General features: G+C 39.6%; 2 protein-coding genes across 4 annotated transcripts; both read right to left on the reverse strand.

Annotated features, from left to right (window-relative positions):
• Window positions 1-71,146: 71,146 nt before the first annotated feature.
• On the reverse strand, window positions 71,147-109,512 carry mtnr1aa (melatonin receptor 1A a). The gene is made up of 2 exons (XM_061056486.1): window positions 108,680-109,512; window positions 71,147-72,703 (listed from the first exon to the last, which is right to left on the reverse strand). Exons 1-2 carry the CDS (start codon window positions 108,861-108,863, stop codon window positions 71,835-71,837), a joined length of 1,053 nt encoding a protein of 350 aa, XP_060912469.1. The 5' UTR covers window positions 108,864-109,512; the 3' UTR covers window positions 71,147-71,834.
• A 9,500-nt stretch (window positions 109,513-119,012) lies between these two features.
• fat1a (FAT atypical cadherin 1a) lies at window positions 119,013-197,863 on the reverse strand. Of its 3 annotated transcripts, XM_061056517.1 has the most exons (30): window positions 197,718-197,863; window positions 192,759-196,048; window positions 179,160-179,474; window positions 164,313-164,374; window positions 158,462-158,791; window positions 156,918-157,134; window positions 154,696-154,835; window positions 147,446-147,721; window positions 146,991-147,201; window positions 142,254-146,327; window positions 141,418-141,614; window positions 141,131-141,284; window positions 139,620-139,853; window positions 135,716-136,102; window positions 134,491-134,705; window positions 133,295-133,432; window positions 132,957-133,100; window positions 130,511-130,708; window positions 129,165-129,761; window positions 128,728-128,950; window positions 128,507-128,638; window positions 128,202-128,359; window positions 126,896-127,364; window positions 126,040-126,193; window positions 125,584-125,694; window positions 124,814-125,454; window positions 123,547-123,684; window positions 122,198-122,257; window positions 121,764-121,799; window positions 119,013-120,635 (listed from the first exon to the last, which is right to left on the reverse strand). In XM_061056517.1, the coding sequence occupies exons 2-30, from the start codon at window positions 196,018-196,020 to the stop codon at window positions 119,956-119,958; spliced, it is 13,953 nt and encodes a 4,650-aa protein (XP_060912500.1). In that variant the 5' UTR covers window positions 196,021-196,048; window positions 197,718-197,863; the 3' UTR covers window positions 119,013-119,955. The 3 variants fall into 3 exon arrangements, with proteins under 3 accessions (XP_060912500.1, XP_060912481.1, XP_060912491.1); XM_061056498.1 differs by lacking the exon at window positions 122,198-122,257; XM_061056508.1 differs by lacking the exons at window positions 121,764-121,799; window positions 122,198-122,257 and having other exon boundaries at window positions 197,718-197,862.
• Between the last annotated feature and the right edge of the window lie 90,495 nt (window positions 197,864-288,358).

Here is a 288,358-nt window from a genome sequence, read left to right on the forward strand (position 1 = left end):
ACGTCATTGTCAGTGTGAGATCACTGATCTAAGCCCATTGGCTCGTTGTGGCAAGCCCAGCAGCTCATGTTGCACGCCCGTTAACTTCTGTAGCACGCTCACGATATGCCATAACCTGCGGTAGCACAGTAGTGCTAAGGTACTAATGTTTATGCTCCCCTCGGACGGAGCCAGTGGCTGCATTCCCAATATGGTAAAAGAGGCGGGACATTCCCGAGAACCGTGCTGAGCAACTAACCAATAACGACGGAGCGGATCGGCAGACCAATCAGAGCAGACTTGGCCCACGTGGGGCTCTGCACTGGGGGCTCAACAGAGCGTAGCTGACAGACTCAGAGCGGAGAGGGAGCAAGGAGAAGCAGTATATGAAAACAGACACTTTTTTCAAAGTTTAGCTATTGTGAACATACTTTAGTAGGTACATAGATTAAATATACGAAGCCCAAAAAGGGCATAATATGGGCTCATTAAGGCAAACATTCTTGGACAATGCCTGTTGTCTGGAAAATTGACGGACGCAATCCTTTGTTTCGGATCATACCAAGTTAATAGTTAATAAATTTACACACACAAACCTTTAGTATATCAGGCCCTTAGTGTGTTGCCTTTTCAATATTTTGATGAAAAGACGGGCAGAGTGAACATGGCTTGGCGATGTACTTCACATTGCTTTAATTATTTTTGTGTGAGCAAAATTACCAAGCAAAAAAAAAGGGGTTTCTCCACAGGGCCTTAAGGGCCTATATTACACATGCGTTTCTATTAAACTCTGGACAATATTTATTGTTCTTTTCTGTACTTGTAACAACAGCTTTTTGGTCCACTTGGTAGCTGGATAAAGAAAAGACACGTTTTTTCATATCCTGTTTCTTATTTTCATGCACAGGATCTCAGTTCACACCTGTGGGGAGGAGGGCATACGGTTTGGGACCCCTGCATTTTATCTCTGCTTTTTTCCAGATGATGAGGTTCTGCTGGTGTCATAAAGCTGCAACCTCCAGCAGGCACTGGGGCGGTTTGCAGCTGAGTCTGACACGGTTGGAATGAGGGTCAGCACCTCCAAGTTTGAGGCCTTCACTCCCTGCCAGAAAACGGTGGATTAATCTCTCCAGGAGTGAGTGTCTGCCATAAGTAAAGGATTCACGAATCACAGGGTCTTGTTCATGAGTGAGGGGAAAACCCATTGTGAGAATGACTGATGTGTTGGTGCCTTTGAGATAGAGTAAGGCGCTAGGACATCGAAGGGAGCTCTTATTAGAGAGACTACTCCTCCCCACTGAATGGAGCTTGTTGAGATGGTTTCAGCATTGGAGGTTTTCTGAGCACATTGAACTGGGGGAAACCCTGGGGTACACTCAGAGATTCCTTCTGATTTTATATCCCAACTAAAAAAAGATGGATGGTTGGATAGATAGACAGACGATTAATAGAAAATATAATGTTATGGGCCATTTTCAGAACAAGGACCAACAGTTAGGTCACGCACATTTACAGAGGTTATAGTCCTCTAAGGGCGCGGTCACACTGGTCATCTGTACCGTGCTGTACCCAAGCACAGCAATAAATAAATCAAAAAATAAAATAGATGCGTGGCCGAGTCCGCGCGCGAGTCCACGCATGACAGCTACTTTGTGTCTGACATTGTGTCATGTTAGTCAGATACAGACATGAAACTCTGGATTTCTCCTTAATGAAGGCTGTCAGCGTTGTCTACCCGCGTGCTCGTGCATGAAGTGTACCGTGCCGAAGCACACCTCTCCGAATTGTGCCAAAGCCAAGGAAGTGTACCGTGCCTGAGCACGATACGGAGTGGTCACACTGGTCAAACGAACTGGACTTTAGCGTTGAAGTGTGCTTGGGCACGGTACGGATGGCCAGTGTGACCGTGCCCTTAGCGGGCGGTCCAAGTTCGAGTCTGAGTGCGGCACAGCACCTTTCTCGCATCACATTCCCCACTCTTTCCCTGATTTCCCATCCACTGTCTTACCCAAATACAGACATAAAAATATGTTTTTTAAATGACTATGTTTAAATCCAAGCTGAGTAGATCACAATGGACCTGATTAAATACAAGGTGGAAATGTAAGACCTGCAGTTTTGTCTTTAACATCATATGCAGGTACAGCCTGAGTTTGAAGGATTGGGGGAGTATGCTTGCTGTTGGATTTTAGAAGCTAGTGTACAATCAATTTGTAGAGTTCAGTAAGTAAAACAAAACTATGAGCTGAAACACATTAAAAAGCTCAGGAGAACTGAAAAGGCCAAAATTTGTATTGAAAATTGTTTAGGATCGTACATATACTTTAACATTTTCAAAAACACCAATGGAGTTAAACTTTCCTTATTCATAAGACTCTTGAGGGTGAATTGTCTTGACAACATTCTTCCAGTTTGCTTTTTTATTTTTCAGCTTAAAAGTTGAAGTTCATTAAAATTTTGATTTTAATGAACATTTTTAGTTGTGTTTCTGACTCATGGCTGTACATGATTATTCAAATGGTTTCAGTGGTGTTTGTTATTTATTTACTTGTTGTGTATGTACTGTCGATATTGTTTGTTGTGTGTATGAACTGACCTGGTGACGAATGAGTTTCCCCGCTGGGGATCAAGAAAGTTTTCTAATCTAATCTAATCTTACTTCAGATCATACACAAAAGCAAAAGTTTGGTTCACTTACCTACACATCTTTAGCACATTGTGTCTTTTGATTGCCCTCTCAGGCTGATGTGACTCCGCAACAGTATGTGTTTTTGAGACACAGAATAACCTATACACACAGACCATATAACCAGATACCTTGCTTATTTCAATCTTAATTACCTTTATGGAGGTAAGAAAACGCTATCCTCAGATCTACTCTTTTGACCATTAGTTTATGACTCTGACCCTGAATGCATAAAGTACTTCAGGATGAAAATGTCCCCAGGAGATTAAATAAAAGAACAGAGTCAAAACCTAAAGAAAAGGAATAGAGGAATCTAGACATATGCTTGGAAGATGAGAAGAAAAGAGAGAGTGGTTTCAAAATAATTATCCTAATCAAAAACTCATCTGCTGTATACTCTGTAAACTAAATAATCTTGGATGTTTTTTAAAGCTGCCCCTTTAAATTTGGGTTTTAACAGTTGGAGGTGTTGGTTTTGAACAGCAGTGGAAATAGACTTGGGCCTGTAAAACCAAATACAACATAAAAGCCTCTCAATACAGTAAAGAACACCTGTGCGAGGAGTACTTAAACACACTACATTGTAATGCAATAAGGAATAAATAGATCACAAAACCACAATTGACTATTTGCTTATTAAATAAAATAGAAAAACTCAGAGAAACTATGAGTCTGCTGGTATTTCTCATTCTACTTCCCGTCTAAAGAGCCTCTCATCTCAAGAGAACCGGCATTAGCCAGTGGATTAGAGCACTAAGCGACCATCATCGACCCTCTCGAAAGCAGCCAGTGGAGAAACATCCATCTTCTCTAGGAAAAGGGAGAGAGATAGAGAGTCAGATGAAGAACGATAGCAAACTGTCTAATCTCACTATCCATTTCATTCACAAACATCTCACACACTTCCATGCAGACAACGGTATGCTTTAAGGGCATAATATAGTCACTATTCTTTTTCACAGTAAGATGTAGAAAGCAGATGGAGGAGAGTGGATTGAAATGATAGTTAATTAAATCACATATTATGATTTATGAAGCGTCACTTTGTGGTCACAGATGGGTGAGTCCTGGAGGTTTCAAAGTGGAGTCCCAGAGAGAGGGGGAGGTAAAAGACAGTTTTAATTATGTGACCAATGATGCTCTTTGGTTTTTAATTTTTCATGTGCACTTTAATAATGCATGTTGTACTTTGACCTCCGCAGAGTACTTTTTTTGTTCACGAGAGGAGTACAACATGAATGTGAATGAATGTTTCAGACCTGCAGGGTCAATGTTCCCATAGAATAATGCTTTTCTTTTATAAAGTACATATTTGGTGGAATTGCTCTTTGTTGGTTATTTCTTTTTTATTTAACCTTGAACCAGGAATACTTCCATCAATCAACTAAAAGTCCTTTACAATGGAGTCCAAAGACAGCAGTATAAAAAAAGTTGATACTTTATTGTCTAGTGAAATTTGCAGTGTATTTGTGTGGAGCACATTTAGAGTCCACAGTAGCATCACTTAATACAATCAACAAATTAGTGAAAAATATAAGAAAACCACTACTGTTGCACAAACCATACAAAACAAATTGCAATGCCCATAGAGCCTCAGGAAACGTTTAAAAAATGACTATTACAAGCAATTATAAATTGCTTTAAATTATATCTATCAACTGCCAGCATTCAAAAAAGAAAACATGTACATTAACTGGCTCAATACTCTTTAATCCTGATTTTAAAATCTTTTATGATGATACTGTATACTGTAGTTTTGGGTAGCTCCAAACTACTTAGTCACTATTTTTCAATTTCTCTTCATATTACAACCTTTATCTTACCATCTACAGTAGTTGCAGCCACATCAGTGAGTACTATTCTGTATGTCCTATTCTGTAAATTTCTTAGATCTCTCACTGCCCATCAGTTACGTGACTCATGCATTGAAGCTGGTGCTCTCTGTGGGCATGACCCAGGCCTTTAGTTTTGGGCAGTCTGCCATCCAAACCTCATCAGATTCAACCTCCAGTTGAACCGCAAAATCAAGCCTCTAATAGTTTTCCAATGCCTGGATGTTTTAGCTCAATAAAAGACTTCTGCAATGGATGCTCCAGAGTATCCTCTCTGTGAGAATCTCTTCTGGTACTCTACTATTATCCTCTGTTTATTTGTTTGCAGGAATAGCCATATTCTTTAAGTAAGTAATATTTGAATTAACTTACTTGAACAGAGACATGTGCCGGAAAGGCAGTATAAGTTAAAGTATAAACTAATTGACATGATACTTGGCTTAATGTTAAAGCTGCATATAGCCATAAATTAGCAGAATCTAAGTTCAAGTGTTTTAAAGGGGACATATTATGAAGGATCCAATTTTACAGTGTTTTTGAACATATATATGGGTAACCCAAGTGTCTACCAACCAACAATAGGCTATGTGAAATAAACCCATCCAGTCCTTTGTTTGTGGTCTGCATAAGTCTTACAACACAGAGAAAAATGCTCCGTTTCATATTTGCTCAACTTGTGATGTCACAATGGGATTCTGGAATAAAAATCCCCTCCCCTCCCCTGATATCTCCACCCATGGTGCCTAAAACAAAACTTTTCTGCAGGTCTGCCATTTTTATTCTCGCTAGTGAAGGAGTGATGTCTACGGGAAAACTCAGGGGGGGGCTCTTTGCATTTAAAGAGACACACACCAATACGGAGCGCTCTGAAAGAGCTGGTTTATACAGAGTCACAAACCTCCTCTGGTGCTTGATTCATGTTATATTTTGACCAAAGCACAGCACAGATGTTTCATTTACACCACAGGGGACTGTTTGAAAAGGTAGAAAAGGGGTATAATATGTCCTCTTTAAAACCTGTATGAGCAACTGCAGGCAGATTAGGTCAGCTAGGACTAATCTGCAGAGCTATAAATACAGCATGAGATCCGTTTTGTGCTGCAAATACATAAAATAGTTATACACAAGCACCTGTTAGTGCATAGCTGCCAAGCTTTTAAAGGGCTGGAAAGAGACAGAGAGAAGAAACCCCTGCAGGACATGTAACTGTGAATCTAATTATTTAGTAAACAAATGAATGGCTGTATGTGACCTAACTAATTTAATGCGTTTATATGTCCCCAATTTGAGTCAGTGCAGACAATCAACATGGACAGATGCAGGCTCGGCTGGAAACCCCTCAGATATGAGGAGCCCAGGCAGCTTTACAGCTGCAGGTATACGCTTCAAATGGCATGTTCCCAAGCCATGCATACAGTAGAATTCAACCAACAACGAACCACACAAGCACTGATTATGTGACTCCTTGGTCCAAAAACATAATATAATTTTTTATATGTCCACATCATTTTCTGCATTTATCCACAAAAGTAAAGAAGAGAGTTGTGGGTTCTTAAATGCCAAGAGGTCAGTTCAGGGACAAGTTTTTGTCCCATGTCTGAGAACATCAACTCTCCTTTCATAATTTAGAGGCCCACCTGAGGCAATTGTCTCCAGGAGCAATTGTATTGCTTCCGTCCTCTGGTTACAAATTACCACAGAAGCTGCAATAAAAAGGTGCATATTAGGAGGGGCAGGACAACATTACAGCATTGATCGCATTAAAGAATATTCGGAGGCAGAGTCTGTCTGTGGGAGCAATGTGTTCTCTAGACAATGAGCCTTAAAGTGTGTCTGGCTTTTGGGGAGAAGCCACATTGAATTAGTAACACAAAGGGATTTGTAAAGAGCTGGTAGCTAACAGCAGCAAATCTCAAGTGTTATGTTGTGACTCTTTCTCAGGTCCCTACTGCAAGACGGCCATCCCAGAGACAGGCGTTTTGCATTTTGACTGAGAAGCTTAAACCTCTTACCCCAACATGAATCGGTCTGAAGGATGCGGTACCTCTGTCAGACTCATAGCAGATGTCTTCTTTCCATCAACCTACACTCACCCACTGAAGTTTCAGGTGTTTTTGCTCTGAAGTTCAAATTAACTGTCAAATCTCTACCCCCACAATCCAACACCACCCAGTTTAACTAGAAACGTCCCCCTTAATCCATGCAGGGCTGCTCATACTGTAAGTGGGGGCTTTCTGGGGCCCAGTTCCCTGGAGGCCCATGGAAGCCAGCTATAACCTTGTTCATTTGCTACGGTCTGACAACAATAAAACCTCTGCTCAAAGCAAAAGGCCACAGAAATGTGAATGATTAAAACTACTCCACTACTCCAAATGAAAACCAGAAAACCTCTGATACCAGAATCTGGCTCCACATCTACCGATTCTGCTTTTGTAAATAGAGATATATAACCAACTAAACTTAGCTATACATAAAGCAGGTTTTAGCCTAAATGGAAACAAGAACATCTCTTGTGTTGGCTCTATGTATAGCTTACTATCTTACAATATAGAGGAAAAACACAAATGTGTTAAAATGCATGTAGTGCTTACAACAGATAATTTTGTATGCTTGCGGTATTTAAAGCTGGTCTTGATTTTTTTTTTGTCAACCTTAGAACTCTGTTAAACCTTACAAGAAACCACTATCTCACATCTCTCTTGTTAAGATTTAAAAATGTAAGATTTTAACATTTTCAAAGTGTAATTTCAAATTTGTTTAACGGTGTCTGTGCCCCTCTATACATAACAACTCTCCCGTTTAGGGGAAGGATCCACAAATCAGTCTGACTATTGAGCAGATTAAACATTTTTTAGGGCTGTCACTTGTGCACAATTCTGCTGTGATTTCACAAAAATGTGTCTGTCCTGTCCTTCATTAACAACATGAATTACAGGTGCAAAAATTCAATGCAAATGTGTAATTTCAGCACAAAAAAATGTGTATTTTCAGTGTATGTGCAATCACCTGTAGAGACAAGACATCATGAGAATTGAAGCTTTAACATTGAGAGAATTTTATTTTTTTTTCCAGCCAGGAAGTTCAAATTTGACGTACCAAAAAAATGGACATGCCTCTTGTCATTCCCAATAATTTATCATTTAATTGTATAAATCTGTCCTATTTATAGTTAGTCACACTATAGACCAGTACTTTATATAAACAGTTGTAAAGCACTAGACCTAGAGACAACCCACCAAACCACAGAATTGAGTATAGGAACTTGCATCAGACCACAATTGCTTACACATGCGTTTTTTACATGTTATTGAATTATTCATTGTTTGCCGTCATGGTGCTTTTAAAAAAAAGTATGCCGAGGTTAAGTGGCATGGAGCTCAAGTGCTTGAAATATTTACTGTTTATGCTAAATATATCTTCTTTTTCACAGCCAGACATTGTCTTTGCAAAGGTAAGATGTCACATAAATGATACAAGGATCTTATGCTGCCCCTTCGGGCCTTGTATTTGATCATCCTTTGCCTTTCTTCTGTTCCCACTGGTAAACAGATGTAAGGGCAGTTACCCAGCGTTCATGCATATTTTACCACGTACTTTGATCGCATATGATTTTAACACTCATAGGGAATGATCTTCCTATACACAAAGATATGATTTGTAAGATTACAGAAAAATATACTTTGCCAAAAGCTTTATGACATTTCAGTTCTCCCCTAGGCATTGCTAGGCAGACTGCTGCTCATGTTATCTCCCATGTTTTCCTGATGGACAGCTCTGAGACATCAACATGACAATCAAAAAGAAGATCAAGTGACAGGAACATCCACTTTTGTGCATGCACGCCCAAGAACGAACAAGTCTCTCTGCATGTCCATCTCTGTCTTCCACATACCCGAACACAAATCTTTCAACCGGAACTCTTGGGTTGTGTTCATGGCAACGAGAGTACGGAGCGAAATAAACTGTAAATTGAGCTACTAAAACAGTGACAGAAGTGTAATTTAATTTGGGCAATCATTCACAGGCCAGAGAGAGGCCGTGTCTGCAGTGCTGCTTAAAGCAATGTCAAGATGACTAGAAGAAAGAATGGAAATGAACACAATGTTCACAACTGTATGGACTGAATAAGTCAGCCCTAATTAACTTTACACAGCACAAAGATGGCGTTTTGAGTGTCGGTGTTAATGGGAAAACAGGTAAGAATTAAGTTGAAACAAATGACACTTACAAAGCACTCTGCAGTATAGGAAAAAAATGTCACAACACAGAACTCCATGGGTGGAAATGTCTGACCTGACAATCATAGATATTTTTTTGGACACACATATTGTTGAAGTGAAAGAACATGAGACTAACAATGGCTGTATTCCAGTTTGGTGTCCCTGTTCCTGGACGTGTTGTTTTACATGCTGGCTCACTAACCTACTTGGACAATTAAGGCATTACGAGGCTATTGAACATTAAAGTGGTATCTTTCAGATCATTGATGGAAACCTAATGGTACCCTTAATTGTGATTGGCAGATTTGGGCCAGTTAAGTTTAAATGTCACACAGTCACAAAGTATCCTTCAGAGTCATGTCATTGACATACACATCCAGCTCTCACAGGACATCATGAGCTGGCATTACACTGTACAACTGACATAAAGACAAAGAGATCTCAGCATGTGAAGCTTAACAACTTTTATTTAAACGTGTGTTTTATGAAGCACACACACTTAAAGTCATAGTTACTGTTAGCTGGATTCATTCATAATCAGTCTCAGAGCCATATGTTAAAATTAATGTTATTAAGGTGGTTAAACGTTTTGAGTTAAGAGTATGTGCCGTTACCATGACAAGCCCACATACAATTTGCACTAATTGTATGTACAATTGTATGTGGGAAGATGACAGTCTTTCTAGAAAAAATGCTTGAAGCTGTAAAACTGTTACGATTGGTTGAGGTTGAGGTAAAACATATTTCTACAACTAGGTCTGTTTTCCTTGTTTCCTTGTTCTAGTGTGGGTGTGAGAATCAGAGATAAGGACTCACAGCTCCAGTTAGCTGATTCATCTAATGATTGGACTGTTCTATTTAGATTATTTTTATTGTGTTTATTTTGTTTTTATTTTGAAGCACATCTGGGAAACGTATGATTTTGCTTAATATACTTATACTTAGAGTTTAAGTGTAAGGGGTCAGTTTAAGAAATTGTTCTAGATACCATTAAATAAATAAGATAGAGGAAGTAGCTTTTTCCTACAAAATAGAAAATAGACTTAAACAAAAGTAATGCTCAAAGTAAGGAAAATAAGACTCAATCATTAGTTACGGGCCTCCATACATGTGTGGTGGTAACTGTGTCTACACAGACCCTTTCATCTGTCTGTATTTTGATGTTTTGCTTGATTCGTGACATTTCTGGGCTTGGAGTGGATGTATCTTCCCCCAAGCACGCACTAACTACTGAGCTAAACCGGCGCCAAACATGTAGATTTTTTTTATCAGAAAATCTCATCCTGCTTTCTTTAAAAAATCAAATGTGTCAATCGTCAATAACTTTTGCTGTGGAAAATGTAAAAAGGCTGTATTGGCAGTGAGTAGTTAACCACTTCATCTGACACCTAACCTCTGTCAGTAGATTTAGACACTAAAAATCTATTTAGGAAAATAATCAATGTTTAAGTTGATGGTCTTGTTTGCTATTGGGTGAGGTCATATAGATCATATGGTATCAATATTTCAGTCAGACAACTCATGTTTTTTATTTGCTTGAAATATTTATTGCAGAAGCAGAAGATAGTTTGAGTTTGGTGTCTATGTTCCAACTTCATCACTCCACTCTGATTTATTTTTATAAGCAACAAATTGAGGAGTTTATGATATAATATCTTTAACCCCAGTTAGAGTCTGCAGCTGGACGCTGGGGTGGTGGGGGATTGAAAGTTTAAGTGCAGCACTGGTAGGAAACTGCAAATCAATGACAGAGCAGAGTTAAGACCAGGAATCTTGCAGCTGGAATAGGCTGCCAAAGGAGGACATGTGTGATTGGAGATTGTGAGCATGACGCCTGTCAAGTGTGAACTCGGTGCAGCTCGAGTTGAGTGCCTGAACTACAGCCTCATTAAGCTAATCTGTTTTATAACCAACTAAAAACTCCTCACAGAAGCTTTAATTGTTCTTGACCCTTCAAATCCTTAATGACTGTCCTTTTGAACAATGGACAACTCACATTTTGCTAGTTGAACTGAACCTCATTCGCAACAGTTTGTTGTGACATCCATAAGATTTAGTGGTGTAGGTGCACTCATGACCTCAGAATGATTAAAACTCTATGGCTGTCATACTTTTAAAACCAGATTTATAACCTTATAACCAGATTTGCAGCTAAAGGTGACAGGAATTGAGGAGAAGAGACACGGGGAATAACATGCATCAAATCCTGATCCGGGGTGAAACAGGGGACATTGAGGTTTATAGCTTAACCTCTGGGTCATTATGGCACTACCTTTCAATCCAAAAACATGTTGTGGTTAAAAAAAAACAAAAAAACATGGATAATTTGCCTTGAGTGTGTGGCAGTTTAAGACAAATGGTCTCACAAAATTCTCTTTTGTTCCAGTTTTGTCTTCAAAATAATTCCACCAATGAAGTGTTCAGGGTGTTTGAAGAAGAGGACAAATATGAGGAAAAGCATTCCCACAGCCCAGGCGATTTCATGTTGGCCACCTACAATAATTTTGCAGGTAAACAACCTGCAGTACATGACCAGACAAAAGCAGGCAGGCATAAACACTACCAAGCAAAAAACAAAAACCTTTTGGCATACTGTCCTAACCATGAACCATAAATATATCAAAATACATCGACACATGCTCCAATAAAGCTTGACAAATCAGTAAAAAAAAAAAAAATTGTAGCAATGAACTGAGATAATTTTCCTCTGAGGAGTTAAATGAACGAGGGACGACTTTGGAGTAAAAGTGGAGCTTAAAATAAATTTACGCAATGATCTGAAATGCAGCAAAATCCATGAATCCTGAATTAATAGTTCACATTATGGATTCAAATTATAGGTCCACTCCTCTAGAGTTTAGTTTGGATTTGAAACACTTCTTGTTTGCTGTTTCCCTGTTACTGTCATTTTTGTCAACATATAGGCAAGGCAAGGCAAGTTTAGCACATTTCAACAACAAGGTAATTCAAAGTGCTTCACACAAGACATCGAAATGACAGAGGAACTAGCATCATATAGAGATAATAAAACAGAAGTCACGGGACATCATGAACATCAAGGCCTCCAAACTCATGATACTTGCTGGAATAAATATGATTTTCAGTTTATGCCCTGAGAAGGACCCCAAGGTACAAAATTTCTATTAGCTACCTTCCTTTCTCTGTATGTTTTGTGAAGCTATTTGTAACTGTGCTTAGAAAAATGCTATATAAATTACCTTTATTATTTATTATTATATTACTTGTGTGGTAAGAGTATAATTTTACTACTACGATCCCTGAAACAGCCTACATTTGAGCACAGAAAAGTTCACATCTATTTAAAGAGAAGCCTTAGCCTTTAAAGTTTGGTCGGGCTTTGGTTAGCTCGTTAAGGGTATTTGTCGTGTTGGCTCCTCATCTCTCTGTTGCTCTGACAACACACACAGAAAGGACTGCTCCTCCTGCTCTCTGCCTGCAGCGCACACCCATCTCTCCTCTCCCCTGCTTGTATTTTGACTGACTTAGATGCACAGTGGGGAATATATCATGGATTGTGAATGTCCGACAGCCCACCACTGTCATTTTAATCCTGTCTCGTCTCGAAACAAAAAAACATGTATTTCCTTTGAGTTATAATGGCTTCAAATGTTGCTTTGTCTTGCTGCCTTGCAGTACAAAACCATGTTGTCTTGACATTAAACTGTATACCTGTGTGAAGATTTCTGTTCTTTGTAGTGATTTCTAGTCCCATCTGTTTTTGTCATATCGACTTTGTACACCTAGCTACCGGTACGGTTGTTTAACTCACAAAATACGGTAAGGTTGATGGTTTCGAGGGGAGCGGCAGCACTGGTGGCACATCTCTGTGACAAAGCTGAAAAAATTGTTCTCAAAAGTGTGTCCTATACACCGGATATGATGATAGCTTTTGTTAAATGTCCAGCTTGGACCCTCATGGGGATGACTGCCTATATCATCGGCAATGCCAGAATCCTCAACAAAAGACACAGACAGGTCCCCATCCCTTTTCTTTTAGTGACTGGGATTTTAAAATATTTGTCAGCCCAATAAACAGCATGTATTCCCTGATAGCTCAGATGTGGTTCAAATTAACAGCAAAGATGTAGCCCACATTCAGAACGGCCCAAAACGGCCATGTCTGAACCATAACAAAGCCAGACCTGTACCAGGAGTATACCAAATACAAATAGCTGATACCTAGTAGTTGAACCGAACCTAATCTACACTAACACCTTGATCTGGACCACATTCAGGAGTAAATGATGGGCTAAATATGGCACTAAAACTATAACACCAAAGATGTGTGTTATATTTTGGTATCAACATTGACTAGGTTTTGAAGTCACTGTAATCTTCCTTTTAAATTGTAGTAGCAAAAGCTTGTTAGCAAATCTCATTACTATAAACTCACAACAGAGATCTCTAATGAATAGAGATAGAAAACAGTTTTGACTGAGTTTGGCACCATGCATTTTTACACTGCTAACCTTCCTGCAAAGCTTCCAGTCTGGGTCCTGTTACCCTGAGAATACGCTGTTTTAGCGGCTTCACAGTGTCAGCTCTGTCTTTAACATTTGCCCTGTAAAGACATTGGATTTGATCTTTACCCCTCACTCTGCAAGTTCAAATCCCAGAGGACTCAATTTTCAGCTGTTTAGCATTTTAATCTTCTTTTTTCAAAATGACATCACACATTCTGCTTTCAGACTTCTATAGCAACAATCTTCCTGATTCATTGTGAGGCATTCACATGTCACATAAGGACATGGGCCTCAATTGATCTAAATGAAGGCTCTATACGAGACAGGAAGTTTCCTTGAAGTGTAAATTTAAACAAGATGAACTCGCTCTCAGTTCTTTATATGTTAATCAATTGGGTATAATGCCAAAGCACTTCCGAACCTCTGGATGTGGCCACCAGTAAAAAAAAAAGTGATGAGAAGGAGAACGTCAAATGCTTGGATACCTTCAGTTGTTAGGGTTATGTTTAATCATCTGACAAACAACGTATTTATATTCTTTATCATAATCTTTCAGGAAGCAGGTTTTTTAAATGGTTATTTTTTTTACTTCAATTGTATGACAGCAGCAGTCTATTTCATTGTTTATTCTTATTCTATTATTGAACAATCATGAAATGGTGTCTGGCAATGACTTATGAAATTAATACCAGAACACTGTATATTTCATGACACTATTTATTAACTTCATCACTCTTATATATCTACCGCCAACTTCCTCTATCGTGCTTTAGGTCTTGTAATGTTGATTTAACCAGGATTCAGAGGGCTCATATTTTATTCAAGGTAGACAGGATTCACAGTGCACAGAATCCATACTAAAAGTGTATGCCAAAACCCCAAAAATGGAGTGCACCAAAAATAATTCAGATTTATAAAACCTTGCATATGCAAACCTGCACCTTATGTTGCTGTATAAATCATGATCCACCTGAAAATGAGGGCTCTGACTTAATTTCCAAACTTAACATATTTTCACTATAAATACGTGCAATTGATGAAGATGTACTGAGTACCACCTCCATGTCTTTGTGCACTCGGTGCATCTTACATCACATAATATTGATTACAACTAAGAATCACACTGGATTATATATGCCTGATATTGGATGATTGATGTAATGATGGAAGATTATGAATGTAATACTACTGGCCCTATGGTTTTTGTACTACTTGGGATTTCTTCATCAAAAGATGAAGTTATAGTACAGCCTGGTCCTCTGCACTTGGGGTGAATGAAGGTGAGACAACACTGATCAGAGAGGTGTTGAATTATCATTTTTAAATGTTTATTTCTTTTCAAATCGATAGTTTCTCATGGATCAAGGCTTACTACATGTACGCATTTAAATGGAACTACTGGTTTAAATGATTATGATGAAGGCTTTCATTCAAGTTTGATAGTTGATGAAATTAGACGTGTGAGAGGCATCAATATAAATTCTGGCTTTAATTCACCACCTCACCATCTGTTTTGCCAGTTTCCCGTGCTTCTAAAATGTACTTAACGCATGGGTCAGAGTTTGCTTCATGTTATTTTGGCTTTAGATTTGTTTTTATAGATGACAAAATACTTTTGTGTTGATAGTGATATACATTAGTTTCAGGTCCCATTTTGTACGTAAGCAAAGTGAAATGAGAGCTCGGAGCCATTGTCCAAAATCTACTTGAAATTGTGAAATTGAATGATTTTCAGTAATAACAGAATTCTGAAGTGTACATTCCGGAGTAATGTCCAAATCCCTTTTCCTATAAAACCAACACGCCTTGCCTTATTCATGGTGAAGGACTTATCAATAAATAAGCAGAGCAGAGCATCGCAGGTGTTTATTGTACCAAACTGATTTTCCTTGGGTTGCTTGTAGAAGTAGCTTGGACGAGAGCTGTAGTTAGTAGACTTGGTTTATGTGCTACAGTATGTGTTTACATGCAGGGATTCAGGCACAAAGGAAGATGGGGAAGCAGGGAGGCCAACCAATCTAATTTCCACCAGTCCTCTGTCTGCCACAGCTGACAACTAATCAAAGCATCTCATCCATTTGTTGCTCTCAAGATGTTCAGATAATGAACAATTATAAAAGTGCATGCAAACTAACTTGCACAATCTTTAAATGTCTGACTACAATTTGTTGTCAAGTTGTCATCACCTTCATTACCTTCTGTTTAAAAGCTTTTTGGTTGAGGTTGGGATAAGACTCTTTTGGTAAATAACTTAGTGAAGGTTTTAAAACAATAGTTGTCATAGATCAAGGATACTACATTTACTGCCTGACGAAAAAGAGAAATAGAAATTGGCCTCCTGTGTCCAGGTTCCAAGTGTTGTTGATATTTGTATTGAACACAACCTTGGTAGTTTATTACTCCCTCATCCAGGTCTACACTTTCTGCCCAATACACTCTGCCAATGAAAGGCACCTGGTCCGCCATGACTATTATGACAAGTGAGTGCATTCCCCACTAACGTCTCTATTTCACAACATTGATCAATCTGAACTCAAGGCCAGCTGACACCACTGCATAATTAATATTCATAATGGGGATTGATTTACATTTGGCGGTTTCTGTTACTGCAGTAACCCTGTCCTCTGCCTGTATTTTTAATTTTTTTGTGGTATGCTCTGTACGTTTCTGCGCACAACCCAGCAGTGGTGAGGAGCCTCAAGCTAATAGTAGGTTGCAGTTTGGAGGTCATAATAAAACTCTCCTTTCAGAGAGACGAGCAGGCTGGATTAACTGTGGTCTTGGTTGGATTAATACAAATCTGGCCCTGACAGTGACTGAAATAATGTTAATTGCTGGTTTTAAGTGTAACTGATGGTAAATAGTTGAACAGTAATGTTCTGTTGCTTTGAGTTACTTATCAGTTCTTTATTCAATTCAAGCTTACAAATCTCTTAATGTGGATTTATAATTTGGAGATGATTGTAACCGTGGTTTTTATATAATGTTTTCTGGCAACCTCCTTTTGGCCACAGTGTCATAGGGGAGTCATGGTTCAGTAGTCAGCCATGCCATAATTAAAATATTAAATAAATAACAAAAAAAGCAAAACTGAAGCAATGTTGTTGATAGGAAACCGTACGAGACATAGTGATGCTGGTGATTGATTGGTTAAAGATTTGATTTATTGATGTTAGTTCAGATTTACTTAAAGGGGCTATATGTAACTTTTTACATGTATAAATAGTTTTTTATCACCCTTTAATAAGCGAACGGTTAACTGATGTGAAAAAGTAGATGTTCACTGTCTATCTGTGTTGCCTGTATACAATGCTTCCCTCATATTTTCCACGAAAGCTCCAGGAAGTGACATTTTATGCACGTTCGCAACGTCCTCCTCACTCCGCTCCGCTTACAGAGATCAACAGTACAAACTCATCACACACTCCCGCTACAGCCAGAGGCCGCCTTCCACACACTTCTATCCGCCCTAGGAGCTCTCAAAGGCGGACAAACTCATCACACACTGTCGTTTGTAGGATGGAGAATTAATACAGACACACAGAGTCCTTCACAGACTTTCACTTACCTCCTCTGTAAACATTATGCCGGTAAATATCCAGTGTTTCGCGGCCGATGATGATGATGATGATGATGATGATGATGATGATGATGATGATGATGCTCGTTTGTGTACGTACAAGCACGCGAGGGAGAGTGAGCAACAGGTTACTGGTGCAGTTCGCCTAACGGCCATGCGGTATCACTACAAACGCAGTATTTTTGAAAGTTACATATAGCCCCTTTAATGACATTGACTTTGGCATGTATAAATTATTGTTGAAATAAATCATAGCATAAGTGACAAGTCATCTATCTCATACATACAACCCACATTAACCTCTCATTACTTACTGTAATTCTATATAACATATGTTGCATTTTGGTAAGTGTGGTTTTTTGCACTGATATCTAACATGCATGCAACTTACAATAAGACACTGTACCTTGACTTAAACTTATTTTACAAGTCCATCAGTATCTTAAAAATGCTTAATAATAATAATTAAAACCTGATCATAATATCAATTTTAAAAAATGAAGTATCAAAGGTGACTTCAGGACAAACATACTTCTGTTGAATCGCGGGGCTTTCAGGAATTAAACCAGTGTTTTTGTACTACAACAACAGACTTAAGTGTCTCAGTATTAGGACAGGATTATGGGATTTTTCTTTTTTAATTTTTCATCTTTCTTTCACCAGATATTTCGAGCTGTTGCAGTTGCTCATGTTCCTTCAACTGATCATCATGCACGAGCTGTCCTTAAGTGTTTATATGATGCCTTATGTGGGGACACATTTTATCCAAAAAGTACCAGACATAATTAACTTTGCAGAAAGACAGTACATGCAGTGTCTGGGGATTGGTCATGAGAGCTGATACTCTCACAATTTCAATTAACACTAGTGAAACCTGTATGAGGTGTCTTAAAAATATGTATTACAGCTTTACAGACCCAAAGAAGAATCACCCTTAGATGGTAGACTGATTTAAAATGATATATCCACATATTTCCCAAGATGAATGAAGTCATGAAAATTCTAACTAACAAGAGTAAGGAAACATACAGTTGTTTTCTCAATATTAAATCTTTGTTTAAACTCATTACATGTAGGTGAATTGGGAGAATTAGGTATCTGGTTCTGATTTAGCATTCTCCTATACTTTTTAATGGAAGAGCGAGGAACGTGTTCTAAAGCCATTGGACTCTCAAGCGGCCACTTACACAATCAACAGCTACCAAACTATGTTAAAAAAACAAAAAGGGCCCTGAAACTTCATACAATCAATCAATCTGAAATTAATTTACATTGTAGCGGGTTTGACAAGGTTTTAATTTGGTGTGCCAGTCAGAGTCAAGTCTGACAAATAAAAATTAAATGCAAACAAAAAATAGTCAACCTACACAAAATATGACATAAGCAAGAGCCACAAAACAATCAAATAAAACAGCAAGCCAATTTCAATAAAATATATTTTCACAATTTATACCAACTACACTGCAAACAAAATGAATGTGCGCAATGTGTGTGCGCGTTTCACAGTCTCTGTTTGTAAAGCAAAGTTCAGTCCCTTCTGGCAAAAATCCGCTCCAGTATACCCACAACCCACAGTTCAGTCCATTTCAGTTCAATGTTCAAACTACAAAACAAAAACCTCGCTCCGGGTTTTACAGTGGGCCGCGGGACAAATAAGGAAACAAACTCCAAAGAAAATCAGCGTCTCTCTTCGCGGTGCAATATTCCAAATACAAACAAACAAAAGACACACCAGGGTTCACGGTACCAAAGTTTTTAAGGCAGTCAGTAACTTAAGTCAAAGTTGGGCTTTGCTCCATTGCGACCAGCATCTCCTGAATCCAGGGAATCGCTGTTCAGCCAGGAACAGGGAAATAAACAAATCCAACAGGTAATCGGGCCTGACAAAGACGGACCTCCAGCGACGACCAAAGGTAAGGCGCAGTAGTTGTCCTATAGTGTACACAGAATCACAGTTCAGGTGGTGGATTAATGTGTGTTTGATTTGTGACCGTAGTCATTGTCAGAGTCATAGGTATTGTCAGAATTGTAATTTTGTGATTTTTCTGCAGATCTTTTCCTCCATCCTTCATTTGAAGTTGAACAGGAGGTGTCCGCGAATCCAAGGAAGTCCTCTTCATCCGGCTCCTCATTCAGGATTTCAAGAATGCGGTTTTTCTCCTGCTCCTCTAGGTCCTGAGCAGTCGGATAACAAGGTTTAAGACGGGCAACGTCGACAACTTTCAAGTCCTTGCCTGACTCTTCTACAACAACTTTATAACATAGGCCCAACTTGTTCCACTACCCGATATAGTCCTTGCCATTTTGGGGCTAATTTGGCGGCAAACGATTTCTGCCTTGGAGAGAGATGGGCTCTCAACCAGACTCTGTCTTGTTCTTGAAACTCAAGGTCACGCCAGTGTTTGTCATAGTTTCTTTTCTGTCGTTGACAAGCAGATTCCAGATTTTTTTAAACAAATGAACATAGATCTTTTAGCTGTGTAATTTTGGTGTAGGAAGGGGTGTCTGGAGCAGTTTCCCGAGGTTGCAACGTTGCATCAAGAGGGCCCCTGAGGGAGCGACCAAGATTAAGCTCTGCAGGAGTACCACCTGATGACTCCTGGACTGCAGAGTTAATCGCGAACCGGAACTCAGACAGGTGCTTGTCCCAGTGTTTATGATTGTCCCCTACATAGGACGCTATCATGGATTTTAGAACACTGTTCACTCTCTCTGTAAGGTTGGTTTGGGGGTGGTAGGCAGATGTTAACTTGTGTCCCACATTCCAGGTTCTGGATGAAACAAACTGTGTTCCACAGTCAGACAGGATGTAGTCAGGAATGCCCCACCTGGTCAAGATGTCTTTGACCATGACCTGAGAGATGGTTTCAGCCGTGGCATTTCTGATGAGGAACAATTCAACCCACCGGGAGAAATAATCAACGAAAACAAGGAGGTAAACATTTTGTTTGGAGCTTTTGGGGAAGGGACCCATTAAATCCATTCCCAGCATTTCCCATGGGCGGTGAGTTTGAGTTTGTTGGAGTTTTCCTGCAAGTTTTCTGTTTTCTGGTTTGTAAAGTTGACATGTTTGACAGTTTTTTTACATGTTCTCTGACATCCAAGCTCAGCTTTGGCCAATAGACAAGATGTTGCAGTCTTCGGTAGGTTTTGTGCCTGCCAAGATGTCCAGAGAGAGGATCTTGGTGGAAGTAGTCCAGTAACTGTGTGCAGAAGCTAGGAGGTATGTAGAGTTGGTAGATGGTTTTATGTGGGAGGGTGACAAGACGGTAGAGGAGATCATCCATGATGGTGTATGAAGGGTTTGAATTACTGACTTGTCCAGGTTCTACCACTTTTTGATACAGAACCTGACATTCTTGGTCTTCCTGCTGTCCCTTCCTCAAGGCCTCAATTGAGATGGGAAGCTCTTTGGATGGTTTTGGAGAGGCAGATGTGATGGTTGCACACACAGGTAGGGAGGTATGGATGGATTCTTCAGGACCTCGGGAGAGGGCATCCGATACAGTGTTGTATTTTCCTTTTCTGTATTTTAAAGTGAAAGTTAATTATTGAAGCCGGAGTGCCCACCTGATGAGTCAGGTGCTGGGTTTGGTGGTTTTGAAAACCCACAGAAGAGAGGCATGGTCGGTAACAACTGTGAATAGTCTACCTTCAAGGTAAGTTGTCCACTTCTCAACTGCCCACACCACTGCCAAACATTCCAGCTCAGTGGCAGCATAGTTTTTTTCTGGTCATCATAGGAATGCTGTTCCCAGGATGAAGAGAGGATGATAATGTCATCCAAGTAGACAAAACAAATGATTCCCTTCAGCTCTCCCAGTGCTCTCTCCATGAGCCTCTGGAAGGTAGCAGGGGCATTCTTAAGACCAAATGGCATAACTTTAAATTGCAAAACATATGAAGGCAGTGATTTCCCTCACCTCTGTAGTAACACAGGCGCTACAACATGATGTCATGTTATTCAGTTCCAGTGCAGCTGTTAAGATTGCTATGGATGACAGGAGCCACTCTTAGGGGGGAAAGAGTAAGGGTGGGAACTACTGGTGACGCAAACAGGGAATCCTCTGTAGACCAAACCGCCTCTTTTCAGTTCAGCCTCAGTGGTCCACGGAGGCTATGAAGGCTGGGTCTTTTGTAGGCTGCTGGGTGCTTTGAAGAATGCTACCCCCGAAATGAGACACAGCTCCCAGGTTAAAGCTTTGGAAATGACAGGGGAGGATGAATAGCATGATAAAAGAGGAAATAACTTAAAACACAATCAGAGAAGCACGTTCATGAATTAAATTTGTATTGTAAGTATTAAAGAAGTGCATATTGTAGGGATGTACTGTACCTGGAATACAAACAGTGACACCTGCATCAAGGATAGCGAAGGTTAGAGACTGAAGATGAGTGTGGCACTGTAGGCATGATAGCTATCAGCCCTTGCTCGACCTCCAGCAAGGTGGGTTTTATATGATGGAGATACAGATGACAGGCCTAAAAAGGATGCTTTATCTCTGTCATTAGGATGAACAATATATACCACATGGGAATGGTCACCCTAAGTGCAAATGTGAAATAGCTTGGAGAGGCTGCAGAAATGTCAAATGACTGTTTCCATCATATGCACAACCCCCAACCAGAGTGTCATCTGTAGCACCAGTAGGAGGTTAAGAGACGGCAAAGAAGTGAACCATGAAAGGTCGAACTAGTGAACTGTAAAATGTTGGCCTGTTTTCATGTGAGATGTTCATATTATAGCATAAAAAATGTGAGGCTAATTTGAATTGTATCATGTATATAGCAAAGAATACATTTGGATTTGTCAAGTGTATCTGTGCTTTACATTTGAGGGTAACAGGTTCCACCCAGCAGGCCCCTCCACTCTTGAGTGCTGAGTGTGTCCCCTCTGTCTTTGTCATTTGGCTCATGCATTCATAGTGATCTTTTTCCTGTGTCGTCAATGTCACATTCATGACCTTTAGGCTAAAGCCATACTATAAAGGCCACAACATGCTGCAGAGAATGTATCAACTCTCTGTCAGCTGTATAGTGCACATTTCCACCTGACCACTTCCAAACACCTACAAAGCAATCTAAATGTCCTGCTTTTAGCAGGGCCAAGTCTCACACACTCACAAAGGTACAGAACTTCACCCGCAGATCAAAACACCTCCAGAGTAACTTAAACAACGAGACCATAAGAAAATCATGATAAATACGATCCCTCACAGGCCTACCTTTGCTTTACAAAAGACCAAGATATTTGCAATTTGGGAGTACAGGTGGTGCTACTCTCCTATTACAGTACCTGTAATTGAAATTAAATGAAGAAATTTACAGATAAGTTACTCGCTGGAAAAAAAAAATTACAACACATCTACATCAAGTGATCATAGACTCATTAGCGTAATTTTATAAAAAAGACATTTGAGTTGACAAAAATGAACAAACTCCCATTTTTAACACTTTTTTACTCCCATGCTATCCAATATGGCAGCTTTCACAGTCGCCTAACACATCAAAGTATGACTTGTATGTAAGTAACCTTTAACATAATTTCTGGACAGTGCCCTCTTTTTTTTTTGTTGCAACATTGAATTTTACTGATGTTAGTATGAGGATTACAGAAAATCTGCTTGGGGTGATGGTTTTGGGGGATGAAAGGATCAAACAAACACAATAATTTTGACAAGGAGACCAGGGCTAAAATCAAGCGCAAAACAAATAGAAAAAAGAATGACTTAAGAAATTGATTAATTGTAAAAAACATAAAACATGTAGTAACATAACGTACACTCACTAAGTTGCATGATCTTGTGTTTCAAGCTCATTGGCCGGACGTGGTTGCTGTCCCCTCCACGATTTAATGACAGGTTTAAGAATGCTAATTAGACATTAGTAATTACGGCTGATGCCTCACAGCGAGGAGGTTCCTGGTTTGAATCCCTGTCGGGCAGGGCCTTTGTTTGTATGTTCTCCCCATGCATGTGTGGGATCTCGCCGGGTACTCCGGCTTCCTTTCACAGTCTAGTGTGGCTGGTTGTCTGTCTCTATATGTCAGCCTTGTGGATGATTGGCGAATAGTCCAGGGTGTACCTCTCCTCTTGCCCAATGACAGCTGGTATCACCTCCAGCCCCTCGCGACCCCAAATGGGAAAAGTGGTAAGATAATGGATGGATAATTAGACTGAGGTTCATCTAAACTTTCCTTGTTCATTTTTATTAAATTAAATTAAAAAGTTAAAAAGTTAAATTGTGATTTTTTAATTCTGTCCTGATGTTGGTTGGCTATGTGTTCCACTCGCTATACTCGTGTTTTAAAGAATGCACCTCTGGTCTTTACGCCAGTGGTCGTACAGCCACTATAGTGCTAAGGACATTTTTAATAAATATTTCTTAACTCTGTTAAGTGTCACTGGCCATGTGTGAACACTTTCTCAGCTGAAAATTGTTCCTGCTGGGGATTTCTCCCTCATTAAAAGTGTGACCTGCCCTTATTTCTGACCTATAGCTGTCAGGAGCATGGAAGGGAGAACTCACTCAGGGCTTTTAGCTCAAAGCTGCACAGTGTGAAAGTAGAAAGAGCAAGCAGCTGAAAGACAAAGGCGAAGTGACCCAACCCAACAAACCTAGAATGAACTGAGAGAAAGTAGCTTGGGATTGAGTTTAAAGAGCCCATATAATGCCCTTTTTGGGGTTCGTATATTTAATCTATGTACCTACTTTTGTACGTTCACAATAGCTAAAGTCCGAAAAAAGTGTCTGTTTTCATGTACTGCTCCTCCTTGCTCCCTCTCCGCTCTGAGTCCGTCAGCTGCACTCTGTTGAGCCCACACTGTTAGACCCGACGTGGGCCAAGTCTGCTCTGATTGGTCTGCCAATCCACTCTGTCGTTATTGGTCAGTTGCTCAGCACACGTCTCGGAAATTTCAACATGAGCTGCTGGGCTTGCCACAACGAGCCAATGGGCTTAGATCAGTGATTTCACACTGACAATGACATTGGACTGACACATTTTTATCGAGGGGGGCTAGAACCGAGCGTTACATGTGGCTAATGCTACAGCTAACAGGAGGACGTAGGAGAAGCCACGTTTCCGCGGACTTTGAATTTTTGCACATAGATGTGCCTAAACATGCACAGGACACTTGGAAAACACACTAAAGGGCATATACAACCAGAAAAAGCATAATATGGGACCTTTAAGTCATGACTGTAGTTGTCTCACGGCCAACTTCCACCAGATGCGTGTCCGGTCCGTCTCCGCTCCGGTCCAGCAGCGGAGGTGATAGGTTTTCATTTTATTCAATATGTGTGCTTCCACTGGGTCCGCTGCGCTGCGTCTCCGCTCCGTCCGAGCTCTGGCAGTCCAGTCGGGTCCGGAGCCTGACGCATCAATTTAGCCCAGAAAAGAACAAGCGGTACGGGAAGTCAGACACCGATACAACATTAAAACATCCGGTTAATTTTCAAAATAAAACACTCCATTTTAACTGTTCAGAAAAATGACCGTTTGTGTGTTTGTTTATGTATTTATAAGGTTTGTATAGAGTTTTATACCACATACATCGTATTATCTCACACTGTCGCCAGTTAGTTTGTTTAATTACCGCGGGAATCCCTTTGTCTCGGCACTCCAGCTGACGGCTGTGCTCTCCGTGCTGCAGACGGAGAACGCAGCCAGTGGGTGTTGACGGTCGAGGGTGCACGCAGCCGAAACGGACTGGAGCGGACACGCAATGCACACGTATCTGGTGGAAGTTCGGTGTAAATGTTGCATTGCGTCTTTTTGGCTGCTGAAGAAAAAGTAGATGCCAAGTGCCAATGTGCCCCTTATATCATATCGGGGTCACCCTCGTTGGAAAAAAAAAGGAAGGCTTGCTATGATTGGCCAGGCAAAAAAATGCTAATTTCCAGGGCTCTAGTGTTCATAAGAGAAGTGAAGCAGAGAGGGTCTGTTTATATGGTGTAGCAAGCGTGAAATTGGATGAAAACCTAAGATCAAGACAGGGAAATCTGTACAACCACAAGGTGTCCGAAGCCCTTGTGAATCTTGAGCTGCTGCTTTCTAGTGTGATTTGAATCATTACAATCTGTTGCCTCTTTCCCATTTTTTTTTTTTTTTTTTGAATAGTTTTGTCCTTGGTGGTGTTTTTTTGGTCTAATTTACATTTGTTTTTCCCACTGTAACTTATCAGTTTTGCAAAATTGTATCTATTTTTTTACTTTTTTAGACACTGACAGAGCAGAATCATAAAACATTGCAGTTTTTGTGAGAAAGACTTCTCACTTCATCACAAATTGAAATCTAAAGGCTTAAAATATTGGTACGATAAGCAACATTAACATAGAAGCCTCCCCATATGCAAAACATTACTTTCAAGGCTCTCAACCAATTAGGTATGCAGCATCACATGGTGTCTGCCCACTTGATGCGGGTGTCACCTTGCATCCAGAACATGGAGCTAATGCTGAGTTAGGTGTTTGTCTCCCTCTGGGGCTGCCAACATAAGAAACAGCATGCACCTGGGGAAGCACACATGCACTGTACATGTGTTCCATACAGAAGCAGCTCTTTTGTTTAATCAAATGCCCCTCAAGTTACCCACTGACAGGTACATTGTGTTTCCAGGTGAGCAGTGGGCTTAACTGGACGTCAGCGATGATTGCTAAAGATTTGAGCAGGCTGTGTGTACAGTATGCTGGTCCTCAGTGGCCTACATTAGCGAGCGAGCAGCAGAATAAAGATGCCGGGATTTAGGCTTCTATTTGCGATCAGATTATGAGCTAAAGCCCAGTTTGACTGACAGTATAATAAGCCCCAAAGATTTTAAATGTTCCAATCATTGTAGCTTTTTATTTGCCTTTACTGCCAACACATTCTGTTCTGGCTTTTCTCAAACATCTGTCTTTCAATACTATGTCTAAAAAAAATATATATATATATATATCTATTAGTTTTTTCTTATATCCGTGCATTTATAATTTCTGTTACCAATCATACATTCCTCTTCTTCCTAAGCTTCCTATTTCCACTCTCCATCTTTTTCTCCTCTGTCAGTCTTATCGCTGTGCCCTTGGCTTTCATTTCTCTGGGACTTTGATGGGTGCTGTGATGGCGAAGATGATTGACAGGCCGAGCTGATTTCTACACACTAATCATGACATCTCCGCTAAATCGATTTCATTTCACATCACATCAAAGCGGGCTGATTGGAAGGTGAAAAAGACCAAAGGACATTTTCTGCCATATTTTATTGAGAAATAATGTACAATGGTATAATTTATGGAGGAAGTGATCAGCTTAAATGTATGCATTCAACAGTTGTAGAACACTGAAACAGATTAACCTTAACCAACTATACACTTATCTATTATTCCTCCATGCAGCCTTATATGTCATATTTAAAGCAAAGGTTTTATTGATGGTTGAGTTTTTAACACCGTTTAAATAGTAAATGGTAAATGGACTTGAGCTTATATCACACATACTGTATATCATGTCACACCCACCCATTCATACCCATTCACACACTGATGGGAGTGATCGCTATGTAGTATCATCCATCAGAAGTAACTAAACCCATTCATACACCACCACCGAAGCAGCGGGAGCAATTCGGGGTTAAGTGTCCTGCTCAAGGACACATCGGACATGTTGCTCAGCTGGGGATAGAACCCTCGACCTTCCGATTGAGAGGCGACAACTCGACCAACTGAGTCACAGCCGCCCAGTAGTCTTTTCTATACTTTTATCATAATTATTATATTATCTTTAGATAGTTGTTTGAGTTCACAAGTTCCCCTTCATGTACTTAAAATCTCTAAAATGACAATATACTTGCTTCAATCCTTTTTGCTCGTTGAAAGTTAAATTGGCCTGAAATTTCTTTTCTTCATATAATCAATTTGTAATCATCTTTTTAAAATTATAGAAGTATTTAGTCACTTCCATAACAGTCAGTAAAAAGAGAAAACAGAACACAGATATGGATGTCTGTTTTCGGCTTCATAGCTTTTTTCATGTGTCTCTCCAATCTTGGTTGTTGTTGTGAACTTGAACACAAGGATGGGAATCAAACTGGGCTTTGCACAAAACTTCATTTGCAAGTGACTTAAATGTGAGATTGACAAGAAAATGACGGTAATAAAAAAATACACTGAGATGGATTCCTCATGTCAAGAACATTTCAAGCATTTGAACTTGATTCACACGGAGCAAAACAATTACTTACAGCCACATGCCGCCTTTAGTTGAACCATTGTAGCCTTAAGCAACATGGTGCAGGTGTGAGCAGTGTATTATTACTCTCATAATGGCATCAACGATGAACCTATCCCTAAAATCTAAGAATTTGTCATTTGCACTGAGTAATTATATGCAGTTTATCAAATTCTAAGTTAATGAAGGTGACAAACACTGACGTCAGAATGACGACTACGGGAAATTGGAAACCAGATAAATTGGCCAAAAAAACCCCCAAAAAACACAATGATGCACTAAAATAAGAAATTTAAATAAAGCCAAGTCGGCTGGGAGGAAAACTAGAACACCTTCAACAGTATTGTCACTGGCAATTAAAGATTAAAAAACAATTAAATAATTTCTAAATTGTCCTAAAAATGAAAAAAATAAAACCAGTACTATAATATTGAAAATGAATTCTTATTATTATCTTCTTATATGAAAAGTCAAATTTGATTAGCATACTAAATTTAAATTGTTAAACTATTATCTGAATAGGTCTGCTTTGTTCCGTATTATAGGAGAGCAGCTTCTTTTATCAAAGTTTCTTGCTGCACCCATTGGATCAGATTTCACTATATCAGATCATAACATGAAATCAGTTTAGTCATGGTCATAACTTTCATTTTGAACAAAAAGGTACGGCGGATTCTGGGATATTAATGATCACAGACCACCGCCACTAGCTGACATCCCCATAGAGCTGTGACAAAACTTCAGATTTATTGCAATGGTTGTGTTTTGGATTGCATTGTGCCCATTATTAGTTCAATGGTCCTCACTGGGACTGCACAGAAGCTCACTGTCTTAAAAAGCAATCTTCGGATAGAGATGAAACTTCAATAACCCCACCTCTAGATGCAAAAAAAAAAGGTAATTGCACGGATTGGAAGAAACCTCGATGGGCCAGTAAAATTTCCTGCCAATTTAGTTAGGCTAACGAACAATGTTCAGTTTTTCTGAAGTCTGAGCTGATGTATGATGAATGTTTAAATGTTCTGCACGAAAAAGCAGATCACATCTGGTTACGCAAAGCATTGTTCGACACCAATGATAGAGATTTAGTAAAATGGGATACGTGGAATTTATAAAAGGTTGTAACAAAGAACTTTTTAGTTTGTTATACTGGGTATATATTTTGATCCATTTTAGTGCAGGGACTAGATTTTTAGTGTATAAACAAGGCTTAGTTGCAAAAATACTAAATTAAAAAAAGAGACGATTCAAATCCAAAAAAGTAAAGAAATTGTTCGTTTGTTGCATCACAATTATCTGATTAATCAATATGTTTAAAACTTAAAATAACATTCCACTTAAAGTTATTTTCTTTTGATATTAAGTAACAGTGTCAGTAATTGCAGAAGTGCAAATAAATCCCTGACTGTCTTATTTTGTTTTTAACATTGTGATGACAGTCGAAGTTTTATATTGCTAGAAAAATTACCAAGGCAACATTGACCAACAATCAATTGTGTAATGTCTGGTTTAAGACACATTGCAGAATATTTAAGAGTTTTTGAAGCAGGAGAAAAGCCCAGTGCCTAAATAATATATTTAACGTTTGACCTCTTAACTTTTCTCAAATATCACCTGCCTAAACAAACTCATCCAACACAGGCCAACAGTTTAACATGTAGTGCAATTTTCTAATACGTGGCATATCACTTTCATGTATGAACGTAAATACCTTAAAAAGTCTAATTGCTCTTATTTCTCAGATACATTTTATTAAAAAGAATATAAAACCAGAAAATAAATCTTTGTGGCAACATAGGCCATGTTTGCTTGATTTATAAACATGCTGTGTAACTTCACAGCAATGGACCCATCTGACTTATCTTACTTCTCCCTCAGCCATTTGCTGAGACACGCTATCTTGTTCACTTTCTCAGAGTTTAAGGCTGCCATCTTCTTTTGAACTTTATTAACTGCAAGTAAACAAAATCTCTCACAAGGGACATTAGTGATAGGGATGGCCAGATATTTGCGAGCCAGGGATGATAGCTGTAGATGGACCCCAGGATGAGTCGACCACCAATGCATAGGGCACTCTCCCATGCTAATGCTTGGCTCTAGAGGCTCACAGCCCTGTTATAAGTCCCATGTCTTCATCTGAATCAAGAGTCTGACATCAACAGCAGGAGGCTCTTCTTCGAGCTCTGTTCATTAGTTCCTCAAGCCTGGTCCACACCTCCTGTCTCTCTCTTCTTGGTAGAAACTTTAATAAGACATCTTGAGCCATTCATTATGGATGTTAGCCTGACATTCTGATAGGTCTGTCTTAAAGGCAGTCTTGAACCCTCCCGTAGAGGCTGGGTCCTTACCTGAGACTGTCATGTTGGGATACAGGTGGCAGAGAGCTGGTAACACCACAGAGACATACACCATGCCAGCCGGCAGCCGCCCGTGCCCACCAGCTAATTGAAAGGAAGAAGAAGAAGTACTAGCAGCGAAGACGATCTCTGGTAGTAGTAGTGAAGCACAAAAATATGGATAACGTCGGTAAAAAACGCAAAGAAAAGGGTGGGGCTGAGAAGGCGAGGGGGAAAAAAATGCGACATTTAGAAAGTGAAGCCGCTAAATGTCGCAAGCTCACTGAAATGTTCAGCAGCACAGCCAGCAGCAGCAGCAGCACAGCCGGCACAAGTTGACGTTAGCAGCAGCGGCACAAGAAGTTAGCAGCATGAGTGAAGAAGAGACAGACAGTTGTGCAGCATCAGCATGGTAGGGCCACATGTGATGATGAGGGACAGAGAGATGAGCTGGTGGAAGTATGGAACATGACATGAGAGAGGGAGAAAGAGAGTTACTGACTGATGTTAGCAAATGTTATTCAGGTGTTGCTACATTTTTATCTATACCCAGTTTGTGCTGCTCAGTACAATGCAAAAAATTAAATGAAATAAAATAAAGTAAAATAATGATTATGGTAGTTAAAACAGCTCCACTTTAAACATTTTAGGTGTAAAATGCCACATGCAGTAATATTAAGAAATAGGCTATATACTGTATATATAAAAAACTGTTGTGCTTTTACTTTTTAAAGTTTTGGTAATGTTACAGTTTTCTGATAAAACTTACAAACTTTGAAGACTTTGAATACAGAAGTTACATTTGTAGTGGTGTGTTTTCATTATTATTTGTGCAGTAAGTTAATTACTGCATAATTTAATTAAGATTATTGAGTAATAAAGTAATCATAAGATTGCATGGAATAGATGATGTTATAATCAACATCAGTGCTATTGCTGTAATTTGGATGGTATAGTGTCATGAGTCATGATTAAAGTATTGTGACACCCGTGCCAGGCATTGATGACTTTCCGTGTACCGATTGTTGTGGGCCGGCCGAGTCGAAGTCCAGGGCTGTTTTGTAGTCCCAGTCCGTCCCTGTGTGCGTGTGTGTACTGGCCTGCATGTTCAGGCAGGATATCCAGTCTTTGCAATTTTTCCAACTCAGACTGGGTCAACATGAATAGCTTGTGCTTCTGTCGCCCAAGAGTAGTCTCCACAACCTCTTCAGAAGAAGAGAGGTCATGGCAAGCGACGAGTTTCGTCTTGTTGAAACGACTTGTATTAGTTTCTCTCTCTCTGTTGTCCAGGTTCTCTCTGCTGCTGGTGTAGTTCCTCCATATTGGCAGGGCTGTGTTTAAAGTACCCCACTATCATGCAGCATTTTGCCAGTGCATCAACAAACCCATTGGCAAGACAAATAGTGTGCTCAAACGGAAGCTCTTTTTGCTGCAGCAAACATGTTTTGTGCGCTGTCTGTTCTGAATGTGGTACCTTGTGTTGAACCCCCCCAGCTCTCCCCCAGTGACAGAAACTGTTCAGCACAATTGTCAGCAGAGTGGTGACAGTCTTTAGCATGATTAATGCAAATGACTGATGTTTCCACTCACTTTCAATGATGTACTGTATGTAGTCACACCCTGATAACTTTGATTGCTCATCCATGTCCAATGATCCCCAGTCAGTACAATAACTTGGCTTCCACCAATACATCTTCTTTGGCTCTTTAATGGCTGTCTTAAAGACACTGGATTTTTGACAAAAAGGTTCCCGATGGTAGCTTGAAATGTATGTTGGAGGGTGCAATATGAAAGGCCTCTGACAATCTCTTGTCCTCTAATGAAGCTAGTGTACAGTCCATTGAAATCCATTTAGCGATCAAGTTAGGTAATCTATCAATGGTGGCTTTACTAATTTTGCGTCTGAACACCTGTTAAAGTGTTGCTTGACGAGACACAATATCTATCTATGTGCTAGCATAGATATAGCCAAAACTCCTTTGAATGGCTCATTGAGATAGATAACTTGCTAGGGGCTAAATAAGAGACTGACATGATCTCATTTTATTTGCAGACTCACATATCTTGGGGGGAAAATAATAAAAATGTTAAGACTTTGGATTTTTTAATAGTAAGACTGCAGCATTTCACGCCTGGGCTGAAGTTAGTGCCACACCTCCATGTAAAATGGATTATTGACTATAAAGTGAAGAAGAGACATATGAAGTCTGGTAATTGACCCTCATATTCCTACAGAAGTTTTAAATCTGGCTAATGCACTTAGGCGCACATATCCCCCATCACTTACTTTCTTACTGTCTCACTTTTTGTACTTATAACCATGCCTTTGCCTAACAGGCAAAAGGCCAGTGTTTCACCTCTAAAACCTGATGATAATCATGGTGACAATATTTAGAAAAACACATACGCAAAGATACTCACAGCAGCTCTGTCATCTCTGACATTTTCCATTTTCCATCTTGTTATCTGCAGCCTTCTGTTGACATTCCCAAAGCCTCACGTGCAGAGCCAGAAACAGTCGAAGGAGGATCTAAAAATAGCTGCAGCACGCAGCTCAGTGTACCCAATATGAGTGAGCACGTTTTTAATATCTCCTCATTGAATATGCATGAGATTAAGTACTCCAGACTCCACTGTTTGTTGAGTGACGAGCATTGTTTTTCAATTCATCAACTCCCTGCACCCGGCTCTGCGTTGTTTTTACTGTTCCGTATAGATGAATACTGCCTGACTGATTGACACGCGACTGCTGTGCCAAACCAGGAATTACAGAAAGTGTGCTGTATACTGTAATTTTTGCTACACAGTGAAGTATTTAACATCCTCACTGTAAATGCCCTCTTTCTTTTAAACTTAAAGCAGCACAAACCCTCCAATTTCAGCTTGTGTTCTTCTTCTACTAATTTGTAAAACTCTGAATACTGCAATTACACAGAGGCAAAATATTTAAATAGATAGGATTGTATCAGCATAACATGCTCTCTGGAAGGAAGTGAAAGGAGGTAATATGTCTCCCTTCCACAGCTGTCAGTCTTGCTATGTAGAATCTTTTAATCATGCATTGAGTGATTGAAAGTCAAAGGTTACCAGCAGGGCAAATACTCTTACATTTTCTCCGTGCTAATTTGTAAATCAGAAATCTCTGAATCCCTGGTTTCAGGAAGGAAAAACATTGCTCTGCAGCTTTTTCTCATGAAAGCATGTGCTCATACACCTCTAATGATCTATGCAGGTGCCACTAATTCCAATGTGGGTCATCACTCATGACCTCACAGACTGGGCAGCATATGCCACAGGAAGATGCTGACAGCTCTGGCCAAATTTCATACGCATGTTTCATGGAGACCAACTGCCAGCAGCAGACTTTGTCCATCCATTTTTTTTCTACTGTAATGATTGAACAGGAAGATGCCATATCTGTGGGTAAAATAGGCGCAAATGTTACCAGGCAGCTAAAATCCCTTTGCTGAATTGGCTCCAGTGACAGCTCCTATAATCCGAAGGGACAGGTGTTGCCATGACAACAGCTTGCCCTGAGCTGAGCTGGCAAAGCTTGCAAACAAATGATTACATGAGTGAGGAAGAAAAAATATGTCTGTGCCAAATATGTTGGTAAAGAACACACAAGGCATCCTGACTCTTTTGCTGCCGTGGCAGTGAAAAAAAAAAAACGACAACCAAGTCTGAAGTTCTAGGATACCAGATTATGGGCTTGAAATGACCTTGGAAGGAAAAGACGACTGACAATAAGAAAAGTGTCAAGACAAAAGAGAGAGAACTCCACTGCCAAGTGTCTAGTCAATATGATGAACTGGAGAACTTGTAGCAACATTAAACATAATAATAATCACCCTAATAAACCAGCTAACAACCATGCTGTCCAAGCAGTTTCGGAGCAGCAAGACATTCCCTTTAACTGTTATTTTCAATGTAGCCTATTGTTCTTGAATTTACTCACTGGAAGATAGAACAATGTAAATTGAATTGTTAGCTTTGCACAGAAACAGCCAGTAGAATATTTTTTTAACTTTCAGAACCAGAGAGAAGTTGAGTACTTTTCTGTTCTCTAATGTTGTTCTATACTCAAGAATCCATACGTCTACGTCAGTAAACTTGTGCTGTGTCCCAATTTAGAGGACACATCTTTCGAAGGAGCCAGCCATTGTACAGTGTAGACCGCTGTTGGGGTTGTATCAAGTCAACTTTGGTTATATTCTTATAAATAATTCTATTTAATTATTAATAATATAAATAACAATATCATTAAACTATGTTTAATCTCATTTGGGGCACCACCCTGTAATCAGGGAAATATAACCAAAATATCACTGAAATCAGTCTCAGATTAGTTACTTAATTAATAATATTGTTAATAATTAATAACTATATTTAATAAATTGAAGGCGTGAAATCTGTACACAAAGCCTTCGCACCCAGCTTATATCACAATGCAAATACACCAGTAATCACAAACAACTGCTCTCTTAAAATTATAACAGAATTTATTTAAACAAAGCAACATCAATCCAAAATCAATGAACTTAATCAAACAAATAACTATTATAAACTAATCTAAGCAAACAAACGGTGTAAGAGAGGTGTAAATGTGTGTGTGTGTGTGTGTGTGTGTGTGTGTGTGTGTGTGTGTGTGTGTGTCTGTGAATGAAAGAGAGAGAGGAGGGGGAAAAGGGGGAAGATTGCTTCCTCCCACGTGGTCGCCCTTCCGATGGCACACACCTAACAAAGACCTAACGTGGCCTTAATGTCTAAAAGAGGCCGAGTTCGGCCCTGCACGATCACGATCTGTGTCTGGATGGCCGCGAGTGTACAGATCTCTATGTGTGTGTGCAGCCTATGTGCGTAATGGCGCGGTGGTGGAGTTAGTCTCCAGATGTGCGTCTACACGGGAATATGTGTGTGTGTGTGTGTGTGTTAGTAAGAGGAGGAGAAAAGAGAGAGAGAAACGCGTGCCTGAAGAGGCCGGATCACAGTCCGAATCCCGTGCCACAACTCAGAGTAATTCCCTTCATTCACAGAGACAAACCAATGGCCGAATTCAAGTTAATACGGTTTACACTGGCATTTCTGATCAGAAGAGTAATACCCGGTTATAACGCTGTTACGCTAAACACATATAGGACGCAGCGGTCCGAAACAGCAACAACAAGAGTTTTAAACAGATAAAACTCAGGACGCGGCAGTCCAACAAAGAGAAAAATTACAGTTTCTGCATCAATCAAACAATTGTTAAAAACTCTCTAAAGCTAATTCTGCCCAGACCTAATTAAGCCTCACTTGTGAATCCAACACCGCTCACTCCAAGATTCTCAGTTTTCATCATCAGCTGTTCTCACCCTATACCCTTTCGTTACTAAGCACCTACTGTAGCCTAGCAACCTTGACAGTTGCAGAACTAGATAACATAAACAAGGTGGTGAAACTTAATCTGTTTTTTTTATTTAAAGTTTCTACCAATTTGACCAATTTGAAACCAACGACTTACATTTAAAAGAGTAATTGTCAGCTGCTTGAAAGTCCATCATTTAAAAAATAATGGTAAACAATGAATCTCTGAATTTTTTTCTGGGCCACAATGGATGCTGCACCGTATGGATCCTTTCAGCCCCAGGGAAGTGAGGGTGTATTTGTTGGCCGCATATGAACAAGCCTTCAAAATGGGACAACCTTCAAGGCAATAAGTCTTCAAATGCGCTCTTCAAAGGCCTTGTGAGTCCAAGAAGTTCAAGTGTTGCTGATGATAGCTCCCGTACTTCTGACCTCTTAACATACCCATCATTTATTTTAGAGAACCTGAATAATTGACAGGACAGTTGCAGTATAGAGACAAGCTGATCATATAGGTAGAGGATTTTTATCCACATGAGTAAGTCCCACTGAGGGATACTGAATTTGCTGCTTTAACAGATAAGGCTTAATTGGAAGTCTTGTCTATTTTTTCATAATCCCTGCTTGATTATTTGCTCATAGGTTGTTAACAACTACTGCTCTTTATGCTAATCTTTAAAAGAGGTTATATAAAAAGCTATGGGCTCGCAGTTTTTCAAGCAAGATAAGTCAGTTTATCTCAACTGCAGCATTAGTCATCAGGAATAGTGGGCCAATTTGGAGGATGTTGACTTTCTTGATAAGCTGTTGATAAGGTGATTGATGCGCTCTTAGACTTGAGTGCTAGAAATATAAAGAATTTTTAGCATGAAGGATGGATAAAGCAGGAAACAGCTCTGTTCATATAATCTACAGCTAAACCCATGAAATGCCCTTCTAAAGTTCACTTGATATATATTGTCTTGTTAGTCTAAAGCAGGGGTGGGCAAACTTTTTGACTCGCGGGCCACAATGGGTTCTAAAATTTGACAGAGGGGCCGGGCCAGGAACAGATGGATGGAGTGTTTGTGTGAACTAATATAAATGACATGTAAAAGCCATTACATAAAAGGATTTGGCCTTTAACAGCTAGCAAAGCATGAATATGCAAGCTCATTGTACAAATTGATTTCCAAATGCATTCATTTAATTAAATTAAATTTTAATAAACACAGTAGACAAACTCACGTTCAGTTTCAGTGGCAACAGTGTTGTTGATCTCCCTTTTTTGCCAGTGCATTAACGTCTGGAGTTAGTTTTGTAGTGGCAATTCTCAGGATAGATCCGAGGTGTTGGTCAGTTAACTTGGATCTGTGAGGGGCTTTGTTGATGTTCATGACGCTGAATGTCTGCTCACATACGTAGGTCGAGCCAAACAAAGTCAGCATCTTCTGTGCCGTCCTCCGGAGGTTTGGAAACGTGTTTTCGTTAAGTGAAGTATAAAAGTCATTCAGTTTAAGAGAGTTGAACTTCTCCTTTAAGACGGAGTCAGACTGAAGATCGATCAGTTCCAATTGCAGCTCCTGTGGTGCTGTTTCAGGGTCTTCTGACAGGGGACAGGACACCAGCTGAAGTGACTTTTCAATGTTTTCAAAATCAGAAAACCGACGGCAGAATTCTCCGTGCAGGTCGTCAAGGGATTTGCTGTATTTCTTTGCGTTTCGCTTCGCTTCTTTCAGCATGGCAAGTGTGGGGAAATGAGTGAAAGATTTGTTTGCAATTTGTCTGGAGAATAAAGTTAGCTTGGATTTGAAGGCTCTAACATTTTTGTACATGTCGTGCACAAACTGATCTTTCCCCTGTAGTTTCACATTCAGCTCATTCATGTGTGAAAATATGTCCACAGCAAATGCAAAGTCACAAAGCCAGTTCTTGTCGCTTAGCTCAGGAAATTCGTCAGATTTCCCCATTAACTCCAAAAAATGCGCTGAGCTCCTCTTTCAGCTCCCACACTTGTTGAAACACTTTGCCCAAACTTAACCAGCGGACACGAGAGTGGTACAGTAAGTCCTGATGATCCGCATCAGTTTCCTCCAGGGACGTAATAAACTGACGATGCTGAAGTCCCCTTGCTCGTATAAAGTTAACAAGTTTTACAACTGGATTCACAACATGATTAAGCTGCAATACAGACTTACACAGAGATTCCTGATGGATGATGCAGTGAAGGAAAATAACATCCTGGTCAGGGTTTTCCTCTTTTACTTTATCCTGGATTCTTTTCAGCAGCCCAACATGTTTTCCAGTTAAATTTGGCGATCCATCCATTGTGACATTGGCAAGTTTACTCCAAGGTAGCTTCATTCTCTCGATGACAGCAGACACCTGGTTATACAAGTCCTCTCCTTGCGTTTTTCCTTTCAGGGACTCCATGGTCAAAAATTCCTCCGTTATCTCAAAACTGTCATTAATCCCTCGGATAAAAATGAGGAGCTGAGAAGTGTCTTTCACGTCATTACTTTCATCCAGCGCTAATGAATATAACTTAAAGGACTCAGCCTTTTTGTTTAATTCGCTGGCTATATCTTCGTCAATCAGTTCCACACGGCGAGTCACAGTCCTGCGTGATAAACTGATTTTTTCAAACTGGCCTTGGCTCTCCGGACACAAGAGACCTGCTGTCTCTACCATGCATTCTTTTAAAAACTCGCCTTTGGAGAAAGGCTTTCTAGCCTTGGCTAATTTGAATGCCAGCAAAAAACTTGCCTTGGTAGTTGACTCTTGAATCGCAGTTTGTTGGTGAAAAAAATGTTGCTGAGTCTGTAAATTAGCCTTCAACCTCTGAGCTGCAGCCGCCCGTTCTTGCGTGGACTGCTTGCTAGCGTAGTTAGCATGCTTCGTAGCAAAGTGACGGCTGATATTGTACTCTGAAAACTGCAACAGTTTCTTGGCATATCAGGCATACAGCCTGAAGTGCGCCATCTATTGGGGAAACGCAGGCATTACAGGGGAAAACGAACAAGGTTTAATTATAAATTAAATTATAATTATATAAAATTTAATTTAATAACAATATAATTTGGACAAGTTCGGCGGGCCGGATTAAAAAGCCCAACGGGCCGTATATGGCCCACGGGCCATAGTTTGCCCATGCCTGGTCTAAAGAGTTAATACGTGAAGTCTTGTTTCATCAGGGGTCATGCTCGTCCTTTCTTCATCAAATTTCTGGAATTTTGTTGTCACCATGACATTGCAGTGCAACCAGCAGACTCCAGAAAGTTTTGTTCACATTGGACAGACATGTCCTTTTTTTTTACTTTCCATGCTGTATATCACTATAGCATTTACTGCATACCTGTTGAGTACAGAGAGCTTATACTTGACACAATGTCATTAGATCATTTTCAGCTTTACTTTACTGCAGTTCCCCCCCCCCCCTTTACCTGACTGTTTGTGGGCTCTATACAGATAGTGACAAACAGGTTGTTATGCTGTCCTATTTGGTAATACGTTCTCAACACGATAGACTCAGAAGTGTTTCTGTTTGCCTGTCAAAGGGACAAAATGGTGCATTCACTTCACTACATATTGTCCCTCTGAGAAGACGAAAGAGTTTACGTCTTTTGTGGAGCAATAATTGAAAAAGGCAATGGGATAATCCTGTTATCACGTCCTGTCCAGCAAAGAATGGATTTGCCTTGCACACCAGCACAGCAAAGAGAAACAAAATAAGTTGCATGCAAACTATTGGTCTTTGTACTAAATGCATTGGCTGTACATAAAGAATGCAATATGCATTGTGTAAAAAGAATATATTATTTATATTCAATGATTTCACATATTTACTGCGAGAGTAAAACTGAACAGATTTATTAACCATCAGAATATAACAGTTTACTACATCTGTACATTTAAACTTTTCACTACAAGCTCTATTACAAATAAAACCGAGTGACCCCAGGGAGGGGAAGGAAATAAGATTTTGATATTTCTTGATAAAACTGAAAATTCTGGCATGTGCTTTGCACCAGTAGAGAATTTCCAAAATAGAATAATTATCTGAAAACCATGAATTTAAACAGAAAAAGTCAGAGGAAATATTGATTTTGATGTCAGTGCTAAAGTAAGGTCTGCTCACTTTAAGGTGCCTTAAGACCCAGAGCCAATTGAATTTTATTGCAACAATATGTCAACGGTGAGAACTGATTTCACAAGGTCTGATGCTAACAAGAATAAAATTAATGGCACAAAAGACATGATGCAAACAGATAACATTTAAATCTTTGATGTTTTTGCTTTAGTTTATAGTTTAAAAAATGCTTACTATATATTGCAAAAGCCAATCAGCGTTTGGATTGTCTTGACTTCTTGAGATGCATCAAAAATGATGATCTGACCCCCAATCATTAAACAAGCATTTCAAAAGTTGTTTTTATCTCCTCTAACTTGCTTCTAAAAATAAAACTGACACTAACCAGAAACATTTGAAAGGGCTTCTTAGCTTAAACAGAATGGGGACTGGTGACAGGGGGATGTTGCTGTTACTCTTCATGGTTTTCTGTTGTTGCTATAACTGTTTTTTTAAGTTAAGTTAAAAAAAACAAAAAAAAAAAAACAATCTTATACTTCATGATAATTACAAGCAAAATAGAGCAATATGCTGCCTGTCTAAGAAGACATGGTGAGTTCACATAAATGATTAATTCCAATTAGAAGAAACAGTTTAGCCGATGGAGAGAAGAGTTGATGGACAGGCAATACACCACATGGACATCTTTAGTGCACGAGTTCTATGTTCCTTCCTGACACAATCTAATTTTAGAAATTAAATGCCTGCTTTGTTTTTATTGGGGAACATGTTTATCCAACTTCCCATTACAGGCTCTGCATGCATTAAAAATTTACAAAGTCAATGCCTTGTGAAACTATTTTTAGGAGACGAAACCGACAAAAGCTACCTTTCCCTGGGTAACATGCGCTGCCAGGGTAATTTAGGTTTCTAAAACCAGCTCTCACGTTTGTGCTTTTGATAGGAGAGCATTAAAGCATGGAGGCATTCTAAGTCCTTCTCTGTGGACTCCGGCTTATATTCTCGCAGAGCTGTCTCATCCAGGAACACTTCAAATTAGCATCTCTGCCCACAAGGCAGTGCTAGGGAAACACTGGACTGTCTGTAACGTGGGAGCCAGGAGCTGGCTGACAAAGCCCAGAGGGCCAGAGTAGCCTGCACTGCCTTTGGTATGAGGTTTTTAACAGAGTGAGTAGGAGAAAGAGAGGAAGAGTAGGTGGACAGTTTCATCAGTGTGAAGAAACGGAGTGGAAGTGAGCTCACCCAAACAGTTCTGGAGGGTGGCGGCAACAATTAAAGAACAGTCGAGTTGAGTTAATTGCTTAATGTGAGAAAATGCTCACCAAAGTACCCATCAGCCATTACAGCCCACACATTAAATCCCAGGCATGTCTGTGTAATCAAAATAGATCTAAGATCTGTGTGAGGTTTAGTGTAAAAGCGAATCACATCTAATGAACATGATACAGGTCCTTTAACTTTTCTGCTAGTATAGCACACTATAAATGCAAATAGAATCAAAAGGGATGAAGACGAGCCTTCCATTAAAGAAAGTCATCTATAAGTTATAACTAGTTATTTTTGTAAAATAGACACCAATCGTAAATCTTGCTGAATAAAATACTTAGCATTCAATAAGAGCTTTTCCAGTTGGGTCAATGTTTGTTCAATCAATAATTTTTTTTATATACAGCACCAAATTATAAAAAGGTACCTTGATACACTTTAAGTATAAAGCAGGTCTACACCATTCTCTTTGTAATATTAAATAAAAGATTTAACACTAATCCACTATAAGCAACCTCTTTGCAGCAGTTACAAGCGAAACCTCCTTTTTTTTACAGGTAGAAACTGCTAGCAGAACCAGACTCATTGGTGGACACCCATCAACCATGAATACTTCCTTCTTAATATTTTGTGGAGTATTCAACCACAATAACTATATCTCTCATGGAATAAGTATAATCTTAGTATCGTACACCCACCCAAAGCTTCTTGGTGTCTTTACTGTTTTCCACCTGACATTGTTGTCATTTTCTCCCCCAGCACACATGTTGTGTACAAAACAAATGATCTTTCACCCCTGTTAGCGTCAAGGGTGGTGCTGGTCTTAAAATTATGTTTATTCAGACAACTGTACCTTGGACCACCTAAAACCTGGTCCAAACTCTCAAAACCATGCAGCAGTATGTTCCTGTTATTTCATACAGTATCCTGTGTGTGTTCTGTGTATTCAGAGGTGCAATGGAAGGAAAGAAGTGTATTGAGCCTGCCAGAGTTCAGTCTAACTAAGAAAAAAGACTGAAATGTGCAACGTATATATTTCATTTCATTTCAAACCTTTATTTAAGCCTCGAAAATCATGATGTATATAACACGACTTGATCAATAAAATAGGGAAGCTATTTGCTGAAAAATGTAGTTAAACTACTGACAACATTATTTTTAGTGACCTTACTGCCCAACACTGCACATAAACACAACCATGCCCAATTAAGCAACTTAATCCAACCTGCTTCCTGTTGTTAATTTAGTGACAAGATTGTGTGCCGTGTAACCAGCTAAATATAGTCTGACATGTTCCACATCACTGTTCCAAGACCCGTTTTAGACCATCTAAATCGAGCCCACTGTCTTTCATTTATAGAAGACTGCAGACGTGTCAATGTTGATTTATATTTTTCAAGCCCAAACCGTGGTATTTTCCTTAATTTGAACAGGATATATTTGAGTACTATGAAGAGCTTACAAAAGAGACGGATAGGCCTTTGGTTGTCTTTATTTAATGTCCCACCATTTGTGTCTTCCCCTGAGAACATATGGTTCCTTCATGTATTCTATAAATGTGCTTATCATGTAGTTTTGATTCCTTCATTCTAACAGAAATACATTCTCTTTCAGAGTGTTTTCAGAGAGTCCAAATACCAGTGGCCAACAATAGACCTTAAGAACAGGAACTACATAACCCTAACACCCACATCCCTATATAACCACCTGCATCCTTGGATCAACATCCACGCCGAAAATAGATCAACAACTGCTGTAAACTCCCCAAGAAAACGGTTAACGCGCAACACCAGCAATGGATGCTTAATACCCAGGCTGTCAAAGAACAACCTTGATGGACATTAAAGGTATGAAATACTCTATGTGCATGACACAGTCAGCAGCCAATAAAACCCCTCAGGATGATGCTATAGTGGACGTTTTACTTAGTGGCATAGAGCCAGTGTTGCCTGATCTCGGGAGAGAAACAAGCAACCAGCTCTATGGAAACAAGCCCAAAAAAAGCGACTTGGCTCCTCAAGTAGGCCTAAATAAAATAAAGCCCAACATGTGACCTACCCTACCACATTATGTAAAAGAGAGGCCACATGATAACAGTATATCTATATATATATATGTGTGTGTACTTTTATTTTTGTTTGCATAGGCAACAGTAAATTGACAGTAAACGCAGTCAACTTTTTTGTGCTTTTTCTGTGCCAGCATGCTGTATTAAATCTGCATGGTGAGCACGTATTTCACACTTGCAAAATCGGCAGAATGCCTTCGAGTCATCTCCCACCTGAGGTCAGATCCATTCCTTCAATGCACTCTCTTTCTCCCACTCTATTATATTTTTTTCCATATTTTACCCACTTATTCCCGGGCATTGTCACACTGTCAGGTGTAGTTGTGTGTGTGTTTGAGGGTGTGGGCTAAGCAGATCGGGTGGCCGTGGTAACCAAGGAAACGGGGTTGTGGACGGATCCTGGAAAAGGACAAACAAACTATCGCGTTCGTGTTTCGCTTTATTGTGGAGAGCTGGGAGAGAATCAGTAAGGGTTCATACAGGGAGCAAAGCAAGCCCAAATAAGCAACTACACTTTAGAAAACAAAAACCCGCAAATATTTGCAAGGGACTTTACAGAATAACTAGCCCAAAGTCGCTTCTAACAAGCAGACTTGGCAACACTACATAGAGCCCATTTGACTATTCTCACCTTGATGGAAATAGACAAATACATTTTCACTGGTATGTGACCCAAGAAAGAAACCTTCCTGCTCCAGTGTCCACTCTGAAATGTCTTCATCTAAAAAGAGAGTTGAGAGGCTTTGTGTAGTTGTACAGTTCAATTAGGTTCATATTTTCTTAACAAATGCAAGCAGGAGAACCAGATCTTTACATCGCAGTGTACCCTTCCTGGACATACAGTATGCTTACATTAAGGCTTACGATGAAGCATCTTCGTTTTCAGAGGGGCATAATGGACATAAGCATGCTAGTACAGCTAGCCAATGGCAGCAAGTTCACATAGCAGATGCTCCACAGTGTGGGTTTTCTTCCTATAGAATATAATCAAGTTATCATACAAGTGAGTAATAAGCACCCTTGAAACTACTTACATGTCATTGCAAATAACTTCTAATATTGGGACAGATTTCCCCCCACATTGTGCTTAAGATAAATCCTTGTAAGGTCTGGCACTGCTACGACAACAGTTGTCAAGACTTGAAAATGGGCCAGATATCCATCTGGACATGCAGAGTTATGAAGAGCCAATATGGTCAATTTTATTAGTTTGGGCTTCTAAAACAACTTTTATCTAATATTGTCATGAGCCATAAGTTGGACTGACAAGCTGTCAGATATAAAATGTTGGGATGTTTATATGTTCTTTGTAAAATAAGCTTAGTATTACATTATGTTATACCCAATATGTAGGCCTATCATTACACTAATTGGGGTATTGATCTTTTTTTGTTTAATAACTAACGCACCATTTGGAAACAAATTCAGCTTTTTTGACAGACCCCACAAAAAGTATCCTACTAGATAAATAGATGTTGGCACTGAATTCCTTTGTGGACATATTTTTTTGTGAAAATAAAGTGATAAATATTTATGTCAATTATGACAAAACTTAGGCCTAGTATATGATCAAATTTTTTAAATCAAAATATAACAGATTTCTTCCCAAAGGATCGCAATATATCACTGAACCTCCAGTGACCCCTTCTACTAAGAAAAGTGGTTTAAAAATGATTAAATGAACCTATAACCTATAAAAATGTAATCCGCTATTTCTCAAAACGAGATGCCTTCTGTTAAACCAAGAGGTTCCGCTGTCTTCTTCCCAGTTCTATTTTGGGATGTGTTCTGTGTCGTCCAGCATAGCCTTTCCTTCCAGAGATTTGTTTCTTAGAGCTGGTGGGATCTGGGCACATGTGTCCCTATTTGTTTCAGATGTATTTGCAAAGAGGTTAATGTGTGCTGACATCACATTAATGTCCTCTCATCCTGCTGAGAATATGCCAACCATGCAGCTACAAGCCAAGAGCTCACACACACACTCTTTCTCTTTCAATCACTTGGTCCATAACCTTCCCTCTGAGTTTATCTTTATTTTTTTTTAAACACTTCTTACTACTATCTCTCCAGTCTTTCCATATCAAAGCTGTCCAGCTTTATCACTCTATCAGGTTAATGAGGCATCACACATTTTATGAGTATGTTTGCCTTCAATTCAGAAAGAGTGCTGTGAGTTCTGCAGGTCCTTCTTTAACACTCATGCGTCACTATGGTGTTAGTGCATATGGCACCATTTTTTGTAAGAAAGACTCTCTCTTGACAAATTTTGGAATGCACAATTTATTTTTTTTAATAGATCAATAGAACACTGGGAAACAAATGTACTAACCTCTTAAGTCACTAAGGACAAACATATCCACTTACAAAAAACTGCTATAAAAATAGAACAGATTGATTTTTTCTACTTTTTTCTGCATACATCTCTTAAACAACTTCAGCCCTGCTCAAAGCTACCAAACATTCAATCATTGTTTGGAATTTAACCCTTTACATGCCAGTTTGATTACTTGATGTCACTGTTGTAATTTATGAAAAAAAATTTTTTGTTATTTTCCATATAACAAATATTTGGTTGCTGGGGGATTTTTTTTAAATCAGTCTTGGATATGTCAAAGATTATCCAAAATATTGACTTTGATGCATTGTTAGTTTTTATGTAGCATCAGATTTAAAATGTAGTTCTCTGTTTGGACATTGGAGGGCGAAAATGTCCAATTTACAAAAACTGCTATAAAAATAGAACAGATTGATGTTTTTTTCTACTTTTTTTTTGCATAAATCTCTTAAACAACTCCAGCCCTGCTCAAAACTATCAAATATTGAATAATTATCAGGAATTTAACCCTTTAAATGCCAGAATCATGAAATCAAACTGGCATTTAAAGGGTTAAATTCCTGATAATTATTCAATATTTGACCGTTTTGAACAGACTGGCGTTATTTAAGAGATTTATGCAAAAAAAAGTAGAAAAAAATATTAATCTGTTCTATTTTTATAGCAGTTTTTGTAAATTGGACATTTTCGCCCTCCAATGTCCAAACAGAGAACTACATTTTAAATCTGACGCTACACAAAAACTAACAATGCATCAAAGTCAGTATTTTGAATAATCTTTGACATATCCAAGACTGATTTGAAAAAAATCCCCCAGCCATCAAATATTTGTTATATGGAAAATAACACATTTTTGTGGTTTTTTTTCTATAAATAACAACAGTGACATCAAGTAATCAAACTGGCATTTAAAGGGTTACATTCCTAAAAAATATTGAATGTTTGGTAGTTTTGAGCAGGGATGAAGTTGTTTAAGAGATGTATGCAGAAAAAAGTAGAAAGAAATATAAATTTGTTCTATTTTATAGCAGTTTTTTGGCAAGGACATTTTTGTCCTTAGTGACTTAAGAGGGTAGTAAATTAAACTGATGCCTGAGGGTTAAAAGTTTATGCTTCCTTCCTGGCAATTAAGTACAAGAGGTTTACAGTAAACAACGTTTTTTTTTTAAGCCAAAGATTTTAGGGAGCAGTTTGCCGTAATTTTTCAGCAGTGAAGATGCACTGTGAGTAATGTATAGTAGTTAAAGATCAAATAGTGACACTCACATCCCTTAATGGGTCCAGGATCAAAAAACGACGATCTGCAAACTAGAGAGCTCATGTTAAAGGATTTATTTAGCAACAAGTGATCCTGCAGTAGTTGCCATGGTTTTATAAGACGAAAACCATGGAGTCTGGTTTTGTTGCAATACGTTTATTAATCCAGCGGGCAAATTAACTTTTCACTCTGTTATTGTGAGAAACACTTCACAAACACTTCACACACACTTCACACACACACACACACACACACACACACACACACACACACACACAAACACACACACACACACACACACACACACACACACGAGCCAGAAAGCACAAACAAGACCCTTAGACTATACTAAGGACTTGAACCATTAATCCTCCAGTTCCCAACCAAAGTCCCTATAGACATTTTTAATTAATTAACAACAATAACAACAACAACAACAACAACAACAACAACAACAACAACAGCACAATCAATTCTGAGTCTGACTCATGAGTGTTTTAATAAATCAGTGAAGTACCTCTTCAGTGGAACATAATGAAGTGTATTATTTTACATGGCTGACATTATTTATATTATTAATTTTAAATGTATGATAAAGTTTTACTATTCAATTGTCAGTCACATTCGAGGACAGAGAAAAAGAAAAAATACAATTATAGATCAAATATTTCTGAAACAGTAAACACAATGATATTTTGACAACCACTAAGTGTAAATTAGTACTAAGTTAAATAAGACAAAAAAGGAACCAGGAATAAGCCGTCTGTGAAAAAATTAAAAAGGATAAAACGTATTACTAAGGCTATAAAATAACTCCAAAATGAAAGCCAAATTAAAAAGATATTTCCTGTTAGAATATTTTCAAAAGAGCATGGAGTGCAGTTAAAACAACAAGCAAATAAAGTGACCATCCAAGCCCCTCTTTAATTTTGTCTGGTAGGAAGCAACAAGGTTTCTGTGAGATCATTTTTAATCTTTGTATATTCCTCCCTGTCCGTTTTTTAATGGACATCCAGCGTTAGCTGTCTGAACATGATGCACAGGAGTATCAAGGCTGCAAAGAGGCTGAGGATAACAAATGACACGTTTCACCTACCATACAAAATGTATAGGAGTATTATGTGATTCTCATTTCTGGAGAGATGTATAGGCACTTCTAAGAATCTACGTGGCACAAAGGGACTGTTGTGCGAGGACAACATCACCATTTTACGAAAGGACAGTCTGAGAGGAACTATAGACTGCAATTACATGTTCTATAACGTCTGTCAAAAGAATTGGGTCTTTTGAAGTTGCATGACACACTATGTAACAACCGGGCTAACACAAAGAGAAGAACAATTTAGGAGAAAAAAAAACATATGCAATGAATCAGTATGTTCTTACCGTGAACTGGATTGGTACACAGGTGTGCACAGAACCTGCCCAATTTCAGTGCCCTGGTTGAGATTAAGGTTTGATGTGTGCCCTTAAAACCTTTCCAGATTAGCTATGAGGGTTGGTGTTGAAAGGTTTCAGATACAGTTTATGCAATGGAGTGCCTGCTTTGTTCACCTCTCATGTTCTGCTGCTGTCTCTCTGTTTGTATAAGATAAGAGAATTGTTTAGTTTACAGCCGCTGGTTAAAAAAACTAAAGCCTACTTCATGATGAAAAGAAACGTACACATCATATCATCAAGTGCCAGGGGCCAGTCGTAAAAGGGAATCTTATTCAATTAAGGCTATTTGTTTGGATTTAATCTTAGTAAACTGATGGGTTTTGAGAAATCACAGGCTGTACGCAACTTCCCAATGTGTGAAATTTAAACATGCAGACATGGCGACTTCCTAGTAGGTTAATTCCAAAACCCGCTTCAGGCTGAATGCATGTGGGCCGTGTGCTATCTGCTGTGTCTGACCGCTCCGGTTCTAGCTGTCAGGGTACTCACACAGGCCGCATGTTGGCTGCATGTCCCTGCTGTCAGCCCTCTTTCTTCATAATTTTAACCTAAAAAAGGCCAAAAACTACAAATTTTATAAATATTTCTTGGCTTTATTCATTTTTGGCCAAGATTTATTCTTTAAAGGAAATGGTAAAGAGGCGTGTTCCCAACTGTGAATCAATAATTATTCAATGTAAATACAGTTCTAAAATTCATTTAGCAGATACCTTTGTCCAAAGCAAAGTACATCAGAGAATAAGTACGCAAACAATCTAGAGAGGAGGAAACAACATCAGTAAGGGTAAACTGACAGCTTTTAGTCCAATCAGACACAAGTGCTGACAGCAGTGCACAGAGGCAAAGAACATTCACCTTGGCAGGCTGTTAGCCACATTCATGTTTTTTTTTCGAGTGTCTTTATACAAGTTTCATGAGGTAGGGTTATCAGAAAACAAATATATTTACATTTAAAACAAGTCAGTTATATACATAAAAGATACATTCCTTAAACAACTAACAACAAAGTAATGGGAGAGAGAGAACCTGTACCAGTACAAAAAAACTTTAACCAGGTGTTATTTAATTATTCACACGTTTTTTACTGTATTTAAAATAAGGTGTTGAGGGGAACACAGTCATTTATTGAAGTTGATTTAGAGGACTGTCCTGGAATAATTTCAGGTTCAATGCATTGTGTTCAAACGAGAAGAGTTTATCCACAGAAATGCCGGACTGGGCTTTTACTTTGAAAATCACACCAGGCGTGTCACAATACCTTTGTTTTCATGTCCTACTGATGTACAGTAGGTATTGTAAAATATTGTTCTTCAAGGTCAATATGTACGGTGGCCCTGAAGGTCAACTGTCTAAATATTTCACCTGCTGCAAATATCTTTCACCTGCTGCAAATATATTCCCTCACTAAAACTCGCACTAAAACTCTCCTGTCAACGGTCAACACCCGAAGCCAGTCTAAGAAACTAGCACCGGAGATGACACACTGGAGAGACAGTACAGCAGAAGATAGGTCACATGACTGTACTGACATGACTTCAGTCCAATCACAAACAAGTAATATGGGCATACCCTTTCCAGTTTGTGAAATATATTTGCAGCAGGTAAAATATTTAGACAGTTGACCTTCAGGGCCACCGTAAATATGGCTCTCTACATATCTGTATTTAATTTTTCTATTTTGGCAGTGAAACGTGCGGAACTCAAAGTAAAAATATGCAAGTCTTCTATTCTCTGGATTTTCGACACATAGCAGCATGTGACATGTGTGACACAGGCTAGTCATGCTGGCAGTCTGAAAGCTCTCACTAATGAACTTGCAGGCTGAAATGAAATTGCAGCTGTTATGCAGCCAGTCTGAAAAAGGGTTATAAAATTCCATGAACAGCTCAAGCGACTGATGCCCGATGAACAGAACACACCATTGGCACTCCACTCCCTGTCTCCAACATTGTCCTCTGTACACGCACGTGACTTTCTATTAAGTTTTGCAGGTTTCCACATGGACATCTAAAATGGAATTTAATAGTCCCCAGCTGTTTTGACAGGCAAGTTTGTCACGACTGTTTCAACTGAAAACAGTCAAAACAAAAAAAATCTGGGTCATATAAACAAAACAATGGGATAATATGAAATAGCAGGATTAAAGCTATACGCCAACTTAAAAAGATAGGTCTTTGGGGTGCCGGTAGCATAGTGGTTAGTGTGCACGCCCCAGATATGGAGGCTATAGTCCTCCAAGGCGGCCTGAGTTCGAACCCGACCTGTAAGCTCCCCTCCCGCATGTCAATCCCCACTCTCTCTCTGCCTGATTTCCAGCTCTCTCCACTGTCCTATCTCTATAATAAAGACACAATAAGCCAAATAAGATATCTTCAAAAAATAGGTCCTTAATTTATTTTTAAAATTCCAAGAGAATTTGCTGTCCACTGTTTACTGCCATAACAACTAAATGCTACCTCACCAGAGCTCTTGTGCTACACTCGAGGAACTTCTAAAAGAAAGGCAGAGGAAGATCTGAGAAGTCGAGATGGGACATAAGAAGTAGGACATAAGAAGTAGGACAGTCTGCGATATATGAAGGAGCTAAATTATGTAAGGCCTTGAAAGATGTGGATAATTGCGGGCTTGGTCAATCAGCTTGTCTTCAAAACGTTCTGCTGTTGTTGTCCCTGCTGCTGTGATAACCCTGTCACATCCCCTCTTCCTCCTAAACTGCCCTTACCCTTCATGTGCATACTGCATCTTGCTACCCCATCACTTTTATTTTGAGGACATGCATAGCTGTTGCTCTAAATAGACACAGGGGACACGCAGGGCCATCATGAGCATAGTTAAAAGCAAGTATCTCCTGCCTTTGTGTCTGAAAGAGAGGAGAGGTGGGGCAGAAACCAGGAACACTAACACTTGGAAAAATTGACGACACCTTTAATGAAACAGAAAGACACTCACTACAAATGTGGAAGGTGACGCTAATATAACGCAAGTGACATCATAAGATCGAGGCAGACAATCACACAGGTGATAAATACAAAAGGGCAGGAAATGAGGAGTCTGTAACAATTTGAAAACATGACATGGTTGTGAAAAGAAAGCAACACATAGTTAATCAATTGAGACATTACATATCGCCCCTCCAGAGTGATGACCTGTGTGTAGAAAACCGTATTAGTCAGGCTCAAAATGAGACATTTACACTAGACTTGGAAGCCTACTTTCCTGTAGGGAAGAAATAGTGCCCTCCATGATAACTTAATCAGGATAGGGCAGCATTGTTGATGTTCTTTCAAGCAACAAGGCCATGATAAAAATGTATGTAGTTTGTGGCATGCCCTTATTGTTAATTTTCCTGTGATATGGCTTGCTATTTTTACATATTGCACCATTTCACTGGAATCTCAGATACAAACAATAATGAGCTCTAATATCTGGTTAGCTATTACACTCAAAATACATGTACAAACTACTGGACCTCTTCTTATTAAAAATGACTCAAATTTCCCCTATAACTAACTTGATTAAAAATGTACTTTTCCCTTTGACATCAGTGCTAATCTAATACCATTAAATGAGGAAAGGGATGTGTTCGTTTCTATCTCACAAGACATTATTAAATCAAGAGAGCTGCACACATGGCCATTTTAATTCTCCAGTGAGGACAGTTATGAAATTGACTGAAAATAATGCTGATGCCTTTATAAAAATCCAAAAAAAGCAGACCAGACCATCAGAGAGAAGTATGAATATTTCTATATAGTTATTTTATATGACTGTTACCCCTGCTGGGGAGGTGTCAGGCGAGGAGATTAACAAAATATGCTGCTGAACCAGCCTTTTACAAAATAGTGCATGCCAAAGATCAATTGTGAGGTGCACTATGATATTTAATATATAGAAAAATAACTTTTGTCAACAAAAAAAAACAAAATCAGTACCTACCCATGTAGAAGACATTATCTTCCTGCTTGTCAATAGGAGGCACCAGATGGGCAAAAACTAAAAGTTTCTCTCTGGAGCACATGGTGTAATGTATTTTTTAATTAAGTCAATTTATTAGAAAAATATAAATAAACAAAACTTGCAAAATAACGGCAGTTTCTAAATGACATAATACCTTCTTTGTCTTATCAAAGTGACACTGAAGGCCAAAAAGCATCATCTATAAATAAAGTCACAGACATAAACAGGTACACATACAAATTGGGGAACAACACACTGACCTTTGGAGTGCCACCATTCACAGTGGGATATTAAAGCCCGGGCAAAGCCACATGGAAAAAGGAGGAGCTGTACCTTCCCAAGCTGGATAAGACATATGTCCTGTACAACACAGTTCATTAACCCCATATGTTATCCTCACAGTACATGCAGGCACTGAATGGTACCATCGATGTGTGAAGTGATGGTCTGCCAAATAAACAAGCTGTTTCAATGTTACTTTTACCCTTTGTGTTAAGGAGAAATATACAATTTGGGATGATATATTTGAAGCTAAATCAATACATGTTTCAGAGGAGAAAATTATCCCTTAAAGGAGCAATATGTAAGATATCTACTGAATTAAAAAAAACAATGACCTTACTATATCATCAGACATTAAGGAAATTCTCCGACAACAATGCAGCAGCCAGTAGGTCCTCCTCCTCAGTTTTGATACTGGTTTGGAATGGTCTGTATTTGTTTGGACCGGAGACGGGAGGCGGTTTTAAAGGCACTCCCACTTGGCCGTTTTGGATGCCCCTCAGTTTGCCAGATATGAGACCAGTCATCACGGCAACAGGTGTTGCAGCGATAGAAGCGGGCAAGCTCACTGGTTCATATATAACTGATTCTCACCTACCTAAAAAACCTCTGTATTTTTCTATTGGGCTCCTTGACCAGAAACATGGTAAAACTAGGATAATTTTTTTTTTTTTTTTTAAGTATGGAGGTACAAACTCAGCAAGGTTTCAAGACCAATGTAGAGCTTGCTAAACACTGAAGCTTCAGTGTCCACGACAAGGCAATCCGCATGCACATCGACTCCAGGGAAGAGGGGCTGGGGGAAGACAGCTCTTTCTAATGTTTTGAATTTGGACTGCAGTGCCAATTTCAAACACTATACCTATATGAGTTACATATTGCTCCTTTAATATTTACTGGCAAAGCCTTGGTCGTTAAAGCAACCTTCCTTTTGCAAAATTGTAGTTCATACACTGTATATATCCTCTGTTTTTCCTTGAACAAACAGATTGGGCTTTACACTATCATGCATTGTATCATTATTTAATGATGAGGCATTTACTTTTATGGAGCCCTAAAGTGGCCAGTGGATAACAGCCATGTTTTATGACATCAAGCCCTTAATATGCTATTAGGAGGGACATCACACATTTTATTCCCTTGTTATTCTAAATCCATATGTAGGTGATTAGTGTGTATTCAGAGAGCCAGCTCAACAAACAGACTGATTGCCTGATAAATACAGAATTGTTATCTTGTTTAAAGAGTAAGGTCTTTTAGCAGCTTTTTATAAAGTGTCTTGAGATAACATTTGTTATGAACTGGCGCCATACAAATAAAGATTGATGATTGGAAAGAAGGAATGCAAAAACAAATCATTATCTGCTCACAGTAGCCAGAACTTCCTGCATTCCTGCTGCAATATCTACCTTACCCGATCTTACCACCACTCTGTCTATTGGTTGGATGACTTTAGCTCTATTCAGACTGCCGATATATTTAGGCCCCTTCAGTCTGAATGTCTTCTGAGGTAGTAACAGAGGCATTACAGAGGCGAGACAGTTTCAGCAGAGCCAGCGCAGTGATGTGTGTGCATGCATGTCTGCCGCGACTCCCAAACGCAATATGAATTCACAGACTGGGACACCAATATTACACCGTCGCTGAATCAATATGAATGTACAAAGATGTCATGATGGCTGAGCTTAGTTAAGGCACTTTAGCCAAAAACAAGCAGTCTGAAAAAGGGCTCTTGACCACGCCCTCCAAACAGGAGTATGAGCACCATCAAGAGTGCTATCTTATTAATTGTCCTACTACATCGCTCTTCTATATAATAAAGTATGTACATATTGTGACAATTGTATCTTGTGGCAACTTATTAATTATAACAAAGGAAAAATGTATCCTGTGTTCATTAAGTTATATATATTGATTGACATTAATACTATCTTATACTGTAGTAATGACGTTGCTAAACTAAAGGTGAAATAAAGGCAAACCTGGCACAAGAAGTAAAAAGATAGGAATACATTGTTATCCCTTATTTGAAAAATAATTGTTATTTTTTGGCTTGAGTAAACGTAAAGAACTTTTAAGAAGGAAGTAATTAATCTTGTACAACCAAAATAGTTGCTTACCACTTAATCTGTTAATTAGTACTATTCATTGTTATCATTCTTGAAGTAAATTTCCCAGCCTGAGCTTCACATTGTTCAGCACTGCTTCCAGCTGAAACTGACAAGAATCTTAGTCTCTGTAATATCCCGGGGATTTTGTTGCTGACTGTTTATTAAAAGGGGATTTGCAGCATTAACGTTCACAAGATTGAGAGGACAGAGTTGTTAAGAATATGACAAGTAAAGTTGTGGTCAATGTAATCATTGTGTGATAATGTAAGACGGAAAAAGCTTCAAATAAATTAAAAAGTGACTGATGTAAGACTTGTTCGGCTTTAGCAACAACTGACAAGACCTAAAAGGGAAATATTTCTATTAAGATCACTGTCGGGTTACACATTGATTTGGAGAGAGATCTATGATACCGTGATGTGCGTTCAATCAATCAACCCATCTTCATTTTTACAGTGTCATTCATAACAAATGTTATCTCAAGACAAAAAGACAAGGTCTAGACTTTACTCTTTATTATATTATTTTGCGAGAACCAACATTAATCCACCATGAGCACAGAACTTTGCAGCATTTAGCAAAGTAGCATTGGCAAGGAAAAACATCCTTTCAACAGGCGGAAACCTCGAGCAGAGTCAGACTCATGTCTAGTGGGAAAAAAAGTGTCAAAAAAGTCATTCTCCCCTTGAGCATGAGAGATTATCGAGCTGCAGATACTTCAGCAGCAACATGGTATTGAATGTTTTTGAGAAAGACTGTAACTCATCAGATGCAGCCAAGTTGAGACAAGGTGACTTTGGATTTGGCAGCCCCGTACGCTACTCTGGCCCCTCAAGAAATGCTCTTGTATGCGACTGTGTGCAGTCTGTAAGCCTGGCAGGGGTGCAACGCGTGACTTTCTTTTGTTAGCGTCTCTTTGAGCAGATGTGTGACCACTTTTCTTTGGTTACCTTGGCTGTGTCAGTCAGTTTCCTTAAATGTCCTTTAACTTAATATTGAAGATGTTAAGTGGCTGTTCCGTCCCCAGGGTGACTGCATATGGGGTTACATGACACTGAAAGTAGAATCGGATTAAGTTCATATGATGCTGATTGTGGTGGCTGAAAAGTTAATAATTTGCTTTCTTGAATGTGATTTGAAGCTTTTCCCTCATATCCTTACACATCCTGGTTTCTTAATACTTTCATTGGCATTTGCCATTTTGCCATTTTCATCCTGCAAAACAAAGTGAAACTACAGTATGCTGCTGCAGCCATTGTTCACATTTTTTTTAAAGGAAAGAGGCAACAGTTAACAATAACATCTGAGTTCTACCTTCTTAGAATGGTTAGCTAACATTAGTAGTATGTAGGGACCGGATCCAAAACACATAGTTCATGGACTTAAGTTGTGATCCAGTAGATTTCCTTTTCCACTTCTTGTGCCTCAACAGAAATTCTTGAAATAAAACACTTCAAGGTTCTTATGATGAAATATTTGAGACATTAAATGTTGCAGTAATCTGACCAATGAGCCATTTTTATGTTTTAGATTTTTTTTCCAGTAACATGATAACAGCTGCCAGAGTAAGCCTGTTCGATGTAAACTGTCAATTTCCACACAAAAAAAGCCTCATCAAGGCTTTTCTGACCACATTTGAGGTAGAGTTGGTCAATATGGTAAATGTGGTTTGGTGTTGTTGGTGGGCATTGCTTTAAAAAAAGATGTATGACGCATCTCAGTCTCTTTCCAATGTACAAAACAAACGCCAAACTATCGTTGTTAGCGGTGCTGACATTTACTGGTGGCAATGTAATTGGAGCGAAGCACAGAATAAATCTTGGTTAAATCGGTTAAGCTGCTTGGGGCGCTAGTGGAGCAGTGAAGCAGTGGTTAGTGCGCGCGCTCCATAAATGGAGGCTGTAATCCAAGCAGGCGGCCCAGGTTTGAATCCCACCTGTGACTCCTTTCCCGCATGTCATTCCCCACTCTCTCACTCCCAGATTCCAACTCTATCCACTGTCATATCTCGACAATAAAGGCAAAAAAAAAGCCCCAAAACAAAATCTTGAAAAAAAAGAATTGGTTAATTGACCTGCCGAGGGACTGCAGATGTAAACTAGCTCTAGGCTAACTCTGGTGCAATGCATCAAATGGCAAACTTAATGTTTAATATTGTACATGGTCCCTTTACAAATAAAAAGTTAAGAAAAAAAAAATTCTACTGCAGAAGAGATTCTTGGTTTGATTTATACTGTTGCAGACACTGACTGTTATAATAAGTCTAAGGACTCTTGTGTTATTCTTTGTTATGGTTCCTCTCACAATTCCTTATCCACTCTGCAACCCAGTATAAGGAATGCTAACACAGATGTGATGTCTATCATGACATCACATATCCTCTATGTCTCATCAAGCAACTAACTAAAACGAAAGATGAATGCTTAAGACAAAAAAAGACAAATTAAAATGGTTATAATTTGTTACAAAATAATTTTGTATGCTTTGCATGATATCAAAAGAATCAAACTTGTGAATTATGTCTTTGTAGGTCTCTTTGTTTTTGATCAACTGCTAAGGATGGCAATTCCATTTACATCACATTTACAAATGGTGTCTCCCACTCTCACTTAAATTAACTGTTAGATTATGGCCTATAGGACAACATAATGACTGACAATGAAGACATAATGACCTTAAGTATCAAACCTAATTAGACTCAGCAGCTGTATTTAACAGATTGTAATTCTGTATCCGTACGACAGCTTCTGCCCACTGATTATTTCCCATGACAGTTTTTGATGTTGTTAAACCAAGGTGAAGGTATGACCACACATCTGTCCCTCTGTGCATTAGATACCTGATCTTCATGCAGAGAGAGGTAGGACAAATCTGGTAGTTGAGGTATGTACAGTACAAATGTGTGTGTGAATGACTTCTGCGAAGAGAAAATAAAGAGAGACATGATATGTATTCTCCTCCAGCTAGCCCAGTTAACACTATTAATGGCTTCCCAGCATGACCAAAAGCTGTTTTGCTCCCTCATTAGAGAAAGTGTCACTGCCTGGACCTTTGCTTAAAGGGAACCCTGCTGTGAACTGAAACAGAGAGAAGACCATGATCTCCTACAGGGGCAGGCCTTGAGCGTCTCCCATTCTCTCTCTGCCTTGATTCCCTTTCTTTCTTCGTCTTTAAACCCATCCATCACTGCGTTCCCTGATTTGTCCAAGACCCGAGGAGGACTTCTTAATTAGTGCAGTCATTAAAAGTAAAAAATCTTACAAAGACACTGTGGAGGCAGGGACTAATTCCACATTCAGACGCCATCATCCCTCCATCGAAGGAAAAGATTGGATGGTCTGAATATGCCACTTAATAATGAAAAGGGCTAAAAATAACCATCCAGTCTTTTTAACATAGCCATTTATTCAGTTAAATAACCATCAAGACCTCCTTTATTCTCTTTGAGGAGTCAGTGCACTTGTACAGTATCTCTCTATTCCATATGAGGTCTGCAGAAATTCACTGGTGGTGAAATGGTGTCATTATTACTGATGTAATAACACAAATTTGCAGCAAATGCACAACTTTGAGTCTTGGTAAAAAAAATATGTAATGTAAAAATGACTATGGCAGTTATAATTAAAAAGGGATAATAAGAGATAATTTGAATTTCAACACTGCAGTCCAGAAACCAAAAGCAGAACAGAGATCATGCCAGCAAGACCCATCGAACAACAATTCTGTTCACTTCAGTAAAGCCAAAGGCAACAACTGGCCAGTGTCACCAGAGCCTCTACTCAACAACTCCTTCAACAAGGTCAGTGTGGTCCTGTCACTTAGCCAAGTTGTTCCCCAAGATTCAAACCAAAAGGAAAACTGGGTGCCCAGCATACACTCATTGCTGTATCAGATACTTCCATAATAATGTTGGATCTGAAGAGAAAGTATTTTATTTTTTTATTTCTTTAAAGATCTATTTATTAATTTGATAGGTATCATGATACACAATGATCAATGAGTTAAATTACTTTCAATCACTTTCCAAGGTTTTTCATGACAGCTGGAACCCTGTACTAAACGTAATGATGAGGTCTGAGATAAACAAAATAAAACAAACAGATTTGGAGTGTATCGACAGTGGTTGGCAAAGTGCCTAGGTGGTTAGAGCATCAACTGTCCTGTAGTGTCTTTAATTTGGTATAATAATTAATCATATGATATTAATCATATGGTCCGCGCGTCAGCATAATGGTGGGAAGTAGGGAAACAAAAATACTGTTTGAATATTCACTGTTCAATTATTATAGAATTTTTGGAAGGAGTTTCACAAATACGTTTTTAACAGCTGCAGAAGTCTCAACATTTTTACCTGGTTTAAAGTCTGAGAAGTGAGTCTGTCAATAAGGAACAGTTTTTTTAATTTGTCGTCATGGTAACTAAATTTCATAAGGCTGATCATTAATCAGAGTGTCACATTTAAGAAGTGTTTGGTGATTTTTCCAAAACTTAAACATTTAATATGACATCACAAAAACTATCTGTGTTAATAAAATACTGACTTACAATCAGATTATCAGTGAATACAAATAATAAGTAAATAATATGATAATAAAACCTAGTATTGGGAGAAATGATCTGCATGGTTCTGAGCAGGACAGTTCACAAGATAAACAAACTGCAGGTGCTGGTCTTCAAGTTTCATGAAGAGACAAAACATTTTTACTGTGTATTTTATTAGAATGAATACAGTGCGCTGTTAAAGCTGCCAGACAGCTGAAGGGCGATCAGCTGATGCTGTCATCACAAAAGGACGTCGCTTCATGTGCTGCTTGGAGGAAAGGACATTGTATCTCGTAAAATGTTTTTCCTGGTTCCTTCTCTCCCTTACTTCATTTCCTTTCATATCTCCACGCATCCTGGTTGGTCATTTATGACTATTGGAATGTTAGAGAAATCTTGACTCATTTCTAATGTAAAGCAAAAGATTTAAATCATTTTTGCCACAACGCAATCCAAAGCCCACATGCAAATGTCTGACAACACATTTTATCAATCTCTCTAAATAGACAATAGTGTGTATAGTAAATACATTTCACAACCTGGTTGTATTTGCTATCTCACAACTTCCCCAGAGTTCATGCATGATATCCTTTATTGCTTATCTGAATTACTGCTGGCTGCATTGGAAGCCCTGAAAAATTCTCTCTCAGTCTAGATTGGCTGATTCAATGTAACAGATACTGCAGACTGTATACACCATAGACTTTTCTGCTTGGAGTGGAAAGACTTAAAGTGCTTTTGGGAATCACTTAGCAAAGCCCTGGGCTCTGGTTATCATATATATTGTTATTACTTTTTAACAAACACTGTATTGTTCAAACACCTCACTGACTTTGGCTGTGGAGCATCTTACATCAACAGTGATGGCAACTCAGCACGCCAACAACAAAAAGAAGGTCTGAGGGAGTTATCTCTTATACTAGATCAGAAACAGCAAGGTGTTTTTTGTGAAATGGATATGATGAAGTTCTTTATTAATTCAAATTTTCACAACACTGGTGCAACTTTTGTAAGGGGAAGGAGATGCTGGATATGAGAGAATCAACGTTCACAGGCCTACTGCTACTAGAGAGTAACACAGGTATAGTGTATGATAATATGCTAGGCTTTATTTAATGGACAATGACTAGAAAATGTCATCCATTTTTTAAGCTGGTATGTGCGGTGTGGAACTATCACTTGGCATGGCTGCTATTAACATCCTGAACAATGAAATGTGTGCTGCAGAGGCAAAGCCAGCTAATCCTAATATCCTATCAAGGAAAGATCACATTGCATTTTCATGCAAAAAGACAATATAAAGTCTATATTTCTGCTGTTGGCTTAGATCTATTGGGGCGAGTAGACAGATTTGTCTTTGTTTTTATTTCTATGATTCTGAATGTGCTACATTTTCCAACATCACATGGTATGTGTCTGTACAGCCACTCCAGAGTCTGTGTTAATCAACAAATGATAGAAACATGTTGGAGATGGCAGGGAAAAAAACATAGTCTCTGACCTCAATCTTGTTTTGAACAATCAATATGAACAATTAACATCAAACCATAGGCTCAGGGTTCAACATTTTATTAAGGTCGGGCTGAAGCACTCTTTTGCACACCTGTCAATCCCCAAATTAAATATGGAGCTTAATCCCAAATCAAAACTATGTTGAAGGGCTTTGAAATAATGTCTTTGGTGTTTAAAATCTTATGTCAAATGTATGTAATTTTGAGAGCTGCTGTGATGCAAGACAATTACAAACTGTGTCTGACAATAGAGCCATACCAATCAATCACTGAAAGCAGAAATGTTGTGGATTGTTGCTATGCCACTAATAATATCAGAAAAGTTCAGTTTGGAATAAAAAAAAAAAAAAAATATGCAATTGGAGCATTGGTGTAAGGGAGGCTCCAAAGGGTTCATATATATCAGACTGTCTTTACGTTAGCAGAACATCTACAACACCATCATAATAATTAAAGTTAGAAAGTATAACGTGTAATGACATTCTTCTCTCGATGCACAGATTACTGCAAGGAGTGGACTGATAAGTGTAATCAACTATGTTTGAGTTTGCTATTTTTATGCTAAAAGTTCTAAATTTTGATTATATTCATGTTCAATTAACATGTAAAAATTATTTATTTTCATACAGTTATTTTACATTTAGTAACCTGGCAACCTTTCCATGATGAGAAATACATGAAGATATTATGCTATATATATTACCTATATATATATTTTCCTGGGAGCTCTTGAGCTCTCCTAGGCTCCTCAAGATCGTCGGTTGACGGCCTGCCAGAACAACCCCCCCACACCCCCTCCCCTCCCCACCGGATTGCTGATGGACGGTCTGCCTCCCCCCACCCCCTTGCTCTCTATCCCTCTTCCTGCATCTTATCCCATCTCTCCCCCTATCCCTTTCCAAGCCCGGCGCAGTCTAGGCCTGTGAAGGCTGTTTCGTCATGAGCCGGGGATCCGGCCGAAGATTTCTGCCTTTTAATAAGGCAGTTTTTTCTTACCACTGTAACTTTTGCTGCTTTGCTAAAGTGCTCATGATGGATAGGCCGGGTCTTTGTAACATAGCAATAAGTAAGGTCTTTCACCTGCTTTTTGTAACATAACAATGAGTAAGGTCTTTTTACCTGCTCTTTTGTAATGTTAACAGACAAAGAGTAAGGTATTTTACCTGCTTCTTGTAAAGTGTCTCGAGATAACACTTGTTATGAGTTGACGCTATACAAATAAAAGTTGATTGATTGATTGATATATTAGGTTAGGTTTTATATCAGAGCAGTGTGTCCGCTCTCTGACCTGTATGTTCCTGCTCCTCCTTTGACAATCTTCATCAGCAGTTTGGTTCATAAAGTCCCCCAAAAACACAACTCCCATTTCCAAAAGTTTCACTCATGATTCAGTTGCGCACTATTTCATGCATTTGCGGAGAGACTTTCAGATCAAACCAATGCTCTCTCCAGACACATCTTCACCTCTTATCTCCTCCTCACCCTCTTGTCGTCCCTTCCGTCCCGTCTCACTAGCAGGGTGCTGCAGGGCAGAGACAGCAGCAGACAAGTGCTAACAAACATCTGAAAACAAGATTCTATGACCTATTGCAAGTAATGATGTGAATGTCAAAGTTGATTCAGATGTTATATGTTTGTCTTTTTAGGCAAGAGAAAGTATTTTTCTTTGTTTTAGAAAGTCTTTTGGGGCGGCTGTGGTTCAGTTGGTAGAGTCGTTGTCTCTCAACCAGAAGGTTGAGGGTTTGATCCCCAGCTCCTGCAGCAACATGTCCACTGTGTCCTTGGGCAAGACACTTCGGACTTGAGTGAGGAACCTTGGGTTGGGAACCGGAGGGTCGTCGGTTCAAGTCCCGGTGCGGACCAAATATGGAAGTTGGTCTGGAGACTGGAGAGGTGCCAGATCACTTCCTGAGCACTGTCGAGGTGCCCTTGAGCAAGGCACCAAACCCCCTCCTCACCATCAGCTCAGCAGTGCTTGCTGTAGGCAGCTCCGTCACTCTGACATCTCTCCATTAGTGCATGTCAATAGGATCCTGTTTGTGCATGTGTGTATATGTCATGACTTACAGAGTGTAAAAACAGAAATCCCCCCTTGCAGGGATCAATAAAGTAAATCTTAGGATAGGATAATACTTTATTGATCCCCAGAGGGGAAATTCGGGCGTTACAGCAGCACAGACAAGAAAGCTCAAAAATACACATTAAACAGAATAGATAAGATAAATAAAAACAGGGGGTATATACAGTACAAAATGAATGATGAAGTTAACTGGGAGGAATTGAGAATTGAGACAGTATTTGTATAGAATGACAAGATAAAGTGACTTAAAGTGACTCGGTATGAAAAATAGTAGCAAGTAATGTAAACAGCAGAGAAGAGAGGCAGTGTTGTACCACAGTAATGCAGAGTGCAGTTATATAATATAATGTAGTATAATATGATATAATATAGTGCAATATGAACAATATAGTGTAATATAATGAAAATGTTATATAATATAATATAGACTAGTATAATAATATAATATAATAAAATATATAGAATGTACAGTATATATGTATATATATAGATGCTAAATAATAATAATAATAATACAATAATACAATGATAATAATGAAGCAGGTCATGTGGGTAGTGTTTTATGGGGGTGAAGTTTTGTGTCAAGGATAAACTTAATCTTGTACTCTAGCGACAACACTGTTATAATCAGAGATGGGCACACATCCATTAATCCTTTAAATATAAATATTAAACATTACATTTAAACGTTACATTTTTATTCATTTTTAACAAAAACTTAGGTTTGGAAAACGATTATTGGAACATTTAACTTCTGTTAAATCTAGCTTCTGTTCACGTAATTTTCTTTACTTTCTCCAACTCAAGTCAGTTGATTTCATTTGTTCCTGAAGAGACGAGACAGCGGACCCTGTTGTTATTCCCTTTTTTCCAGCTAAAATATCAGTATCATTTGTAATGTTATGTAATGCCAGCCATGAAGAGAAGAGAAAAAAAGCCCTGTTTCTACTCAGGCTTTCATTGGCCCAGCAACAGTGGATGGAAGGTCCTGATTGGTCATTCAAACTTTTAAAGTGACTCAGTACAGAGAAAATACTGAATACTGACTTTTCAGAAATATTGAATTAATCCATAGATCTTTATGGATGTAATGAAGACCGATGCCGATGTAGCAGGACCGTTTTTGTTAGAATATTATGACCTTCAGACGGTAAAAAATATTAATCAGAAAGACGTGTTTGTCGGTGGTCTGACAAATGTGTAGATTGTGGCTGCTATGCTGAATGTATCTTAAAATGGTTTACATGGTCAGAGTTAAAAGAACCAAGGCTATGTAGCTATGTAGCATGAGTGATATACACAGAACAGAAGTTGTATAGATGACAGTATTAATGAAAAAACACACATACTGCCCCGAGTGTCAGGGAAGTGATGAATGAAAACAGTTTCTATTATTAGTAGATAGTCAACATAGACACATGTGTAATTTATAATTTTCTGAGTCATCGTGCAGCCTCTCAAGAACTCACACGATGACATTGCAAAAATCTGATGTTTTTGTTTATTGATAAGATTGGTTAACTTTAATGCTAAGTTTAACTTCTGTTAAATATGAAGGGAATTAATGTATTAACTGATATAGAAGTTAACATCTCTGTTAATGGATTAACAGTAAACAGAGATAATTAATCAATCAATTTTTTAATAACTGTACCCTATATTAATATTCAGGATGTTGCGTAACAGGTCTTTAACAGCACGCTCTACTGATTACCTATGCATCTGCAGAGCATCAGAGCATTTAAGATGGCGATACATCTTTCACAGATACAATTCTCCATTGATAATCATTATCTTAAAATTGGCATCATATCTCCACCTTTGCTGTCGGTTGACTTGACCTACTTTTGAGTCACTTTGTTTCAGATGATCTCTGTGTTTTCCCCCTGGCACTGCAGCTGTGAGTGAAGGTTGGCCTCAGTCATGAGCGGTTCACTCACTTTACAGATAAGTGGCGCGTCTACTGTTATGAACGTATATTGACATTTAAAGGTCTAGACCTCCAATATAAGACGATCACACTTTTATGTCATCCAAGTGGGGGAAAAAAGTCTTACATTTGTACTAATATGGTTATATAAATTTACTGCCTTTATTTGAGTGCACAATAAGTGACAATGAGAGGTTGAATTTATATAGCACCTTTCAAGGGACCAAAGGACCCTTTACATGGTGGTGGGGAACAAGCATCTCACTTGATAGTCACTGACCTGTTTCTTCAGAGCAACTGTACTATCTCATTTATTGATTTGCACTATGGTAGGACCGTGTCAGCTCTAGCCAAGCGTCACATAAACATACTCCTGGATGCAACCAACCAACAAAATCTATCTGAGCAGCACAGCCTGCCTGCACTCAGCTGAACTCACACTTCAGGTACACGCAATAGAATAAACCTCACACACAAGGACCAAGAGTTGGCTCAAACATCTGAGTCTCTTTGTTTTTCTCATTCAAACACATTAAAGATAGCAAACTCACATGTTCAAGTGATTTTTAAATGTATCTTTATAACTTCACTTTTATTGTTTCCATTCTTTACACATTGTAGCTTATTTTTTCACATGTACAGTGACTGATGACCTAGAACTAGAACGCTATAATCTGTTTTTATAACTGCATAATAATGGTCTGAATAATGATCTCCATTTCCAATCCCCCCACACAAACAGAGACACACACACACATAGATACAAAGAAGTGACCTGGATAACCTTTTGTGCCTACACTTCTCTCCCGCTTCTAGCTGCCAACATAAAATGAAATATGACTTCAATGTAAATAATGAAATGAGAGGGTAAAGCTACAGACCTAAAGACCACCATGTTGTTTGACCATGAACAGCTTACGTTAAAAGCATGGTTGGTAATTTTCTCCAGATACACTTTTATAAGATTTTGGTTGAAATTGTCTTTAGGTCCTGACAGAAATTAATAATAAATGCGCTCTAAAAAAGGAACGAGGAAAATCCGTCATCTGTAGCAGTTGTTAGCATGTAAAAACTTCAACCAATGTCTGCCACAAGGTAACAATTTGATGAACCAATCATGCCTCCCTGTCTACCTGCTTGTTCTCTCGCACAGAGGGAATGGTACTTTCAAAATCATGCTCATTTTTGAAAATTACCAACCCTGCCTTTAAGTATTTATTTATTTTTGTTTCACTGATGCTTATTGGATCTAAATATTTAAGAAAATCTACCCCTCCCCCAACACACACAGACTCACACACACACATGCATATTTTTAACAACAAACAATTTCTTATGAAAGGATAAGGGTTTTCATCAATACCATCATTGTCTTTAATCACAACAGAAAAGCTGTGTGTACGTAGACTGCTTCCAGGTATATTGTATTGAGTCATAATGTCTTTCTTTCCCTTTTGGTTGGGGGGGTTGATTGGTTCTGAAGATAGTCTGATCTAGTGGTGGAGGATGCCGCCTCCAGAATCCCAATGAATCATGAGACTGAAGCTCAGGAGAGTAAAAATGAAAGCTAAAAAAAGCATCAATGAAAACAATATCAGGCTTCATTTTGTTGGCTGTTATTATTTCTCTGGACCACCTTAGTCATGCATCATTTGTTTTACATGCTATTGATGTCAAGTTGTTCACTGCATGTGTGCAGGGTTAATATAAGCAAAAGGGAAATAATTGGGTGTAAGTGAAGTAATATAATCTGTTTTACTGAACACGGGTTGGTAACTTGTGTGTTACACTGTGTGTGTGTGTGTGTGTGTGTGTGTGTGTGTGTGTGTGTGTGTGTGTGTGTGTGTGTGTGTGTGTGTGTGTGTGTGTGTGTGTGCACGCTGCACACCTTGTTTTATAGCAGATAATGACATCACCTGCAAAGTGACTTTTAAATAAAATCTAATTATCTCACAAAGTAAAAGTAGTATCAGACTAATTAGAGCGCAGACATCTCACCTCATTCTATTAAGATATCAGCCTCACATTCCCCTGGCAAGCACTACTCAGGAACACTAAAGGTGGCTGCATGGCTCTCCATCATCTCCATCACTCTCATATGGACACACAACTTAAGCACCAAACTCAACATAACACATGTCTGCATGTAGTGCACAGGATTTACAAAATATCCAAGTCATAAAAACGATGAAGGCTCTTAAAATTCCATTAGTATGGTGTGAAAGCCACTTGAAACCAAGTTTCTTAAATATGAGTCATCTTCGTGCCTTTGCTGGCAGTATCCTCTGGTGAAATAATCCAACGCTCACACATAATATTGTACAGATAAATCAGATACAAAAAGATGCTTACTTAATGTCCACTCCTACACTAATATGACTCCAATTTAAAACGTATATTGTACGACAGTATGTCATCTCCTTATCTGGCTCTGAAGTAAAATAAACGCAAATGTCACTGTTACTCATACTGAATTTACACTAGAATCCAAATGTGTCATCAAGAGCTAAAATGATCTACACTTGTAGCGTATACATTGTTTGCTCTTTGTGGCCCTCTAAGATATGGACGTCATGTTGTGTAAGATAACATGCACTCTGGTTTGTCATGTGATCCTCCCTCATTGACTCACACTGTTATTTCTGATAAGAGAATGGCATGAAAATATCACTGTGGGGCACCAAAGGGCTCCCTGGAAGGCTTTGTTCGCACTTTGAGCGAGTCTTTAATCTCACATTCTTTGCTGAAGAAACTGCCCCATGAAATTCTTTGACAAAAATGTAATGTGATTTTTTGACATATGAGGATTTAAAAAAAAAAAAACAACAAAAAAAACACTGATAAATTAAAGATAAATGTGAAAAATATGAGTCAGAGTCTGAGTGTTCAAAGGACACAATATTGAATGGATACCAGAAGCTCTTTAGGCCATCAGGATGTTGAATTTTCAAGGTGACTTCTCTGAATAAAACAAGGAACCCCAAAATATAGGCCTGATCAGAGAGACTTCTTGGTTTACCACTTTAGTTAGTAGTCCACTTTAGTGAGACAGGCCTCACTTTCATTGTGATTTTATAGGACATCTTCCCCTCTGAGCTCATTGAAACGGTAAATGTGTTTTATGCTGTACCATAGCAATACCCACTCAATTATGTGCCACGTTTTTATATTGTGATTTTTATTCATGACAAATGCACACTGATGCATAAATATATGGATGAGCTGATGTAAGGCAACAAAGATAAGCAGTACAGAGAATAGTGAAAGGTTATCTTATTATCATTATTTGTATTGTTATTATTATTTGCTAATTGAAGACCAGACGTGTTGCTTTATTTGGGACAGTTTTAGTGTGGATTGATGAAGAGCGATTACAGTTTTGTAACAGGAAATAAAATCTTTCTCTTCTGACGTCAAGCGCCTTTCTGACAGCTGACCAATCAGGACGAGTTGAGTAGGTGCATGTGTACCTTCCCTAGTAACCTGCGTCCCTAGTTACCGGTGCCCAAAAAGATGAATGCACCCATTAACGGCGCAGTGGTTGTTCAGGGGCATTCTCCTCCTCAAACGCCAAAACCAATGCAAATGGTTGCACTGTATTTGCCATACCAGCCAACGGTAGAAAGCTTTAGGTAGAAAGCTATCTGGTAGACGACCCAAACTTCCACCAGCGTCTGCTCCTGCACGGTTGCGCCGTAGGCTAGATCCCATTGTTAAGGTTACAGAACACTCGCGGAGAAGCGCTCAAAAGACCCTTCAGCGCTTTTTTCTGAAAAAAGAAGTGAAGTGTGAACACAGCCTTTTTTCCAGTTAATATCATTCCCTTCATTTCTTATTTTTTTTCTCCATCTATGTTCTGAAGTAGGCTAGTCTGTATTATTCTTTTTGAGTGGAGAAAAACAAGGCTGACATGCTTCACTGGTAAATATTCTAAAAGGTATATGAAATCCACTTCATGAGATGAGGGCTGGAGAAAGCAGGAGAAAACTGATGAGAAGAAAAAGGCTGAATGAGGTGGGAAGTACAGTTGCTGCTCTTGGTGAAAAGGATGAAATAATTATGAGGAAGAAAATTGAGTCAAAACATTTTTCTTTTTGTAATTTTCCAAGGAAGATACACTTATGTTAAATATCGTATTGTCATGCCCCTGAATATTTTAAAATAACTTGTATATTAGGCACAAAAGGAAAGATAGGTGCTTATTTTTGAAAGTGCATTTTTTTTAATTATGTTGAGTGATACCGTGTATTGCAGAGCTGTTGTTGCATTATTTCTTGTGTCCTGATGGTCTCCATCTCTTTTCAACACAAATCCTTTGATGCACCCTTTTATGTAACTCCAATGGTGGTGATATCATAATGATCTTCTCTCTGCTGTGTTTCTTAGACTATGGCGTTCAGTGTTTTTTTTTTTTAATACAGCTCTGTGAAAATTTCAGAGGCCCAAGTGGCAGCACCGAATCTCTGCTGGATTATGTCTCTGCAAGAGAAAATGAGAGGACAGAGCTGCATTATCCAGCATCGCAGCAATTTTAGTCATCTTTCAGTGAGACGACCAAAACAAATATCTAACACACATTGGCAGCTTCAAGGAGAGATGATAGCAGGTCTCTTTTTTGTAATATCCATTGCCGTGTCACAGTCACTAAGCTGACAGCTACCAGTAATGGAAAATCATTTAGTCAATATACACATTTTTGTGAATAGCTCTAATGCTAAAATTAAAGATATACGTTTTTTCCCTTTTTTCACCTGTGCATGACTATGTGAGCAAAACTTGATACTTGGAGTGACAAACCCACACAGAAATCTTGCTGACTTCAAGCTTAACTTAGATCTTCAGGCTTTTTGCATCTTTCAGCCCTGTGTTATTTTTTTCAGTTCTTTCACTGTTTTTTTACTTTACTGTTTTGGTTCTTCTGATATTACGGCAACCTCATGTCTAACAGCAGCTGGAAGCTGTTTTCTGCCAAAAACAGAAAGATAAACCTGCTGAAAATCATTTATCTTGCCCCAGACATGAGATCATTTGGCTTGTAAGAATCAGATGTTTCTTGCATAAGTTGATGGCAACTTTAACAGAATTAACAGAACCAAACAAAATGATAATGCATTTCTGTAGATAGAGAAAAAGAATCCAAAAACCTTTGTTATATAACATAAGAACCAAAATGAGTAGAAATTACAGAATAATACCCCAAGTTAGGGTGCTTTTCACATACTGGGACACTCTTTTTATTTTATTTTTTGGCTGAAGGTAAAAATCTCAAAGGCTTAATGAAGAATAATGAACGATAACATGTTAAGGAAACAAGGTTTAGTTAGGTTTAGTCGAGATTCAAACTTTCAGAAATATTCACTTACTTGTTTTCTAACTGCTTCGCACAACCGACCATGGCCTCCTCAGCAAAAGGAAATTACCCAGTTGACCTTAGCAAACAGCTTTCTTGGTATTGGAATTGTTGTGTATGGCTGAAGAAAGCAAGCGGTGTTGTTACTTAGAACATAGCTAGTAAGTAAACCTTGTGGTTAAAATATGTCATCACAGTTACAAATGTCAAGAATTACTCAAGGAGCAGAAAGGAACACATTTGCCCTTCTTGTTAATGGGCAGTACTCCTTTTCAACAGTTGTACAACAGAGTACCACTCCAAGACAAACTGACATGGCATGACAAGCCTTATGAATATACGTACAGTATAAACATGTTAATAATATTCTTTCTTTTTCTAAAATCGTGGACATTTATTTAAGAAACTGTTGGATTCAATGTGTACTGCTTCTCAGAGTATATATTGCTCTGGAGCTCCAATCTTTGGCCTTGTCACTTGAAGGATGCATTCTACTTTCTTCTTTTGCTGTATGGATCAGTAATGGAAGATGGGGCTAAACCAGTGCCGTTTCTCATGTAGCACCTAGACTTTTCTCTTCCATTTTGTTGCACATCCCCTGTATAAAAATCTTTGGGCCCAGATTACAGTGTAACTCTGTTGAGGCCAGTGTAAATCCCTGGGATTTTTACATTTGCTCATCCGCAACCCATTCAGTCCTTTCTTGCCACACACAGCTCTTGGGATTAAACAGATAGAGAAGGGGGCAGGGTGTCCGCTGGGAGCTGGCTCTTTCAGCTCTTGCTTTGAGGATGATGGTCAGCGGCCGTTATGTAAGCCAAGTGGATTTCAAATGCATAGCTGAGCCGTTCTCCTCTTTCATGCATGATGCCTTTGTCTGTGCTCCACTAACTGGCTGCCCATTCACGCTATCCGACAGACATGCAATCACTGATGTACAGACTATACAGTTCCTGCCTCCCATTCATGGCAAAGTCCTTCACGTTATGGACAACAGTGCCCACCAACACAAAGTATGCTCACCTTGGAATTTGTTTGCAGACAGAATCTGATAGCTTGTGTGTTCAGGTGCCACTCATCTGAGTCAGACAATGTAGAGGACAGAAAGTCTTGCTGACGAAGGGTAGAAAGCTTATCATATTCTGTGTTTGTGTTGCACTTGGCAAAAAAAATAGTGTTACTTAAGACTAATGAGTGTAATCGTGCAAAACCTTCTTTAAACGAATGTTTGATGAAGAGTTTTGTTTAATTGCTTAGGAGAGTAGCTGGTGACACCTTATAGCCATTTTTGGAAATTGTATTGCTTTCGAATGACATTGCCTCGTATTATTCTTAAAATGTTGCCTATCCCATTTCTATCAATCAATCTATCTATATTTGTATAGCACCAATTCATAACAAGTGTTATCTCAAGGCACTTTACAAGAAACGGGTAAAGACCTTATTCTTTGTTATTTAATATTCCAATAGAGCAGGTAAAAAACCTTACTCATTGCTATGTTACAAACACCCAACAGTAATCCATCATGAGCACAGCACTTAGCAACATTTAGCAAAGTTACAGTGGCAAGAAAAGATGTCCTTTTAAGAGGCAGAAATCTTGGGCTTCTATCAATAATTTAACTTGGTACAAAAGGCCTCTGTATGGTCATTTTATAAACCTGCGTCAGTTTAGGCTAGGTGTACCAAACACCATGGCAACATTGGTGGTATCTGTTCAAAACCTTGACTTCATTTTTTGAAAACAAATTACATTAATTGAAGTTAAATTATGGCTGTGTTCACCTTGGATCTTAATCATAGTTGCACCCGCTTCACTAGGTTTTAGCAAACAGGGACAAGAACAATTAGTCAAGTGATTTTTTGGGTTATAAAGTAACACCAACATTAACGAGATATACTTACGAATAATAAATAGTATATAAGCTGTCCATCCCATGTTTACTGCTTGAATCTGTGGTTGAGCTACAGTACTTCTTATTGTTGTACATACTGTACATTCGCTTTTGATAAGCGATGAGGAATTACTCTTGACATCTTGCTTCAATCATTTAACAGCTGGTATTTCTTTCCCAGTTGAACTTGTGTTTACCTAGGCTGTGTACCAGAATCGCAGATATTGCTTTCTGGAATACATATTTATAATAGAAGATAGGAATGATGGTCAAAATACATGAGAAAGGCCAAAGTTATGAATAAGAGTTGCTGGGGGAATTTACAGAATCACAATAAACTTGCATTTGTGAGTGCATTAGACACAGGAAATTGCTGATCTTCCATCAATATCGGTTTTTATTTTGCATATGAACATTTCCTGATATCCATGCATACAGTATAATGAGCTCACAAGGTGGCAGAGTAAGAGAGAGAGAGAGAGAGAGAGAGAGAGAGAGCGAAAGAGAGAGTAAAATATATATTCCACCCAATGTATTGCAGGGTGTAATAAGATAGCAGCAACCCACATTGCTTGCACTCAATTAGTTTTACAGTGTCACAAATGAGGTTAATAAAACTGGTTGACTTCATCATAAACTACTGGATATATGTTCAACCAAGTTTTGCAGAAACGTTTTATAGGCCTGATAAAATGTGTCTTCATTTAACTGGAACCTGATATATCTTACTATGTATCTACTTGACATTTCATACAAAATAAATACTTTTATAATGCATGATACATTTATATAATCACTGTAAACATGAAAACAAAACAGACATCATATTTACTGTACTACATGTACTGCAGAGTCAAATCGAAGTGCTTCATAAAAGACTACGATAATATGCACCTCTGCTTTTACTGTGATTGTTCAGAGGTCAGATAGCACCATATGACAGTCCGTGGACAGCTCAGTGGATAGAAGCTTTTATATTTATATTTGGTATTTTCCTCAGCATTTTTTTAAACTCTCAGTCACCGCATGTATATTCATGTTCTCTCAGTAATCATCAGAGTTCTGGTTCACACCGAGTCCACTTTAACCTGGTTATTGTTGGTCATGAGGGGTGAAGGTTTACTCTTGATTCTCTCTCCCGCGTCGTTGGAGCTGTCCTGGAAGAAAATGCGTGCTGTGCACACCGACACTACAATGCGCTTGTACTCACGCCGGAAGTTCTGGTTCAGCACACCATACACAATGGCATTAAGGCAGCTGTTGAAGTAGGCCATGAAGTAGCTGGCGACAAATAACCACTCAGGGATGAGCGGGATCACCACCTCCGGTTTGATCGCTACAGCAAGGCCAATGAAGTTGAGCGGCGCCCAGCAAACAGCGAACAGCACAAACACCACGAACATGGTGACAAAGTTTCTAACGTCGTGTGGCGTTATCTTGGGACGATTGTCTGGTTTGACCCGCCTTCTCACCTGTATGACCAGTATCCAAATGCGCAGGTAGCAGTAAGTGACTATCATGATGGGTAAAATAAAGTGAAAGAAGACCACAGCAATTGTGTAGGCTGAACTGGCAGACTGTTCAAAGGTGCAGGAGTAAACTCGTGGGTCATACTGAAGTGAGCCCACAAACAGGTTTGGCACAATTGCCACCACAGTCAGTGCCCAGATTAGCATCACATAGCACACAGAGTTTTTGTCACTGTACAGTTTATCATATTTGAGGCTGTGGCAGATGTAACAGTATCTGTTGATGGCGATGCCAGTGATGTTAAAGATGGAACCAATGACGCTGATTCCCATGAGGAAGCCGCTGATTTGGCAGTGAGCGTAACCCAGGTTCCAGCCATTGTGGAAGATGGAGGTGAGGACCAGGGGGTATGGATAGATGGCCACCACAAGGTCTGCCACTGCCAGGCTCACGACAAAGATGTTCCCTGTAGACAAAACACACACCCACAGGAGAGACAAGAGAGGACACATGAGTAATTGACAACAGAAGCTAAGCAGATTGGTCATCTCAATGAATAAGGCAATGAGCGTTGGTAAATATGCCAGGCAAATAATTCAGCAACATTTTGGAAATGACTGTGCAGATAAATTGCTATTATAGTTTGTTTTTTTTACCTTTGTATTAGCCATTTGTTAGCATACAATCATTCAAAAGCACAGAGGACACATGTAGGCGTAGTAAGGACACAGTTGACAACAAAAACAGCAAAAGATATCTAGTCTAAAATGACTAGTTTTTGAGGACCTCTGCCATCTTTGTCATTTACTGTAGGAAGGGCTCAACCCACAGGAATTTTGACCTGATTTGTACTAGATTCAGCCCTTTGGACAATCAAACAAATCTGGTTTTGTACCTTGGTTAATACTAGGGCTGTGCTCATAAAATCGATATGGCAATATAGCTTCATGTGCTCCTTGCAGATACATGTATTGCTGCAGATGTTACAGAATCAATATGGCTGCAAAGCTGTGATGACAGTCTTAAAGGACAATTGAAATGCGGTGCAGTTCACAATAACACCATAGCCATAGCTCTGGGATTCAAATAATTACTATATATGTATTTATAGGATCTCTTAGGACCTGAATTGAAGTGTTTTAAGTTTGAGGATCCCTATGCCTCTGCTGTTATTCTCAACAATAAAGTACAACTGTTGTAGTGAATTCTGTGTAGGACATGGTTATTATCCCAAAGCAATGTACATCACGATATGTATCATATCGTGGCCTCTGTATCGTATTGTGGGGTTATGGGAAATACCCAGCCCAAGTTGATACTGATGTCTGGCCTATCTGGTAATGTGAGGCGTGTTCAAATCCATTTCAACCTCTTGATCAGCTCCAAGGCTTACTAGGCCTGTCCTGATAATATTGTACATGTGATACTGGTACTTACATCAGTACTGTCTGAGCTGAACAACAACAGCCAAAATATGAGAATCCTTCAAGGGGCAAAGCTGTTGTTGGTGTTTACAAGGAACAACGAACACTGAAGCCCTGTGGCTAACATTTACTGTACAATCACAATCTCCAGTTCTTAAACAATATGTCACGATACATTTTCTCATACAGGAATGTGAATCTTTCTGGGAGTTTTTTCTTGCTGCAAAGTGTTACTTTTTTGGTTGTAGTCATGTCCATTTTACATCTGCTTTGAAAATTATAAAATGAAGATCAGATGTGATTTTGAAATGTCTTTATATTCAACACTTAAGATGAACATTATTTTAGAAAGAAGATCTTTGAAATGTATCCTTGTAGGCGCATTGTACAATCAATTTCATTTCAATTTTCTAACTCCTGTAATACTTTCATATAATATTCAACAAGAAGTTACATTTAAAAGAGTGACTTGGAAATACGGATGATGAAAAACACTTTTGAAAATCCTAAAATCTATAATACACCAGTTTTTTTTTGTTGCCGTTAATTCAAGTGCGCAGGAATAGAAAACATGCTCAGACACCAGCACAATCCTTTAGAGACATCTATTTGTTTTGTTGCTACCTTGTTACATAAGCGAGTGTAGTCTTTGTCCCCACACTGTGATGGGGGACATTAGACATGGCTTGTTGGAGAACATACTGCTACAGTCAGAAAGGCAACAGACAGCAACTGTGATCCTCAGCCTCTTTAAAAGTGAAATACATGATGTGCACTTGAAAGAGACAAAAGAGCAAATGTTTTATTATGCACCATGGGAAAAGCCACATGCACTGCCGTGCTTCCCTTAATTAGGCTGACCTCTACATTTCAGCATTATTCACTGTTGAGTGGCCTGTCATGAGGATGTTGGAGGATTGTAACATCTAGCCACAGAGCATTTTAACAGCTGTCACTTACATAATAGTGAAATGTGCCCCATGTAAATGTAAGCACCATATTACACCTATTGACAAGTCCACATCCAGCTTTCCTTATGTGACAACACCCTGTCACGAATGATAAGAGGCATTTACTGGCTGTCAGATGGGAACTAAGCGCATCGTATATCTCTACAATCGCTGCGGAGCAATTTCATTTCTGCGCAGACGTTTGGTCTGTCAGGATCAGACACACTCCCACAACCTGCAGGCAGACCTGTCAGTCTCACCTGAGCATAAGAAGCACACTACTGATCAGCCCGGTGGCCTGTTATCTCATGAAGAACATACCAACCATTCCACTGCCAGGGATCACATGTGGCTATTAATTAAGTTTTATCCTTTTTTATCTGTCATTCAGCTGCCCTCTATAGGGAATTAGGTGCACCTGCTGCTGTCAAGACCCTACGGCTGCTGGAGAGCTTTGCTTCTAGATATGTGCGTGTGTGTGTGTGTGTGTGCGTGCGTGCGTGCGTGCGTGCGTGTGACTCTCTTTCTCTTTCTGTGTGTTTGCCTACACTCTTGTATATCTGTCTTTGTGAGGACCTTGAGTGTAAGATACTCCTTAAAGTGAAAACTTTTTTTCTAGGACTACTTGATGGTCTTTTTACACATCTGCTAATGTATATTAAGTACTTAAATAGTTCAGTGTATGTGTGTGTGTGTGTGTGTGTGTGTGTGTGTGTGTGTGTGTGTGTGTGTGTGTGTGTGTGTGTGTGTGTGTGTGTGTGTGTTGGGAACACAAAAGATACAAAAACATAATAAAAACACTGCTCCATACACATCACTAGTGGTCATTACAGCACAGGATACATATCAGTCTTAGTTGTAAAGTTAAGACAAGTCTCTGCGCGTGCGTGGATAAATTGAGCAGATTAAAGTTGTTTGTTGCAAAAACTACATATATATCCCTAATATACCCTGGGATAAGAGCAAACCCCCCCCCCAGGTATCGTGTCATACTGTGGGAAACACTGGTGTATGTGTCTGCACTTGTACAAGTTACATTGTGGGGACATTTGTGGACTTGTGGACACCATTTGTGGACACTGATCCCACAGGACAAACTACTATATTCTGTGGTTAAAACGTAATTACTGGTGAAGAATCATGTCAGGGATGTAGTAAATATAATTAAGATTTTACAAGGTCTCCAAAGAATTGATGAAAATCAGTTAATGGGCCTCCTTAGTGACAAGAACAAGAACGTGTTGCATGTGTGCATCCATGGCTGAAGTCAGTCAGGCTCTATATACTGCAAAATGAAACACATCTTCCATGTTCAAAGACAATGATGAGACAACTTGCAGCAGTCATCTTAAAGGGACTCCCTTTCCCCCCCTTGGCTATTCTTTACTGTAACAACCCTGTTAAAACGTTTTAAACTCAAGTCACTCAGCATTAATAGTCTTGACCTTGACAAGGTTGTGTCATGAAAGGCCCACTGGCAGCTGGCTCTTTTGGCTGTTGGACTTTCTCGCTCTCAAGTCTCTGTCACTGTGACCAGCCTTATGATTGACGCATCACTTTGAGTTTTCATTTGGCTTGAGGAATGATATGGCCTAGCGCTGTGTCCCTTTTCCATTTCTGCAATCCAACACTTTTAGCCAATTTCTGTTAGGATTTAGGTACAAGAGAAGCCCATCTGAGAAATGTCTTCCCCTGTAGCTTGCGAGGAATTCTGACACACACAGGAAAGTTGACAGAAGATTCACAGTACATTTAGATAGTATCCTGCCAGGTTTCTTTCACACTTCATGGTGTTGCAGCATAATCATAAAGTGGAATGCAGAGTTTGTTTCTTTTATTACTAGCACCCCCTCAAAAAAGGGAAAACGTTTTTTCGACATACTGAGCAAAATTAATTTAAACCCTCCAAATCAATAGTTTGAAAATCTATCTTGGCAGCAATGACACCTCTGAGGCTATATCTGCCTGGAACATCTGAGTTAGGATTTTGTCCCATATTTCATAGCACAGTTACACTGAGTTCAGTCAGGCTGCAAGTGAAAAGTCTGTGAGCTGCTATAGTGAGGTCTTTTTGCTGATTTTTAAATGTAATTTAAGTCTTGGCTTTTACTGGTTCATGCCAGGACCGTCACTTTACTCTCCTGAAGCCACTGCAGTGATACAGATGGGCTTCAATTTGATAGGGAGCTTAGCATAAAATCAGTCAGGAGAGTCTATTTGACTGAATATTTTGCTTTTTTACTTGTTGATTGACTACTTTCATAGCATAATTTAAGCTCCACCTCTTGCCTGCGCTCTACTGCATTCACAAACTATGCCACTTGTACTTGAATGAGACCAGGCAATCTATTATTTCTCCTCATCTAATCAGTGTGTGTTTTCTTTAACCCAATCAGCCCATCTCACTTTAATCTCACAATCCTGACAAAAAATCCTGAAACATAAACAGTGGCCAAGCCACAGGCCTGACCAATTATACGGTTATTTCCCATAATTTGGCATTAGCCCTGAATTGAGTTTCAGCCAAGTACTGAACTGTGTTAATCAGCTAGACTTGGATATGTTCACACAGTCTCTTATGATGGAACTGGCTTAATATCCCTCCTGAGGGAACGCAAACTGTCACCTATACTGTAAGTCTTCACTCTGGGCTTCTTATTTTTCCTTCTCCAGCCTCATAATTCTGCTGTCCCTCTACGCAGAAAAGAGCCCCTGCAGCATGAGTCTACCACCTTCATGCTTTACAGCAGGGATATTGTCAGGCTGGTGGTGAGCTGTCTGTTTCTCCAGATTGCTTTTGGACTACAGCTGAAGAGTGACATTTTGCATTGTATCACACCAATGTTTTGCTCTCAGAGTCATGCTGTGTCTTCTGCAGTGACGTCTTTCAGTATTCTGCCATGACGCCTGGCAAATACTGCTCTGTTGTCACTCAAAATGTGCTTTGTCAGCTAGCTCTATCGTTCCATCATTGGTCCTTGAATTCTTAATCACCTCTCTGACCGTGGCTCTCTTTGTACAGTTAGTCTCTCTGTATTTTTTTTTAAGGCGAGGCTAATAAATGTTTAGTCTATTTTTTCCCAGATACCTAGGTTTTCTCATATCCTACCTTCGATCTAAACCCTAAATTATTTCAGTTCTTATACTGGGTTCAGTACTTCCTGAGTTTTCCTAAGTCCAACAAAAGTTAAGCAAAACCGTATTACATTTAAATATTCTTTTAAAACATTTTTTAAAATAAATATCACAATCTGTGTTAAGATAGTTTGATGTTAAGAACTAATAGGTCAAACTGTTTGGGAATTGATTTAGCTAGGGTGACAGAGCAGTGAAGGTGTTCTTCAGTAAAGATAGCCACCCCACCTCCCTTGGATGATCTATCCTGCCTAAACAGGTTGTAACCTGGCAGGTGGATTTCACTGTCGGAAATTGATTTTCTTAACCAAGACTCAGTGATGACAAAAAAATCTGACTCAATCTGTGAATTTAAAACTACAAAAAAAAAAAACCCCGGCACAATTGAAAACAAAAAACTGCATGTTACCGTTACCATGGAGTCATGAACCCAGACTGTCAGTTGATCTAATTTAGGGACTAAACTCCTAGCATTGATGTGCAAAAATCCCAGGTTTTTTCGGGCACAGAAATCAGCAAAACAAAGGTTATCAGTTATCAGACCAGTAGGTGACACAACATTTGCAGCAGTGCCAGGGTGGATTATGTACATTACCTGATATGATAAGCAGAAGAACAATCAGTGCACGAGAGAGAATAGTGAAAGTACTACACTGCCGTTTTTTTATAACAGATTTTAACGTGGATGATAACACAATCATTATGAAGAACAGTCTCAAGATATAGCATGACAGCAGCGATGGCGGGAGAGAGTGCAAATGAACACCGAAAACCCTTGTTGTAAAAAGGGAGTCAGTGTCTCTGTGTAGCTGTGAGCGTACAGAGATTGTTCTGCGTTTGACAGTGAGGATGCGCTCGTGCTGTTCAAGCAGAGGGCTGGTAAACTCACTGGGCCCGCACGGTAGAGAGGGCACCCTCCCCGGTACACTCTCCCCGCGGTGGTCGGTGTGCCCATAGTCCCGGAACGACAAAGCAATAAAAAGCGAGAGATGGAAGTTCATTGTCAGAAACGCAGTTCGGTAAATAGTTAACTTCAGCTGAGATGCGTGCATCGGTGTGGGCACGCGCGCATGTGTGTGCGTGTGTGTGTGAGGGTGTAGGCTATCGGCTATGGAAGCAGGGTGGAAGAGGGGAGAAAGGAACCTGATCGGAGAGAAGGCAGCAGGGTGGAGGAGAGCTGGCGGTACAGGGCGGCGGGATGGGCGGCGAGCTGAGAGGCAAACTGAAGGGGCAGCGGAGAGCAGAAGCAGGGCAGAGCGAGGAGGAGCGGAGAGTAATCCAGACAGTTAGCTTCGAGCTAACTCCGCGATGGGCAATGACCGCAGTTTCTGCTCATCAGACACCGCCGAAGAAGACAGAGAGGAGTCCTTTTTTTGGGCTCTTCCCAGACAACGACTTTCTACTTCTACAACTTTGGGGAGATCTATGAATTATTTCAAACTTCTTGAAAAGGAGTACAATATGTGACCTTTAAACTCTGCTCAAACGATGCCTTGTGTGCATTTTACCCAAGGTCAAAAGCCAAGTCTAATAGAATATCTTGACAAGGGAAGTTACGGTTGTTAATGTCAGAGGGTAAATGTGCAGTAAAAGCACGGAAGAACTTATAACGTGCTGCAGAATCTTATATTAATGTATGTTAATGTGTGGAGAAACTACCCCAGAATTATGAATACATTTCAACATGTCAGAATATTTTAATTATCGTAATTATGACACTGCATGGATAATGAAATGCTTATCTCACATTTTGACATTCAGTTATAATCAATTGGCTCTTAATTCGTGGCAGTGCGAAGACAAGTTAAAGATGTGCTGTGAGACGATGGGTATGTTCCTGACCTTCAAATGTACTTCGCTTGCCATGCAGAGTACTGTTCGCAAGACACTTTTATGGAACAGCTTGCAAAAAAAGGGATAACACAAGGCAATAATGTTTAAACTGATTTTGTTCTGAAAATTAATTATTTGTTCTGTAACAGTCTGAAATCCATATCATGTCTCAATACAATTCCAGGATTTAAATTTGTGATCCAAAAAAGTAAATACAGCTAAATACTCTGATGAAAAAAACAGCATTGCAATGGTTGAAAATGTAACTTAATAGTATGCCTGCATTTAAATTAGCGTTGGTCACTATCACTAGTTGGCACCAGAATTACTATTCAGTAAAACTAACTATTTATATTTGTATTAACTCAGGCCCTGAATGCTAGTCAATTGTGGTGTCTAGGCTGGAATGCAACATTGACATTGTTTTCCTGCAGATGCTGTGATCCCATGCTTATCTGTGTTATATTTATTTTACTCAATTTTGACAGTTCACAGTGGGTTTTTTTTACCTTCAGATTACTCAATCAGTCTGAATCTAAATGAGCTTTTAATCAACTTTTAAATGAATCCCCTCGGAACATCCCTTGTTGAAATTTGTAACTAGATGCATCTTCTTGTTGGGAGTCTGAACGTTAGGAAGTAGGACCGAAAAAGGGCTTTAAACAAAATGAAAGCCACCTTCTTAAGGTATCGACAACCATAAACTAACAGCAGAGCGGATACTTTGTCTGTTGTTTTCTGTAACCCTCCAGTTTCTCAATTAATCAACTGCAAACCAGACTTCAAAATGGGTGCACGCAGGTCTGCATTCATTGACCTTGCCAACACAACCTGGTACTTTGTGCTGGTCTTTCTTATTCAGTTGGTACAAACAGCCCTCAATGATTTACCATTTTTATTCTGTCTAAGAAACCTTCTTGTGACTTTTCTTTCAACATTACTGAGCTGCTGACAGCTCATACATGATTCAGTGATCAGCAGTCTTGAATAAAGATCAGTCCTTAATGAATGAGTGCACAATCTGTTGTTTTTTTTTGTGAGAGTCTGTGTGACAAAGGGGCGTTTAGCTAGGTGTCGTGAGGAAAGGGGGGGGGGAGGATTATTGTGTCACTTCGTCCAGCAGATCTAGGATGGCAGCTCCTGGTTGTGCACAAGGAAAAGTAATAAAATGCACAAAAAACAACAAATGTTAATGTTGGAACTCAACTTGAATATAATTTACAATAATTCAAAGAGAAATGGAAACAGAAAGAAAGAGGTAGAGAAGAATATAATCAGAAAAGACTGAAGTAAGCCTCTGAAGAAGCAGAGTGATTATGTCTCGGGGTCACTATTGGATTTACGCATATTGTGTTTATGAATGACGCCAGTGACAGGCGTGGGTGATGAGGCCTTTTTAATCTCCTTACTCTCTCCTACTGAAGTTATTTCAGTAGAGTAGAGTAGAAAAACACACCCAACGTACGGTACGTTAATAATGAAACATGGACGCTGGAGGACTAAATGTGTCAATAGCCCTATCCATAGCTTCATAGAGATTTTCTTTTCAGCTGCAGAGAGAATGCTTACAAAAAAAAAAGGGAGTACTTCTGACATGGATATAGAGAGAAGTTGTTTATTCCAACCCTGTTGTGGCAAAAAGGAAAGAAGGGATTTACAAACTGACCTCAAGTGCCCTCCCTGCAAGAAACAGAAACAGCAGAGTGGAAGCTGCATAATTCGCTGCCAGGCTGATTCCAGTCCGCGTCAAGCAGCATGGCTGTTTTCATACAAGTAGCCTGAAGAATCTTGAAATGTCAGATTCAAGTTTTAATCAGAACACAAACAAAAACAGTGCCGCTTATGACAGAATGCCTACACTGACTGAAGAATGAAGGATATATTTTTAAGGGTAGTGTTCAAATGTAAGGTTATTTCCTGAGTCATGGCATCCAGAGATGTTCACCACTATGTGATTTCCCTAATTCTTTTGGGATTCCTTGGCGATTCTCTCAGGTTAGCACACAATGCCCTTTGTTTAACTTACATTTTGAAACAGTGCTGCTTTTTCTTTCCCCAGTAAAAGAGGATTTTTGCTAACAGCTTCACATTTCAGATCTCAAATAAGTATTTTGTCTTTATTAAAGGAAGGTATAATGAGCTCTGTTTTTCTTGGCAGTGTTATAATGTCCTGTGGGTGTTAGCACTTCAATGCAGCTAGAGTGAGATTTTAAAATCTCAGATCAAGTGAGGTTTACTGGAAAACAAGCCAACTTCATCTATCTTCAAAAGCCGCCTCAAACGTTCTCAAATTGCCAGGCATCTTTCTTTCTTTTTTTTTTTTTGTACAGCCAACAATGGCATTTTTGAGGATCATGTGTTGTGAAAATACCTGTCCAGCACACTTACTTTCTCTGCTTAGGAAACAGAGCTGACAAAACACCACGGGTGGTGTCACACTGGATGTCAGCCAGGCCCCCACAGCTGGTGGCCTGACACAGGATGACAGGTCCAGTCACTTCTTCCAGATAAAGCCCCCTAGACACGTTATCCAATGTCATGTTGTCAATCTGACCGTCTTTATCTGTCAAGAACTATACTGTATGTATTGAACAGTGTTTGTTTGTCAGAACAGCAATGGAAATACAACTATATTGTTATATTTTAAATGTTTAAAAGCCGAGCATTTTAATCTCTACCATTAAATGCAGCGGTATTTATCTTCCCATCGTGTACACACACACACACACACACACACACACACACACACACAGGTGAATGTTCTGAAATTACTTCATGATCATGATGATTCTTTTAATTCTTATCTTACAATCATAATTTCTTTCTAACAACTCCTCTCTCTCCTTACTCCCCTCTGCACAAGTTGAACACAATGGAGTTAAATATAAGTTCTAATGACATTGCACACTGTCTCCATATATTATACTGTAAGCTTTTTTGCACTTAACCGTCATAAAGTTTCTTATTACTACAATGTCACATCGTCTTTATTATATTATTTGACTTTTTCTACTGTTTTAAATGTAATTTGTATTAATTAAATTTCCATGACTATATTGCTGTTTATTAGCTTCCTATGTTTTATTCTACCTCTCTATGTTCATTGATTTTGCACAAGAAACACAAAGATACATTCATTGGAGGTGCAAACATACATGGCATTAAACCTGATTCTTAAGATATCCAGAAAAATACGATTTATTTCCATACAAACATCCAATAATGTGCGACACATAAATCAACCACCTCATTATTTTTCTCTAATTTTTATTATTAAAATAATCTCATCAACCATCGGACCCTTTTTTTCATCATCCATACAGTTGGTGCTGAAGCCTACTGTTTCTGGCCATTGTCTTACTTTTTTTTTTACTGTGTTATTTCACCTTTTAGTCATTTTATCTCAACATGAAAAAAGATGTGATCTTAAGGACCACCAGGTCAGTGTGTGTGGGGGGGTTATCCCCTGAGGAGCTGGGGGTTGGGTGAGCCATGTGGCCAAGTGCTGCTCTTGTAGCTGGTGATGCTGCAGAGCTTAAAAGTACTCCAGCTGCTACCAAGTGAGCCAAGCTGTGTTTCTGCCACTGCGCCTGCTATAAAATAGAAATAAACTTAACACATTCATAGCAGTTCGTTGCATTGTTGCACATTCTGTCTTTATTTTACAACCCACGGTAACAGATAGAGGAGATAAAGTAGGACAATGCCTACGGAGACCTCCGTCTGAGGCTAAGTGCTGTTTGAATAAAGGTATTTCTGCTGAGTTCCCGTCTCAGCAAACTGTCATTAATGTGGCAGCAGGTGCAGGTTATTTTGCTGACACTAGTATCCGGAGTGAATTGAACCCCTCTCATACCACAGACATGTGAGTGATGTGAGGCTTCTGGAGTCTGCTAGAGCAGATTAATCCCTGTGCATCACTGCTCACAGAGACCGTGATGCATTAGTTATGTAATTTCATCGTGAAGCTGAAGCTCTACTGTTCTTCTTTTTATCATCCATTTCAAGTTCTAATTCAGACAGATCAAATGTATAGGATCAAATATATGGGATTGTGTTGCACTCCTTTCTCCGACGCTATGATGTGGTCATCATCCTGGTGTTTGACAGGTTTTGTGTACATTTATTTCTTGACTTATTGTTTGCAGTGCAACCACAAGCCTGGAGGCATTTTGTTTTGCATGTTGGGACATATTTATTTCGCCTATAACAAAAACCAAGAAGCTGTCCGATAACTATGCAATTAAAAAATATAACATTGGTGGAAAATAATGATTGGATCATTTTTTCTAGTTTTGGCTAAGGTTATTCTCTCTGCTAGCTAAACAATGTTGTACCCTTGTTGTTACCCTTTTGAAAATCTGTTGTGTCTTTAAGAGCTAATTGGTGATGGTATTAAAACCAGTATATGGACTCGCATACTGGCTGATACCCTATACCGTATCAAATGCAGATTCTAACACTGGTGGTATATGGTAAACTCTCATATTACTCTCATATAGCTTCTGACTCAATTCCAAATCCTAGATTTACTGGTTACAGTTTCTATTAGAGCTTTAAAAAAGTGATCTATTATCCCATTGTTCATTGAACTATTCCACTCTTCTCAGTTTTCATTTCTTTCTGGTTCTGGACCCATACTTTAGGTTTGTAATTAAGTAACTTCTCTGTTTGATTTTGACTGTCGATATTCACAGTGTATTTTACATTTTCTACAATAAAGAAAACAAGTAGAGATGCACCGATTGCAATTTCTCTGGCCGATTCCGATCTTCACCCGATCTGACTTGCCGTACCGATTTCTCGACAATAGACCTACTGATTTGATCCTTTTAAGGCTCTATTATTGACAGCAAAAGCAAACAGTATTTGGAAAATGTATTTGGTTAAAGTTGTTTTTTTGTTTAAAATAAAGACTGTTAAGTAACTGTGTGTTGCAAATGAATCTTCAAAATTACCACAGGTAATTTATAATTACCTCAATTAATAAAGCCTCTCTCATTCTCCAATAAATGTATACGATGGAAGTGTCTATATGCAAAGTCAAATTCTCTGCATTAAATTTTCAACAGCCATTATTACCTCTCTTAAGCCGGAGGTTTTTAATGATAGAAACAGAGAAGTTTACAGCTTCACTCTGTTCAGCTGAATTCTCAATGACTCCTGAAGAAATGATCACTTACAGACTCTCACATGTCTGCCACTTTCTCTCACTGCCTCGGTGAACGCTATTTGTGTTTGCAAAGAGTTGTCTTCATCTTTACATCGGTTAATTATCTAAATTAATCTATAATATTACCTGTAAAGTGATACTTCTCACATCAGGCCAAACGATGAAATAACGCACTCATTCACTGAGGGTTTATCATTCAAGTGTCCTTCCATAACCAAATAATATTACGGGAATATTAATAAAATATGTTTACGTGCTGCGCTCCCGCAGCCTGCGAGGGAGAGAGAAATAGAGACAGACAGCGGGAGCACACACGTACATACAGGCAGAGCGGATCAACCATGGGCAGAGAGGTGAGGAGAGAGCAAGTGCAGGAAAGCGGTTTGTGTTTCTCCTCCTTTTCCCTCTTCATGCTGAGGGACACCTCACATCTGCACTGCCGTCCATGTTAGCTTGTTGTGTGTGTGGCTGTCTGTTAGTGTTTGTGTCGCCGTGCGCGGGGCATGAAACGGCTCGTGTGAGTGTGTGTGTGTGTGTGTGTGAGCCTGATCGGCACAAAATCGACTATCCTCGTTAGAACCAGCCGGTCACTGGCCAGGGCAAACTAGGCGGGAAACTGTTCGGTTCTGGTCACATGCCGATCTATCCGTGCACCTCTAAATACAATTGAGCTGTACGCACCTGGTATCACGACACCAAGACATTGATGAAGGTACTACCTCAGTGATTATCAAGCTTAATGGCTGACTTTGAGTAACATAAGCAAAAAACCTAAAGTAGAAGCGTAGAAACTAGTAACGTTTTTAGGTATTTCTATTTAACTAGAATTAGCAGTAGCCTTTCTTGTTGTTTACTGAAAACAGGGCAAATATAACTCAGAAGTATTCTTACCATGCTGTAGTTCATCCTCAGTTATTTTAAACAATCTCCATTTTCATTTCAGTATTTTTGCACATTGACCTCATTTTCCAGTGTCACTATCATGCTTTTTCAAGCTCAGCTTAGCTTTGAAAGCCTGTTTTCTTCACAAATCCCCAAAGGCACCATTTCCTAAAACTAAACTCTAAAAGCTGCATTGTTGTAAGAAAACAGAGCTTCACAAACACAGACACTGTGTGAATATCCCTTCCAACATACAAAGAGACAATAAAGCGCAGCACATTTAAACACAATACGGACAAATTATCGGCTGAAAACAGATTTTGGAGGGTGGTTCTTATGCCTCACCTAACCTCCGAACAAAAAAGGGACCTTTTAACCCCCCTCGTCCTGCCTCAATGTGCAACAGGTGATTCCAGTCTGAGTTGTAGAGGAGCACTGTGAAAGGCAGACCAGTGCCAAGCGTGGCAGGGGGCTGATGGGTTGACCCAGATAAGTGGAGACAGGTCCAACCAGGACACACAGGATGGGTTTGAGTACAGTGTTTTGTTGACCAATGCCTCTCTCTCGCTCTCTCTCAGTCTCTCTTTGTATCTCTCAAACACACAGCCACGCGCACACACACACACACACACACACACACACACACACACACACACACACACACACACACACACACAGACACACACACACACACACACACACACACACACAAAACATGATTGCACTCCACCTGGCTCCTCTTATAACCCACAATGATTACTTTGCTGTAACACTTCACTTCATCTATACTCCACAAAACAGCACACTAAAAACGTTGTCATGCTTGTTTCCGAATGGAATCTTCCACTAATTCAATTTTGAATTCAACCATTCAAATAAAAAAATAAAAACCACCATTCTGCTTCATTTCCTGAAGACAAAGTGAAAACTGATAAGAAAGACAACTAAAGTCACGTCAGCTATGTAAGAGTGTACGTAACCAGCTCTGTAAACAGAGGGCTACTGTATACATGAACAGATAGGTACTGTCTGCAGATGGTCACATGGAGGCTGTTGAAACATCACAATCTGTTCCTAGTTGTTCCGAAACTCCAGCAGGTTGGTGGTTGATGCCAATGAGTTGAGGCTTTGTGATATGACATGAAATCAAACTTGAGAGCCAAAATGATGAACTGAAGTCTGACACACTTTAACCGAGACTCTGACGGCCGTGTGTCCTTGGGTTATGTCTAGATCAGTGGTTCCCAACTTTTTTTTGTAAGAAAGCTGAGCCCCCCCTCCAGGTCCCATACGGAAAAAAAATGTGCCTATGAAACATTTCTTACCAAAAGACCTTTGAACACATTTCTCAGTAATGTTTTAACATGAAAAATGTATTCTCAATAAGTTTTAATAAGTCTCAGAGCTCCCCAAAACATGTCTGTGAAGTTTATAAAAACCCACTCTGATCCAGTATTTGACCATGCCTATAAACCCCTCTATTTTAGCCATGTTCAAAGCAGGCTGTTTCTGTGTCTGTAGCTTTAAGTGAGCTGTGTGTGACCACGCCCCTCTGTGGCTCAGACTTTCTTGCACCACGCCTGATTGTTTACAGTCAGAAGGCAGACACAGAGGGCAGAACAAACACCTACCTGTGGGAGTGTCACCCACCTAAGGGGAGGGGTTACTGCCCTTTGTGATGTCACAAAGGGAAAATCTACCAAATGACCTGTTTGAGCACACATTTCCTGAAAAGTGGAGCAGGCAAAAGGATGGACTTTTCTTATCATTTTATAACTTGTAGACAGGCTGGGGACACATATAAGTGTTAGACAACATTGGTAAAGTGTATTCTGTATAATATGTGACCTTTAATATGTGCACATATAATTTTGACATCCTCAGAGCAGAGATCTCAGGCGCCCTGGACCCAAAGTTGGGAACCAATGACTAGATGGTTAGAGTTATTCTGATACTTATACCAGCATATAGAGTTTTAGCAAATAAACTAGCCAGTGCACAAATTTGATACCAGAATTTTTAGGAAAACCTAAAGGCTGCAGGTCATGTGTTTTTTTTAAAAGCCCAATTATCATCCAATACTCAAGTCAAAGTATTGAAAATGATATTGAAATGAGAAAACTGTATCTCACTATGAATGGATTAGTTACTGTGCTGCTGCTTACATCATCATAAAGTCTCCTTCAAGCACTCACATTTCCTGGAGTCACCCACACACACATACACTAACACAATACACCCACAAACTCTCAGCCACCAATTGCAGGGTGGCTTGGATTCCCATTTGCAATTACCAAGCAGCTTGATCCTGTCAGAAGATTGGATTGATCCCATTTATGTCATTTAGGTCCCTGGGAAGCAAGTATTTAATGAGGAGTTACTGCCACTCATTATGAAATGAGCACACTCATCATGCTTCAAGGTTACTGAGGTCATTTTACAAACATAGAGGTAAGATTCAGCATGTATTAGTTTGATATTTAGATTTGGATGATATTTCATGTACAGGTATAAAATATACTTGTACTGTAGGTTTTTCCTGCATATTTGTTTAAGTTATTCTTGATGTACACCACAAGCTTTGAAGTGTTGTCAGTCCTTTCATCTTAAGACAACATTTGCATTCCATGTTCAAGTGACAAAAAGGTCCTCTTTGCTGTGAGTCTGTACAGTGAACAGAGTTTAAACAAGATAATAACATCATAATAATAATAATGTATACATTGGTTTTATATGGCGCTTTTCTGAAAACTCAAAGACGCTTTGACAAAAACATAAACATGAATATGAAACTATTAAATTCAAGGAAGGCTTCTTGATTTGCTTCCAGATTTGAGAGAAACGTTGGCCACATCTGATACTGTTGGTAAGAGACAGGAAGGGAACATGATATGAAAGGCCAAACATTTGAACAGCTTATGAACACCCATCAGCCTCCCTGACCTCCACACCCTTATTGTTCACTGTGCTGCCTGGACCTCACATTATTTCCTGAACTGACACTGAACTCAGCCACATAATGGAAAACACTAATGCCAGATAGCTGCGGACAGGGGCATAAAGTATGATGTCCTTACAGTTATAGTCCTTATGTATTTTGGAAATTAAACTAATAACCTACAATGCATCACCATTTCCATATTTTTTATCCCTAAAATGTAATTAAAAATATGATTTTAATATAGTTTCAAGACTGTGTGACACTTAATGTTTCCTTGTGGTCTAAATAATTCAATTCACTTTAATACAAATGACACTCACTTTCATGGTGGAAGTTCAGGGCTTACCACACTGCACAACTGATGGCCTGTGTGTGTGTGTGTGTGTGTGTGTGTGTGTGTGTGTGTGTGTGTGTGTGTGTGTGTGTGTGTGTGTGTGTGTTTGTTTGTTTATGCTGTTGGCTCCAATTTCTCTCTACAGCTGCTTTGCAATTTCAGGATCTTATTTCGGTTTAAATATTTGTGCAGTTTGAGCTTCTCAATAACCACCATGTTTCTATATACCTTGTGGAATGTGTGTCATGATTTAGTTTTGAATTTGAGTTTCCCTGTTTTATCCCAGTGTTGCTTGTTTTCCTTGTGTGTTCATGGTTTCCTAGTTTTGTCTAGTTTGTAATTTTGTCATTTATTATCGTTGTGTATCTCTGTGTTCCAGTGTGTTTTGTTAGATTATTGAGTTCTGTGTGTCTTTAGTGTTTCATGATTTATTTTGTATTGTCCTCAGTGTTTCTCCCTGCTTTGATTGCCCTCATTGTTTTCACCTGTGTTATTAGTCTCACCTGTGTTTGATTACTCCCTTGTCTATTTAGTCTCTGTGTTTCTTGCCCTCTGTGTCAGTTCGTTGTCGTTTGTATGTCGTTTGTTGGCATGGCAGTTTTTGCTCGTGCTCCCTGTTTTTGATCCCCGTGTTTTTTGTTGAACTTTTAAAAGTAAGTTTTTGTTGCCTTTGGCCTTTTTGTTTAATTAAATAATTTTGGTTATTCTGCACGTGGGTCCACCTCCCTTGTTTTCCAACCGTTCGTGACAATGTGAGATGTCTTTTGTATGTTCTAATAAATGCATCTACCTAACCAGTTATTATTTCTATATCAAATCAACATTAGTGTTGCTTCTTGTGACGAACCCATAAAAGAATGAGCAAACAAACCTGCTGTTTTTACTTGGAACTCTGGATTGTTTATTCAGCCATTGTTTTGGTACCTTTTGGTATTCACTCTCACGTTTCCTCACAACACAGTTTCAACAGCAGCCACTATTTCTTTCTAAACCAGGAAAAATAAAAAAGTCAGTGATTAGCTGGTGACATAATGAAGCATTACTGCTAAAAGCCAGACAATTCCCCTCAAAAGATTGTGGCAACCAAAACGGAGATACAAAAAAATGTAAATATTACACTTATTGCGTCAGAGACTCCACATGAATGCTCAACTGTCATGTCTTGTAGTGAAAATATGAAAATATTGCTAAAATAACCGTACAGGTTAAGAACGTCAGTTTTGTGCTTACAAAGGAGACGTTAAAAAAAAAAACAGGCTGTGACGTCTTCATTTACTAAAAGTAGAAGTGCTACTGATGTCTAGGCTGGAGTTCATTCTCAAACATTCCTGGTGCTCACTGACATGTTTCGTTTTGAGGTGATTAAAGAGGTTTCTCAACAGCCCTGCATGGTCCGTACTTCACTTCGGCTTGACATCCAACCTTTTTTTTTTTTTTTAAGAGAGGTAGCATACTGGTTTGAACAATTTCTCCATTGTTTGGTCACTGTGTCTGTAACAGTGCATCCCTCTGTTCTCTGCATGACAATGTGATTTGAATCTAACAGTAAAAGAAAGACTATGCTGTCAGAGTCCTGGTTGATCAATCAGTGATAATGCTGACTGGAATTTATTTAAAGTAACAAGTTTTCTTCCTTGGTGACTATCACTATCTACTATGAGGTGATTATCGGGGTGAATGGCAAGAACCAGGATTGCATGACAGTTTTAGGTGATGAATCTGAAATGTAATGAGTTATGTAACTGTTCTAAAGCCTCAATCCTTTGTATATTTTGACATATTCTTGCTGTTCCCATGGAAAATTGAGGTCAGAACAGAGCTTGAGCATCTGTTGAGCTTTATTATATATGATTAGTTTGTGCAGTAGTTATTTCCATCATCCTATCTGACCCCAATTGACCTGAAAGAGCTCAATGTAATCTCCTTATACCATAGTTGGGAATCTTTCTGCATTTTCTGAATGCCATCTTTTCACTGTGTTTTGAGACTAACATACCATTCATTTCAGGGCTTTGATCAGATGAGCTGTGTTCCATTGCTGTGGTTAAAGGCTTATCTTCCGTTTTTTTTTAAAGAGTGTCACTCAGAGCATAAGCTTTGGACACAGTCTCTAATTTCCTATTTACTGCGTGTAACAGCTCTGCCTCAAAGTCACATTCAGGGCAGCCAGAATGTCATATTCCCACTAATCCCCATATTAAAAAATCCTATCTCTTTTTTGCATCACTAGTATTTTCCACATTCATCCGTCTCAACCTCACGTCACATCATGTGCTGCATTTTCCATGGTAATTACGATGACAAGATCAGAAGTTTACTAAACAGGGTGTGCGTGTGTGCGTACAGTCACACAATCATGTGTAGACTTTCAAATTCATATTCAAATAACTTTGTTTATGTTAGGAACTTACAAACAAAAACACACATACAAGTTGCTATCTGCGTGTGGAGAGATGCTTCATGCACCGGTGATAACACACATAGTCATTGTGAATAAACACACAGAGCAGCTGGGAGACAGACATCAATCACGCACCCACGCTTGTCATATAAACCCTCTCTCTTCTAGTCTGTGACGACTTGCAAATACCTCTTCTATTCCCAGACTATGACATCGACGAGGATGGTGGTTGAAAGGAGGACCCTGATACGACCAACGGCATCTATCAGTAGGTATCACTTATTGTACGAGGGCTGGACAAAATATGATGCAGCAAAATATCAGCATCCTGACTCAAGTCATACAGTTATCGAATCACAAGTGCCAAAAATCTATATTCAATTTGAAAAGAAATGCTGCACTCAAAACTGCCAATTTCTACCCACAGAATCACGACTTCATGAGTCCTCACAGTGGTATATGAATAATTTCACATTCATCATGGCAAATTGCTAATCTGTGTTTGTATGTATCTGGTTCATATTCTCCAAAAGTCAGTTATCAACTAGCTTATGATGGTGAAGCATGTGGCAGCCATTTTTCGCCAAGGAGTCTGTAAAGTCCCACCACAACAGATGTCAAAGAACATTGAAGCTGATATCCCTGATGACCAAAAGCATAGCTGCAAACAACTGAAACCAGTGCTCACTGTGTTGGTTGTGTATTGTGTAAAATGCTTGCTATATCAACTCAATTTGTTTATTTCGATGATAATTTTTAAGATAAAAGCTTTTTGCACATGTTAAAAATGAATTTATAAATAATTGATGTTTTAATTTGCGCATGCATTCACCATCAAAAATGTATGCTGTGCCCTAAAAAGTGTTCAATCTTATGCTCCTTATCCTCAGAGGCCCTGCTTGTCAAGAGGGAAGGCCGGCAACTGCTTGGGGCCCCAGACAAGTAAGGGAAACCCCAGCAGTGGCTCAAAATGTGCCAATTTTGCAATGACAGTAGGAAACCTCCCTAAGAGGGCCCCATCTGACAGCAATCTCTCTCTAATTGTGCTGCAGCGTATGCATTGTTCCTGTGAAAACCAAAGATTGTCAAAGTCCCTAAGGAAAAATTAAGAGGAATCATCCAAAAGACAAGGATGAAGCGCTCTCTTCCAGTGCTGATAATGGTAACTATTATTTAGAACATAAAGGTGATTTACGCTGGTCGGAGGGCCCCCTGTACATTTTTGCCTCGGACCCCAAAAGACTCTAGAATCACCACTGCTTATCCTACCCTTGAGCCTCCACCGTACGCTGGCTTGCACCCTTCAACAGAAGTTAAACTTAATTCACCTCCTCTTTTTATGACCTTAATCTGACCTCAACTGTGGAGAAGTGAGGCTTGGTCACAATGACCTCATTTCATAAAGATGTCCTTAGACTGATTCTCAAATTGTTCCTAACAGGGACAGGGACAGGCAAAGAAAGACACACACACACACACACACACACACACACACACACACACACACACACACACACACACACACACACACACACACACACACACACACACACACACACACACACACACACACACACACACACACACACACACACAGCCTAAACTGGCCTACAATTACAGCGTGGCGCAGTAATTTGGACCCTTGATAGGATGATTTAGCTTACTTGGAATTAATGAACAAATATGATTAATGGATGATCAATTACTCATTTAGGATCGTATGATACTGTATTTAAGCCTGTCTATGGAATTCTTGACAGCATCTGCTGCTTTCTTTTCTGCAGCCTAATTGAATTACAAAAGAAAGGGGAGGACAGATTATCATTCTGCTTTCACAATAATTTGACGCACAGCTCTCCCAACATTCATCACCCTCAGCAGGAAAGATGTTCACATCATCTGGTAACAGCATCACCCTCTCCCTGAAGGCAGATCACCAAACATGCGTCTTTTCACACCAGTTCATGTTGGCTTCCCATCCCAAAAGAACACTGTTTGGCCAAAATCTGTCCTGATGTAACTGTTTGACGTAACTGAAGTCTCCACTTTGGTTAAATCAAATCTGTTGCAGGGGATGTTTTGTTATAGTATGATCTCAGGGTATGTTAGCCCTTTCACACCTTCTTGCTTTATGAATCGTTTATTTTGTTTAACAGGTGAACATCTAGACACTACAGTTTAAAAAATGTAATCAGCAAATGTGATTAAGTAATTTTAAATTATGTTGTTATTTTTTTTTTTTATTATTTCTTATAGGGTTTATCAGAGCTTTTGGTTCAAATAAACAAGAAACTTTCTCATTCTACTGTGGAAAATATGGACATGCACAGTAAGTTTGAAGCCCTTTGTCTGAGCAGCTGTCATTGTCATTTTCCAACCTGTCATATGATACCCTTTGTGTGGACATTAAAAGATCTTCATATTTCTGATCCCTAGTCTGCACCACTTTTGGATTCCACTCTATGTTTAAACGAAGAACTTGCCTCCTGAAACATAACAGGAATGAGATTTGTTTTCATAAGTCTTTTTATAAACCCTTTAAATTATTAAGATCCAGGTACCACTCATTTGTAAGTACAGCCTGTGCTAGGGTCCATTGTAAAGTTAGCAACTGAAATGCATGGTTAGTCTTAAAGGTCACATATTATACACTTTACCATGTGTTTCGAACACTAATGTGTCCCTATTCCGACTACAAAGCCCCCCAATTATTAGAAAAGTCCATCCTCTCCATTTTCCAGAAAAAGTGTGCTCAAACAGGTCGGTTTTGAGATTTTTCCTATGTGACATCACAAAGGGCATGCCCTCCGAGTCTGCTTTCTCAACGTAAACAATTTGGCATGGTGCAAGAAAGCCCGAGCCACACCCCCTCCCAGAAGGGTGGGATCGAACACAGCTCATTTGCACAGAAACACAGACACAGCCTTTTCTGAGCAGGGCTGAAATAAAGGGGTTTAAAGGCATGATTAAATACAGGATCAGTGGATTTTGAGAAATAAATTTCACAGACATGTTTTGGGGAGCTCTGAGACTCATTTAAACTTGTTGAAAAGGAGTGTAATATGTGAGTTTTAAAATAATAAAGCAATGTAGTTATTGATAATAGATTATCATAGATATGCCCAACGAAGACAGGAAGAGTAGTCTCTTGTGTTATGGTCATGCTCTTTATATTTCCTCCATCCACCTCTTGCAACTCTCACGAAACACTACTGTACTGTTTATTCACTCTGAGAAATGTTGTTTAATAACATAATCCTGTTAGTCACTGCAGTCTAATGATGAAAGAAGTGAATATATACTGTACAAAATAAATTCTAGGAGACAGATTGCCTCAAGAAGCTGGTGACAGTCTTATGACTCCTTTGATACACTAAAACTTTTCACTTCCCTTCCCAACAGCATTAGAGGATGTTTCCTATTTGTTTGCACCACCCATGGGTCTCAAATATCACATTTCACCAGAATCTATTTTTATGGCACCACTTGCCGTCAAATGTCAAATATTCACCACGGTTAAACCACCATTTGATTTACAAGTTTGGAAAACTGCATTGTAGAAACAATGGCCCTAGTTAGATAAAGTGATACTGTCGCTCAGTTTTCTGTAGGTAAGCAGCTACATGCTCACTGTACATGATTGAGGCTTTGTGTTTCTGTTGTCTCCTGCCGGAACAATAATCAAAAATTCATTCATAAATCTTCAAATCAAAATTGACTAAACAATTCTGAGGAGTCAAACAATTAGCAACTAGCTGTCAATTAGTCCAATCCCTAATGATCTCATCCTTCCAATATCATCCCCTCATATAAGGTTAGAAAAGATACAGAGACTGTTCTTCTGATTGGCAGAGAAAAGGTGCACCTTTAAAAAAAATTGTGTGCCATCTTTGTGATCTGTTTCCCACCAACCAACTTTGACATGATCACTTAACTTACGCCAACGCTTTCCTTTATTCACTTCTTCTTAAGTCAGTAAACAGCAACTCCAGCAAAAAAAAAAAAAAAAAAAAAAAAACCTTGTCTATTGCATCGCGTGTATTGTTCTTGTTATAATTTGATTTTGTAAGATATTGGTTCGACTCTGGCAGCCGAGTCAGCAAAGAGTGTTTAATAAATGTCCCCAAGCAGCAATGATATCACACATATCTACCCACATCTACAGTTTTATCACAGCGCAATATTTTCCATAAAGTATATCAGATTATTTCTTCATAATACTTCTTGCCACATGAGTTCATTCTCATATTCTGAGGGAAATTGAAGCTTAGACTAGGTCACCGAGCGCAGAACAGCATGAACATCCAACTTCTTACTGCGTCATTTTTTTTTCTATTGCTGTTGGATGAAGCCCATAGAGCTGTGGATATAACCAAAGTGACTGTGCTTGAAAGTGTGATAAAAACACACTCATTTAGACAGTAATCATGCTGGGCATGTTTATTGGTCATTAAAGGGATACTTCACCCATTTGCATTAAGCTTTTGTATCATTAGAAACCTGGTAGTAATTTTGAATGGTCGTGCGTCCCGCCCTCATTTTCCCCTGAGATGGGAAATCTTTGTATTCCTGAATACAGTCTGAAAAGGAGCTTCCAGTGACGCAAAATGACGATTTTTGCGTCACTGGAAGCTGTTGCGATTAGCGGGGTGAAACTACAACACAAGACCGCCGGCCGCTGCCAGCTCAGTAGCCGAGACATAAGGCCTGCCTGTCGGCGGCGGTGAGGACGAGGAGCCCGGGCCGGCTCGAGCTGGGGCAGACTGGTAGTGTCGGTGCTCTCACTGTTTGCCTATGGACACAGACATAGAGTCTGTTTTCTGCCGGGAATTTCCAAAATTTCCGAATAAGTTGAGGAAATGGCCTCATGTGTTGAAGTAAATATATCTGTAAATGTTTTTATTACTATATTTCTACTGCTATATTGTATATTTTGGAGAAACAGTAACGATCAAATTTCCCTCTGGGATTAATAAAGTATTTCTGATTCTGAACTAGAGGACCTTAGTGGGAGTGGCCTGCGGTGCTGTGCATTCTGGGATTTGGTGTCTTTCATCCACATGAGCCAAAAAGACACTTTCTGCCTTTTCTCGGCCAAGAAGGCACCAACTTCAAAATGTATTTCACATTTCTACTACATGTATGACCCAATGTCAATACAGATTCATGTTTCAACGGGTGAAGTATCCCTTTAAAGAGAAGCATACTGGGCATGAGATTCTCACTCTAAGCTCCTTCTCATTAGAGGAAAGCGTAGGACTCAACTAATTACTTCATGAACATGACAGGCCACGAAGAATGCGTCATAATCTTCCTCTTGAGGATTGGTGCACACCTCTGCACTGCAAACTGACACTTTTATTGGTCTCCCATTTGAAAAAGGCTGGCGAGGAAATATTTCTTAGTCACTGCTTCACCTGCAGGTGAAAGACAGAGAAGGAGTAAGGAATAATAATAATAAGGAATAAGGAATAATTAACAACACAAGGCTTGACAATGAAGCCAGATTTAAAAAGTGGGTATTGAGTTAAGAGATCTTAAGTGATACTGAACAGAGACAAAGGGAAACTAAATGACACTGTGGCTTCATAAAAGAAAGCAAATATTCATCAGTAATTGGACGGATTTACATGGATGAATGACTGATTTTGCAAACAAGCAGTTAATGATAGGATCGGTGGACTGATTAATCAAATCCCTCACAGTGGGAATGGACTATGTGGCTTGAGCACAGAGTAATAATTTCAACGCACCTGTGAGCCAGCCAATTAGCAGAGCAAGTTTAACGATTTCAAACTTAAGTTATATTTAATAACATTTGTACAGGATTATACCCATTGGATCTTAAAAAACAACACACTTGAGAAGAAATATATCAAAGAGATATCCCTTAGAAACCCATTTGGGGTGGCTCAACTTATTGCTTAAATCAAATTCTAGGTCACTATTGAGATCACGATAATTTAACACGACGCTCAGTCATCTGGCTAGATCTGAACTGAATATGCTCATCCTGGCTGAGAGTGATGCTACATTCACATGGATTCAAAAGACAGATTTCCTTTCAGTGAACAAGAGCAGGATGATCAAATTAGAGAAGGCCAGCAAAGAATACCAACGACATGCAGGAGACATTCCTGTCCAACGCTCAAATTTTTTTCTGCCTTTTTTTTGCTGTCCTCCAATGAGACAATGCTACATGGCTCCCTCACACGAGGAAAAAACATTGGTTTATGTGGAGATCAGGAATTTAAAAAAAAGTTTTTTTGTCATTGAATTCTTTCTTTTTTGTGTTTTTTCTCTCTAAGTGCAAAAACATTGCAATTTAAAGTCATATTACCCTCAATGTAATGTTTCATCCATTTCCTTTCACTGTAGTCAGACATGATCCTGCTGTCTTCTTCTAGTTTTTTATCCTGCAATCAGCTTCTTCTTCAGCCAATTACCTCCTGCTCACATTATCCTCTTTCAAGTCAAGTCATCCTGAGAAATCGTAGTGAAAGTAGTTAAGTGTCGATTTAAAATTGCCAAGTAAATCTGTTTTGAGTGCTGCATTTTTTTTTTTTTCAAATTACATATCCATATTTGGCCCCTGAGATTCAATAATTGTATCATACGACTCAGGACGACAATAAATTGCCTAATCGACATTTTGTCCTATTGTTTTTGTTAGTATGAGAATAAACCCTTTTCAGTAAATCCAGCCCCCGACTGTTAGGAACAACTATAAGGAGAGTAATAAAAGTGAGCCAAAACAGAGAAGGTTGAGGCCATTCCTGAAACAAAGATTACATGAGAGTCTCTTTGATCCTACCTGCAGCTGAAGAGGACAGCAGTCAAGTGATCATTTTCTGTGGTTTGCTGCTGGTGAGTGACATCTTTAAAAAAATACAGTCATTTGATCAATTAGAAATAAAAAAAAGTATGTGTGCATAGTGTGAATAACTACATACGATTTTTCTTTTTTTTTTTTTTAAGTAAATGCCCACTAAAATGTTTTTAATCATTTTATTCTTAAACCTCAAATACTTTATTAGGCTTTCCAATATTTTCAGGTTTTGCTTGAAGATTAAACAAATCCCAAATCATTCTTTTTTGTTTATTGCTTGAGCTTTTGGTACTAGTGCCCGAACGATATGACATTTTTGGGGCCGATATACCGATTTGAATATTGGAGAGAGAGAAAAGAAATCCCTGACCGATACATCAGTCGATATCTTTCTTAGACCTATGTTTGATCTGTAGAGATGGATAGATACGGATAGACACATTTTTTGTGTTGATTGCTCACATGAAGATTAAACACTTGCGGATAAGACATAATTGAGGTGAATGAAGACAAGATGGTCACTCAACTGGAAAGTAAAGGCACATGAACGTGCATCACTGCTTGACACACTGGAGCGTGATAATGCTTGTTGTAATCCATAAAGCACACTCTAGTGTAATAAAATGTTGCTCAAATGCAATGCTATTTAGTGCTATGTTTAGCTAAACAGTGAATAAATCAAGAAAAATACTGGAGATTAAACTAGCTGATACAATAGTCAGTGGATAAACTAACTATAAATAATTGATAAACTAATATTATCGGCTGGCAGATTAATCGGTTCTATTTTGGCACTTTACTTTTTGTAGTAAGAGTCTCTGTTTATAAGAATTGATATTTTTTCCAGTCCCAGTGAATCAAAAAGAAAAAGAAAAAAACATAGACGTTTGTTACATAAGTTTTCAGAGGGTTTCATGGGAAACGCAGGATGAATCTTCCATGTATGGGCATCAAAGATATTCTTCGGGGAATTTTCTGTAGTCGGAATCACTTCTTTTTCTGTATTTTTCAAATACAAAACTTTCTCTTACCATTTTTAATTCATGTTTCTCTTTTTTTTACCACAGGACTAACACATGTTCCAAAAAAAGAAAAACCTGACACCGCCGCTCCAAAAGAAGCTGGTCATATCAAACAAAGGATGCTGTTTTTCTATTCAAGAATTAGCTTTGAACCCTGTTACTAAATTTAAAACAGGACAACATGCTCATCTCTAAATCCAGGATTATTATTAGAATGTTGTGCCCTCCCTCCTTTTGCTTTGTAGAGGTTTAAACGGTTATTTTTATAACACGGTGCAGTCATCTGGAGTGTGTGAACAGATCAGTGGTGCATCTAAGTGATAAAAACACCTCGCTGAACCCGGAGACTAGTGGTGCGATACAACCCAGTGAGAGACTGCTCACAAGGCTACATCAAATAGCATTAATGTGTCTGCTATAATATTCATAATTACGTGCCATTCAACTGAAACTCCCTGTTGGCAAATAGAGATTGACAAGGCTTTCTAACGGAGCAGTATGCCCGTTTTTCCCAATCATGTTATGATAAGAAAAAGCCATTTTAAAATAAAGCGTTCAGTTGAAGTTGTTTGTTTTTTTGTTTGTTTTTTTACAAATTCTATCTGAGAAGGATCAGCTGACCCAGCATTTTTATTTTATTTTTTTATCAGTGCCTTCCGTTAACGATCATACAATCTGACGCGCTAACAGCTGGAAGCTGCTGAGTCTGACCACAGTCTTCCTCTGTTGTTCCAATTTGCAGCAATGGTGGACTCAGTGCTCCATTCAAGGGCACCTTGAACACTGAGAGCGTTTCTTACTTCCCCTCTTCTGAGTCTCACAACTGGGATTCAAACTGGCACCCCTCTCATCACCGGACAGCATCTCCAACCTCCAAACTCCTCCTCCCTTGCGTTTGTATGTGTGCGTAATCAAACTGTTCCCCCTCCACAGCGAGCACTCTACAGTATGCATGTGTTATGCATAGTTCCCCTTGGATGGGCATTCCGTTTTACTTGATCTCACTGCCTTAAGCTTCCAATGTGCGTCATCCCGAGCTCCATTCATGCAGAAACAAGTTTGCACTGTATAATATTGTAAATGATTAAAAATAGCACAGGAAAGCATGGAAAGATGAAGAGGGGGAGGTTAGTTGGAGTTGGGGGGGATGCAATATTGAATGGCTGCAAGTATGCTCTCTTGTATGCCAAAGTATTTATAGACTCATTATGTCGTCCTTTTCAAGTTAAAACACGAACTCCTGCGTGAGACAGAATGAGAGCAGGGCATGGGAAACATGCACGGGGAAGATGAGAAGATGAGGAGACCAGATGCCAGAAGCCGGAGCTTGTTAAATTCCACCATGTCACGCCGGACATGGTTTAACACTTTAAAGAATTAACAGGGGTAATTGATTTGTCAACTTGGCCATTCTATAATCTGTAATGCTCAGAGGTTTGTGCTATACGCCATTTATTGCCCCACTGGTTTGATGCAAAGCGCTATTGGCAGAATTCCTCCACAGGTATGCGGTCTGACCACATAATGTCCTTTGAGAATAGTGGGGGTGTTGGATCAGAGTGATGTAAGCAGACAGGGTGTCATGGAATATGATGCCTGGAAGGTCAAATTTATGGGAAAAGAAGAAGAAGAAAAAAACAGAGTGTGTGTGTGTGTGTGTGTGTGTGTGTGTGTGTGTGTGTGTGTGTGTGTGTGTGTGTGTGTGTGTGTGTGTGTGTGTGTGTGTGTGTGTGCGCGAGGGGAAGTAAGCATGGGAGGAGGAGGAGGAGGAGGAGAACAAAAAGGTGGGTGACTGGAACTTGGTAAGGGGAATGCGAAACAATACACAGAATGTAAATGAGACCAAAAAAAATGAAAGGTGTTTTCTCAGTGGGAAAATCGTATTATGCAGCTGATTAAAAAGTCATATATACAGAATGTGCTTCTGCAAAGGGGCTTTGTGTGTTCAGATAATCCGGCAAATATTCCAAAAAAAACATGACAATGTCTGGAAGCCGAGGCATCTTGTTAATAGTCGATCAAGTCAAAAGAGAAATCGCTGGGTTAATTTTTCTTTCTCTGATAACCCTGGAACAAGGGGTGGGTGGGGGGGGGGGGGGGGGGGGGGGGTGGCTCCTGCCAAAACTAAAATTGTGCAGAGAAATACAGATTATTATTTTTTTTGCCATTTCCGTTTGATTGTGGCTTTTTACGTCAGAAAAACAGAAATCCATTCACCTACAAAGTGAAATGCCTAAAATAGTGATTGAGCGTCCTTCTCAGAATAAAAAAATAACCCTCTTTCGCAGTATTCCTCCCTATTTTATGTCTTTATCTCCACTATTATGAACTGCTGTGAACCTTTCACTCTGGCACTCGCCGCATCTGAGAGTAAAAAAGCAGCAGAAAATAAGACGGACAAGGTAAGCAACACAAACAACGATAACATCATGCACGCGATCCCAGTAGCAACTACAGCCGTGCACATATCAGCTATGGAAATATAAATAAAGTAGATATGCAAGGCAGCTGTAATGAAAATGTAGAAAGTACTTTACATGTTCCAGGACACACAGGAGCCCTGACAGCAACAGTTAGCGCTGACTGTACATTATCAGGTGCAATGCGTCATCAGGGGACGCCAGCAGACGCTGCTTTTTCTCGTGTCCGGGCTGACAGCAGGGGCATTAACCAATCTATAGCAGGGAGTTAAGTGCCTCATGAGTAAAAAGAAGGAGATCCTTATCCTCTGCCACTCAATGCTCATTTATTCATCTCGGGCAAACTATAAATTAATTGCAAAGTCGTGACCTCCTGGCTGTTGTGGGTCCCCAATTAGTCTGTGTTTTTCACCGCTGAGCCCTTTTCTTCCACTTTTCTGATAGCGTTAAGCTGCTCCACCATACTGTGCCGTTCTGATGCTTATCACAGCAAGCACCACAGAAACTGACAAACCCAGTGAGCAGCTGTGACTTCTGCGCCTTCGCATATCTGGGAGAGAACAGTAGGAATGATAGCACAGAGTCAGCCTTAATCAGGGCTCAAATTAAATAAAGTCGTGTTATTATGTTGATGTTTGTGTTTTTGTACTAAGTCTAATGAGCTCTTGGATAAACACTCAGGATGGTATCCCATATTTCAATGACGGTGATGGAGAGCACAAAATATGTGGCTGCTCTCAGATTGTGTTTATTTTTGGGGAGTATAATCTGATACTGTATTGACCGAGAACATACAGTGGTTAGAGTTAAAGTGCCTCTTGTGTCAACGTTCACATACAGACGGACTCGCTGACCTGTGACCTCTTCGGTCTTTGAGTGCCTCTTTCATGGATTAGGCTGTGAGGCCCACTTGAACTCCTGCTAGATTCTGTAATACTTCAGAGAAATGATGAATATGCACTCTACACTTTAAAAAGAAACAAACTCAGCCCCTTCATATAGGTTTCATGATGGAAAAACATTCTCTCTTTAGATAGGAAGTATGGTTTTCCTAAAAAAAAAAAAAAAAGAAAGAAAAGAAAAGTCCTGCTCCTTCAATGAAAGAGTCTAGCAAATAAGCAAAACCTTTAGATTGTACTTCACTGTTATGTCTGTTCTCATCAGGCTTCTGTATCTTCATACTGGAGTTAAAGTCCCTGAATCATAAATAACTTACATTCTTTAAACTAAGATTTAAAGTTATAGCTATGAAGGTTTTTAGTATAGCAAACAGGCTTTTTGTTTCTGCTGAAAGAGGTCTGCATTAACTGAGTGTTACCGATTGTGATTTCACCGTGTTCTCCTTATACACTTGTCATTAGTTGCTGCTGTTACAAACAGAGCACCCCACCCGCTGTTGCTTCACATTAAAGGACTTTAACTGGGACCAAATCAACCAGGACTAAAGTCTTAATAATTACAAGTAAAGCACCGTTTAAATAGGAATATATAGTCCCACTTAAGTATGTGAACACCAATTAAAAGCAGATAAAAGCAGTGATAAGTGAAGGTGGGGGAGGGCTAATATAAACAGTGATATAGAGCATATAGTTTAACATCCTTTGCTAGAAACAGCTTTGATAATGAGATAAAAAAAAGGGGATGAGGAACTCTAAAGTGAATCTGGCTCTCGAACACCGCTCAACATGCCCTGGCCACAGCTGTCATTCACTCACCACGACCATCTCTGACTCTCTGTGGGTGAAACTGAAGCTGTGCGAGCCAAAGGGGGGGCTTAGCAGGCTTCGCACAGAAGGCAGGCATGTCCCCAGTGGGGGGAAGCACATGATACAACCAGCTGATATTGACACCACTGTCATAGAGTCCATTATGCAGCGAGGGGAGACAATGCCTGCTGCCGTTTGAAACACATTCTGGTTCCAAATGTTACTGAATCCTACATTTAGACTTCAAAATAAAGTTTCTCAATCTGCTGTTGGCCGTGCAGAGAACGCACAGCTTTAGAAAAGTACAATAACAAGTTGGCTCAATGTTGGTTTTCTCTAAAGAAGATGACAAAGAATACCTTCCAGAGACCGGTTAGATATGAAAAGTGTCAAGATTAATTGATTGCCGGCCATTTGAGCACACGGTGGTACAGGCTGTTCCTCAACATAGCATTTACTTAGAATTCCGGGGAAAGCTTACGCTAGGGTGCTGGAAAGGAGGCTCCGACTGATTGTCGAACCTCAGATACAGGAGGAACAATGTGGATTCAGTCCCGGCAGTGGGACAGTGGACCAGCTCTTTACCCTCGCAGAGCTTCTTGGGGGAGCATGGGAATTTGCTCATCCAGTCTACATGTGTTTGGTGGATTTGGAGAAGGCTTTTGACCGTGTCCCTCAGATCATGTGGGGGGTACTGCGGGAATATCAGGCCCCGTGGGCCGTTGGTACGAGCCATCCGGTCCCTGTATGACCAAAGTGGGAGCTGTGTCCGCATCCTCGGCACAAAGTCAGACACGTTCCCTGTGCGTGTTGGCCTCCGCCAGGGTTGCACCTTGTCACCGGTCCTGTTTGTGATCTTCATGGACAGGATCTCAAGGAGCAGCCGGGGGGGAGGAGGGTTTCCAGTTTGGGGACCTCAAAATCTCGTCTCTGCTTTTTGCAGATGACGTGGTTTTGTTGGCTTCCTCAAGCTGGGACCTCCAGCAGGCATTGGAGCGGTTTGCAGCCGAGTGCGAAGCGGCTGGGATGAGGGTTCGCACCTCCAAGTCCGAGGCCATGGTTCTCTGCCGGAAAAAAGGTGGATTGCTCTCTCCGGGTGGGGAGTGAGTCCTTGCACCAAGTGGAGGAGTTCAAGTATCTCGGGGTCTTGTTCACGAGTGAGGGTAGGATGGAGCGTGAGATTGACAAGACGGATTGGCTCGGCGTCAGCAGTAATGCAGGCGTTGTGCCGGACCGTTGTGGCGAAGAGGGAGCTGAGCCTGAAGGCAAAGCTCTCGATTTACCGGTCGATCTACGTTCCAACCCTCACCTATGGTCATGAGCTATGGGTAGTGACCGAAAGAATGAGATCTCGGATACAAGCGGCCGAAATGAGCTTCCTCCGGAGGGTGGCTGGGCTCAGCCTTAGAGATGAGGGTGAGGAGCTCGGACATTCGGGGAGGAGCTCGGAGTAGAGCCGCTGCTCCTCCGCATCGAAGGGAGCCAGTTGAGGTGGTTTGGGCATCTGTTAAGGATGCCTCCTGGACGCCTCCCTTTAGAGGTTTACCAGGCACGACCAACTGGGAGGAGACCCCGGGGCAGACCCAGAATGCGCTGGAGGGATTATATATCCCATCTAGCCTGGGAACGCCTCAGGAGGAGCTGGAAAACGTTGCTGGATTCTCAAAACAAGTCTTTTAAAAGGCTCCCCTTATAATGAAAATAAAACCCGGATGCAGCAAAATCAGCATCCACTCCACAACATCTACAGGAGGGGATTTGTTTGCTTTTCACAATCTTTACACTCTTTATTAAGCTCTGCAGCTCTGAGCCAATTTCCGCTCAGGATCTTTAAACAAAGCCAATGGATATTTAGAAACCTAAAACGCTCGTTTTAATTGGAGGCCCATGTAAATACCTTCTAATTCCGCATTAATGCCTCAAAACATTTATTACACTGAGAGCTATCGTTTTTGTAACAGATAGAAGAAGAACGTGTAATGAACGATCCGAAATAACATTCTGCCGGCACGCAGCCAAGTCACGCATGCAGTGCTGGGGAAAAAAAAGAAGAAAAAAAAGGATAAACTCTATGTCACACTGAAAAACAGACAGCCGCGCTCCAATGTGGAGCTCTTTGGTTTGTTTTGCAACAGCGGAGCTCGGTGCACAGAGGTGTCAGTCTTTGTCTGTCACTTCAGACTGCACGCGCTATACAGTAGGTAAGCCGCTGTTTTAAAGCTCCTGTGCCGTTCATTCTGCGACGTTCTCTGCCCGAGGAACGATCCATGCGAGGGAAACAGGGACGGCTTGAAAACAATTGTGACTTTTCCTCCAAGAAGGCACAAAAAGAAGGGACTTCTTTTTTTTCTCATTCACAAATCTAGGCTGATAGCATATGATTGGAGAAGAGCATGATTCAGCTGTTCTCCTAAGAGGACTGATGAAACCCCTACTTGAAGGGTCACTATGGTATACACAATAGGATGCCTCAGTATACACAATAGGATGTTTCAGAGTTTCCATCCGCTACTTTACTATTTCGAGGGTAACCACTTTTTCACAAAGAACTTTTGTTTAAACCTGGTGGAGAAACTATCCGTATCAAAAAAGACATAGACAAGATTTTTAGGCATTGCAAGCCTTAAAACAGATCTAGTTTGAACTGTAACAAAAAAAACTTTTTGTCCAGGAGACAATCTCTTCTCTTATAAAAAAAGCTACACAAAACCCATATCAGATTATATGCTATGAGTTTAAGTCCTCATCAAGCCAAACAGCATGCCAAATGGTGAATAGCTATTCCCTGTTGGCATCCTTTGTTCTTTCCTCCAGCATGAATTGAAAAATCCCCTTTATCTACAACAGAGCAGGTACATGTAAGATGATTTATTGGCATTGGGCTGAGCTCACAGCACTGATTCTGCATCCAGCCATGCAGCTCAAACCGCTCACCATGTGTTGTTGGCTTCACTTACTGGCCATTTCCTGCACTGACGGAGACTTTGGCCTTGCAGAGACAGCAGCTCTGCTGCCGCCTTCAATATGTGGCCCCAATGCCTGCCAGGCTCTCCACCAAGAAGATTTCATTTCTCATTATTTATATTTATCCCCTTGTTGTTCGACTGCTGTGCCGTCTCTAAACGTGTTAAGTTCATGCCAAGAAAATCCGTGCCTGCTTGTTTTTGTTCGATCTACTCAGCAGGAAATTGGATTCTGAGTGGACAGAAAGTGAGGCAGTAAAAACTCTCACTCCTCGAGGTTTAGTCTGGTGTTTAGTTCAAGTCAAATGAGTAGCTGACTGTCAAACAATTCTCCGCAGCATCGAATTAATCAAAATTAAGGGCCAGCACCAACAGCCCAATCGTCATCAAAACATTCCAGCAGTGATGAATGTATGAATGGGAATGTTTTTATACCAATCAATATGTCTGCCAATTTGCACACTTTTTGCCAATGGCTCTCTGGAAAGCAAATTGCGAGAGCCTTCAGTTAGGCATGGCTGGCTTCTGAAACTTGAATGGAAAGTAGAAAAAGCGCCTCGAAGTCATGAACTTGGAGAACAACGTCATCAATCTACGTAATAAGAGACTGGTTAGTATTCACACACGGTTATGCAAAACACAATTAAGCCTAGGGTTTGCTCATCAGCGCACTTTTGATCCTCAAACCGTGGGCCGTTCTTCAGGATGCTCAGTCGCAATTCAGCGTGGCAAAAAAAAAAAAAAAAAGGAAAATTGAATAGTTGAATGAGCTGAATGAATAAGTGGTGCTTCTGTGTTGGTAATTCTCAATGCTCTTACACAACATTAAAGGCTTGAATATGGAGATAATGGAAGTTAACTACATGCTTGATTAAATTCCTGCTGCTGCTGCATTATGACCTCCTTACATGTGATTAGAAATAATTAAGGGGGAACAACTTCAAAGATGCAGTTTCCTAAATCATCTTTCCTCTTATCCTGATCTTTGTTGCACAATTTAACACGAAAAACATCACTTACAGTTTTACACAGAAGAATTTCCAGTTCCAGGGACTAATTTGATTTTAAGATAGTTTGTCTAGTAGAGAGGATGTCTTCAGATACTCAAATCCGGGACGTAGCCTACTGTATATTATGCTCTTTATCAAATAGTGGTTACAATAAAGCATTTGGAGCTCGCAGAGATCTCATGCAGAGTCAATCACATCTCTGTACCTCCTAGATACGCTTTATTTTTCTTACAGGACGCTCTCTGTGCTCTCTAGCCACATGATGTAAATCTATTCTGACCCTAACATTTCTGCGCTGAGTGAAATGGTAATGTCAGGAGTGTATTTAGCAAATCGCCCTACTACAGCCTCCTAATGATGACAGCCATGATATGTGTAGCTGCCAGTTTGGTGTGTGCACCACTCAGCATGACAGAAGCCTCTTGGGGTTTTTTTTGGTTTTTTTCTCAGCAGCTCCCTCTGTCCTCTCTGACTATTAAATTATGAGCATTTTACCGCCTTCGCTGAGCAAGACAAACACCGCTGTGTCAATGTTGTCCAAACTAAGAGGGCGCAAAATTGAATCCACAGGCCATATCATAATTAAATACACAGTGAAGTGGTGTGCAGTATAAAAAACACCAGCATGCATGAAACAAGATCGGCCTGGTGATACATTTAAAAAAAAAAAAAATGTCATCACAGTTATTAAATCAAATATTCAGGCTGGAGTAGCATCAATAGTGGCAAAGCCTGGGAAGCATTAGTATAAGCAGTGCTGGGCTTTCCCCGTGGCTTCAGACTGTGTCAATAATTTATAGTGTTTCTCTTTCCTCTCTGCCTGCTTATAGCTGCTGGCGTACTTGGCGTCGGTCAGTGAAGTATCTGCTTCAAAAGTAGGATATGGCAAGTCGATGTCGATTTGAGCTGTCCATCACAATCAACCACCATGGGCAGGAACAAAATTGTAACCACATAATTATATTATAAAACAATAAACATGTATTGAATTGACATTTAAGGAATAAAAGGAAGATACATCTTATAAAGGTGGCTAAAACAGTATTAAAAGGCGATATCGTTAGGGATGACATGGTTGTATTTATCGCGTGCACTAGTATATTCGTGGTGGCTCGGATTTGTTATGATGAGCTCGCGGTTAAAATGGACAGCCTTTAAAAACTACGAATATAAAATGTCTCCTTCACTCACACTTACAATACGCCCTTAATTAATAAGAAAATGCAGCCTTTTGCAACGCTGCATGATTTAAACAGCTGCATTTAACTTAATTAAGACGAGACTGTTGTCACTCAAAAAAAATTGTCCGAGGTTTTGTTTTTGTTTTTAAGGCAGCTGAGTTCAATCACGCGCGCGCCGCTCCGTCGCTATGCACGCACGCTCACTTTTTTTTTTTCCCCCCTCAAGACTTTCACTCACCTGCGTTTCTCAGCTTCTTGTTCCGATACACGGAGAAGATGACCAAGAGGTTGCCAAGGATGTCAACGACGATAGTGAAGATCAGGAAGCATCCCAAAGTTGTGGTAACCCACGGCGGGCGGTTCAGCACGGTGTCACTGAGGTCTTCCGACGAGCTGTTCAGTTCAGACCCATTTATAACCATTGTATAGCTACAGCCGCTGAACTTTCTCAACTGGTCCAAATTCAACGTGCCGCGACTCCCCGTGCGTCCTAAAGCCTGGATTTTGAAGACGCCGGTGGTGGGATACTACAACCTCCCGCGGCTTTCATCTTCATACTCCCCATGCGCACCTTATCTCCCCCTTCTTCTTCTTCTTCTTCTCCTTCTCCTTCTTCTCCCCTCGCGAGTCGTTGTTCAGCTCTTGCAGACGGTCTTCTTCCTCTCTCGGTGTCACTTCAGCGCCCGTATGCCATTCACTTTGTCGGTACGCATGTGTGACATGAAGCCGCAACTTCAAACCTTCCCAGCATGTGATTAAACAGTCCGAAGACAAGCGGTTTTATTTCGAGGGGAAGAAATACCGTCGCCTGCTGGCCTTGAGGAGGAATGACAGCGTCTGATGGCGCGGAGAGCGACCTACTTCTTTTTCATTTACAAGATGCGTGTTCATTCATGGCTTTGCGGTTTGCTCGCTTTGCTTTACTTCAGCAGCCCATTCATTATCATTTGGAAGAATCATTCATGTTTTTATTTTTTTGTTTCAGGAAAAAAAAATCCCACTACCTCAGGGAAGCTTGCAAAACAACCAGAGACTGACTTCTTTCTAAATAAAGCTCATGCTACTGTTCGAATTTCATTCAGGTTTTAAATGTTTCCACATTTTTTCCTCGTCTTTGGTTTAGTCTAGATATGGAAACTGAATCCAGAATGTGTGCTTTCAGAAATGTGGCTCCCACAATTCTGTTAGAATTCACTGTTTAACCCATGAACGTATAGCCAGTTTAACTTTAACTTGAACTAACATTAGATATCCACACCCCCACTAAGCAGACAATAATACACCATTAAGTAAAATAGGCTTCTTTTGTCTATAGCTTCCCTCTATGCATGGTTACAGATTCTATACAAAGTATTGTTGTGATTCTATTGTTTCTCATTGATGGTTACAACAAATGGGTCACCTCCCCCCACACACACACACTCATTTATGCATCCGTTTAAGTCCTCTCACGAAATGACAGCCCGTCAAGAAAAGAATATTTTATCTGTGGTTTATCTAATCTGCACATCTGAGGATGTTCTTAAATGATCTTGTTCAATTATTCATCCATCAATCTTTCAAGACTATAGGACGCAACTCATCTAAACTAGTGACCTTAATAACAGGATTTTTATTTAAATATACAGCAGTGGTTTTTCACTTATACATGAAGCGATGTATACTTTTAGTTTTAGCGACATAATCAACAATAGGAAATAAAATGGACTAGAGTTGCGAGGCAGCCAAAAAGTGAAAATTTATTGAAGGCTAATGATTCAAGATCTTAAAAGGACCTGAGATGGTCCCAATACATAAGCTTTAAATAGAAAAGGATCTGAAAAAAATCTCTCTAGTTTTGGCATTTATGTTGCTCCACTGTTATTCTGTTATTTGTCTCATGAGCCCTTTACAATTACAAAATCCCTTTTTATTCACTTTGACATGTCAACTGATAACCCTGTGTTTCTTTTTACGTCATTCTGTTCTTTCTCTCTTTCCAGTGGGCATGTTTCTGGTTTGCAAGTGCAGTACAATGCAATTATCAAACCCAAACTTTGCTGTCATCCTGCTGAGACTTTTGTTTGTGTCCTTACTACTCAAAAGCTTCTCCAAAATAATTAGCCATTAAAATCCTGAGCCTCCTTTTGAACTCTTGTTTCCTCCTTCGTCTCATCTCCTTTTGTGATGTCATTTCATGATACGACGATTTATGTGATTATGGTATGATATGGTGAAATTTGTGATCGCATTCATCCTAAATACGATCATTATCTCTTTCTTTTCATGACTCAATTACATTTTAGGTCAGCCTGTTCTTTGCGGCGATCTGCTCCGCTGGCAGACATTGATCAATAAATGCTGTAATCCAGTGTTTGAAAAACACATTACAAAAGTCTTATATCAGCCTTTATGTCAAAGGGAGGAGAGGCAAAAGCAATGACAGATTTATGAATGATTATCATTTGTGAACTAGAAAGCAAACGTACTGTGAGAAACAGTAGATGGGGACTTTCTTCTGCTTCAGCATCAGGAAATGCAACAATTCGTTAGACTTTTCTTCTCTTTCCTCAATAATAATCTGGCACTCAACATTTAGTGTGGCCTTTTATCCTGAAATTATTTTTTTAATGTCATTTTATTGAAATTAAAACTACTTATTGCAGGTCACAAACATCAACTATGGAAATTCATATAAATATGTTGAAATCTAATCAAGCAAATATCCCAAAGTTATCTTTAGGTGCACTCTGCCTCTACAACATCTGGGATCAGCTCTGTATTTGTAAGCTGCATAGCGCCGACTACTGCAAGAAACAAGTGTTAATTATTGTTATTGTTGGTATTTCAAAATCGTTAGAGCCATTAATGAATTAGAGTTAGGCATCATTAAGTGCAGCTTAAACAATTCTGCTTCTGTTTGGGTGGGGAATCCCACTTCCACTTAAAAATGACTTATAATGTAAATAAAAATGGTTGGCTAGCAAGTTGTTGTAGATACATACATACATACGCCACGGCTATTTTCAAACAAAGAAAAAAATTATGTTAACATTTCCTACTCATAAATGCATTGGATCCATTTGGACTGAGATCAAATTTAGGGGCATTGCATCTGACGGATCAACCATCATTTATTCATTTCACAAACGTTCAGGTAATGACTAGGTAAAATATTGATCTATAAAACTCAAGGTTGGTTGAACACAAAATGAGAACATACAAACTTGTTAAAACTGCGTTGACTGCTATAGAATCTGTATGATTTTAGTAAGGATTTTTGTCACTGGGATTTGGTAAACATGTTGTTACCAAGAATATGAGTTTAAATATCTTTGATGAATGAAGGAACCTTATTGAATGCAGACTTCTTCTCTACTTGGTTAGTTTTTGTGACTTTTTTCTTAACACATCTGGCCTCCTGTGTGAAGGGAGTGGAACTCAAACCAATGAGCAGCCGTGGGACTTGATACTTGAAGCACTTACTCTCAGATGGATTTGCAGTGATTTTGTAAACTTTTCATCCGAACTTTTCATGGATGAAATGACCCGTACCAACATTTTCAGTTCACCAGTTGGGTGAGTCAACAAGGTCAAATCAAATACAGTAAAAACATATACCAAAAATACACCAACTTATGAGAATAAATGATCATTTTGTGGTGGTGTATGTCAAAACATTCCCTAACAGTAGACCTGAAACCTCCTGTTTCCTTCTTCCCCTCATTTGAGCCTGTGATTTAGTGTTTCCCCTGCTGTGCCTTTATGGGCATCCAGAGCTATGAGACTTTTATCTAATGGATAATTGAAGCAGTTTATAAATTAGTAATTATAGCAGTGAAGGAGCAAAGCCTAGAACATGCAATCCAGCCCTCGACAAGTAATGAACAGGCCTCTGAGGGGGAGAGAGACATATCTGCAGGAAGGGGAACTGTATTTTGTTTGACTCCTTTTCTTTTAGGAAAGCACACGTCTGCACCGAGAGTTCACTTATACTAAAGTGGTCTCAAAGAGAAAACAAGGTACAAGATGGATATAAACAGGCTTGCTTTATACCACATGCATTTTTTTTTAATCTTTAAAGGAACAGCAGAGGTATAACATGAGACAGATGTTTGTTATTTTTATGATAATTCACCATATTCACACAGCAGCTACTTACTCGTGATGGCAAGCTCAACAGTTAAAAGTTAATGTTCTGCTTAAGTAGCCCATTAAAGTAAGTCAAACAAATGTTGGCTAACCGACAGTGCTTATCATTATCATCTCTTCTTCATAAATAAGCAACTGAACAGATAACTAACAGTAAAAATCTGGAGTGAAATCCACTCCAGATTACATTGTAGAACTAAATGATGATTAAAGTTAGCTTCTTTTAGACGAAGAAGACAACAGCTAACAAGCAGCTCCTGTACAATATTACGATGTTTAACATTACGTTAGCTTGGAAGTACCTACATCCACTATTTGTTTCAAGCAGGCTTGTAAGCTAGACTCACGATTCTATTGTGTAAAAGTTCCAAACTGTAACACTTTCTAACTTACGGAATTAGAAGCTAACCTGATGTTTGACTGTAGCTATTGGGTTCTACAGGTTTCAGATTTCCCTCCAGATTTTCAATGCTGGTTAAAAAAAAATTGTTGCGGCTCAATTTGGAAAAGTTGAATAAATAAAAAGAAACCCTGATTCTATACAACAAACAAACCGGAGTGGAGCAGAAGGACATAATAAAAAAAAGCACTTGAGCTTCCCACACTGAGCATGACGTCAGAGGAAAATTGAACGTTGTCTGATCGAAGTTAGTTGAGCAATTTTCATTAAAAGTGTTCTGATAAGGGGGCATAAAAAAAATAAATACTAAACTAAAAATAAAAGGACTTGTGATTTCTGTCAAACTGCCTACTTATTGGCTGAATACAAATGAAAGACAGGGCAAGGTAATTTAAATAGCTGTATGGTTTTCATCGCAACAATGAGAGAAACTAGTTCAAGTGAGCCAGTTGAGAGTTTTTGTGGGGGAAGGAAGGGATAAAAAGGCGAAAAGGTGAATGAGGAGAAAAAAAAAAAACAAGAGTGGGAGACAAGTGCTATGTGCGGGGGAGTAAAAGGGCAGGTGCACCCATGATGAGGACAGGAGGGTGCCGAGAGGGCCTACCCACATACACATACACATACACATACACAAACCCACGCACGCACATGTACATATGAGTCTCATTTGAGAGGAGCTGTCTGCAGAATGAGGAGACAGCAGTAATGTAATGAGGGCCATGTCGACACAGCCGTGGCGTGTCTTTGCTGCTTCACCGGTCATCACTACATCCCACAGAGAAACACGACTGTTTGCTTTTATCTGCTGTTGCCCCAACAACTCTCCTCCCCCTCAACCTCCCCCACCCCTCTCCATTTGGCCGGTCGCCATGATAACAGCAGAGCTCCACCCAGGAAAATGGATGTGAATGCTGGTAGAAAGAGGATTATTGGGGTCAGTGGTCTCTGTGCGTGTATGTGTCATTTTCTAATGCACATACACACACGTTTTCTCACAGCACATGATTATGCATATTAGCAATACACGAGAGATTTAATCTTACATGAATGGAATTTGTTTTTGTTTTGTTGTGCTTTGTTTTTTATAATCCACAGACTCCCAGCCCCTGGAGACTTAAACTGACTGACAGTATAGTTAAACCTTTTACAGTTGGTTTGTTTTATTGTTGGTCTCGGGATTGTTTGGATGTTTTGAATCCTTGCATGTTTTTGCACAGTTTTTTTTTTTTTTACATTTTCCTAACAAACAGCAACTATGAATTATATCACTATTCAGCAATGCACATGCACACTTTATGAAAGATTTAGATTCAAAACATTTTCACTAAATCTGACAACTCTATATATCATAAGCTATGACTTATTAATACTAATCGTACATACAGTATATTACTGTAATATCACCTTGATTTAGGATAGACTATTCACTTAACTTTACTTACTTTTTTGGATAATTCAAGAAGCACTATTTACAGCTTATTGATTCATATTAAAGTGCAATTGCTCTCCCACAACCACTGAGCACGCTCAATATAAGCAACTTCAAGCTTTAAAAGAATGTTGCCAAAGTGCTCTTTATATTCGCGAAATGTGACAACTACTTGTGACGAGCAAACTGATCTAGATGTGACAACTTGGTGGAACCTGCTCTTAATAACTTTCAACTTTGCTACATGTAAGGCTTTAGTTGAAGCATTTTTTATTTACAAATGTGTCCAAATCATTTGACTATTTAGGCTCCTAATTCTGCTCCTCACCTTCAAGGCCATCCACAACCTCGCTCCGCTCTACCTCTCTGAACTCCTGCACATCAACACACCTACTCGCACTCTCAGGTCTTCTTCTTCCATTCAATCCATTCAATGTTCATTTTATCGTTGTGTTGTTACTTTGTTGTTTTTATCTCTGCTCTGTAAGGTGACCTTGAGAGTTTTGAAAGGCGCCTTTAAATAAAATGTATTATTATTATTGTTATTACTGTTACCCTACCAACTCACCGCAATGACTTGTTGGGGGTCATTCTAGAAAATGTATACAGATCTGTTCAGATGATTCCTCCACAGTAAAACACGTCAGCAAGATAATTTAAGGTGGCTGAAACAGACATGGCGGGAACCCTCGCCTCGGTTGTGATGCCTGCTGCTTCTGTTGTGACCCATGACCTCATAAAGCGTCCCTGTTCCTGAGAAGCAGGAGCCCACAGTTTCCCCCACTCTCCTGTCTGCTTTGTCTGAGAATTATAATGGAGCGTCAGACAGCTGAGGTGGGTCGATGTTAATATCAGCTTCCCGGTCTCTGTGCAGGGATGAGACATTTCTGGGTCGGGGGGGGGGGGGGGGGGGGGGGGGGGGGGGGGGGGGGGGGATGCCTGGCGTCATTCTCATAGTTGGCGGGGCGGATTTTTTGTTTTCGGCCCTGTGGGTCAGATTAGCTCTGTCAGACATTCAGTTCTATGTAGACATGTTTAAACAGCCCGTTAGCCTCTTGTAAATCCCCTTCCTCCTTCCTCTATGCCTCTCTCAGACACTTGTGTTTGACTTCACTCGATATGGTGTTTGATATTTGCGTTCACTCGATATAGGTGTTTGATATTTGCGTTTTTTATGAGGAACTTCAACTCACTGTTATTAACAGTCTTGAGCACACAATCTGTGCAAACAGCAGATCACAGCTCGACATTTGATTGATTAAAAACTAATCTTGCTGTCATAAACTTTCTTAGACACTGACTCTCATAACTTTCTTTTTGAGGCTAGCATGAATGGAATACAATATAAGGGGCCCTTTTTTGGTATCGAGGGTATGCAATGGGTATTAACTCTGGAAGAAGGAGCATTGTGAGATAAATGATGCAGCGTTTGAGTTGGCAGCACACATTTGCACACATAACCTGTTTGCTTACCAAACGATCCATGAATGGATCCGATTTGTCTTCTGTCATTCATCCAGAAGGATCCGCTGAGTGAAATCATTCAATGAACCTGCACGTGCCTCTTTGTGTTCTTCTCCTGTTTTTTTTTTTTTTTGGCTCTCACATCCAGTCTGTCCTATTATGAGTTGTCATGTGCAGCCCTCTTGTGGTGGTCTCACAATATTGCAGCTTCCGAGCCTCACTGAAAGCTGATAAGCACAATCCTTGAAGCAGAACATCTTCTTCCCCACAGAACTGCCTGGTGATTCAGTTATATGAATAATGCATTAATAGGTATGAAAATCTTAATTTATGTAATGGAAAAAAACACCTGCTACCATTTCCACAGTTAATTGGATCCACCAACCATAAGATGAGGAAGCACATGAGTGGCTGCGAAGCGGTTCCATTACCACTGCTATTCCACAGCAAACCTCCAAGACTGGAGCTGCTGGTTCTGAAACTGTTTACGCACTCTGTAACCAAAACTGAGATCATTCCTAAGGATTAACTTGGCAGCAGTGTTCAGTTAGGATCAAAATAAGTATAGAAGAAGAGAAGAAGAAGTAAACAGTTAGATTGAAGAGCTAATTGTTTCAGAACCGAGGAATGTTATCTGCTCTGCATTGCTTTGAGAATCGAGCAACATAACAACAAAGCTTGTGGGAAAGCATCTAAAGAATTCACAGACATATTTCCATTTAATTGCATAAAGGTGAACTTAAAAAAAGCAGCTTTTGGGGTCAATCAAAAAAGTTCTTGAGGGTAAAAGATAAGAACTAGGTGATGTGAAGGTTCTCATTTTATCCTGGTTAAACATGGGGTAAAAAAATGTGGAGACACTGAAATTGTGTGTCCGACATCTGACGAAGAGTTACAAAATTTGGTTTGGGGTGGATGACATTAAAATGGAGTAAAGAGGGAAGTCATGATGAGAAATAAGGAAGCCAAAGGAATTCAATCACAGCACGACCTTTCACATTGGTACCACTTTCTGTCTTTTATTTTTTCTTTACCTCATGTTTACCCTTTAAGCATTACTGTAGGGTTTCTTTTCTTTAAAGTTACACTTTCATTAAGATTGTTTTATTGGCTTTTACCTTTGTTAGGAGGGCAGCTGAAGAGATGCGAGGAAGAGAGACAGAAGGAAGTATGACATGCGCTTAATGGTTTTGGCCCGGGAGTCGAACCAGTGACAAGTCCATCAAGGACTAACTTTGTCTCCGTGCATGGGGCGTCTCCTCTACCTAAGGGGTTAAACTAGCACCCAGGACTTGGATGAGAAGTTGGATATCTCAAGGCAAATAAGTGATATTTTTGTTTTCGTGATGCTGTAACAAAAATGTGTTGTGATATGCTTTGTAAGGTGTATAATGAATTGTTCAGGAGGATCTACAATGGGGCTGTCAGTGGCTGTGTTTGCCTGCAGCCAATTTAATTTAATTTTAATTAAGTGTTTTGTTTTGTTTTAATTAATGTTTTGTGAAAGAGGGGCAGATATTATAAGGTTAGTCTTCTTTCTGCTCCTTTTCATTCAAAATTTGAGATTTTATGTTTGTTTGTTTTTCTTAACTTTATTGTTTGTTTGAATGAAATAAAATTTACAAAAAAAACATAATAACAAATACAAAAAAAATATGGACTGTAAGAAATGGGGGAAAACTTCCTCATATTGTCTAGGATTTTGTTACTCTCAGGTTAAATAAATCTTCACACCAGAGCTCAATAATCTAAACTGTAGGTCTTTTTGATGTCTTACATTAAAAAAATGAAGTGAAAACAGCATTTTAGTTAACCAGGACAAGTAACTCCTGGTTGGTGGGCAACCCAACAAATGTATCTAACAAATGTAATGTATCTACAAAAATGTTCTACTCTTATATAACTGTAGGGAGGAAAAATGAGAAACCTATTAACCTTTATTTGATGCTTGTGAAATGTTACATTTAAGATTAAAGGCTGAGTGAGGGGATTTTTTTCATTTTATTGCAAGTCTGCTTTAAGTGTACAAGTGCATTTGTGACATCTTTGGAACTTTCTGAATTTATTCCAAACACCTTTGCAAACATGCTTCATTACTGCGATTGTACTCAGTGAGCCTCTGAGCCTCGTCAAACTCTGAAGCCCCGTCTTCAGTTTCACCATCATGCAGACAGGCTGTCGGTTTGGTGACGTGATATGATTCATCAGAGAGATGGAGGAGCAGAGATGTCATGACAGAAGTCAGCCTGTAACAGCAGATTTGGAGTGACTCTGCTGTCCTGGCTTTGGGTCAAAAGGTCACTCTTGACAGCAGAGCCCAGGAGGAGGAACAAGTCAGTCCTGCATGCAGCCATGACCTGGTCAGCTCAGTGAACAGAGCGAAACAGTGAGAAATACAGAATGTGCATAGTGAAGGATCCAGCCTGGAGGTACCGGGGTCATGTTAGTTTCTCAGCCTCATGTGAGACAACCAGGCTTTATTGATACAAGCAGCAGCAGGATGTCAGAGGAGGGAGGTGACACAGAGCTGTCGGACTGAGAAGAAGACTGAAATAAGATGTGACGGGAAGTTCATCATCTTTAATCCATCACACGCAGTTTCCCCTGATTATTGCACAGTCTGCACAGTGATAAGAGTATAGATTGTTTGGGTCATCCTGTCCCCTATTGTAAGTGAAATATTAAAAAAACTCTATGTTCTTTATTCATGTGGGGTTCCATAATTATTCAAAGATTTACAAAAAAATATGAAGTATCTGAAAAACTGTAAAGATCTCCTCAAGAATCATAACACTTACAACTGCTTTTGGAACTAATAAGTCTGTCAAAAGAGATTTTTTTTGCTTTGTCTTTTATATGTTTTTACAAATATCTGGAAGTTTTTGGCTAAGAAAATGAAGCAACAAAAAAAGGGATTATTGATATTTTTGCAGATTAACTTTCTGTTACTTGTAGTGAAAATTAAATCAAGAGGGTTTGAGGCTTGGATATAGTACTCACAGTATAATAAGTGCAAGTCAAGAAGCCTTCCGAACAGATCATGTACACCATTTTGCACAAACGAAAAAGCAATTCTATTATGATCAAAATAATACTTTTTCTATAAATGAATTGAGTTTGGAAATAATGAGACACAGACAGTCGTAGTATTTTTTAGGAATAATTTATTGCCAGTAGGAAAGCGTGAGCTCGTGGCAGTATTCAATAAAAACCTTAAACAAGACCATAGCATTGCTCACACACACACAGACACCTGAAAAAGTCATGTGTCCATGGATAACTCTGCTCTATAAATATATTGGGTCCCATTTTCTTGGTGGAAAAATAAAGAGGTTCCAAAGTCAAAATTTACAAACAAACACATAAAAAAACAACACAAGAATATGCAGTCGTTCATTGAAGACCCTTTTTGAAATGAGCAGGAGACGATAAACTTTACGAGTACATTGTGTGTTTCGGAAAAGCCACGCTCTTTTCTTCTTCTTTTTCTCTTTTTTTTTTCAATTTCTTTTTTTTTTTTGTGAATGTAAGCACAGTAAGGCTGATAATGTCACACCATTTAATTATTTTTTTTTGTTGTTGAAAATAAAAGCATAGAATATCTACAAAACCTAGTAAACTTTGAAATCAAAACTGTACATTTAAATTTACATTGAAAATGAGGACCTGCATAAAAAAACTTTGCTTGGTTCTATTTATAGAAACAAAGATATTGTTGTAAATATCATTTTTTTTATTCTCTTGATGCTTTTTCTGTTGTACATTGAAACGATGATCTTCAGACAAATCCACTTCCTGTGAATGATGACAGATAATTAAAGCGATGGCACCGCCCACTTAAAGAGACAGGAGTTGGACTGAGCAGACGTTAAGATGCTACAGAGTTTCTCCTATAGCTTCATGAGATCTCCTCAGCCGATTGGCCTTTAAAACCAGTCTCAACAACCCCTGTGTTTGACTCCATCTATCCTGTGTGTGTGTTTGTGTGTGTTTGTGTGTGTTTACTGTGTACATATACGGTGTGGGTGGCATGTGGCGGTCGAACATAAGGTGTAGCTGTGGGTTCAGGCACTTTTGTTTGGATCCAGTGTCAGACTTCAGTGTGCTGTTGGGAGTCCAGCCCCGGGATGACAAGCCGCTCAAAGTGACCCTCATCGCCGCTCTCGTAGTCGCTTATCATCACCTCGGACTCCTCGCAGCACGCTGACATGTCCGAGCAGGAGGCTGTGGACGTGTACAGAGACATGGACATGTTGTCCAGAGCTGACGAATCAAAGTCCCGACTACAACCTAACGGATAGCCCCCTCTGTAGCCGCTGGTGCACAATGTGGAAGCGGGGGTGGTGGTGTTTGAGGTGGAAGTGGCGCCCTGACCCTCGTTGTCGCCCGAGTCACTCGCGTAGGAGTGCTGCGGCAGGTACTGGTTAAGGCTGTAGAGCTGTGGCAGGGCAGGGCGCGTGCGGACCCCAGGAGAACCCCCTGGACTGGTTGTAGACGGGTCCAGATCTCTCCCCAGAGGCCGCAGTGTGTCACAGCGGTCAGCGTACTCTGGCAGAGGCGGAGGCGGCAGGTCGTCATTTGCATGGAAGTCCTCCGGTGGCGGCGGGAAGTCACTCTCGATGTCGAAGCCACCGGGATAGTAGTCGGTGTCAATGGCACTCGGGTCGCTGTACAGAGGGGCTGGCGACTCCACAACCTCATACTGAGGAAACTCCTGGATTCCAGGAAGTTGAACACTTGGCATCCAATCAGATGTGTCCCAGTGATATCCTGATTGATCAAAAAAAATAAATCAGAAACATTAATGTTTTGCATTAACGCTCACTGAAACAGAAAAGTAGGCGTTAATATTGAAAGTCCACACCATGCAACAGCAGCACAAAACATCACAGCAACACGAGTTCTTAAATAAACACTTCACACCACTTTGTGAGAGGAACACACAAATTCACAGACTTTAAAACATCCATTTCTGTCTTTGTGTTTGAGTCTATGCAAAAAGCATGAAAACAATCCTCTCTGTGAGAAATCATGGATAATCTAATGTAAAAAAAGTGATTTAGAGCAACAAGCTAACCTCCATGATATATATATAAAAAAAATTGTCATAAACTTGTGGGAGGTAGTGGCTAGCAGGCTGATTACAGGTCATGTGTGTTTGATATCGGGTGACAAAAACTTTATTGATGAAAAAGACTTGAGTGAGAGATGGGCTGGTGGTATTCAAGTCTTCTGCAGAGCTGCAAGTTTTAACAGTTCCATGTCCGTTCCCTTCATTTTTTTTTTTAACCATGCACAGAGTCATCCAATCACATTTAAAGGATTGATTTAAATAACTCTAGATAATAAACTCCACCTAATATTCTGTTTGATATGGATATAAGTCAAAGTACAGAAGATAAAGACCCTATAACTGTCTGTTCTTCCACCACTTTACTTCACTAATTAAATAATATAGTTATTAGGTTCATATTTAATGATAGGGTTCTAATCGTTTTGAAGATAATAACTGTAACTCATGTGACAAACTCTGCTGACAGCAGTAACTATTACACACAAACACAATGACTTCCATACAGTCCGTTTAATTTACAGTTAGTTACCTTTGATCAAACACAGTGAGGGTTAACATAAATCATTAATGTCACAGAATCAAAACCATGCATGGGAAGTTCTGCTTGTGTGAGGAGTTTTCTGTAACCTTACAGAGGTAGACGGTACAATGCATGAGGCCATAGATGCAGACAACACTAAGTGTCATACCACCTCGACCTCACAGAGGAGGTTGGACCCTCTCTTTGTTAATCTTCGGGGGGGAGGGGGGGGTTAGTGGTTTAGAGTTGGAGGGAGGGGAAAACACCAGAGAGCATCAGGCAAACAGAAGATGTAAAAAGTCACCTCTTGGGTTCTTGAGATCATGAGCCAAAAAAGACTCTTTAGAGGAGGCCAGAAGGAGGAGAGAAAGAGAGAAGAACAAGTCATAATAAAACCTGAGAGAAGAGAACAATCAGCTACAAGCACAAATGGAATGAAGACGATGGAACAAGGGTGGAAAAAATAAAAAGAGTGACGGGTTCAGTTTTTCAGAATAGTCTACATGTCTGCCATTTTCTTAGACTCCAGGAATTGTGTAATCAGAAGTTAGAAAAGATCGATACTGAAACATATTCAATGCCTCTTGTTTGATTATCTTTTGAACTGTCAGCTGCTTGTGAAAAGGGAGACATCAGGGTTGGGCTGAGGTTCATCAGTGTAAGAGAATGGCAGCTCTTCACATTCCCAACACCAAGGACACAACTAGCTGCAGATGGAAGCAATAAAAAAATAAGTACCTTCTCCTTCCACCGTGTCAACAGCATGGTTGACAAGGTGGATTACTGTCACTATGGAGGCTTGTGAGAGGGGGGAAGGGGAAGGGGAGGGGGAGGGGTGGAAGAGATCCAGCATTAGCACAAATGCTTTAAAAAAAAAAAAATTAAAATCTAAACAAATGGAGTGCATGGTGGTGGGAGTGATGGCAACACACAACACTTCGAACAAATGTCCCTATCATTGTTTGCAGAAGCATTTCATTTGGATCCTGAGTGTTGGAGAGGGGGTTCATGGCTGGGCACAAGACAATATGGAAGGAGAGACGGTGGGGAGCTGGGTTTTTTTAAAATTTTGTTTGTTCAAGAAACACACAATAACAACATACTGAGAGGCTATGGGTTGCCATTGACAGTACAGATGGAAGAATCAGTGAAATTCCCCAGGGATATAAAATGCATTTCCGACCGGAACTAAAGAGAAAATCCTGTATGTGTGTATGGAAAAAAAACTAAGAAGATAGGACGAAACAGGAAATATTCAATGACTAATTCAATTTAGTTTTGGAGGTAAGAGATGAAGGGTTTGATGACTCATGAGCAGCACAAATTACCCGTATGATATCCTGATGAATGACGTGGGGGAACAAGTATGATATCAGGACCAAATGGAGAACATAAAATATGCACGTATACCCTTGTGATATGTTCCGTGGTGTTCGCTTCAAACATCCGTTTTTAGCTATATTTTGAAAAGCAAAACAAAAAGACAAACAGAAAGGAAAGATGGCATGCTTTAAAAGAAACAATATTCAATTCTGTGAATTAAATGACCTGCGTCGTGACTTTAAGAAGAAACTAAAGTGCTTTCTGAGTAAGTCATCAAACTCCTTCTTAACAACAGAGCGCCGATGTATATTTAAAATAAACTGTATACAATCCCGGGAGAATTACACAGCACAAGTTGTTGTGATTGCTTCCGTCTGTACCGCAGATGATTGGGGACTTACAGGCCGGACCCCTCATTTAAAACCTTGTTCTGGATCTGTGGACTGATTTGATCCATATGGGAGCTGAAGCCCCCGCAGCAAAAAGAAAGAGAAAAGAACAAGTGACCCCAGAGACACCATATCAGGGCCAATCCACTCTGAGCATGCGAAGAAACAGTGTTAGCATGAGAATCAACAAGGCAAAAAGGTAACTGTCATAAAAACTCTGCAGGCCGATCAGGAAGAAGAGGAAAGAAGTAAGTCATCGAAAGTTCAAACTACATCTCAGTCATAGATGTGTTATAAAAACTGCTTTAACTTTTCTGCTCTCCTTAAGTCTCTCTTAGTGAGAAAAAAGGTTTAACATGCTGGGTGTTAGCATACCATTATCATCGCAGGACTCTGACTGGAAGGAGCTGAGGGAGTGAACCTCAGACATGCTGCCGCGGGTGTTGTAGGGGTGACACGCGCTGTCCTCCACAGGCTTCTTGGTCAGGCACGAGTCCAAGTCCACCACTTTGGCTGGAGAAGAGAGCACGGTTTGATGAACGTGGATCAGACATGAACATGTAAAAGATATAAAAACATCCCCAATACAGCACAACAACACAGATACAATCCATTAGTACGTGGAAATGATTTAGATTTTTGTAAAAATGGAAATTCTTTTCTTCTAGATTCATAACTTCCAAAAAACACTTTTTTTTTTTTTTTTGGGCTAATCAGTTACTTCCTGCTAAGCGCTAATGCTAGCCCTTTAACTCAGTAGAATGACAAATGGAGCAGCAAGAAATTCAGCCAGTCTCACAGATGACTGGAGTAGATCCTGAAGTATGTACTAATTCAAAAATAGACTTTGAATCATGAATCTTGATTTGTTTTAAATTTAAAATAGATTCTGAATGGAATCGTCACCCCCAAGAATCGAAATGTAATCGTGAGACACCCAAACATTCCCAGTCTTCTTCTACATTCAATATCTACATTCAAATCAAAAATTCATCAAAATCAAACCAAATATGAACTCCCTTTTTTGATACGCACATTTTTTCGTGATAGAAGCTCTAATCTTATGCATGGACAAAAGAAGCCCTTTTTTTGAAGGGGCCATCATGTCCTTAAACAATTCAAAGAATAAACTACTGAGTTCTGTTATCTACATCTTTCAAGAAGACTTGAGTTTGTTTTGTTAAGGTTATAAGCTGATGTTGGCTCCACAGGAATTCATTACATTTATTGTGCTTTATGGCAGAAACATTTAGAGCTGAAACCACCAAATGATCGGATTCACTTTAATGGAAGAGTAAGAATTAAACACTGCCTCTATATCCTCTATAATTACTGCTTAATAACATCCTTTCAAGGATGCTTACAAGAAAATGATTATGAAATAAAGGACCCGTAAAATGATGCTTACTAGAGCTAAATTAAATATCATTAAGTGATTACACTGAAAATGAATTGTGATTTTAAATAATCTGGCGGCTAGATTATTTAAAATCTAGATTCTAGCCCCACCCCTCTTTGCACCCACACTAATAATATGTGTGAATAAAGATACCATACCATATAATACCAGACAAAGACTAACAAGGAACTTAAAACAAATCCTTCCTGATCAATAATAAAAGCTGCCATAAAGCAAACTTACTGTCATAGTCATAGTCCCAGTTTGGCTTCTGGATGGAGTCACTATCTGAAACTGAGTTGGAGGGTGGGGGAGGAGGGAGGTTGGGTGCTACGCTACACACGGCCACGGTCTTGCGGTGTCCGTGCATGGAGTCTGGGTTGAAGGTGCTGAACTCTGGATGCTCAGGGATAGCCGAGCCCTCGAATGAATTCCTGTCTAGGTTGTTCCTCGAGTCGCTAGGAATGCTGGGAGTATAGGAGATGGGCCTGACGGGGACCTGAGGCGGGATGTCCGAGTAGATGTTCTTGCTGAGTTTGGCATCATAGAACGGCCTCTGCAGGAATGAGTGAGGCACGTTTGAACCCCCGCCGTGTTTGTCGTCGTCCCTGCTCGACTTGCTGCGACAAGCCCTCTTGCGGATGATGATGAAAAGGAGGACCAGGATAAAGATGCTGGACACGAAGACCACGATGCCGATCACCTCCTCCAGGCCGATGTTCCAGGAGGTGGAGACGAACTCGTTGCGGACCTCGCTGCGGAGCTCACACATCTGCCCGCTGAAGCCCAGAGAGCAGTTACACCTGTAGGAGCCGTATGTGTTGTAGCAGAGGCCTCCGTTTGAACAGGGGTTCTTCATGCACTCGTCTACATCACTCAGGCACCTGGACAACACGTCAGAGCAAGGTTTGTTTCAAGTGGATAAAAGTATGTTGAGCAATCAAACTTGTCTTGATTGGGTTACTTAATCAAAACAAGTTCTGGTCATATATTTGAATTCATATTTGACTTACCTGTCTCCCTGGAAGCCTGTCTCACACTCACACACTGGACCATCCAGACTGTCTATACACTTTCCACTGTTTTTACACGGGTTGTCTCTGCAGTACGGACCCAACTGGCACCTGAATGAAGAAAAAGTTAAGTTAAACTACCCTAATAAAGCGCATGAACACTCATACAATCCTGATAAATGATTTTGCAGAGCAAATATTTTCTTTAAGTGGGGAAATAGTGAAAATGACAGATGTACAATTCATGTTATATAACACTATAGTGTGAAGTAGGTTCTTCATATGCAGATGCTCAGTCTGCAGGACTGATTAAACTGTTCTGATCATTTTATCTGGGTCTATCTTCATCACAGACACACACACGTAAAAACCATCCTACCACCCTGGTCTCACTGCTGCATGATTGTGGAAAGCTCCGTACTATGAATGAGAATTGAGATTAAAAGGCTGCACTACCTTTGTCCTGAGTACTGTCCTCTGCACTGGCAGTAGAAGTCGCCTGCGCGAGGAACACAAGTGCCTCCGTACAGGCAGGGGTTGGAGGCACAGGGGCTGAGTCCCACCTCACAGTGGGTTCCCATGAAAGAGGCGGGACACTTGCAGAAGTAGCCTGAAGGATTTGGATACAAAATGCTGAATGAATAAAGGCATTTAAACAAGTGGAAAATGAAAGTGGCCTTACATTCTCAAATCTGTGCCAGTTTAGAAGCAATCACTTGTTGTTGTTTCTCACAACAGGAAAAGGTCAGACACTTGTAAAGGTCAACGAGAAAAGAAACAAAATATTCAACCTTTTACTTATGTAGCTTACTCATTCAATTCTGCATAATGTACATTCATTTAAAAGGTACAATGACAAGGCCACATGAGCTAATGGTACTGAAACTCAACACATCCTGCAGATGTTTAACAATTTAACAAACAAAAAAAAAACAACCTCCAGGGAATGTGAGGGATGATGCACTCTGAACCGCTGGCAGGTTTTTAATGTTAAACACATGCAGGAGTGTTGGCTTTGCATGCACAGCACTAACTGCAAATGACCACAGCACGGGAACACGGCGAGTGCCGACCAAACTATGATAAAAGGTGCCTGTCGCAGATACCAGTTGCTACCTGATTATAATTAGCAGCCATGTTTGATTTGAAGTTAAGGCGGTAATACATGATCAGGTATGGAATTTAGCAAAAAATGTAAACTCTAAGACATAAATAAATGTTAAGTTACAACAGTAGAAGGGCAGAAGAAATACATGGCATTTTACATGAGCTATCTGAGTGAGTGTAATGAGCTGAGCAGGACATGATGTACCTCCATTAGGCAGCGAGGTGCAGACTCCCCCGTTGTTGCACGGGTTGCTGGAACAACTCTCAGCAGGTGCGAGTGCGCAGCCCGGAGCCACGTCCACAATGTCCTCCAGCACGGCGTGGGCCCGCTGAGCTTTGGTGTTAAGAGGCAGCACCTGACCATTGAGCGTGATGGCCTCCAAGCAGCCGTGCAGCCCGTTGGTGACAGGAAGGCTGCGTCCATGGCGAGCTGGGACGTGCTGCCGTACGTGACCGCCAAAGTAAATGCTGTTATCTAGGTTGAGGGTTCGCAGGGTGCCAGGCGCTGTGCCTGATGCGGCGTGCAGCCGGTCCAGCACCAGCTTAGCGTAGTTACCGTCCACCTCCAGAGAGACGGTGTGCCACTCGCCGTCGTTTACCTGAGCACTGTGGACGGACACGAGGCCGGGGCCGCTGCCGCAGTCGAACTTGTACTGAAGACGTCCATTGACGATCTATAAAACACAGAGACAGAACATGATAAACTTCCAGCATTATCAGACTTAAAGAGGTTACTCATCTCATTAGGTTCTCTCTTTTGTTTCCCTTTTTCGGTTTTCACTTCACTGGATTAAAACTCAGAAAGGAAATCTAATTCTAATCGTCAACTCACTGTGATAAATCAGTGCGTGACACTGTGATAAATCACTGCTGGTCAGAAAATACAGCGTGCATCAATTTATCTGTATGCCAAAAAGTAATTAGATCTTAACACTCTTTTTCTTACAATTTCATAGATATATTCAGTATTCAGCTGTTTACATCCAAACCAGAAAACTTTCTCTGAATAAAACATGCAATCGTTTGCAGATATTAAAATCCTTACATTGCGCCCTAAAAAAATAACAATAATGGCCTCTCAGTCAGACAGGTTTTACTACGCAGACTGCTCCACCAGACAGACTGGTTAAAGGAATGTGTGGAAAAGTGGTGGCTGTTTCCCTCCCAGCACCAAAAATAGCTCCTGTGTGCGAGTTTTTTCAACCCACCACCACATTCCCATAGTCAGTCATGTGAAAGGAGTTTTTTTTTTTTAAATGGCTTCTTGAACCCCTCTGCACGGTAGGTTGGTACAGTCTCATGGGAGTGAGGCGGTCAGTAATGTGTTTGTTAAAAGCCCGTACGATATGAAAATGCTGGGCAATAAGTCAGGCTGTACTTAATTATGATAAGCAATGTTACTTTTAAAGCAGCTTAAGGAATAAATGTGCTTTCATGGCTGAGTAGGACAAATATGTTTACACACACACACACACACACACACACACACACACACACACACACACACACACCTCGAGGATGCTGTAGTCGGTTCCTTTAGCATACATGAGAGTGGCATGGCTGGAGAAGGTCCTGAGCCTCAGAGAAAGCTTCATCAGCTCCTTGTTGTCGTTCTCCATCAGCTGATATTTCACATAGCCGCTGCCACTGAATGTCAGGGATTGGCCGTCTGAAATAAAGAACAGACATGTTTTTTAAAAAATTAAGTGACAAAAAAATTTAACTAAGGGAAACCAAAGATTAAAAAAGAGAAGCTTTGGGGATTATAAGAGGAAAAGCCATGTGGGAGAAATGCAAGAAAGGTGGGTGATCTTACCAGAGCATTTGCCTTTCTTGACCTCTGGACATACACAACTGTACACAGGATCTTTTGGATCTGCTACACACTCCATACCATCAGGACAGGGGCTACTCTCACACAGGTTGTTCAATAGAGGACATCTCCCACCTAAATACACACATACAGTACTAACACTCAGTTTTTTTTTTTTAACAGACAGTGAATGTTGAAATGTGTGAAGGGCGTGATATTTCTACCTTCACACTGGCAGGTTGCAGTCCTCAGGTGTCGAGGTGTGACAAAGCTGAGGCGAGCTGTGCTGTGAGTGGACATGGCCATCTTGTCCAGGGTGATGACCTCGTCGCAGAAAACTAATGGGCAGTTCAGACCTGCACACAGTTTCTGCACCACGCGCATGATGCGTATCCCCGTCATCTCCTCGATCACAGCGGCAGAGGAGTTCAGCTTGCGGAAGACGACCTGAAAACACAAGTCACACTTTGAAATTTGTCTTGATGAGAATGGCCTCAATGTTGTTCATACATTTTATAGATAACATGACTATTTTAGAGACTCGGCAGGTTTTTGGATAGAACTCAGCAGATGGTTGGTTAGTGTTATATAATCTGCCCTGAAAAGCATACAACAATAAGCTATCAATAAGCATCTATTGATTTAAGATAAAATATCGTACCTCCTGAGACTGGTATGGGCTGCCAGATCTCTCCAGAGTCAGCAGCACATCCAGATCTCCTTGCTCTGAAGGCTGCAGACTCACTAACTGGACCTCACTCCTCCTGACTCCAGCGATGTTCCTCAGGGCTCGCTGGAAGTTGCGCCAGTGGTCCCCGATAAACTCCTCGGGGGCGATATTTGCAAAGCGCACTGCGATGGAGTTATCCAGCGCCTGACTGGCTGCCTGTCTAACGTGCACGTTGACGTCAGCAGCCGTGGTGAAGCGTCCGTCTGTCACCGTCACGTTGAGGGGGTAGTGTCCTACGTCGAGCGGGCGGAGGGCGATGACTTTACCATCGGAGGAGGAGATTGAAAACAAGGCGCCACTCTCATCCACAGATTGAGAAGAAGAGGGGGCGAGGCTGTAGGTGAGGGTGTCGTAGATGTCTTGGTCGGTGGCGTGGATCTTTCCCAGGACGCCTCCCGGGTATTCGTCCCCAGCTGTGGTGACGAAGATGTCCAGAGGGAGGATGGCAGGAGGGTAGACGCTCTCCTCGATAATTTGAATGCTGATGAAGGCGATGGAAAAGAGCTGAGGTTTGCCACTGTCGGACACCTAAAGAAAAGAAAGGAGAGAGATAAACATGCATGAGCATTAACTGTGGACTGTAGGATTTCATCTACAAGCTTTACTTTTCCAACAGCAGAGGGCAATCAAGCTCTTCTCATATTATCCATTAAGTCACAGCATCCACATACTGTATGAGCAGTGTATATGAAAGGCAGATAAACATGTACACATCATAAATGTTAACATTCACTCCCTCACACATGATCATCAGCTCTGCAAATTAGAAAAAAACAAAAACATTTCTGACTCAAACCTGAGTGAGCAAGTCGTGTGTGTAAAAAGACATCACACTTTCATTGCTGATCCCATCTGCCCACTCCATTTATTTTCTGTGTTCTCTCCTCTGTGACACATCAACACACAGAAACACACGTGATCCCGCCAACTCAAAGCAAATCTCTCTGATTTATGATTTTCCTGTGAGGTGCATTGCAATGCGGCGGCTTTATTTCATGCCTGTTCCAATTCAGCACATCACATGGAGTTTTTAAGAAGGTGGAAAGCTTAGTTTAGAATGCATTAAAAAAGTTAAAAAGGTGGTGAGATGAACATTGACTAGGTGGGAGTGAAAAAAACCAAAAAGTAAGACAGAGCAAGGAGTGAGCGTGTCAGAAAAAAAAAAAAAAGGTAGAGGGAGGGAAAAGAGGGAGACAAATAGATCAGGTTTGCTGTGGCTTGACGGTTAAATCGATACAACCTCTCAACTCTGCTTTCTCTTCGGTGCAGTGACTCACCTGTGCTTGAAGTAGGTACTGTTCTTTACTTTTCCTATTCAGCGCCCCCACGGCCACTAGAGCTCCCTGCTGATTGATGTGGAAAGTATCGCCCTCGTTCCCGTCCACGATGGCGAAGGTGAAAGGTGGGCCGTTGTGGGAAGCGTCCCTATCAGTCACAGTTAGCTGGAGAACACTCGTGCCTTTCGGTCGATTCTCCTGTGGGACACAAGAGGGGAATGATTAATATTTGTGTCTCAACACTTTTTTATGAGTTTTGATCAATGTTGTGTTTTTCAGAAGTTAAGATATGCACCCAGAGCGCATTGCTAAATTGAAAAAGTGTGAGTGAATGTAGCTGAATGTTCATTGTGTCAGCTGAAAAGGGGAAACAGTAACTCCTGAATTTATTGTAACTCGATAAAACTGATCAGCAATTATTTCAGCCAGCGTTCCCTTGATACAAAACCAAGCGGCTACCTCCAGTCTTGAGAAATGAAGCCAATGCAGAAGTGCAAAATCCTGCAGTTTATCAAGTGTCAGCTAGAAGATGGCCTTTGGAGCCTCGGAAGTCACATACTTGTATGAGTTGACGCTATACAAATAAAAATTGATTGATTGATTGATTGATTGATACAACACCACAGCCAAAAAGGCCATTTTTAGAGCATAATAAACATGTTTACAGCCTGGTGAAAAAACTGAAATATGTCTGATTAGTTATTGTCATCATTGGCACACACTGTACGGGGCTGAATTAAAAAAAAACAGCTCTGTTTTGATTTAATGAACAATAGGCGTTATCAATAGTCAGGCGTGTAGCTGACATGATTGACAGCTGGGCACGATTTAACGGTTCGTAAAGACAAGAGGCTTAAAACCTGCCCGAGCTCCAGCACCTGTACGGTTGACTCAAAGTTAGGCTGAGACAGGATTTCCAGCATTGCGGCTGCTGCCGATGAGCCTCCAAAGCCCCCTGCCGTAACAGATGGCTGAAGTCACTCAGGCTTCGTCCATTCATATATACAGTCTATGTACAAAACCGTCACTGATTTATTTTTTTGGCCACTTGGAGGCAGAAGAATCACATTGAGAACACAATATTGACATATTGCAGATATTAAAGAATTGTCTCTGCTAACTCGTTGACTGTTAGTCCAGTATTCACTCCCTTTAAAAGACGTTTTTGCAACCACCAACTACGAAGGGGAATGCATTCTTTAGTTTAATGCTGTAAAGAATCTCGTAATTTTTTTTGCTATATTTGTATAGTTTAGTGTACATTTCAGTGATTTCTTTCAAAGCTGAATGCTGCAGTCAAAACTTGCTTATTAAAAGCTGTCAGATTAAAAAAAGAGTAAAGCTGGAAGGCACAAGAGGGCTGAACAACAGTCATTTTCGGTTTGGTTTTTGACTTCCTTTGACTATTTTCACATCACATACATTCATTCTATTCATTTTTAATACAGAAATAAGAAAATGTTGACTATTCATGCTTAAGCCATTTGCTATGTTTTCATCTTCTGCTGCTGGCCGTGATTCTGCGCTGCTATTTGTCAGTTGTCTTTGTCCTCAGTGTTGTGACTTTACTTCTGAAGAGTTCCAGTCAAAGCTCCATGTCAGCTCGCAGTGAAAGCTTCGCCTCGCGTGTTTTATGTCGCTGCGTTGGCTTCAGATCTTTCCTTTATGTTGACTCTTTCAGTTACTGACTCAAAGCTCACTTTAATTATCTAGTGTGGGGAATAAAAAAAAAAATCCTCTTGATATTCCTGTTGTTGTGTACAATGTCTTCCTTGTGTTCTCTCCTTGTTCTGCTTTGGAGTGATTTTGTGCTTCACTTTGATCAAAGCTGCACGGTGTGTAAAATAAAGCCGGTCAGGACTTTTCTGAAGTCAAAACAATGTTTCATCCTGAAGTGCTTATGCTGTCTGAAATGTGTACGTGCCTCCTCACAGTTCCTCTTAAATTATTCTCCTAGTTTTCCTAACAGAAAGGAAAATTGTAAACAAATCATTTGCACTCCTACCTTCAGTCATTTTACCATTTTTTCCTTCTTTTGATCTCCCGAACTGGAATACACGTAAATCTCTTACATTTTCTCTTCCTAACATATTCTCCCATGCATAATTAGCTGAGTATCTTTCACAATCCCACTTTTTTATTAGAACCCTTTCTTTCATCCCTTCTGACTTAATACTTAAGATGCAGCTTCTGCCTTCCCATTTCCTCACCTCCCCCCCTTTTTTTTCTCCCTCGTGCTTACCTTCTTCCTCCTACTTGCTTCTTGACATTCTAGTCGCACACTAGTCTCCCATTATTTCTCCCTGTTAATCCCTCTCTCTCTGTCCACTGCAATCCCCCCCCCCCTGTACCTCGCCTCTCTTTCTCCCCTTTCCATCGAGCCCGTTCTCCTCCTCTCTACCTTTAATCAGTAATTTACACTGAGCAGCTTTTCACACTCTCTCACCTGGATGATGAGGCTGTAGTTGGCCTGGGAGAAAAGCGGCGGGTTGTCGTTGACGTCTGAGATGTCGATGTTGATCTTGGCGCTACTGGAAAGAGAGGGCACCCCATTGTCTGAGGCGACCACCATCAGGGTGAAGCCAGAAGTCTGTAACAAAGAGAGAGAATTAGCATAAAGGCAACACTGCTTTTGTAAGCAATAAGGCAGCAGAGATCAGTAAACAAGCTTCCCTATTAGGCCTGACATTACTCTGATTGGATTCTGCATAGAGTGCAATTAGTTCCCCTGTGGATTAAATTCTGTGTGTGTACAGTCAGCATTGTATCTGCTGTTTCTCTTACTCGCTCTCTGTCCAGCTGGCGAGCGACTTTAAGCTCGCCTCTGACCGGATCGATGGTGAACGGGCTCCCCTGGTTGCCATCCACGATGGAGTAGCGCACGTGATTGTAGGAGGGTCCATCTAAATCCTCAGCCATCACCTGGGAATCAATCAAACAATCAAAACAACCATCAATCACCTATGGTGAGGCAGAAACCGATAGTGGATTGACAGAAGATGGATCAGCAACTGTTTTGATAAATATTTATTTTAAAGAGAAATACCAAACATTTACTTGTGTCGGTTACTCTCATGTTTCAGACTTTCTTGTTTTATTTACAAAGAAACCTTGGGTTTTTTAGTCATCAGTCAATATAAACACAGTCATCTTGTACTCTAGAAAATTGCATTGACGATTATGGACAAAATAACTCAGCAATGTATCTAAAAATAATCATATGATCACTCAGTAATGAAAATAATTCTTAGTAACAGGCCTTTCGCAAGCAAAAACAGATGCATACAAGCTTTTTTATCTACTGCTATCACACACACACACACACACACACACACACACACACACACACACACACACACACACACACATACACACACACACACACACACACAGTCCTAAAATCAACCAAGCATCACATACTGAAAGGGATCCCGAAGGGAAATCAGCAGACAGAGAAGATTTACAAGTACCAGACAATGGCAGGTATTAAGATCAAATTTCCTAATGGATTATATTCAGGTACATTAGACACAGATTAACAGTCATAAGCAGAGTTCTTTTATGAGAGGAGGGGAGTGAGGAGGGCATACAAGAGAAAATAAATTCACATACAAAAAAGTGGAGAAAGCCTGATCGTGGATCTGGGTCTTAATGAGTCAAATGCTTTTGCATTAATGCTGTTTGAGCGTGCGTGTCAGATAATGCACAAGAACAGAGGAGCAGTGAGCATGAAGAGCATTGGTGCTAATTTAGCTGTGCCACCAGATGGTGATTTGCCACAGGTGCTGATATGAGCTAGAGTAAGCAGTGAGTAATGGGCAGAGAGGAGAGAGGCAATGAGGGAGGAAAAGAGAGACTGTGGGTGGAGGGGAGCAAACGAAGGAAAGTTAACAGAAACAGATGAAGAAGCAGTTTTATAGTAATGCAGGATTGTCGTCCCACAATTTATCTATAAAAACAAAGAGCATGTGTCCTCTTACCGCCATCACAATCTTCCCCAGCTCTGCGTCCTCGCCGACGACGGCTGTGTACACCTCCTGGCTGAAAGCAGGTCGGTTGTCATTGACATCAGTCAGGTTGATGTTCACAGTGGCCATGTCGCTGAGCGGCGGTGAGCCACCATCTGTAGCCTCGATGGTGATGTAGTATTCATGGGAAGCCTCGTAGTCCAACGGCTCAATCACAAAGATGTCACCTGAGGAAAAAAAAGAGAGCAGAGAGAGTCAGATGAGCTGGTGTCAAGTCATTTAAAAAAAAAAACAGTGCAACACATGCAATCTTTTGTGTAGGGGTAAAAATAAGGGTGCACAAATATTTCCGGCTGACATGCACTGCAGACTAGAAGTCAAATTGTCATCCTTCATTTACCCTCATTTGAAATTCAAAGGTTAAGCTCTGCTCAGGTGATATGACTTGCTTATAGCTATAAAACAGAACAGTATCCTGTTTGTTTCCTTTGGTGCTGTGCTGCAGCTCTGCAGTCGGCTGATCACAGTCCAGTCAGAACAGTCTGATGTTTCATAATTTAGAGTAAAAAACAGTAAGGGTTGAACTGAACAGTTTGTAGAGTTTGACTTTCTAAAGAGGTTCATACATGAGACAAGATGTCTGGGAATGCTAACTGATTCTGTCATTCTATTTGTTGCTAGTCACAATAGTTACTTTGCATGATGCCATGATAATGTTAAGACAGGAATGCAGACTGTGCAGACTCAACACTGATTACATGGTGAGGGCAATGAGGCCCTTGATACTTTACTCCACACTGAAAGGTGCACATGTGAACTACATCACGTGTTTTGTGGCTGTACTTCAAGCCCAAAAAAATGATCTTCTTTCCTAATTTTTCACCTAAAACAAACAGATTATTTGATTCTTCACATCATTGTTTGTTGTCTGTAGCCTTCTTATGTTAGTTCAATACTATGCTTCTTTGTTTGCCACTGCAACAACTCTTGATCATTGGAATAATGTAAAACTTATGCTTCCTCATTTTGATAAATCTAAAAAATAATCAGGGACCCACTTAAAAAAAATATGTGCTAGACAGCAAAACTAGTGGCCAATAACAATAACTTGTTTAACTCCTTTGGAGATTTTTTTGGGGTGGAACTATCAACTGTGTTTAATCCTCATATACGATTGGATTGGAAGTGACCCTTCAGTAAGGTGAAAATAAGAATAAGCTTCTGTGCTAACACTTACCTGTACGTGGGTCCACACTGAACATGCCGTGCTCGTTCCCACTGATGATGCCGTAACTGATCTCTCCGTTGGCCTCTGTATCTCTGCTGGCCGCCTGCACTCTGAGCAGCTGTGCGCCCACTGCCACGTCCTCGGACACTGTAGCCGTGTATTCACGATGCTCAAACACCGGAGGGTTGTCGTTGATGTCCAGGACGGAGATCACCACCTGGCACAGCGTGGAGAGGCGTGGCGAGCCCTGGTCACTGGCCCGAGCCTTTAGGTCGTATGTCGACTGCACCTCGCGGTCCAGGGCACGCTCCAGACTCATTACACCGGTGTTCTCGTCGATGGCAAAAAATCCCTCAGCAGAATCAACCAAAGAGTAGACGATGTTGCCGTTGACACCTAGATGGCAGACAACAAAAATTCAGAGATATTTTCCAACAATCTTTTTCTTTTTTTATTATAGTTTGCAATGTTTCAAATGATATTAACTTGATATTTCTTGTTCTACAACACACATCCCCACAAAATGTTGTTCTTATCACAAAGACTGATGGCCACGTTAAGAGAAACTCTACGTTCAGAACAGTGTGTAAACAAGAGAATTGATTCATGTATTGACTTATTGATTCAAATCGTCAGCTTCTATTCTCGTTCCAAAACATCCATCTTTCACACAGCCTCTGATAAACCGGTGCTGTAAGCGTCTAAACCCTGCCATCATCATAACTCATGTCCTCCCACCAGCAAGACGCTTCCAGCAACAAGACAAAGACAGATCACAACAATAATCATAATGCCTTTCTGCAGGTGGCCACCATTTAGAATACGCTATTATATTCTCATTTATCAGGTAAGTGCCCCTGTCCTCTGTGGATCCCATTATCGTGGCTGAGGAGACGACCGCGGGGAGCCCTGCTTATACGGTTCGCTATCACTTTTATCTGGTCCAATCATCCTTGAGACAACTGGCTCAATGGCGGTTAAGTGAATTGGGCTGAGTCTCAATTGGATATACTGCCTCGTACATATATGTTTACGATCGAGAACTCGTCTCAGTCCCTTAGCTGGAGTCAGAACATTGATTGTAAATGATAGAACATCTTTTTGTCATACCAACCAGCAAACTGAGTATGTTTATGGACCGGAGGCTGAATATAACAAGTGACCGCTTTGAAAATGATACAGGACTTTTTTAGTTGTTGCTATTCTACGATTAAAGTACAAAGTACAAACAAAGTACATCAAGAAAAGAATCAATTGCAATTAATTAATTACTCCAATTTAAAGTCAGTCCTGTGGCTGGCATGTTTAACTTCTGTGTAGACCTGGAATGAAACAGGAAACTGACAGGAAATCACTTTAAAAGTTAAGCCTACAATATTTGGGTTGACTGTAACCTGACTTTCATCATTTAAATTGGCCATTTTCAGTTTTGGCAGTTTGCAACATTTTGCTATTAAGCAATCAAACAGTCATCAGCTCATGATCAAAATCATCTTTATTTACAAAAGCCACATCATGGGATTATTAGCCTATTAGATGTGTTTTTTTAAGTCAGTCCTGCAGCTACAACCCTAACCCTAACCCTTTACTTTATTGGTAAGCTAAATACATTTGGGTTTTGAACTTGATGGTTGCATTATGCAAGACATCTAATTACATTTCCCGAGGCTTATAACTATTTAAATCGACATGTTTTGAATGTTATCAAAGAGTTTTTGTAATATATCGTGCAAATATTCAGCAGCTAATCCATCAAAGTAATCCTCAGTTACAAACCAATATTAAGGAAATGGTGTACAGCAGCTTCCTCCATGTTAATTTCTGTAATATTGCTAAACGCAAACACGCTAACTACAAACTGATCTCTAAAGCAACACAGACAGATTTCATTTGGAGGACAGATGGTGCTTTAGAACATCTTTCTCTGCAGCATAGGAGGCAAAGATTGTCAAGAACTTGTATGAATCTGGCTCGGCACCAAGGTGGAAAAAGCAGAAAATGATTAAATTCCTCCACACAGAAATCGAAGGGAGAAAATGACACCAGCAAGGCGGTATAGAGAGAGCGGAGGGAGACTGGCCGGATGAAAAAGGACAAAGCAGAATCAGAGAAGGAATGTGTGCTCGCATAACTCTGGTTTATCAAAGATCAAGGGCTGCAGTTTGGGTCTGTTTGTCTGTCTGGTTCCTCACTTTTCCTCGCAGATAAGTGCTGCCTTTCAGAGATTGTAACAGCAGGTTGAACTGAGGAGCAGCAATGTGGGTAAGTATCAAACATCTTACAGCCAAATGGGCACACAGATCATACAGGCTGTGGCACAAAGCAGCCAGTGCCAAGAACGGGTCCCCTCAGAGATATGCAGAGTGAAATATCAGTCGAGGATAAAGCAAGACTCTTCTCTAAAGAGGAGTTTTTCATGTCAACGGTTGGCTGCAAAGATGGTTGACTGAAGCTTGAGTGAACTGGGTCAAACCCACAATGCCTATTTTTCTTCTGATCTCAACATGTTGCTTGGGACTTCCACCAAAAAAAAAAAAAAATCTAGACACACGTTAAGAAAGAATCAATGTGTGCGATTTCCACTAATGTGAGAGACTTACTAATCAACCCTCCCCCTCCCCTTCCAACACACTGCTTTCACTGTGTAACTCTAAATAATTATTGCCCCTGGCTGAACAGCATGGAGCACATTTTTTTCTCCCAACCTCTCCTTCAAGTGTCCTCTCCTTATCCTTGATATTCAGAAAGAATTGAAGCACATTTTGTGCCAGTAAAGCCTTGGGGGGGAGGGGGGTAAAAACGTGTTAATACTACGTTTTTTCCTTTTATTATTTGACGTTTTACTCTGAAGGGCCCAATTTCAGCTTCCCTTTCATTCTGCCAAGCTGTCAGTCTGCCCAAAACAAGGGGCTGAAAAACGGGAAACAGAAAGAGAGGCTGTTGATTCTCTGACAGGGAACAGGCTGAAATGTTTCTTCAAGCCAGAATGTCCTGCTCCAATAAACTAAACATGTAATCTGGGAAGGCAGGCCCAATAGCTTCCAGGGATAAAGCCCCAAGGCGCTTAAATGACTGTTAAACTGCACGGTTTAAGTTCTCAGTTTTATCCATTTGTGAGCCTCTAGGTGTTTGGCAATACCTGCTTAAAAGACGAAGACCCCTGAGATAAATAACATGGCCCCTCTGGCTTTGCACAAGGCAAATGGAAAACTGCAATCAGCCCTTTGGAGAATTCGGCTCGAAGAGAGAAGAATTTCATTAGAGTGTAATGGAGCTTTTAATTTGAGGGGTTGATCATTCATGAAATTCCACATTTGTTATCCCTCCCTCTTGCCATTTAGCTTAATGCAGTTGGACAAAGGAGAGATAATAACACCTGCATCGTGATTGAGCATTTAGCATACACGTGTAAGCACACTGGACGCCATCAATGATGAAAAGTTTTCTTGAATCACACATGCTTATCTTGATGCTTTTTTGCCATTTAAAGCATTTTAAGAACAGTATACTGGCATGTGCCACACTAAATGCTTACTTAGAAGATAAATATATTTATCTAACACATCAGTGTTTCCCCTACCATTATATTTTGGGGGCGGCCCGACTTGACCATATTTTACAGGATTTCCATTTTGAAATCTGCACCCAGAATAATTGTTTAATGTGCAATTATCTGCCTCACTACGACAGATTAAAAAATGATAAAAGTAGTTGCTTGGTTGTTTTACATTAGATAGATGGACAGAGGTGTCGACAAAGCATTTTTATTCACAGCTGGAAGAGAAAGTAAGAAGAAAACAGTTGAACTGATTATTTAACCCTTTGTGAGCAGGCGGCTATTTTGATAAGAAAGATTCAAAATGCCTCAAGGTGTTCTGGAGTACACGGTCGTTGATAGTGCATAGAAACTCACCAGTATCGATATCATTTGCCAGCAGTTTAGCCACATATGTGCCCATCTCTGTGTTCTCGAAGACTGTGATGGTGTAAGGATCAGATGAGAACTGCGGAGGGTTGTCATTGACGTCTTCCACTGTGATGTGGATGTCGGCCTCACAGTACCGTCCTCCTCCATCCACAGCTCGCACTTTGAACACGTGCTCGCTTTGCACCTCTCGGTCCAGAGGCTGTGAGGTCTTCAACTCCCCTGAAGGTGAGACAGAACAAATTAAAGCAACATGCACAAAATGAGTAGAAGGATGACATTTACTGGTTAAACATCATAAAAAACCTCTCCATTTACAGAAAGGTGATTTACAAAAAATCTGTGGAGGCAGTTAATTCAGAGAGTGAGTTCATTTAAAACAGAACAAACCATGTGTTCTTTGGCACTCGAAACGCCTTGTCTACCATCTACCAACTATGTGTAAAGCATCCAAACAACTAATGGTCTTCCAGAGAGAGAGAAGAGGTGAATGAATAAGTAATTGAAGCACTAGAGGAGGAGGAAAATGGGAGAAGAGAGTGGGCTGATGAAGGAACCCATCAGTGTTGGCAACCTGAGAGCAGCTTGGAAGTGTCCTGGGATGTGAGGCAGCCAACATTACCACAACCTCTCTGGAAAACTCAAGAGCTCGCTAGTGGTCCTCATCTGCAATAATCCTACTTGTCTGCACTTACATATACATCACATAGCATATGCAAACAAGTTTGGTTGCTTGATATCAAATTTCAAGCGTTGCCAAAAGACAAAGCTGGATGTTTTTTGTGTCCTCATGTCCACTCTGATGCCAATCTCTAAGCATATTAACACAAACTTTACTTTACTTTGCATTGATGTTATTATCAGTTTTGCAGTGATTAACGCCCTAGTAGCCAGATGGAATGTTTGAGTTAGAGGCTCTCCCAGAAGAAATTAGTTGCAGGCAAGAAGTATAGCAGTCATAAATTCAATTTAACTGTGCAACTCTGTATTTCAGTGGCACTCGTGGTTTCTCAGTTGCCCTGCAGGGAAATGTTGTTGGATCTTTTAAAGTTTCATAAGTAAATAACAACTGGGCACAAGAAAACACATGTGCCACCTTGGTTACTAATAATGATTCTCTCTTTGACACATACAGAAGCACAAATAATGAAAAAGAAACATTTTGCAGAGGGACTGCATTTTTGAAAGTCTTTTTAGTGTAGAATGTACGACTGCTGTCACGCTGAGCTGTCTTTTTGATTTAGCAGTAAGGAGCCGAGGGAGAAGAGTGTTTCTTAGATACTTTTACATAACTGTCTCACATACTGGGTTCTGATACTCAGAATAACCTGAAGCACAGCCGGAATGCATGAACACTATAGGAGCTTCAGAAAAAGAAGGAAACACAGAGGTAATTATCCTACAATATAATGTTTCTACTTGTAAAAGGAATTGCTACTTTCAAATGGCCTCAAAGTCTCAACAAAATCACCCATTTCTGTTCACACACATTTACACACCTGTATCAGTGTCAATAATGAACAGTTCAGATCCAATTCCCTGAAGCTCATAAGAGATCTGGGCGTTTGAGCGGATGTCAGCATCTGTGGCAGAGACCTGTAAGATGAGCCTGCCGGCAGGGGAGTCCTCTGGGACGCTCTCGCTGTATAAGGACTGAGGGACAGATGGAGTAAGAGGAAAATGGAAAAAGAAAATAAATTAGAGTGAATACGAGGAGGGAAATGGTACAAGATACTGAATCTAAGTGATGAAATTACAACAAAGTCAAGGAAAAACATCTCTTTACCTTTTCGCATACAGGGCTGTTGTCATTCGCGTCCAGTACCTTGACCTCCACAACGGCCTTGGCAGTGAAGATGCCATCACTGGCAGTAATGTTAAGTAGATAATTGTCCTTCTCTTCACGGTCCAAGGGCTTTCTGACAGAGACCTTCCATTCATTCTGAATGTGTTCAATTGCAAACTGTCCAAGTGGATCCCCTCCTGTTTGGAGTTCAAAGAAATGACCGCTTGAGAATGATAAACGACTCAAGAAGCAGAATAGCAGGAATCTAGAGTCATTAAAAAGACGCAGAAACAAAATAAATCTGTCCTGATGTTTAAATCTACATTCTCCAATAGATTATTAATCATTCTTAATAAGTATTTGTCACGTTTTCACAGAGCAAATTCACACTTCTTAGTCAACCATGTTGGTGTACAAGCCACCCTGCAAACTTCAAAAGAACATTAAATGCATGATCACTATGATATAATATAGCTGGTTTTCTGATTCCTCCAGATATTTTACCGACTTTGCAAAGTTATTCACACATGCAAATTAGCTCCAGAGGACGTATTTTTCCCCAGCCTATTTCAAAGCGTTATTCAGATGATTATTCATTTCTGTATTTTGATGACCTACATATTTGCCTTGAGCTTCAGAAGATTAGGCGATAACTCAGACTCCTAACAGATAATGGGACTGGGTAATGTTTCAAAGATGAGATATTATCACCATATTAAGTGGCATAAACAGATAATCCCCCTTAAGCTCTGTTTATGTAAACTTACACAAAGGAGCAGGGAGTAAACTCTTGCGGCTTACTAATTATCTGTTTTGCTAAAATAATAAATGCCCACCTGTGATGAAATAGTTCACTTGTTTGTTGATGTCTTCAGAATCTTCATCTGTGGTGCTGAGGATAGCGATCACCCCGCTGGGAGGTGGATCATCTTCACTGACTGTGCCTTTGTAGATCTCTGCAGTGAAGCGCGGCGGGTTGTCGTTCACATCGGCGACTGTTACCTCTACCGTGGTGCCAGTGCTGTGTTGGACTTTGTCGCCTTGGTCCGTGGCAAGAACTGCAACTCTGTATTTGCTCATCTTTTCACGATCTAGCTCTTTTAAGGAGGTGACCCATCCAGTTTCACTATTAACAGCAAACAGCTCAGAGATCTCCTGCGAGTTCAGCTTGGGGTCCAGACTGTACACAACATGGCCGTTTGTTCCAGAGTCTTGGTCGTTGGCTTTGACTTGAATCACTTGAGTCCCGCTTGGAAGGTTTTCCACAATGACAGCCTCGTAAGGGTCTGACTCAAAAGCAGGTTTATTGTCATTTAGATCTTTGACCTGGATGTTCACATTGACTGATAAAGCTAACTCATAGTTCTTGTGTTTTGTTTCGCAAAGCAAAGTAAGTTGGTACCACTTGGTTGTCTCATGGTCAAGGCTTTTCTGAAGCTTCAAGGCTCCACTGTCTCTGTCCACAACAAACACGTCATCCTCATTGCTCTCAGGAGTGTTGCCCCTGACAAGACTGTAAACAACTGGTTGCTCACTCTGGGCCTGAATTACATCAATCTCTGTGCCAATGGGAAGGTCTTCAGCGATTGTGTAGCGGTAATGAGGTTCAGTGAATTTGGGGATTGGTGTCTCAGGTGCGACAATCCTGATGTAAACCTGTACAACAGAATATTTGGGTGGATTCCCAGTATCCTTTGCCCTTACAAAGAATGCATAGAGCGCATCTTCAAGTCCAATGAGACTCTCTTTGGTAACAATGACTCCAGAGGTTGGATGGATTTCAAAGTTTTCCTCCACATTTTCAACATCTGCTTCGATTGAATACTCAACATCAGCATTGCTTCCCTCATCCATGTCTGAAGCAGCAATTTTAACCACGGAGGTTCCTCTTGGGACATCTGATGAAATAGTGGCTTTGTACTCAGCTGCTCTGAATTGTGGGGCATTGTCATTGACATCTGTGAGAATTACATTGACGGTACAAAAGCCTACTTTTCCACCACCGTCTTTAGCGATGAGCGAAATTGGAATCACCTTTTCAACTGTATTCTCACGATCCAGGGTCTCTAGAGTGAAGATCTGTCCATTTTCATTGACAGAGAAGATGTCCTTTGCAAATTCATTGACAATTTGGTAAGTGATTTGCCCATAAATGCCTTCATCCTCATCTGTCGCCTTTGTTTCTGCCACCAATGTTCCAACATATGAGTTCTCAAGAAGCTCTACTACATATTCCCCCTGAGAAAAGGTGGGGTTGTGGAAGTTGGCACCAATAACTGTAACCATGACAACAGCTGAGCTTCTGAACACACCGTCTGATACTGACACTTTGAGGTTGTAAAGAGGCTGCATATGTGGTCTACGGTGGTTGGAAATGACAATGGCGCCTGTTTTTTTGTCGATGGAAAAGTTCTGATCTTCATTGCTGGATATAATGGAGAACTCCAAGTTTTCTGAATCTGAGCTGTCAGCATCTGATGCCTGGACTTGGGTGATGAAGTGTCCACGTGGGGCCAGCTCACTGATCGTAGTTTTGTACGTTTGCTCCGTAAACATTGGAGGATTGTCATTCAAGTCAGTGACGTCAATTGTAACAATGACATCACTAGAGAGGGCTGGGACTCCTCCATCTACAACTCGAACTCTTAGCTTATGCTGCTGGATTTCCTCATGGTCAAGAACTTGAGCTGTTGAGATCATTCCAGTGTCACGATCAATGCTAAAATAATCTGAACTCTTCCCCTTTTCCTCGACCAACTGAAAGAACAGTTCTTGATTATTACCAGTGTCAGAATCTTTGGCATCAACTTGCAAAATGGAGGTACCAATGACAGAGGCCTCTGAAATATTGGCATAGTAGGCACTGGACAGAAACACAGGGGTGTTGTCATTTACATCTTCCAGAATGATATCAACAAACACTTCAGAGTGTGCTCCTGTCAGGGAATCTGTGGCTCTTACATTTAACTTATAAGCAGGATGTGTCTCAAAGTCCAGAGGCTGAATCACATGTATGACACCTGTGTTAAAATCTATTGAGAACTGTTTGAAAGGATCACCCTCAGAGATGGTGTACACAATACGAGGTCCTTCAGAATCATTTGCCTGAACATGGAGCACTGGTGTGTGTAACTGGATATTTTCAGGAATTTCAATGCTGTAAAAAGGCTTTTCAAACACAGGCATTGCTTTGTTCACCACTGTTATTGGCACTTCTACTTCTGCTGAGAGTGCTGGCTCTCCATTATCCTTTGCCATAACAACGATGACAAAGTCTGTGTTGAGCGACTCAGCCTCAAATTTCTTTTTGACTGAGATTTCACCAGAGGGGCTTATTTGAAAGTGCTCCTGGTGTTCCTTCAGGCTGTAATTGATATCTGCATTTGGGCCCATGTCTTTGTCCACTGTTGTGACTTGTCGAATGACCTGGCCTACCTCTGCATCTATCTGGACAAGGGCATGATAGGGAAGGTTCACAAACATAGGCTTGTTGTCGTTCTCATCTTCCACCATCACAGTTACTAGAACGTGGGCCCCATCTTCAGATTTGTCCTCTCTGGTGACCTCAACAACTATATCAAATGTGTCCTGTGCCTCACGATCAAACGGAATTCCAGTGGTCGAGATCACACCAGATGTGCGGCTGATTTCGAACCTGCTGTCAGGGTTCAGGATTTTGTAAAACAAAGGCTCGTTCACCTGATTTCCAACAGCAGCAATGACTGCAAGTCTTTTCTTCTCCGAAGAGTTCTCTTGGATGTAGGCTTTGTAGGACTCTCTGGTGAATTTCAACTTACTTTCTTTGTTTTCCTTTACATTTATCTTTACTGGAGCAACAGTTGCAAATCTACCATCAGAAACTCGAACATTCAATTCGTATCTGCTCCTAAGCTGTGTGACATTCTGAATAGAGATAATGCCTGTGATTGGATCCATTTTAAATTTATCACCAATATTGCCCTCAGAGATGGAGAAGAGTAGTTTGGAGTTAGGCCCAGAGTCTGAGTCTGTAGCATTGACTTGAATGACCTCCACCCCTTTGAATGTTGGAACAATGACTGTTGTCTCGTATAGTTTTTGGCTAAAAACTGGAGGGCAGTCATTAACATCAATGACTTCAATAGTCACGTTAGCCGCTAATTCTGCAAACAGGCGTGGCGTTCCTTGATCGTGGACCTGGACTGTGAAGTGGAAAACATTCCTTTGTTCATAATCCAAAGCTGCTGTGGTTCTGATTGCTCCAGTACTTGAGTCAATGGCAAAATAGTTATGTGCAAAAGGTTCCACAATTTGATAGATGAGCATGGCATTTTTGTCACAATCAGCATCAGATGCACGGATAACAAAAGGAGTGTTTGCTTGGGTCAGGACAATGCTGTTGACTGGGGCTGACTCGCTGATTACACCTTTGAATTCCCTCTGGATAAAGACAGGAGCATTGTCATTTTCATCCTTTAGATGAATAAGAAGAGTAGTGTTGCGGGCAAATCCTGCCATGTTTGTTCCCTGTATGATCAGCACATATTGAGGGATGGTCTCATAATCTAAAGCTTTTTGGGTCACGACAACTCCAGAGTTTGGGTTTATGTCAAATGCATTGTTTGTGTTGCCACCTTTTATTTGATAGAATATAGAAGACTGACTGACAGCTGTCACCAAGCTCACAAAACTTCCAGGATGTGCTGATTCACTGACTTCTGCAGAAAACTCTTTTTCTGTGAATCTGGGGGCTGCATTGTCAGAAACTGTTACCACAATGTGAGCAGTGGCTGTGGTTGATAGTGGAGATATTCCATTGTCGGATGCCTTAATGGTGAGTTCGAATTGGGTTTTGCTGCCGCGATCAAGCTCTTTGGCTACTGTAATGGTTCCTAGAACAGGGTCAATGGCGAATGAGTTTGCAAAATTTCCTGAAAGAAAGAGAGACAGAAGAACATCAGTTATACAGTTATATCTGTATGTGGGCAAAAACCCAATGTGAAAAAAAATCTTGCAGAAAACACTTTGCTAGAAATATAAGGAAGGTATTGTTGATGAGCATTATTGAAACACAACATAGATTGAACGGCAATAGTTATCTAGCTGTGTTTCAAAGTAGAAAAGGTATCAGTTTCATTCATTATTTGTATGGATAAAAAAGGTCAGCAATAATATAATAATATACTTGTTGACAGGATGCTCTCAAAACAAAGCAAGCTAAATATCAGATGCATTGAGTCACCTCCGCTATGTGAAAAATGCATAGATCCCAACAAAAAGCGAATAACTGCATGTTTATTGTTCTCATAGAACAGTGTATTGTTGGAAAAAGCCATCGTGGGAAATTGTTAGCAAGGAACTGCCCCTCTCTCACGTATTTGAAGATCCTCTAGACAAAGTCCTCAATATTCTCCTACTCTTTGTAAAGTATGCCATTCATGATCAAGTTTCAGTGGGCTGCAGGACTCCAAATGACTCATACATTTTTACGAGCTGATTTCATTTGCATTAGGTTACAATGAAAGCTTTCTGCAGTGACACAAAACCGAGGGAAATTGTGGCTCAACAGAGTGGCACAGCAACTGTGTGTTTACCTGATTCAATGCTGTAGACAATCTCTGCATTAGGGCCCTTGTCTTTGTCCAGAGCTGTGACCTGCAGTACAGCCGAGCCTACAGCTGCAGATTCGAACACTCGGCTGGAGTACGGCGTGCCTATAAACCAGGGTGCATTGTCATTTGTGTCACCCACATTGACAATGACACGCACAAGGTTTCTCTTTACTGGAATGTCCTGATCTCGAACCTAGAGAATGGAAATTTAGAGAGAGACAGAAGTTGAAGGGGAGAAAGAAAACCCGGCAGACAAGAGCATTAGAACACTTCATATAAACTATTCACAATTTGAAAAAACAAGGAACAAAAAAAGCAAATTCTCTTAATTTTGTGTCTTTTCCACTTTTGCAATAAAACATTTTTTAAACAATTTGAAGGAACTTCTTCTTATTGATTAAACCATTGTTTAATTGTCAGCATTTATTGATTCATACCATGACTGTGAGGACGTGGCGATGCATAGTCTCGTGATCCAGTGGCTCAGTGGTGAACAAAGTGCCTGTTCCCGGGTCAAGTCGGAACTTTCTCAAACTGAAGGGATCTGTGCTGCTGAGGAGTGTAAAGGTCAGTTTGTTCTTCTCATCTCTGTCCACAGCGCTGATTTGAAGGACTTCAGTCCCCGCCGGATCGTCTTCAGAGACATTCACCTCATAATAACTCTGAGAGAACTGTGGCCGGTGGTTGTTGGTGTCAATGACCCGGATAAGCACCTGTAAGAGAGGAAAAAGGAGATGACTTTGTCATCAGACTAGTGCTTGGAATCATATACAGTATGTGAACTCTATTTTGAAGTATTCAAATTTGTGCACTAGGTTTTGTCCCTAATGGCCCAACCCCATGATGAACCAGTCAAAATTAATCCTGTGTTCCATTTAGTGTTTAACATTTATATTATAGAAGTAGGTGATTCAGTTTAGAGGACATGTTAAACAAGTGTTAAGTCAGAGGCATTTCCATGAATTTCATTGACATAGACCTTATCTCATGGTGATATTACTTTAAGGATGTATTCACAAGGTTTGTTGTTTCTGTTTTGCAGTTAAATATTCAGCAACTGTATTCACAAACAATTGTTAGGATTTAAATCCAGTGCAACACATTTCTAAACATACTCCATGTTCTTGCCTTAGACAGCATAAAGTGCAGTCTTCGTGTTTTTTCCCCTCACACATAACAAAGACAACATCCCCAAACTGTAAAATTCCAGTGGGAGCATGTTTTATCAACACCAGCCACTCGTCTACTGGACTTCCGACAGAGGATTATGGAGAGCTGCTGGAATGCCATCTCTGCTTCCCAAATCAGCAAGGGGGGGGCTTCTGCCATTGCCAAACATGGGGAACAAAGGGATCAGCCCAGATTAGACACCTGCATACCAAACACAAGGGGGTGATGTCCCGCAAGGCAGCAGACCAAGCTGAGCTGTTTGTTGCAGGAACAGCAAGGGGGGACGGCAGTCAAAAAAGCTCTGACCAGCTGACAACTCACTAGCTGACCAGGATCTGTCAGATCTGCGGTTGTTTTTGTCATAATACTGTTAGTGGAGTGCTGTGAGACTATATCAGAGACAAATATAGACTCAACCTGACAGCACTGATAGCATTTACAATCTGTTGTGTACTGTGATGTTGGCAATGCTGCTGAGACTCACAGATGTCATCTTGTAGGGGTGCGTTGGGCTGCATGCGTTGTTAGCTGGCTGTTTGCCACAAGTCATGTGTCATAGGGTACACCGCTAATCAGGACGCGTAATTCTAAACAAATCCACTCATCTAATGAGACATTAACCCCAAAAAAAGTGTTTGAAACTGGGCCTCTAGAGTAGGTTTCACCATCAAGAGCCTGGCAATCTATCTCATTCCAAGCATGTCTTCTCATGTCATGCCAGACATCGTATAGCAACAGATCCCTGATGTCTCACAATCCACCTCCAACTCACACAAAGACGCACATGCATGCACCCACACATCCAGGATCATAAAATTGTCACTGCCACACATACATCCGTCCACACAAAAGAGGCTGTCCAATGTGTCTCAATCTGGCAAGCGTCAGATAACACGTCTTGTGAATTGCGAGTAAGGTGGCAAGGGCTGATAGTGCTGTCAAAAAGCAGAAAGGAATGGGACCTGGTCAGTAGTATCCACATCTATCCACAATGTACTTTTTCATATGGTTTAGAAGGCACAGAAAGGCTATTCAGCAGACTCCCCCGAGCCCCCATCTGCACACAAACTTGGCTTTTCCCTCTGCGAGAAGGCTCTACAACACTTCAAAAGGAACTTTGCCCTCAAACAACACAAAACGGCATGATACAGCCTCACTGCAGCAGAAATGCTGGTGTGGAAGGAAAAAAAAGTCTGCAGTCTTTGTATATGGCTACCTCTGGGAATGCTGGAGAGGAACAAGATTGGGACTCAGACACAGACGTGACAGATGGAGATACTAAGAAAAAAAACCTGTTCTGTAGGGTTGAGATGAAAGTAAGAGAAGTGAGAGTGAGAAAGCAAAGAAAGCTAAGGGAAATGGTCAGATTTAGAAAAAAAGAGGTTGTGGATGGAAATGAAACAAATCCAAAAATAAAAGATAAGAATAAAATGCAAAGAAGTCCAGGAAGCAGAAAAAAGGAGTCCCAGATACAATAGTAAGCTTTGAAACTGAAGGCAACGAATACACACAAGTATGAGTGAATAAGGTGAACCTTTCAGGGAGACATAAAGAGAGTCTTTGTAATGTGGACTGAGATAACATTAGAAGCAGGAGACCAGGAACAGATTGTGTGCAGAACAGCTTGAGGTACTTGTGCACAGCCAAGGGAGTATGTCATATAGCTGAAGATGGGGGAAGGGAGGCCGGGCCGCATGCCGAGGCTGCCTTGTTGGCACAGATTCTAGCTATGAGGTGCCCAAGCTAGAATAAAAAAACCCCTTGACTACATCAGCTGATTCTTCAGAGGTGCCTTCATAGAAATATAACCGTCAGTTGCAAAACACACCACAGAAAGCCAACTGTTTCACATCCCACAGACTGCTCGCTTCATACCTATTAAGGCTGCATTTTAAACCATTCTCTCGTCTTGTAGTTTGTTCCTGTAATTTGAACATAAAAAGAACAAAGGTGTGCCTAAAATGACCACAAAGCCAGTAGAACCTTTTAAATAATGAATCCCCTCTTCTGTTGCACACCAAACAAGACAAGCAGGAGCTCTTATTGTGCTCATTGTCCTCCTGTGCCGTGCGTAGGAGAGGAAGCCCCCCTGCCAGGTGGCAGGTTCTGGGCAAAGGCAGGGCACTGGCACCGAGCACTCCAACATGTTCCCAAAACAGGATTAACACAGCCCACTACCCACAAAGGTCCAGCACTCATTTGCGCTCCCCCCCCCCCCCCCCCCCCCCCCCGATCCTGAATAATCATCATCGCTGCACGCCTGGCCAATGAGTGTGCAGCTTTTATTTAAAAAGGAAGAGGAAGAAAACCTTTAAAAGAGGGCTAGAGGGAGACAGAACAAAAAAAAGTAAAAGAAAAGCTTCCAGTGAGTGAAAAAATAGGGCAGCGAGTCTTCTTAGCTTCCACATGACTTTGATTTGAGGAAAAGATAAGACCAACTTGGTGCTTGCACGAGGTGCTCTTCATGTGTATGATCAGGAGGATCTCATTTGTAGTGAAATTCTGGATGAATTGTTTTGAAAAAGTGAACATAACACTTTCCCCAAAGAAGACAAATCCATTCTCACTGACATACAAGTCTTTTAAGATTTTCGACTGATATTCTCTCTCCATAGATTCATTTCTGTTGCAAGGATAGAGACAAAGAAAACCCATTACTCAACACCAGTCCCAAAACTTAACAATCAAGCGTATTCACTAGCTCAGGAAGTGAATTAATCCTTTTCAGAGCGGTTTGGCAGAACAATTTAACAACCTTTGCCCTGTTGGTTACTACTTATGGTTACAGAAAACATGCACTTCTCAGCAAGAGGTGCATTTACAGACAGCGCTGAACAATGTTATCGGATAAACAAGTTATTAGCCAAAACACTCACGGGGCTTAGCTGCAACATGATGGACTAACACAAGTTTTCTTTCAGTCACTTTTTTGTGTGAAATACTGTGATAACAATACTTTTCTTTATTACACTTTGGGCTGTTTTTTTTATCAGTAAAATTCCAAATTTGGACAGTTTCTGCAGTCTCAGCTGAGTCTATTTGCCTCTTTCAGTCACATATTTGGCTCTCGGGATATCCCAGGCACCCGGCCTAAATCGCAAAGTTGGTTCATGGAGAACACAGATTCAGTAAATCTGCAGAAAACAGCTGACCTACAGCAGCCAGTTGGATATACAAGACTGCATGTGACACACTGACACACATCCGCAATAGAGCCTATCAGTTGCAGCTCTATTAATATATACTAAATTATGCACATTCAAGTTGGAAGACAGCGAGGAAGAGTGCACTGTTACATGATTAGCTTCATGTGATACACCATCCCATCTGTGTCCCATTTATGTCTTTATAGTAGTTAGAATACAACTTGCCATCACATCGTACTTGAGGAAGTGTGTAAAAATACAAGATGCTAGTCGTTTCCACTTCCATTTAAGGATTTTGACATGACCTTCCAAGGTCAATACATTCTGTTCATTTAAAGGTCACATACTGTCTGTGAAGTTTCTTGTTATAAATCCACTATGATCCTGTATTAGATCGTGCCTACAGAACTGCAAACTGTCAAACACCTAGCTGTGGGAGTGTCACCCACCTGGGGGTTGGAGTGTATTTTGCACAATATGTGACCTTAATGACTGAATGTCTACATGTTCATTCAAATATTTTAACTTCACATTCCAAACGTTCATTGCAAAGAAATATAAATGTAAATGTAAGGAAGGCTACATATTTTGTTGATGTCATGAAATATAATGACGTCATCAATGCATTTGACACCATTTCTTTGGTTGTCTATCAAGTATCTACTTTTCTGTCCTGAGTCAATACAATACAACACGTAAAAGTACAGACAGTAGAATATGATATTTGTTGTAATGGAAAAGCCGAAAATGTTGCAAGCTAGCACAAGCTAATTGCCGGTGTTTGGCACCTGCCTGTCCAACAGAAAGCAGACCAACTGTGTGTCCGCAAGTGATAGCGAACCGAAGGTTCTCCCTCGTTTAGGAACAAGCTTTACCCGTGTGGTGTTTTGCCTCACTATGATCATATTGTCTCTTCTTTGCTGCAATATATTCAAAGGTTTGAATGGTGTCCAATCGCTTAATTGTATCTACTCCCAATCACGTGCGCAACCAAGTACAGGCAGAGGACAGCGTCTCTGCAGACAGAGTCACCTCCACATGTGTATGGAGGCCCTCAAGTTGATTAAGCTGCATTACTTTTGTATAAGTCTATCATTTTTTCAGAAAAAAATTAATGACTCTATCATCAAGAAGTCTATTAAGTGACCCTGTGTTTTTGAACACTATATGAATTAGATCATTCCCTGTAAAATGAAGCGCACCCAGTCCAACGGAGAATCAATTCCTGCTGAGAATTAGACCTTTGGAATGGGTTAACCTTTGACTGTGATTAATTTGACTTAAAATGTCACTGCAGGCAGAATTGCTGAGAGGCTTTTAAATCAGTTACTGTTGCCATGCCTCTAAAGAAAGTGCTTCATAGTGAGAGGAAATCACGGATGAGAAAATAGGCACTTTGTGGCTGTTTTTTTTAAACTTGTGCATTAAACCAAAGGACGCGCTTGCTTCCGTGGATGAGCTGCAAAATACCAGAGAAGTCGGCGCTTCATCCGAGGCTCAGTGGAGCACGTCAACCAGATGATGAAAGGCTTTATTCACACAGAGTGACAACAAATAGATTCTTTTCCCGCTACAGTTCTCTGAAGCTCCCCTTTGAGGACAAAGGACAAAACATTTTGAACGCTACCATTCCACAGGACACAAACTACCTTGTATTAATGTTCAAAATCTCATGGACAGGGCATGACCATCTGAACAAAAAACTAGAGACAACTTGCTACTAAAACGCTCTTAATATGGGGTTCAGCGCTTGTATCAGCTGGGGAGCCAGATATATGCAAGTAGGAATAAATCAGCATATTAATATATTAAAATGAAAATCTGCTACTGCTGTTTGAGTTTATTTATTCTGGCTCTAATAGGTATCATGGTGTATTGTTTTTCAGTTTCCAGACTGTAAAACAGGCATCACGTGTGAGTGCTATATGTTTAGTTATTTAGGGTCCAATCAGGAGAGACAGAGGCCATCTGTTCCTCTCAGAGAAAAGTAAGAGAAGATTCACAGGTTCAGAGAGACATGGCAGAGGGGAGTGAGAGGGAGAGAGAATGTACACTTAAAAAAAAAAGTTCTGGCTAGACGCCACCATCATCACAGCGACTCTGCGTCAGGAATGAGACAATGGAAGATTCCTGAAGTTCAACGCTACAATGAGACGGTTGAGAACAGAAGAGGAGGAACAATGGTGGCCCACATCATGGTTTAACACATTTTTTAAAAATCCTGGAAAAATCACCATGGAATATTCTCTCTTTCTTTCAGTTTTTTTTTTGTTGTTGCTCTTTTTCTGTCTTTCTGTCTATTTCTTTCCTTCTCTCTTTGATTCTTTTCCTCTTTCTTCTCTTTTTCTCTTTTTCCAACTTACTGTTTTTTTCATTCCTCTGCTCTCATTTTTTTTCTTTCTTTCTATTCTTATTTCTTTTACTCTTTCTTTCTGTCTTTCTTTCTTTCAATAAAAACATGACCTATATCTCTGTATTAGTCAGCTGAAGCTTAACTTAGAACTCCTATTGTCGAATGAAAGAAAATGTGATTATTCTTTTTATTCCTATATTATATTATATTTGATTTGATTTGCTTATTCTGAACATGTAACATAAGATGAATGTGAACATTCACACAAAAAAAAAAGAGAAAATAAATTATAATTACAAACAGTGGAAAGGAATGTCGGACATTAAGCTATTTTAAGTTACAAGTCCGAAAAGGAGATAGATTTGATTATATGTTTACCACGGTCATATCTTTATAATAAATAGTAATGTGCAGCCTTAAGATGGTTATCATAGATCAGCATTAAGACTAGCAACAGTGGGGAAAGTAAGCCTGGCTGCCAGAATGTGCAATCAACCAGGTTGCCAGGCAATCAGCTAGGACCGCACAGCCAGAAAAGGAGTGCCATGTATACCACCTTTAAGCATATTTCAAAGATGGCAACATATTTCTCAAAATAAAAGATCTGTCTCCTTCATTGGTGGGCTGATAAGTGAAAATCTGGTGCTAAAACAGAGTTGGAGCACACCCCACAATCAGCTCCAGGCGATGTAATAAGATCTTTAAGAACAACAAAGCCTGACTCTGTCACATCCCATGCTCTTTGTGTTTTATCTGCTCATATGTTACACAGTTGTGTGACACAGTTAGAAGTCAGGTCATGAAGGGATCTAAGGAAACTAAAACCAATAATCTCTCCCGTTCCTGGTTGAGAGCAATGAAAGCGTCACAAAACAAACATATTCCAACAAACAGGACGCTTTGGCCATCGCTTCACTCATTACCTATCACTTCCCTGCTGCTATTCCACGCATGAGCAAAACAGGAACATGACAACTGCCTCATCAGCTTCCAACCATTTCATTAGCGTTTCAATTACCTGGGTGCTGACAGTTCGTGTCCCATCTGTGGCTTCCACCGTCAGGTTGTAATTTGATTTCTGCTCTGTGTCCAGGGGCCGTGCAACAATCAAGGTTCCACTAGCCTTGCCAATGTCAAAGCGGCTGTCATAATTACCACCTGTGGAATCATTTTTTTGTACAAACAGAAAAACAAAAGATTAGTGACAAATCATTGCTTGGTTGTCTGCATGTAGCATGGATACACAAACATTCAGTGGGGGTGCTGAACTAGACAAAACAAACATCAATTTTCTTGCCGTGCTGATGTCATACATTGTAAAAAGCTACGCTAATGTAGAAGTCATTACTTTGTTTATCCACGTAATAGCTATTTCATGCAATTAACCCTAGAACATCCCTTTATATCGTATGCATTACTTAACTCTTAGCATGAACCAAACAACACAGGGATGAAATGAAGCTCTGAATCACACAGTGGAAGGAGAGGAGGATTTTTGTCTAAATCAGGTCACAGGTTTTAAGGAAAAGATGTGGCACGACATCAATCCAACAGCACAACACAATTGAACCACAGCCCACAGGCAGCACCAACACACAGTGTAGGATGAATCTCTTAATACAAGCATACAAGCACAGCCTATTAGGAGATCCCAGCAGCTACCTTCTGCTGTACAGTTGTGGTCACAAGCCATCTGAAGGATGTAAAACATCTCAGTATCCTCTATGCCGTCTTGCAAAAATCCAACCAAACAGAACATTCCAGAGAAAAGAAGGGAGCAGTAGCAGAGCACAGAGAGAGAGAGAAGAGAAGAAAAAGAGAAGTGTCAGTCAGGCATTGATTAGAGGGCGGACAGGCTGGGAGGAAGGGAGAAAAGGCAAGCACTTTTTTTTCTTTTTTTTTGGACGTAGTCAATTTAAGCCTTCTCATGCATTTATTGTCTATCATCATTCAACAGGACTAAGGACTTTTTCCATATTAACACTTCAATGAAGGGCTGTCAATAACACTTGAATAAACTTAATTTCAGTTGGCTTACAATGAGAGCTATGAAAGATGTCAACACTTATTGTTGTGTGACCTATTAATATATGATACAATTCTGTTGTCTTGGTGCTAAACAATGGCAGAGAGCAAATATAGAAAAAGGAGAAAATGAGAGAAAATGGAAGTCTAAGTAGAAACCTGCCTTTCCTTCACTGTTGACTGAATGTTTATTTAAACGACGTCTCTGTGCTGTGACTTCTATTTAACCTGAATTAGACCTAGAGCTGCAGATTCTGTATCATGCATGTCTTTCAACTATTGGCAATGGGGCACAATGTCAACAAACAAATATGTGCCTTCACCTTTAATAAAACTACTTCTGAAATGGAATTGATTGGGTTGACATTCAGCCTGACTAAAGAAATGAGTATTAGAACCCAAGAATCAGGTCTAAATCAGCCTTGAATGGTACAGCGTATGTCAAGCTTTAATCAAACTACTTCTCCTGAAATGTAGCAGTGTAAAATATTGGAGGTTAATAAAAAAACAGTTACAGACATTTTTAATTAATCAAAATTGAGATTTTTCATTTACACACTACAGCAGATAAAAATATCAATACGTCGATTAAGTTTTGAATCTATGCTTATTAATTTTAAGGCAGGGCTATGTCCTCCTTCAATCCTGGCCTTATTTTATCAGTTTTACAAAACTAGGAAAAGACGTATGCTTTTTTCACAACATTATAAATTCTTGAGGCAAATTATGTTAATGTTTAACCCTTACAAATATGTAGATTATTTTGCTTTGTATGGTTAAGGCAGCTAACATAGCTAACATCAGATTTCTACTGATAAACTTGAGAACTCCTCCTTTAATTCTGACTCTTGTCCGCCATGCTTGATGATATAAAATGAAGGATTACTATCCTCTCAACTGTCGCTCTATTTAATTTCATTGATTCCCTATTTCCCAGACATCTCACATACAAACACTTTGTTAGTCAGAAAGTGTACAAGTAGTTCTACCTACAAAGCTTTTCTATGTCAAAGAGCATTTCTACAGTTTGCATGCATACACACACACACGCGCACACACACACACACACACGCACACGCACATGCACACACACACACACACACGCACGCACGCACGCACACACACACACACACACACACACACACACACACACACACACACACACACACACACACACACCCACAATGTCAAAGATGTCAATGCTGACAGAAGTACCTGTGATTTCGAACCACACAGGAACATCAGAGGATTCGGTGGCAACCACGCCCACCATGTGAGCCACAGGGTCACTTTCCATGACTGAAAAGGTGAAGGGGGACTCCTCGAAAAGCAGGGGAGCCGCATCGGCCGGCAATTTCGGTTTGGTAATCCACTCAATATGGAGGCGACAAGTGGAGGACTTCTGAGGACGCCCATTGTCAACGGCTTTAATCTGAGATGGGGGCAGAGAAAGACTGTGTTAGACGGTGTTATGTAACATTCTGTAGCAAATTAATTCTCTGACACCTTCTCTGCATGAATGTCTTTAGGAAAAATAAAACACAGGGAAGTTTGCTGAAATACCTACAAATGAATGAAAGACATAGCACTACATACAAAGTGAATACAAACTGTGATGAACTTTCAATTCACAGCTGTATGTGAAACCCTGATTCAAGACTAAACTCACAGAATGGTTTGTGTCTCAATCTTAATCTCACTCATCCCCTGAGCTGTCCACATGGCAAGGTATGTCTGAATATTCTGAATAACAAAGACGCCTTTGTTTTGTAATCTTTTGTTCTCCAACCCTTTGTGTGGACGTCAATTACTGTAAACTGCATTGAACAGCGTCTTCTTGCAAAAGTGAAAATAATTCACCATGAATTCATGGGGGATATAAAATCTGAGTTAAAAAAAAATAATTTAAAGCAAAAAATGTGGTTATTAAGTTTAATTACAGCAGTTTTTCACAGCCACTGGGATGACTAAATCATAGTTAAGGTCTTGATTTTTTTATCTTTGTGAGGACGGCTGAATAATATATTTCAATTTCACACAAACGACTCATTTCCCAGTCATTCTACAAGACTCTTCCCAAAAAAAACAGCTGCCATAACTAAAAAATGATTGTATCAAGATGATCGCGCTAACAGTTAGCTAACAGCCAAAACAGTAGTGTCACATTGACTAATCCCCACAGTAATAGAAACATGGTGAGAACAGAGGAAGTAGATCCTTAATGATAATGAGATTTTATTGAGATATTTTGAGTTTCTGTGCAAAACAAAAATAGGTTCTCTATAGTGCAGTCTAGAGTAAATGCACATTGTGAGTGATTTAATTCTATGCTTGTGAATCAACATGATGTGTGTGGACCAATTAATTCTGGTTTGCAGTGAAAAAAAGGGGAGTACGGAGAAACACAAGGGGGCCAGAAAACATGAGAAGACGAGGAGAATAAAGCAGTAAAACAATAAACAAGCATCTGTTGTAGAAATTCACTGCTCGCTAGAGAGACTATTAGGGCTTTCTCACTTACTGTATGTGTGAACGCAAACAGGAGAGTTTCTCCTGCCAGCCCCCTCATGTTTTTTAACGCAGAAAGTGGGGTGAGCTGACGCAGCAGGATACTATCCCGGTAAATTCACCTTGAGCGAGTGGGAGTGGCTGGGGTAGTTTATTCCCTATGACATGTACTACCATAAACTGAATGCACACAACCGTTGTGTTCTTTGTGCATAAAACTAAGAGGCTAAATCCCAGGATTATTCACTCACCGTAAGAATGTCGTATTCTCCAGCAGAGGAGAACTTCTTAGACGACACCAGGCCGGTTTTGGGCTCGATGAAAAACTTCCCGTTTTCATCTCCCTCCTCGATGCTGTAGGAGATCTCTGCGTTGGGTCCGTCATCTCGATCCGAGGCGATGACGCGATACACCGGGTCTCTCTTTGTAGCTCTCTCTTTCTCCGGCCTCTCGCGCTCAGGGAGCTTGATCTTGTAGATCTTCTCCAGGAACAATGGTCTGTTGTCGTTCTCGTCAAGGACCCGGACGATGACGCGGACAGTGGTGGATCTGGCTGGAACGCCGTGGTCTGTGACTGTGATCTGAGGGGGCAAGAAAAATTAGTTTTAGGATGAAGTACATACTTTCAATAAGCTTGAGTCTGAACACATGGAAACCAAATAATATATAATGTAGTGGTTGATAACCATTATCACTTGAAGAACACCCACATGGTTTACTTTTCTGGAAATCAATACACTAAAAACCAGAAAGGTTTAAAACTCCAACTCCAATATACTAATACTAAACTTATAACCAACTATTGTACAGTTTGTAAAGATGAAGAGCTGTGTAAACAATCATATTCCTAGAAATGTACTAAACGATTAACTGAAAAGGAGAAGTGTGCTTTTTCCCTTCATCATGTGTCATCCCTCTTCTTGCCCAGGTCAACTGTCTCTCAAAATTGTCATCACAGCTTTGCAGCCATATCGATTCTATAACATCTGCATCGATACATGTATTTGCAATGAGCACATGACAATATATTGCCATATCGATTTTTTGAGCACAGCCCTACCTCGGGGGCCTTGTCTCATGAACTCTCACACTAAAATAAATACACATTAGCAATACGTTGTCTTACATCCATGTATGAGTGGAGACAAGATGTTCCCTTTTTTTATTTGCCCTCCTAATCTCATCTCTACAGTATAATAAAGGAGCCCAGTCAAACACATCAGTCATAAAGTACTGACATACACCCTGCTTCTCTCCGAACAATATGTGTCCTCATGTTGTGAAAATAGGAAGACGTTTTTTGGGTCAACATCCTCCAGTTAATATATGAAAAAAAAAATAGAGTTGAATATATTTTAGAGATAAAGAGGGCAGAACTTTTATATTAGTTGAAAGACATTTCACAACATCAGAGGGTTTAATGACGAGCTGTTAAACACATATGATATCCATAGTCAGATATCATTAGAGACATGAGATCATGTAAATGAGCCAATTTGACTGAGCAGACGGGGTATTTCTAAAGTGAAGCTGGGCCCACTGCCCACCCTGTTGATACATAATGTGTTTCATGTGGTGGCTAATATGATCTACAAACTTCCCTCATATTAAATAACATTGGACTTGTTTCTCTCTGATCATGACAACGGTAGCTTGTATGTAAGGCTGCTGCACAAAATAATCCACCAGAGCTAATTATTTTTTAATCACCCGCACCTCTTCAGTGTGATATCAACAGCTGCACTGACTCTCCTGCTGTTTATCAAACGTACGAAGATTTTGCACTGCTAATAAGCATTACGACTCACCCGCTCTCAACTATAGGCTGAGAGATCTTTTAAACCTCAGAAGTACTTGGTATTAGATAGAGGCGCGCAATCTTCATCATTAGTGCAGCCTTAATGAAAATCATGGCATCTGGTGTTAGCGGAGGCATGCTAACACTTTGTCATATGAGCCATTATTTTACACCCTGATGTGTCTTTGGGTGTTTGAGTGCAGTTTAAGGAGTCTAATCAAAATCCAAAGCTACAAGCTGACCTGACAATTTTTATCAGTTCCTGTGCAAAAATGAGCTCAAAGGTTAAGTTTATGGATGTGTCCACATGCTGGCTGTGATGGGAGCATTTCAAGCTTCAAGCTGCAAAAAATCAAAATAAAAAAAATACTGTGGAAGGGCAGAACAAATGTCACTGTCATTTAAAACCATCTGTTAAGTGCTTCACTAAAAACAGTCAGGAGTCTGAGGCCAAGCACACACACGCCATTGGGTTTCATAGTTTCAATTACTAAAGTAATGTGTTTTTGTTTTTCTCACAGTGTCCGCAGCTGTGTGTGCTGTTCACATGAGCAGCATTCACTAAATGAGATGAAAGGAACCATGAGGGGTGAATGTTCTTCTCAGGGAGGATGTGTTAGTGGCTGCCCTGTGCTGACATGAGAGTTTTGTCCTCATATATGTACACATAAAGTGCCTGATAACTCCTTTTATTTAAAGTTATTGTTATGTACTGGAAACTAACTGCTCTGTAACTGTGTGCAGGCAGTAATATATCTCCACACATCCATCACTGGGTGTCTCTCTTTTGAGTTTTTCCATCAAAAGCCATTGTTTGGTAATTAGGAGAAGCAGACACAAAGGCAGACGGTATAAAACCAGAGGGAGTGTGCCTGACTGCATTCGTTTAAAACTTTGGTGAAGTGAAGGGAAGAGAGGCAATTTATTATGTTCTGATTATCTGTTGCAAAACTTTGAACTTACTCTGAGCAACCACATGTGACTAATGTTGTGTGAATGCGTTCAATGTTAATTAAGATCAGCCGGGGAAACTGAGCAGGATTTGGGAAATCAGTAAGTGTAAACAGGTAGACGGTCCTTTGCTTTCATAATGGAAGGACTTGACTAAAGCTGAACTTTCAAAGCTTAGATGAAAGTAAAAATCACAGTTAATATCACGCTTATATTGCAAAGGAGATAATAATACCATCTGCTATAGTGGCAGCATTAATTAAGATGACTTATTTGCAACTCGGTATAAAAACATAGCTACTCCAAAGATGCAGAAATCTTCAACAAGGAAATCCAAAAGGGCCAAAGAGCTTTCAAACGTTTCACTTTGATGATGATTTTCAACCAGACAATTCACACACAATGGAGTGTGTAAAAGCTGCTCCAGGTACTTCTCAATAGAGAATGAACATAGTGCAGCGTGCACGGAAAACATGAAGGCAATCGTTAAGTCATTTGGTAGTAAATACAAGGAACAACTCTCTGTTATATCCTCACATGAAGAGAAGGCATTTTCTTTCTTCATGTGTCTAATTTACTAGATCCTCACTCCTCTGACGTTGTGGAAAGTGCAACAGGTATATTTAAAGGAATATTTCAGGTCTTACAGTTATTTACATCTAAGGTGTATTCCACTGCATTTAAATAATTGGTGCTGTTGAGTCATTCGCTTTCACTGTTTTAAAATCATTCTATCAAGATTTTTTTGTACCCTATCTTTTGTCAAACTCTGTGGTGTTCTGTTTCATTTAGTCAATCAATCTACAAAGTGTTCAGAGTGTGTTTGGATAAAGACTACCCAGTAGATAATGGTCTTGCCATTGAAGTGTTCTTCCTTTTTATAGTTTGCCTGTTTTCTCTGCTTCACATCACTTAAAACTTCCATTGAAATGTCCCACTTTGAAATACAAACATGTTTGGACACTGAATTTGAAGGAAAAGACAACAAATCGACAAATGGAAATGATCTCATATGAAAGTAAAATTGGTCAGAGCAGCAACCTGTCCAGGCTGAACCCTGACGTCTTGCCAACTGCATGCTGGGACAGGCTCCAGACAACAGATGTGAACAGCCCATTCACCTCTGCTTTCCCATTAGAATGCTCTCTCAGCGGTCCCAGGCCTGAATTTCAAGCATGTCCTGGCATGTCCCACTTTTTGCTATTTACCAACCCCCCCCTTTCTGAGACGGAGGGCCCTCTCTCATCCTGCCGCTACAGCCTACACTCAGACATCAGGAGCAGCTTTGCCTTTTCTCAAATTCCCCCACTGCCTCTCTCTCTATCTCTCTCTCTTTCTCACACAGACATACGACTGCAGCCTACCAACCCCCATCCATCTCATCATAAAAGCCAAAGCCCCCCTCCTGTGCTCCCTCCACCCCCTCTTGGCATTTGGTGCAAACAATGCTGACACAGCCCCCACCCTAATTGCTCCACATGTTCCACATGGCCCACATGTTTCGTTTCTTCTCCTACAACAAGCTCGTACAAAAACTTTGACACTAGCCGTTACTTCAGTTTGATTTGCTCCACCGGCTCTTATTTCACTCACAAAGACGCGTGCACACACACACATGCATTCTTCCGAGTCCTGGTTTACCCTCCATAAGCTGGATACACTGGGGTGTGTGTGGATGTGTTGGAGAGCCGATTGTAGCCTAAAGAGGTCTGTGCTGCTTCACGAATGTTTAGCCCCATAAAGAGCTTCCTGCTGAATGCACATAACCAGTGACCAACACGCTCAAACTTCTCAAGTTACCATGGTAACACGGCTCTTCCAAGGCTGTGTTCACTCAGCCACTTTCTACCTATTTAGGTCAAAAGTTCCTGCCTTTAAGGTATCCCTCCCACAAGTCAAATTACATAGGAATGTGATGGAGAAACGTTTAATTAGCTCAGTTTCTGTAAATAATCTTGATTCAGTGTGCGCTGTCTTTCTCCCCAGTCGGTGTTATCATTGCAAACTTGAGTAATAAAAAAAAAGAGAAGAATGGGTATTAGCCTGAAGTGAATGGACGTGTTGAATTTGGCATTACATTAAAGTGTATCCGAGTTTGAACTTGGTGTTTAATGTGGTTATGAAAAGTGTCTGGAGGCATTTTGTTAAACGAAGAAAATTCATGAATTCAGAATAGGTAGGGTTTTTTTTTAACAGACACTAGGCTATGAATGAGACTAGCTATTCTACAGCTTTAACTCACATGTTGGACACTGCAAATCTAAAGCTGTTTTCACATATGCACTCATGTAAATGTACACTGTAAATTTCCCCGTTGTGGGATAAATAAAGGATTATCTTATCTTATCTTATGTGTGAAGTGAAGGAGTCTTTTTGCCTTTGTATCAAATCTTTGTGTAATTGGACTTATTCACAGTGTCAACCAACGAGCTGAAGAGAGTATACTGGGGATCAGAAAAGAGAATGAAGCTTTATTATGTACACAACGATTGCACAGGTAGGGTGAATTTTCCCGAATATTTCCCGTTGTGTTCAAACATCGGCTCCCCCCCTTCCCTTCCCATAAGTCTGCAGCAATTCTAAACTTGCTAACTTCTAATTTGATTTAATTCATCAGCTAGATGCTTCCCTAAAGGAGTTGAGTTGTACCTTATTTCCCACTTTCATCACTATCATTACTCTGAGTCCTGTAATGTAATTAGTGTAAAGCAATGTACAATAAGAAAATGAAATACAACACTGCAGCAGCATTAACTGTCCCCTGGTGATCACTGAAATGTGTAACTTCTAACAATAATTAAAAGGCGTCCAATCTGCTCCCTGTCAGCACTGGAAACACAATTAGAACGGCTATTATCAACGTCGGCTCTGCGGAGAGATGGAAAGAGAGAGAGAGGGAGGGAAGGAGGGAAGTATAAGGAGAGAGAACAGAGCCCCGCTCAATTAAAACCCACAAGTTTAGACATCGGCCCGTTAGTTTGACATCAGCTTCCTGTCCCAGCTTGCTTCATCCATGAGACGGAACAGTGGGGAAGAACAAAGGAACAGTCACCGGGATCTCCCACACGCCTCCCACCTCGTCCTCCCTTCCACCCCCATCCGGAAATCAGCACAAGGACAAATGATTCCAAACCGACCCCGTTCTTGCACATACAAGAAGATTTGTTTTTGTTGGAAACATGTGCCAATCAGCCGAGGTTTGCTTGAAATGCCAGAATCTCAGATACAGAAATTCGTATTCTTTTTTTTCCAACTGGGGAAGTGTTGACCTTTAAGGGTCCTGATCATCACGTTACTTATTCATGCTTTACAGAAATACAACAGGCTGACACTGAGCAAACTAAATAACTTACCTCAAGAATATGCTCATCTTGTTGTTCTCTGTCCAGCTTACGAGAAGTTGTTGTAACCAAACCTGTAAGAGACAAAAAAACCAAACATGAATTATACAGATAAGAAGCAATAAGTCACGAGGCTGGTGAGACCAGAGTTTGACCGGTACATGACCCAGGGCGACCTAACAGCCGATGTTAGCATATTATAGATACACGTATCTGTATGTGTGTGCATGTTGGCCAATAATGAACATAGAGCTGCACTCACAAGTCTATAAGTCTAAGCTAACCTTTAGGATTCTTGTCAGGAACACTTTGGATTTACACAAAATACAAAGCAAACCAATGTAGTATAGTATATTTTGTGATTTTATAAGTTCTCAGATGTTGTTATCGGCATCAGAAAAATCCAGTTTCAGTTTGTTTTATGGTGCAATAACTAAATATGAAGCTGTTTTTGAATCCAAACCACCAAGCCAAAGACACAGAGAAAATTCGCAGGCATTGCAAAGTAAAGAAACAATATGTTCTCACTAAACTCAAAACTTCGACCAATCTCCCCCCTAGCTGCTGGTTGACATGATCTGAAGTCTGCTGGTTAACTCATCAGTCATTCTCGAGTAAAGAGGCATCTGCATCTGGAGGAGTGCTCTCCCCCTCTTTCTGGTTAAACCAGTTGCCAGACAGCCCACCACACTGCCTTACATATGTGAAATATCACAACGGTCTGCAAATAGTGGCCAAACAGCAGCACAGCCTTGACACCATGCTTTTACTTCATCCACAAGCTGAATAAACAGACAGTCAGCCAGACAGTGTCTGCAGTTTTCAGCACTTTTTTGAAACGGAGAAAAAAGGAAACTTCAGAAAAGATCCTCCTGCCAGTTAAAGTGTTTCAAGGGTCTTTTTGAGCGCTATCGCTCTTTTCAAGTAGGAGGATTGATGCTGCGTGACATCAATCACAGAGAGGGAACTTTTTAAGCCAAGCTTTGAGGAAAAAAAAGTGAAACTTAAATGAGCTCCAGTCCTGAGTTCCTGACTAATCCAATCTTAAGATAAATTCATAAACAAGAGAAGAAAAGAGAGGACGAGAGGGGGGAAGGATGAGGCTACAAAGCCAAGTAAAAGACAGCGTTGTGTTCTCACTACCAGTGTAATTGCAACTTTGCAGAGACGCTGAGTGTAGAGTAGACATGCCAACTTCAACCGCAGCAGAGCTGTCTGCTCGCCACACTGTGCCTGATTAGCATAAAGCAAAGGATTTCCGAAAACCCAAAGCCATCAATGGCACATATGCCTGCAACAAGAATAGCAGGCCACAACTTACATGTCCTGAAATAGCACTCCCTCAGGACTGCAATTGAGGCATATGAGTGAGGTGCTTTTGCTCCCCCCTTTTTTTGATCCACTCCTACTTAGGCTTTATTTAATCTTCACAGTGAGCTGCAAAGATATAAGGCTAGTGAAATTCTGTTAGAAATCAATGAAAGAACAAACAGTATTTTTCCTTTTCGGATCTCCTTACCCAATATGGCCACATCAAGACAAGAATCATATCTCAATTTACTAACTAACACTAATCCCCACTGTAGGTAAAAATATAAGAGAAAAAACTAAATTTACATGAAGAGAAAGAGGCCCTTTATCACCACCCCCTCCCTCTCCGAGTAAAAAGAGGTGCATCAACACTGGCAACACAAATATAGTTGAATAAACTCATATGTCTTGCAGGATTTATTCTCTGCAGCGTTGCACGATGTCTGCAGGAAAGTTTGCACAGCATCAGCATGCGTTCCATGAGGCAGCGAGCTGTAGATTATTACCATCAAAGCTAATAGTTCTGCTGTGCCACATCAAAACAGACTGCACTGGCTAATTATTCATGTGCTTTAGCGAGGCTTGAGCTGATGGATGATTATGTTTTTACGCTCCCCGCGCGCTGTGTTAGGTAAGTCCTTTCTCTCTACATGTATTATTGAGCAGAATACAGATGACAGCATTAACCACACCGAGTTTGGGACTATGATTTATAATTCCTCTGCCATTCAGCGGCCTAATCAAAGCCCTGCCTGGATATCATAAAAGATACAGGGTTTGTTATGGAAACAGAATACACTCGGTACAGAAGCGCTGAAACAACTACAACAATAGAAGATCTACTGAACTCACGACAGATGAACCTTTATCCAAAGCCTGTTCAGGAGAACAGACATTAACTAAGAGTTCAGCATTGCAAGTTTAAATTCACTGTGATAATTTACACTGGAGGATGAGCTTATGAAACAGGATAGCACAATACAAGATGCCTTCCGCTTATGGGTGAAGGGAGCTTGTTCAAAAATATTGTTCATTTCGATTCAGGAATCATTTTTTGTCTCTTCTTAATTCTCAATCTCACACATAAATTAGCATGGCTACCTCCAGATGGAATGAGAGATTTGTTTTGTTTTTTATACGCTAGATGGAGAGTTTGGGTTCATAAGACAGCAAAGTTGAACAGGAAGAGGAACTTTTTTTTGGACTCCATTTGATTGGGGTTGTGAAAGTAGAAATAGTGACAGCCAACCTCAGCTGGTGAGCATGCTCAGATGTCACATCCTATATGAGATCAAACATCAATTCATCATCATTGTTTGGCAAGGTGTTATTAATATCAAGGCTGTTTGATAAATATGGGAGTCCCTCCAGATACTGTTGTACTTTAAGACACAGTGGGGAGCCGACCTCACAGCAGGACAGCGATGGTTCATGCCAAACTGGATATTCTTAAAATGACTGTACCACTCACATGAAACAGATAACCTGTCCACTGGAGGCTCTCTCAAAAAGCAAAGGAATCCCAATAAGTCACATGTTAAAATGACCATTTGGACAGAGGAGCAGAAATGAACATGTTTGCAACCCAGAAGAAAAGGGTTTTGGTCTTCACCATATCTGATCAAATGTGATGCTTTAGTGGATACGTGTTTCTATCTCTGAGTTTTGTTGTATAAATGTACCACACATAAAATCCATTATTTGTTTTATTTTCGTAAATCGTTATTGTATTTTAGGCCCTTGTTAAGCACTTTGAAAATAAAAAGGTGCTATAAAAAAGTTACTTTTAAGAGTTAAGAGTACATTTGCATTATTAGGGGTATTGGTGATTTTTGCAAGGATGATTAAGGCCCGCCTCCATTTCATCTTTCATATTGGTTAATCAAACATAAGATTGAGATAGATTTCCAACATGCTGGGAGTCATCGTCAGGCTGCAAAACACCAATTGGCGACTTCTCTGAGACTACATCCATGTTTTATACAGTCTTTGGTACAGAGTAGTCGGGTATTACAATTTATAATTAATTCAGTAGTGAGAAATCTTGCGTCTGATTTGTCTTTCAATGGCTGAATTTTGGGGTCCTTAAAATACTACATAATAGATAGAAAAGTCTATCAGTGTTCTACACCTAACATGTCGTCTACGATGTCAACGATAGAAGTCCAAATCCCAAAGATATCCACTTTACCTTTGCACTGTTTGGGATTTTAATAAAATGTATGTAAAATGTTAAAATCCAATAGACTTGCAGGTTATTTTAGTGTCAAAAAACAAACTAAACAAGATGACTTCTGTGACTATTTTAGCTCTACAATTAGTCAGCTATGTGTTTTTGGAGCATGAACTTCGACTTAAATGGTTCTAAACCACAAGCTCAACCTTTTTGGCTCTTTCACTTTTTAAGGTTGAAGAATGGAAGAGTTTTGATGGAGCGAGAAACCCACATCCACTCTTAGATGTAGAGATGTCTGGAAGGAGAATCTAAAATCTGAAAAGTAAAAAAATAAGCTGCTTGTACTGTGGATAGTTTGCGCTATTTTCATAAATGTGGTGATGTAGCTGAAACTACTTTTGTTTACTTCTGAACCAATTTTTATCCCTGACATGTTGCCAGCTTGCTGCTCGATCTCTGACCACAGCACTCACCACCCACTCTCAAATCCAAGCACTGATATCACTATCAGAACCCTGGTCACAACTACTAGTTTCCGAAACACTGAAACTTTCCAAAATGTAATGTCTATCCAAACATATTCTGCAAGTTCCATCAATAAGGAAAAAGCTACATGCTCACAAGGAACGGTTCTTGTATGGAGCACTTTGCACAAGTGTTCAAGCCGATAAAGGTGCATACCACTCAAACTCTACCTTAAAGTTAAAGAGCTGTAAAATGAGTGGTTACTAAGCCAGAGCTCGCCAATGAAGTCTGCATTTCCAACCCGCAGTCTTTGACAAAACACACACACACACACACACACACACACAAAAGCCATCCTGAGGCGTGGGCCGTGCTGGGCCGACAGTAATTATAGCCATGCTGTTTTGAGAGGGGGAGAAAAACAACAGCAAGGCAGCAGTGGCACTCTCAACCATGTCCTTGAGCGCTACAACTGCTGCTCCAAAATGGACGCCCTGGAGGGAGTTAAGGAGTCCAGGACATTGTTGGGGCTGCTTTTGTACCCGGGCAATGCTGCTGTGATTAGCAGTCTTGGGATCGACACACATTTAGCTGCAGCTCCAGACATTTGGGAATGTGTTGTGTCTCTGCAGTTGCTGGACTTGTCGAGCAATTTTTAGGTCCTTGAGATATCAAGCATTATTGTTGATGAGCTGACACTAAGCTATGAAAACTCATTATTTAAGCCCTTGCTCTTTCTCTCCCGTGTGAGGAAAGTAATGAACACTGCAACAAATTACTTATCCCAAAACCCAACGTTCAGCTCCAGACAACTATATCAATATTCTCAGCTTCATTACGAGTTAAGTGTCTGCCACTCGAGCCTAAAACAACACTGTGAAAAGGATCTGTTTTCACAGCTCGCGCTGCCATCTACACACTCGCAACAAAACTGCGGGACCTCAGAATCCAAAGCACTGTGGGAGTTCAAGAAGGGATGGTACATCAAAGTGGGAGCTGTTTGTCACTTGCTTTATTACCAATTCTCTCAGAGGCTGCAACTGACTTTCATTTTCAGGGAAAGCAATGCTTGGCATGCCATTCAAAAGTCAGTGTGTTCTGCTCTGGCGTCCAAAGACACTCTGAATTTGACAAATGACAAAAAGACAGCACTTATAACCTACTGCAAATACTTTTTTACACAAAGGTGTCTTTGAAATAGTAAAAGGCATTTAGTAGGGAAGCAATGTTTACATTGGGATTGACTTATCTCAGTGCTTCACAGCTGCTAGGCTTATTTGTAATCTGAAAAGACAACCACGTCATAGAAGACTCTGGGCTACAGGGGTTTCAGGGTCCCCAGTGCTTGTGAAAGCGAATGTTATGGGGCATTGTGAGAATGGATGGGTTACTTAAGAGCAGAAGAGCTGCTGAAGAACAAGACTTCTTAATTGTAATGTTGGGCTATGTCAGTTCTGATGTGTACAGATGGAATCTGGGAGGTATTTCAAACAAGTCATGGCATCCCAGACATTAAAGTCGTTTTCACATATGCACTCCGGATAATATCTAGATATTTACAGGAGGACTTCTCCGGAGAGTCTCCCGAACTAGCCGTTCACATATGCTCCTCACAGCAGGGGGCTTTCCCTGTTAGAGGGGAGGGGGCGGGGGGGGGGGGGATTTCCCGACGTAAGACGTGACGTAAATAAACAACGCGGAAGTAGCGGCTGAAGCACAGTCCGCTACACGACGTTATAATGAGAATATTTGCCTTTAAATATCAATGCTATGTGTAGTCCAACGGAATGACAACATCCACAAAAGAGAGGAGAACCACATACTGACAAACAGAAAACATAATGCAGCAGTTTGCACGGAGATCATAGTGGAGACACTTTAGCCGTAGTGCAGACACTTTAGTCGATCACTATATAAACGTCATTCTCTTTCCATTGGCTCGAATTGAAAATCTCCGGAGTATATTCGGCCACGTTCAGACATCAGCTCACTCGGATATTCTGCGGATAAAATACTAGGGGTCTGGCCAGATAAACTCCGGGTAAAGTCCGCACGAAAAATGCGGCTGTTTGCGTTCACACATAGCCTAAAGAACCTCCGGGTAGCCAAATCTCCAGAGTTTTTCAGGAGATTTCCGTATGTGTGAAAAGGGTTAAACAGTAAGAGATTGTGTGTGCACATTAGCTTGCGAGTTAAAGCTATACATGTTGACATTCAGAGAGCTAATTTGTCTTGATACATCTACTTGGCGTAAACACTCATAGACACTATTCAACCATATTCCCTTCTCCAACTAGACTTTGGCAGATTACACATTTGGCCTTTATACATCTATCAGACTTCACATGTTTATCTAACTTTGTAGTATAGTTGTGGGCATGACTTGAGTAAATCTTCCAGGTCAGTTACACAACTCAGCAGGTGTCAATCAAAAGCTGGCATGTAAAACATTAAATATCAAAAGTGAACTATTGAGTTTTTGGAAATTCTGAAAATGTTAAAATATTTTTAATGTAACAGGAGAACTAACATGGGCCTTTGAATACACAAACCAGGAATGTGTGTACTTCAGAGATAGCAGGTCACTGGCATTAAAGATGTGAGTAAAACATGAGGCTGAAATATTAAGTAAATATGTGCTTTTTTCCCCCATTGTACCAGGCAACTTTAGCCAACAAATGTGTGCTGTTGATTGCACTTCAAACAAAATTGGAGAGAAGCTAAGGTTTTGTTGCGTAATTAACGCTAGCTGCTATGTTAACAGTGTATGTGGTTGTTGGGAGTTCCAGCAACTATGTAGTCTTGCAAGTACGTTTCTATATCACCAAGCTTCTGATTCTAATATATCTGGAAGGCACACAAATCAATTTGTGCTCTTCCTATCTAAGGTGTGCCGAGGCTTTTACAACATCTAACAAAAGATTGTTGGAATGGGGACCTAAGAAAGCAGTTTACCTTGAATAAAAGAAATGTCCAAAATGCTGTCAAAATGAGTAGCTACCTACAAATTTGGAAGAACTACCCACTGTAGTATTTTCAAGTCAACTTTACACCTTTAACATTTAATTTGGTTCACTTGGCATTTTAATGAGCACAATCAAGAGCGACCCGGTGCATTTAGCAGAAGTGTCTGAAGGCAATTTAACATTAAAACTTGAACAAGAACATTTTAAGTGTTCAAAAATTGACACCAAACAACATACATTGTAATTTGAGTCTGTAGTGTTATCACTGTGTCAGCACCAGTGTCTCATCCACTCAGCTGTGTACGCTTTGGTTTACCTCACCGGCTTACATGTCACAGTGACAGCAATGCTTCCCTGTTGTGTCAGCCCGGCGCAGTCTAGGCCTGTGAAGGCTGTTTCGTCATGAGCCGGGGATCCGGCCGAAGATTTCTGCCTTTTAATAAGGCAGTTTTTTCTTACCACTGTAACTTTTGCTGCTTTGCTAAAGTGCTCATGATGGATAGGCCGGATCTTTGTAACATAGCAATAAGTAAGGTCTTTTACCTGCTTTTTGTAACATAACAATGAGTAAGGTCTTTTTATCTGCTCTTTTGTAATGTTAACAGACAAAGAGTAAGGGCTTTTACCTGCTTTTTGTAAAGTGTCTCAAGATAACACTTGTTATGAGTTGACGCTATACAAATAAAAATTGATTGATCGATTGCTTGATTGATTGATTGATTGATTGATTGATTGATTTGTCAATATAAAGTCTTGACCTCTGCCTCTGTAATTCTGCACAGGTTTGCTATTGTGGAAGAAAAAAATACTGTCTTTCAAAATACCAGAAAAGAAACCAACCAAAAGTTTAATTTAAAAAAAGTATTTTCATTTTGCTTGATGGCTCGAATGTTGTCATTTTTTTTAATTTAATGTCACAAGGTCTGTAACCCTGCAAATAATAGTTGGCATTTGAAGATTTTAGCTACACATTTTAGAATACTATTTGGGGGGCAGAATGCTAAAAGGGTTGGGTTGGCCACATGAGCAGAGGTATCGTTCAAAGTTTTTGATACCAATACCGAAACCGATACCTTGACTTCGATACCGATTCCTAAACGATACATTTTTTGATACCAATTTTATAAAATCCATTTTAACAAAAAAAAATTACATTTCACATTATGATACAAATCTTTAGTTTTATTTTTCAGCTCCATGGTGTCTTAAAACATTCAAACAAGTTTTGTAACATGAGTTACAACCCTCATTGTTAGCCTATCACATTGCTGCTGTCTCTTTTAAAAATGGCTTTCTCTACCACTAGTTCATTCATGCCATCGTTACGAGCGACCCTCCACCTCCCCATCGCCACCAAGCCTTCACAGTTTCATCACCTCCTTCATCCCATCAGCCTCAGATGACATCAACAGCCATCGTCCGGTCAACCCCAGCCTTCGCAGTTTGCCTCAGATGACATCATTAACCATCTTCTCATCAACTCTAGTCTTCACAGTTCAATCAACTTCATCACATCAACCCAGACGACATCATCCGCTAACACCTCCACCACCGGTGTTTGGACTCTAGGGGGGGATAGATCTTGTTGCCGCTCAGGCCAGACATCTTCAATCACCCTGTCTCCCTGTAGAGTTCAAGCGCCAAAGATTCTCTGACAATCATTCTATGTCACATATGTAAAATAAACCTTTCATCTTTCAATCATTTACTTGTCTCTCCTGATTGAACTAAAGTTGTCTGTTTTGATCTCGTTGACATTTTTCTAAACTTCACAATGTACACTGTAGTCAAGCCTCTCAAAACACAACAACACACATGTGGGCCCCATCTGGTTAAGCAGCCAATCACCAGCATTATTAGATCCTGGTAAAACAAGCATGCTGCATGCTTATTGGCTCACTGACGCTGATGGTAGGTATGATAAGTCTAAATTTGGTATCGAATGAAAAGCCATTTTTCGATACTCTGTAGTATTGAAGCAATTCTATCCTTGCCAAAAAAGTATCTAATTCGATACCCAGCCCTAGCAGAGGCTGTAGTCCTCTGTGCAGGCGGACTTGGTTCAAAGCTTACCTGTGCTCCCTTCCAGAATGTGATTAATCACTCTCTCTACCCGATTTCAAAATCTATCCAATGTACTATCAAATATAGGCTAAAATCCCCAAAATCTATTTAAAAAAAGACAAAGAAACATTTCAACTTGTTCCTCTTTTCTGAAGATTTGCTTAACACCAAATGTTTAGATGATTTTTTTTCTATTTAAATCTATTTATTTTGTTCTTAGAAATCTACCAAGACAATGAAAACTTTAGACAGTTGAAGACATGAGGTCTTTATTCTTACGTTTATGCCCCACAAGGATACCAAAGACCACAAAGGTCCCGGGTTGGATTTGTTACAAAGATAGTGCCGTCAAAATGAATCTTTGCCAACTAAGCTACCGTGACCACCCTTTGAAGTTTGAAGAGAAAAATCAGCTATTTTTCATTTCCACCTTTTCTCCTCACAATCTCTTTTGAGAGCTGTGACAATTGTTCGGCCTCCAATTCACCGGAAACATTAGGAAGTTGTTGGAAGTATCCATTTCCTATCTCACTTCCCTTGATAGTGGTTGGGGCTTTGGTAAACCACTGATAGCAGCAGAGTGTTTGTGTGGGTTGGTGGGTGTGGGTGGGGGGTTACTTTAAAAATGAAAGTTGCTGTGTGCTCTACAGAAAGTGGAGGATATGCCACAGCAAGTCCTAGTGGTTGGTTTCCCTTTACCTTTTTCATTCAAGCCCCAGGGGGATGACAAATGCCCATAAAACCTGTGGAAGGTATCCAAGCTTGCCAAAGCATCACCCATGGCATTCCTTTTCAGTTGATGAGCTGTTGCCTTCAGGCAAAGAAAAAAAGGATGGGCCAAAATTGTTCTGTACTTCTATAAAAAAAATCACCAGGACTAATCTTTCATCATTTAAGGTTTAACCACGGGATTGAAAGCTGCCATTAAAAGGAAAACAAAGTCATGTATAGACAGCCACGTCTTATTTATGGCAAGCTTTTGGTAAAACTACCCAATTGTCTGGTGACGAATACAGATAGGCGCCATCATTATGGGGTGGAGTTGTAAATTGGCTTAAGGTGCTTTGGGCATAAATATCATGCGCCATGTCATCATGGAAAAATGAAAACATGCTCTCAAAAATCAATGGACAACAGCAGAGCAGTTTGAAAGTATGAATGCCACACATGGAGAGGTGGAATGGACACAACAGGAAGTAGAGTAATGACTGTTTTCCAGATAAGATAGTTATCGCAGTGATCTTTGCTCCAGTTCTCTCTCCTTTGCTTGGACATAAAAAAACCTTCCTGTGTGAGTGTGTCTGTACATTCTGACTTCATGTTCTGCTTGGTTGCCCTATCCTAACACAAGTTCCGGGGTAAGAGTTTTGCACAAAGTCCAACATTTCATGGCACTGCAACAGCATTTCAGAGAAGAGAGAGCGAGAGAGTGATTCACCAGGTAGAGAAGATTGTTCACACTTCAACAGAAAAGGTGGGCAACTCATGTCAAACACCTCAGCTGGACTGGCTCAGAGCTCTCTGACAACTCTGTTATGAAGAGAGGAATAAAAGTGGACAGCAAGTGGGCTGGTTGTCCCGATTTATGTGCAGACCAAACGTTTTTATGCCAAAGCTACAGCCAAGTATAACATCTGTGAACAACAGCTACAGATGTTCAGATAAGATTTTTTGTCCCTTACTGATACCAATACCTAGACTTAAGTAATGGCTGATAGTTTTTAAAGCTTTCAATGGGCTTTCAATAACACCAGAGCACAAACTAGAGGAGACTTTAATGTAGCGAGACGGAGAACTGAATTTAGTCAAAAGGTTTGGGTCTGTTAGAAGAACAAATTATCAGCATTTATCAGAGACCGTGACATGCACTTAACCTTTAACAGAAAACTCAAATATTGGTTTAAAAAAAAAAAAAAACAGTCATGTACTCATATATCTTTTCTGTCTCCTCTTTGATGCCCAGAGCATCTGGTTCATTCTGCATTTTAACCAGCTAATTGTACATGGGTCTCTTTAATGTAACAAATGTTTCGATTTTGTACCTAAAACTTCTTGTGAGTTTTTGTGCGGTGTCTTGTGAGGTGTCATGTTAAATGTGATCTGGTAATTAATGAACACTTTCCTAATTGAATAAATTCAATACATTAAAAATAAATAAGAAAGGGAAACTTGGATAAAGAACAACTGATTGCTGACATTTTACTAGCTTTGCTAATCATTACACTTCCTGCCAGCGACACAAGATTGTTGTTGGTTATCACCATACGATCATTTATCTAAACTAGATGATATTAAGGGCGGGTAATAGATTATGTTATCAGATTAGTGCATACTAGCCGATAACAGATACAGCACCACCAGCCTCCAGTCCTCATTGCAGCCTAACACCCACTTTTAGTGCTGGTTACATATTGCTATGGTCGAGTGTTTATATGCCAGGTTAACCTGACATAGCCTGTGACTACACACAACTTTATCTTTATTTTTGAGATCAAAATACCGCCACAGCTACACGCTACATGATGCACTCTGTCTACTTTGCTGGTTTACATCTGGGTAGTAGAGCATTATGGTAGTAGTCAAAAACTTTCGACAGGCATTGTGGGCCTTAATTGATAAAAAAATATTAATGATTACTTTATGTTACTAGTAACTAGTGACAAGATTAAATCCTTGAGTTTACTTATCGCGCCCATGCCTGACTATGTAATACTAGTGACATTTTAAACGCAGCACATACAATTATGTTTCTGCCTGTCTCACACATCACAGAGTATGTTGTGATCTGTTGACAACAAGCCTGTGAGTTATCCAGGAGATACAATTCTCCGCAGCCACCAAATTAGGGCTTAGGAGCCCTGAACAGCCTTGGTCATGTCTGTGGGTGGGATGAGATCTGTGCCACCAGACATCTGAGCTCTGCTTCATCTTTTAAAATTTCACACCCCAACAGCAATATTCAAATTCACTGATCTCACACTGATTGAGAACACATAATTCATATCCAGCTGACTGGCACAATTTGCACCCCACACCGCTCTGCCCCGTTTCTTTTTTTTCTCCCTCTGTTCCAATCCCTTCAATGCTGTATCAAAAACCATTGAGTTATAAGCTCTCAGACGGTGGGATTGCAATAGAGTCTCTGCAAGAGAGAAGAGCTGGCCTTGCACTTTAATGACAAACTAAATTCAGAGAACAGCCAAAACAGCAGGACTTGTTTACTTGGCAGAAATGAAGTAGGCCTAAGCCTTTCATCCTGGGCTTTACAGAGCCAATGTGGGTCTATAAGAAAAAAAAAGGGCAACCGACACCACCCAAGGCGTCAAAGCGAAGCCTTCATATGTGTTTGAAGCTTGACGAGCTGCTCGGAAAAGCAGTTACCCATGATAGCAGGCTAGCTAGTTAGCTTGGAACACAAGCCAACAAAGTTCCAAAAGCCACACACAAAACACAGGCCTTAACGTCTTTTCCCTTTTTCCACCCCTCTGTAGAGCTTTGTAGATATGCCAAGACAGGGCCTATGCTTCCAATGCAATTTAAGAACGTGTAATTACAGAGACTTGCATGCTGTAAATTTAAACATTTTCAAAAACCTATAATATGCGGTGAGAACGCCGTACTGGGTTGATAATGTGGAGAGATATCAGGTCTATTTCAATCTCATTTAATACCACGGATATAGGAAACAAAGCATCATTTGTAATCATTGAAGACACTCAATCCAATTCTAAATTAGAAGCCTCTTCTGGAAGTCTCTGTTTCCTCTTGTTTCTCTCCTCATCTACTTTTCTTCCTCCACTCTTAGCTGCAATCTTCAAAAACACACAGGACGAAGAAATCCAAAGGGCAAAGCAGTGATTTGATGAAGTTTTCTTTGTTAAAAGCCTTCTTTGTTGAACCTGACACAAGGGGCTCTGGTGTCCCACTGATTAAAGTTTCAACATGCTTTGATATGCATGAAAGGGTCTTCTCCTTATGCTTCACTGTCCTCCATAAACAGTTTCTTTTTCCTTAGAGCTCTTCTGAAGCTTAAGGAAAAAAAGCATCTCGAAAAAGATACAGCCTGTAAAGAGTTTCTGCCCACAGTGGACTTGGCCATAAGCTTAGATGAAAACTCTGTCATCATGGGAGTAGGAAATAATTACTTTAGATATGTGGGCTAAGAAGACTCAATAAGTGATGCACTGAAGGTTTCCTGAGGGCTCCTATCAGACGGCAGAACCAGTCGACAGTAGATTGTGAGCCAGGATGGAGAAAACTGACAATATAACAAATATTAAATCCGCTTTGGTGGGAAAAGACGTAAAAATCCCAACAAGGAATGGCAATCAGTTAAAAATCAGCTGCTTCTGTGTTAACATGTCTTTCCAGCTATGGCACCAATATAACCAAACGTAACTGGCCCATAAAAAGGCAGAAAAACCCCAGAGTATATCTTGAGGACGAAAACGATTGTGAAGATATTTTCTCCACAGCTCAAGATTTACCTACACTGTTAAAGCAGTGTTATGTATGACTGCTTTGTTGGAAGATAAATTTTCAATTTCCCACTGCTTTCCCTTTCCAGCCTCCCAGACAGGCTTCTTATCAGCATTTGTGCGCCGATCTTGTCATGCAAGTGGAAGAAACACCAACCTTATGTGTCCGCATACCTAAGGCTTTCCCCCTTTCTGTAATGTTTATTTTTTCTTTCTTCTTTTCCTGTCCATTGGGGAGCGCCTAGTGTTACTGTGAGGCTTGTTTGAGAAGACATTCTACATGATGAATCCTTATTTGGTCAGAAAAATTCACATTGCTACTTCCAACAAAAATAACTCCAGAATGTTGATGGGACAACCTTGGGAAACAGGACCACACACGTGAGTGAGCGGGGACGAACTGGAGCAACTGCTTCACTAAACATTCCTCTTTTCAGTCTAATGAGCACTTGCATACAAAGTTTAAAAAAAAAAAAAAAAACATTTGATTTTGTTCATATCTCTTAAATAACTGATATAAACCAAATAGCTCTCAGTGGGTTAAAACACAAGTCACACACATTTCAGATTACTCTCATCTCTGACTCCAACAGAACAAGAATAAATCTGTACATTTCACAGAGAGGTTCTGTCCATACATGTAGCTTCACTTTGCACCTATTACAAGTATTTCTCCGCTGTTCGACTAAACATAGCCTGCTCCTGCAACTTTAAAAGAACCCAATGAAATATTAATCATCACACCATTTCCAGAGCACCATACAAGAACACACTTTAGAGTGTTAGAGTGGAAAAACCCCTGTAGGCTCAACCCACTCCTGTCCTGGGTTAAGAAAAAATATATATTGTGATCACACCGCTCTTCCTTTTCTGCAGGAACAGGAACAGGAACAGGAAGCTCACAGAAACTATAGTACGTTTCAAAAATCTGGCCCCCAAGTCTAAAAGGATCATTTGAATATACAGTATGTAGTGCACTTCTTTGTGTATCTTTTATGATCTTGACCTTTTAAGCAGCTCATATCTTAGTGGTGAAAAAAGCAAAATGTCTGTTTATCATGTATCAGGATATCCTGATGGATCTTTGCTTAATAGGGAGAATAACATGTGATGTCTGCAATGTAAGACTGTCAGCAAGCTTTTTGGTTTTTAATATTTTATCACATTAACATTGAAGCCTAGAAAAATGTCATACTTGGAAGACGGCGACCTTTCAAATCTTTATGAGCTGACTTCTTTTAAGTCGTCATAGGTTTCTTTCTGACGCTAACAGGCATCTCCAAGGTTACCATTTGTCCTGATATATAGTAAAAAGCTCTTGACTCAGCGAAGGCATTTCCTCCTCAAAGGATGAAATGAATGGAGACATTAATTCCCATCAAACCAACAGCAATTTTACCTGTCTTTGCGTTGACGGCGAAGAAGCCCTGGGGGTTGCCACTGGTGATCCTGTAGGTGAGTTTATCGCTGGCTTTGGCATCTGGATCGACTGCGTTGATCTGGATGATGGACACATCTTTGGGGGAGTTCTCCATCACAGAAGGGTAGTAGACCGGTTCGGAGGTTTGTGGTGCGTTGTCGTTTACGTCCTGCACTTCGACGTAGACCTCGACGAAGGCGGAGAGGGGCACCACGCCACGATCCATGGCGTAGACGGTGAGCCAGTAGTGAGAGGTCGTCTCATGATCGAGCAGTTCTTGTGTCCGGATAACACCTAAGAGAGGAGAGAGATGTAAATTAGCTCTTTTAGCCTTGACAATATAAGGGAACTTTTTTTTCTGTGCAACACTTGCCCTGACTCTCACATCTATTCTCAGTGATCAGTGATCTCTGAAAAAAAAATCGATTTCTGGCAAAGAACAGAACACAAGCTGGAACACCAGCAGACCCTGAACCGGCAGATGTAGGGGTTGGTTGAGGCTGCGTTGACTGAAACATGTCAAGGTGAGAGATTAACAACAACCAGCCAGTGCTCTCCTGTTTACATTCACTGGCAGGGAAGTTTTTTTTTTTTTTTTTTACTGCCATGTGGGGGCTGTAGCCTTCAGCTGAGCAAACAAAAGAGCTTTCAGAGGCCTGGGAGTTGTGTGATGATTCAATGGAAGAGTGGAGGATGGGTAAGCCTGGCAATCTAAAGCGACCACAACTGGATTTATGAAACTATCAAACTAAATGCAAAAATGAATTTTACAACCAAGTTAAACAGCAGTGAGATGTTTTGTGTGAACAAGCACCTATGCAGCAAAAACTGCAATATTCTCATGAACAATAATCTCAGAGGTGTATGTTTTATACCAAAAAGTTAATGTAATACAAAAAGTATTCGATTACCTCAGTGTAAAAACAATGCATTTCTAATAGACACAGAAATCTCTCAACTTTAGTTTAGATTTAAAAAGATGTCTGAAACTGGCTGAGGTCATTAATGTCCTGCTCTTTCTGAAGAAAATCCAACAGAAGAGTTCACAGCAAAGAATTTGGTTTAGTGCTTTTCATCTCCAACTGACCCCACTTACAAGCACTCACCAGGTGCCCTTGAGTGTGTTTCATCCCTGTGCGTGTGTGTGTGTGTGTGTGTGTGTGTGTGGGTGTGTGTGTGTGTGTGTGTGTGTGTGTGTGTGTGTGTGTGTGTGTGTGTGTGTGTGTGTGTGTGTGTGTGTGTGTGTGTGTGTGTGTGTGTGTGTGTGTGTGTGTGTGTGTGTGTGTGTGTGTGGAAATAGGTGAAGGGTGTTTCAGTTTAACAGAGGTTGTATGGACATGTCTATGTTTTGGTTCGCTTGTTCGAGGAGTTACTCAATGTGTTTACTCGCCATCTAATGATTCAATTATAACCTCACTATGATGATAACTTAATTGCTGCTGTCGTAAACCATTTTATCAAATCACCTTAAATTGGAGTACGCATTGTCTGACTGAAAAATCTAAATGGGCGTAAAATCTTTTTGAGCTATTGTACAATGTCTAACACTTCAGATCCATTTCTGTCTGCTTTTATTCTATATAAGCATCACAGCTGTCAGAAATGGAAAAGGATGTAAAGTAATGTGGCTATAAACAATGAGCACCGTCAGTTTGTTTTTGAGGTGGCAGTACAAAGGCTCTCATGGAGCATCTTACAAATGAGAACATTTAGATTGTTTTTGAAAGATTTGTATAAACATGAAATGAAGTTCCTTTTATTTTTCTTGTCATGTGTTCAAGATTCATCAAATGACTCATTTCAAAACACAAAGAAGGGAAAATAAATAACTGAAAAGCATCACATATAAGTCGCCTTATTAGTGTTACCGTGTGGAAGACGCACATTTATTTACTTGTTTTTTTCATCTAAAAAGTGGGCTGCGTCTACAACACTCGTGAGACAAAATAGCAGAGAGGTATTTAATAATGGCACGGTTCTTTATCCATATGATGGCACTTTAATCAGCTAAAGCGCTGTCAAGGGAATGCAGTGTCATGACCCCCCCGTGCAGCCACGACCCTCACAACTATCAACGTTACCGTCACTGTGGGTTGGGCTCTATACATGTGTGGCTAGCAGGATTGTAAAGTGGACATGGCTTAAACCAGTAGATCCAAAACCTTTCTGGGCTCATGACCCCACTTTGACTCGACAAAACTCTGGCGACCCCAGACATCCAAATCACATACCGCTTTTTGCTAAATTAATTTGTTTTCAATATGTAATAGTTTTTCTATTGTGTTGCGATTTTCATTTTTGACTTGACCTGGCTTTTTTGTGTATATTACTGTGGCCAGAGGAAGAGATATATGTTAATGTACAATATATTTCTTATTAATCAATAAAGCCAAATTTCAGGCAACCCAATTTGAATTCCATGCGACCCAACATGGGGTTGAGACCCCAAGGTTTGGAAAGCCTAGCTTAAACAGATGGTGGAGAAAGAGCTACAGCCCTTCACAGAGACTGTGGATTTTACCCAAAGCAATAGAAATGGTTACGCAGGAATACAGTTTAATGTCAATGAGAAAATGGGTTTGATACTGAACAAAACTAAATTGGAAATCCATGACAGTAATTTCAGAGCATTTTGGTTGCGTTTCTTAAGTGTTGAAAAAACACATTCAAAAATAAATAGCTATAGAAGACTTTTAATACCCTCTAGGAGACCCCCACAATGCAGCTTTTAGTTTGGCGCGACTTATATTCTGGATTTTACTCTTACTTAAAAAGAATAGAAAATAAAGAATAGAAAATGGTCTATGAAAGAGTGTCACTGTCTATGAAAGAGTGTCACTGAGACCAGCCGAACAGCTTGCTTTGAGCTATGACAGATTTTGTCAGAGACGAGTTAACACTCTTGATAACTTGCCACAAAAATTCTAAAATCTAACGCGGGAGGGAGATTTTGGTGGCACAGCTCATTTATTCTCCCGCCACCTCTTTGCTTTAGTTTTTGTTTTGTTTTGTTTTTTCGTCCTGGGATTGTCTCTTGTCATTAGTCATCATTAGAGCTCTCTCAATTTAGCTGGAGGCATGTAATAAGAAGGGTAGTCAAGCAGGGGAAAATAGGTAGCTCCCTAATGTTTCCTAAAAGCCAGGAGTCCCACAGCAAAAACAACATTGGCAGGTATATCAGGACTGTAAATGAGATGACTTTGTATAATCAAACTAATGGCTTAAAGCTGAAAATACATAGAGAACTACATCTCTTTAGATGTTTTAGGAGAAAAAGATTTTTTCGCCAAAAATTAAGAATAAAAAAATGGGGAAATTACTTATTTATGATCTCACTGACAACCTGCAATGGATAGTTAAGATCCTTACTGGAAGGGGAAAAAATGTGCAGGAAACTACAAATGTTAGACATAAATTAAAAATGCAAAGCTTATGTGAGCAATCCGCGGCAGAGACACAAAGGGTTAGGAGGATAAATGTTTCAGCCCCCCGCAGAGAGGGAACTAGCAGGAAAAGAAGGTTTTAAATAAAGAATGCTGAAGATGAGGAAGAGCGGGTGAAAATGGTCGGCGATGTCGGTGTGAGGAGAGGAGGTGCAGTCGAGCAAATCACGGTCGTGTACGCACATGCACATGAGCTTAGAAGACAAAGTACAAGAGAAAAGGAGAGACAAATGGGAAAGTATGAGACGTCTCTTGTGCCTCTGCCAAGGAGATGTCCATGCTTGAGTACTCTTCTGTTTGACTGACTGACACCGCTGTAGCAGAACAATTCCACTTTGGGCAGGGTCATGCTTTCTGCTCATAGTTCTTAACCTTTTATCTATCAGCATGCGGGGGATAACTCTATATCTATTCACTTGAAAAACTTTCAATATTACTGTAACACAACTGCAGCTTCAGGGGGAATTTGACCGTTGGTCTTTTTGTGCTATAAAGTAAAAGCCAAAGAGTTTTATAAACCTCTATGCTTTAAACAAACAGACGTTACCCTATATTTGTACAACGGAACAGACTATGAAAGGCTATCTGCCACTGCCTGTGGCTGAAATGTTCCAAACAAAGCACATGAAAGGTGAATCTAAAGAATGACGAAGACACACCCATCCCATAGACGTAGCCTTCCCACTAAGGCAGAAGCAAAAAGCTGCCCTAAGGCCACAAGAGAAAGAAAAACAGACCGAGTAGGAGCCTCTGCCACATTTGCTTTCTGCGTTTTTTCCCCCGCTTGCTTCTTTCTTTTCCCTCTGGCTTTGTTCTTCAAAGTTACTTGAGCACAGTGGCACAGTGCTTGAGTCTTCAGACAGCCAGGGGATTACGAGTTATCAAGGCCAGCAGGTATTTTACGTATCTGTGTATTTAAAGCAACATCCTGTGCCGATTCACAATGACTTTATTCTTTGGAAACTTACAGTGAAGGTACAGTGTGCCACAGTTTGAAGAGGGTGACATTTGCTTTGGAAGAGCTGCTTTAAGTCGTTCACCGCAGGTCACAAGTTATCTAGTGAAACAAAGTAGTGTACTAAATATAGTGTATGATATCAATACAAGGTTAAGAGCACAAAATCCAGGTTGCTCATGCTGATTTTCTCCCTTCTCATGACTCTGGAAGCTTGCATTTGAACATTAATCATTCATCCAAACTTCTGCGATTATGTGATGCCAGCTAAAGTGCACCAACACATGTGCGCCCTGTTCATTCTGCCTCTGAAAAAGTAGGGGCTTGCTTTGAGCTGCCGCCGTTAATTCTGCTCACCCCCGACTCACATTCCTCAGCCTTCTCAGGCCTCTAGCTCACATGCTTACACAAACTTTCTCAGTGCTCCCCCCCCCCCCCTCCTTTATGTCCACAGCACTGGCAGGATGCTTCAAATTCCACCTCCAGGTTGTGGGGTCTGATGTGACAGAAAGAGCCCTAAACTAGCTGTTCTGTCAGCCAGCAAAAATAATATCACATCATTGCAAAAATCTCAGACATCTGATCCATGCTTTAAAGTTGACTGATGTTAATAACGTATGAAACCTGGTTTGTTGGTATGTACAAACAGCTTTGCCTGAAGCACTGATTTCATAATTTTAGTGCATCAGGGTGCAGTGGTTAAAATCTTTCAACACTCACAAAATTATAGAATTGAAGGACTTTTTCTGTGCCTTCAAATTAAATTGCAACTTTGCTGGTTTGCACAATGTACTTGTAAATCCTTTATTACCAAGTTAGTGTGTTAAGCCCTTCCAAAGTTCTTAGTTATGGCAGTAAGTAAATATAGGTAGAACTTACTTTTATTTTCTTCAGAATAGATTGAGCTTATTTGGTTGAGGGATTATACATTTTTTGTGCAGCCTAGTGGTAAATACTTGATTTAGGGATGTATATAGGCGCACAAACTTCATGCTACCCCTGCATAAGTCAGGGCCCAAGTTGTGCAGCCCAGGCAACAAAGCCTTGATTAAACCTTGCTTGCTAGCACGTCATGTTACTTTGGCCAGCAGCAGGACACAAGGTTCTGTGGATGGGACAGAAGGGGCAAAAAGCGAGGTACAGGGACTCTTCTTTCACCCAGGTAAAAAATCAGACAACTTCTCAAGGAGGTATGACCACCAGTGACTGACACTGCTTCTCCTGAGGGAGTCACTGTCTGATTTCATAGCTGTAAAAGCATTTCTTACTGAGACGGAGAAATCCAAGAAATAAACATAGAAAAGGCAGAAAGTAGTGCTGAAAGTTCCAGCCTGGTCTGATTGTCTCTATATTGTCTTAAAGCACAGACTGTTTCTGTTGAGAAAAGCTCATCAACAGATAGCACAGTGAGCCATAATCCCTCTCGTTAAAGTCAAATAAATTGCAGGGGGAAACCACTCAACCGGAGCAATGCATTACCAGCACAGGCATGTAGACCTCAACCTCCAAGGAGGACCAAAGGTTAGAGGTGCTAGCACTGCTAAAGTTAGCAACATTCAGCATACCGATTTGACATTGTTTGCCTGCAGATGCTGTTATCCTTATTAAGCCGTGTTTGAATAATTGTGCTAAATTTCAGACTAGTTGATAGTCTGAATTTAAACTTGCGTTTGATGAAGATTAGTTTCCTAGGAACATCACTAATTCGATTATGTTAATCTAGCTAAAGCAAGACATTGCTAAAAACCATGTTGTTGCTGTTGGGACCCTCTATCAAAACTACTTGTTTATTTGACTAAAAAAGGAGCATATGTTTATTTGGCTGTTTCTTAACATTATTTTCCATTTACCATGTTCCATAAAACGTGTTTTTCTTCACTCTTTGCAGGTCATATTTAGCATACTAAGATTAGCTTTATCATCCATTATTTCAGTTGGTAATGTCACATTTACATTTGGCAGTAAATGGGTAATTAAAGTAATTAAACATGATTTCCTGATTATTACTACTTTGAAAGTTTCTCAAGTTAGTAAACACATGCGTTGTTTTTTATTTAAAAATAGGGACAGTGCACATTGATGAACATGTACATATGCCAGATAGTAGCCATACACTACAGAGAGGTTTAGTTTGAAACTTCCAACAAGTTCATTTACAAACACACGTTTCTGTTGGGGTTTGTATTTTAATGAGATTTTACATTATTTAAAGCAATCATAATGCTTAACTGTTTGGTTTGAAGGGCACACAGGGGTCATAAAACATCAGGTCAGGGTTCAGAGATTATAATGATCCAGTATCACACAAAAACCATGTCTCTTGTATCTCTTTGAATATTCCGGTTGATTGAGCCGGTGAGCCATTTCAGCTACATGCATCACTGCATGCGCTGTATACATTCAATACGGGCATAACAATCGCTGTCAACAGCTGGCTTGAGGGAAAAGGACACTTAAGACAAGCTCCATTATTCCTCAGCTTTACAAAGGAGAACACTGATACTCTCTACAGCAAAGCACTCATAGCATCTTGTGTTTCTTAGTGGAGTCTAAAACTATTCCATTGTCAGAGGTGAAAAAATGAGTTTAGAATTTATTTCGCCATTGTAAAAAACATGTTTAAAGAAAACATCAAAATCATTTATTTGAGCACTGACGGTGAATGCCTTTAGACATGTCTAATAAAAACCTTTTGATTCAGTTGTTACATCTCTGTGACGCAAGACTGAATGGTATTTTCTTTCATTTTAAGAGAAAATTGGCCATTAATTCCAGTTGAGATAGCTTTTGGGACTTAGCTGATGATACAAAGCTTCTATTGTTATTGGGAACAGAGTTATTTCAAAGGCCTTTGGACAGGCCTCAGAGCAACACTCCTTGATTCAATATCACAGTATTATTTAGGAGACGGTACTCCACCTTCTCGCCCCCAAGAGCTCTCTGCATCTGCTTCTGATGACACTGAAGGAGAACACAGGGTCTATCCTCATTCACTTCTATAACCCCACCCCTCTCATCATTTAACTAGCTTTCTACACTGTAGTTTTCTATTATATTGTGTACCTCAACCCCAGCTGGCCTTAAGTGGATGGAGACATTCAGCACACAAATTCCCCAGGAGAAAACACTAAGAGGTGAGATTTTCCCAAGATACAACTGTGGTGACATTATCATTTCCAATCCCTTAAGCCATACAAATCACTGTAATATATGACGATGGACCAATGACAATTTGACAATGAAAACAGAATTTAACATGACTAACCATTACTGGATTCAAATAGAAAAAACTATTGCCTTTCTGGCAACAGTTCGACAAGATTGATAACACTTGTGTCTGTAAATATGCAAATATAATGTGACAGCAAGCCACCATGTAGGTTAGCTTAGCATAAAATATAAATGTATTTTAACTTATTAAGTATGGAAGCTATCTGATGAAATGTGTGCTTATGTCTGTCTTGAAGCTGTTGTGGCACTGTAATTTCCTGTAAAGGATTATTAAAGGATCTATCTATCTATCTAAAATAAATCACGGTGGGACACAGCTAACAAAATTCACCCACTAGCATTTTTTAAAGTTTGTTGACTAAAATTGTATCCATTCCAAGTTTCTGCTGGTTGTCAACCTTCCTGTGGCAACAGGAAACCAAAATGTCACTACACACAGCCAAGAAACAATCAGGCACTTCACTTCTTTTGACATTTTGTATTAATACAGATTTCAGAAAACCCAACTGTAACATGTTAATGTGTGGCCTCTTAGGCGATGGGATAGAGATTCCACCCCTTGTTTAAGTCTTAAAGCTAAGCTAAGCCAACCTGTTGACGGACATAGCTACTATCTTCTTTTTATTTATTTCCATTTACCTGGGTGTATTTATGGTCAGGAGGACTGTCCCTTGTTTAGTTCCGTACAGCATGAAATTAGCTTTTAATGCCTGGAATGTTTGCTAAAATCTGATTAAAAGGATAAAAGCATGTAGGTACTTTAGACATGATTTAGCTACAGAGAACACAGAGCCCCCGGTGAATTATCTAGACTTTTGATTATTTATTTAGGCGCATTTATTATTTAATTAAATGAGCAAATATACTGTATGTTTAGGTATAATATACTTCTGAACCTCACTTGGGGCTGACTGTGAAAGACACTGCTTTCAAAGTGTAAAATCTGCAATGCATCAACAGAAATAGAAAGTATAGATCTAATTCATGGGCGTGTTAGCATGACAACAATTAACACACAATGAGGCACATCCTTTGCACAAGGCAGCCTCAAAAGTTTCTTTAAAAAGATTTAATGGACTGAGAGAACAACATACTTTTAACTGGGGGAAGTGTGTTTTTCATTTAGCAACCTACAATCAACTTCGTCCCGCTGCACATTCCTGGTCCTGTCTCCACAGTAACAGCACTCAAGCAAAGAGTATTTGGAATCATGTGCCACTTAGCAGTCCCCACTTTTATCTCAAACATATAGACCCTGAACGGAAAATGTGGGAGAGAGAGAGTAACAGCAGAGACTTTTAGATAACTATACTTGATACCAAAAGACGGACCACAAAAAAAACAGATAAAAATATTGTCTCATTACTATCAAGGTGTTTTCCTTAACAAGAGGACTGAGTGAAAAGAAGTGAAGTTACTTGCAATTACTTTGTGGAAATGGCAAACAACACTTGGAGGACTTTGTCATCTCTGCGTCAAACTGTTTCATTTGCTTTTCACCAAGGCACATTTACAGGAATGGCTCCATACAGCTTCAAGTGAAAGGGCAATGAATACATTATCTGACAAAAAGGGCATTGCATATATTATACAATCAGCATCTGTGTCTAATCTTGACTGAACACATTCTCGTCTGCTCACCTTCTTTGCTGGAAAATTTCACGCACTTGCAGATATGTTACCGGCTTTGAAGGTTTTTTCAAAGTCAGTTGTGTTCATCTCCTGACCATTACTGCCGCAGCAATATGGCCTTGAGGTACTTTTAAAGTGAAGACACATACATTGATTTTTCCTTTAGCTAACATAAGCTGATATTAACTCAAGGATCTGGTGATATAATATGAAAATAATACACCCATTGGTCTAAATAGATCTAATTCAGAAAGTTCAGAAATGTGCCTTACGAACCCTATCTCTTTAGCAAAGCAACAAAGTTGATATCACTGTTCTCGGGATATTATAATTGCCAGATTCAGCTTCAAGCATTCCTTACTTTAGGTTGTTCACCAGTATTTGACTTGACAGGGGGTCTTTTGTCTACAAACACAGAGCTGAGGACACAACCGACTTTAGCTCTTCAACTCAAACCCTAAAGACATCATCACCAAACATTACTCCACCGAGCCTGCAGCCGGAGATACAAGCACGTTTTCACATACAGTATGCACTCCTGAAAATGTAAAATGTAAATGGTAAACATATAGAGAGCAAAAAGTATGACAGAATCTGTGTTCGTGACACCATGAAGAATAAAGATGAGAAAAAAAGAGTTATCTGTATTAGAGCAGACAACCTGAATGAGCTCAATGTTATCCACAATCTTTTTTTGAAGCAGGTCGAGCAGTTTTAGTTAGCAGAGACGGCTAAAAGTTTTGTTTTCTAACTTATTATTAGAATTGTTACAGCCAGGAGAAATACAGTTTAGATACCAGTGTATACTGTAAGTATCATGAAACGGTCTGAGAAAATCATAACTTAAACATTGACTCACATAAGACTCAAATTACACCGACTAAAATTAGACTAAATTAAAGATTGAGTTCCACACAATGACTACTATGTCACTCTAATTAAGATACATCTGAAAATGACTAAGACTAAAACTTTTTTATATATATATTGTAAAAAACAAACACTTCTGAGATGGTTAATGTAAATGTGGTGTAAGACATTGCACCACTTTTACATTATCCATTGTCTAACTGAACTTTTGATCGATGAGGTCTCCGCTTTTTTTCTTAGTAAACCCAGACGACAGGAAATGAGAAGAAGATTACTCATTATAAAATGCCCTCACCTTTTTTATCGCTTTAACATGCCTCATCTAAGGTGTGTCGGTTGTCAGGTGAGTTTTATGGAGTTCAAACTTGCTTAGGTTCATGATGATAAGAATTATTTTATAGCTCATTTGTTTCGATAAGCGTTGGAAGATGACCTCAGATGGGTTCGTGGACTTCATTTATTCAAAACTACTTTTTTAATAATTGTTTAAAAAATGAGCTGAACCCTTCATATCTGGCTATATCTAAAACATTGACCCTGCACAAAGAGTTAAAATTATCACAACTATCTTAACTACTGGCCCACATACTGCACACAGTGCTCCATTGGATTACTCTACAGCCCTGCTATCAGCTGATGGTGTGAGTCCAGCCAGGGAGTGCTAACTTCTTTAAAAATTGCTTTCCATGGTTTAAGAGCAGCAGCTGCAGAGCCTTTCTTAATGGGAAACGGGTAAAAAAGAAATCCATCACGTCGGCAATTTTCCACGCTTGCCTTTTTAAACTTGGCATGAGCCCTTGAAAACCCATATCAGTTGACCTCCAGGGCAGCAACATGTAAGGCTGTAGCCAGCCACTGAAGACATACAAGACCTCAGTGCCTCCTTCCCAGCACAAAATGGATGAAATAAATTAAAAACATGACAAGGGAAAGATCTAAAATCTCTTGTAATAATAATTCAGGGTTTAGAGCTAGACTTAAAATATCCATTTTACCCTGTCTATGCTGAATCTTATTGTTACAAACTTTTAAAAAAGTTTTTAGTATATCAAAGATATGTTCTTTCCCAAGTCATTTAGGTCCAAATGTGTCTTACATCTTGTGAACATTACCAAATGTTATTCATAAAAGAAAGAAATGGTAATATTGGCCTACAGCTTGGGAATGGGCCCAGCGAAGAGACTTGATAAAATAAGTTTAAAATAAGATGGCACCAAGCCAGTGACCAAGGAGCTTTTAATAACATAGAGAATGTCTGGACAAACAGTTGCCATGGACTCCCTGAGCAGCTTGAAGGAAAGGAAACCATATCTGGAGGCCAGGCTTGCATACAAAGGGGTTTTCTTAAAGTTGATGCAAATGAGAACAGGATAGCAGTCGACAAACCACAAGAGCACACACCATGTTTAAATTTCATCCCTATATATCACAACAAATACGTTCATTGTTCCTTGTGTGGTTTGGGATTGCCAGTCAAGTGGGTAGCAAGCACTGCCTTTTCTAAAATACAACCTTTGTTCAGAAATGTTAAGACACCAACTCTGTGGGAATCACTCACTATCTTCTCACATCAACCACCACAGAGTGCAATGCTTTCCATACTAACACTTCATTACCCACTAAGTACTATTTTAGTAACTGGATTGTTGTTTTGGATGCTAATAAATAAGGACTAGCTGAAAGAGTAGTGATTTATATTGTGATGATTAAAGAAACAATACACTTCAATAGATGGGTTTAAAATTACAAGCATCACATATAACAGGGGTAAATTGAGCAGTCTGCCTGACTAATTCTCACTCTTAAAAAACAATTCCATAACTGAAGGTGTGTGGCTCCTGGAATTTTTACCCACACACCACTTTTTCATTTGATTTCTTATTTTGAACCATTTTAAAACATGCTGGTTTAGATTCACAACATGCAGCTGCAGCACTGAGTATATAGTGGTGTGTGAAGCCATGCTTATATTTTCCTCTAAGCAGCAAATATTCTAAATACATATGGTAGCCTTAAGAACCGCACCCTACGTCTAGTTAAATCATAGGAGGGGCACTGCCACCTTGGCTTTATTTAGTTGTTTACTGACCTCAGATGTAATCCATAATAACAGAACCCCACCCTGGACAATCACATCATTGCACCTCCAGACAATCACTAAATATAGGCCCTCTGGGATTAAGTCGAAGATCAGACCTGGCTCCATGAATATGTACCCGACTCAGAATATGTAGTTAGGCATGGACTAGCTGCTCTGCAAGTGGCCCAATCAGGACTGCTGTTCTAGTAATGCAGTCCATATTTTGCTAAATTTAACCTCAATAACAGTTAATTTGCAATTCAAATGGGAAGAAACTGAACAACAATAACACAGAATAGCCCGTTATATTTCCATGAAAGCAGAGACAGTCAAGCTTTAAATACCTCTGCATCTCTGTTCATAAAACATAATCTTATTACAAATCAGACACCCAAGCACGACCACAGAAACAATCACAAACACACAGCAGCTGACACCGAGCCCTGCAGGACAGATCCTTCATACAGACTCATCTCCTTGTGCTAAATTTACCAGGCAGAAGAAAGTATTTCCCAATAGAGTCACTGAAGAGACTTCCTGTCAACTTAATGAATAATACCTGATTTGTAATAAACATTCAACTGGAGATAAAAGCCAATTTTTAACAGTAAAAGTCAGTGGCAGAGTAAAACATTTCATTCCCGCTTTGTTATGCAGATTTGAACCTTTGAGGTTACATGTGCCCAGAGAAATCGATGTTTTATGCATTAAGTTTCACCGCCTCATTTAGACATTAAATATGTATAATTCTGAGAGAAAATTTGTTTAAAAATATGGAAAAGTCACATTAAGCAGCACTGGAATGTGGTTAGCATTTTTAAAAAGGGGGCAGCTGGCCAAGTGCAAAACATCCAAGTCAGGTGATTGCGAGGTTTTGGGCAGGAACTCCTGGAATTCCAGACTGCTTATTTTGAGCTAATTTGAGTCAGCTGTTAGACTCATTCTGGGCAGCTGGGTAAGTATTAACATTTTTTCTGCAAAATAATAAGAAACCCTCAAGCAAATCCTGCCTTGAGTATTGAAAATATGCTGGTATATGAATGCAATTAGAATTTTTTAACCTCAGGTCCAACAGATATTGCCAATTTACAACTGGAACTATTGTAAAATGTATTTATGTCTGAGAGCATAGCTCAGGAATGTCCACACATGTTAGAGAGACAGCTAGTCAATGTGTTCATGCTGTCAATTCTTCCAAACCCTTGACTGTCTGCAAGGAGACTCCCTTTGCCTCATTGTTCCACAAAGTGGCACGGCTGGATAAACTCCAACTGCATGAAACTTTCCCTATGCAAATTCATTCAAGCTGCCTATTTCAGGATTTATCACAGACTTCTCAGATAGTGACAAAGAGAAAAGAGACTCACCAGTTTCCTCATCGATGGTAAATATCCCCAGGCCAGATCCATCCCGTATTGAGTATCGAATCTCTCCATCTTGACCCGTGTCCTCATCCTCGGCTGTTACGGTCATCACGGAAGTCCCAACGAGTGCATCCTCTTTTATAAATCCCTTTTCGACAAACGATCGGAACAGAGGCCTGTACAGATTCTCATTAACATCCACCACATCCACCTCAATGAAACAGGTTGATGACAAGGACATTGGCTTCCCTTTGTCTTTAGCTTTAGCGGTCAGATTGTACACCTGCTTGGTCTCATAATCTAGGTTTTGCACAATCCGTAGAGCACCGCTAAGTTTGTCCACTTCAAAATTCCCATCTCCGTTATCAATAAGGCTGTATCGTACCTGACTTGAAGGTCCAATATCGGGATCATGAGCTTCTAGCCACATAATCACAGTACCGATAGGAAGGTCTTCTCTAACCTTCACGCGATAATTTGGGGGTACAAATTTAGGTGGATTATCATTCACGTCTTCCAAGGTGATTTTAAGCGGCACTGTGGACACTAGCTGAGGCTCGTTCACAGCCTGGTCACGCGATGCGATCTTAAGGACATAAATCGGATGAAGCTCACGATCCAACGGCTTTGTCACAGTCACAACACCGGTCTCCTCATTGATGGCAAAATGATTGGTTCCTCCCAAAATTGAATACCTCACCACCCCATTACGTCCTTGATCCTTGTCAGTGGAATCCACCTGGATAATTTCCGTCCCAACAGGTGTGTTCTCGCTTATTTCAACAGAGTACATATCTTGCAAGAATTGAGGGCTGTTATCGTTTGCATCTAAAATCTTAACACCCAAGAGGCGTGATGAGGATTTCTGTGGTATTCCAAGATCGTAAACTGTTATGTTGAGGTTGTAATAGTCCGCTGTTTCCCTGTCGAGAGGAGAATAAACCAAAAGCCAACCAGTTTCCATATCTACAATAAAGTGGCTTTCTGTGTCTCCCCCTGAGATAACGTACACTAGTTTCCCATTGAAGCCACTGTCTGAGTCTGTGGCACTTAAATGGACAATCCGGGCCCCAACAGGGAGGTCCTCTTTAACTTCAATAACACTGGGGAAAGACTCTGCGAACTGCGGAGAGTACCGGTTGACTGAGTGAATGTCCATTAAGTTGTCATCTGGCTCAGTTTGAGTGTGGATTTTGCTGCCCTGGAGTAGCTTTTCAGCCAGCATCGTAGCAACACCAGTTTCGACACATTTCAACTGGACAGGCTTGCGTGCCGTGATGACAGTTATGTTCATGATCATAGGGTGAGTCTCGTGTTCGCCATCCGTCGCAACGATCTGTAAACTATGATGGGACACTTTAGCTGCCTCTCCCTCACTCAGTGTGTGCTTCAGTGAAAGCATGCCAGAGTTTGGGTTCAGTTCAAACAGATCAAGATCATTTCCAGCTCTAATATAGTACCGTACTAGCTGTAGTTCATCAGCATCAATGGCAGATACTGTTGTAATCTGCTCTCCAATGCCGTGATCTCTCGGCACAGTGACTTCACAGTCTACATTTTCAAACAGAGGCTTATTGTCATTCAGGTTATTTAATGTTATTGTGACCGATGCCTCCACCTCTCTCCGGAAAGGGGATCCCCAATCCGATGCCCTGACTTTGAGATTGTAAATCCTTGGCATGAGCTCATAATCCATAACCTCTGAAGTACTGATGACACCAGAGAAGTAATCGATGACGAATGGCTGAGGGCTCACATTGGTAATGCTGTATGTCACATAGCCATTCTCTCCTTTGTCCAAATCAGTGGCTTTAACTGTAACCACACTGGTCCCTATTGGCACATTCTCATCAACACTGGCCTTGTAAGATGTCTGCTCAAACTCTGGTCCATTATTATTCACATCAATCACATCAACAAATACTTTTGTGGCCGCTTTTTTGTCACTGGTAATCACATCTAGCTCAAATCTTGAGGCAGAGTCAGCATTGATTGGTCCTGTCGTGCTGATTAAGCCAGTATCTGGATTGATAGTAAATTTGTTCTTGTCAGATCTGTGTCTGAAAGAATATTTTAGCTGTGGGTACTTCGGCATGGCTGTTACCATAGTGACAGGTGTGTGAAGAGGGGCAAATTCACTCAGATTGACTCTGTAAACGGCCCTTTCAAAAACAGGAGGGCCCACTTTGAACTGTGTAGAGGTGACATGTACCAATTTAGCAGATGAAAATTGAGGGGGGCTGCCTTTGTCCTTCGCCTGTAAAGTGAGGTTGTATCCAAAAGGCTGGCTGTCCCAGTCTACCTCTTTTACAGCTTTGATTTTATACTCCTTGCTCCCAGGGCTGGTTCGCACAGGTTTGAACTGCTGAAGAGGGTCACCAGCTACAATACTCAATGATGCTATCTCTCCATTTGGCCCCTGGTCACTATCCTCTACTGTCACAATAGCGTAGGTGGGGTCATGATCTGTGTCTGAGGGCGCTAAGGTTACAGCAGTGATCACAGGGGCGTGCTCGTTGGCCTGCTCCACCCTCACTGTGAGTTTGGCCATACTGCTGAATCCACTGCTACCGTACAGCTTCATCCCTCTGTCGACAGCCAGGATCTCCAACTCGTACAGCTTTGTCTCAGAGTAGTCAAGCTTGCCGGTCAGCGTCACCACGCCGCTTGTTGGATGAACTGCAAACATGTCCGTCCACTCCCTGAAACTATAGTAGTACTCTCCATTCGTACCGATATCTGCATCCGTAGCTGTGACCTTGGCCACACTGGTGCGTATGGCTGTGTTCTCAGGCAGGGAGATGCTATAGGATGTCGGCGAGAAGAGAGGCCTTAAATCATTGGTGTCCTGTACCTGTACCTTTACTCTAGTGCGACACTCAAAGTTAGTGGTCCTCTCTGACGCCTTAACAGTCAGCATGTAGTGGTCTTTAACCTCCCGGTTCAGAATGGCAGTGCTGCCTCCTTTGGTCCTTATTCGCATAAAACTGAAATCTCCCAGCAGGTAGTCCTCTGCTTTGAATAGGTTCTCATTATCTCCAGAGATGATTTTGTACCGTATCTCCCAGGTTGGGTCTGTGATGTAGATCCCCATCTTGCTGTGACTCTCTAGGTAAGTCTTAGCAGCAGAGTTCTCGTATATAGTGGCATTGTAAACAGAGTGGGTGAATTGCATGGAGGCTGCCCCGACCGTCCTTTGGTTCCCTGCACAGCCACAGAGCAGCTGCAGGAGCAGCACAAGCAGTGAAACCAAGTGCTTCCCCATTATCGTACCGTGATCTTCACAGAACAACCTGGAAACACAGAAAATTGAGAGTTAGTATCAAACATTCCACAGAAAGCGAACTGGCATTAACAGTAGGAATTAAAAAAAAAAAAAAAAATAGCACATAACCACGTGAAATTATTATTCCCCCTATCATCCCCCGTAGCACGATTTTATTAACCAGGTTGGTCCCATTTAGATGAAGAACCTCTTTCCCAAGGGAGACCTGGCCAAGACAGTCAGCAGCAAAAACACATAGTTACAGAGACACAAAAAGAGTCTTCCTAATGCCATAACCTGTTCCTTTTTTTCACAGTGCACTTTCCCAGACTCCTTTGAACGTCATGGCAAGTGATGGCCGTGCTGATAAACAGCCAAATAGGTTCCATGTGGAAATGAGAAAATCCGGAGAAGTTCAGTCAGGTGAGGAGATCTAAGGCTGTAATGTCTGCTACCCTGTCTGCACACTGCCAGATGCCAACTATATGAGCTTCACAACAGAGAAGCCAGATTTAAACACAGGCTTAATGAGCTCAGTGAAAGAACAGGCAGTCAAAAAAAAAAAAAAAAAAAAAAGCAAATCTTTAAATTTCCCTGTTAATGCAATAACATTATCAGACTCTGACTGCACATTAATAATACTCTCTTTATCTCGTGTATGGACATGCAATAAAAAAATACCCTGTACCTTAGGATTTCAAAGTCTAATTTAGCCTACCTACAGCTAGGTAATGAAGTAAGTTACAACGATACCATCAGTAGTTACACATTAACAGATAACTCATTCTGTCTTATCGAATTACAGTCAGTGTCATAATCACAGGAGGATAATACAATGAAACTGCTTTGAAATTGCACATTCATTCGTTAACAGCCGCTTTACGACGTCTCGAGCTGCGTGGGAGTCCGTACAAAGACAAATAAAAGCAAGACGTCGCTATGTCTACACAAGAGTGTTGTATAAAAATAAAAAAAAAACCTGTACTTTTCACGTGCCAAAACTGACCCCTACAAGGTTTAGATATTACTGCTTTATGCTCGGTTAATAAGTAACAGATTCTCGTTTAAGTTACCTTAAATCTGAAAGTATCCCATTCTAGCCTGCAGGTACAAAAGAACCATCTGCTTGTGTGCGACCATTGTAAAAATTCCAGAGAAAATCACAACTTCTGCAACCTTATTAGCACACACACATCAAACAAAACAAAAAAGCATTTGACTTTGGCTTATTTCGGTATCCACGAAACCTCCTACTCATTTTTTCATTTCAAGGCGGCTAAAATGTATCAAGAAAATAACTTTAGAGCTTCGATACATTTTCTTTTCTAACCCCATCCCCCAACTCAAACTGTTCACTTCACGAGACGGTGGCAGCCTCGCGCTGAGCAGAAATAGGCTGGAAAAGGCACTTGCAAATTTTCCACGACATTGCAAAAAAAAAAAAAAAAAAAGGCAAAAAAGTACTTTCCGGATGAATTATAGACAGAAATGCCCTTGCGAAAACGACACTGAGCGAATAGTTTTGTGAAGGTGAAACTTCTCTGTAAGGCATTGAGAGAAGCGGCGCCTGCTTTCTTTCACCGCTCACAATAGCGACAGCCAACCTTTCCCAACTTTTTAAAACGTATGAAGACGCCGAAGCTAAGACGCTACTGGCAAAAGTTATCCACCGTTTACACAAGTAACGATTTACGTACCTCTTCTTTTATTAATTTCGCATATTTGGAGGTTTTGCATGTAGTTTGTCTAGTCCAAATCTCGGCATGGTAGTACGTGGACTCGTCTCCTCTCCGTTACTCCATCTACCACCACCAGGCAGGCAGGCAGGCAAGCAGGCACAGACACACAAGCAGCCTCTCTCTCTCTCTCTCCCCCCTCACTGCTTCCCTTTCTCTCCCACACGGGAGCTACTGGTATCTCTCCGCGCTGCTGAAAGTCCGGATCTACTTACCGGCTTGGCAGCAGGATAAAACCTTTCCGCTGTGAACCCAGGACCCGGGAAGTACCCGACTGTGAATTTCTGTGGTTACATGAATATGTATTTATTTAATATATATTTAGGGTTGTGCTCAACTTAATCAGATTAATAATTAATCCTAAAACAACGACTTTACCTATAACTAGCCCACAGGTAGTCTATTTCGCCTGTAATTGGCGTCCCTTTACTGGAAAAATATCTGACCAAAACTTTAAAATGTGTAATCCACTTCGAGGGTTTGATTTTGACTTTAGGGCTTTATGCAAATAATTGTTTATATTTGACTCAAAATGCATGTTGTAACAATGTATGTTGGGCGAAATAAGAATCTTAGGCTATTTTGAATTTTCATCCATTAAAAGTGCAGTTTCAAATATCTGTCTTCATCTTTGTTCATCAATACAATGCGCTAATTTTACCACCGTTTCCTTGAGTTAAGAGCACAGCACGTGAGATGGTCCTTAAAAAAAGGCAAAACCTTGTTCAGCCAAACTGGGACTAACCTTAATCCAATATCCGGCTTTACAGCTGCAAACCCAAACCAATTCATATATAGAGCCTACCATTAGTTATCAGGTTACTTGCGGGGAAAGAGCTGAAAATGTGAGTTTAGTGTGACCTCAAGCTATGGCAAGGAGAAAAAAAACACTATAAAGACATCTGTAATTAAACGATTATTTATGCTCGCTTTGTTGAAGAAATGACCCGTGGATTCACATCATGGTTTTGTTGTCAGCGTAAAGATGAGAAGAAACTATTCTCTAAAAAGAACTCGCAATTCGCCCGATGATGATAAATAGGCTTATAATAGCCTACTTGCAAATGCAAACTTCCTTGCGCGTGCTGTTGCATTTCATCAGTTTTCACATCAATTCAGGAGATTATCCTCTTCTCATTACTCTCACTAATGGTATGTTTTGTTTTATCCTGGGTAAGGCCGGTAATATAGTGCCCAGCAGAGGGTCCCGGGGCTTGCATTTTGGGCATTAGAGCCGGATGACTGCTGGTGGAGGTACACTCGACATGCAGGCTCTGATCCCATCGACCCCATGTCCTCACACAGACACGCAGACAGACCCAAAAAAAAAAAAAAAAGATGCAGCCACGTTCCTTCTACGGGAGCTACAGGAGTGTGTCTGCCATGCGATTGATGGCGCTGTCTCACTGCTCTTTCCCGGACTGCAGTGATTCAGATGGTGCGCCTGCAGAAAGCCCATGCTGCATGCAGCTTGATAACTTGTCAACTTCTGCTGCTATTGCCTGCGTGCGTGCGCGTTAAGTGTGCGTATTTGTGCACAATGATGTCTGGCACAAGTCAAACAGACACTCGCACTATTCTTCGACGCTTTCTAAAATACACTATGAGTTGAGCACAAAGTTTAAAGAGTCGTCTTTAACCTCCTTTTGAAGCGAACCCACGAGCCCCATGTGTTCAAATTTGACTCAGATACTCACCAGACCAGCTGGAGGATCGCCGGCTGCCGCTCCAAAACTTCACATAAATCCTTGCGGTTTTTGGTAAATCTTTTTCAAAAGCATCTCTCTGGTTAAGGAGGCTTGTGTTTGTAAGGATCCGTCAGTTTGTATTCCTACTCAGTGCCTCTCGGTGCTCAGAGCCTTCTGTTCCGCTCCGCTCACAGTCATCCCACTTGGTGGCTTCAGACAGTGGAGCTGTAGGCTACGGATTGCCTTGCTCATCTCCTCCACGACGGTTCAGGTGGAGTTGCATGCTGTTGCCGCCTTCAGGTGATATCGGAAATATCGCAACTGTGATAGGAGCAAGCAGGAAGTTAAAAAAAAAAAAAAGAAGCAAAAGAGATGGCAAAGTCTTGATTGTCTTGTAGTTCCGTTTGGCACAGTGACAGAGCTTCTGAGGGGGAGGAGTGAAAGGACTGGACAACATGATGAAGAAAGTGGTGTATTTGATTATTGGGCCATGTGTTTTTGCCTTGGCGTTGTGCTTATCTAATTATTTGTCAGATGAACCCGACTCAGACTAATGCATATTGCATTGATCAAACCAATTGATAGTGAAGCTTTTCTTACATAAACCAGACAGGATATTGAAACATTTTAATCAGCTCTTTTATTCCAAAAGTGCATGTAAGACAAACGATTTGACACCTTCAGTTTGAGAAAGGGCTCTGACATCATGGGTCCTCTCTCCTGTTCCCTGCACGCACAGCTCAGTTTGCATCCTGCAGTTAAATTGTGTTTATCTTGCAAAAACCCCACACAGCATTCTTGTTATGTTATTTTTCTCCACTAATTGTGTTTATGAACTGTATTCCTGCATTGGAAACCATTTTGATAATAACCAAATGGATGCACTTGAAAATTGGAGAAGCAAATGTCTTCATTTATTTCCTAGAACATGTGGTTAACGACTAAACTCAACACCGTGCTGTGAAGTGGCTGCCAAAAAATGCCAGAGCAGGGAGAGGGGGGGGGGGGGGGGGGGGGGGCTGCTGGAGTTGGCGGTCCAGCAGCAGAGTGAGAATCTCTGCCTAATGTCCATTCAGCACCGGCTCATTAAAGTCACATTTGCCCACAGGCTGAGTAAACGAACAAGACCTATGGGTTGTGTGTGTGCGCAGGGGGAGGGAACAGATTAAGCTTGTGTGTCTGAATGCGAAGTGCGAAATGTTGCTCTCCTGACTTTTGGTCTCACTTCTGTCTTTTGCCCAGTTTTTTGTCCTTGACAATGTTTTGTATCTGAAACAGCCTTTTCTTTCTCTCCCTCTAAGTCTCCCCTCTGATCTGCCTGTAAAGCTTTAATTGAATTCAGGTCAGGTGATGCCCAGGGCTGGTTCCACTGCTTTGATCTCACCGAGTGTTTTCAGTCCTGGCTGCTGGGGGTCAGGTCCATGTGTCTTATAGACCTTATGGATGTGTAGTGTTTGCAATGGGGAAAACCTGCAGCCCTTCAGTCACAAGTTAAATGACTACAGAGAGAAAATTCAACATTGATTTAATCTTTCTTTCTTTCCTATATCTCTTTCTGTCTGCATTTTGCGTTAAAGCTTGATGACTGAATCTTATACCTATTCACAGATTCTGCATAAAAATGCAGAACCTTCATACACAGGACTGGATTTTGGTATCAGAAGTGGTTTGATTTCTGGTTCTGCTTGTCCGCCGACATTCGCCATATACAAGAAAACATTCCACGTGGAGAGCAAAAGAGGTGGAAAGAATCGTTCATAAAGCAGTCCTGTAACCCATCAGTGGTTGGTTTTCATTTGTAGTGCGTAAGTTGTACAGGCTGTACTGACCGATCGCATATCACAAGGCTTTGGTGTATGCAGGAAAAATAGTCTGCAAGAAGAGCAAAAGAAGGCGGAACACACATACCGGCTCCCACTGGTGGTATTCTGATGATTATTTTATTTACACAGATATCTGCATAGAGTGCAGCTAATGATCCGTTCTAGATCAAACATTTAAATTCAAGCAGCAAATCTGCTCGATCATATGTCATGAAAGCAAATCAACTTAGATTCCCTGACTACCTCAAATGATTAAATAATGGATCCAAACTCCATTCAACAAACAAGCATTTTAAAACCTTTTTCCCTTCTCCTCTTGAGGAGAGACCTGACAAAGCGTATATTTCTAATCTACAACGCGATGTTATAATTTCAGCTAATTTATGACCTGTCAATTGTTTGTAAATCACAAGATAACCAGTTTCTTTTCAGGCTCATGCCGCTTATGTGAGCCAGAGTGATGCTGCAGTGTAACTTATTATCTGGTTTTGAAATGAGACTGCCGAGAAACAGACGAAAGAGCAAGACTCTAGGGGATGTTATGGACATATGGATAAGACATGAGAGCGTTTATGTCTGCAACATGTGGCGCGGTGGAAAGGAAGTCTTGGCTGGAAGTTGTTTAATGCCAACTGCCTGCTACACCGGAATAACAGAGAAAAAGGCATTTGTTCCAAGAGGTATATAATCATCATCAGACGATGATAGATGATGATTGCAGATGGGTTCTGAGATTGGCAGTCATCTTACAATGATTTAGCTGTGATTTTCGTTTCAAACAGTTATCGACATCCACGTGCGGCTAACGATGCATTTTTAGATTTTGACTCTCAACTCCAACTCCATCCTAACTTCTCAAGATGCAAGACTGTAAGGCTGTACACATCAAAGAAAAATAAATGTGGCTGAAAGTCCTTTATTGCTACCCACCGGATACACAGGAAGTCTCAAAAAGTTGTCCGTCCACAAATCCACATACAGGTAATTTGAAGTGTTTTGAGGTAATTTAAAAAAAAAACAAAAAAACTTATAATATACAGGTATATTATTTAAAATATTTACAAAGAGTACACATCTGTCTCCATCAATATATGATAAGTACATTTGTTTCTGTATCCTGTGCCATTATGGTGGGAAATGCAAATAAATCCTACTGCATCATAATGCCGTGTCTACAGTACTCTGCATATTTTACTGTTGTGTAACATACTCCAAGGCTCACTTTCCTCTTAAAATCACACTAATCCGCTACAGATTGTCCGCATGTTGTCAAGAGCTGTTAGGAACAGGCATGGGCAGGCGTGCTGAGAGAGTTACTTCTCCCCTTTTCCTCATGACTAATGTCTTAAGCTGTGGGTTTGTCCCTCCCCCCCACCCCCCCCCCCCCCCCCCCACCCCTTGCGACTTGAAACTGGATAGAGATCAGGAAAAAGATACAGATGATTTGTAGTGCGCCCGCAGCAACGAAGCACCCAGGTATCAGTTTCTCCCACACTCCAATCAGTGCAGAATCTGAATCCTGAGGCAGAGCTTAACTGTAAGAGAGATTAGAATAATTCAATATCCATCCTGCTGTAGTGTCCTCCAGTAAAGACACTGACCCACTGGTGCTTAAGATGACCCCGTGTGTAAAAAGAGAAAAGAGAATACATTTTCACAGCTTGAATTATACCCAAAGGAATGTTTTGAGCTTCAAAATTAAGCAGTCTTTTGTCATTGTACCTGGCACTATTTTGGTAAGGGAAGTTCTTTTTTTTTTTTTTTAAACCAAAAGAGTGTAATAATTATCTGAAAATAATACCAAACAACAGACATTTCCCCTGCAGCTGGAGACAAACTGCTGTGCTCTGAAAATAAAGTCTTCTGCTGCCTCAAGCAAAGCAGGAGATTATCTAAGCAAAGCCCCTTGGTTGTAGAAGCTTCCGTAATTACCTAAAAAAAAAAAAAAAACGACACAAGAGTACACTATGCTATATCTGGAGCAACCTGTTTGGAGAGTTGGCATTATTGCATTATTAATCTGGCTGATGTTACTTTAAAAGAGCGTGCAAGTGAAAAGGAGACTGTGTGAAATCGGTTTGTGCACTTCTCTCTTCTGCATTCAAGGCCATCATGAATACCTTTGCCGTGCCCTTTGGGAAATCACTAAGGCCCCTTTTTCCAGCTAATAAACGCTACATTTAACTCGGACCGGGCTGCATTTCGAAGTTCTTTGTTATTCACTGGTTCATAACCCTAATAACAGCTGTCCCTGGAGACGTCCCCAGGTGGATGGCAGAAGTGCATTTGAAATGTAACATTGTAAACAGAGTGATTAGCCCTGAGAAACACGAGTACATCTAGTCGCACTTGAAGAGAAAAAGGGAAGAGGACACTCAAGAAAAAGAAAAAGGAAAGAGGACATTATTATTTTTTAAATTTTCATTGTATTGTTTATTCTTTTTTGTAATTTAACAATACAATATACTACTACTAACAATACTGCCCTCTGTCTTAACATCAGAAGTCAGAAATTCTTTATTTATCATTCAGGGGGGATTTGAGATATGAGAATAGATGTCATTTTAAATACTGTATCATTGAATACTTTGAAAAATTGGACACATTCTTATTCAGAAAAAAAAATCTTGAATTTGGGTGGCATGCTTATTCACATTTTTGTTATACTTGGATTAGATAAGACTAGTATCCCACACTGATGTCTGTACATTTTGATAGCCAACTAGCCTAGCTGAGCATTAAGACATTAAACGGGAAAATAGCTGGCATACATTTGTCAAATCGTAGTAAAATCTGACAACCAGCCTACCTAAAGCCTGCTGTTAAAACATACTTTTTTTTTCATTTAACCCTAAAAATAGATAAAAGTTAATGTAGTTTGAAGAAGTTACGAACGTCAGAGGTACAAGTGGATTTAGTTTTTCTATCTTAATCAAGGTTAGTGTTTTGCCAAGCATTAAATGATATCCCTATCATGGCTGTTTGAAAAATATGATGCTAGCCTGGACTAGCATAAAGACTAGATACAGGTAAACAACTATCAGCCTATGTGTGTCCAAAGGTAACAAAATGTGTCCTCTCCAAAGCTTACTATTGAAATCACAATACTTTAAAGCACAAATGTGACAATGTCATGAGTTTGCAGCTTGAATGGAGTTTTGAACTTTAGACTTGCTTATGGACTTTGTGTTTTTATCTCCATCAAGGCTTAACTCGTTTGGAGAAGAATTTTGGTTTCTTTGCTTTTATTAAGATAAAAACATTTTAAAAAACACCTGTGCCTCTAAAATTTGTAACAACCACAATGTTGTTACATGTAAATGAAATTTGAAAGAGTATTTCACAACATTGAGAACTATCTAGAAGTTGAACAACATGGATGTTGAATGAGAAAATCTTCTTAATTGTTCCACTAGTTGAGGTCAGCAGCTGGTTAGCTAAGCTAAGCATATTGACTAGCAAGGGGGTCAGCTAGCTTAACTTTTCCCACATGTAGGCATAGTACAAAATAACCTTGGCTTAATGAACCTAATATGTTATTCCATCCTTGTTTCATTCTTAAATTTACCTAAAATAAAAAGCATCATAAGCAGGTTTAAAAGGTGCTTTAACGTAAATTGTGCTACCTCTGGACAGCCCACACTAAGTGACACAAGGTATTCCTTGTGTTTCTGGATATACTGGTGCAATTGTCTCTTTGTATTTTAAATACTTACAAATTGTGAACTGCAGTGATTTTATCCCTTTGTTATATGTCTTGAGCTTTTATAATGAAATGGACCTATGGGTCTGAAATACAGAGTATATATAGCTTGACTTGCTGCCCATGTCTCTAGTTTAGCTTAGCAAATAAGCTGCTGACTAATATTTACCGTACAAAGTGTGCCCATCTTCACATGTAACTCTATCACAATCGGAATAAGTAATATTTCCAAAATCGTAAAAGTACGTCTAATTCCATATGTTTATCAGATAACTGTTTTAACTGTATTTGTTTAATAGAGCTCAGTTGCATTGAAACATCTCCCCCCAGCTTCTTGTCAAATTACATTCCCTCCTCTCCTCCAGAGCCTCTGGACTGGAGTGCTGATTGACTAGCTGGTAGAGTAGGTGGCTGGGGGAGATAATATCTCTGAAGAGTGTGTGCTGAACATATCATGCCTGCTTTCCATATGCAGTGCAGTCTATTATGCGGTGTCAAGCAAAAAGTCACACTGAAGTAGAATAAATTGTTATGGTTGAGGATAAAGCAATTTAATCTGCTTTTACGTACAGACTTACTCTCTGGTTCTGCAGCTATATGCTGGTGTCACACGAAAGCAACATGTCAACATACATACAGAATGTGGTTCTCTTTTTCCTGAAGCGCACCTCCTTCAGCTGTCTCTCTCTCTCTCAAGAGGCCATCTCTTTGATGTGATGTAATATATAGGGGCGAGTGGGGGATAAACAACAAATTGAACACAACACTGGCTGTTATTTTTTGATGCACTGTATTCCACCAGTCATTTTTCTCCCTTGCTAAATCCTAATCCCACAGAAATTGTGTCAGGATTATACACAAAAGGCGCATTTTGGACATGGATTTGCATGGATGGATTAGCAAAGCCTTGTAATGGAGGCTCGTGTTTGCAGAGAAACCTCCATCTTCTTGTTGTTGCACATTAAAATGATGCAGCGCTCCACTTCATGTTAACACACATTACTCATCTCCCACCCGGGGAGCACAGATAATTTCTCATTGCCAAAAAAGAAATACATTTGCGAAATTGTATATATCAACAAGAAACAGACGCCAAAGTCGGAAGCGTTCTGCTTTACAAGGACAGTTTCACATGTCAACAAGCCACTCAAAACAACAGACACCAAATGCTGCATGATCACTTACAGCTCAGGGCTTTAAGACAGTGATACAGAGGATTGGGAGTGCTTTGAACCCCCTGAGGATGATGCTGCCTTTCACTCTCACCCAGCCCACATGTTTTCTTGAACAAACCGGTGCTTAGAAAAACAGAAAAATGCAAATAAAAGAAAACCATTAAGTACCTCACAATGTATTCATTTTAGCTGCACAAGACATTGCCTCCCTCTTCAGTCGCTTTCTTTGTACAAAAACAAGCCCGTCATAGTCATCTGGCTGTCATGTATTATGTATTTACAGACACATTTGCTTATCTAATAGGAGCCATTTCACGTCTCAGATTTAGACAGTTTAGAAAATGCCCAGGGGCCCCTTGTGCTACTTCCTAATCCTCAGATCTGGAGGATGTCATATCAATCTTGGGGATGAATAAAAGGACCAGCATCCTTGGTTTCCCTTTTCTCTCCATCTTGTGTACAAAACAGAGAGCATTTGTGTGACTAAGTGCTGGAATAATGTGTTTGTACATCCTTGGAACCGACACAGCAGAGGGTGTTGCCTCCAGATGATATTTTGTGTAATCTCACATTCGGCAAAACAGACAGGCGACTATGTTCAGACTGTATTCTTTTTTCACAGCAGTCACTAATTAAACTTGTGTGATAGTAGGTGTCTTTGAACTACCTTTGCTTTTTGCAACAGGTAATCCAAAACTATGGGTCCGTTCATCCTCTAAATTAGCTATTTGGTAGAACCCCCCCTCCAAGCAGAACTGCTCAATTACAGCCGAGCAGTTGCAACTAGGAACAACATGCCTGTCAGGTTAAAAATGTGTATCTGTCTTCCAAGACACAAGAGTAAATGTAAAAGGAATGTATAAGCCATTGCATTTTTATGTTGGAGAGTAAGCTACAAATGTAAGCATGCCAGGCTAACTAATTACACCAAATCTGGCTTTACTTGCAAAACCAAAGAACATGTTGTTTTTAAATTAAGTCTTTTGCATGGTTACAGCTTATGTTATAAAAGCCTTAGAATGCCAAACAGAGCACAATATTTTCATGGCAGGCATATTTATGTAGAGTTCATTGTTGCTGCTTTTGTTTCGTACTTGCTTCTTATACCTCAAAGTAGCAAACATTCATGGGAACGGGAGAATTGTTCTCATGGTGCATTTGAGCAAAATCACATCACCAATGCTGTTCTGAATATCAGTAGAGGCACAAGGCCACAGACATGTCTGACCAGAGATGATCACATCAGTGCAAAAGTGCAACTCCGAAACTACCTTTTTTTATACAACAGTTTTACAAAGCAGCATATTGTGGGAGTATGCAACAAACAACTACAATAACAACAGATTATTATTATTTGCTCCGCCCACTGTAATAGTTCTTAATTTGACTAGGACCTCTCATACACTGCCTCACTCGCTATTTTGTTTGTGTCTACACATTTCATCAGATCACTTACTTTGTTTAATGAACATTTATCTGAATGTTTGTCTGTTGTGCGATTCAGTGGGGCCGCCTTGATTAAAAGAGACAAACATTTTAGTCTGTAATTGCTAATAAACAGCGACAACAATACCTGGTTGAGGGCGGAGGGATACACATATTAAAAAGTATACTGCTCTTTATCTCAGTACTCATAGAATGCATCTTGTCCAATCTGATTACTTGGTTGGAACTAACTGCTGTATAATATGTGCATTAAACTTACATTGTCAAAAGGACATCAGCTGTTCTTTTCTCCTCACTGAGAAGCAGGAGTAAAACAGCAAAGTGCTTCAGTGGCAAATAATCTGCCCTCAGGACATGTTCAGAGAGAACTGCACTGGTGGCACAAAGCACTGACAGTCTAATACTGCAATATATCCCTGTGTGTGTGTGTGTGTGTGTGTGTGTGTGTCATGCTCAATATAAATGAACTGGCTCTAAGATACCGGCTTTAATTGACGTGCATTTGCGTGTTTGAATCCACTTTGAGAGACCCAGAGCAGGAAATCAGAGCCAGGACAGGGATGCAAATCAGTGGAGCAGCAGGCAGAGAGTGGCATTCATCAATGTTTGATGGGCTTCGTTCTTTCTTAGAGGCAATCTGTCGAACTCAGGACCGCACCGAGAGACGAGGAAGAGGCAAACACACGCCGCCAAACTGACTGCAGACGGTCGTTTTTTTTTTTTTTTATTTTAAGAATTAAAAGACCCTGAAAGAATAACTCGCAGCTCCCTTGTCTCTGCAGGAGCTCGTCATTTGCGTTATGAGTAATAGTCATTGTCTTCACTGTGTGTCATTCAATTAAAAATAATGGGGTAAAGTGGGTCTGCATGCAGTGCTCCGGGTTACTTTTAATAAACCAGTTTCCATCCTCGGGCCCTCAAAAAATGACATCACACACAATATTTGATGACATTTAAGCTGTTTTCACTCTGGCATGTGTGAAAGCAAGGGCAGGATGTAGAAAATTCTGACAGCCTGCGCCTGAAATCTTCCTGGGTCACTCTTTCACCAATGCACCTCACAGCGGGGACTATTCCCTGATGGATGGGATGTGATGTGGATGTGAAAAGGAAGCATCAAGATGGTGCCTGAGAAACATAGTCGGATTACAGTTGTGATTACAGTTTTTGTCAATCAATGCTATGTGTAATTGGACATATTCACAGCGTAAATGAAATTGTGGAGACCATACTGGTTAATAGAAAACATTATGAGGCAGTTTCATTAAGTGCACGCAGATCGTGTCAGTCGCATGCTGGTCGAAGGACATAAATGTCACCCCCCCCCCCCCCTTCCCCCACACTCACGTACACTAAATTTGAATATTACCTGCTCACACAATGGTTCAACCTGACTTCCATTCCAGATAAAGTTGGGGTTAAAAGGTGTGGCTGTCTGTGTTCACACATGCAGCTCAACTCAAAAACATCTGGACATACATACTGTAGGCTATATATCTTTTAAACTGAATAATGCCTTGTGGAAAAAAAGGTGCATTCAATCAGGGTGCAAAAGTCTTTGGATCAAAGATGAAGGTTTCTTAGGCCCTTTATATCATGTTTCCAAATGATGTTTAAAGTCAATTAAGAGGTACAGCTGTTCACATCTGGCGTTGGAATATGTGTTATGTTGTTCGTGTTAGGAACAAATAGGGACATTGCATCTGTGATGTCTCTTGTGACTTTCTGAACAGATGTTTTGAAGTCTGGACTAGAGTTTGGTTTGCTTGCGGTTTTCTTGGCATTTTAAGCCTAAATAATTTTTAATTTGGAGTCTGGAACAAGGGCTGGCTGAGATTGATAGCCTAAGAAACCTGTCAATCATAGCAAACACTTCAAAACACATCCCTTTCTTCACTATCACTGAAAGAAAAGCTGTCATAATCACCGTTTTAGAAGGTTACGTCACTGGAGGCTTGGCTAATTGCATCTAAATTGCATTAAAGACAAAGAGCTTGAAATGTTTTGTTGCCAGGGTTGCACCTGGCATTTGTCTGTGTTTTTGATGTATATTCCCTTGTGATCGGTTCCGCAACTAATTCGAGTACAGAGGTAAAACAGGAGGAACCACCTGCAGAGAAAAGAAGAAGAACAGTATAGATAGATGAACAAGCCTTTTTCAAAAATTGTTTGTTTTTTGGCTTCAGATCTGAACATCAAAAATGGAAAAAGAAAGATAGAAGCAGACAGGGAGACACAGAAAGATACAAAAGGTATCTTGTTTGTGAATCTATCAACTTGAAAGAGGCCTAACCCCTAAAGGACTACAAAACATTATTGGCATTAAATGCAGCATTAGAAGACTGCTGAGAGTCCATTCATCCTTTTCCTGGCAGCAGTCCCTCAGACTGGAGTTATTAGCTATTTAGCAGACATTAGCCTGGCCCTCGTTAGCAAATGACCTGCCATGAACTCCACTGCTGATTCAGCAGATGCCCGGCCAAAGCCCATCCATAGTACTGTACTTAATGCAACAAGATGCATTTTAAGCAAAATAAACTTCCAGCCTCTGAATAACAACCAGCTAAAAACAATTAAATGTCATTGTCTGGCTCTGTGCACACAAAACTGAAAAGTTCACCGTCTGTTTTTTTGCTTATCTAATAACAATCACCTCTCAAGTGCATGACCTTTTCCAAGAACAGGGATCAATACAGCTTGCCATGATGCTGCAAACAAACCACTGTTTACTTTACCTTAGCGTATCTTTCACTCATTTAAAAAGGTCAGCAGACTCTGTTAAACTGATAGGCCGAGAACCCTGCCCTTTTCTTTTTTGGATTGATCTGAAGGCTGCTGCAGAATGGACTGTACTCGCTGCTGCAATCCATCTTCTGCCTGTGTTATTTTGTATGTATGCCCATGTGTGTGTTTTTGTCTGTGTGTGTGTGTGTGTGTGTGTGTGTGTGTGTGTGTGTGTGTGTGTGTGTGTGTGTGTGTGTGTGTGTGTGTTTGTGAGAGAGAGAGGGGTAAGAGAGTATGAACAGGGCATGTGTGCTCAAGAGCCTCCGGTACAGTTCATGTATTGTAACTCTTCAAAGAGATGGGTCAAAACAGTGTTTTATCATCAAGCAGGTTCGGCTCCCCTTTGAACGTCTAACGAACATTTCTGGCAGCCCGGGCCCTCTTTGGGTTTGTGTGCAAAACACTACAGAGGCAGTTGTTGTGGGGGGGGGGGGGGGGGGGGGGGCGCAACAGCGGCAACTTTTGAAGTTTGGGAAGAATGAAGGCTGAGGATTAGGGTGTTCAAACATTGCTGTTGTGTGCAAGCCTTGATATGACTGCACCTGGGAACAGGCTGTTCTGCATGGTGGCACTTTCCCAGCTAGTCCAGGAGCAGAACTGTCAGCACAACACAACAGCCTGCAAAAAAAGGAAATGAGTGCAGACACTGAAATGTAAAATGTGCATTGTGGTTCAGTGTGTAAACTAATATAAAGAATACATTTCTATAAAGAAATATAATCTATTTCTTTATTTGATGCAATATTTTACCTGTGTTATTACCTTGAGCAACTGTGTCAAATCATCTGTTACCAGAGCTTTAGCCACTTTCCTTCCTACCTCTAAATTTCTGTGACAAAGTGTTACAATTTTCTAGGTGCATGTCACAATGAAATCCTGTTAGGATTGAAAAATGAAATTTTGTCATTTTTCTTCCACATGGGAGGTTAACTTGTGAAAAAAATTGGGCTCATTTCATGAAACTGCTGGAGCAACTCTCGCCCTTGTGATATCAAACAAGCTGATGTAAAATGTCAGATGTCAGATGAAGCCAGAAAGCTGAAACTGGTGTTGTACATTATCATAATAACTGTTGAACAAAATGTTTAATAGTAAGCATAACGGTTGAGATTATTGTTTTAGAATATAAGATTTGTCTTCATTAGTGCTGAAAAATATAAACTCATTCAACTCAATTCATTACATTTAAGATAACATTCATGTGTGACGGAGATAGATGACTAAAATACAGTTTTCTAAGCTAGCTTGGACGTTTTTAGCCTACTGATAATCAGCTAATTAGCTTAACAAAATGCAGCACTCCGGGTAGGTGCTATCCTTATAGAAGGCTAAACCACAACACTGGTAAAGCTACTTGTAATGAGCTGGAAGATTTAAAGATTCATGTAAAATAGACAACTTTTGAGCCATGAGGAATGGCATTTGTTCTAGTTCTGGTAAAAGCTAACCACATTGATGCCTGCTGCTGTGTGCTAAGCTAACAGGCTATAGCAGTCTGTTCTCTGAAAACAAACAAGGATTTTGAAGTGACGATAAGGTTAGCTGTGATGTAAAAATATTAAAAGTTATACTCTACAGACAACTTGTTATAGGAATCAAATAAGCGCAACATTTTCACACCTATGTAAGTAATCTTTGGATTTCTACAAGGGCTGCCTTGCTCTTGATAAAATATGTGTCAAATGCACGTGTAGTTTACTTGTACACATCACGTCATGTCAACATTTTAACTTTTTGGATTCCTACATTCGACAAAGTTCTTCTAACACTTAATAATTATCACAGCCTCTATCACCTCATATCTAATTTAAACACTCTTGTTTCATATTGTAAGATATTATGGAATTTATCCAGCTGTGCTCTTGCAGTGGGAATGATGTAATATGGAATAAATTATGGAGGAAAAAGAGAGCAGAGAAAAATGTAGTCACTGACTCCCCTGGTGAATTCAGACTTTTACTTCATCTTTTTACCTATGCTGTTAGTATAGGTTGTAGGCATACAATAAAAGCAGATTTTACTTTCACTTTGTGTCAACATAAATAATATTCACATGAAACTAGCATTAGATAGTTGAGTTGCATCTATATTTAAGTTTATCATTCATTTTTGTGCAAATTTCACCTGTTCACCTGTTTTAGACACTTACCTTTAAGGGCATGCACTACATTAGCAACAGTTTTATGGTTTAGTTATGTTACTTTGACACAGGCAGCATAGTCATATCGAGTTAAGGTAGGAATACAATACAAAAATACTCAAACCATGATGATGTTCACAGGGAAATGTAAATATAGCAGTCTGCGAGTGCTCACCTGAGAGGAAGACAAGCGAGATCATACAACGGCATAGATGTGAAGTTATGTAAATAAAATCTGGCCTTCAATGTTTTGACGAGGGATCAGATATTCATATTGTACGACCAGGGAGCATTTCTGTTGTGAAAATAAAATAAAAAACAAGGTATGCACAATTGACAGACTGTTGTGACTTATCTCCAGGAAAACTTCCATCTACTATTTTAGGCTTGCAGCAAATTTCAGGTGAATTAATGCAAGAGGGAAAAACACAGACTCCTTTTTTTTTATGCCATCTTTACTTCGGAGATTGTTTTCCACCTAAAAGAGTTGTTTTTTTGTCAACATTTCCTGTCGAGATGTTGTGATTTATGTTCACACAAAAACAAGCAAAAGACAAGCCTATGCTATTACTGTACACGGATACACAAGCTGATCTGACTGAGGCTTCCCATGAGAGTCAATGCGTCTGCATGTTTAGCCTCTGAGCATAATTGATGAGTGCTGCTGTACTAACAGTTTGATATAATGCTACCTGCATCAAAATGCCGTTACAGTCGAATCCCTGCAGAGGAAGGCCGCCTCGCATTTCTGTCAATACAACAAAACATCATTTTTTCCCCCCCTCCCCTTTCTTGGAATAACAAATAACAAGGGGGCATGTTATCCCTTACATGTCTTGCAAGTCCTCCTGCTCCTCACCGAGAGGAAAACGCCAATAGGAGAATATTGAACCAGATAAGAGAGTAAGGCAGTGTTGCCTTAGTAAGGTGTCAGTGACATTACAGAGGATTGCTCCTCAAAGTGGAAAATCCAATCAGGCTGTGACTCTCCCTGGAGCTAAGGGCCCACAGACTACAGAATGACTCATTCAAATTCTTTTAATCAGAGTGAGTTATCTCCTAACTCCTCTGGGATTGCAGACAAACTGAGGAGATCCGGACCATGAGAAAGGAGACAAGCAGTCATCTTTATACCGGGATAATGTGATGCAAGTGTAATGTAGTGCAGCACTGAATCATTGCAGTTACACTTTATGAAATTGTCAGAATAAGAAATTGGGTTCTATTTCTTCTACATGCTCATTAGAACACACTACGATAATGTCTACGTGCTCAGATTGAAATAATTATCATTCTTTCTTATTATAATGTGTGCAGCATATGAATCTACTGTTTTTTAAGAAGCATGAGGATCATTTCAATGAAATATTGATAAAGATAAAATGACTTTTTTTATCATAAGCAGTAAAGAAATCATTAAAAATGCAGTTCCCTTTTGAAAATTTAGTGAAATGGGAGTGTCCTTTCTTTTCATCTCAGGCCGACAATATGCAGCAGACTGGGCACCAGCGACTGGAGAGCCTTTAGACGGGGGCTGATACCGGAGAATCAAAAATACATTATTATCGGACAGAAATATTTCACTGAACTGCAGGGGTGACCTGGGATGTTATTATCATCATCATTCATTTAGTTCCACCCTGAAATTGCCCTTGGCTAGCCAGACATGCAGTCCAATCTTCAAGCTTTTAAAATCTCTGGCATGTTTATGCCTCAGTCTTCTTTTTTTTCTCCATGTTTGAGTGGCCACAGCTCAGTGCGAGAGGGCATGTCATTAAAGGATCATGAGCACATGACCAGGGGTTGTGGGTTCATGGTAAGACACAAAACAAATTGCCTATTCCTTTTTTATATATATTTATCCTTTTCAAAGATGCTGATGTTGTGACCCACAAGTCAAGGGCAGGGCAACGCTTCCTCGTTGACATCTGTGCATTATGCTTGGCCATATGTTATTTTGCTCCTTCTAAAAATAACATATTTAAATTCTAGACATTGTGTGCTTTATAGACTCTTCTATGGCAATGTCATTAAATGTATTTATGTAAATGAGGAGCTCAATTCTGAATAACTCCACAACCCCAGAACTTTTAAAAATGTTGAACCTATAACTTCAGCCGTGCCTGATTGTCAACAGACAAGGCAGGCAACTGCTTGAGGCCCCAGACCAGTAGGGGTGCTTCGAGGGCTGACAAACTTTACACCACAGCAGTGGCTCAAAATTGACTAATTTTCCAATGACAGTAGGAGCCCAATCAGACAGCACTCACTCTCATTGCCATGCTAAGCAAAGCATGCATTGTTGTTTTGAAAACCAAAGACCAAAGAAAGAGTAACAAAAAGGAAGAGGAGTAAGCTTTTGAACACCGGTGGTGATAAATGCTGGTTGGAGGGCCCCCCAATGAATTTTTGCCTAGGGCCCTAATAGACTGTAGAATCGCAGAGGCTCCTGCTGCTTCAACGACAGCAGCGGCGTATGAATGGGATTAGTTAATTCTGATGGTCACTTTACATAACAACCTCTGCCATCAGTGTGTGAGTGTGGTGTGAATGGGTAGGTGTAACCTGGAAAAACGCTTTGTATACTAAGAAGACTAGAGAAGCACTATACCAGCTCAAGTCCATTTACCATACAGTCCTCTTTCAGTCCTTTTGGTTGGCCACCACTTGACGCATATCATGCCCTCCACATTCTCACCCCTACATTTCCTGTCTCTCTGCAGCTGTCCAACCTATTATAGACTGAAGGTTAAAAAATCATCATAAATAAACCATCATAAAACAAAGAGATATACCAGTAGAAACAGTAATACTGACTTGCAGCATGTTTTGTGTCCTGGGAATCCTAGAAATCCTGCCAGACACAATCAAATCTATAATGAGTCAATAGATTATGTAAAAACATTTTCTGGTGTTTTAAAAAAAAAAAAATCAGACCTCATTGAAAAAACGGTGCTTGGTTCAATTTAACAAGATATCACAGACAGTCTTTGTATGAAGGTCTTTGTTAGTTATGTTCTATCAATGTGAAAATGTCCTGAAATCATATTTATCTTTCTATTTATCTGGAGGCCCATGACGATCATGAGAAATGATCATATAACCGAAGATGAGGTCATCCGCTGTTCTTTCAGTAATGTATAGCTGTCCACTGGCTATCAAAACGAGTAGTAATCGTAAATCTTGATCTAGTTAAAAACAGTAGTGTGCTTTTTTTTATTTCTAAAACTGGTTTTCTTTGTCAGGAGTTATCAAGATAACATCAGCGAAATGGTGTCCGAGCTTTATCTACAGGGTAGAAAAATCAAACAATTAGACTCTGCGATGACGATAAGAATCTAAAATTACAACTTTCCATTTCCACAGAGACAAGGAAAAATTGGTGCTGTTTGCTCGCGGCAGAAAATTGCCATGATACAATTATATTGTCAACGACGACTTATATATTTCCCTTGTATTGACCGGCTTGTACAAAAGGTACACGCTTCCTTTTTTTCCTCCCACTCATTTATTCTTAAGATGGTGCTTCCACCATAAATCTCTGTCAGGCTTTTATTTAGTATTGATCTCAGAAGTTGCTAAGTAGCATGTTGGTGCTGGGACCGTTCTTGCAGCGGAGACAAATGAACTGAATTGATTTTGTGAATTAGAATAAGGCATTTATCTTTGGGGGCCACCGTGCATAATGTGCGATTTTCAGTTTCTAAATATGTCTCACCACTTTCAACTGTGGTGGTCCAAGGCTGAGCAACCATCAATTTGATAGAGAGCAGAAAATATTGTTAACTGCATCAACTAAACGATGCCGATAATAAAGGAAAATACTTTCATAGAAGAAATCTTTATTGTGTTTTTATCATAGTATGTATTTAATTCATATTGATAGTGATAGGTTTTGTTTTGTTCTAGGTGGCTTTCTTATCAACATGGTTGATTCATTTGTAGGTTGTTTGGTTTGCCTGGGCTGATAAAATGGACTCAGTTTATCAGACTCAGTTTTTTTTTTTTTTTATTGCTTCCTGCCTTTACTGCAAATTGTTTTGATGATAACACTGCGATCCATCCATATCTGAAAGAAAAATAATGAGTTTGAACTGACAAAAAAGCTCCATGAAGCCACACAGCTAAGTGATATTTATGTGGGTTTATCACATCCTGACCCCTTTCATGCACATAAACATTTGATTCAATTTTAATACAGAATGTTTTGATCCATTAAGATTCAAAATAAGGCAAATTAAATACTTAACATGTGTAAATTGTTTGTTCTGGGTCCTTTGTGGCCATTGCATATGAGCAGGCAGACTCATCCTTCAGTGGCTGCATTAAATAATGAGATTTGTTGATATGACTCTCTCTTTCCTGCTGTTACATTTAGTTCATTAACCTTCCACCATAGTAAAACAGAAATGCCCTTCAGTTGAGCCAGCAGACCACCCAATCTAGCCCCCGCTGAATTTATGACAGCTTCCTCCCCCCGAACTTCCGAGCAGTTGTACCCTGAGGTGACAGGCACGTCACCATTATTTACCCTCATGCCACCACCCTCAGAATCAGCAACTGGCTCAAAGGTCAGCAGGCCGCGTCTGTCTGCGTCTCAGCCACCAGACGCTCACTCTTAACCCCGCTCGCGCCTCACGGACACTCAGGAGAAATGTGATACCCCCACAGCTGCAGCTATACCAGAATCAACAAGTACAGATTCAGTGCAATCCCACGGCACAGTCGTGGCAATGACGAATAGATGTAATTAAAAAACAATTCATTCTAATGTGATCTCTGCTCCCTGGATCGCTTGATCTGCTGCTAATCTTTCCTATAGAGAATTTAGTGACATCAACCCAGTAGGCTTGTTAGTTAACAGAAACAACTAAACCATTCACAAACACACTAATAGTACCATAAATATCGAATTGAATTAACAATCGAATTTCCCTCTGGGATTAATAAAGTATTTCTGATTCTGATATAGAGGAACTGTTTGATTAACAGTGTTTGTGGTAAAAAAACCAAAACAAAACACAAGACTATATCCATCTCATAATCAAAAAAAAGATCTACCATCTTTTTACATAGTACAATCATTTTAGTAATATCCATTGAGATACAAAATATACTGTATATATATATGATGATACACACCAGTATCCTCTTCTGAGACTTCAATCTAAAATATGAAGAAATAAGTTTAAAAAATAAAAAATAAAACATTTTATTTATCCTGCTTTATTGTAAGCTACTTATGTTAGCATGTCAGTTATTACTTGTAACCTCATGAAAGAGTTGGCATATTGTCAACAAAGTAATCCTGTGGGGTTAAGGAGTGGCCTGTTCAGGAATCTGTATTTCCTGGTCCACTTGAAATACAAAGATGAACATTCATGTACTGTATGTGCAAGGAACACACAGATTTAGCTTCCTTGACATTACACTACAGGGTTTAGCTAATGATTTCATATTTAATACAATTTTTACATGGTTATTTAAAAATTAAAAATAAGTCGTGGACATTATTATTACATCTTCAAATTTCTCCATTGACGTAATTAGCTAGCTAGCTATCGCAGAATCCATAAATGCATTAGCAAATCTAGTTTCAAGGTATGTTGATTCTGAAATGCTAGTTGTGGGTGATTTTAACTTGAACTGGTTAAATAGCACCTCCGATCATTTCAAGGAAATAAGTTTTAACCTTCATTTAACTCAACTCATAACTGAACCCACAGGACCTAATATGAAAGACTGCTCAAAATCAACATTAATTGACCTCGTCTTTTCAAATAGAGTGGACAAAATTGTGGCCAGTGGAGTTTTTGAACTGGGTATTAGTGACCACTGCTCTACAGCATGTGTGAGAAGTGCCAAAATGAAAAAAACAAGATCACACACAATCTCAAAGAGAAATCTGAAGATTTTTAATGAACATTGTTTTCTGGAGGATATAATGAATTCCTTTACGAACTACACAGAAAAGGCCACCGATGTTCAGACGGCCCTGGACTTGTTCACAGAAACTTTTATTACACTTGTCAATAAACATGCTCCTTTTAAGAGACACAATATTAAAGACAAGATAGTACCATGGTTTTCAGAAGAACTCAAGAACTGTCAGCTTTGTTCTGTGACAGAAACAGAGCCTGGTGTCGTGCTAGGCGTTCAGGAGACCCTCAACAGTGGCTATACTTTAAACAATTTAGGAATAAATGCACCGCAGCTGTTAGAAAAGCAAAATCAGATTACTACTTAGATCTTATCACTAGCTCCACTTCAAACCCTGCAATATTCTGGAAAGCAGTTAACTTAGATAAAAACAAGACCTCTAATTCGCTGCCCATTAATCTTAAAATGGATGATTCTGTGCTTTCAAATGAATCTGAAATATGTCTTGCCTTAAACAAGCATTTCGCAGATGCTGCATTTTTATTTGATAAAGAACACCCTGGTCTTCTTCCAGTTGTCACTGAGGCTAACACTGGTATATATTTGAATGATCATGAGAGTGCTGTGGGCCACACCCCCCTTTTTTCCTTTTGCCCCTTCTCACACTATGAAGTATTAAACGTACTTCAATCATTAGATTCCAGGAGCTCTACTGGTGAAGACAATCTAGATGCTTTCTTTTTAAAACTAGCTGCTCCGATCATCACGGATCACTTGATGAATATATTCAATCTTTCGATTGCAACAGGTACAATTCCTAATATATGGAAATCTGCACATGTGGTTCCCTTGCAGAAAGGTGGTGCTAGGGATGATTTAAACAATTATCGTCCCATCTCCAAATTATCCTGTCTGGCAAAAGTCATGGAAGCCTTGGTAAATAACCAACTCAAGCCCTTTCTTTTAGATCACTCAGTACTGAGCCCGCAGCAATCTGGTTTCAGAGCCAATCATAGCACCATTTCAGCCATCACATTGGTGTCAAATGATATAAAACTAGCACTAGACAAGAAGCATCGTTGTGCTGCTCTTTTTATAGATCTGTCAAAAGCTTTTGATACGGTCGATCATCACCTTCTTTAAAATAAATGAGATGCTATTGGGTTGGATGGAAGTGCATGTGCCTGGTTTCAGAATTATTTGTTTGACAGGCGTCAGTGTGTTAAGCTAGGTCATGCTAAATTTGAATTTTTGTTCCCATGCTCTTCAATGTTTATGTTAATGACATTGTTTCTTCTTTAAATGGTTGTCATGCCCATCTCTATGCAGACGACACTATTTTGTATTGTACTGCAGATTCTGTACAGTTGGCCATCAATAACTTGCAACTTGCTTTTAATACTGTCCAAGAATATCTCATTAGCCAAAAACTGCTACTTAATGAGATTAAAACAAAATTTGTGCTATTCTCGAGAGCAAAAAATATTGATTACGAGAGTATACGCATATCATCTTTAAATGGCTCAGACATCGAGAGAGTAAATGAGTATAGATATCTTGGCATGTGGTTCGATGAGGAACTCACTTTTAAGTTCCATGTAAAAACTCTTGTCTCCAAGTTGAGACAGAAAATTGGCTTTTTGTACAGAAAAAAAAATCAAGTTTTCCATTACCGTGCAGAAAAAGAATCATTGAAGCTATGTTCTTGTCAGTGATGGATTACGGCGATGTCATTTATAGACATGCTGCAACTTCAACTCTGAATCCTTTGGACGCCGTATATCACTCCGCCCTTAGGTTTATAACTGGTGATTGATTTGACACTCATCACTGTGACCTGTATGAGAGGGTCGGTTGGCCTTCTCTTGAAGAGAGGCTCAACAAACATTGTTTTTTATATATCTTTAAGGATCTTATCTTCCACCTTACATCACAGACCTGTTGGAGTGGAATACGGATGCCTACATGACCCGTTCTTCTGATTGGCTCGTTCTTAAAGTCCCTCAAGCTTTTACTGAACCCGGTAAATCTGCATTTTCTTTTGATGCCCCAAATTCGTGGAACGCCCTCCAGCAAACTCTAAGGATCGGAGTTCTTCCCTCTCTTCCAGAGTTTAGGAATTTGATTTCGAACAACTTTGTTTCAAATTGTAACTGTTTTAAATGATCTCAGTGGTTTTTGTCACAGATTCTGAGTGTTTGATGTGTTTTTGCTTGTTTTACTGTGCTTGTAATCTCGACGGCATTGGAAATGAGGGAAACCTCAGTGTCTTTTCGAGACTAAATAAAGGTTTGAAATGAAATGAAAATTGCTGATCTGCTGACAAAATGTAGCCAGGAAAACACTTACTGTACATGCTATCTTAAAATACTAATTAACTGTTTCAAAAAAGTACTACATTGGTCAACCTTGTGCTGTTATCAGAAAACAATTTTAAAATGGAATGCTAAATAGAAAAAAACATCCATTTAAATTTCATTAGACAGGTGCGTAGGAGAGCTATGTGTCCATTGAAAATGTAAAGGTAAACTTCCCCACACTGTCTAACTTGCAAACAAACATTTATTGACAACATTTCAGTACTAGACCTTCATCAGGCAAAAATGGGCAGGACATCTGAAATAGGAAGTGGTTACAAGCCTGCAACCAATCATCATTATGACGTCAGCTCTGAATCAGCAAAAAAGGTGAATCAGCTCTCAATCAGGAAGCTACTGTTTATTTGTTTGTTTGTTCATTTGCTGATTCAGAGCTGACATCATAACGATGATAGCACTTTTCTAGTCTTCTGATTACTCATGTCACACCTACCCATTCACACACTGATGGCAAAGGTTTCTTTGAAGTGAGACCGTCAGAAGTAACTAATCCCATTCACACAAATTCATACGCTGCCGACGAAGCAGCAGGAGCTATTTGGGGTTAAGTGTATTGCCCAAGGACTCATCGGAGATGTTGCTGCAGGAGCTGGGGATCGAACCCTCGACCTTCCGGCTGAGAGTACGACCAACTCTACCAAATGAGCCAAAGCCGCCCAATCTAGCCCCCACAGATGTCCAGCCCATTTTAACAAAGTGTTTGCCTGATGAAGGTCTATTACCGAAAAGTTACCAATAAATCTTTGTTTGCAAGTTAGACAGTGTGTAGTTTACCTTTAAGTTTTAAATGGAATGCTAGAAAAAAAGGTTACACAGGCTGAAAAAAAGTAATGTGGGGGAAGTATCTAAGTGAACAATCAATTTCTGTATATAGGCAAATTGGCAAACACTGTAGCTGTTTCGTTTGATGAATGACTCTGAATATGACTCCACATGGCTGTGTGAATCAAGGCAAGTCTACAAAAAAACTCATTTACACTTCATCGTAGCAGAGTGTTTGCATCTTTGTGGTTTGAGGATTTATTTTATCACCCTTGTTTGTTTATGGGATATCATTTCCATTACCAAAAATATGTAATTACATTTTTGAGATGGAAGGATAAAAGAGTGTTTAAGGAATGTAAGTCCTTAAACACAAAAATTGTTGAGTTCCTAGACAATATGTAATACCACAAAGATTTTGTTTCTACAGTTTCAGTAATGTGACTTCAAAGCAAAGTATTCAAAAGGGTAAAAAGATCTGAGCAAAGATAGTGGAAATGTCAGCTTTTCCCATTTAGAGAACTTTATTTGCTTTCTAAATTAGGTTACATTCTGCTCACATCCATCATCTACAAGCCTGGAGGGAGTGTGCAACCGCAAGACAGCTGTTCACTATGTACGTGTGATGTCTTCATTTATGTGTGTGGATGTGTGTGTGTGTGTGTGTGTGTGTGTGTGTGTGTGTGTGTGTGTGTGTGTGTGTGTGTGTGTGTACCAGTCGTGGGGGGGGGTCAGTGTCATGATACAGTTGCTGGAAGCTATATGAGCAAAAATGGAGTACTGGCCATTGGTAACTCCCACATAAAAACTGTAGTGCACCACGGGATGGTAGGGACAGTTATGTTACACCCCACCGCACTTGATCATAGCTTTTCCAGTGCTGCTCGTGGACCCCTACATGTTATGTGATCACTGTAATCGTATATATCCCACAGTTATACCATTATCGAAGCAGGAGTCCTAGCACTTGCCTGATCCCAGATCTGGACTGTGCCTCTGGTCGCGTTTTACAATGCAGCCCGATGGAAGGCAGACACAGAACATTAGCTCTGGTGTTTTATGCTTGGAGGCAGGTAACTAGTTCTGCAGAGTAAAACTTTGTTAGTGGTGGCAGGGAGAGATGGGGAGAAATACTGCTTCCAAATCTTAGCAGTCAGAATCGCGTTCAGCAGCAAAATGCACAGCAAGGACAGAGTATCGATCCACACCTCATGCTAAGTATGCAGGAGCAGTCTCTGGCGGTTAAATAGATGTTATGGGAATTTGTTGTTGAAACAGTGTGACCATGAACATGGACTGAAAGTAGGAAACACTGCACATCTCTGCCAAGGGGACAACAGCCTAGGAATTCATTATTGTGATAACAGATTATTTTTTCCCAAAAATCTGCATCTGTTTCAGATTTGCATACAAATTATTCTCGTGAATTATGAGCTACTTGTGCAAGGCAGAAAAACCAACATGGTATAAGATTAAAGGCATAGAGCTTACAACAAATGTGTAGTTTCACTGTTAAAAAGGCTCCGCATGGTGCAAATGTTACCAAAACCGGAGGAAGTAGGAGGCAACTTGTGTGAGAATATTTTCAGCTGTGGATGAATACAAACTGCTAAGTATGGAGAGCAACCAGAACTTGTGTACAGCATTGAGTAAAAAAACTACACTGAACATTTGTATTATAGTTTAGGATGATGTCAGGGCTGTGCTTCATTGATGTTAAGTTTTTTGACACCAGTTGACGTCCATGGCACAGAGGAATTAAACTATTATAAAGCTATCAAGCCTCTTCAACTTCAATACTTGATTGAAGTATTCATTCCTTATTTGACAGGCCTTTTAGAGGAGTTTGTTGCCAAAAAGAAATCTATTAAATATTGAAAGCCCTGTCCTTCAAACTCATAGTTAAAAGAAGCTTTCAGAGTCTGATTTAAAGATGTGGAGATGATTCTTGGCATTAAAAACTGGGGAGAGCTTGACGAATGCAAACTTTAAGTAGCATAATTTACGCACAGGAGACCCCTGATATATGTTCTTTCATCTCAACGGGAGGTACACCTACTAAGTAGCTCAACTTCTCATCCAAGGTACAAATTATTTTTTAGTGCTTTTAACAGAAAAGTATCAAGGTATCCAAAGCTGTGTATGTTCCAGTGATAAATATCTAGTGACTCCTGGTGCTAGTTGAGCCATGAAGATCACAGACTCACAGCTGTAAGGCACAACATCAAAGCACCGTCCTAACATGTGAAGTGATGTTGACAGTTTGGAGATACACCTGTGAAGCTTGATGTCTAATTTAATCCCGGAACTTGCCAGCTGCTTTTGGAACATCCAGAATTATCAGTTGTTGTTCATGAATTATTAACATGTCAAATGTTGGAGCTGAAAATCTTGAAAAGATACCTTAAGGCAAGAAAAATGCTAGGCAAGAGTATATGTTGCCACTTGACACATAACAACACAGGAATATGTTGTTTAAATAGCTCCTTTTGCAACCTATTTGCAGAACTATCCAATTTTCTTTTGTGAATTGGCCAATTAGGATGGGAATATTTGTGTGTTTTCCCTTCACAGCTGTTACCAACAAACATTTCCCTTATACCATTAAGTTAAGTACATCTTTGACACTATAAACACCAGAACTCCCCGGGAAAATGTGGCTTAAGATACAAGCTCATAACAAATGCCTTGCACATATGCACACTGTAACAAAAACTTAACGGAGCAGTCATGGCATTGGCAGATAGCAGCTGGCTTGGCTTGTCAGCATGTGAAAGCAAAAGAGGCTGGAAAACAATGAGAGGGCATAGCTGGTGACCTCTCTGCATCTGCACTTCCACTGGACCATTAACCACTCAGCATCCACACGGCACTAGTTGCTATTACTCCTATACTCCTATACTACACTTGCAATTACCAAAATAATTTCCCTCCCCATAAATCCACTCTGGGAGAATTTGCATGAGATGTCAGTCAATTTCTTTATTTTTAATTGCTCGTGATATGCTTTAGTCAACTGATATAAGTAACATTCTACTAGCTATAGTTGGTATGAAATATATATATATATATGTGCTGAACAATTCTCATATCATTACACAAGAAAATATCTTGTCAGAAACGATAAGATCACAGAAATACGCGTCTGCCTGTTTTGTTAGCTGGTAAGTTGTTTCCCCACATTAAAAGCCCGATCACATTAATGTGGTGTCTGTTTTTGTTGTAACCACAATGCTTTGCTCTGTGTGGTGAAACACACATCCCCAGTGACTTCCCTTCATCCTGCCTGTAAGCTTACTTAGCTGCATAATCACTTGTTTGCTTCTGAAGAAAGAAGGTTTGTTAAGATACAATGGTACTCAAGGGGAAGCAGCCAGACACACAGATACACAAACAGCACATCAGCCCTACTGTTTTAAACATGACTCAGTGTATGTAAGTCATAAATTGATGTCTCTCACTGAGACAGGATTACAGCATCCACCCAACCATACCTCAATCGTACGTTCATCCGTCATAAATACCATGAAGTTATAAGTCAATCCATTAATACAACCATAAATCCACCCAGTAAAACAAACATCCATAAATCCCTCCATTCAACCGTCTATTCACCAATCAAAACAAATATCCATATATCAAATAATTCCATACATTTTTGTTTTCATACATCCATTAATATATCAGTCCATTATACATCCTTTTATATATTCATTTGTCCATATATCTATTCATCCACCCATTTAAAGTTCATCCAGTTATTCATCCATGCATCAATTTATCCACCCTGTTATCAATTCCATCCATCTTCTTATCCATTTATCATACATTCTTTAATCATCTATGTTATCACATGTTATCATGTCTGTAAGTGCAGCCATCCATTCACCAATACATTCATTGATCCAGACGTAATTCCATTCATCACTTACCCAATAATATTTCCATCCATCCACTTATAATTTTTTTTCCATCCATCACTTCAGTCATTCATTTATTACTACATAAACTCATCTAATTTTATACCCATCTACTTGAATTTCACATTCGCAACCATATGCCAACTTTTCATGTATCTGTTTGTTTTTTATTGATTTGTTTGTATGTAAAGCACTTTTTGCATCATTAATATTGTATGACAAGTGCTATATACTGTAAATAAAGTTTGATTGACTGATTGATTAATCTTTCCTTCCATTAATTTATTTTTCCAACCATGAAATCCATCCATCAGTCCATCTGTCCAACTAACCGTTTCATTTAAAAGTGTTCTTCCATCCATACACCTACCTGTCCATCTGTCAATGCATATGAACATACTGTGTATGCATGCATTCCTCCGACAACCAACCAATCCTTTCATATTTCATTTATTTATCTTTCCAATTGTCTGTCCAATAATTTATTCATCAATCCAAGCATCCGTCCATATGGCTATCATTTCTTAATTTATGTCCTTACATTCGTCCTTTTGAGGCTCAATGAGGGCTGGTGTCTATCTTTAATACTGAGTATCAAAAAGGAAATAATTAAACCGCAAAACAAGTTGCCATATTCTTTCTCACTATGCATTTTATGTATAGTTCTGTCACCACTGTTCTCACAAATGAGGATGCAAAAAAGGGGATTCAATTTGCCTTCACTTCAATCTAAATGAATAAATGTAAAAGAAATCCAAGGCATGTGTTTTCATCTCCATCCTCGAAAACGAAGATATAGCCAATCAATGACAAAGTCTGTTTTTCTAATCTTTAGTAAAAGAGTTTTGCCTCAAGGCATGACTGATGATTTATTTCTAGTAAACTGTAGTGACACAGCCTTTTCTACTGTCTTCCAAAAGAAACTGTCTGGCACCTTTGGCTCATTTAGAGAGCAGCTGCTTGGAGCCTGACAAAGACCAAGAAACTGAACATATCACAGCCATTCTCCGGTCTAATGAATGGCTTCCCATATATAACTATCTCAATGGTTTAGCACTAAACACATATTGGGGCATAATATTGAAATAATTATGTTAAACATTAAGTTCATGGATCTGTCTCTGCCCTTTTATGCATATCTATTTAGATTTTATCAGCACTTTGGATTATCTTAAACATATAATCAATCCCACATTTTCATACACCACCAGAATAGTGTTACAAGCCTCTAATAGAATACATGTATTGATAGAGTTGTTAATTCTTGTGATTGAAAACAAATCTGTTAGATCTGCTAGAAAAAGTCATCTGTTTACTTTTGACATATTGCTTTGAAATTCCCTCAAGCCACCAGATGCATTTTGTGCAAGAGAGCATCATCATATATTTGTCTGGCTTCACTGACGCACTGCAATCGAACCCATGGAGTTGTAATGAAATATGGATGCTAATATGGTTGCAGGCTTTCGGCCATTTGCCAGTATATAAATGCAGTATGAGTAAAGACCGTATTACCTTGCTGTTTCTCGCTTCTGTGGACAGATTTGTGGTTAGCAACCTCTGAGCCGAGTCCCAGAGCAGCATGCTGTTCCACCTGCACTGTCAGCCTATACTCTACAGAGCAGCAGATAGACAGGGACATAAAAAAAAAACACACATATCAACTCATATCCAAGCAGTATAGGGTTTCTTTAATGTATAAAATATACTGCCAACAGCATATTGTGTGATTTCCCTACCTATTTACTTCTTTCAAAGGAGAAGAGTACGAAACAATAATTCAGAATCCATCCTTACACACCTAGAAGATAAAAAGACTGTCACAAAGGGCAGATCAAACACACTGAGTTAGTTTACTGCTGACAATAACCAGTCCTCCACTACCCTATGGTCTGGTTTGGCAATGGCTTGTTTCTCCTGGAATAATGAAGTCTCTATCCACAAGGAAGGTGTGTGTGAGGGTTGGGGTGTGTATTGTGTGGAGTGCCCAGCTGCTGAGTTATGTAACAAAGCGGGTGGAGGGCTTTTAGTGTAAACACATTTCCATGGTCAGAAAGGTGTCAATCGCTCTCTTTTCTTGCCTCACCTTCACGGCTCATTTACTCCTTCACAGGACTCGAATAACAGTACAAGTCACCCGTAAGAAACGCTTCAGAGTTTCCTCTCTCCTCTGATAAGAATCGGGCCTCACCTTTTGGGCAGGAACGTTTGGAGAAGGTGAGGCAATTACTCACTGAGCCAATAGTCCTTTATCGGCCCTACAATGGATTCTATTCGCTGTTGGATACAGAACATCAACACTGCCATAAATTCCACGTCTTGTGTAACCTGCTTATAACTTTTCCCGTTGAATGATGGTCATATTCAGGCTCTGATCTTCGGTCAGTCAAGTTACTTAGTAACTATCACAGACGAGTGTTTAGTGTGAGTGATACACGATACTTCCTGCTTCCCCTGATTGATGACTCTGAATGAGCTGTGTGTTTGTTGTTTGTACAGCAGTGACCCCAGCTGTTTCTACACTAAGGGAATGGTTAATGGTTTACCAGCTTTTTCTAATAATTATTGTAGGAAACTAAACTACCAGATGGAACTCAAGTAGCCGAAACTGGCTACTTCCAATTTATTTAGATGGCGCTTATTTGAATGGTCTGTAAAGCTCGTCTGATGTGTTTTTTTTTTTAGCTAGTTATGAAACTGATACTGAACATTGATAATGTTTATGACCTACAAAAGTAAACTAGACCATCAGAAGTGTGTGTGTGTGTGTGTGTGACTGACTGGTTGATTTGTATTTTGCTGTTGCCATCATCTGCCCAGGGACAACAGATTGAAATTAGCTAGCTAGCTAAATCTGGTACAAAGCATCTCTTCTCTTCTGAGACTAATGTTTTTTTTTGTACACTGTCCCTGATTCAAATAAACGATTAAACTAAACTAAACTAATCAAGATTGATCAATACTATATCGTTACTATTATTGCCCAGAACCACTGCTATACTAATACTTCGACACAAACTAAAGGTTTCCCATGGGAACTTTAAGATGTTGGGACATTTCAGCTTTATTGCAGCCCAATGAATTGAGTGGTTGTGTGCACCTTTCGTTCTCCAGTTACATATCTTATGTCTATGGGTGAAAATAAATATTAGCAGAATTATAGAAGGGTAAGACACATTGTTTTTATAAGGGCCACATGCTAACAGTGAATTTCTGAATATTTCCAGGCTTTTATTTTTGACTTGCACGTTGGCACACACCAAATTCCCCACATTGCTGGGGTGCTTTCAGGAAAAAATTCCAGGTAATTTGAGAAACTATTTAGGGGTTCAGTACATGTGTGAAAACACCTCAAGTGAGTAAGTACAAGTAAGTAAAATGGACTCATACAGTGCGTTTTAACAGACAAAAAGCACTTTACATTGACATAGCATTCAGAAAATAAACTAAAATAAAAGGTGAGGTGTTCACATCAGCCATATATATAAGTGATATAGGTTACATACTCATTTTAGTTTGTAAATGAAAATCTGTAATCTATATAATGTACAGCAAAATGCGGTATGTGAAAAGCATAGCAATGTACTGTTTATCTGATGTGAAATAGATGCTTCTTGAACAGTTTCTACTTTAATATTATTGGAAATTTAATCAAGAGGACAAGTAAAAGTGACTGCCCAAAGTAATGGACTTGAATGGATGGTAATGATAAATGGACTTGAGCTTGTATAGCGCTTATCTAGTCTTCTGACTACTCAAAGTGCTTTGACACCGCATGTCACACCTACCCATTCACTGTTTGTGGTTCATCTGAAATGTATACAGTTCTATTAGAAGAGACTGTGTAAAGTTTGTCTTTGGGCAGCACAGTTTGCATGGATTGAGAAAAATTGTTATTTAAGCACTTCGCTGATTACCGTAAAACGTCTATCAACAGCCAGGGCTTTTATTTACTTCACTCTATGAAATGACCCTGCCTTTATTTGGGACAGTCAGCAATAAGCGACAGATCTTAAAATATTTTCAAGCAAAACTAAGAATATTAAACTGGGTATCAAATTCTCTTTATTAAGTCTGTAAACTATTTCAACACTTAATACACCTCTAACTGAGAGCTACCTTTATTTGTCAAAACGTGCAGCAACACCAGACTTTTAAAAGGGAAGGCCTATAATTAGGATGGGCTTTTATTTGAAATTTTACAGTAAATGAAATAACCACAGGCCACTAAAGAAAATAAGTGTTGTAATGTATTCCAGTCAGACCTGTGAACCGGACTCCTATGTGGATATTAAAGAGTCACTGCACTCAGTCTCTATCCGTTCCTGAGAGCCGCACACAGCCCACTCCGTCTTTCATGCTGAGCTCACACAGATTTATCTCTGACAAATAAATCGGGAACTGGAATGATAGACTCTGACTCTGTCATGACTTGTAGCCTGCCGTCCCCACTCGTCGGCCACCAATTGGCCTATCCGTCAATCAATTGGCCCCCATGATTTTCATGTGCCTGGGATTATGTATCGTTTATCATCGCGGCTCATCCAACCTCTGCAGCTGTCTATCATTTAACATAATCATCGCTCTCTCTCTCCCCCGAGGAAGTTTGACTGCCTCCTTCTCGATTCCGACTCCCACTTGGATCATTTATTTACTGTCAGTCGAACGCCCATCCCCCTTCCCTCCTCCACCTCTCCCCATCTTTGCCTGATCTTCCCTCCCTTCCCTCCTTGGCCTGATTTAAACCCTAATGAGTCTTTTATATTTCACTTTCCGCCTTCAATAACATCCAGAACTGTTGCAGCTCTTTAATGGAACATCAAATGGGCAACTTAAGAACCGCCTCCACTGGAAGCCACTGGCCCCAAAATACAGCTTCATATGACCTGACGGAGGACAAATTCAAACAGCAAAAACGGTCATCAAAATGTCGTTATTCACCACAGTATGTCTACTGTGGATCCTAAATCTCAAAGGTACAAAAGAGAGGCGTTTGAAAATGCACACCTGCATAACACAAAGGACAATTCTTTGGCTTTTTGCTTGTTATAGAAGGGGGTAGGGTCAAATGCTCCTTTCACACATGCACTGTACAGATATTGCCCAGAATGGTTGCATTTATGAATACAGACAGCTGAATAGATTTAATCCAACTTTTTTCCTGACTTTTTTCTGCCAGTCCCCCGGTCAAAAATCCACACAAACTTAGGGTGAGCAGATGTGTAAATGTAGCAGGTAAAAGCCAAGACAGTGGGCGGAGTTTCACAGTTTGGCGCTATTTACTGCTCTCCTCAGTTGTTAGATCTTTTTCACTGATGTGTTTGTTTTGTGGAAACGTCATTATGCATGAAACAGAAACAGTAACCCACAAAGAGTATCAAAAACTAATTGATGCTCTGGTAAGCTTGGGAACTGGCCCCGTGGCAGGGTGTCTGACAAGAGCTTGACCAGAGATGTCTTCATTGGTTCAGGAATTTAAAAAAAGATATACTCCTTGTATGACCTTGAAAATGTCCTTGCAGGGAGTTTTTAATCTTCCCACATTTTGAACCTATCATTTTCTGACTAACAGGGTGGGGGTGCTCGAGTACGCTGAGTACATGATGTTCAATGCGGTTCTGAAATATGAAAGAATAATAAAGAATGTACATCAAAAGTCCGTTGTATAATTTAACAATGACAAAAGCTGTGGAAAAACTGTTGTTAACATACACCAATTCAATAAATCAGTTATTACTAACATTACCATCCAAATACAAAACTTAAGTCTAAACACATCTGAGGGAAGCATCAAATGACAACAAGTTGGTTATTAACAACATTAAATAGATACAGTACCTAAAAACCTCAATAACAACAATATAAAATAAAAAAGGCATCGAATCACTGACGGAAACTTCCGTTCCATTATTATGCTCCAGGACATTCAGCATACAAAAGTGTATGACTTATGTGGACCAATAAACAAACCAGTTGCACAACAAACAAGCACAACAAAATCAAAGGAATTATGAAGTATGTTTTATGGTGACACTCACACCTTCTTGAAAAGGGAAAAACAGAGCAAAACAAAGTCTGTTTGAAGCAGTCATGATCCTCCTACTCAGCTGCCAGAGTCCCTGTGTGTGGAGCCAGACGGGATGTATGCACTGATGCTTCATGCTGATAGTTCAGTGGTAACAAGAGAGAGAGTGATTGTGATTTGGCCTTTATTCAAAAAGTCACGACTACGGCAGACTCCTGCAGGCTCTACCCAGCTCCCCCCATGACCTAAAGCAAGCAGAGTATCGAGTTTTGAGCACGTCTGACACTGGAGGTTGTGAGGTTTTTATCTTATTTTTTATCTGGAACTTTTCAGGTGTAAAAAAAAAAAATCTAATTTGGTTTTATCCTGATGCTAGTTCCGCAAAAAAACTCAACCTTAATAAATAGACCCATTTTCCTACACTGTTCTATCTACCTCCATAAGTCATACTCGGAGATGACACTTACTTTAGTTCTGAGTCCTTGACCCACGTCACACATGACCCCGACCATAAATGGAATGCTGTTTCTTTGTCCAGCAACCCATGAGGATGAGCCACCTTAACATCAAGGTCCAAGCAGTGAGGATGGTCAATGAAAAAAAAATGTTGCATTGTAGTGGAACTCACAATTAAATGGCTGATTAACTCAGCTCATGTACTTGCCCATAAATAAGGTGAGCCTTCGGAAATAGACCAAAGTAATTTAGGGTGAAAACACAGCTTATCATTAAACTGCCTACTCTATAATCTCTAATGTTGAACATTTATCACATTCGACCTGTGAGCCTCTCTGCACGTCGCTGCTGAGAGAGGAAGAAAAAAAAAAAAAAAACACTGTGGGAATCACTCTGTATCGTCTGCCAAAAATGGTGCTGTAATCTTTACTGCAGCTTGTGTGCAGGATTCCATCTGTAAAAAAATGTATGCATGAGAAATGAATCTAATGTGCACAAGATATGTGCTGTAAAATTATAATTCTACTCACCTGCCTGGTGAAAGCCACCTTCTCATTAATTTGGGTTGCATGTCAAATAAAGTAATGTAACTATTTTTATTATCAAATAAAAAAGTGCAAAATCTGATATTGTTCATTGTGATTGTACATTTAAAGGCAACAAAACAGACTAAACGGTCAAATCAGTGGAACAAAACTCATCCAAAACAATAATTAAATAAAAATGAGTACTGATTTCACAAGCCTTGGCAGTGAGATCTATGTGAAGTAGGACATCTTCTTTTAAAAATGTAAGGACCATAGAGATTAAAAAACATTCTATGTGTCTAGTTACTGAATGGTTATGTGTTTCCAGTCTGAGGTGCAAGAGGGCCTCCATTGATTCACATTTTCAGTTGCACAAGCCCATTTTCTCCTCTTCAATATCAGAGACAAATTTTGGTACTAAATGTACTGACATGAGCACAAAGTACTACATTGTATGTGTCAAGTAGGGTAACCAACACTTCAGTAGTAGCCTGGATAACCCATATTTTGAACTAAATTTGTTCGTCCCGAGCTGGAGGCTGCTTGTCCCATACTGACGTTACTTCTCTGTAAACACTAGTCCACACTTTACTGATCCATCATGCACTAATCATGTCACAGTTTGGTAACATATTGGCCATAATGATTTTTTAAGGGTAGACTATGACAAAAGTTGAGTTAACAGCAAGCTGCAACTTCTGGTGTTGGAAAAACAAAGCCAATACCAAAGTGCAGTTCTTTAAGTGTCCACTTGAGGCTGACCCTAAAAGCCCTAGACGTCACAAACACAACTTTTCTAAAAGTTAAATAAACATAAATAAGCATAAATAAACGTGTTTAAAGCCTGAAAAAAAGTATCTGGATCTGACTAGTTCAGGTCTTTATAGCCACACACTGTAAAAAAAAAAAAAAAAAAAAGTCCTGATCACTGGAAAGTTTGCTTGTGACATCTTAGTAGTTTTTGTGCATTGCACTGTTTGCGTGTGCTTTGTGGAGTCCACATTTGCAAAGGTTTAGCGCCCTCAAAAGCAGCGCGGCCCTTTTTTGGGATCTGGCCCCCATATGGTTTAAAGTTTGTTACCCTGTCCACATGTGGCCAAAAAAACAAATTTTATTGATGAAACAAAATTTTACAACACCATGGGCTTCTGTACGTTATACAAAGCACATCTAAATCTGATGTTATATCAGGCTTGTAAACGTAATGCCCAAGAATCTTACACAGGTCAGCCCAGCTGGGACATATGGGAAATGTATGAAGCCAGCGGGATTTCAAAAGTGTCTCTCCCTTTTTTATCTAGTCTGTGTATTAACCGTCAGAATTGTTTTAAACTTTTGTGTATATCCTCTGCTCTAATCTTTAGCCCATCACGAGTAATAAATGTGTGACCTAATGGTCTGCTGTGGTGAAACTTGAAAAGTGAACCACCGCAGAGTGTCTCTGGCATCAGCCCAGTCTCAGAGAACATTTCCTCACTGCCAGTCAAATCAAGTGGAGACAGAGCAGGCTGATATTAGGGATGAGGGGGCGCAGAGAGCCTCTTATGTGTGATCTTTGGAGCTCATCGCTGATGGAAAAAAGTGGAGTGTGTGGGTGTGAGCGCATGCAAATGGTGTGAGAAAGGGGCAGACAGGCAGATGAACAGACAGATTGAATAGATTTGTGAAACATTCCTGATGACAAGCGAGGCTAAGACAGAGTAAGTAAGGTCGGAAGGCAGCGTGGTAACATTTTAAATATGCACTTTAGTGGAATAGATTGCATTTCTTATTTTAAAAGGTCTCACATTCAATCAATTGTGTGTTATAGTATCCACCGAAACCTCAAGTTTGACTGAGTGGTTTTCAAGTCAAAGAAAACTCAGTGGAAAATACAATTCCGAGATCTTATGAAAATCAATGAAACGCATCTCTTTGGTCAGAGAACAGAGCACAGATTAATTAGGGAGCTAAAATTCAGTTGTTCTTCATTCACTGATTCACTCTTTTTTTTCTTCAGTTTCGAGGAACAGCTGTGCAGAATATGGGCTGTGAAACTCATTTGAAGTCCTGTGGTATATAAAAGATGACCCTACGGTAAAGTGGGATTGTCACGACTCCTGATTTATTTCAGACTCATTACAGATGCATAAATCAACTGCACATTGGAACATTGGCACTTAACCCTGCATTGTTCCCGCTGCTTTGGTGGCGGTGTATGAATGGATTAGTGTGTTGTACTCTCTGATGTACGTCGCTTTGGATAAAAGCGTCTGCTAAGTGAATTGTAACATTGCTAAAGTGGACGCCTAATTCATTCATTAATGGTTTTAAATATGGGGTGTTTAAATTTGGTTGACTGTCTTTTTATGTGAAACCTAGTGATACAGGTATAAAAATGTTAAGTCCATGCTCCTATTGGCTGTTGTCTGACAGCATTATAGCCAGAAGATGGATGACTTTTCAGGCTCGTTATTGCGACTACATTCTTTACACAAGGCAGGGGTGCAAGAGTACAAGTATAGTGTACTCAAGTTTAAGTACAGGTAATTTGGTTACATTTTACTTGAGTAGATGTGAAATGATCTATAAATCTATAAAAGTTCAAGTAAAATGTGATTTGTTTAACATTAATTTAAAGTACTGAGTACTTACTTTTACACCTGTAATGGTGGGGGATATGTTGAAGAGCAAAATCTGATCCCTTCTTCAATGACAGAATATGAATGTCAGAAATAAGAAAACCTTTGTATTTAAGTGCATTAATACAGCAAATATTAAATCTAATGTGGCATCGTCAATCTGGCCATGAACCTTAGTATTTTGTTTTCTTTTTTTTTTAAGATAAATTTTTTGGGCTTTTTGTGCCTTTAGTTGAGAGATAGGACAGTGGATAGAGTTGGAAATCAGGGAGAGAGAGAGAGGGGAATGACATGCGGGAGAGGAGCCACAGGCTGGATTTGAACCTGGGCTGCCTGCTTGGAAGATTATAGCCTCCTTACATGGGGTGCGCACACTAACCACTGCGCCACCAGCGCCCCGAACCTTCTCCCGAATTATTACCCCTCAGTAGAAATACAAGCAAGGAAAGATAATCTTTTCAGTTGTCCTACAGACTAAATGGACAGTGTAATGACTTCAAAATGAAACTGTCATATCCAATTTCCATATTATGGGTTTACATTTTGGTCTGTATGCGTCTTCATCTTGGATCTCCTTCTTTGCCTGTTTAGTTTTTCATTTTACACAATGATGATATTTCAAATGTAGCTAAATGCAATACACACCCCAAAATATGCTTGAGTAAAAGTAAAACTACTGATTTTTAAAAAGTGCTCACAAAAGGACGAGTACACCATAAAGCTTCTCAGTTACAGTAAGGAGAGGAAACCAAAAGGACTTTTAACCCCCGCCACCTAGAGCGAGCAGAGTAGGGGGGAGGACCTTTTGATTTCATTTTGTGAAGGTGAGCTATAGCTTTGGAGGCTGTGTGCTTGTTGTGCTGCTGCAACGACAGCAGCAGCCAGTTGTTAGCTTTATATGACTTTATTTAGCCTCCTTAAAAATCTATTTTCAGACCAGTAACATCAATAAATATGGCATTTGAATTTCAAATTCTAAGCCAATGTGAAAAAAAAAACATGAATAAGTCCAGCTGAAAAGTGAAATGTTACAGTTGCAAAAACCTCTAAGCATCATTGGTAGCTGCACAACAACATGTGGCTGCGTAACCAGCACCAGTTTTACAGTAGCAAAGATGAAAAAAAAGACAGTTTCTGAAGTAACTCGAGCACTGCATACTAGGCTGGTGAGATGGAAATGTTGCACTCTTCAATTATAGGAAGCTGCATGCTCATCAGGGGATCTATATTATGATCATTACCCAACAAACTTTCTGCATTGGAAATAAGAAACTGCAGCTAAGTCCTTGGTAACTGCAGCGAAGTGAAACTAAGATGCATATGGACCTCAGATCAATAAAATCAATTCCAATTTCATCACACATTGCACAGCGAAAAACTGCAAGGTCAGTATAAAGAATATCTATGTAAATAGAAGAAACTAGATGGAGGGGGAAGAGAGATAAGAGTTGAAACTTTAAAGAGTTACAGACTGGGATTTTATTTGCACTGTCAGACTCTGTCGACTGCATTGTGAGGTGAGGTGTTACCTGGCTCTCTTTTGTTCACTCTACTTTCCTCTCAGCTCTTCTTGCTCATTTATTTCCTTCATTCTTTTCAAGCACTGGTATGCCTGCTCCATTTTTCACCCAGCTCATATAAAAGGGGCTTTACCTTGTTAGAAAGCAGACACTGTCCTGACTCCCACACAGGTTGTTTCCTGCTCGGAATTTATTTTTTAAAAGTTTCACTGTTCGTTAAACAGCTACTTCACAAGAAACTCCTTTTATTCTTTCAGTGTTTTATTTCAGCTGCTGTTCACATCTGGAACACGTTGGACACAATCAATGGGGATTTTATTTGCAGTCGTTTTGACATGGTAAAAATTGTAACACCAAGCTGGTGTAACACACCAGTTTTAATGTCATTCTATTTAAATATTTTGTTTTACTTCCTGCACCTTTTATTTGTTTGATTTCCTGTTTAAAAAAAGTTAAGATGCTCTAAAAATGCTCTTTATAGTGACTGCAAAATGGTGAACACAATGTTAGCTCCCACATTATCCTTTCCTGTCTCCATGTTGTACTTTGGATGCATGCCCTCATTGTGTAATGCATTTGTATCTGAATGAAAAAACAGAGTCTGTTGTCTTCATGACATTGTAAACATTTTTGGGCAGATTATGTTTTAGATCAAATATGACTGGTGGATACACTGTGGAGGTTTTAGAACAATGATAGTTAGAGGCCAAGTCTCAAGCACATCAATATGAGGAACAGTTGTGTAGCCATTATAAGACCTTGTTTTGTGAGAAAGGTACACTGCAAAATTTTAAATCTTTGCAAGTGAATTTGTCAAAAATTCTAAAAATTATACTCAAAATGATTTCATTACATTTAATATAAGCCACATCACATCTCACAAGTGTAGATAAATATATTTTTTCTAAAGCAAAAATAACATTTGATATGTTAAGTGCTTTGAAATGTGATGTACTTATCTTATTTAGATAAAGTTATCTGATTTCAAGTTAGTCATGTAACATTTTCCGACTGCATTTTCCTGTGGTGAAGCTTTATTGACCTATATCTTCTGCATGGAGCCCTTGTTCTTTATTTTTTATTTTTGTAGTCATCAGTAAGATCAAACTCTTTCAGATGACTCATTCAGCCAACAAACTCATTGGTATTCCCGCCCCCTGCTTAACCCTATTGTGTCACCACATGCCTCACCCACAGAGCACCCACCATCATACATGACCCAGACCAAGCACTCTGACAGTGCTTCAGCTTGCTTCTTTCTGGACAAAACTTACAGACTGTCCATGTGCAATGACACTCGTTTTAGCAGGAGCTTTTTTCCTGAAGCAATAGCAGTCTTTGACAAGAAAATATTCTGTGTTAGGATTTCGTTTTCTTTCCTGCTCCATTTCTAAGTGTCCTTGTTTTTGAATTTTTATGCACGACGTTTTTATGTCTAACATGTTTGTGCTGTGTATGCGCATGCTGTGGAAACTAACATGCTGGGGATAAAAACAATGATTATCTACAGTCAGGTCCTGTTTCCACTTTGAGCTTTTATGTCAAAAATGAAGAAATTAATCTTGAAAGGATATAATTAAACAAAGCAGTATTCTTGAACTTGTAAAAACTCCGCCCAAAGTTGGACTGTATTGGTAAACAACATGACCTGGTGTTAGTGATTGTAGTCTTATTCTTTATTACCACAAAATGAGCTTGTTATATGCTTATTTGAGTGTCAGAAGAAGGCAGCTTTTCTAAATCTGTTACAAGTTCCTCTTTGCATGGTAGAGTTTCCGCTAAAATTTGTGAATGCTGTACAGACTGTGTTCAAACAAGATGGTTTTTAGAAGTGTTCCTGACCCCAGGCAGAGATGTCCACAAAAAAATTGTTGTGTGTTTTTAATGGAGGGTTGCCTATGTACACCCAATGTTAGTAGTTGGCCTCAGATTTTCTGATATTATGTACTGTAGACCATGAAAGACACATATTCTTTACAATTTCACATGGAGAAACATTTTCTTTTGTTGCCCTTTTTTGTGGTTAACCCCTCCACATTCTTACTTCAGATACACTCTCTGGGATGCTGAGTGATGTTCCTTTCAGTATTTCTCACCTTTTTCAGTCTTTTGTTGTCATTGTCCCAACTCTTCTGAAAGGTGTTGGTGGCAAAATGGTCAAAAAAGGCATACCATTTTCCTAAAACAGTGACATTCCTCAGTTTCAACATTTTATATCTTGTCTTTGTGATATTTCCAATGAATTAAGGAATGTTTAGAAATTCATCACATTCTGTAGTGAATGAAGGAAAAGGGGTTTGAACATTTTGGGCATGAAATGTATCTGTAGCAGCTCTCTATACAAATGTAAAGTTGCCATTGTTGCTATAACTTCACAATCAACACTGGATAAAATTCCTTGAGTTAACTTGAACTTTTACTTTGTTGGAGATTAGTCCACTGCCTATCAGCCTCCACAGCACATTACTGCTACAAAAGAAACAGACAACACTAAAAAAAATGATGATAAAATTGACTGAATTTAATTCACAGTTGTTTGGCTTTAAAGCATTTTGGGCATTGTTGAAAGAAAAAAAAGCACACTTGATAGAACTGTGTTATTGCAAGCAAAAAGTGAGTGACAGACGGATTGAAGTTTCATCCTTTTAAAAACTAGTTCAGTTCTTTATTGTGATGTGTGCATGAATAAGATGCAGCGAACAAACACGAATCCAAATGTTTTGAAATCTTTTAGAAACTGCATATCGCACTTTCCATTGTGATTCAAATAAACTCAAGTTCAAAGACGAAAGATAATTTTATTCCACCACTATCTGTTATCGCTGGAGAACAGCCCGCATCTTTGAATGTGGACACAATAAGTACTGAATAACTGGATTATTTTCTCTAGAACAACTGATTAGTGCTGGTGGGTATTCTATTGTGTGCAGCTTTCGCATGTTGTAAAGAAACAAGGAATTGAATCAAGTATTTGACAATACACTGTACCTGTAAGTGTATAGTCTATCAGAACTATTGACAATGGTAAAGCCGATACAAAAAGCTTTGTGGGAAATTTTTGAAATTAATTAAGCGACAAAGAAAGAAAATGGACCTTGTAAAAAAGGATTTTTTGCTGCTCAGAAGGTAATGGCGTCCACATTTGGCACTTAGCTAGCCTAGCTTGCTAGCAGCTATTTTCTGAGTGAAACTGAACATCATTTCTCAAAAAATGTATATCGGAAAATAGCCAATTTTAGCCTGTCAAAAAACTAAAAAGAATAAAAATGTTATTGTATTGTATTAACATTAATATGGCACAAAGTAATGACGTTTAAAGTCAAGTTTACCACTGATGGTTAGCAGTGTTTTTCCGAGGAATGTCAGCTCTCTAATATCAGCCAACCTCTGCTTTGGTAAATGCCCATCCAGAGAGTTTTCATAATAGTTTTCTAACTACAAAACAGTTTAATCCACCATAGCTGCTTATCTTAACAGTAGATACTGTGTACAGCCTGTGCTTAAAAAAGCTTTTGTCTCTTTTTGAGAGCTGAAACTATCAGCTGTTGGTCAGGGCTGGAAGGTTTACCGAGTGTAAGCTCAGTCCTTATCAGCTTCCTGCTCGGTGCTGAGAGTTGACCTTCAGACATTATCTTCCACCGCGCTCTTCTCATCAAAGGCAGAAATGATAAGACCTGACTGTGTGGTGATAGAAAAGCTTCCACGGCGAGTCGTTCCTCCTGCGCTCCTCCCTCGCTGACCCGCAGACCGGCCGGCTCTGTCATGGGGACTCCCCAAGCGTAAGATTTACTGCATAGCTGGTCAACGTGGCAGTATGGTAGAGGGGAGGGAGGAACATTCAGAGCGCCACATCAAAAATGAGACATAACCTTGTGGTCAAACACAACAGAGACGGGGGGTGCCGGTAGCTGAATGGTTAGTGAAGTGTTAACCTGAATTTGAATCAACATCGCCTTTGATCTACATGTGGGAATGAAACCAAAAATATGTATTTATACTAACAGATATCTGTAAATCTAGCCTCTGTATTTCATGAGGAATGATTAATTAACCCATAAAACCATTAATCACAAACAACAAAAAAGGGTCACACACACACTGTCCAACTCTGATTTTATACACACCTTACTTAGAATTAAGAGTTCATCATTGCTTAATCAATTTATAATAGAGTTTTTAATTTATAATGTCAATCTTTCTCTCATACACTCCCTTGCACACACACACACACACACACACACACACACACACGTCGTTCTCCAGGCGTGTTTTGAAAATCAGCAGAGACACATCCCACCCCCACCAAGGACTGTTTTCGCTGCTGGACTCTGGAAAGAGGTTCCGCAGCCTCCGAAGCAGAACTTCCAGGTTCTGTAACAGCTTCTTCCCACAGGCCATAAGACTTTTGAGCACAAAAAAATAATCCCTCCATTCCCCCTCAAACCCCCACACAGGACTACCTCACTGGACTGTAAAATACAATATAACATACATCACAAACGTGCAATATATTTATCCGTATAGTCATTTTATACATAGCTTTTGTTTTTATATCTATTTATATCTGCACCTTATTTTTCTATGTAAATACTTGCTGCTGTTTTTATCCTGCACTACAACGAGCCAAATGCAACAAGATTTCATTCTTATCTGCACTGTAAAGTACAAGTTTGAATGACAGTAAAGAAAGTCTTAAGTCTAAGTCTAAGTGTTTTGCAGAAAAGTGCTCAGTAAGTGATGACTCTCGTTTGTGTTACACCACAATTGCTGGCAGTGCAAAAAACATGATTAGCTACCGCTTTGACTTAGCTCAAACTTGATCTGAGATCTTTGTAGGTAAGTGTGACCTTTTTGTGTCACACATCTTCTCAACGGCAAAAACTAAGAGTGAGCCTGTTGAAGTGCACCGAAGAGGTGTAGCTGCGATCTCGACACGGCACCTTCCTAACGGGACTGAAAAGGCGATACCGAAATAACTGAAAAAAATTAATTAAATCAAATGAGCGCAAATGCATGGCACGGCCCTGAAAATGGCTGTAATTGCTTTTGTTTGAGCAAAAGCCTCACCTTAACCGTTCTCTTGGCACCCTGTCAAGCATAAAAAAAATTCTCTTGATTCAAAAAAAAGGGGGGCTGAAAATTATGACTAAGGGTGCCTGTGCGTGTTTGTGTGGTGCCGCGACATTCACATACCCATCTGGTCACAGCACCTGGTGTTGGTGTGTTCTGTTCGAGTGGGATGCAATTAATGTAACCAACAAAGGCAGGATTTGTTTGTGCTCATTGGTTGGCCCACCTGCAGCTGCTTTTTGGCAGGAGACGAGTCTGAGAGTGGCAGTCAAGGGAGATGGCTTCTCTTCCATGTGTTAATTAACCTGAAGGTGACGGTACAAAGAGGGCTCTTTTGGCTGTGTTTCTGCTGTGGAGGGGGTTAGCAGAAACACACAAACTCTAGCTTTCCAAAGTGCTCTCATGTCAACTTCTGTAAGAAAACACTCTGAAGATGCAGTTTTTCAGCTTGTTAGTTTGATTAAGACACAAAAGCCTGTTATACCAACAGCTTTAAACTTTCAGTTGTATTTTCATGCAATTATGTACTTGTTTCAAAGTCACAAAATGTTATGACCTGTACCAATTAAACAAGGGGGACCTGTGATAGTTACAACAAAACCCTTTTATAATCTAAGGCAGAGTTCTGTTAGGAAATGAACTTTCTTTAGGTTAACATGTTAGTAATTGAGGCCAAACTAACCATCGGAACTCATTCTTCAGCAGTCACAGAGAAAACGGAGCTGTTATATGTGCATTGGTGGGAAATAGTCTGATACTAAACACTCTGGACGCACTGGAAGTCAGAGGAGGAACTTAAGCTGATGGTTCATTCTTGACTTATATAAATATATGTCACCCAAAAATAGTTGCTGGGTCAGGTGTCAATAAATTCTTCCTAATTTTTCTTTGGTTAAGTTAATGTTGTAACCCGTGATCTACAGGAGGTCCTTACTTTATTTCAAAATAGAAGCAGTATTGAATTCAAACAGCAACAAAAGTACTCTTAGTTAAGACAGTACAAAAAATAGATCACCTTCGTTGATTTTAATACAAAGCTCTACCAAGAAAGTAATTCCATTTGTAACATTTGTGTATCTGTTTAAGTCCTCTTAAAGCTCGGCACTATCTGAAACGCCATCTCAATGGCAGCACAACTGTTGTAGGTACCCTGCAAAGTAACATTCCTGCGTATATCCCAGCAGGCCCAGTCTGTTATGACCTCTGCAGTGCAGTGATGCTGAGTGGGAGCTCTGCAAAGGAGGCGGGAGAGAGTCGGTACACAGCGCGACAGTCACACTGGTTTATACCCATGTGGGTCGTTTTTCTGAGAAACTTGTGCTTAATTCAGATGACTCACAGCCACTACAGTTTGTTTTTATTCCCTATACCAAGAGAGCCGTTCACAGAGATGCTGTACATCTTTGTAACAAGACTGCCAGCTTTATTACAGTAACAAACAATGTAATGTGACTTCTGGGTGCAAAAGTGTTGAAGAAAAGTTGAGCGTATCTTCTGATTTTGAAGCTTCTCCACTTATAGAATGATGTCTTTTAAGCAAATTGAAATATAACATACCTATAACTACAGTTTGAATTTGCAATGATCTATTTTACTGTTATTTTGTTGTTGGGCTGAACTTGTGTTTTTGCATTATGTTCTTTCACTGAGCGATAGATTTGCACTGACTGTTAGTTCATAAACTATGAACTAAGTGCTACGTTTGTGACATATTGACTTGCACTGCAAATAAAGTCTGAGCATTATTAGACACTAACAGTTTCTTCAAAAGGACAATTATTTATTAACACTTATCAGCCGCAGAGAACATATTCCCTGTGGCAGTGAGAAAATACAAATTAATGTTTGCTTTCTCTAGGAGATAGCCGAGTTGGATACTCTGCACTCTTGCACAGCAAATTGGAACAGAAGCAACTGTGTGAAGTGAGATAATTATTTATGCATTAGTGATGGGCTTTCGCATGCTCCGAATACCTTAAAGTGACATCGGATGTCTCAGATTTAAGCAGACGTATTATAAGTTGTTTTTGCCAGAGCAATTACCTTCTAAAGGGCCTCCCTAAACAAGCAATGAAATATTCATCATATTCTTCTGGTTAACAGCCCTTTGAGATTGCTGGCTCTGTGTCCGTGCCAAGGGATACAACAAATTATGAAACAAGGACATTGTTATTGGAATGGTGGCAGGTCCAGGCTTATTTAGGCAAATAATCCATAAGAGTGTTCATACCCTGAGTGTTTCAAAGCGTTGAAACTCCCCTCATTTGGGAAAACAAAAGAATAAACAGCGAAGAAAACTCTGCATGAAATATGAAAGTTGCTGAAAAGTGGAGTTAGCTTGATGTTGACTCACCCTCTGCTTCCCACAGCTGGTGTTTGCAGGATTCATGCAGGATTTCAGGTGGTTGAGATAAGTAGTTCCCCTTATTCACAGAAGATTCTCATTTTCCACAACCGCACTCTGGAGCTTAATTTAGTGTGAAGATTGAGTAATCAGCACCCAAGAGATCAGCACAAAACATCTTGATTTCACCGTAACCACTTTTTACAGCTCATTATGTGTATATTTACAGTTCGCACCACCCACATCAATTCTTTCAGTCAAAGGCAAATGGGACATGCATGTCAGCAAAGGAAGACACCGTCAAACCTACACTGAAGTTAAGATCGATTTGATCGAACAGTGGACGAGTCAAAGTAAAGGATCATTACAACAACATAATGGTTGTAACTTGGCTGGTGATTATGTCATGAAAATGTCCCAAAAAAGACAGAAAAATGTGGGATAATGTTTGAACTTACTTATTTTTGCCATTAGGGGCACTGTAGGAAGACGTGAACACATAATTGACTATTATAGCTCCTGTTGGGAGTGTTTATGTGGTTATGAAACGGACTGTAATTGATACTGACACCTCTTTCTGACCTACTAAATAAAACAAGACCATCAGACAGTAGATCCACTATTTCTTTATGTTTTTTCTAAACGCCTGTCACCGCTTCCATGCATTCTGAGTTGCACTTTTACATTTGAAATAAAGAAGAATCTTGTTGTCAGAAAACACGACTTACTGTAGCCTTACGGTTAGTGTGTGCGCCTCATGTACGGAGGATATAGTCTTCCAAGATGGCTAACAGGGTTTCGAATTTGACCTATGGCTCCTTTTCCGCACATCATTCCCCACTTTCTCTCTCCCTGATTCTGACTCTATCCACTTCCCTTTCCCTAAATGAACTCACAAAAAGCCAAATTATTAACTTTTGTAAAAAAAAAAAAAAAGAAAAGAAAAAAGGACTCACATATTTATAAGACAAGGTTATCAAAGAGATTAGAGGTACTGCTTTGTCCACAGGGGGCGTCACAATGAACAAACACAGGGCAACATTAGGATTCATTAGGAGTCACTGGTGATTAATTGATTGTGAATCCTTGTTACTCTCCTTTTCTTCTTAAAGTCCGAACAAACCGTCTCAGGTAGATCTATCTTTTAGCTAAATGCTACACAATGTCTTAAGCTCTTGTTGTTCACTCTGTAATTCTGCCGTTTCAGTTTACAGTATTTATCACTTCCTGTTCTGGTTTATCATGGTAACTGTTGTTTTTATTGTCGTTTTTATTGTCACGTGCAACCCGTGTTTTTGTTCTCCAGAGCATTTTTTAATGAGGCATTTTATCAAATTATTTGAGCCCATGTTTTGAGTCAAAATTGAGAGTTTTACAGGTGTAAATGTACTTTTTGTCTCTCCTCTCATTTGAACAAAAAAACGTTTAATAAACTCATTTTTCGAACTCTTGTTTTCTAAAAAAAAAAAGCAAAAGACAATGGAGTAGCGTAGAGTACTTTCTGGAACACTTAAAATAATGGGAAATGTTCAAGGCTATACTGCCTTTCTCCATGTTTACATGAAAGTCACATCATATAAGCAATAAATCGAGTGATGTTTTACCCTTTCCATCCAAGCAAATGTCAGCTTTCATGTATGAGCATGTTTTTTTAAAACAATTCCATTCATTTGAGCCATGGAAAAATGTCTATTTTTGTATTCAATACATGACTAAAAGGTCACTGTGATTGAAGAAATAACATGTTGTTGGAGAAAATTAGATTAGAACAGACAATTGAACTGCAAAGGTTCTGTCGGGCAAACTGATGTGTTTAATGGAAAACTCAAAGGAAGAAAAATAAAATCATTGTTGCTTTGATGGTTGCAAGTCCTGTCTGTGTCCCTATTTTCTGGGTCAGCTATTTTTGAGCATGTGTTCAATATAAAAAATTAAGAACACAGCATCCAAAAAATAGATTAAACTATGATTCCATGCATGAAGAATTAATGCAAAGGTGACAAACTAATGTGAATTGCAGGCCAGCTTGTATGTGATTAATGGTGAACGCAAGGCCATCTCAGTACCATCCCTCACCTCGGCTGAATGTAGAGAGATTCAGCAGAGCTCCCCTGACAGTTTATCAGGAAGACATGTTCAGGTCACAGCACTCAGAAGGCCCCACCCCCATCCACCCAGCCTGTGAACCATTAGATCACTCTCATTGATCACTGCTGGTCAGATCCTGCTCTGGAGTTTGTCGGATATTCTTTGCTCTTGTTTTAATGATTGTACTAATGATTTTGTCTTTTCGTTATCTTTTTAGCAAACGATCTGATATAACAATTTGTTGTTGAGTCAGTCAGACAGTGGGTCCTCCATTTTGTACCAGAGTGACTATTTGATAGAACGGTACAACATTTGTGCACAGATTCATGGTCCCCACAGGATGAATACTGTTGAATCTAATGACCTTGACTTCCTTAAGGGCCCAAGAGGGGGTTGACATTTCTGCTTCTGAGTCTGGCTGATGACTATTGGATGGATTGCCATGAAACATGTCCAGACATAGATGGTCTCAAGAAGATAAATCCAAATGACTAATGATTTACTTACTTCAGGAATTGTCCCTTATGTTTTTATACTTATTCACTGCAACAAAAGTTGAATATTCACAAAGTTTTGACCAAATGGTATTGTACAGTAAGGTGATAGTCAGGTGATCATCTATAGGAGACCTTGAGATAACATTTGTTATGAATTGGCGCCATACAAATAACAATTGATTGATTGATTGAGATTCACCATTTTGTCAAAAGGTTGTGCTTGTGCTTTTTTAATTGCCCTTGCCCCTACATACCTACAGTATATGCACATAATCATGCTCCTTCAACTTTTGGATAGATTCCCATGATATATGGGATCGATATTCATACTCTCCTATGGATAATTCTCTTGGTGATCCCTTGAGGTTTCCTACAGTGCCACCATCAGGTAAGAGTTTGTGTCCATTCTTTACTTTGGTTAAGGATTAAGTTTATGACCACCCCATCAGGCTCTGCAGTTAACTGCATGTCCACAGCTGCTTAACACATGCATGACAACTTAATTTTTGTGAGCCTTGTAGCAATGAGCATTTTCATTATTTGTTTCTTCCTGCATCGAATTGGGAGGTGGGGTCTTCAACTGTTGGTCCACATGTATTAAGGGTATAGAGCTGGATTGCCCAGGTTTTGGATGCTTATTAACAGCACTTATAATGTCGATGAGAATGAAAGTTTAATCTTGACCCTGAACATCCAACTTTAATTACTTTTAAGGTCTCTAAGGATGTGTCCTTGTTAGCTTAGAAGCTAAAGATTTAAAACAATTCTTGACCATGGGAACAGCACCACATAATTACCCATAACGTTTTCTTAGAAGCTGGAAGTTAAAATTTCTACTTTTCTCTTATAATTGTTGGACCTGTTAAGCACTTCAAGGAATTGTCCTTATTGCTCAAAGCTGAAATTCCTTCTTGACCTTGGAAACAACAGTTTAAATAAACAGTCCCTGCCATCAGATTCATCACTTTTCTTATCAATATTTTCTGCCCCTCAGTCAAAAAGGAGAAGTTGCCATCACCTTGCAGTCCAATCAGCTGCATTGTTACTGCAGTCGAGGGAATGATTTATCTGCTGCCAGCAGGCTGCTAGTTAGCAAGCAATCTTGACATGGACCAATTTTTATTCAGATTGACTTTGATTCCCTAGAAGCACTTTGAAAAGATTGTTATGCTGGTAGCTTTAAGCACCCCTGCTACAATGATCAGATACACAAAGTACTGCAAGTACCTGCAAAATGTATGGTGTGATACTGCATTTGGTGCAAAAAATGGTGACGTTGTTTGAATTTTCTTTACTGTTCAAGGACATTTATTCCCTTCACGTACAGTACTTGTAAATTCCCAGATGTTTGAAAACCTTTTCAAATAATTTCCTTGGTTTGGGAGGCTAGAAGTGTAAATTATGTTTGCCAAAATTGCACTGCACTGTTCAGTTCAGTGTGAACATTTCCCTCTAGTTTACTCCTTGCCAAATTTGTGCAAATGATGTCATTTCAGCTTCTTCATGCTAGCAAATCTTTTCAAAAATTTCCACATAGGCTTCCCTGATTGTTCAGTAAACTGTAGAGCTGATTTTTAAGTGGCCTGGTGCATAGAGGATTTAAAGAAAATTAATATTCATGTTACTGTTGCAGTTATTTTAATCAAACGTTCACACAAACCGTTCAAAAACAACTGTGTCCCCTCAATAAAAACAGTTTAAACATTTTTTTTTTTTAATTGTTATTTTGTACAAATACAAATGAGGTCTTGCTGTTAAACTCAATTTGAATGGTTTAATTCATTTGAATGCATAAGAATGTAGAACAGAGTGAATTCCTCCTGTATGACCTCCTGCTTGTATTATTTAAGCTCTCAGCAAAAGCAGAGTGTGAAAAGAAAAGCACAGCATCTGTCCGTGGAACAGACCCAGAGCTTCTCACAGGAGGAGGCGAGACTGAAGAACAACGCCGCCTTTCTCTCTCCAAAGCACAATTTGGCTCTGAGTCCATTTGGCATCTGCTCCGGTCATCCATCCATTCCTGAGTACAGAGCTCTCATCTAAAAAGTATATTATGGTCAGATTACATGTCACTTGAGAATGAATTTTGCTTTCTGCCAAAACTTGAGGCAATATAACATTTTATTAAATGGTTTTGGAATTGAAAGTTAAGAATGTTTTTTTTCTGCAACATTTCTCATTTTGCCACATAATAAACTGCAGGCCTGGTGGTAGCCTAATAAGAATCAAGATATCTGAAATCACTAGTTGGCCATTCTCCACTTATTTTTCCAAAGATTGAAGCCTTCATGAAATTGTGATTATTAAAATGTAAGCTACTTTGTAGCACTTCAGCAACAGTTATCTAATTATCTATGTCCAACAAGCCAATTTTATTCTTTGTTCTGGACAATAAGCAATTATTAAATACAGTAGTTTGTAATTTAAAGTTTTCTTTAAATTTCTATGGACTATTTCATGGAAACAGCAAATGATGCTGGTGACAAACAGACATCCCAAATCAGAGACTTGAATAAATTGGGATAAAGAAATTGACTGTCTACAACTAAACGATTGTCTTGAGAAATGTTTTTTGCGATCTGAAACACAGGTTGTAGCCTATACTTCAATGTAATCTTTGGGTCAGATTTATCCATCTGTGGATTTCACAGAACTGCAGTACAGTAAAGTTAGCTTGAAGGAGTCTAATTGTTGTGTCACAATGTTGAATAATCAAAGGTGCGGAACCCAAGTGCAGATAAAAAAGTATTTATTAAAAAAAAAAGGCATAGGGCAAAACTATTGAGTATAGGATTCCAAAATTAAACAGGTGAATGAAATGTTACAAAAAGTCCAACAAAACACAAGAGGAAAACTCAAGAAGCCACGAGGAAACACTGGGAGGTTAAATGTACAAAATCCACACAGAGAACACTTTAGGGTGATGTAATTAACTAAAACAGAGGGAAAGGAACACACTGGGGTACTCACACACCAGTGAGACTAACGACACGGGTGAAGACAATCAGGATGGCCAACACACTTAAAAAGGCGGGAAAAAACACAACGACTAGAAGCAAAACTAGACACAAAACATAAAGGGGAAAAACTACAAAATAAAACAGGAAACACAAGAAAACTAAACTTGGGAATATTATATTCAGAGTTCACACGAGGTGAAAAAACACAAAGATACCGACATAATAGCGAAGCAAATCATATCCAAACACTGAAATAAATTAAATACAAAACTACACAAGAACAAATCCTGACATTTTGAACAGAGCTAAAGAAGAAATACACTCTCCAGTTAGCTTATAGCTGTTTTTCGATACATAGCCTACATCTTATTAATAGTAAATTGACTTGATCTTCCATACCTTGAAACAAAGTCATTTTTTTGGAGTAACCTAACACAATATGAATGATAATGCTAATGACTATATACATGTCATGATAAGAACACCAAGAAACCGCCATCCGTACTAAAGACTCCTCCTCCTTCAGCTCTACCCAGCACGTGTTACCATGATCTAGACAGCTAGCTATAGCTTACTTCATTGGACAAAAATTCAATCAAGAGTAAATTGTTCCATGGGATCCTGCATAATCCAGAAATAAAATCTTGTAAAAAGGCCTTTGCAGACAAAGGAGGCTGAATACATGGCACAACACAGTAAACAAACTAAGAGAATCCTTCATTCTTCAGCTCTTAGTTTCCTCAAAATACTTTTCAGACTTTTTCCTACAGTCCACTAAATGCCCTGAAATAGGCTAATTTATCTTCAAAGTGTTGCTGGTGTCAAGGTGTTCAAAGGCCGTGTGGCATCAGTGATGGTCATAACTCTCTTAATTAATTTTAAATCAATTATAAACACATCACAAGAATTTTGCAATTCCTCTGACTCTGCAAGGAACACTGCAACATCCTTAGAGGAGAAAATAAATGGAAGTTGTTTATAAGGCAATAAAACCTGTGAATGTCATCATTCTCTGTCTATAAGACACCTTGCATTGTGGAGGCTTTAAAACCCAACAGGATTAAAGACTGAGACAGTTCTGTGACTTAGTAAGACAGACAGACAGGCTTCTTCCTTATACTAAAGGACTGACAATCACACAGCTTCAATATATAAATGCCATCATTTTAAAGAGCCTACACAAAAAATAATTGCAGTCAGATCTCTGATAAAATATTACCACTAATTAAATGTCTTATAGGTCATTGCTGCAAGTGGTAGGACTCATGAGGATTACATCACACAGCACATGTATTTCATATATGGGCTATATATATAGCAACAACAAGTGAGGGACCGGTGCGACAGTCATGCACATTGTGAAGCTGCAACATAATCTTTTCTGTTTTTCATTCATTTGTTGATACCATGGAAATGCCAATCACACGTTTCATTAATTTAAAGGCACAAAGTGTCATCATAGCGTTGGACTCTGCTGCTTTGTTCGCATCCTTAGAGTCACTTTGAGTAAATTTCATTAGAAGAAAATATTTTCAAAGACATTCACATCTACAATGAATTCTCATCCTCAGAATGTATGGATTGCGTTTTATGTCTAAAATTAAGCATTTATTGGGCAAAGGGAAAATGTTGGCAGCATTTCTTAGGAGAGCTACAAACACGACTTCAGAAGGAGGGAAGGACACCTTAAACTTCAGGGAATCCCTGTCCTTGAGTGTGTTGACATGTGAAGGATTCCTTCGGTGAGGATGAATATGCTGCTCTAAACATCCATCTCTGACAGTGACACACTGGTATAAAGAGGTAAGAAACTCACAAGGGGAGTATGTGACACTGAAAACTGAACAGTGTTTTTTAAGGTCGGTGTTTGGCTCAAGCTTCCGCGGTAATAGCTTAATAAAACAACCTGTCCACAGAATAGTGTTGTCTACGCTGGAGTGGAAGGATGAAGACAGACACAAAATACTGAAGTTCACTTTAAGCACCTTCACTTCTGCCATTTTTACTCAACACTTTTTGCCCTTAACACCGGATATCTAGGTGCACGTTCTCTGTCAGGCGAGACGAGTCACGGTTTTTAATAGTTAAATACAATAAAATCTCCTGAACCTTAATTCATAACAAGTCACAGTTCCCCAACCTCTTCCATAACATGCACAAGTTGTGGATATAACTAATAAAAAGAGGTCAAAGATCAATACTCTACTGCCATAACGGTGCATTGCTGTTATGAGAAAAATGTTAATGTTGGCATGGAAACAAGGTCTTAAATAAAAATTGAACTTTCTCGCTGGAATTGGCTATTCTAACGGACAACAAATCAGGGAGAAAAAAGGACTGTGGGTTGAAGGAGGGCAACAGCAGTTGTTGACCAACTGCAAAAGTTATCTGAATCAGATTCAGCCATTTTCGGTTAATCAACTCGGAATAATGAATTCCCAACACAGCTACGTACTAAGTCACGTTTGTTAAACAAGTTTTGCAAAGCTTACACTGAGTGTGGCAACACTCTAGGGTCACAACAGCACAACAGTACAACTGTCTACAGTAACTTTCACATAATGAATTGACAAATTTTGAGAGATGAGAATAAGATAGGAATGTTGGTTTAAAATAAAGCACTTCTGTGCCTTTGGCTTCTATACACTCCGGTTATTATCAACAGCATTTCCTCCCAAGCTCTCTGGTTTAATGGAAATGGTATCACTGTGCTCGCCATGTCAAGGGAAATTACAATTTGAATGTATTAAAATAAGTAAGTCATTGCTTGGTGTATGTGGATATACTTGTAAAGACATTGCAAAAGTTCCTGTTTTGATTTTTTCCCCGTACAAAAAAACTCAGAGATTTCAACTAGAGGAATGCACATGTTAACACTAACGTCCACTGAATGGAGTTAAATTTGTTGTCTTTCTGGCAACAGAGAGATGCACTTGGTTGCAGTTTAGAATATGCAAGGTCCTCTTTGGACCATCATAGGTCAGGACATGCCAGCCAAGGGACATTGAAACCCAACATGGCTGACTGATAATTCTGTTGCTAAATAAAGTACAGCCAGAAAGACGCTGTGAAACTTTTTTTTTTGGCATAAGTGCTACAAATTTGGTCCATTTTTCATGTTAAAAATGAACAAAATCCTTTTAAAAATTAAACCACCAAATTGGCTCCAGAAAAGTGTTGTAGGGACTAGCATCATTTTTGACACTTATCAAGCACATGCAGGCACACACACACATTTAGGCTCAAGCACACCCTCTCCTATATGGTCCATTTGGCATATGCTTCTCTCCTGTGCAGGGAAAATGAAGTTGGCGGGGGGAGTTTGCAGGCTGAGAGCGGAATAACTGTGCAGTGAAGGAAGAGGCTGAGTAGCACAGACGTAAACCCCACCACATCACAGCCTGCAGCACTAAACCTCAGAGAGAGGCAACACTTCTACATGCTCCTTCTGCGGAGGAGACAAATGAACTGCAGTTTTATAGCTTATCCTGCTGAGCCGGAACATAAGAATGTGCTGGAGGATTTTACAGAACCAATTGGAAGGAAAGATGGTGAAGGAAATGCTGACTTGTATGGAACTAAAAAAAAAAAAACACAGAACAAACTTTGCCGAACGAAATGGAGATGGCTGCCTGTTTAAAAAGCTATGATGTTGCGATCAGAGGATCTTTTAGTCTAAGTGTGTCGTAAACTATTTTCCGTAAACGTATTTCCATGTTTTTTCGTTCATGGTGCAAATTTCTCTTTTCCTGAGTATCACCCTCACTTCTTTATCACGCTGCCAAACACACCAACTGGAACGTAAAAAGCTGTGTAGATGAAACACTGGCATTCCTTCACTTGTTGCCTGATCAGCGTTGATTTAGGATGATGGTGCACGCTTTTAAAACATGATTACAAGGCCTCAAGCAATATTTTTAATTCTCTTTGAGCAAGTATGCAACCTCAGATCCTAAGGACACTTTAAGCTAAAGGTGTAGAAAAGCTTTGAAGTTGTCCAAGTGGTATCAGGTCACAGGATGACAATCATAAGTTTAAACACATAAAGCCCTCTCAAACATAATGTACAATATATATATATATATATTTTCAGATTTAACACATACTAAGAGAGGTGATAGAAGGTAAAAGATGGTTTGATCAAGTAGCCTAAATGAGTGAAGCTCCTGGTGACAGCATCTTTCACTTAGACCATTTATTTTAAAGTGGAAAGCATTTATTATTTCTATTATTATTAGAACTGTTAAAATATGCTTATATAATATCCATATGCTTATTCTCCAACATATGGATAATTACTCAACTTCCTCATGAACTACCCCGTCAAATTAGCAAAGAAGAAGAAGGTTATATATTGACTAGTTTGTTGCCTCTCTGGTATCTTTAGACATTTTTAAAAATTAGCTCAATGATTCCAGAAAACATTAGCTTTACAAAGGGTTCACAACATATATGAAGAATGCGATTTATACAAAAATTCACAGTCTTGAACAGCCTTTCTTTCATAAACACGAGGTTTTTCATGTTAACATAAACTTACATTGTTACTTTAAAAACAGATTGTTTTCTCTTTATGTTTACATTTGCTGCGCTCTGGTTGGTTAACTCACTATTATTTCTTCTACAATGTATGACAGTGTCTATAAAGATAATAACATGTTATATTTCTGACTTTAAATTCTGCAGACACCAACCTTGTTAAAACCAGATCTTGATTCTGTGAGGAAAGTAAATCATGACGAATGTCTGGAATCATCCCTGTAAAGTTATGTGTTTGTGTGTGTTAGTGTGTCCATGGTTTTCTACTGCCACGATAACGCCGGTTGAGTGTTGGGAGTAAATCTTTGTAGAGGTTCTTGGCTCACCTTCCTGGTCCTAACTGCACACCTGCAGAGCATAGATTAGCGCTGAATTATCTGAGCAGCGAGCCTCTGCTGCTGCCTCTCCTCCTGTAATCTCTGCTTTCATCTCAGCCTCCTTATTGCTGTTTCCCTTCCACTGAGGAGGAAACTATCTCAGGACTCGATGTGTCTCTCAGAAAGACCTTGGATGTGGATAGCCTGTCAACCGCTGCACAAACTTTTATATTAAAACACCTGCATTTCAGAAAACTAACCTAAGAGAGCTACAAACATGGCTGTACAGCTCGGTTCTAATACAGGCTCACAAAGTATGCAGCTGCCATGAATTTTGGGTTAGAGGTTAGAGGGTGAGATATTGCTATACAAGATGATTCACCTTGCATGACCGCAGTCGCAGAGTACAAACCCAATGGAAAACTGTATGCATTCTCTATTATTGACATGAATATTGTTAAAATCCATAGATAATTATTTTTATTGATATATATTAACTACTGTTTCGCTATTTGTCTCACAAATTATTTCTCAATTACATAAATAACTATACAGATCAAAATCTCAATTTTCTCTTGTATAGAACTTGGTCAGTTCTAAAAAAAAAAAAAGGTATTTATCATGTGCTATGAAAAATGCTAACTTTATCAATTCCTCATTGTTGAGGAAAAAAGAGACTCAGGCTACTATACTAGTAGTGCGTATTGATTTGTCGATAATGCAGTATGCAAACAAACTTAGAGATCCAAAGTATGCCAAAAATACCCGAATGTGTACTGATTCAGGAAAAATCTACAGTATCCACCAGACCAGTCTCCCTCGCATACTGCTTCCCACAATGCAAAGCGCTAGGTCAGAGATCGTGACAGATAGTAGCTATCATAACTTGGGAAAATAATCACAATCAGAGAAAACCCACATGATTATCTATTTTGAGTCTGAAAAATCATGAAAATCTAAATGAATCACTTGTCAGCTTTTTCATGGATGCCACTGGGCTGTTGTTTCTGCATTACAAGACCTGGTATCAGCTTAGCCAGGCCTGTGTATGGCAAAATAACCAACGGCGGGCAGTCATACTACATGCAGAATGCAGTATGTACTGCATTCTGCATTCAATAGTAGTATGCATTAGGTTGTTTTGAAAACAGATTCAGACCATCTCTCTGTGAAAAACATTTATTGTGGAAAAGTAATGTCCACTAATGTCCTTACATTAGAAACTGTTAATTATGCAATTGTTACGGCTACATTCCTTAATTCTTTCTATTTTTTTGAATGAAATTCCCACTTTTCCAGATTCAGCGTTTCTTCAGCTCTTACTGATAATGATGTTATGAGTTTGGTAATCTGTAAAAGGCGTATATAAAAATTAAACCCAAGAGACATTAACAAGGCTAGAAAATGTTCAAAGTGCATATGACTGATTCTATGTCTGTCTGCTGTATCAGAAAGACCTGTTTGAAACCTGTCCCTCCTGAATACAAAATCAATGGAAAAGCTTTTTTTTTTTTCATAACTCGGCACCAATTAATCCCAGGCTAGCTGATAGCTAACTTAAGCTCCACCTGACTGCTATAAAAAGAATGTAAAATCATGGTCATTATACTCAGACTTACATCAAACAGCAAAAATATGCGTGCTTTATGAGAGAGAATTGGTAGCTTGTATAAAAACAAATGACTTAATGTGCTGTTTTTCTCATGTTGCACTCAAATTACAAGAGCAAAAATGTGTCCCGATGCTAATTATCAAACTAATTTCTCCAGTTGTTTTACAAGCATTTCAGGTCCTCTGCTTCCTCAGACAACTGATTGTGACTCATACCGTTGTTTCTCTTTGCTTTCTAAGACTTCTGAGCTAAAGTGTATTTTCCTCAGACATGCAATGTGCTGCTCTGATTAATAACAGTAGAGCGCAGTGTACACAGTAATTGATCAATCATTGTCGCCTACTGAGCCAAATCATGATGCATCTTGTCTCATGATCAAGAGATGACAGTGTTGACAACTAACTCATTTGATGTAGTGTCTCTGCTCTTATCCACTTACAAAAATATGTTTCACACCCCCCCCCCCCCCCCGTGTGAGTAGAGACAGACTTTATATATCAGGTGAGGCATCAGCTATAACGCTGTAAACCCCTGAAAGTAAAGTTATTTCCAGCAAACTGATAATAAAACTTTAGAATAGGAGGCATGCTGTGGGATTGCTGTTTGCACCCTCACTGTAAAAGTTTATAAGCTCTATCAAAGTTAAAATTTCATATTGATTTCAAATGCAGTCCTCAATTCAGTGGGTCCTGAACAGATCCTTTTGGGAATCACTGCTTTTCTACTGCCATCTAAAACACTTTGTGTGCACATGACTGGCTGTCTCACAGAGACGAGTTACACGTTCTTCAGCAATGGATTACTCCATACTTGGAGTATTACACAATGTAGTTTGCAATACTGCGTAAAGTGACTTTCATTATTACATGTGGCTAAATGTAAGGTTGGGGAATGAGTCTTTTAAACGGTTTGTGGTTCTGATCTACTAGATCTCCAGTTATCAAGCTAATAAGCCGCTGAAGCTAAAGATAAAAAACAGATACCCGAGCTTGTGTTGGAACAATTAATGGGGTAGGAAAACTCACAACAGGTAATTGTTCCCAGAGGAAGACTTTGGACTAAAGGGTGGTGTTTCATAAGCAGCTCTAATAGTATAAAGTTCAGGCCTCCTGGTGGAAACCAGCAGGCAGGTTGATATCGAGCAAGAATCAACCATCAAGCAGGACCATAAAAGTCAGGACAGGGATTTCAGGCAGCAGATGGACAAAAAGTAGACAGAATTGGCTCAGTTGCTAAGAAAACATTGATTATCAGCCAACAACAAACTCAGCAGTTCACTATGCACCGGGGCTATCGACTAATTGGGGACAGTTGGGCGGCAGAAGAGTGGGTCGGATACTGAGCAGGACACTTTGTAGAGGCATCTAATGGCCAGGTGAGGAATAACAGAATGACATTTTTCGCATCAGACATCTTGTATGCAGTAGAAAACTCCAAGAAATAACCCCCATTTGTTTTTTTTTGTGTTTTTTTTACCAGTTTTCTTTAACCTTGGTGAAAAATGTCATGAGGTCAGAAAAGGTGTTAAGGAGAATTCACAAAACTTAGTGTGGTACTACATATTCTTACTGCACTCTTACTTTAATAATAATTTACTAACCTGGGTCAGCTTAGGTAAAAAGAAAATAATCTAAAGGACTACAAAAAGTGCACAAATCCAGATGTTTTGTTTTATTCAGCAATAAAAAGATGAATGATAACCTGAAGAAGAGCCTTTCTACATTACCAAGATAGAAAAAGTGCACCAATCACCAGTAAGAAAAGCAAAGGTGTTACTAATAACATTGATGAGTTGCAACGTTCTATTCAAGTGAACCAGTAAGCCATGGCAGTGTGGGCCAGCAAACACAAAACCAGTGAATTAAAAGCTTAGCAGCTAAACTGAATTCAGCATTTATTTTACTTCTCGCTGTGATGTGTCAAAAAAAAAGGACAATGGTATATTAGGACAAGCTTGACGGGCCGAATAATTCTATGTGCAGACTTGCAGACTTATTTGTTTTGACTTCACAATTCACTTTGGTATTGTGTTCTTTTAGCTGGTCATATCATTTGTTTTTTAATCTGTAATGTACCTGTGAACACAGATGAAAGGGCTGAGTATTGCCATTTGTCTAGCTATGGAGCAAAAGATGACATTTCCATTCTTAATCTCGTAAAGGTTTGACTGGCTCGGTTGTTTTCCAAATGGGGAAACCGCCATCAATGAGACACCAGACCTTTCCAAATTGCCGAAAAAACAAGAAAACCCTGAGATAGGGCCATAAATTCAGAGGCCTGGAACATGGTTAGACACCTCCACATGTGCTGCATGTTGTGCAGCATGAAACGCAGCATACACATGTGACACAGAGTCTACTTCATGTGTAGATTTACAGCACTGCATTCCATTACACGTAGCACTTTTTATGTTTCACCATCTGTTTAAGAAACAGGGCATTACGCTACATCTCGATGACTTTCACGAAGGTGAAAACCATGGTGATAGGGTTAAGCATGAAGCAGGAAGACACGGGTCAAAGGGTTTGGGTGTTGACAACACAATAAGAATTTTCCCCACAGGGTTTGTCATAAATTGACAAAGACTGCTCTTGTTTGATACCTCCTTTTGTGGCATTCTTATATGCTAACCGTCAATCCATTGGAATCTCTGCGTGAGGCTTCAAAGAAGTTGGTTAAAATGAAATTGTTACCCTCCCCTTTGCTCAGTGGAGCATTACAAGACACAGCAGGAAGCTGCTGGCCATAATACAGAGATTTATCCTGTGAGTTATAGCAAAGGCATCCAATCCAATCCACTTTTCAAAACAAAACAAAATAAAACAACATAATTTAAACACTAAGAACAATTTAAAAATACCAGGGCATAAATGGCAAGACCAATTGGACAGGAAGGAAAATAAGTTTGGTTTTGAGGTTAGATTTATTTTTTAAAGCAGTGTGGTGGACAGCCGTACATGTAGAGGCAGATTGTCCTGAAGCTTTGGAGATGCAATGAGAAAACTTGTCACCCCTGATCTTCATAGACCTTAGGAAACCCAGAAGCATGTGGTCTGTAGATCTGAGTGTCCAATAAAATGAAAGGTTTTTAAAGCTCTGAGAGATAAGATGGAGCAAATCTTAAAATCAAGCCCAAAAAACCCCTGTGTTCACATTTCCATTAATCAGGTAAAAGACCAAGCGAAGCATTCAAAGCAAGCTGCAGGCAAGACAAAGAGGCTTGGCTTACACCAATTAAACTAAATAACAATAATCAAGACGTGTGGTGATCAAAGCACCTACAAACTCTTCCAAATCATAGTCCATTTTAAAATCACTTTTCATCATAACCCAAAGATTCTTTAGGGTTTCAGAGAAGAGAAATGAAGACTGTGTATGCAACATGGAGATCCGCTGCACAAATAGGAAGACATAGGAGTCATACAGTATATGTTTACGCACTTTTTTCGCTGACTTTCTACAATTTCTAATTGATACCAAACAATATTGAAGCCACAGAAGCTTGATAACCACCATTGTATACATGCACATGTTGTACATTTCTGGAAAGCTTTGGAAAATAACATTTCCTCGGGGATAGTGAACTATCAGCGGGTGTTTCTTGTTTGCCTGGGTCCAGACAATGGAACCCGCTTCAGATTCAAACCTACCTGGCCCTTAAATCTTTAAATCTTCATGATGCATACACAACTACAACGCCATGACAATGTAGCCAGGTTTTTAATAGTGGCTGCACTACAAGAAGTTCAAACTGAGCTGGAACTACACCAGAGACAAGGCTACTGGTTATACTTGCCTAGACAATTTGTATGTTGGCTTTCATGTTACAGCTAATTGATTATTTTCATGCAGTGTGTAATAGATTATCACTATATGGTGATATTCAAACTACTATATGAAAACCCTTTAAGTAAACTCTAAGGGTTTGACAGTCAAAGGGGGTCAATCCGTATGGCACAGTATTGCTGTATGTTAAAACAATCACGAAGCCTTCTTTAAAAACAATTTGTCGTGTGTTATGAATTATATATGACCCAAAAGAAGTTGGAATGACCACATCCATCAAAACCACAAAATCCACACCCACCACTTTGTTCACAGACACAGGACAGATAACACCTCTATGGTAATAATATGATTGATTATCTTTCAGTATCATTCTTACCCAGAACAGTTTTTCATGGTTTTGCTCATATATCCAGTCTATTTGATATCTGCACAGGTCTTCCTCATCTGTGTTTTTTGTTAAATCAGATGTATGACTTTAGGATTTGGTGCATGAAGCGGGGGTTATTTTCTCTATAGCCCAGAAAACAATGCATTTTAAAGCTCTTTATACGCGCATGGGTAATTCTGGTAATGGACAGTTATTCTGCCATGTCCGTGACCACCCTGTTCAGCAGCCATTTAGTGGCAGTATATTGTAATAGCGAGAGTCATTTATCAGCTTTGATGGCTCCTCAGACAATGACTGTGATTTCAGCATCCCGGTGACACAAATGGCTCTCAAAGCCTTTTCTCTACAGAAACACATCTTGAATGGATGCTCAATCTCTGTTCTTTGCTAGTCTTTTCTCTCGCACTGCACTGCCCTGTATTCTTCTCCTAATTAGAAGGCAGAACGGATCAGAAGGATGATGACAAATGAAACTCCAAACAGCTGTCACTGGGGATAGAGCACCTTTGGTAGAGCTCTACCACGTGCAACTGCTAACAAGCTTCGGAAAAGCTGCATTGTTCATCCACAGAGTGTGTGTGCACCCAGCATATGATGAGGAAATTTGGAAAGCTACTGGAGTTTGCCCTAAAAGAGATTTTTGGCCATGTCTTATGTTGATGTCCAATAAGTGTTTATAATTAATATTCAGGTGAAGATATAAACTCCTTAGTGCAGGGGTTCACAAACTGTGAGTCGACATGGAAATGGGGCAAGTTGGGTGGCCTGGTCCCCCCTTGGAATCTGATTAGCCACCCTAGGAGACAATTCAAAATCTTAAACTTTGATTGGTTATTTGCCTTGTCAGAGGCAGGAGTGCACCACTCTCTTCCCAGGTGTTTCGTTGAAGGCAGGGTTGGTCATTTTCACAAACTATAGCAAGTTTTTGAAAGTTGCATTCCCTCAATGCTCTGTCTACACCCAAACCCTTCCCCTCTCTGCTCCCTCAAAAGCCACGCCCCTCACTTACATACATGAGCGCCATTGGTCTAGAAGCAGACCTCAGTTCATCGCTTGCATTGTGTACAGACTACGTCGGCAGATACACAACTATATAGTTGTTTTGCAGCATGAGATGCAGCAATCCTGCTTATCCAACTCCCTTATTAGATAAGGATACATTTTTGAGCTCCATAATAAACATTTCAAACTAGCCTATATATCTCGAGTCTTATTTGTCCAGTCATGCTTTAAAAATACCAATGTAAAACAAGATCTGCCCAAAAGACCTGCTATCATACTGTTTCAGCTGTAATCCGGTTTGATATTTCTGCCTATGTCCATGCTGAGGATCAAACTCCCAAAGCTGTCCCTCCACGCTGTCAGGCCTGTGGAGGATACTATGATCTCTGCAGAATTGAACAGTGTCCCACTTCTCTGTGGAACCACTTCAATAAAATCTGACCTTTCCTGAAATCTTCTGCTGTGTTATGGCTGGGGGAATAGCTTTTCCTCTAGCAGAATGGTTCAATCAGGATTAATGGTCGGGCAAGATATGGTGAATGCACATAAATAAATGACGCAATATGTATTTTCAAGGGTTACCAAATGAAACGAGAAGCTAATTAGCCACAGCAGTAGAACAGGCTTCCAACAATCAGACATACCTTGATTTGTTTAAAGCATACAGGTGCCTGTGATACTCAGAGACTGTAGAGGAAATACATCTGTGCCTGAAGAATCTGCCAGCTGAACCTGCAGGTAAATCAAAACAAACACTTTCCACATCAGCTGACAGACAATAATTGAATTCAACTTCAGCGAGCACATTTCTCATCACATTGTGACAGTTTCCAAAGTTTCTGTGATTAATTACTCACACTGACGCTGAACTTTGACTGTATCAACAAACTACTGCAGATCACTTATCCAGGAAAATCCTAATGCTGTTAAAACTATTTAAAATAACACGCTGCAACATGTTGGTCTACTTATTTTGTCTTTAGTGGTTGCATGGTTTAAGAGACCTTCACCTGACCGCTGCACACAAGGAAACTGGTTCAGTGTCTCCCGGTCTTTCCTGATGGCGATTAACTAATGTCTTTAGCCTACCTGTGAATAGATTAACCCAAACAAGAGGAAATCCTCTTCGGATCCCCTACTTTGTGGATTTGCTTATGAAGAACAGCAGACGCTTGCCTTTACAGGCATCAGCTGATAGGGCTTATGGGAGGTAATCAGGGCTGAGCCCAGCACTGAGCTTCCAATCCATTTGTTAAACAAGATTTGCACCTGTCACTCCCTCACTTCTGACAAACTGAATATACATGACGATTGAGCAACAAAGCAGCTATCTGGTACATGGGGCTGATTTTAAAAAACGTAAATAAAATAAGAGTTCACTTTACTAATAGATCAACACAATTTACAAGTTTAGCTTTTACAAATGCATTTTTATTATCAAATATATTCAGAGTTTGAAGATGTAATGGTGATAAAAATAAATCCACATTTCAACCTTTCAGGTTAAGAAAAAATCCTACAGCTTGTGGAAATAATTTGGTTCCTAATTTGGTAAAACTGATATCAAATGATGTATGTATGATTTAGTTAAATATACAATATAATCTTGCTGCAGGGAGAGTGGACCAAAACACTTTAAAAACATAGACTTGAGACCAAAGCCCTCACTCTGCCGTGCCCGTGTTTGCTTTCTTTTGTATAAAACAGGCCAGACAGATGGTTCCAAAATGTAATTGTAGCCCTCATAAAAGCATTATCGACTTTTCATTTTTCCAGCCTCATCGGGATCCCACTCTATCATGCTGCCAATTCTTGTGATGTTAGCGTGTTGACAGTCGCTGCCTCTCCCTGCAGGGCTGCTTAAATCAGTGGGTCCACTCTGACTCCTGACTGTGGAGGAAAACTCAACCTCAAGCATTTTGCCAAACGTTTACTGTCCCCCCGTCAGGAATAAAAAATGACTTCAGACACAGGAGTGAAGATCAGGGTTCCTCCAAAAAGGCATACTTTGCTTCCAGTTAAACCAATGGCATCAGTTGGTTTGTTGCTTTACTGACCCAACAAAGCCCCTGGGATTTATGACTGTTAACGGTCAGGAACAAAAGTGTGAATATTGTGAAGTTAAAAAAAATCCACTTTGAAAGCAAGGCAACAAAAAGTATTACAAAGGAGACCTCATGTCTATTATTGTAAATGTTGGATTTGCGATGCGGCACACATGAGCAAAAAAAGTCTGAATTGGGTCACATTGTCCTCCAGTGTGAACGCAGCCATAAAACTCTTTATCTAATTTCTTGAACTGAACACAGAGGACTTTAATAGGTTGTTGCTGTCGTATCACGCTGAGCTGTTCAAAACCAGCAAGTCAATTTTAATATCCAACACAATTACACAATCACTTAGGAGCCATTTATGCAGTTTTGACAGATCTGCCTCTATTAGAAACACAAAAGGCATTTTATAATTTACCCAGTATACAAATTTAACATTTATTTTGCAATTAGCTCTCTAAAGCATTTCCCTCACAGTTTCCTATTGAAGTTTTGACTCCGTTTGACAAGTTATACCAAGCAGAATATCCGATTGAAGTATTAAAACAAAGGGTAGATTCAAACACAGCAAATAACCTGTTCAATGTGATTGAATTAGAAGACATTAAGGGACCATAACAAAACTGCAGCATTGTTTCGGTAAGGAAGCAACCATTAGTTATGACAATAAACGTCGCATTGAAGCCTACTCTTCTTTAAAACATAATTATTAGCTGTCCAGTGGAGAAAACAAAGAACAAATAAAAATGACTGATGGGCTTATAATGACGACAACAGGGAAACTAAACAAAAAAAGTTTTCCAAGGACTTTATCTGATTTATTTGCTTCTAACTAGAGCACTAATATAAAACTACTCGAGAAAAGGACAAATTAAGTTCTTACTGAGCCTATGCTGGTTTTGAAGTCTCTCTATGATTGGACAGAGTCCAGACAAGGTGGTGGTCTAGCTCCGTTCAGCACTAATAGGCCTTTTGAAGTCTGATTAATGTATCGACAGGCCTGTCGAGTAATTGACTGCAATCAAAGGGATTGAAGTCATGAGCAATCTATGAAAACATTGATAACTGTGACTCATTATTACTTAACCACTGAATAAATGAAATGGCTACGGATTTTTAAATGAGCTCCCAGACAGAACTTGAGAAACAGCAGCTGCAGGTGTAAAGAAAGGAGTATTCATACACCAGGCTTCAGCTCTGGCTCATGTATTATACTACCATACCCATTCATACCCAATCATACATCGCTGACGAAGCAGTGTTAGCAATTTGGGGTTAAGTGTCTTGCCCAAGTCATCGGACATGTTGCTGCAGGACCTGGGATCAAACCCCTGACCTTCCGATTGAGAGATGACCAACTGTACCAACATTCACTCAGATTTTTGTGGATGGTTAATGACACATTCAATTTTGAAATCACATACAGACTTTTAATATTACAAGTCAGGTTACCTGGAGCTTTAAAGGCAAACTGATAATGATCATGAAGAAGTCTTTGCTGACGCAGTTTGACCATCTTGGCTCACATAGTGTGCCATATGTCAGTGGATCAGTGGGACACTGGACAGGGACTGAAATAACTCTTGGAAAAGACTGAAGCACTTGGCCAGCTAACTCATGCCAAGATAAGTCCCATAATCACCAGTTAATAATACCACAATCTGCAAGATAAGTATTCAATCTTGTTAATCTGAGAACCAGCGATGCTTCTTTAGTTGTCTTGTCTTTTCTTTCTCCTGTGTCTATTTAGACACACTCTAAAAAAAAAAAAAAGTCATGACTTTTAAAGAACTTGCCAAGAAGAAGTGAGGCAGTGGCCTTAATCTCATTTGTGAAAAACAGTTGGCAGGGTGCGTGTCTTTCTTGTTAATATTTGATTATAAGTTATATTATACACTTCTTATTTTTGTCAGTCATTATTCTGCAACCAAAAATGCATACATTTTTACAAAAACGTGTGTATTACATTATATAAAATCAATAAGAGTGTAGTTGGATTTCTAATAATTGTACATTATTTTACATATTTTGCACGCTATATTAAAGAGATCTTATATAGATTCCACCTCTACTACATTAGTCTGCTTTCAGACATATCTGTTGTGCTAGACATGTTTTTGTCTGCTTGCTTTTATTTTTGTCTTGGTGTCTGGTAAGAAGTGCTGGGGATAATGTGTTTTCTAAGAAATATCAGAGAGATATGAGCATGGAAGAGATGAGGAGGTGACAGACAGGCAGACAGTGTGGTTGTTTTTGCATGTGTGTGTGTGTGTGTGAGCAAGAGAGAGAGAGAGAGGAAGAGAGAGTCTGTTTGTGTATTTCCAGAGCATGATGTGTGAGAATAGGAAATGAGAGAGAGAGAGAGAGAGAGGTGATACTTGGCTCCCTCTGGCCACAGTATCTTTAAACTCATCTTTAATCCTACAGGACGAGGATCTACTTAAGAGAAGATAAGCTGCTCAAATGTGTCCCAGACTGTCTTGTGCTTTTTTTGTGCAACCTGATTACAAAAATTGGTCATAAAATAAGAATGTTTTAAAATATAAACAATCTTCACATTAGTAGCAGTGCTGGCAGAGGGACGCTGCTGGACTGTGTTGCTGTGTATTATTTTGATCGACACTTTAAGGTGTGACAAAACAATCTGACACTTTTATCCTCTTGAGCTTCCAGATAGGGACAGGGGACAAAGTGAAAACGTTGAAGCCATTTATGTCTATGAATTGCTGTTATCTCCAGTGGTTGAGAGGCAGATAAAAGGCGGACAAAGTGCACTTACTCTGAACCAGGTCGTTGGTTACAGATTTGTCCTGCAGCATATCACAAAATCCACATATTAACAGAACGTTTTGGACAAAACAGTCAGTACTCGAAAACAAAAATCATGACGGTCTGATGACTGTTGAAAAACATTCAATTGGCCTAGGAAATAGGAAAGCTATTTTATATGCATACTTTTATACCAATTAAATGTCATTGGAATGGGATGGTGGGCTGCAAAACACAGGCAAGCATAAACAGTCAACTTTCATTGGAACGAATTGGTGACATTTTGATGTTGTTTTTTTTTTAAATGTTTTTTGTTAATACATCAATGAACAGGACACATTTGAAAGACCAAGCAAGCTCTCCCAGATTCTAACTCCCAATGCAGAGGTATGTTATAAAAAGAATAATGGATGTGGTCCATGTAGAGTCGCCAATGAGCCACAAGGCCCAGTGGCAACAATCTGGAACCAGCAAGCCTGAAGGAAGCAATGCCATCAGTGTAATTACAAACACCTGTGATTGACAGAATGTCCATCATAAGAAATGTCTCAATCAGTCATAGCCAACACAGAGGCAACAATGCTGGCGGGCGTTTTTGTTTCTGTTCCACTTTTGAAACCTTGTTGATTTGGTCCTCTGGTTTGGTAAAAAAAATGTGTTAACTGAACTTGGACCCAGAACCAGGGTTTAGTTGAGGCAATACAGACAAGACAACTAATCAAGGAGAGGGGAGTTCAGTCCAAAAGTCAAGAGTCACATTCCAAGTTTAAGTCCGGAAATTGCATTAAATAAGAGGTATTTTTACACTAATATCTGAGTAATGAAATTATAAGAATATTATTTAATTTCAGGTAAAGGGAACAGGTAAGGAAAGTAACATATTTTCCTTTACTTGAATCACCCTTATAGAGGCCATAGGAAGTCGATTCAATTACTGATAAGCAAATAATTCTTAAGACTCAACCCTCAGAAAAGAATAGAACTCATTTCCACTAGAGTCGTTGTTCTATCAGATTTCAGAATGAGTTTGATATCAGAGTGGCTGATAAAGATAACAGCACAGCAGAAGGAACAGGAAAGGTGGATTTCAAGGGAATCTCAAGAGATGCTTCAGAAGCTTAATTTGCACTTGAGTGGCTGCTTTAGAAATCTTGCCCAGAGTGAAGCATTGATTTTACAAGTGTTCCAGCGTTAAAAAGAAAAGAAATGCAGAGTACAATGTGACTTCAAAATGTAAGAATCTGCGTAAGCCTGTCATAGATTTCTGAATAATTGAAACAGAAATATAGAATAGATCGATTAAGGGAGACATACAGTATTTCACTAAAGTATACAGTAGTTACACATTGATAATATTGCAGCCAGTGACATTACATGAGTTAAAGGTGATGACAAAGCCTCTTTTTGGTTGCAGGATGTTTTCTATGAATCAGTATGATGTTTAATTCTGACACCTATATGTCAGTCTTCTGCATATATCATTTGATTGCCATTATGAAATTTGGAACATTTGATTAAAATTGTCAATTAGCATAACTAAAAGCCTAATTGCCATTGCAAATGCTGCACGTATATGAAAGAATGCTGGAGAGCATTTACAAAGACTTAATGCTCTGATCTCATTTTCTCTCAATTCAAAAGGCACAGGGTCACATTTATGATTAATTAGACACTGGAGGTTTGAGTTACAGTCACCATATGGCTTCTGCCAACGAGCTGTAATTTAACTGTGGATTACCACAGCTACACCAGTGACATCCGGCCTTTTAATGAATGATTGAAGTCCTTAATCACGACACTTCAGCCTCTATAATTAACAAGGTCCTGGTCCTATTTTTCTCTTTATGTTTTATAAATTACAGGCTATTACTAAGGAAAAACTCTTACCTTTTAATGAAAACAGCAACGTGTCACATTAGTCAAAGCTTTCAAGTTCATATTGAGAAAAGATGTCTCCACTTTCAAGAAGGGCCACATGATTAAATCAGTTCATACTGAGCATGCAAGTGTCGAGATGGGTTGACTGCTTACTTAGAGTATAGTCTGAAAGCTGTGGTGGGAAGTTGCATAGCACAAATAATACACTTTACTTCTGAAGCATTTAAGGTTTCTGTTCTTTACTTAAGGATTTATCTGCCAACTCTTTATCTCCAACATTTTAACAGGATAATATTTATATCTTTACTCCTTCAGTTTTTAAGACAGCCTTGTTACTTTGGCTGAAATGCATTTTAGGGGGAACTGTTGGTTGGTTTTACTATCCATCAGTGTATCTTACGAACAAAAGACATAACATAATGAATTATGGTCTTGAGAATGCTATGTCAGTGAATGACAGGACAACTCATAGATACGAATGGCAGTGATTCAGCAAATATTGTTGACAACAGAGCAGATTCAGAGCAGCAAGGCATTCCCCGTCCAACTGATTCACCGACCTGAGCGTCGTTTATGTTCATTACGTCACTGAATATTCTTCCATTTTCAGTTCTAAAGTTTAGTGGTATACCACACATGACAGGAGTTCCAATTAACCTTTCACTGAAAATAATGTTAGATATTTTTTTTCAGGGGTGTATTTTTCACTTTCATACTGTGAGTATATTTTAGAGCTTGAACTCTTTTACTTTCACCTAAAGATTCTCATTTTCACCTTTCATGTTGTCAGTCTTTGAATCCTGTGATTTGTAGCTCAAAGGTCTCCTTTTTTTTTTTATCTTATACTGGCGTCAGTTAAAGCCTTCATTTCAGCCTCTGCCTGAAACAGTTATTTTCCGCTGTCTCTTTAGGACCTACCTCCCCATGTGCCAACTTTCTTCTGATTGGCCAGCTCTCTAGAGCTGCCAGGTGATGGCTGTTCTCCAGTGCTGGGAGATATACCTGTACTTTCAGCAGTGTCAGAGGCCGATAATGAGCCTGGAATCCAAATCAGAACAACTCTAATAAAGAATATGTGTACCTCTGCTTCAGTGATTCACTTTTTTCATTTGTTGTTCTATCCAGAAGGCTCTCTTCTGATTGAAAGTTGCTCAGGCATACTTCTGGATTTGCTCCTCGGTTGACAAATACCATTTCATATTAGCTCAAATGATGAAAAGACTAACAAATAAAAGATTTGGATTTGCTTTGGTTGATTCAGCATTGTGGTATTTTGTAAGGAAACACTGTCCTTGCATTTGTTCTTGTTATTTATACAGCTTTAGTTCCTGGTGTTAGTTGCAAAGAGCCATAACAAGCTTGGTGTGCCATATGTTTGAGATATAAAAACAATTAGGAGTTCTGGCCCACAGCTTTCTTCATTATCTGACTACTCTCCAACTCTTCTGTCAGTCACATACGCACACACATAATGACACAACTTCTTACTATCTGCATTGTAGTGTGAGTCAGTCATTTCTTTTCATCTGCCCCTCACTAATTAAATTTCTTGCCATGAGTCAGGGAGTTGAGGCTTTGATGCTGTATGTTTTAAGATACCAAAAATGGTCGTCTTAAAACTGAAAAGCTTTCTCTCAAAGCAGCTTCAGGGGTTGGATTTGTAGGAAATATGTTTGGAAAGTATTAGGACTGGACAAACTTCAGCATGTGTGCATCTCTGCCTGCAGAGAGACTCCACAGTGGATCATCGATCACTCCTTAGTGGACATGTCAGTGTGAAGAACTGCCAGAAGGCAGTCCACAATACATACCCTTTGTGTTTAGACAGAATTGTGGGTGTGTTTACAGTCTACTGCGGGGTTTTTGCTCAGGTTTAAGCATAGTAAGGAAAGCTTTGTGTCCTCACCATCGGAGTTTGAGATTGGTCAAGCTTCTACAACATCTCAGCTGCAGCTTTTTGCTGCATATTTTTCTTCTCAGACTCATTTATGAATCTTTCTCAAATTAGGGAACTGTTTACTATTGTTGCGGCTGTGGCTCAGTGCTAGATTCCGTCATCTCTGAACCGGAAGGTTGGGGGTTTGATCCCCAGCTCCTGCAGCCACATGTCTGATGTGTCCTTGGGCAAGACACTTAACTCCTAATCAGTTAATACTGATGGTCATTTAACATTGCAACCTCTGCCATCAGAGGGTTAATGGGATTGATTAAGTAGGTGTGACCTGCATGTAAAAGCATTTTGAGTAGTCAAAAGACTGGAAGAGCGCTATACAAGCTGTAGTCCATTTGATATAGCAATGAGTAAGGTCTTTTTACCTGCTCTTTTGTAATGTTAAAAGACAAAGAGTAAGGGCTTTTACCTGCTTTTTGTAAAGTGTCTTGAGATAACACTTGTTATGAGTTGACGCTACACAAATAAAAATTGATTGATTGATGAAAAATAACATCTGGTTTGGTTCTTCATGAAAGTCTTTGGGTGTTCAATCCAATTAGAACTTCAGAAAAGACAAATGTATGACATGATGCTAATGAAAATGGGTAAAGAGGAGTCTTTGGTGTTTATACTACATCACAAAATCATTCTTTAAACAGCTGGTAATGTCATGAGATGTCAAAGATTGGCCTAAACAATTGTGGGCAAGAAGCAGTGAAGAGTATAAACCGTGAATCAAAAAATGGAATTTGCCACAGAAATGTCAGGTTTAGATCAAGAAGCAACTCAAAAGAGCTAGAATGGGCAGCAGGTTAGCAGACCATGAGCTGCACTAACCTGTCACTCAAGTAGCCAAAACGTGATTTTAAATGAGCTGTAAGGAGGGAATTAACTATAGGGATTAAAACTGTTGTGTATCAACCGGTATAACTTTCTAAGAGGGGTATGGGGGTCTATTACCAAGTCATTCAAGAAACTTAAATTTGTGGCACCTTCACTTGAGAACAAAACAAAAGTACAACTGGGGCTGACTCAAATATGATTAGTATCGCAGTGATTTGATCACGCTCAAATATATTAGTCTACTTATGAGACTAGAAGTTGATAGATAAACAACATCATTACAGTTCATCTAGTAAAATATCAGATTCCAATCCAACAAACAGTGTGGAGACATTTCATCTAAATCGCCACATGGTGACGCTAATAAGAAAAAAAGGTTGACTTATCATCAGGAAATTCTTTTGCTAATCCGCCAGGTTAATATTAAGAAATCCGATTGGATACAAAAATGTGAAAACAGATCAACCAGTGGTGAAAGAGAAAATGATCAAAACAGTTATGACAGGGTTCATCTCCCAGTAACCATGGCAACACGGTCAAATACCTGTTGAATTATATAAGTCTGAAGCAAAGTGTATTGCCAGAGACATTGCCATCCTTATAGTCTAATGTATGAATTAGATAATCTTTGTGAGTGTTTATTTTTGTGTGCCTTTTCTGCTGTTACAGGTTCAACTGCCTGTGCTGAAGCCTGAGGAAGATTGGCCAGTGAATAAGCCTGCAGTGAATACAGTGATTGGATTCCTCTACGATCCATTTTTAAACAAAGGAAAGTCCCATAAACTGAACAAGTTCATTTTACCACAATATATCCTAATAAAGTGAGAAATAAGTGGATAATGGCGGACACAAAAGAGTATGGATCAGTCTTTTGAGTCTCCATTTCCATTACGGAGTATCGAGACAAGAGGAACAAACTAAACAGTATCTCGTGTCAATAGGAGGGAGGATTCTTCTGTCTTCATTTGGACTATAACAGAGTTCAATTAGGAAGTAAATGCCACATTGATCCCTGACAAAGTAGTCCAATAACAGAATGGAAATGAGTTTGGAGAGGTTGGAAATTCTGCGATTACAAAAGACAGAAAGAGTTGAATAAGTCTAACTCCCCCTGGAAATTGAAAGTTTCCTTCTAAACTCGTTTCTGACAAAGTGGTAGAGAGACATCTTAGTTCATTATAAACTTCAATGCTGTGTATGTTTAAAATGTGTCTAGTCTTCCTACATCAAAAGGTAAATGTATTTACAGTATATGCAAGATGTTAACTTTCACTTAGTGAGAGGACGAGATGCAATAATCATTCCAATGAGGATAGAGGCTTACAACTAACCTTGGTTCCAAAAACTATAAGTGATTGAAAATTTGTGTGAAAATGACAGTACAGCCCATTCAGACACCTTCAGAAAGGTGTGAAGGGAGGGCAGTTGTAGTAGTGTGAAGAATATTGTCACATAATCAAGCTTTGTGTACTTTGTGAAAGAGAAACAGGAATGCATGGCTACTGATGCTAATATAGAGACAACCCAAATGGAGCCTATGCTCAATGCTAAACATTCCCACTGAACATCACTGCCCAAATCTCACTGATACATGATCACTCCTAAACATTATTTTACTACAATTATTGGCTTTGAGAGCAGTATAGTAATAGTAAGATAAGCAACAAAGAGTTTTTGCTGAAATTGGTCCTTTGGATGGAAATCGTCAAGGAAAAATTGTCCTGTTAATTAAGCTTATAGATTAAATCACTCTTTTGGCTCATCAAACACAATATCAGGATGCAGTTGTCAAACACAAATTCCCAGAAATAGCAATTTTGTAATAAGATTTTTGTCTCATACTGATCATTGATTACTATCATATACAGATAGCAAATATGATGAGTAAATAAGTGAGGTTTTAAATAGACACTACTTAACAGGGATGTACTGTACAAACTGTTTTATGGATGAGGTTGAATTTGATTGCTACTTTGATTATAAACTGCTGTATACATTTTTTGTTTCTGTGTGAGAACAGCACCAACACCAATGGGTTTCATACACCTTACTCAGTTAAGAATAACTCTTTAAGCAGATAAAACTTTCTATAATGTGGATGTATCACAGCGCACCAAATTCCATGACCAAAATGTCTCTATTATAATCACATCTCTCCTCATTCTTTTGTGTGGCTTTTAAAATGGATCTAAATTTAATCTGCAGATTTTTCAACCCGGTTTGTAGAGGTCTTTTTGAAAAATAAAACAACAAAAGTCCAACTGTGTAATGACATTTTAACAAACGGTAAGCAAAAACAAGTCGAGTAATTACAATCTAATATTTCCAAGATACCCTGTGTTGGGACTTACGTGTTACTAAGTAACAGGTTGCTGTGGCTAGTAACAAATTAGTTACTTTCCAGATTCAATAACGCTGTTATAGTTACTGACATTTAAAAGCACTCAACACTCGTTACTTTATGTAAAACAGCCAACAACAAGCAGGCAAGGTTACACCAACATCAGCACAGTAGCATCCTGGGACTACTTGCATCTCATCTGGATTGACTGCTCCTCTATTAACAACACAGTTGTATCTTTTGACTAGTTTTGAACGTATATGTCCTATATAGCTTTTAAGTATTCATATCCTTAACATCCATCTGGTGTCTTCCAATGTTATGTTCTAGGTCCAATTGCTTTTTCCCAAAATTGCCTTTTTGCCCTTATTTGCATTGGGCAGTCACAAGTGACAGGAAATGTTGGGAGAAGAGGATAGGGGAGGACATGGGACATATGTCGAGGGTTGGACTCGAACCTGGGACAGCCAAGAGGACTGTAGCCTCTGAAATTAACACTGTTGGCTCTTTATGAATGCAAAAGCAAACAAGGCCATCTGCATAAAGATTGTTGCTGCCGTGGGCGAGATGTCAAACCCAAACAGAGTGATTGCTGCCGAAAAAGCTTTTATTTATCAAGGCAAAGATTCTAGATTGAGTGAAACTGTATATTTAACTGTTAAAAGAAAACAGCATGAGTTATAATTTTGTTTACTTATTTCACTTATACAGGACTAAATGACCAAATATATAACTTTGTTCTTAGAGGCTTTAGTAGATTTTCTCTAAAGCAAAATCACATAAAAAAGCTAAATGACTCTTGATGAGTGCTTAAAAAACATTTATTTTTTCATCTGTAAGCCCCTTTCAGCTTCAAGAACTAGTGGAAATGAAAGTCACAAAAATATGGTTAATTAAATTACACTTGTTTTTAAGTTGTTTCTTCTTGCCCAGAAATGGTCTTGGGCTCACAATATGGGGGGATATGATAATATACCCTAATAAAATCAGATCACGTTCCACTCAGTATAATAATGGGTGGCCGGTCCATTACTCCTAATTATATCAATCATCACCCGTAGATCTAAAATGGCATATTACAACCTGCTGGGAGCATTTATGGCCCATACTCATCAGAGACTAATCGAAGTTCAGAGCACATGAGGCGTAAACTGAATTCCCACCTCCTGCATGTCTTTGGAAAATGTCCTTTGTTTTCTGGTGCCTGTTGACAGTCTGTACAGAAGGAACGAATGAGAAACCACTTTCCCAAGACTTTCACAGACCACAGCAAACATTTATAAAGCCAAACTGCCTTCAACTCAGCACGCTGCTGGAGGAGCATTTAGTGTCCACAGAAGAAGTGAACAATGGAACTAGTTGGGTGAAAAGTGGCATATCCGTCATTTCTTTATCATATATATTGAAAGAACAGCTTGATCTTTTTTCATAAAACATATGATTTCCATAGTTGTTAAAGTGTGTATAAAGCAATAAAGAAATACTGATTTTAAGTTTGTAATATGACAGAAGACTGTGTTATCAGCCACAATGTCAAATTTCAGTAATGAAAAAAAATGCTTTGTCTATAAATTTCAGTTAAAGAATCATGAAAAAATAAGCTCATCTGGTTTGTAGTGGGCTGGTCTACTGAATGTGACAAAGCCACGCCCACTTTCAGGAACGATGCGCCTCTCTCAACTGGCAAAAATTGCTGACTGACAATGTAGGGTTCCTCTGGCTGCTATATTGGACTTCTCCAGCCCTTCATTTTTGAGCCGTTAAAGCAAGAATCCAGAACCTAGGGACACTGACATCCTCAAAGGATTCAAGAGAACAAGCACTTGTGGAATGAAGACAAAGCTATAGCTAGCACACACAAAAAAAAGGTGATTTTACAATTGTTCATAATGTTGCATTGCATCACTAAGGCCTTTGTCTGGGTTAGTGTGATCTTGACTACAACACTATTCAGGACACTGTATCAGACCAGCCGATCAACTCAGTGGTTATAAGAAGAGACAACACATTGGAGAAAAAACATTATTAATAAATGAGAAAATGTGGCGCTGGAGCCAAGGAGGTATACATTTTACATAGTGATGTAAAAGCTATAACCTTTTATAACCTGTAAGGGACCTTCAGCTTGTGACAATTTTGGGCCCCCCTGTGGACAAAGCTGTACCTCTTATCTCTTTGCTGACTTTGTCATGCACATGCTTTAAGAACGTTTTTTTCAACCAAAACTCTCATCCTGCTTTCTTCAACAGTCAATGGCACTCATCAGAATTTTTGCTGAGGAAAATGTTAAAACATGCTGTTCAACACTTCATCTTACACTTACCCCACTGGTAAGTTCTGGGAGGTATTCATTATGAAAAAATTACAAAATAAAAATGATCAATCTTTTTGCTTGCATTGTGAGAAATTAGTAGTATTGTGTTTCCTCTTGTTCAGTCCCCAGGAACATTCATCTCTGTAACATTCCTGTCCCAGATGGATTTGGAAAATTCTAATTTAGAAAGTGGGTTGAACACACACGCACACATGCACAGTCAAACATCCATGTAGGCTTAAATTCATGCATGCCTGTGTGTGGTGACTTCCACTATTGCTTGGTTTCAGGTTACCAGGCCTCCCTCTCTCATTTCTCTTGTATTTCAGTCTGTCTTTTTCTCTGCCAGCTCCTGGAGTCTGCCTGTCTGCGCTCTAAATAGAGTTGACCTCACTAGAAACAGGGTGCTACAAGCTTAAACTGTGTGTGTGAGTCTATGCATATGTAAGACATGTGTGTATGTGTGTCTGAATGCAGAAGCCTGTGTTTTTGTGCTTGTGAATGTCCAAAGTAATTTGTTATCTATTATCTATAGACTATATTTGCCTCATAGAGTGAAGAGACTGGTATTTATAGACATCCTGACACATGTAACCGCCTCATTTACAGAGTGGGATCAGCTTTTGTGTCAAAAACAAGCAGTTGTACTACAACTATTTTTGTACTGCTGAGGTTTTTGAATGATGAACCTAAATCTGAACTTTGTCGTCCTTTGCCACACTTCTATTCTTCATCTTGACGTACAGTATAAAACATTCACATCAAGCATTTCCATATAAGTGTCCAAACCACTAAAACTAACAGACAACATGCATATAAATCATGTTAAGCATGTTTTGTTTTTGTTTTTTAACAGAGGAAGAGTTTTAGGATTTTACAGTACATGCCTCAGGAAAATGTCAGAGTAGAAAACCAAAAGAATGAAGATGAGTCAGAGTAGTTGACATTATTATGTCAGAAACCTATAATTGTTCTGGAGGTTTTGTCTCTTAAGAATGATACATTGCACTTTTCCTGCCAGCCAAAATAGCTGATAGAGACAGACGCCTGTGAGGTTGAGTAAACTGTATGCATACATATTTTTCAGGAAAGCTCAAAAGTTATTATAGGCTGGGGAACTGGAATTAGGTTTTTATATTTGATTAATGTAGGGACTATATCACCAAAGTAGAAACAATGTTCAAATTTAAAATAATTTTGAGGAAGTTTATTTTGAAGGATTTTGGTCCCCCCTGTGGACAAAGCTGTCTGCTTATCTTGCTGCTGATCATGTCCTGAATATATATTAGTCACAAATACAAAAAGGGCTCCTGTTGTCGTTTAACTGTCAAACGTATAACTTCATCTTAATGTTTTGCTTGTAAAATGAATACAAAAGCACTTAATACTTATAGGCTGGTGTTGCAACCTTGGCACCCTAGGGGAGATTATGATTTTGCTGGGACGTTGACACTCCGGTAGTTGGTTTACAATCAAACATTCAGGATTCACACCAGCGGCCCCTAGAGCACGGCACCTTAGGCACAGAGGCTCCAAAACTCTGCCATGCCAAGGACTCCGACTCTGAAAACAACTATATAGAAAAAGTCAATTTCTTTGCTGTTGCTGATGTTGACTTTTGTAGGTCATGTAGAGGCATACGTTTAAAATTAAATCTGTTTGATAACCAGTAGATACCTCCTAACAGTAGTTTAAACATTATTCGCATAACGTCATTTTTTAGTCTCACTGTCAACATCTCACTCAGTTACACAGCTCTTATTTAAGTAACACTTCAATCTTCTTCTTGATTGACAGCAAAAAATTTGGTTTATTTTTTTGAATGACACATTAGATGAGCTGCTTCATATTTTGCCTGTGTACTTGAAACCCTTGTCATTCATAGAGCCTAATGTACCCATCGAGTGCATTTTTGAAACATTTGCGATCATGCCTCCCATGTTGTCACTATGGAAAGTATAGCTTGATCTGCCAAGAATGTCCTCAATCACTCCCTTGGAAGGAAAATCTAATCTATACTGCTGCAGTTTGTAGGTCCAATGAAACAAAAGAGCTGGTACACCATCCTCAGCCGAGGTGAGTTCAGGTAAAAGGGTTAATTAGGTTTAATTCAGAGGTGTTATTCTCTCACTACCTCTGCAGGTGCTTACTCAGCAAAACAAAGAAGAAAGGTGACTTTAAAGCAGCCTTTGAAAGTGGCGGCTTTTAACTATTAAGGGAGGACTATATCACCTTCCCGTAGTTCTTATTATATGACTTTTAGAAGACAGAGACACATGCATTTAGAGCAGAAGAATGATCCTCAGATACATTTCCAGGTGTCAAGACTTACTTTTTGAAGTAGCATGGTTGCCATTTAGCTCATGATACTGGATATTTTTTTAAAGACAGAATTTCACCTGGAACACATCTTACTACTGTTTACTGCAAAGGCTGCCTTATTGTAACATTTAGCTAGTGTTAAAATAAAACCTGGAATACCCACACAATTCACTATTTCCTGTGAAAAGCACCTTAACAAACCTGGCACCCTGACCACTTAAGACAGGCTGCCAAAAGGGCCAACAGCTGGTGCGATAGAGAGGTCACAGAGAGAGATCAGCCTCCCGTGGCTTCAGGGGTTCATAATTAACACATGTCCACCTGGTATATTCTCCATCCTCTCCACTGTCAGACCACGGGGCTTTGAAAGCTCCACAGAGCTTTGGCAGGTCAAAGCTGTGGAAACAGGCTCCTTCAGACGGAGAGACATGAACCCAATTGCCTTTTAAATATTTACTCTACACATGTTAGCAATTAGAACAGGCTGATCGAAAGAACGGAGGAATAACTTTAAACCAATAATTTATGAGGATTTACTAATATCGTAAATACAAGGGGTGGGAGTCAAAGAGAGTCATTCCCACTATGATGATTATTTCACCACAGAGTGATTCAGTGATAATCTATGAATTGTAAAACAATCATAAAATAATACATCACAATACCTGATTAACTGAAGAATACAAAAATACAAGTTGCTGTTGTATTATCTACCCTCAATGATTTCTCAAGATAAAATAAAGGTTGACTGAATGAATCTTCTTTATCCCTTCATCTAATTATCGTCTTATTTTCCCAATCTTGAATTCTAAGATCTTAACCTTAACTCTCGTGTTTCCTCATCACGAATTTATGATAGCATTTCCTCAGTCTGTCAGTACCTGTTATTATGGAGTTCTTTTTTCAAATTTCCAGATTGTTAAACAACTCTAGTCATTGTGAAACTACAGCTAGGAGCTTGTTTGCATAGATTAGCCTTTATTTAGCAAGATGTGATTTTTAAGCTTCAGTTTTCAAAAGATTTAAACAATACTATTTACTTTTACTTAGTGAGTTTAACAGGTGTTGGTAGTTAAATCTTAATACCTTTGGAAAGAGTGGGCTCTTCCTCCCCGTGCTTCAATCTTTTTGTCGAGCTAAGCTAATTGTGGGAAGCTTCTTCTTTAATGATAAGACAGAAGAGAGCCTATAGTGCTACCATTCTAACTTTCAGCAAGGAAGCAAATTAGCATATTTCAAGAATGTCAACTATTCCTTCAAATTGTGTTATTTCAGGTGTTCAAATGTATATGCATGTATTTAATGAAAAAGGATTAGACAACTCTTATAGCTTGTTTACTGTTTTATTTTTTGAAATACTGAAGGATCCTTCTGCTTTTTCAGGAATCCTGTCATGCAAGAACAGATTGTTTTCCATTTGTATTCCTGTCTAAAATCATATAACCACAAATGACAATGTGCGTGTGGGTGTAAAAATGTTAACAACCGCGCAGCAAACGGAAAATGTAACAAGAAGCAGCAATATACAAGAACAGGAAACAAACTACTCAGGGAGGTTGTTTTTAGATGTTTCTTTTTCTCTGTTGCATGTTGACGTTCTGTCTGTGATCACGGATGATTAGCAGAAGTCTGTCTCTGTGGGTTTAAGCCTTTTACTCTCACTCCTCCCTCCTGCACTGAGCCTCTCTGGGGCAGGAGAAATCACTCAGTGTGCTAGAAATGTGCCAGCATGCGATCTGTGTATGAGAAATGGATTTTGAATATTTGGATCAGAAGAGGCTTCTGGGTGGAGTAATGCCTGATAACACTGTCACTGAGGTAATCACCCATGACAAATTCTTCCTCAGCAGAGAAGTGGGCCAGCCAGAGATGCTGGAGAAAAGAAAAGCACTTTTTTTTTGGGGTCTGATTCTGGGAAACCTGTCAAAGCAGTGGTTAACAGTGGTGAGCTGGGCTCCAGTCAGATGCTGACCATACAGAAAGACTGTGTCTGCAACCTTCTGGTGCCAATTGGTCAATGTCAAAGCGGAGAAGCCAGCAACTCTAATAAAGTGCCTCTCTTTTTCTTTTTATCTTTTGGTTTTTAATAAACTACTTAAATCTGACATTTATCATCACAGCCATATAGCGCCCCCCCCCCCCCCCCCCGAAACATGAGTTTCATTTTGTGATTGCACAATTGAAGGCATATACACACTACGATCCCCGCTCCACCTCAAACAGCCCTGCTTTGTGTTACTCAACTCATGTGTGTGCATGAAACCAGACCAGAGACCAAAAAAGGTGTGTTCAAGAAAAGATGTTTGTAAAAGTCACAGTTTCTACAGTTTTCCATAGTGTCTAACTGAGTCTTTGTAGTTTGACTTGCTGTTCCTCTCCTGCATCTGTTGTTTAAAGTTACAACTGCTGAAACATCCTACAGCAGGCCTATTCAACGGATGACATCAGACTGGCCCGCGGATCAGTTTTATTTACAATTAGAAAATAAATAACTAATAAACAGGGGGGGGGGGAGGGGGGACTTGTGAATGACTGTCCTTGTTGCTAGAGTAAAGTTTTAAAAACAGCCCAGGGCTCCCGTTTAATAAAACATGTAAAGACAATCATGGTAAGTCATTAAATAAGTTTACTTAATAAAAATCACCTGAAGCTCAATGCTGCTGAGCTCTTGTCCGACCCAGCCAAATGGTGGAGGTGATGAAAGTTATCCATGACATGTAGTTTTTATTTACTGTTTAATGTTTATGATCTCAATCTAAAAAAAAACATGTCTGTGAATAAGCAAAATAAGTTCATGAGAAAGAGTGCTTTAAACTAGTTTCATAAAAAGACATTAACACTGACATTTACACATGTATGACTGAGGTTTCTAATTACAGTGAGATAGTGTGAATAACTGGAAATGGCTTTAAAATGTTTCCCATTTGGTGTCTGACATTTACTCATTCAGTTCATATTAAACCTTTTGAGTGGAGTGCATGAATGCTAACGGTTTTGAAAGGAATAGCCTCACTAAAAATAAGAATAAGAAGCCTTTTCGTGAGCCACGATAAGGCTGTGAAATTCTGACCTCGTTGATTCGTCCATATTTTCATCCTTTATATTTTCATTATCAAAATCCTTGATGCTTTCCCAATAATATAATAGAAACCTTTGAATATACAAAGACGTGTCGATTAGATTTGTTTTTACTGAAGAGTGGGTGTTTGTATGATGTACTTGATGAATAATAGCAGATCCTAAAGTGTGAAAACAGGACTTACTTTGATTATAACTGCCTATTTCATGAGAGAACTAAAATAAAAGCAGAGTATGGCCAGAGGGGAAGCCTTTTAAGATAATTATCTAATCTTGTATTTGAACTGCTCATTTTACCAATGAGACCTGAAAAAAATGCTTCTCAGCCATCAGTAAAAAGTGATTCATGTCTGTTATTAACACATATTTATCATTGCATTAGTTAAGTTAGATTGGCCAGCAGATGTTTTGTATTTGGGGTATGAAGTCATCCTAAAACTGACAAATACAACCATACTGTATGTGGTAAATAAAGCTTCCCTCTCTCCTTACTTACATACTCCCCGTTTGGTTACACTTCAGCTCACACATTTGCTCTTACTAGTTCATCCCACTTAGACAGAGTCTTCCAGGCAGAACAGAAACAACTAATGAATTAATGGAAACGTACACAGGCTGCAAGTAAAATAATCCATCAAGTTTTGGTTTGATAGTGTTGCTGTCTATCTCGGTTTGGTTTGAAGGCTGCTCATATGCAGCGACATTAAAGAGCCCCTTTGATTACAGGCCTATTGGCTATTCTGTATGACGGCTTTCAGCTCCAAAACTTTTTTTCAAATTTGCAATAATGAAGACACCATGCAATAATAAATAATTAAATAAATGTAGATGGACCCATTAGCATGATTCAGACAGTAGTGTGCATCAATTGTTATGCCATGTTTGTGTTTCAGACAAAGATTGGAAGGCAAAAAACAGCCTAAATATACTGTTAGCAAGCTAGTTTTGTAAACTGATAAGAACTACATCCATGCTTTGTGTCATTTTACCAAGGTGAAGTACAAGCAGCAACTGAAATCTTTGTTGAACAGTGATTACAATCGTAGTTTATCAACCGTAGGCAGCTAGCTTGTCAAGGTAAAAGCTGCATTTAGTGTCCAAATAATTCTTCGGGGGTTTCTAAGTTGCCTCTTCAAAAGTACAAGGCAAAACGTCTAGGAATTGTTTCAATAGAAGGGGTTTTTTCTCCAACAAAAGCTGCTTAATATAATCATCTGCACAAAAATCAGCAAAGCACTATTAATCTATTTCCAAAGTCCAAGAGCACAGCAAACTAGCCTACATTACTATGTGGAGTCTCACGTTAAAAACACTCTTGGAAACCAGTGTTTTTCTACAGTTAGCATCCCACTACAGAGTTCAAAATAGCTAAATAACATTTTAAAACACTTCTATATTATTTTTTCTAAAAATTAAAGCAAAAAAAGTCAGCTAGAGGTAGAGAAGCCAAACAACTCAGAGTTAGCTTTAGATAGCTCGCTAAAGTTAGCCACTATCGTCTTTTCAGTTAACAAAATCAACAGTTTTTCACAATCTGTCATTATTATATTTACAAAACCTCATTAAGACACACATTAATAAGATGAGCTTAAAAAGCCAAGTAACACTTGAGGGGAGGACATTTTAGCCAAGGTCAGTTAGCGCCTGCAGGGCTCCTTACTTACTTTTTTGCCAACACCCCTGAACTGATGCAAAAACATTTTTTAACTGTCCCGAAGTGAGTCTAAAAAAAAGAAAGGTTAAAAAAATAGTTGCTTCTTTACCTCATAAAAACAATCTTTTCGTAAATAAATAATGCAATAATATTGTAAAAACACTATTTAATATTATATAACTATAACCTTTAAAAGGTATGACTTTGCTTAATTCAAAAACATTACTTTAAAGCAAAAGTGACATTTTCTTTAAAATACAGTGCTGTGATTTCGCTCTGATCAGTTCTCTGTGCTGGGTGCTGATGTTGTACTTTTCACTGCATTTTTTTCACATGCCCTGTTCCACATCTCTGCGCTCATTAAAGAAAAAAAAATGCCACTCATGTAATTCTGCAGTTCATTTCAAAGTCAAACCGATGAAGAAACTGCTCAGCTTTAAAATAGCTATAGCTCAAAGTTCAGTTCACACACATTAAAGCAGCATTAAGGAAAAATTTGGTTTAGTGCTGTTTGATGCCCAACTCCATCCATTGCAACTGCACTGTAAAATTCATAGTGCTGTTACGGCTCCTCCTTAAAGACAACGGCTATTTGTTGTTAAGCAGAAGGTTGCAAGACATGAGAAGCAGTCACTTTCTCTTTTTCTCTTCTTAGCCTCATCTGTCACCATCCTCTTTCATCTCTTCACCTAAACCCTTGTATCAAACAGTGCTGGGACGGGCTAATAGTTGTGTGTGAACCAGAGATGTAAAGCCGTACACACTTCACGGAGTGTACTCAACCGTACATTATAACTAATATGCGTTGATAAAATATGCAGATTCATTACTCTTCACTTAACAGGCTGTTTGCAATATCTTTACAGAGGTTGTTTCAGTTGCTCTACAGGTTTCAGGTGGTAGGCTTTTAGAAAGTGGTCTTATTTACATTAGAAACAGATGCTTAAAGAACGTGGGCACTTGAATAACTTTGATTCTATGAACAATGTTTTTTGTGTCTTTCTTTGGAAGGGTGGGAGGCCCCTCCAGATTAATGGTTGGGGAAACCCTGTACATGCATGCAATGTCTTATGACGTCGCGAGAAAGATTTGTTTGTTCAAAGTACATTTTGCATCATGGGACAACAGGAAGTCCATAGTCCCTGGGGCCTGTGTTCCCTAGTGTAAGAGATTGGTAAAATGTCATAACTGTCATCTCAGGTGAGTACCATGTGCCTGTAGAAAATCTCAGCAGACTACTTTTTAAAGTCACGTGTGTTTTTTGGGGGGAAACCAAACCAGAGCCTTTCTAGAGTTAAGGCAAGGTTTTTTTCCATGCTCAAATATAAAACTTTGCTCTCAGTAGAAAATGTCAGGTCACTCAAAGCATCAGAAGCTGTTCATGCCCATCCATTACTTCGACTCCAATGACCTCACTTTTTACTCCACTGTTTCTTACTGCAGTGCAGCGCTATCAAAGTGTAACTCTCTACAAATTTTCCTCATGCGATTAGATTCGATGTGACTAAAGCTTTCAGGGAAGTTTTCCTCATAAGGGAAATGTGATGGAAATACTCAAAAGTAATTGGCAGTTTTATTGAATCGTGTACACATGATCCTTGAAATCAAAGCATACACTGAATCGATCAACATCCCTCTGAAAAGAGGTTTGGTGAATAAATAACAGCCTCTCCCTCACACATAAAGTCAAGGGGTATTGACCTAAAAGGAATAAACCTGCTATGAACAAAGAAGTATGATAGACATTACGATGGTATGTTAACAATGTGAAGTATTGTATGAGAGCATCCAGCACAGGTTGAAGAAATTAACCAATTTAATGTAAGCACCCCAACAGTTTGATATGTGAAGAACCGGGGAAACTGAATAGAGACACTACTTAATAATTGGATAAATAAACTCAGGTACTGTCCTGGTTGTTTAAAACCATTACCAAAAGATACTGTATCTTTATTCTATATATTATTGAACTATTAATTATTACTTTTCATTATTATTATTATTATTATAGCATTATTTGTTATTATATGCTTTGGCAACATATTAACAGATTCATGTCAATAAAGGTAACTGAATTGAATTGTATCTTAAGCACAGCTTGTGGTTAGATGACAGCTTTTATCATGTTGGCGGGGTTGCTTGCATGCCAATTAATTCACCAGTTTGGAGGACCCCGTTGATAAGAACACAAAACAAGTTGGGCTTTGAAGACACAACCTGTAACTTCATGCCTGGGAATTTATAACTTGGAAGAAAAGCATTGTTGTCCTAAGGCTGTTTCACATTGTTCTTGGTACATTGTAAAAGTCTCACTGCAAAGTCACGTCACAAGATTATGACCAAATTTGGAAGGATAAAAGCTGGGGTTGTGGGTAGTAGTGGTGAAACAGATAACACTTGATCGGTGACCCATTTCGGTTGGGGCCACACGTGACCCACAGAAATGTTATCATTGAGCATAACTTAAACTCCAATTTAATGAAGGACTATTAGACACTGATATGATCGCTTTGGCCACCCAGCACCTGGGAAGTCAAGTGACAGAGTATATAGACAAAAATTATATTCTAATTGGCAGTTGTGTGTGACGACTGGATCAAATAACCAAGGACTTTAGCTAGAGAGACTTGGTTTCAAGTCCAACTGGAATACAAAATTCAACTTGGAGATTAATATTAAACCCACACCATGATGTCTCCTAAACCTAACCAAACCAACTACAGGTTGACAAAACCTACAGCAACTATAGAAAATGTTAATCAGGTATTCAAAAAGAAACACTAGACATTAAAGAGCTATTCACATGTTAAAAACTAAACAGATGCCATACCAACCTGTCAATAACCCATATCATAACATACTTTACAGTCAAAGTGTATTTTGGGGGGGGGGGATCTTTTTCACATCATGTCTAAGAAGTAATAGACATTTTCCAATGTTTCTCCCTTGCTTTCACTTTTACTGCAGACATCCCATGTGACCGAGGTAATATTACACATTAGCTCTCACATAGCTTTTAAGCAATTTCTTATGTGAACCGTTAATGCCCCCAGTTGAAAAAAATGGAAGATGATCTTCTGTATATCTTAAAGGAAGCATATAAAGTGGACCTTATCATGCACAACACTTTGACCTCCATTTCATCCCTATCTTTGCTACAAGTACAGTAAGAAGGGTGTCTGTGCTTTTTATGTTTTAATAAAGAGGACCGTAAAAGGAAGCTCTGTCAAATATATGTAGATATAAGGTTTAAACCAAGACATAATCAAGGAAGCTTTAATTCATATATACGTATTTCTATACTGCTGCTCTCTATCCAAGTTATAAACACACTGTACATCAGCGACTAATCCTATTACGGTTTTGCATTTGCTATAACACCTGCAATAAGAGCATCTCCTGCCTCTTTACCATCAGCACCTTGTCACTTTGATAACATGGAGATAGAGATGATTTAATCTGCAGCCAAGCAGAGTGCATGAGTTGTCAAAACTGCCACTTACTGCGCCTCACATAGAATATCATATATAGTGTTTACGACGTGGTTCTCATTTAATCACAATGGTGTGCGGTAAAACAGAGGGATTGTTTTGTTTTTGATAGAAAATAACGGTATATTGTCAATGACCTGCAGCACCTCTGCAGTCTGCTCCTCTCAGCTGCAGGTGCATTAACTCAAGGTCACTTACTTCAACCCCTCTCTGTCAACTCGTTTATCCATTTCATGCCGGCTGTTACACCTCTATTGGGGTACAGAATCCCATCAAGCAAACCGGTGCTACCACCTTTTCTAATTTTGTTCAATTTGAGCTGGTATTTGCTGGGATGCCCTGTAAAATGTGTTCAATTTGGGGATATTATACTTTTATAAGAGATGGTAGGAGTGTACAGAATTGAGAGATTGAGGGATACTGGTGGCCTAGAGGGACCTTTAGCCTGGTGATTTAATTTCTCAGAACACTCTCATTCATCATGATCTTTTGCTCCCAGGAAAGCAGCGGATATCACACAGCTGTCCTGGACCTCCAGCAGTCCAGTGTCCCATAATAACACTGACTTACAGGAATTCCTAAAATATGCTGCTTAAATAATCCTTCTATTTGAGATTGTATGCAGCTCAAAGGGGGAAAAGTTTATGTCAATGATTAAACGTACAGTGAGGAGTTTTTATCTGGTTATGACAGACTGAAATTAATATTCATGCCTCTGTAGAGCTGCAAAAGCAAAAAAGACAGTAAACAGAGATTGGCTATTTCTGAGTAGTTAATCTTAACTGATGAAAATGATACTAAGGGCTTGTTATATCTCTAATTTGATCAATTAATTAAATAATCTACTGACGGCTTTACATCTCAGGATCAACAAAGGGAAAAGACCAAGCGCTTCGTTCTTAGGGCTGTCAAAAGTTCATAACATAGACTGTATAAAAAGATGGACAGCACATTAACCCTCGAAAAGTGAACCCAAACACTTGGATCTCCTCCTACTAGCAATTGCAGAATAGGTCTTAATGCCTGCCTCCTCCATTCTAACTGATGGAACATGGGTCAGTCTTGGAAATAAAAAAGAACATGTCAAATACATTGATTTTGACGTCAACAACACAAAATGTCAACATTCATACTGGGTGTAATTTGACTTCAGTTTTGTACAGTTAGTGGAGGCAGTAGGGATCATCCATATTTATGCAAAGTCAATGGTTCCTAACAGTAGCTTTAAGTGTCAGGACTTTGTTACGCTAACTGTCTTCTCGCTGTAGCTTAATCAAAGACAATAAATTAATATTGATATTCTGATCCAAATCTGCAGGAAAGCCAACAAGACATACATACATCTGTATGGATAGCAGAGTGGTGGATAAGGCCACAGGAATAGTTTGAGAATTTTTGTTGATGTTTTTTTTTCCCATCACAACCACCACCTTTCAAGTCTACAGCGGATACATGTTTTGTTCTCAGAATAGATTCTGGGTGGAGCACCACTTTAAACTTGTTTGTGCTCCCCATGTGTATGTTTCACTGGGTTTTATGCAACTACCAAGGCAATTAAAAAAGACTGATAAAAAGGCTTGGCTGGCTAGTGAAGATAAGTATGCAGACCACTGCTCTCACACAGCCATTCATCACGTCATTTGAATTTGACTTCTTAGCTTGTTACCAGTCTGCTTCCTCGGATTTGAAGATCTGACTGTTTTGGAGACGACTGCGTCATTAAAATGATACTTTATTCATATCAACAAACACATACGTATCTTTTTGATGTTACAGAACAACACATAGCAAGAAAATATACAACATAGAAATAGGGATTATAGGAAAAGCATATTCTGGATTTCTCTAAAGTCCATCTGAAGATTCCTTCGCTTTTCCGTTTTAAACTTAGATCCTGTAATTCTCAACAGCCGGATTTTGTGCCGAATAACAGCATTCCATAAACTGAAGCAAGCAGACATGATTTTCACTACCTGTCCTTCAAAAACATAAAAGGATAATACAGACAACATTTCCAATGATTACTGCCAATATTTTTTTCCTCCTGGATCCACATCGCCGTTTTTCACTGTCGCCTATCCTGTTTATTATCAAGTTCAGTGAGCGAAAAAAAGAAACATTAAATGTACTTTTTGAATGTTTACCACCTCCCCATTCTTGTAGCACAGCACAAAATATATCGTACACTGAAATAAGGGGCTTACTAAATTTACCAGGAAGTGCAGCTTTCAGGGTGTTCACCACTGTTAGTGTCAATATGTTAATGAAGCGTTAAAGAAGCAGAAGTGCACAAGCGCAATGGATTGCAAAGTGTCAGGCAGAGACAGCTAAGTAATGTTGTAGAGATTTTTATATTGGCTATCAAATCAGCCAACTAATTAACCATAATTTGTCACGGATCAAGAAAACTAAGAGGAGGACCCAGATGCAGAATTAACAAAAAATATTTAATTAAACAAAAACGCAAACAAAAA

This window comes from Labrus mixtus, chromosome 2 (assembly GCF_963584025.1).
Source record: "Labrus mixtus chromosome 2, fLabMix1.1, whole genome shotgun sequence".
NCBI lineage: Eukaryota > Metazoa > Chordata > Actinopteri > Labriformes > Labridae > Labrus > Labrus mixtus.

What these genes read in the sequence shown, in the direction of transcription:
- fat1a (XM_061056517.1), bottom strand. Translation starts at nt 196,020, where the DNA reads ATGGGGAAGCACTTGGTTTCACTGCTTGTGCTGCTCCTGCAGCTGCTC. An exon ending in TGTGTGGTTCGAAATCACAG is followed by an intron (nt 154,836 to 156,917) that starts GTACTTCTGTCA and finishes ATGATTCCACAG; the next exon opens with GTGGTAATTATGACAGCCGC. An exon ending in TGGGGAAGATTGTGATGGCG is followed by an intron (nt 133,433 to 134,490) that starts GTAAGAGGACAC and finishes ATTGATTCCCAG; the next exon opens with GTGATGGCTGAGGATTTAGA.
- mtnr1aa (XM_061056486.1), bottom strand. Translation starts at nt 108,863, where the DNA reads ATGGTTATAAATGGGTCTGAACTGAACAGCTCGTCGGAAGACCTCAGT. An exon ending in CAAGAAGCTGAGAAACGCAG is followed by an intron (nt 72,704 to 108,679) that starts GTGAGTGAAAGT and finishes TTTTGTCTACAG; the next exon opens with GGAACATCTTTGTCGTGAGC.